General features: G+C 49.9%; 80 protein-coding genes and 1 non-coding gene across 81 annotated transcripts in view; 38 read left to right on the top strand and 43 right to left on the bottom strand.

Annotated features, from left to right (window-relative positions):
- The window catches only part of BCR38DRAFT_429400 (uncharacterized protein), a 2,087-nt gene extending 1,056 nt beyond the window's left edge, over positions 1 to 1,031 (bottom strand). Inside the window, exon 1 of the mRNA XM_040859964.1 lies at positions 1 to 1,031. This exon is cut by the window's left edge and continues 1,056 nt beyond it. Coding sequence (XP_040717114.1) covers positions 1 to 532 — 532 coding nt within the window. The 5' untranslated portion in view covers positions 533 to 1,031.
- Positions 1,032 to 3,600: 2,569 nt separating this feature from the next.
- Positions 3,601 to 4,230, top strand: BCR38DRAFT_339132 (putative U2 auxiliary factor small subunit; the record flags this gene model as incomplete). Its single annotated transcript, XM_040855679.1, has 1 exon — positions 3,601 to 4,230. One exon carries the CDS (start codon positions 3,601 to 3,603, stop codon positions 4,228 to 4,230), a length of 630 nt encoding a protein of 209 aa, XP_040717113.1.
- Positions 4,231 to 4,739: 509 nt separating this feature from the next.
- On the bottom strand, positions 4,740 to 7,370 carry BCR38DRAFT_173840 (uncharacterized protein). Its single transcript, XM_040853876.1, has 7 exons — positions 6,928 to 7,370; positions 6,815 to 6,874; positions 6,643 to 6,748; positions 6,465 to 6,575; positions 5,877 to 6,405; positions 5,507 to 5,820; positions 4,740 to 5,455 (listed from the first exon to the last, which is right to left on the bottom strand). The coding sequence occupies exons 1-7, from the start codon at positions 6,968 to 6,970 to the stop codon at positions 5,038 to 5,040; spliced, it is 1,581 nt and encodes a 526-aa protein (XP_040717112.1). The 5' UTR covers positions 6,971 to 7,370; the 3' UTR covers positions 4,740 to 5,037.
- A 2,788-nt stretch (positions 7,371 to 10,158) lies between these two features.
- Positions 10,159 to 12,247, bottom strand: BCR38DRAFT_483799 (uncharacterized protein; the record flags this gene model as incomplete). The annotated part of the gene is made up of 2 exons (XM_040863669.1): positions 10,159 to 10,386; positions 11,513 to 12,247. The coding sequence occupies 2 exons, from the start codon at positions 12,245 to 12,247 to the stop codon at positions 10,159 to 10,161; spliced, it is 963 nt and encodes a 320-aa protein (XP_040717111.1).
- An 897-nt stretch (positions 12,248 to 13,144) lies between these two features.
- Positions 13,145 to 17,394, bottom strand: BCR38DRAFT_173823 (uncharacterized protein). The gene is made up of 2 exons (XM_040853875.1): positions 13,589 to 17,394; positions 13,145 to 13,529 (listed from the first exon to the last, which is right to left on the bottom strand). Exons 1-2 carry the CDS (start codon positions 17,151 to 17,153, stop codon positions 13,453 to 13,455), a joined length of 3,642 nt encoding a protein of 1,213 aa, XP_040717110.1. The 5' UTR covers positions 17,154 to 17,394; the 3' UTR covers positions 13,145 to 13,452.
- Positions 17,395 to 19,000: 1,606 nt separating this feature from the next.
- On the bottom strand, positions 19,001 to 20,767 carry BCR38DRAFT_456771 (Alg9-like mannosyltransferase; the record flags this gene model as incomplete). Its single annotated transcript, XM_040861957.1, has 3 exons — positions 19,001 to 20,196; positions 20,246 to 20,695; positions 20,755 to 20,767. The coding sequence occupies 3 exons, from the start codon at positions 20,765 to 20,767 to the stop codon at positions 19,001 to 19,003; spliced, it is 1,659 nt and encodes a 552-aa protein (XP_040717109.1).
- A 277-nt stretch (positions 20,768 to 21,044) lies between these two features.
- Positions 21,045 to 21,957, top strand: BCR38DRAFT_429387 (Yos1-like protein). The gene is made up of 3 exons (XM_040859963.1): positions 21,045 to 21,235; positions 21,329 to 21,499; positions 21,610 to 21,957. Exons 1-3 carry the CDS (start codon positions 21,199 to 21,201, stop codon positions 21,663 to 21,665), a joined length of 264 nt encoding a protein of 87 aa, XP_040717108.1. The 5' UTR covers positions 21,045 to 21,198; the 3' UTR covers positions 21,666 to 21,957.
- A 301-nt stretch (positions 21,958 to 22,258) lies between these two features.
- Positions 22,259 to 25,117, bottom strand: BCR38DRAFT_173778 (uncharacterized protein). Its single transcript, XM_040853874.1, has 4 exons — positions 24,870 to 25,117; positions 24,627 to 24,767; positions 24,549 to 24,562; positions 22,259 to 24,500 (listed from the first exon to the last, which is right to left on the bottom strand). Exons 1-4 carry the CDS (start codon positions 24,906 to 24,908, stop codon positions 22,448 to 22,450), a joined length of 2,247 nt encoding a protein of 748 aa, XP_040717107.1. The 5' UTR covers positions 24,909 to 25,117; the 3' UTR covers positions 22,259 to 22,447.
- A 6,657-nt stretch (positions 25,118 to 31,774) lies between these two features.
- Positions 31,775 to 32,600, top strand: BCR38DRAFT_389515 (putative L-PSP endoribonuclease family protein; the record flags this gene model as incomplete). Its single annotated transcript, XM_040857546.1, has 2 exons — positions 31,775 to 31,886; positions 31,963 to 32,600. 2 exons carry the CDS (start codon positions 31,775 to 31,777, stop codon positions 32,256 to 32,258), a joined length of 408 nt encoding a protein of 135 aa, XP_040717106.1. The 3' UTR covers positions 32,259 to 32,600.
- A 3,507-nt stretch (positions 32,601 to 36,107) lies between these two features.
- On the bottom strand, positions 36,108 to 37,340 carry BCR38DRAFT_299694 (FYVE zinc finger-domain-containing protein; the record flags this gene model as incomplete). Its single annotated transcript, XM_040854539.1, has 3 exons — positions 36,108 to 36,761; positions 36,813 to 36,863; positions 36,912 to 37,340. Coding segments are annotated over 3 exons (1,134 nt in total), but the record flags the coding sequence as incomplete, so codon positions are not given.
- Positions 37,341 to 40,595: 3,255 nt separating this feature from the next.
- BCR38DRAFT_429343 (uncharacterized protein) lies at positions 40,596 to 41,207 on the top strand. The gene is made up of 2 exons (XM_040859962.1): positions 40,596 to 40,830; positions 40,912 to 41,207. Exons 1-2 carry the CDS (start codon positions 40,714 to 40,716, stop codon positions 40,969 to 40,971), a joined length of 177 nt encoding a protein of 58 aa, XP_040717104.1. The 5' UTR covers positions 40,596 to 40,713; the 3' UTR covers positions 40,972 to 41,207.
- Positions 41,208 to 42,590: 1,383 nt separating this feature from the next.
- Positions 42,591 to 43,556, top strand: BCR38DRAFT_339629 (histidine phosphatase superfamily; the record flags this gene model as incomplete). Its single annotated transcript, XM_040855713.1, has 2 exons — positions 42,591 to 42,905; positions 42,960 to 43,556. The coding sequence occupies 2 exons, from the start codon at positions 42,591 to 42,593 to the stop codon at positions 43,554 to 43,556; spliced, it is 912 nt and encodes a 303-aa protein (XP_040717103.1).
- A 622-nt stretch (positions 43,557 to 44,178) lies between these two features.
- On the top strand, positions 44,179 to 46,405 carry BCR38DRAFT_429338 (uncharacterized protein). The gene is made up of 3 exons (XM_040859961.1): positions 44,179 to 44,733; positions 44,870 to 45,475; positions 45,548 to 46,405. The coding sequence occupies exons 1-3, from the start codon at positions 44,455 to 44,457 to the stop codon at positions 46,055 to 46,057; spliced, it is 1,395 nt and encodes a 464-aa protein (XP_040717102.1). The 5' UTR covers positions 44,179 to 44,454; the 3' UTR covers positions 46,058 to 46,405.
- A 911-nt stretch (positions 46,406 to 47,316) lies between these two features.
- On the top strand, positions 47,317 to 48,653 carry BCR38DRAFT_429335 (short chain dehydrogenase reductase). Its single transcript, XM_040859960.1, has one exon. The coding sequence runs from the start codon at positions 47,548 to 47,550 to the stop codon at positions 48,451 to 48,453; it is 906 nt and encodes a 301-aa protein (XP_040717101.1). The 5' UTR covers positions 47,317 to 47,547; the 3' UTR covers positions 48,454 to 48,653.
- A 1,115-nt stretch (positions 48,654 to 49,768) lies between these two features.
- On the top strand, positions 49,769 to 51,819 carry BCR38DRAFT_522981 (uncharacterized protein). The gene is made up of 4 exons (XM_040865248.1): positions 49,769 to 49,907; positions 49,955 to 50,221; positions 50,280 to 50,611; positions 50,663 to 51,819. Exons 1-4 carry the CDS (start codon positions 49,871 to 49,873, stop codon positions 51,716 to 51,718), a joined length of 1,692 nt encoding a protein of 563 aa, XP_040717100.1. The 5' UTR covers positions 49,769 to 49,870; the 3' UTR covers positions 51,719 to 51,819.
- A 121-nt stretch (positions 51,820 to 51,940) lies between these two features.
- On the bottom strand, positions 51,941 to 52,822 carry BCR38DRAFT_429332 (uncharacterized protein; the record flags this gene model as incomplete). Its single annotated transcript, XM_040859959.1, has 1 exon — positions 51,941 to 52,822. A coding segment is annotated over exon 1 (835 nt), but the record flags the coding sequence as incomplete, so codon positions are not given.
- A 1,066-nt stretch (positions 52,823 to 53,888) lies between these two features.
- BCR38DRAFT_483787 (uncharacterized protein) lies at positions 53,889 to 54,818 on the bottom strand (the record flags this gene model as incomplete). The annotated part of the gene is made up of 1 exon (XM_040863668.1): positions 53,889 to 54,818. The coding sequence occupies one exon, from the start codon at positions 54,816 to 54,818 to the stop codon at positions 53,889 to 53,891; it is 930 nt and encodes a 309-aa protein (XP_040717098.1).
- An 839-nt stretch (positions 54,819 to 55,657) lies between these two features.
- On the bottom strand, positions 55,658 to 56,254 carry BCR38DRAFT_340299 (uncharacterized protein; the record flags this gene model as incomplete). The annotated part of the gene is made up of 1 exon (XM_040855777.1): positions 55,658 to 56,254. One exon carries the CDS (start codon positions 56,252 to 56,254, stop codon positions 55,658 to 55,660), a length of 597 nt encoding a protein of 198 aa, XP_040717097.1.
- A 1,996-nt stretch (positions 56,255 to 58,250) lies between these two features.
- Positions 58,251 to 60,147, top strand: BCR38DRAFT_456760 (para-nitrobenzyl esterase; the record flags this gene model as incomplete). Its single annotated transcript, XM_040861956.1, has 2 exons — positions 58,251 to 58,321; positions 58,539 to 60,147. 2 exons carry the CDS (start codon positions 58,251 to 58,253, stop codon positions 60,145 to 60,147), a joined length of 1,680 nt encoding a protein of 559 aa, XP_040717096.1.
- A 428-nt stretch (positions 60,148 to 60,575) lies between these two features.
- Positions 60,576 to 62,649, bottom strand: BCR38DRAFT_408100 (kinase-like domain-containing protein; the record flags this gene model as incomplete). Its single annotated transcript, XM_040858232.1, has 2 exons — positions 60,576 to 62,505; positions 62,543 to 62,649. 2 exons carry the CDS (start codon positions 62,647 to 62,649, stop codon positions 60,576 to 60,578), a joined length of 2,037 nt encoding a protein of 678 aa, XP_040717095.1.
- Positions 62,650 to 64,086: 1,437 nt separating this feature from the next.
- On the bottom strand, positions 64,087 to 66,081 carry BCR38DRAFT_408099 (putative alpha amylase, catalytic domain subfamily; the record flags this gene model as incomplete). The annotated part of the gene is made up of 2 exons (XM_040858231.1): positions 64,087 to 65,643; positions 65,734 to 66,081. The coding sequence occupies 2 exons, from the start codon at positions 66,079 to 66,081 to the stop codon at positions 64,087 to 64,089; spliced, it is 1,905 nt and encodes a 634-aa protein (XP_040717094.1).
- An 885-nt stretch (positions 66,082 to 66,966) lies between these two features.
- On the top strand, positions 66,967 to 68,039 carry BCR38DRAFT_511882 (uncharacterized protein). The gene has a single exon (XM_040865038.1). The coding sequence runs from the start codon at positions 67,050 to 67,052 to the stop codon at positions 67,992 to 67,994; it is 945 nt and encodes a 314-aa protein (XP_040717093.1). The 5' UTR covers positions 66,967 to 67,049; the 3' UTR covers positions 67,995 to 68,039.
- A 1,295-nt stretch (positions 68,040 to 69,334) lies between these two features.
- On the bottom strand, positions 69,335 to 69,994 carry BCR38DRAFT_339059 (Nitroreductase-like protein; the record flags this gene model as incomplete). Its single annotated transcript, XM_040855672.1, has 1 exon — positions 69,335 to 69,994. One exon carries the CDS (start codon positions 69,992 to 69,994, stop codon positions 69,335 to 69,337), a length of 660 nt encoding a protein of 219 aa, XP_040717092.1.
- Positions 69,995 to 74,639: 4,645 nt separating this feature from the next.
- BCR38DRAFT_338628 (P-loop containing nucleoside triphosphate hydrolase protein) lies at positions 74,640 to 76,869 on the bottom strand (the record flags this gene model as incomplete). The annotated part of the gene is made up of 3 exons (XM_040855630.1): positions 74,640 to 76,518; positions 76,566 to 76,694; positions 76,766 to 76,869. The coding sequence occupies 3 exons, from the start codon at positions 76,867 to 76,869 to the stop codon at positions 74,640 to 74,642; spliced, it is 2,112 nt and encodes a 703-aa protein (XP_040717091.1).
- Positions 76,870 to 76,942: 73 nt separating this feature from the next.
- Positions 76,943 to 78,142, top strand: BCR38DRAFT_429299 (uncharacterized protein). Its single transcript, XM_040859958.1, has 2 exons — positions 76,943 to 77,494; positions 77,550 to 78,142. The coding sequence occupies exons 1-2, from the start codon at positions 77,091 to 77,093 to the stop codon at positions 77,953 to 77,955; spliced, it is 810 nt and encodes a 269-aa protein (XP_040717090.1). The 5' UTR covers positions 76,943 to 77,090; the 3' UTR covers positions 77,956 to 78,142.
- Positions 78,143 to 83,099: 4,957 nt separating this feature from the next.
- On the top strand, positions 83,100 to 87,319 carry BCR38DRAFT_408093 (VPS9 domain-containing protein; the record flags this gene model as incomplete). The annotated part of the gene is made up of 3 exons (XM_040858230.1): positions 83,100 to 83,439; positions 83,526 to 86,471; positions 86,559 to 87,319. 3 exons carry the CDS (start codon positions 83,100 to 83,102, stop codon positions 87,317 to 87,319), a joined length of 4,047 nt encoding a protein of 1,348 aa, XP_040717089.1.
- A 658-nt stretch (positions 87,320 to 87,977) lies between these two features.
- Positions 87,978 to 88,675, top strand: BCR38DRAFT_408092 (uncharacterized protein; the record flags this gene model as incomplete). The annotated part of the gene is made up of 2 exons (XM_040858229.1): positions 87,978 to 88,049; positions 88,145 to 88,675. 2 exons carry the CDS (start codon positions 87,978 to 87,980, stop codon positions 88,673 to 88,675), a joined length of 603 nt encoding a protein of 200 aa, XP_040717088.1.
- Positions 88,676 to 89,154: 479 nt separating this feature from the next.
- BCR38DRAFT_408091 (uncharacterized protein) lies at positions 89,155 to 90,218 on the bottom strand (the record flags this gene model as incomplete). The annotated part of the gene is made up of 3 exons (XM_040858228.1): positions 89,155 to 89,441; positions 89,783 to 89,983; positions 90,035 to 90,218. 3 exons carry the CDS (start codon positions 90,216 to 90,218, stop codon positions 89,155 to 89,157), a joined length of 672 nt encoding a protein of 223 aa, XP_040717087.1.
- A 146-nt stretch (positions 90,219 to 90,364) lies between these two features.
- On the top strand, positions 90,365 to 92,509 carry BCR38DRAFT_173314 (uncharacterized protein). The gene is made up of 2 exons (XM_040853873.1): positions 90,365 to 90,517; positions 90,597 to 92,509. Exons 1-2 carry the CDS (start codon positions 90,510 to 90,512, stop codon positions 92,248 to 92,250), a joined length of 1,662 nt encoding a protein of 553 aa, XP_040717086.1. The 5' UTR covers positions 90,365 to 90,509; the 3' UTR covers positions 92,251 to 92,509.
- A 1,059-nt stretch (positions 92,510 to 93,568) lies between these two features.
- Positions 93,569 to 95,109, top strand: BCR38DRAFT_483776 (cell wall glycosyl hydrolase; the record flags this gene model as incomplete). The annotated part of the gene is made up of 4 exons (XM_040863667.1): positions 93,569 to 93,653; positions 93,708 to 93,764; positions 93,822 to 93,869; positions 93,926 to 95,109. The coding sequence occupies 4 exons, from the start codon at positions 93,569 to 93,571 to the stop codon at positions 95,107 to 95,109; spliced, it is 1,374 nt and encodes a 457-aa protein (XP_040717085.1).
- A 1,863-nt stretch (positions 95,110 to 96,972) lies between these two features.
- On the top strand, positions 96,973 to 98,037 carry BCR38DRAFT_456754 (family 25 glycosyltransferase; the record flags this gene model as incomplete). Its single annotated transcript, XM_040861955.1, has 2 exons — positions 96,973 to 97,176; positions 97,237 to 98,037. The coding sequence occupies 2 exons, from the start codon at positions 96,973 to 96,975 to the stop codon at positions 98,035 to 98,037; spliced, it is 1,005 nt and encodes a 334-aa protein (XP_040717084.1).
- A 741-nt stretch (positions 98,038 to 98,778) lies between these two features.
- Positions 98,779 to 101,131, bottom strand: BCR38DRAFT_173137 (uncharacterized protein). The gene is made up of 9 exons (XM_040853872.1): positions 100,394 to 101,131; positions 100,269 to 100,345; positions 100,139 to 100,209; positions 100,009 to 100,079; positions 99,868 to 99,948; positions 99,577 to 99,806; positions 99,392 to 99,503; positions 99,046 to 99,332; positions 98,779 to 98,983 (listed from the first exon to the last, which is right to left on the bottom strand). Exons 1-9 carry the CDS (start codon positions 100,825 to 100,827, stop codon positions 98,880 to 98,882), a joined length of 1,467 nt encoding a protein of 488 aa, XP_040717083.1. The 5' UTR covers positions 100,828 to 101,131; the 3' UTR covers positions 98,779 to 98,879.
- Positions 101,132 to 103,576: 2,445 nt separating this feature from the next.
- BCR38DRAFT_483773 (HMG box protein) lies at positions 103,577 to 104,023 on the bottom strand (the record flags this gene model as incomplete). Its single annotated transcript, XM_040863666.1, has 3 exons — positions 103,577 to 103,591; positions 103,652 to 103,869; positions 103,960 to 104,023. 3 exons carry the CDS (start codon positions 104,021 to 104,023, stop codon positions 103,577 to 103,579), a joined length of 297 nt encoding a protein of 98 aa, XP_040717082.1.
- A 959-nt stretch (positions 104,024 to 104,982) lies between these two features.
- On the top strand, positions 104,983 to 105,801 carry BCR38DRAFT_173026 (uncharacterized protein). The gene has a single exon (XM_040853869.1). The coding sequence runs from the start codon at positions 105,014 to 105,016 to the stop codon at positions 105,608 to 105,610; it is 597 nt and encodes a 198-aa protein (XP_040717081.1). The 5' UTR covers positions 104,983 to 105,013; the 3' UTR covers positions 105,611 to 105,801.
- Positions 105,802 to 109,332: 3,531 nt separating this feature from the next.
- On the bottom strand, positions 109,333 to 110,413 carry BCR38DRAFT_173029 (centromere protein H (CENP-H)-domain-containing protein). The gene is made up of 2 exons (XM_040853870.1): positions 110,102 to 110,413; positions 109,333 to 110,046 (listed from the first exon to the last, which is right to left on the bottom strand). The coding sequence occupies exons 1-2, from the start codon at positions 110,247 to 110,249 to the stop codon at positions 109,514 to 109,516; spliced, it is 681 nt and encodes a 226-aa protein (XP_040717080.1). The 5' UTR covers positions 110,250 to 110,413; the 3' UTR covers positions 109,333 to 109,513.
- A 7,244-nt stretch (positions 110,414 to 117,657) lies between these two features.
- Positions 117,658 to 118,771, bottom strand: BCR38DRAFT_338931 (uncharacterized protein; the record flags this gene model as incomplete). The annotated part of the gene is made up of 3 exons (XM_040855660.1): positions 117,658 to 118,179; positions 118,243 to 118,478; positions 118,573 to 118,771. 3 exons carry the CDS (start codon positions 118,769 to 118,771, stop codon positions 117,658 to 117,660), a joined length of 957 nt encoding a protein of 318 aa, XP_040717079.1.
- A 1,776-nt stretch (positions 118,772 to 120,547) lies between these two features.
- On the top strand, positions 120,548 to 121,480 carry BCR38DRAFT_522963 (uncharacterized protein; the record flags this gene model as incomplete). The annotated part of the gene is made up of 1 exon (XM_040865247.1): positions 120,548 to 121,480. The coding sequence occupies one exon, from the start codon at positions 120,548 to 120,550 to the stop codon at positions 121,478 to 121,480; it is 933 nt and encodes a 310-aa protein (XP_040717078.1).
- A 1,501-nt stretch (positions 121,481 to 122,981) lies between these two features.
- BCR38DRAFT_429251 (uncharacterized protein) lies at positions 122,982 to 124,356 on the bottom strand. Its single transcript, XM_040859957.1, has 2 exons — positions 123,911 to 124,356; positions 122,982 to 123,846 (listed from the first exon to the last, which is right to left on the bottom strand). The coding sequence occupies exons 1-2, from the start codon at positions 124,089 to 124,091 to the stop codon at positions 123,086 to 123,088; spliced, it is 942 nt and encodes a 313-aa protein (XP_040717077.1). The 5' UTR covers positions 124,092 to 124,356; the 3' UTR covers positions 122,982 to 123,085.
- An 886-nt stretch (positions 124,357 to 125,242) lies between these two features.
- On the bottom strand, positions 125,243 to 126,709 carry BCR38DRAFT_511839 (homogentisate 1,2-dioxygenase; the record flags this gene model as incomplete). The annotated part of the gene is made up of 3 exons (XM_040865037.1): positions 125,243 to 125,424; positions 125,496 to 126,586; positions 126,639 to 126,709. 3 exons carry the CDS (start codon positions 126,707 to 126,709, stop codon positions 125,243 to 125,245), a joined length of 1,344 nt encoding a protein of 447 aa, XP_040717076.1.
- Positions 126,710 to 127,240: 531 nt separating this feature from the next.
- Positions 127,241 to 129,385, top strand: BCR38DRAFT_522962 (uncharacterized protein; the record flags this gene model as incomplete). The annotated part of the gene is made up of 4 exons (XM_040865246.1): positions 127,241 to 127,427; positions 127,493 to 127,932; positions 128,355 to 128,590; positions 128,933 to 129,385. The coding sequence occupies 4 exons, from the start codon at positions 127,241 to 127,243 to the stop codon at positions 129,195 to 129,197; spliced, it is 1,128 nt and encodes a 375-aa protein (XP_040717075.1). The 3' UTR covers positions 129,198 to 129,385.
- A 738-nt stretch (positions 129,386 to 130,123) lies between these two features.
- On the top strand, positions 130,124 to 130,402 carry BCR38DRAFT_483766 (uncharacterized protein; the record flags this gene model as incomplete). The annotated part of the gene is made up of 2 exons (XM_040863665.1): positions 130,124 to 130,188; positions 130,243 to 130,402. The coding sequence occupies 2 exons, from the start codon at positions 130,124 to 130,126 to the stop codon at positions 130,400 to 130,402; spliced, it is 225 nt and encodes a 74-aa protein (XP_040717074.1).
- A 7,315-nt stretch (positions 130,403 to 137,717) lies between these two features.
- Positions 137,718 to 138,403, top strand: BCR38DRAFT_172903 (uncharacterized protein). Its single transcript, XM_040853868.1, has 5 exons — positions 137,718 to 137,872; positions 137,937 to 138,071; positions 138,118 to 138,217; positions 138,282 to 138,328; positions 138,386 to 138,403. The coding sequence occupies exons 1-4, from the start codon at positions 137,812 to 137,814 to the stop codon at positions 138,307 to 138,309; spliced, it is 324 nt and encodes a 107-aa protein (XP_040717073.1). The 5' UTR covers positions 137,718 to 137,811; the 3' UTR covers positions 138,310 to 138,328; positions 138,386 to 138,403.
- A 454-nt stretch (positions 138,404 to 138,857) lies between these two features.
- BCR38DRAFT_339853 (acyl-CoA N-acyltransferase) lies at positions 138,858 to 139,631 on the bottom strand (the record flags this gene model as incomplete). Its single annotated transcript, XM_040855728.1, has 1 exon — positions 138,858 to 139,631. The coding sequence occupies one exon, from the start codon at positions 139,629 to 139,631 to the stop codon at positions 138,858 to 138,860; it is 774 nt and encodes a 257-aa protein (XP_040717072.1).
- A 511-nt stretch (positions 139,632 to 140,142) lies between these two features.
- BCR38DRAFT_338755 (uncharacterized protein) lies at positions 140,143 to 141,420 on the bottom strand (the record flags this gene model as incomplete). Its single annotated transcript, XM_040855643.1, has 1 exon — positions 140,143 to 141,420. The coding sequence occupies one exon, from the start codon at positions 141,418 to 141,420 to the stop codon at positions 140,143 to 140,145; it is 1,278 nt and encodes a 425-aa protein (XP_040717071.1).
- Positions 141,421 to 142,493: 1,073 nt separating this feature from the next.
- Positions 142,494 to 144,261, bottom strand: BCR38DRAFT_483762 (major facilitator superfamily transporter; the record flags this gene model as incomplete). The annotated part of the gene is made up of 5 exons (XM_040863664.1): positions 142,494 to 142,520; positions 142,578 to 143,068; positions 143,123 to 143,152; positions 143,208 to 143,655; positions 143,713 to 144,261. The coding sequence occupies 5 exons, from the start codon at positions 144,259 to 144,261 to the stop codon at positions 142,494 to 142,496; spliced, it is 1,545 nt and encodes a 514-aa protein (XP_040717070.1).
- Positions 144,262 to 144,795: 534 nt separating this feature from the next.
- On the bottom strand, positions 144,796 to 145,646 carry BCR38DRAFT_172899 (uncharacterized protein). The gene has a single exon (XM_040853867.1). It carries the CDS (start codon positions 145,384 to 145,386, stop codon positions 144,931 to 144,933), a length of 456 nt encoding a protein of 151 aa, XP_040717069.1. The 5' UTR covers positions 145,387 to 145,646; the 3' UTR covers positions 144,796 to 144,930.
- Positions 145,647 to 147,483: 1,837 nt separating this feature from the next.
- BCR38DRAFT_473416 (acetylcholinesterase precursor) lies at positions 147,484 to 149,352 on the top strand (the record flags this gene model as incomplete). Its single annotated transcript, XM_040862941.1, has 2 exons — positions 147,484 to 148,273; positions 148,327 to 149,352. The coding sequence occupies exons 1-2, from the start codon at positions 147,659 to 147,661 to the stop codon at positions 149,350 to 149,352; spliced, it is 1,641 nt and encodes a 546-aa protein (XP_040717068.1). The 5' UTR covers positions 147,484 to 147,658.
- A 1,377-nt stretch (positions 149,353 to 150,729) lies between these two features.
- On the top strand, positions 150,730 to 151,761 carry BCR38DRAFT_408075 (uncharacterized protein; the record flags this gene model as incomplete). The annotated part of the gene is made up of 1 exon (XM_040858227.1): positions 150,730 to 151,761. The coding sequence occupies one exon, from the start codon at positions 150,730 to 150,732 to the stop codon at positions 151,759 to 151,761; it is 1,032 nt and encodes a 343-aa protein (XP_040717067.1).
- An 877-nt stretch (positions 151,762 to 152,638) lies between these two features.
- On the top strand, positions 152,639 to 153,542 carry BCR38DRAFT_429240 (ribonuclease H-like domain-containing protein). The gene is made up of 2 exons (XM_040859956.1): positions 152,639 to 152,782; positions 152,837 to 153,542. The coding sequence occupies exons 1-2, from the start codon at positions 152,744 to 152,746 to the stop codon at positions 153,356 to 153,358; spliced, it is 561 nt and encodes a 186-aa protein (XP_040717066.1). The 5' UTR covers positions 152,639 to 152,743; the 3' UTR covers positions 153,359 to 153,542.
- Positions 153,543 to 153,654: 112 nt separating this feature from the next.
- On the top strand, positions 153,655 to 155,904 carry BCR38DRAFT_172795 (phosphoglucomutase/phosphomannomutase). Its single transcript, XM_040853866.1, has 5 exons — positions 153,655 to 153,956; positions 154,079 to 154,176; positions 154,239 to 154,352; positions 154,500 to 155,513; positions 155,568 to 155,904. Exons 1-5 carry the CDS (start codon positions 153,904 to 153,906, stop codon positions 155,858 to 155,860), a joined length of 1,572 nt encoding a protein of 523 aa, XP_040717065.1. The 5' UTR covers positions 153,655 to 153,903; the 3' UTR covers positions 155,861 to 155,904.
- Positions 155,905 to 156,013: 109 nt separating this feature from the next.
- On the bottom strand, positions 156,014 to 156,829 carry BCR38DRAFT_483757 (ClpP/crotonase-like domain-containing protein; the record flags this gene model as incomplete). The annotated part of the gene is made up of 1 exon (XM_040863663.1): positions 156,014 to 156,829. The coding sequence occupies one exon, from the start codon at positions 156,827 to 156,829 to the stop codon at positions 156,014 to 156,016; it is 816 nt and encodes a 271-aa protein (XP_040717064.1).
- A 975-nt stretch (positions 156,830 to 157,804) lies between these two features.
- Positions 157,805 to 159,201, bottom strand: BCR38DRAFT_456740 (uncharacterized protein; the record flags this gene model as incomplete). Its single annotated transcript, XM_040861954.1, has 4 exons — positions 157,805 to 158,253; positions 158,341 to 158,408; positions 158,458 to 158,920; positions 158,994 to 159,201. The coding sequence occupies 4 exons, from the start codon at positions 159,199 to 159,201 to the stop codon at positions 157,805 to 157,807; spliced, it is 1,188 nt and encodes a 395-aa protein (XP_040717063.1).
- Positions 159,202 to 162,608: 3,407 nt separating this feature from the next.
- On the top strand, positions 162,609 to 163,743 carry BCR38DRAFT_429234 (uncharacterized protein). Its single transcript, XM_040859955.1, has one exon. The coding sequence runs from the start codon at positions 162,870 to 162,872 to the stop codon at positions 163,704 to 163,706; it is 837 nt and encodes a 278-aa protein (XP_040717062.1). The 5' UTR covers positions 162,609 to 162,869; the 3' UTR covers positions 163,707 to 163,743.
- Positions 163,744 to 165,760: 2,017 nt separating this feature from the next.
- On the top strand, positions 165,761 to 167,062 carry BCR38DRAFT_429227 (methyltransferase small domain-containing protein). The gene has a single exon (XM_040859954.1). It carries the CDS (start codon positions 166,165 to 166,167, stop codon positions 166,945 to 166,947), a length of 783 nt encoding a protein of 260 aa, XP_040717061.1. The 5' UTR covers positions 165,761 to 166,164; the 3' UTR covers positions 166,948 to 167,062.
- Positions 167,063 to 167,333: 271 nt separating this feature from the next.
- On the top strand, positions 167,334 to 168,447 carry BCR38DRAFT_465095 (uncharacterized protein; the record flags this gene model as incomplete). The annotated part of the gene is made up of 2 exons (XM_040862690.1): positions 167,334 to 167,402; positions 167,814 to 168,447. The coding sequence occupies exons 1-2, from the start codon at positions 167,386 to 167,388 to the stop codon at positions 168,445 to 168,447; spliced, it is 651 nt and encodes a 216-aa protein (XP_040717060.1). The 5' UTR covers positions 167,334 to 167,385.
- Positions 168,448 to 168,842: 395 nt separating this feature from the next.
- On the bottom strand, positions 168,843 to 170,431 carry BCR38DRAFT_338617 (putative mitochondrial inner membrane translocase subunit TIM44; the record flags this gene model as incomplete). The annotated part of the gene is made up of 2 exons (XM_040855629.1): positions 168,843 to 169,518; positions 169,572 to 170,431. The coding sequence occupies 2 exons, from the start codon at positions 170,429 to 170,431 to the stop codon at positions 168,843 to 168,845; spliced, it is 1,536 nt and encodes a 511-aa protein (XP_040717059.1).
- Positions 170,432 to 173,394: 2,963 nt separating this feature from the next.
- Positions 173,395 to 174,765, bottom strand: BCR38DRAFT_429224 (uncharacterized protein). Its single transcript, XM_040859953.1, has one exon. The coding sequence runs from the start codon at positions 174,725 to 174,727 to the stop codon at positions 173,477 to 173,479; it is 1,251 nt and encodes a 416-aa protein (XP_040717058.1). The 5' UTR covers positions 174,728 to 174,765; the 3' UTR covers positions 173,395 to 173,476.
- A 1,983-nt stretch (positions 174,766 to 176,748) lies between these two features.
- BCR38DRAFT_456734 (uncharacterized protein) lies at positions 176,749 to 178,081 on the top strand (the record flags this gene model as incomplete). Its single annotated transcript, XM_040861953.1, has 2 exons — positions 176,749 to 176,785; positions 177,423 to 178,081. The coding sequence occupies 2 exons, from the start codon at positions 176,749 to 176,751 to the stop codon at positions 178,079 to 178,081; spliced, it is 696 nt and encodes a 231-aa protein (XP_040717057.1).
- Positions 178,082 to 178,473: 392 nt separating this feature from the next.
- On the bottom strand, positions 178,474 to 179,263 carry BCR38DRAFT_323662 (PPPDE putative peptidase domain-containing protein; the record flags this gene model as incomplete). The annotated part of the gene is made up of 2 exons (XM_040854785.1): positions 178,474 to 179,109; positions 179,174 to 179,263. Coding segments are annotated over 2 exons (726 nt in total), but the record flags the coding sequence as incomplete, so codon positions are not given.
- Positions 179,264 to 179,850: 587 nt separating this feature from the next.
- Positions 179,851 to 181,736, top strand: BCR38DRAFT_429221 (P-loop containing nucleoside triphosphate hydrolase protein). The gene is made up of 3 exons (XM_040859952.1): positions 179,851 to 180,385; positions 180,441 to 180,926; positions 181,135 to 181,736. The coding sequence occupies exons 1-3, from the start codon at positions 180,236 to 180,238 to the stop codon at positions 181,684 to 181,686; spliced, it is 1,188 nt and encodes a 395-aa protein (XP_040717055.1). The 5' UTR covers positions 179,851 to 180,235; the 3' UTR covers positions 181,687 to 181,736.
- Positions 181,737 to 183,742: 2,006 nt separating this feature from the next.
- BCR38DRAFT_338777 (uncharacterized protein) lies at positions 183,743 to 184,227 on the top strand (the record flags this gene model as incomplete). Its single annotated transcript, XM_040855648.1, has 3 exons — positions 183,743 to 183,809; positions 183,860 to 184,095; positions 184,147 to 184,227. 3 exons carry the CDS (start codon positions 183,743 to 183,745, stop codon positions 184,225 to 184,227), a joined length of 384 nt encoding a protein of 127 aa, XP_040717054.1.
- Positions 184,228 to 195,931: 11,704 nt separating this feature from the next.
- On the top strand, positions 195,932 to 197,933 carry BCR38DRAFT_429203 (cytochrome P450 monooxygenase). Its single transcript, XM_040859951.1, has 4 exons — positions 195,932 to 196,050; positions 196,127 to 196,289; positions 196,338 to 196,414; positions 196,475 to 197,933. The coding sequence occupies exons 1-4, from the start codon at positions 195,994 to 195,996 to the stop codon at positions 197,714 to 197,716; spliced, it is 1,539 nt and encodes a 512-aa protein (XP_040717053.1). The 5' UTR covers positions 195,932 to 195,993; the 3' UTR covers positions 197,717 to 197,933.
- A 500-nt stretch (positions 197,934 to 198,433) lies between these two features.
- Positions 198,434 to 201,221, bottom strand: BCR38DRAFT_483741 (potassium transporter-domain-containing protein; the record flags this gene model as incomplete). The annotated part of the gene is made up of 6 exons (XM_040863662.1): positions 198,434 to 199,487; positions 199,537 to 199,721; positions 199,780 to 200,544; positions 200,611 to 200,797; positions 200,859 to 200,906; positions 200,977 to 201,221. 6 exons carry the CDS (start codon positions 201,219 to 201,221, stop codon positions 198,434 to 198,436), a joined length of 2,484 nt encoding a protein of 827 aa, XP_040717052.1.
- A 1,138-nt stretch (positions 201,222 to 202,359) lies between these two features.
- BCR38DRAFT_456728 (aminotransferase) lies at positions 202,360 to 204,449 on the bottom strand (the record flags this gene model as incomplete). Its single annotated transcript, XM_040861952.1, has 5 exons — positions 202,360 to 202,731; positions 202,785 to 203,332; positions 203,392 to 203,532; positions 203,627 to 203,734; positions 204,374 to 204,449. The coding sequence occupies 5 exons, from the start codon at positions 204,447 to 204,449 to the stop codon at positions 202,360 to 202,362; spliced, it is 1,245 nt and encodes a 414-aa protein (XP_040717051.1).
- A 303-nt stretch (positions 204,450 to 204,752) lies between these two features.
- BCR38DRAFT_511790 (major facilitator superfamily domain-containing protein) lies at positions 204,753 to 206,598 on the bottom strand. Its single transcript, XM_040865036.1, has 2 exons — positions 205,112 to 206,598; positions 204,753 to 205,044 (listed from the first exon to the last, which is right to left on the bottom strand). The coding sequence occupies exons 1-2, from the start codon at positions 206,529 to 206,531 to the stop codon at positions 204,854 to 204,856; spliced, it is 1,611 nt and encodes a 536-aa protein (XP_040717050.1). The 5' UTR covers positions 206,532 to 206,598; the 3' UTR covers positions 204,753 to 204,853.
- A 688-nt stretch (positions 206,599 to 207,286) lies between these two features.
- On the bottom strand, positions 207,287 to 211,104 carry BCR38DRAFT_429195 (family 20 glycosyltransferase). Its single transcript, XM_040859950.1, has 3 exons — positions 210,600 to 211,104; positions 207,840 to 210,529; positions 207,287 to 207,786 (listed from the first exon to the last, which is right to left on the bottom strand). The coding sequence occupies exons 1-3, from the start codon at positions 210,620 to 210,622 to the stop codon at positions 207,746 to 207,748; spliced, it is 2,754 nt and encodes a 917-aa protein (XP_040717049.1). The 5' UTR covers positions 210,623 to 211,104; the 3' UTR covers positions 207,287 to 207,745.
- Positions 211,105 to 213,542: 2,438 nt separating this feature from the next.
- BCR38DRAFT_389406 (WD repeat-containing protein) lies at positions 213,543 to 215,856 on the bottom strand. The gene is made up of 3 exons (XM_040857545.1): positions 214,489 to 215,856; positions 214,266 to 214,430; positions 213,543 to 214,211 (listed from the first exon to the last, which is right to left on the bottom strand). Exons 1-3 carry the CDS (start codon positions 215,701 to 215,703, stop codon positions 214,041 to 214,043), a joined length of 1,551 nt encoding a protein of 516 aa, XP_040717048.1. The 5' UTR covers positions 215,704 to 215,856; the 3' UTR covers positions 213,543 to 214,040.
- Positions 215,857 to 216,334: 478 nt separating this feature from the next.
- On the top strand, positions 216,335 to 219,372 carry BCR38DRAFT_338911 (DNA mismatch repair protein-like protein MutS; the record flags this gene model as incomplete). Its single annotated transcript, XM_040855655.1, has 8 exons — positions 216,335 to 217,006; positions 217,053 to 217,374; positions 217,425 to 217,465; positions 217,514 to 217,783; positions 217,829 to 217,916; positions 217,966 to 218,366; positions 218,416 to 218,839; positions 218,894 to 219,372. The coding sequence occupies 8 exons, from the start codon at positions 216,335 to 216,337 to the stop codon at positions 219,370 to 219,372; spliced, it is 2,697 nt and encodes an 898-aa protein (XP_040717047.1).
- BCR38DRAFT_429188 (uncharacterized protein) lies at positions 219,373 to 222,974 on the bottom strand. Its single transcript, XM_040859949.1, has 4 exons — positions 222,249 to 222,974; positions 221,791 to 222,187; positions 220,741 to 221,731; positions 219,373 to 220,674 (listed from the first exon to the last, which is right to left on the bottom strand). The coding sequence occupies exons 1-4, from the start codon at positions 222,895 to 222,897 to the stop codon at positions 219,577 to 219,579; spliced, it is 3,135 nt and encodes a 1,044-aa protein (XP_040717046.1). The 5' UTR covers positions 222,898 to 222,974; the 3' UTR covers positions 219,373 to 219,576.
- A 2,528-nt stretch (positions 222,975 to 225,502) lies between these two features.
- BCR38DRAFT_511779 (uncharacterized protein) lies at positions 225,503 to 226,147 on the bottom strand (the record flags this gene model as incomplete). Its single annotated transcript, XM_040865035.1, has 2 exons — positions 225,702 to 226,147; positions 225,503 to 225,555 (listed from the first exon to the last, which is right to left on the bottom strand). Exons 1-2 carry the CDS (start codon positions 226,111 to 226,113, stop codon positions 225,503 to 225,505), a joined length of 465 nt encoding a protein of 154 aa, XP_040717045.1. The 5' UTR covers positions 226,114 to 226,147.
- Positions 226,148 to 226,663: 516 nt separating this feature from the next.
- Positions 226,664 to 227,947, bottom strand: BCR38DRAFT_389396 (uncharacterized protein; the record flags this gene model as incomplete). Its single annotated transcript, XM_040857544.1, has 1 exon — positions 226,664 to 227,947. Exon 1 carries the CDS (start codon positions 227,936 to 227,938, stop codon positions 226,664 to 226,666), a length of 1,275 nt encoding a protein of 424 aa, XP_040717044.1. The 5' UTR covers positions 227,939 to 227,947.
- Positions 227,948 to 228,162: 215 nt separating this feature from the next.
- BCR38DRAFT_473397 (TIM-barrel enzyme family protein) lies at positions 228,163 to 229,164 on the top strand (the record flags this gene model as incomplete). Its single annotated transcript, XM_040862940.1, has 2 exons — positions 228,163 to 228,453; positions 228,520 to 229,164. The coding sequence occupies exons 1-2, from the start codon at positions 228,220 to 228,222 to the stop codon at positions 229,162 to 229,164; spliced, it is 879 nt and encodes a 292-aa protein (XP_040717043.1). The 5' UTR covers positions 228,163 to 228,219.
- Positions 229,165 to 231,787: 2,623 nt separating this feature from the next.
- BCR38DRAFT_310642 (uncharacterized protein) lies at positions 231,788 to 233,014 on the top strand (the record flags this gene model as incomplete). Its single annotated transcript, XM_040854651.1, has 1 exon — positions 231,788 to 233,014. A coding segment is annotated over one exon (1,227 nt), but the record flags the coding sequence as incomplete, so codon positions are not given.
- A 188-nt stretch (positions 233,015 to 233,202) lies between these two features.
- On the bottom strand, positions 233,203 to 234,554 carry BCR38DRAFT_465079 (6-phosphogluconate dehydrogenase family protein). The gene is made up of 4 exons (XM_040862688.1): positions 234,344 to 234,554; positions 234,103 to 234,291; positions 233,727 to 234,052; positions 233,203 to 233,670 (listed from the first exon to the last, which is right to left on the bottom strand). Exons 1-4 carry the CDS (start codon positions 234,371 to 234,373, stop codon positions 233,271 to 233,273), a joined length of 945 nt encoding a protein of 314 aa, XP_040717041.1. The 5' UTR covers positions 234,374 to 234,554; the 3' UTR covers positions 233,203 to 233,270.
- Positions 234,555 to 237,570: 3,016 nt separating this feature from the next.
- Positions 237,571 to 239,330, top strand: BCR38DRAFT_339070 (monooxygenase; the record flags this gene model as incomplete). The annotated part of the gene is made up of 5 exons (XM_040855674.1): positions 237,571 to 237,760; positions 237,852 to 238,401; positions 238,449 to 238,512; positions 238,566 to 238,912; positions 239,009 to 239,330. The coding sequence occupies 5 exons, from the start codon at positions 237,571 to 237,573 to the stop codon at positions 239,328 to 239,330; spliced, it is 1,473 nt and encodes a 490-aa protein (XP_040717040.1).
- Positions 239,331 to 240,844: 1,514 nt separating this feature from the next.
- BCR38DRAFT_456717 (uncharacterized protein) lies at positions 240,845 to 243,523 on the bottom strand (the record flags this gene model as incomplete). Its single annotated transcript, XM_040861951.1, has 2 exons — positions 240,845 to 243,331; positions 243,392 to 243,523. The coding sequence occupies 2 exons, from the start codon at positions 243,521 to 243,523 to the stop codon at positions 240,845 to 240,847; spliced, it is 2,619 nt and encodes an 872-aa protein (XP_040717039.1).
- A 5,745-nt stretch (positions 243,524 to 249,268) lies between these two features.
- BCR38DRAFT_456715 (DNA mismatch repair protein MSH3) lies at positions 249,269 to 253,672 on the top strand (the record flags this gene model as incomplete). Its single annotated transcript, XM_040861950.1, has 2 exons — positions 249,269 to 249,287; positions 250,323 to 253,672. 2 exons carry the CDS (start codon positions 249,269 to 249,271, stop codon positions 253,670 to 253,672), a joined length of 3,369 nt encoding a protein of 1,122 aa, XP_040717038.1.
- A 36-nt stretch (positions 253,673 to 253,708) lies between these two features.
- BCR38DRAFT_172484 (uncharacterized protein) lies at positions 253,709 to 254,530 on the bottom strand. The gene is made up of 2 exons (XM_040853864.1): positions 254,354 to 254,530; positions 253,709 to 254,299 (listed from the first exon to the last, which is right to left on the bottom strand). Exon 2 carries the CDS (start codon positions 254,291 to 254,293, stop codon positions 253,745 to 253,747), a length of 549 nt encoding a protein of 182 aa, XP_040717037.1. The 5' UTR covers positions 254,294 to 254,299; positions 254,354 to 254,530; the 3' UTR covers positions 253,709 to 253,744.
- On the bottom strand, positions 254,447 to 256,690 carry BCR38DRAFT_408045 (uncharacterized protein; the record flags this gene model as incomplete). The annotated part of the gene is made up of 7 exons (XM_040858226.1): positions 254,447 to 254,831; positions 254,887 to 254,917; positions 254,986 to 255,376; positions 255,437 to 255,985; positions 256,065 to 256,163; positions 256,265 to 256,371; positions 256,414 to 256,690. The coding sequence occupies 7 exons, from the start codon at positions 256,688 to 256,690 to the stop codon at positions 254,447 to 254,449; spliced, it is 1,839 nt and encodes a 612-aa protein (XP_040717036.1).
- Positions 256,691 to 261,260: 4,570 nt separating this feature from the next.
- On the bottom strand, positions 261,261 to 263,634 carry BCR38DRAFT_429176 (major facilitator superfamily domain-containing protein). Its single transcript, XM_040859948.1, has 3 exons — positions 262,925 to 263,634; positions 262,658 to 262,774; positions 261,261 to 262,601 (listed from the first exon to the last, which is right to left on the bottom strand). The coding sequence occupies exons 1-3, from the start codon at positions 263,205 to 263,207 to the stop codon at positions 261,502 to 261,504; spliced, it is 1,500 nt and encodes a 499-aa protein (XP_040717035.1). The 5' UTR covers positions 263,208 to 263,634; the 3' UTR covers positions 261,261 to 261,501.
- Positions 263,635 to 263,811: 177 nt separating this feature from the next.
- BCR38DRAFT_t160 lies at positions 263,812 to 263,914 on the top strand. Its single transcript has one exon. It is a non-coding gene; the product is annotated as a tRNA-Thr (tRNA).
- The last annotated feature ends 1,145 nt before the right edge of the window (positions 263,915 to 265,059 follow it).

Raw genomic sequence — 265,059 nt, 5'->3', positions numbered from 1 at the left:
GCACGAAGGCAGCCTTGATATCGGCGATTTCCTGCGCTGAAGCCGCGTGCGGCTTGCCGAACTTCATGCCCCAGACCTGCTTGGTGAGCTGCATGTCCGACGCCGACACCGGGTTCGGCTGCAACTCCTGGCTGATCTGCCGACCCGGGTGGCTGATCTGCGCGATCAGAAGCGAGCCGTCGGCTTTGGCCTCCTTGGCTACCCGTTTGTACGTCTCGAAGCGTTCACCGGAGAATGGGTGGTCGATGCCGATGATGGCGTTACCTGGGGCTTCGAGGTGCTCCGCGTGCACTTGGATGTTGCCCGTCAGGATGACGCCCCAGCCTGCCTTGCCCCAGTTGCGGTACAGGTTGATGTACTCTTCGCTAGGGATGCCGCGCTTGCTGGGGTCCTTAGCCGACCACGAGGCCATGCGCTCTGTCATGGCGCCGTTGAGGAAGCGGTTCTTGGCTGTGAGGCCGGAGAAGGCAAAAGGGAGGGGTTGGCCCAGCGGTGCTGGGTCGACTTCTTGGCTGGAGTAGCGAGTCGACATGGTGGCTGTGGGTGAGTGTGTAGTTTGTGGAGGTATTTTTGATGTAATTGAATGATTATAGGTGATTCTGAATAATCTCCTAGCGGCGAAATGGCATAAAGATTCCGGAAGGATGCCAACGTGCGAAAGCCGTGGTTCTTGTATCCATGCTGCATCATCCGCTCGAACATCTACCCGGCCCAGCCGAGACGAAAACTGATCAACGAGTGGATCTTTGATTTATCAGCGGTATACGTCGTGCTTCATGCTTCAATTTAGTGCCCTCGGTATGGGAGCGAGAGCAGACTGCCACATTTGTGGGGTATAGGACCTTCGGACCCGCAACAGTGACTACTGGAATATACGTCATTGTGCGATTTTCCGTCCGTAGCTTTTATTAATACGCTAGATGAGACATGCCTCCACCACCAGGGGGTGGAGGTAGGGGCTGTGTAGTGTAGACCGTCGGATGTGAAGAATCCAGCCGAACGGTGAAGAGACCCCCCACAATTACTTTGCCTTGAAATTTAGTGTGATGGTGCCTAGAAGACATGGCATACGGAATATTAACTTACGTGTCATGGGTCATTATGTATTTTTTTGTTTCACAAGTCGACAGGAACGAGACGCTTTCCAGTCCCCGATAATTAATATTTAGCTCTGCAATGTGCGTCAAAACCATGCCTGGTTTGCGTATATCACTATCATGTTGTTTGTCTTTATGCTGGTTGTCAACTAGAATCATAGGACATGTTTTTCCTGTCTAGTCCTACGTTAACGTCATATAATTTATTGGACTCATTGCAAGCTATAACCAAGCATAGATTTTAATGTGTCTCTGATCTCCCTAAGTCCAACTTAAGTATAGAAAAGTGACCCTCTTGGCTGCTTACATCAGAGCAGTTAAGAGATTTAGAATCAGGCGTGAAGCACGAAAGGGCAGGAAAGGGCTGACAGAATCACTTCGCTTCTTCGTCAGACCAATGGTGATATATGATATGTTGGAACACTTGGTAAACATGATTTGAGATGAAGACGGGCGCCTGGCCTATGAAGGATTCGATCCGTTCTGAATACTCTGTTTCTTGATAGTATGATCGCTACTTGGACTTACAAGCTTCATCCTTGCAAGGCCCTAGTTTGGCCAAAATCTATCTCACAGTATGTTAAAGGCAGGCCTCCATATCTTGTCTAGTCCTCCGTATTATGTCCGCGTATTATCCGACAACTTATATAACAACTCGCTGTATAACAATACGGAAGAGAACGACGTTGACTTTGTCCTGTAATGTCACCAGCGGCAAGTACTTTCTCGGGCCAGATTGATCTATCATCGAGTTTAGATGAAATCTAAATAGTACAGGATTGCTTTCGTCAACCCCCCTCCCCGATGCTCACTGACTCCACGTACAACAATCTTTCTACAGATATTCCAAATTGAATGAACAATGGCACAAAATTCCAGCCACATGTAATTAACAGAAGTTGCGCATCGAATAATTTCTTTGCAAAAACTCGATTGTGATCATTTCAAGTTCTCGCGCCTGGCATTCACCCAGCATAGCCTCTTCCATAGTCAAATGTGCCTCTCAAACCCTGAAACTCGCCAGTCGTGAAGTGAACTTCTTATCACCGGTAGTGTACAGATATGCACTACGACATCATGGATATTGTTAAGCACCACCTTCGACAGCGGTTGCTGGTCGGGCATGCTGGATTTCCATCATCGAATCGCGTCGCTCTCCAGACTCGATTGTATGTGTCAACTGTTTGAGGGCTAGTGAGTGTGGTAGCAATGCATTGAAAACCAAAACCGGGCTCTTTTGGACCTTTACAGTGCAGTTTGGGGTTTGTCTTTCATATCTATAACGCGAGTCAGGCGAGACAGTTTGCCAATATGAATTCTAACTGATCCGAATCTCATTCAGCCATTCTTTTGCTGGGCATTCCAATTACTCAGAACCGCGCAGTCTGTGTTTCCTTCAATGGATAACATATCTGGAACAGCCCTACCTGGTTGCGATGGACTAGGTACCAAACAGATGCTGGAATGTCCTATTTTGCCTCGGTCCCTTGAGCTCTACTATGTTGCTTAGGGTTCGAGAGGATTTCCGCGCCGTGGTAGTGCTTGGCCATGCTTCAGTTTTACTGCGCCAATAGCCTCCAGGTTTAATAGCGTTATGTAGGTAAAACAGTGATTCAGGGGATCAGACGGAAGTAGCCAGCGTGGACTTGGTAGTATTATGACTACTGGGAGACTACCTATTAACTACTTGTAGAGGCGAGCACCAATTGTCCTAGTTCCCTTCAGGACTGCCTATTTGTATCCGCACGGAGGATGGAGCCCTAGAACAACCTATGCAGTCCGACGTTATCGATATATTCGACACTATAGTTAGCCCAAGCTTACAATGGGCCACAGCGCCTAATAAATCTATTTCCTTACATGTTACGCTGATAGCTTATATTTTGCCTGCGGCGGGTCGATTCCTGATATAACGAGTAGCGGAGAGTCCATATGCTAATAAATACTCATGCAAGTACGGTTAGAACTCGTCAGCAATAAAACGCCAAAAGCCGGAGTCGGGCCGGAGTCGGGGATGGAGTCAGGTCGAAAAAACATTTCATCCGAACCTATGCCGTTTAATGTCTAATCCATATCTCAGTACATATGTATCGAAGCTCCCTGTACATCGAATGACGGCTAAGACGGATTACCAATCGCGGAGGCAGACAGTGCTAAGCCAACTATTGAACTGTATCACTGTTGACCGACGTCTGGCCGAGTGTGGCGCTCCAAACAGTTAGATGTGGCTGTGCCTCTTCCTATTGATTGGTCAGCCTCGACCCGAGCTTCAATCAGCCTTCAATTTGTTCTTGTCTTGACTTCGAACTTATCGCGTCAACACACGAGCTATTCCGGCGCATTATAATCCATTGACCTGTGCGTGCATCACCGAACATCGCGTCGCACATAGTTCCTTGCTACCGATAGCGACGAGTCCTCAACGCGCGAGCCTCCCACATCGAGATCCATCGCCTACCTCAACCGCCCAACCTCGACGAACACGCAGCGCACCTTCCTCAAAATGGCAAACTTCCTCGCCTCCATCTTCGGCACGGAACAAGACAAAGTCAACTGCAGTTTCTACTACAAGATCGGCGCATGCCGGCACGGCGACCGCTGCAGCCGCAAGCATGTGAAACCGTCGTACTCGCAAACGATCCTGCTGCCCTCCATGTACCAAAACCCAGCGCACGACCCCAAGAACCGGCTCACGCCCGAGCAGTGCAAGAACCACTTCGATGCCTTCTACGAGGACCTGTGGTGCGAGCTGTGCAAGTACGGGGAGCTGGAAGAGCTCGTCGTCTGCGACAACACCAACGACCATCTCATCGGCAACGTCTACGCGCGCTTCAAGTACGAGGATAGTGCCCAAGCCGCCTGCGACGAGCTGAATAGTCGCTGGTACGCGGGTAGGCCTATATACTGCGAGTTGAGTCCCGTGACGGATTTCCGCGAGGCGTGTTGTCGGTTGAACAGTGGGGAGGGGTGTGTGAGAGGCGGGTTTTGCAATTTTATACACCGCAAGAACCCCACGCCCGAGCTCGATCGCGAGTTGGTGCTTAGCACGAAGAAATGGCTCAAGATGCGGGGACGCGATGCTAAGAGTGCTAGTCGGAGCCCGAGTCCCGAGCCAACGCGGAAAAGATACTAGACGAAGAACGTGGAGTGTCGGTTTCGTGGAGTTGTAGGGAAGAGGGCATGGTGGCGGTTCGGGACGGGATCAGGGTTGACCACGGAAAGAAGAAAACGAAGAAAAGACCGTTGACACCGAGGTGGAAGCAAAGCAGGGATTGCGAGGAGAGTGGATCAAGCTGACAGCAGGTCAGGTGAGCATCGAGTAAATTGTAAGCGCCGCGTAATCCATGAGAGCTCTTGCACAGAGTACGAATTGGGACAAGGGGATACTCAACGAGGACGGGTTGAGCAGCTCGTGGATGGAGGGATGAAGGTGTTGCGGTTGCACCCGTCGTCCTGGGAAAGACTGGTGACAGGGCGTTGGGGGTTCACATGAGCTTTGTGCGCCCTGCCAGAGAACACATACGGTTCCATAATTGCCTGTATTTATATTATTGCCACCAAAATCATTGCTGGTAGTGAGGCGTGGAATTCATAATACCTTGCCATGTGAAGATCTCCACGTTTCGAGCTGTGGAGATTTGCGTTTAACACTGAGCTGACTCGTATAAAACTCGGTCATGACTTGGCAGATGCTACGAAAGTGGTATAATTGGTACTGCCAAAGCTGTTACTGTTGAAATGCCCAAATCTAAAGTTCACGCAACGACGAAGCCAAACCGATGAAAGTCGTGTATGGCTCATCAACTCATGAACTGAGGTATGTCCGTATTGGTATCACTAGCAGTCAACCAGTCGTCCGACTATCCCTTGCCATAGCCTGGCCAGTTAACCCTTTAAAAACACATCCAAGAAACCCACCACTCGTGGCTCGCTCAGCTACTCAGCTTGTAGTATCGAAGAAAGCGTCATTGCTCTCCGCGGTCTCGCTTCTCTTCAACCCAGCGTTAGGAAGGTCCTTCTTCATGTCCCCCGTGAAGTCGATCAGGGGACCTTCCGGCGCCTTGCCTGTCGACCGCAACATGTTGTGGATTTCACTCGAATGCTTGCTGTCTCGCTTCTCGGCTTGCACGGCTACCATCGAGTTTTCTGCTGGAACTGGAGGAGGAGGGGGGGCAGTGTCCTGACAAAAGTCTATTAGATCACCTGGGGCTTCCTGAGGCGCCGGATGCTCCGCTATACTCGGAGTGGCGGCTGGTGATTTTAGTGGGACGAAGTGGCGCTCCGAGGGCTTTTGGCCCTGGATAATGGGGTATATGGCCATGATCTGCTCGGCCTGTTGCTCCGGCGTTGATGCATTGCTAAACTGTCATTAGTTGTAAACTCATATCCCGTCGCTAAAGATAACTCACATCTTCGCGTTAATGATCCACTCTAAATCCTCTTCGCCTTCTTCTTGCCCACCCGGGCCGCCCCTTACTCTCCTGAAAAGTCGCGGGTGCCATTCGATGTTTTCGGCTGCTCTAGTCGCCGCCTCTTCACGTTGCATGTCCTCAATGCGCGTCTTCTCATCCGTAGCAAGCTCATGGTTCTTGTCCTTGACGGCTTGGGCCGTCTTTTGCCAAAGCTTTCGCGACTCGCGCTCTTCTTGTTCCCCAAGCGGCCGTACCTGGGGCTTGGACGCCCTGGCTCTCGCGCCGTTGAAAAAAGTTTCCCGGTGACCAGTCTGGTTTCGAAGTCAGCGATTTACACAATGCCGAAGCCACCTCAAGAGGAACCCACTCTTAGGTCCTTGATAACCATCTCATCACTCCACAATCCGGAGAGTTCGAAAAGCGCCTCGCCTGTGTTGTCATTCCGAATGGTCCCCCCGATGGCATTGTAAGTGCCGCCAACCCACCCCTTGGTCTTGAACTCAATATCAGCCGAAAGGCCTAATTCAGGACAGCGAACGAAGCTGTGGTCGCCCAGCTCATACTTCATCTTCCCAAACAGGATACCTCGTGCGTACATGTTAGGCTGTGTCAGTATGTACTTCTCGCCTTTCTTTGGGTCCTTCCCCCGATTTGTGAGCGTCAAGACGGCTATGCCCTCCATCATGCTGGCTGCCGAGTTCCCAAGAAACTTGCTCCGTGGCTTGAGCGTGCCGTCGACGCGGATGTGATGATGGGGTGCGGCATAGAAGTAGCTCGACTTCGGGGGGTGGTGCGACGTCTGTTCGGATATGTAGTATGCGCGCGTTTTGTCCGGGAGGTCCCAGTAGCAAGTGAAGAGCTCGCCCAGAATCGGGTTGAGGGGTTTCTTGACGCCTCTGTTGCAAATCACTGTCAGCAAAGGCCCAATAGGAAAGCACACGTTTGGGACACGCACGGGGGTCTGATGTGCCAACCACTCAGGTAGAATTTGACGACAGACACAAACCGGATGACAGGGTCTTCGATTTGAGGGATTGGGAGGAGCATTTCAGGATGGCACATGAAGCTGTGGTTCAGTCGGTTAACGATGATTCACGTTCGGAAAGGCATCGTATTCTTGGATTGCAACGCACTTGGTGATCCTCTCCAGCATGCTCCGCGGCTCGAGGATGAAGGTCGGCAGGACGACTCGGCTCAGGTCGGCACCCGGTCGAAGCTGCGAGATGATGTGCATGAGAACTATGCTCATGTTGCCATGTTAGCTGTTGGTACAGCCAGACGACTTGGGACGGCGACTAGACGAACCGTTGCCCTGATCGGGCTCCATGACTGACGTATCATCATCATCGGAAAGTGACCGGTTGCCTGGAGATGACGGTTAGAGCTGCGCTCAAGTATGTAGCGCCACAGAGACATACTGGCGCTGGACGCTGTCCTTCTGCGCCCGGTCAAACCCATCATGGTTCGATATTGTGGTTTTGGTCACCGTCGCGAAAGGTTCGAAAAGAGCGCGCGAGGATTTGTTCTCGCCAAGGCAGTTGGTTGGGATGCCGTAAGAGCTTGTCCTGATGGGTCGTGGTGATTTGCGAAAAACAGCCCCTCACTCCAGCGGCCTAGGTCTACTTTTCGATTAGAGAGCTCGGCGCTGGTGAGGTCACTGCACGGCAGAAGATTCACTTTCGGCGGGAGAGTGATTAGATGCTGCAAACGTTCAAACGTTCAATCTTCATTCGAGGTAGTGAATGATTTTTAGGAAAGTCTACGATCGTTGTGACCACGACAGAGTCATCAAGGCCAGGTAGTGACTTTAGGCCGTTTTTGCATAGCCGCACTGAAGCATGACGAATGAGGACTGACAGGTCGGGTTTATGAGGGGTCAGAAAGGTCCGGGAATGACGTTGTTGGGTCAGCTCAGCGTAATTTTGGCCCCCGTGGCTGTGTCACATACCCACTTCTATTTTTCAATGTCTTGCAAGACGGTAGTGCCTTCTGCTTTCAGCCTTTAAGTCATTATTCACAACCACTTCCGCGCAAGCCGTTTAGCTGTAGGGAATATGTAAGCCTTGCATCGTGTAGTGCAATTTGATTAGGCAGACACGATGCCAAATGTCGCGTCCTTCCTCAGCAAAACAGAGCCTTGGAAGCCTGGGCGGTGTGCACAAGACCTCTGTCCAATGAACCCATGACATGGCCAATATGTTGTGCACGCTCAAAATTCCTTATCTTGACACAACTCTCATATCAGTTCCGGGGAAATGGACAAATGCAATCCAGACTTGACTGTTGTACAATGTTCAATGCAAGATCTACAATTCTCACTCGAATCTTCCATGTCGGAAAGACTCCTACAACATCTAGTGATCGTATAGTGGGTACCCTGTAGCGGAAATAACCGTTGTATCAACCGCCTACTTAAAAATAGCTGTTCATTTTACTCAGCACTAACTAGGCTAAAAGTTGAGATAGTTGTAATGCATGAGGCTCATATGCTAGCAAGCGGGCAAATATAGGGTAGGAAAGTAAGTAGCAGATACCCTATGGATTCTTATCTTCTAGTTATTTTTCAAGTAGTGTGTAGTAAGGCTACTATTTCGCTAATCCCCGGCATTTGCTTATTCTAGGCTATGGAAGCGGGTTTACTTCCTAGGTTTTCATTCTAGGCTAGCTAGGAGTACAAGTGGTACGGTATAATACAAAACTACTTAGGTTATAAAGCGTGTGCAAATAGGAGGTAAATTGTATGTATGTATAAATGAACGACCAGCACCCTTGCAGCCCTATCTTATCTTATCTAATCTAATCTACTCTACAGGGTAGCAGCACTCTTACGGGCTCACGTATCGGTATACTTAGCAGGAGAGTGAGGGATTCAACCCTCAGATGATGACTCTGTACAGATCCTGTATTGGTTACGATGCTCGATGCGCAGTGTGATGTGTGTATTGACTGCTCGGAGTGCTATGTAAGAAGTTACATCTAAGGTAGGTAGGCAGGTGCCGACCTTTTTATCTACACAAGCGATTTCACTGCCTTAGGCACCACCTCAGGCACCACCTCAGGCACACATATGGCGCTCAGTCCCACAGAGAGTAGATATATATCTCTATGGACAGTTGGCCCAAGCGCTGCACCTCCGGTCTGCGATTTGATATGTATGTGTATTAATCAGCTATACAAATACAAATTGGACTTCACCTTTGGCTGATTTGTCTGTTTCGCAAATGTTTAGCCAGTCCGGATTCATCAGGCTAGCCCCTTCGTTGGCCGGCCATTATGCTCGTCAATCCTAAAAATGGCAGTTTGACCCACTGCGTTAGCAATGAGTCAAGGACGTCTATTTGTCTTTCTCAGCTATATGTCATTTTATGATGCGGTGACTTTGAGGAGGTTCCGGATCTAGTCGTACTGATTCATTACATCTTCGCGAATGCCAGACATGGCGACAAGCTGCGCATGCTGGTGGTGAGGATCGTGGCGTTCAAATGGGCCGACATCTAGTCTTCCATGCTGCTGTTATACAACTCATGGAGTAACATCACGAACTCCGGCAGGCGGTACATCAGAGGCTGCATCTGGAGTATAAGCCGCGGGACGTGGATCAGCTTATGCCTCTGGATAGAGACGATGAGGATCCGGACTATACGCCGCCAGAATGAAACGTACTCCCTATACTTCACTAGTATCAGCGTTATCTCCTCGGTAGCACCTGCTTATTGATGGCCTAGCACTGTGAGCCCGATGCAATATGCCTTTGCAAGGTGATGGCTTATGAAAGTTACAGTTAAAATACGAGAGCAGCATTTGGGATTACATCACTGTTACGAATCCAAACCCTAGAGGTAAAACGCCATCGCCTTAGGCAACTCCGGGTACGGTATAATGTATCGATAACTCTGTATTCCAGTGTAGTAGACCGGATATCACCGATTTATCTCCCCTAGATGCGTTATATATTTTGTCAACAGTTTGCCACCAGTCGAGTAAATACAACGCAGATAATGAGTTTTGAGATGGCAATGTCACAGACAGTCACGACCTGGCAAACGCACTTTCTCTTCTAATATTTCTATGGGCAAAATCGGCAATGCATCGCCGGGTCAGTGGTTTGAGGACAATTCATTGAGATGCTTAAAATGCACGACTGGCACAGTCAAATGAATGCTTCCAAAATACAACGTAAAGTCCCAAAATCCCTGACCAAATCTGGGGTTCGGCACCTACCGAGCATGTCACCTGTCAACCTGTGGTCCTTATTGTGAATTGGTCTGCTACTTAAAGTAAGCGAACCCTCCTGCGTTCCACATGATGACTTAGACGAAAGCATTGAACGGTGAATGTGGGAGGAATAGCGTCTGTTGAGCCGGGCCCAATAATCTCACTAGCGTACATTCGTGAGCAACATGGCGTCTCGCCGTAGTTTCTATGCTCGACTCCTAGATTTCGTCTATTTCAGATTCCAACAACTTTACCCGACTAGATTGTCCATTTGGTTTAAGTATGGAAGTCCATATTGTGACAGTATCAGTTCTTTGACGACAGTGGGCTCTTTGAGCACAAGTGCTGATATACAAGCTCGAGTCATGGACCTGACTCAGAGTTCAAATGGGGAGAAACCTTCACAAGTTGGTGCCGGTCCTTTGGATGGAAACTCAAGCGAACCTCCGGGGACTTCGTATGGACAACCGGTAGTCGAAAGGACCGGCTACCAGCTCCTCAAACATACCCGCGGACTCATAGGCTACGATCTGGTGGTATTCGGGAACGCCGTCATTATGGGGACCACAGCCTTCCTCGCGCTTCTTGTGCCTTCGTCCCGTTGTCGAAATGACAACTACTATCTCGGCACCTCCGTCTAACACCGCGACTATTACATTCTCCTACAGATTCATGGTAACATTCCGGTCCAATTTCACTTGTTCACTGCCTCAGTTCCAACACGCAACGACTCAGTTACAGGAGGGACTTCCTGATAGCCTCTGTCTACCCGATGGACCGGCTGTCGCCTCTTCCGCTCGATATCTTACATTTCCAAATCAGCTAATATCACGTTATGCTGGCGTCTTCTCGTTCTGTAGAAGAAACGGGACCTACGACTTGTGGAGAGGACCGGACACAGGCAAAAATCAGGAAATTATCATATACCTTCGAGGAGACGTTCAACGACGCACCGATTAACTGTGGCGTGCTAAGCCTCGACGCTTCCATGTGCTTCCACCAGGTAGCCTTCGATATATCAGAAGTCGATATGTCGAGCAACAGAGACCTGGTCAAGTCGACGGCCTTATGGAACGCCTCTACGAAAGCATGTGACACATGGGCCATCCGTCAGCTTCTTGTCTCGAACTTGACATCAATGCTACAGGTTTTGCTGTCTTTGCCGTTGAGTCAATTCGCAACTTGATGCATCTCAACAACTCACAGTACTTCTCCAACCAGATCGTCAACAACTTGTACAACTCACCAAAGAGCAAACATATCTCGCGCTTCATGGACACCCAAGGCAGCGGAAGGTTGAGTTTATTACCAGACATCCAATACCAGGCCATCTTCGCCGACATTATCCGCACCACCAACCGTAACAGCCGTTGCTGGGCCTATCACTAATGATGCGATCCGCAGTTCGACGCGGTCGCCCGGCCAATATGACCTCATCGATAATCGTCCAGCTGTTAGCGCAATCACTGGTCTGCCGTGTCGCAGATTTTCTCGGAGCACACGGCATGGATTATACAGGGTTCAACGCAGTCGACGGATGACAACGTGACAGAGTGGCTGAAGGAGATTGATCACCATGTCGTGATGGCACCGTCTGGCCGGTCGGGAGGGGTGCAAGTTACTGTGACGGGAATGAAGGATCGATAACCCCTGAAACCAAATATTTCCCCTTTCTTTAATGATACAAGACCGCTTACGCCGTCCACTATGTAGCAAACAATGTCTCTAATACATGTCTTGCTCATCCGGGATTCTAATCTCCCCAACCCCAGCACAGCAATACCTAACTGCCGCCCCCACAACCTCCTTCCAAACCCCCATCTCCCCCTCATCCTTGGGCGCATAAACCAACGTATAACCCCAAGGCAGAATCCTCCCACCACTGAGTCTATGCCTCTGCCCCCAGCCCTGTTTAATAATATGCTTCTGGTCCGCCAAGCTCAAGACCAAATGCGTACTCCCATCCAGAATGTGAACGTGTACCAACTCCCCCCTCGTCTTCTCCAACACAGCCGGCCGTTCCAACCCCTTCCTAATCTGCACCGCCGGCACTGGGCCCTCCAAAACTGACAACTCCGACTGCAGTAGTTCCATATTCGCCGCGACTAGTTTTCCCAAGTACTCGAACATCTCCCCCTTCCGCTCTGGAGAGGCGACGTCAGTTACCTGCCGCTGCGGCGCTACAAAACCCGGGATTGTGGGTCTTGGCCCCTGACGCAAAGACAGGCGTTTACCGCCGCTCCGACGTAAGTAGCTAGTGGTGGCGGCAATAGCGTCACCCGTGGTCTGAGCGGCGCGAGCTAGATCGTACGGCGCGGGCACAGTGACGTCTTTGCGGGCGCCGAGGCGCGTCATGTAGAGTTGCGTAGCCCAGCCACGGAAGGTGTCAGGGAGCCCGTGCGGGCCGAGCGAGGTGTAGGCCCGGTAGTCTTTGATGGCAAGGGCGAGGAGGGTGGTTAGCGCTGTCGCGGATATGGTGGTGAGGGTTGGGATGAGGTAGGGGTGGGCTTTAAGAGAGTCCATAGTGAGGGATAGGGGTATATGAGTGGTTTTGGAGTTGGTGGGCGTGGAATGGATAAACTCCGGTTGGTTTTGAATGAGCATAGTGAAGATGGTGAAGATGACTAGATGTAAATTGTTTTGCCTTGTGCAACACAGTGCTCAGAAGTGTTTTGGTCCAAGTGAAATGTCTTGTAAGCTGGCTTCGGTCAACTTACATACCAAACTGCTTCCTAATTTGGACCCTTTACGTCCGACCCTAAGCATCTGACTCCGAAAGCAACCATGCCTTTGGCTCTACTAAGCTTTTTTTTCTCTGGGTATGTGACAATTGCATCGGCTCGGATCGACTATACTGCTCCGACGCATGAGAGTAAGCTTCGGAACCTCGGATTTAGGATCTGGACTAATAGCAGCGAAGACCGACAGCATCTCCGACCTTAGAAGCGAGCTATACGAATATCTTATTAGACAGTGCTGACGACGATCACACGCTTGAGCTTGTAATTCAATATCTAGTTATGATGCCTTCTGATTTGTTTCTACCGCAGTCCGTGAAAATAGGGGTAGTTGTTGAAGATATTCAAATCTCAAAGTATACTTTCAACTTCTGAGCTGCGGCTAGCCATGCGGCAATATTAAAGATTTGTGTTACATCTCGGGGTAGAACTCGGGTATACAATTAAGATTTCCCAATCAAGGTTTCTCAATTTAGAAAGGGGGGGTCGATTCCCAGCTGCCTTACCAGGGGATGCGCAGCTGTCTCCCATGTCAAACCTTGCTTACCCCTGGACAACGTTAAAAAAGGCCCAACCGTTTTCCAGGGTCTATTCCAGATTGACTTCAGCCGAACGTATTTCAAGAAGGATCGATGCTGGCATGCAGCAGATCACTAGTTTCCTCAGCATCTCTCCATTCACCTCTACCCGCTCACACCAATACTCCCATGATACGCACCACTCGAAGCGAGCGAGGCGACATGGAGCACTACGCACACAGCAACTCTGCTCCTCTTCTGTAAACCACTAGGGGTATCTTCTCGTTGATACAATGCAAAGCCTTTGTTCTTTCTCTTGAGCGAATCGAAAATTGACCATTAACTCTTTTTCATCGCCCGGTCCGCTCTCCGTAATTTGTCATTTGCCTCGTTCCATCATTCATTGGATAGTAGCACTAATTTTTTCTGTCTGATTCAAACACGCCCCACCCTGAGATCTGAGTGAAGACTTTTAGCCCTTCGACCCGACCTTGGTTGCCCGCGCTCCCTTCACGGGCGCTGGCAGACAGGAGCATAAGCGATCTCTCTCTGTTTCGCAAGTTAGCCACAATTTCAGCATGATTCGGAGTATGGTATTCAAAACTTGCCATTCTCGTCCTCAAACACAATGGTGATGTCATCATGTTCGCCCGCATAGTCCGGCATGTCGAGACACACAAATGCCATGTCGTCCGTCTTAGTGCCTTCCTCATCCGGAATCTTTGGCAGCGGGAACTTGCAGTCCACCATCTTCAGCTGAGACTTGTGACCGCGGCCCGAGCTTTCGAAAACATCCGTTCCCTTAAGCACGAAGCCCATGCACTGCCCATGCGACCAGTTCTCAAAGAAAGCCAGGAGCTGGACCGTCTTCTCCGATTGTACAACTTGAATGCGCGCGGTGCCAGACTCCCACTTCTTGTAGACAGGCACCACCATGCGGCGCCGCGCGATATTCAGACTGCTGGCAACACCGTCGAAAAGCACGTTGTATCCAGTGATTGCCGCTTGGAAAGCATGCAGGTCTCTGAAGCTCGAGAATCTATATGTCCTAACTGTCTCTGATCGGGCAATCGAGTTTTGCAAGGCCGTGAACTCCCGTGGTGCATCTGTTAGTCCCGGCTTATCCATGATAGAAACCGTCATATCCAGTTGAGGGTGGCGCAGGACTTGCAATGCCAAGATGTCCTTTGTATCAAGCCTGACCTTGAACTCGCCGGGTGCCATGTTGATCCTGTCGGTGATGGTGCCCACAGGAGCGCCCTGGCTATCCAACGAGTCGATTTCCAGCCTCAGCTTCTCCGCCAGAACCGTTGGCGAGACATCACCGGAGTATCTGTCGTTGATGATGCGCGCAATCTGCCATGGCAACTTCTGAAGAGCTGGGAAGCCCCCCTTGGTGTCGCCCAATCCCTCCGTCACGTTGAATCCTTGCATGGTAACCTCGGCAATGACCTCTTCATCGTGATGAACGTACGTCCCTTTCAAAAGACTGACGAGCTTTTCCCGCTCTCCGTCGTCATTGAATGATAGAACCATCCGGCAGTTGTCCTTGGTGTCCTTGTATGCTAGCTGTAGCATGGGCTCCCGTTGCTCCCCGCGCAGATACGCGAACTGTATAGGCATTTGTGGCGTGTAGAAATGAGTAACACCACTGAGAGTTCTCGTCTTCGGCCCTGTCACGACAGCCAGCCTGAAACCTCGGTGGAAATTGCGTGGACCCGTCGGGCTACCTTCCTTGAGGATTCGCTCGAAAATCGCCACTTCGCATTGCCCCACCGGCTCCTTGGGGAACGTTCTCGACTTTGGGTCCGCGTCGAAGTAATGGAATCCCCGTAACTTGGTGCGGAAGTTGGGTGCCTCTTCTTTCCGCGGGTACAAATATGATTGGACCTTGGCACCGAAGTCGAATATGTTCCAAAGCATCCTGAAGTCCTGTTGAGAGCACTTGATGGCAAGGATGAAGCCCCGCGGCATCTTGACCTCGAGAGTGTTAGAGTCTGATCTCCATCTGACGCTATCCCAGCTAGCCCCCACATTCTTGTCAGACTGAATCTTCAACCCGACGGACCCGTTCTGGCTCGCCACGATGAACACCAGGTTGGATTCGTGCGTCGGACGAACAATGGACAAAATGCAAGAGAAGCACGTGTCCATGGACTCCATGCCCTGTTCCATTAGGTAAACCTCAGCCGGCACCCGACCGTAACTGAAATACTGTGGCGTGTCGCCAATCGGCAGAGCCTCGAGGGCCTCAAGGGTGCGCGAAGATTGCCTGCTGGCAGCGAGCACTGAGCCCCAGTTGCCATTGAGCATGGACACTACGTCTTGGCTCAATGCTGGGTATTGCACCCAGATGGCTTTGTCCATGTGTTGAGGCATGAAAGGCTCTTCTGGTGGAAGGAATCCATTTCGCTTCATTGAGACGGCCAGCTTCTTCAAGTTCGCCTTGAGAGTTTGCCTGATTTCACCCAGCTCGCCTTCAACGGGACTATACTTGCCATCTGCGATTTCGGGCAGCGCGAGCTCCGTAAGCCAGTATCCCTTCGTCAGATCCGTGTATGCCTGATATTTGGTCATCAAGTTCTTTTGATCGTCAGAATTAGCCTGACTCCTGATAGCAGTCTCGAGTGATGTCCGGCCTTTCAAGAACCACCACAGCGCAGCCCGGCACAACTCCATTGGTTGACAGCTTCCCAATGCCCTGAACTGTTCTGCATGCAACCGAAATAACTCATATAAATGCTTCGTTCGCTCTATGAAGTCTTCGTAGGCATCCTCGCCAGCAGCGACCACAATGTCGTGGAATTGTCGATTGGGTTTCTCCGGCGATTGGGAGCCGAACGTTGCCTTATGGGAAAGATCTGGGGTGGAGTACATAGACTGGGAGTACGTCGAGGAAGGACTGTCGACCAAATTGCTCGTGCTTGTATTCAGGCGAAGTTCATCTGGTGATATTGTGCGTTGTGACCTGAGTGACTCATTTCTGAAGACTGGTGGCGCCTCCTGGGGGTATGGAGGTGGTACCGGCGACGGCCCCCGCGAGGACGCATTGTGATCATACGGGGGAACAGGCGAGAATGGAGACCTGCGAGCTGGGTTTCTTGGAGGTGCGAGAGGCGGTTGTGTTCGCGTGTAATCATCCGGCATCGGCGGCGACATTTGCGCGCGAGTCGATTGGGATCGTGTGGGCGGTTCGTGCCCTGGACCTCGCGAAGCGGGCACTTTTGTGGACTGTGATCTGGACGCACCTGAGGAATATTCATCCATGGCAGCTGGTATTTCCTTGCGATGTGTCTGGGCTGGGGAATCTCGTTGGGTTTCAGGAGAGGAAGCCTGGCCCTGGTCATCCCATTCATGTTGCGAGTTTTCACCTGTGGACCTCATTGCTTGCGCGAATGCTATCCCTTCGGCCTGCCTCTGCTCCTGCTGATGGAGCTCGATGAAGGAGCGGCGGTTTTCATCCTTGCGGTTGGACGAATCGAGGAAACGGGATCGACTCGTCTCGCCCGCAGGAACAGTTCGGGGTTGCGGTGGTGTTGGCATGGGCGGAGCCGGAGCCGGAGCCGAGGCAGACTCGTCTCTGAGATCGGATACGGTCGAAAAGCCGGTTTGCGTCCTCCGTATCGGACCTGGCACGAAACCCTCATCGCGGCTGGGCTTCACCTCCTGGAAGGCCCCAACCTGTCTCGCATACTCATGCCCCTGTTTAGTAGGGGGAATCGGCGCCGAAGTGGGCGCTGACTTGGATCTCTTTCGCTTGCCAATCTCTGCCACTACCGTCTGACACTCATCACCGCCCTCGCCGATGATCTCTGGGTAGCTATCCGCGAACCGCACCACCAGACCCTTATTCTTCCTCCGTGGAGGACTGTGTGACCGCGTGCGATAGGCCAGACTCTGCTGCGATCGGTTGTTCTCGACATCCAGAGCGGCTGGATACCTGGTGGCCCGGCTGGTGTCGAGAGCGAGGGTCGGCTGTTGTCTTTCATATTCTCGGTGGCCCTGCGAAGGAGGGGGCGGTGGAGGATGCGAGATCTGGAGCTTGTCCGAGTTGCCAAGGAAGGCGGAGATGTCATTGGCACTCTGCTCGGACGTATACTTTCTGTCCTTATCTTTGCCACCGAAGAACTTGCCCATCAGTCGGTCTCGTCGCTTGGGTGCATCTTGCTCCATATTGAGAGGCAATTCAGAGTGTTGGCTATGCTCGGAGTGGGGCACAGCATGTGGCCTGCTGAGACATGCAATTACCCAATGCCACTTGCTTGAATGGCGGGGTCGGGGGGGATAAAGAGGGAAAGAGCGGCTCGAGAATGATCAATTGGCCGGTCGAGGGTTGTAATTGAGCAGGTAAGGCAATCGTCAACGTCGAAAGGAAAGGGGTTGGGTCGGTCGAGGTTGGTGTGTGGTTGCAGAGTCGAGACCCGCCGCAGGATTGCCAGGTGGTGGGTGTCGTGTGCATGCGTGCGTAGTGTGGTCTGGCGTGTCTATCGTTGAGACAGGCAGATGCGATCGTCAGTGCAGCACAGTAACGAGTGGGTGGATGTCTATGGCATCCAGCGCGGAGTCTGGTATGCCGATAATTAAATGTTCGAACACGTAAATACGACAGCCCAACACAGTAGTCCACCGGGTACCAAAACACCTCGACGCGTGTTCTAGCAGAGTCCAACGATGTGATCACAGAACAAAGCGGTCGGTGTCACTTGAATTTGTAGCAAACCGCTTCCCGTTGCACGCTGCCCGCTAAAAGGCAAGTGGTGGTCGCACCACATAATGGCTTCTCCAGGGTTCGGCGTTAGAGATCAACTAGTTTCAGGATCCGGGAGGTGGACCCGCATTTTGGGCCGCAACGAGTCAATACGTGTAGGTCCCTCAATTCAAGGGACACTGTTTACGGAACTGCTCTCCACACTCAGTGGCACACGGCAAAACGCTAAGAATAGCTTGGGAACCCAAAGTGCGCCTACGGAGGCTTGCGAAGCGTTACAGCCAAACAAGGATTGCCAGCCATCGATGTCATAGTTGAGTGATTGACAGCAGCTAAAGCATTGCATAGTAAACAAACATTCAGGGCCCGTCGGGACCAGTTCAGAAAACGAGCGGTCCAACTCTAATCTAAGCGCTAGGGCCACGGAACCAAGATGACGGTGCCCAATGGCAGGTGGGTGAATGAGTACGACGTATCATCTTATACGTATCATCTTATACCTCGTACTCTCTTGGCCCTGTTCCGGAGGAGCCCAGACCCGTCATTCGGCGCACCTCAGAAGGCTGGTTGGTATCTCTTATCGTCGATCGAAAATCTGTATCCCGGTTCTAGGGTTCGACGTTAGCATCTTTTAGTCGGGATGGTCCTGCTTGCGTGCTGTGCCGAGGCGGATTGCCAGTACGAATTCGACTGTACCGTCTATGCTTGGCCTGCGCCATATCAGGGTGCAAAAAGAGGTCAAGGTTCAATGGCGTTATTCTTTGCATGATTCTAGAAATGGCAACGTTCTCCAAGAGCTGCGAGAGGCTTCAGATATAAGACAATAGCATTGCCTCAGAGGTGACGCTGCAATGCAGCACTTACTAAGCGGATGGAACTGTTTATATCCACTTTTTTCTCCTATATGCTATGCTGATGTCCTGAGGTGATTCCGAGACCAACCTCGTCAGCTCGCCTGCACCCAACAATTGAGAACCAATGTACCCGATTTCTCAGGCTTTTCTCGATTGACACGATTCGTCCCGCAAATCTCTGACTCCATGTCCTCACCTCAAATCGCAGATAGTGATGGGGTTGACCAGCTCTGAACCCATTTCGTGGCCGGTTGTGTTCAACACGGCCAGAAACTACTTTTGGTCAATCGTATGACAAGTCTCACTCCTCCGCTAGTGAGGCAGCCCCATATGCCGATCTGAAGCCCCAAGTCAGGCAGATGAGTTTGTCCGACCACACCAATATGCGATGCCGTGAGCCGCCCTCCGCCGAAAGACGGCAGGCTGACGCATCATAATTGGACATCGGCCACAGGTCGTCATTCCCTAACTTCCTTCCGAGGGCCGCCTCTCGTCCTTTTCAGTATATGAATTTGTGGCTTCATCTTCGGTCCAACCCACCAGCCGCCCGTCACTTTCCTCGCTAAATCTCTGACCTGCCGCACCGATTTACCCCGGCCGAGCACCTTGCCATCACCACTCTCAAGGTCGCCCCTTACGTCCGATCCGGGTTTCAATATTTCGATCCCGGCAAAACTCTCAATCACTCCGACCTGTTCCCAAGTTCCAATAACTTTACTCGGATCCTCAACCAGGGCGTAGTCGAATTTGTCCCAGAATGTGGGATTTCGCAGCGTCGATGATTTCTCCGTCTTGTCAAAGGTGAAGGACACGCTCTCGTCAGATTGGCGTGTATCGGTAGGTCGGTGTAGCTGTTGACCAAAAAGCGTCACACCAGTCATGCAAGAGAGAACGTCTGTGTGCACCATGACGGTCTGGAAGTCGGCGGAGGTACTTGTGGTGGTTACTACGGAGCGGAGCGCCGTAAGAGCTTCGCCACCAGGGTAGTTCAGTGAGGACACCAGCAGCATCCCTGAGCTGACGGCAAATGACAAGGGAATAGAAGCGACGAGGATCACGGTCAAAATGCGGTACCCAAGCGACTTGGCCCGGCGGGTGAACGCGTAGTCGGCGCCGAGTGCTGCCACTGCTGTGAGGGGTGGTATCACATAGAAAATGAAGCGCGCTTCCTTGTGTGGCTGAAGAGAATAGATGGCAACGAAAAGCAGACTCGGCAGCGTGAGCTTTCGTGCTTCATGTTGTGTCCCTGGCATGACAAGTGCAGTTGGAATCATCAACAGTAAGTTGACTGGGTTAATGAGCTTCGGCAGAGCTGCCTTGAAGTAGTAGTGCCAGGGCGACGTTCCCCATTCGGAAGAGGAACCTTGCACGGCATTGTAGTAGAACCCCCATAGCTCAGGCCAGAGCGGCTTCTGCCAGAAGTAAGAGTCCAGGGGAATCGACACCGCGAGTGAGAAGAGGAATGCGATGAGGAATGGCCAAATGACCTTGTAAGGGGACAGCCCGTAGAGTCCCACAAGATAAAGAGTCGTAGTCACCAGGAGAATCGCCAGCTCAGACCTGAAAATGGCAGTGGCAACGGTAAGAAGCCCAATGGCGAACCTGCACCGTGGAATGGTGAGAGAACCTACAAGCTGCGCAAACGCCAATGTTGCTGTCGATTTATCAGTTGAAGTTTCTTCATAATTCAGCGTCAGACCTACTCAACCCGAAGGCAAACATGTTGGGCAGTGTCCGCGATGCATAGAAGAACACATGAAACTGGCTCGCCTGCAGCAACACATACCATCTACTGGTCGACCGGCCAAAGGCCTTCTCCACATTACTCCTGAAAACCAGCAAACAGGCAATGTTGAAAAGGGCCAAAACGGCTCTGACGATGAACTGGGCATGCTGAAAGCCAAAAAGCTCAACAAAGGGCTGCGAAATGCCTGCCAGCATCACAGCGCCCACGAAAGTGCGGGGGACCGCTCCGGGGAAGTCGAAGTGGTCATATTGGCGGGAAAGTCGTTCGTACACGTCCGACGTGGGCATTCCATACACCAGGATGTCATGAGTGGCCTGGATGTTGAATGACTCTTCGACCTTGGTGTAAGGAGCGACGGTAAGATGTAGGAAGACCAAACCTGGTATTAACAACACCAGAAACTTGTCTTGGTCTTTCGTTAGCTCAATTCTATGGACTTGTGAATTAAATGAAGACTCGTCTCACCAAGTAAAGCCATTGTGGCCTCTGTTTTGCCAAGATCGATTTTCTGGCGGGGAGAAATGATTGAGGATGGAAGTGACCGTTTACATCGCCATGTCAATATCTCGAAAGTACTTAGGCCAAATATTCTGATGACCTAAAGCTTCAATTGTCAAGTTGGCTGGTGTCATGGAGATACTGGCCTGTCCCATAACTGCATAGCTCCAACACGCTAATGTCTCCTGAAGTCCAGCCACTCAGACGCCCGAAAACCGTCCCGGCAGAGCAATATTCCGAGTCCGGAAGCTGCAACCTGGAACTTCAACATTTCAACATCAGGACAGCTGGGCAACATCGCGCCGTCCAAACCATCATTCAGACCGCGCTGAGAGCTTCGACCGCTCTATTTCCCACCTCTAGTTTCCTCGCTACCATCTTCCACCGAACTTCCAAGCATAACTACCCAAAATGGCGCTCCTCTTCGGCTTCGGCAACCTCATCTACAGTACGCAGCCCATGCGCCGCCTCTCTCTACACCCTCCCGAGGTATATATGTAAATGTAAAGGGCCAATAGCTGACCGAAGCCACTCCAAACAGCTTGCGTCCTCCTCATCAACGCCATCGCCGTCCTGTCCGAAGATCGCTTCCTCGCACGCATAGGCTACTCCTCGTCGACGTATGACCCGGCCTTTGGCGCAGGAGCCGAGGCGCAGAGTATGAAGGGCAAGGTGGTCAACTTGATATCGAGTGTACGGACACTTACGCGAAGTATGTTGAAACTTCCCCTGCCGTCCTGGTCCTGGTTTTGGTCCCATCGATTCCGAACGCGCGCACGAGCTTGGGAATGGTACGGCTAACGACGATTTTCTCTTCTACAGTTCCGCTAATAGCGGTTAATGTGGTAATCATACTCTACGAGTTGGTTTTTGGATGAGGAAGGACGACTTCATGGGGTCTGGTTTGGCATTGACGCTTATGGTGTTTAGGAGAGGGCTGTTGATTCTGGAGGTGCATTCAATCGAACCTTGGCGTTCCGGATACGGTGGTCTCGCCGGCTTTATATTTACGTAGAAGAGTCCCAAGGATTCCAGGCTGGCAGAGTGCGTAGGAAAATATGAATGTTTGCTATTATAAGACGAATTACGACCATCAAATCGGGGCCGACGAACATGTTCACGAGGGGGCTCAACGGCACAAGTTCAAGAATGCATTAAATCGACCTGCCAGATCATGGCCATCTTGCAAGCTCTCACGCCTGTCCTCCTCTATCGTAAGCACAGCTAGGGTCAAGTGTCCAATTTTCTGCTTCGCAGGCTCGCCGCTCTCCATTTTGACTTGAGTCTAGCTATTTGGACTACGTAGGTCGCAATATGCGCGCTTATTATTGTACAGACGAGAAGACAACCGTCGGTAAATATTTGCATCATTAAAACCACCAAATAACCCCTTGGCGCCTGCTGCGATGCTCGTGGGGGTGGCTCTAGATTAAGGAAGGCTTCGGAGCTATCCAAGCCCATCATCCAAAGGCTCATGCCATACGCGCAAAATGCTTCCAATGAGCCCGATCCATGGCTAGCAATCGTTCCATGGACTGCTTGAATGCTACACGAATGCAAGCCGTCGTGTGGTGTCTCGAGAATGAGAAGAGCTTGCGTCTCCCCCATTTCATTTGTTAAGTCTTTAACCCTGAACTCCATGAACGGCCATTGTGTCGTACTACGACAGGATGTTGCTGCTCTTTTTGCGCCCAATGCTGAAACTAAATCGCTCCTTAAGTTTGTGGTGGTCGTGCTTGTCAGCAGTTCCACTACTCGACTCGCCATTTTGCCCGTTCTCCTGTCCCTCGTCGCTGTCGCGTTTAGACTTGTCCTTGTTGAGAAACCCAAAGCTCTTCTTGGACATGGGCTTGCTACCCTTGTTCGCCCGATTCAGCAGTCCTGAGGCATGTGTCGGTGTGTTCGGGGTGGCCGGTTCTTTTTTCCTTGTTTCCTCGTCCTGTGCAGCCATCTTTTTGCTCTCTTCGAGCGCCTTTCTAAGATTATCCGCTTCCGTCTTGCGGGCATCTCTTAATTGAGCCTCCCTGTCCTTGCGCTGTTTTTCCTTCGCCTTGATTTCTTCCTTCTCAGCCAATTTTCGCGCTTTCTCGACCGCCTTGGCTTCCTTCTTCTCCCGCTCCTTTTCTTCCTTCGTTTTCTTCGGTTCCTTTGTTGTTGGTATCGGCTTGGTAGTCTCTGCCTCAGCCACTCCGTCCACTTGGTTGATGGTAGCCGGGAGTGAGACAGGCTGACTTGGCGGCACTGGAGCAGTGGCGGCGTAATCCAGGTTGGCCAAAGCATTGTGGTCATCTGTTGGTGAGATTGGTGTCGTGGTCTGCCTGAACAGACCGGAGGGCTGTCCATTAGGTTGCCCATTCTCCTGAGCCACGCCCGCCTTCTCGCTGGCTATTCGCACCTCTTCTAAGCCTTCAGCCTCTTGTTCCGCACGAACCTTCTCGAAAGTTGTCTCCTGGTAGAATAATACATATGCACAGGCCATGCCTGGTTTGTCTCCGAAGAAGTTGCGGACATAATGCTTGTCCACAGGCTCGACCATTTCATCGTCAAATAACAGCCAGCCTCGATCCTCCGTTTTGATGACTGATACATAATGACCATGGTACGCGTTACCGCCAATGTGGATGATGACAGCATACAGTTCATACAATCGATCCGGGTCATCGGCGTCGTCGGTTGTGTTAAACATACGTAGCTGGTACGGGTAAACCACTCGATGGAAGAGTTTCTGCAAACGACTGTAGTCTTCCGTATACTTGAAACGCTTGAGGTGCAAAGCCAACACTTTCGGTAACCGTTTGATCTTCATGCGCTTCTCAGCTTCTTGTAGACCGCCGCAGTGGTCGCAGTGAAACTTGTTCCTCTCACATAGCATCTCTTCGGCCGAGAATTTCTGTAAGCACGATGTCACCGAAGAATGTTCCTCGAGATCGATGGACAAGTCCAAGAACGTTTCGTCTCGTTGCGAGGCTGTCTCACACGTCAGGCATTTCGTTTCCGATGTGAGCAGACCCTCGAAGATATCGTGAACCCAGCCTGTGCCCGGTGAAGTTGTCCCATTTGGCGTGCCCTTAGCAACAACTTCTAGAGCAGACTCGAGCGACGCGGCCAATCCGTCTTTGGCGCGCTTAGCCTCCTGTTCTATTAACCGTCTGGCATTGGCCTCAACGTTTGAGATGACGTCGTTCAGCACAAGGCCGTAGAACTCATGGGCGTCCTGGTGCATCGAGTTTCGAAACATCTCGTTGTCACGCTTGAAAATCTCAAGGAATCGCTGAGGACTCAGCACGCCCGTCCGTGTACTACTCTCAACCAGTGTCATGAAAATGTCTCTTAACCCCGTGAAGGTGCATTCGTCCATTCCGAATGCGCCCGGATTTTCCTGCGCCAACTCCAGTATTGGACCTTTCAACATGGCCTGCTTCTTCTTGTATTCGGGCGTGTCTGGTTTGTCTTCCGGTCTGACGCCTTGTTGGCCCGGTGGAGGTTGTCCTGTATTGATCTGTCTCCTTCTTGCCAGAGCTTCCGCAGTAGTCAATTGTTTCTTCCCATTTGCTTGTTGCGCACTCCCGTTCTCGGCCGGCGCTCGAACAACGACGTTGACTTTCGGTTTGTATTCGTTTGGTGTGTCTGCCGGCGTTAGAAGAGGATAGTTGAGCACGTGTTCCCGGAAGGCTGTGGTGTAGTAGAGCGCTTGCACCATCGAATTACAATAGCTGCGTTTGGATTAGCAAAACTCGGCGTCATAGCTCTCCTACACATACCATGTATTGCCGAACTATGCAAGACTGGTTAGCATCGTCGAGAAGACTGGGTACGCTCAAATAAAGTAGGCATCATACATTCTCTAGACCAAAGTACTTATCGCTTCCGTCTTGCCGAAGGGGCCCGGTGGTCTGCAGCATCTTTTCCAGAGGTGTAAGCTCCGGGGCAGGCTCCTCTTTCTTCTTGTTGGCCTCCTTGCTAGCATTGTTCGATGCGCCCTAGAACTTGTCAGCCTGTTCGCAATTCATGTTGGCCATTTTCGGCACGTCGGCAAGCCGATGCAGAAGTTGAGACGGCCGAAGCTAAGCAGGCAAACTCACTGCCACACCTGGCTTCCACTTGTTCAGGAAGCTCGCCATGCTTTGTTTGTAATTGCGGCACTGGAATTGGCAAGGAGGAAAGAAGAGGGCGGCGGCCGGGGCCGGGGCAGCGAAGCACGAAGTCAGCAGTCGACAGTGGGACGGTATACGACCGTCATCCGAGTTGTTGTCTCCAAGTGATGTATAAGAAGCTGGATTTAGGTGTTTGGATGGTAAAGACTGATTCAGCAAACACCAAAAGAGCTCTTCTCGAAAGAGGCGACTCGAGAGTCTGTTACGGAGAGATGCAATGCTGTGGCGCAGAAGCAAGCGAAGTCCCTCAGGTTCGTCAGCGGTGATCGATCGATTGGTCCAACCACCAAGTCAGCGATAGCCGGTAGAAAGTGGGCGACCTGGGGTTTATCTCGGACATTCAATTGGCGAGATTTGGGGGAGGTATGGGTGAGGTCAAGCGTCAATGTTGCGCAGGCAGATCCGATATCAGGCGACGAGACAGTTGGTAATATGGAAGGTAAGTGGATGGATGAATACTAGCAAGACGAGACGACAGCTTCTCTCTGATTTGTGCTGGTGGTGTCAAGTGGTGGTGAGATTCGGGGCCTGGTCCGGTAGCATTCGCAGCAGTTAGCGGAAGGGGTGGCCGACTTGGAGCGCGCAGTTGGGGACGCTAAAGTGGAAAGACGGGGTAATCCCAGGCCACCCACTCACCCCCAAGCGCCTTTCCTTCCTTAGATTCTACTTTCGAGGAGCAAGACCCCGAGTCGTTATTTTTATTACACAGGTTCGTCGAATTGAATCCAAGCGACTAGAGTCAAATGACTTGCTGAGTTCTCAAGTTCAAGCCAGGCAATAACATTCTTCTGTCATTTCGTTATGCGCTCTAACAGCACTACCAGGTATTTAAAGCAAGTTCTTGTTGCAATATTTCACCAAGCTCAAAAAAACTGACGCTTCTCACTGACAGGCAAATAACTCTGACTTTACCGAAATCATATGAACTTGAACAACCAAGAAGCTGCACCTGTGATCATCCAGGGAGGGACACCAAGAACGGGACAGCGAGAAGGGGGCGTACTATCGCGCTGGCGTGCCTCATGAGGTAATTGCCAAGTAGACATCCTCAGGGATTATGATCCTTAGTGCAGTAACTTACCAGGGTCCTGGCCAATGCAGGTAACCCTTTTTAGCTAGAGATTACTTTGCTAGCACTTTGTACGGGAAGTAACCTCCAAGATTGATCTAACCTACGTAGTACCTTAGTACCATACTAATAAAGCTTAATTAATAATATACCAGCTTCAGGGCCCAGATAGCATCGATCTTCTCAGGGAGACTTTGCTAGTAGGTTGAGATCCAGCGTAGTATGGCAGCGAATGCAACGCAGTCGCCAATAGGGCGAACCGGCCAAGCAGCGTATTTAATTAGTCTAGCCGTAAGGACACAGGTTGACATACGGGAGTACTAGTGGAGGTACCGGGGACTTCGAGCATACGGCGTATATAACAAATAATCATCCGTATTCTATTAACTCTTCCATCCAACGACCATATATCCGCTTTAAAATACTAAAATACCTAACGTTAAGTAGCTAGAGTAAATTTAACGAGTACGGAGGTATACAAATCGTAATAAAATCGTTATAAAATCGTTATATATATATAGAAAACTGTGAATTACTAAATGTAACTTTCATAGCTATCGATTACTAATATTCTATATTTACCGTTACTAACAGTAGTAGTATATTTATCGAAATATCAAAGCTATTATAAGCCTATCTCGTTATCATTTCATCTTTCAACAATTGGTTTAATAGCCTAATCTTACAGAAAGCTATACTCTCGGCACTAATAGGTAAGGTAGTAGACCCTCTTTACTACAATAAATAGTAGGATAACTGACTATATGTTGACGTGGGGTTAGGGTTTTTGGGTGCTCGTTTTCGTTTTTTTGGACATTCAGACGAATTATGTAAGCGCGTTCTTGAAGGGTATTTAAGACTTTGTGTACATAGTCGCTCTCTTGAGAAAAAGATAGGAATTCAAGCGGCCTTTTCCACAGTAATCTGAACCAATTTCTCTTTACTTGGACAGGCATTCAATGTCTGACGTACCTGTTGAGGTACTTTCTGTTCCCCTATAGATCTGATTGTGCCTGTTGAGGCCATTGTTCCCATCTTTCACCTGTTGAGGTGATTGTTCAAGGGCCTGTTGAGGTTCCTTTTCTTCCCCAGCCTGCTGAGGCTACAGTTGTTAGTACAAACTCCCTAGGCTACCTCTGAAGAAGACGATTCTGAGTAGTCTTAATTGATTTAATGTGGTTAGCGTTCGTACGAGTATTAGTTGAAGCGAGGGTCTGGTGGGGTGCGTCGCTCGCTATGCAAATACATTAGTTTCTCTTAGTATGTACCGCATTAACAAGTAAAATCCATGGGGAGGTGCATAGCAACCAGTTCGTCATTTCGGCTTACACTCGGCTTACACGAATTTGATCACGTTCAATCCTCGACTGATTTCATATTCAATGTCGATGATCTTGCACGAGCAACGGGCAACGGTCCTTATGCATTTTGCTGCAAATCACAATTGCAGCCCCGAGCGAGTGAGCTGCTGTAGGATCGGTGGAGTAATCCAGTGATTGTCGAAAAATGCATGTTGGAGGGTGTCGGTGTCTCGCAAGGCTCCACTTCACTTCACACGCACCGGACCGAACGTTGACGAGTCTGTGAGGTGACGAAGGCTTGGCGCTTCTAGCCCGCAATCAGAAGGTGATATGGCTGTGCATTTTACCAATGCATCGGGAACGAGAACACAATTTTAGACTCCCGTCAGCTCGCGTCTGCGTCTGGCAGTGGTACCTGCGGATCGAGATAGCGAGGCTTGAGAACGTGGATTTTTACAGCTAGCATGGAGTGCTTCGATGATATCACCTTCAGACCCCCTGTGCCATCATCTCAACGGCAATGGGAAACGGACTCAGCTGCCGCAAGTGCTGGGAGATCATGTCCGGGGTCCTCGAAAAAAAGTCTCGGCCGATTTTATTTCCCCGGACGACAAGTGTCAAGGTGCTGACAACCCACACGATCCAATCTCTCAACTCTGCGGGGTCGCGCCGAATAGTTGGGTCCTCAGACGAGTCTCGTGCATTGCAGAGTATGCAAGGAAATAATAGAAACACGAAGCGTTCTAGTCGACAATGATTCAACTGAGACTAAACGCCCGGAACAAGACCAATTTTGAACTCCAAGCTATACTCTACTCGCCCATTGCCCCGTGCTAACTATTGCGCTTGGCGCATGTTGCTTATAACCCACCCTCTTTCTTGATCTGATCCCGGACCAACCGAGCTATGAACTTGGCATTTGCAGCTAACTTGTCAATTCGGACCTGAAAAGCCGCATCACTGGCCACCGTTCTGCTCCATTCTGCTGATGCAACTAAGCTCATCTTGGCCCCCGCGATCGACACCAAAACAGAACCGAGAAGGCGCCGCTTTGCATTCGCACAAGCAGTGTCTAGCTAGCCACAATCTCCAACAGCGACGTGAGATGACGAAATCAGCAAGCGGTGAGGAGGGAGCAATGATCACTGAACCACTCCGCCTAAACCCCATTCAACCATTAGTCCCGACAGCCTGGTCGGGTCTTGGACGATTGAACCCGCCCACCATCGGCTGCGACGCTATGGGAAGATGTCAGGTGGTTTTGGAACGCAACGAGACATCGCCTGGCCTTTGCCCGAGTGATAGAGTGCCGAGAGCAAATGCACGACGGCGATCAATTCCATAGGCGCTTTGGGTGACATTGGTGGACGTACTAGGCGCTCACGCAAGGTCAACGGGCAAGTCATCCCAACAATTTCCAAACGACCCTCTCGATTTTGATTCACAAAGGTCTCGCCGCCACATCGGTCGGTCGTCGAAACGGCAGTTAATGAGCTGCCTTAGCAATTCCGTCAGAGGCTTCAAATTTGGGGGGTGAAGCCATGCTGTCGCGACTGAGTAGTACGTCTCCCGCGTTGAAGGAAATCAAAGCCGCTATGCCTCTGCTTCTGCCCTCCCAAACGTCAGTGGAAGGTTCCCCGGACTCCAGCCAATGTCATTATACCACAGGGGCTTTGGCGGATAAATAACATTAACTTGCCCTGCGATCCAATAAGAGCAAGCTGCGCCTCATGCTTACCTCTTCCTTCCCCAACATGAGACAAATCACGTGGAATCCTGCTTGATCCTCCCAGGTTCAAGTTCCACGTACAAGGCACGTTGTTCACCTCTCATTGCTACCACCGGGTCATCATAATATTGCCTTTCACCAACAACAAACACCAAGTCTGGCCCTTGTGTCTGGTATGTTAGGTTCACACTGAGTTCAGTTGCACCTTTAATTACAAGACGCAATGATTGGTTGATTGCATAAACCCCCTTCAGTGGCACATTAGATTATGTCGTGACTCAGCTTTCTATAAATCTGAGTGGTCAGCGTTTACAAATAGGTTACGTGCGAGCTCTTGTCATCATATGTAAACCATGCTGAGCTGTCTCTTCTTTCCCAGCAATGAGAGGCTAGCTAGAGCACATAGAAGTAAAGTGACTAAAGAACCCTAGCTCACGTCGGCTAAAAGGGCAGACACTCGTGTGCTATCCGATCCAGTGCTAGCAGACCCGACTTTACGTCTATAGCACACAATGGCAACCAGTCCACAGCCCCGTCAAGTTACACACGAACAACATAACTTTGCAAATCTCGATACATGAAAGGCAGCCTGTCCGAATAAAGGAGTATTCAAACGGGATGCCACTCGGCCGTTTGAGCTTCTTCAACGGCAATCTTAACCAGAACCAAGATACTATAATGCCCAAGCTGTGGAGGGTGGGACTGGAATGCCACTACCTTTTAGTAACCTCTAGCTAGTAATGTCTCCGAAACGTGATGGGAAGCCTGGACGATATGGGAAGATGAGTCCAGTAAACCGGCCAAGTGGTGGTAACTCGCGACTGCTGAGGAACAACTTACACGTTACTTTCCCATGTCCCACAACAACATCATATTCGAGCAACATTAGGATAGACCCTCCCTCCAGTCCAAATAATGACCTGCACATCATCGTGTCGCCGCCACATTTGTATAAATAGCATCGATCACGATATTCGGGACCCATCTTGCTTCTCCAAATTAGAACAATCCGACGTCACTATATGCACTAAACCATAACATGATGTTAAATAAATGAGAGGCGCGCCAACCGTGGCACCTTCAGATGTTACAGGGTGGATGCCGGATAGTAAATTCCACGCCAAGCAACCACCAACGCAATACGTACGTGCCTTGGACATACCGTCCCAGCAACACCCGAAGTTGTCCGTCCAAGCCGAGAGGTAATGCGCGTTTATGGGAGCTCCGCCGAACAACGATCACTTGGAGAGATCAGGGTGGTGTCAGACCGTGCCAGCCTTTCTAGTTCTTCCATGCTCTTTCATGCTCGACAGCTGATTCCGAGTGTCTTAAAACTTGCTCTAGTGGAAGCAGCCAAGAGGCACACTTTTCTGTATTTAAGGCACTGATGGCCACCTTCACTCCTTCGGATTCGGGAAGATCAGAGACAGACTCAATTATATGCTTTGGTATAGCTTGCAATAAATCCGATAGTTAGGTGCGGAGTACAATGCGCACAGGGAATGCTTATACTTTTGGGCAGCCCTTCTCTTGAGTTGCTGAGATCCAAATTGAGTCACGTACAAGTCTGTCTAGCATAATAAACATGGGTTATGTTGAGTGGCTTGTGGGTTGACATCCTTAAGTGTCATCTGTGCGATGAATCTCCCGATGCTGCGACGCCTCAGGTTGCGACCGAGACCGGATTAGTGTGCTTTCCTGTCTTTCGACTGAGTATAATACACATGGGGTTTCTATAAACAATCCAGCCATTACTTGTGTGAGTTCTTTATTTCAAGTGCAGCAGGTTTGTATCTGTAGTAACTGGGCTTTTATGTGACTCTAAAAACACGTCTCCCTCACCAACTCTCCAGCATCAACACAACTTCAAAGCACGACTATCAAATAGGGAGCTCTCATCCGAAGTAAGATCAGCCATGATTACAGCCGCTGCGGGCGGTGAAACGCCAAGTCGGTCACTAAGGACTTTAGTACCCGATTACGCTTATGCTAGAGGGTTCATTAAGTTAGCATGGTTAAGTTGGACTTAGTACTAGCGCGGACGCCGATTGATCCCCGATAGGTTGCGTGCTTGTCGTAAGATAAAGGGATGCTGTAAGCATTGTTGATAAATAATCAATCTGCACTTGCCTCCTAGTCAATAGTATACAAGTTAATCAAGGTACGCCTATTTTGCGTCACGATTATGTGTTAGTGGGCATTCAAAATGGGGGGTGGAGCCAGATAAAATGTCAGACTGTAGCTTATGAACTTTGATAAATCTAAAGTGTAATGGATGGCACCGGCTGACTAGCCTTACCATAGTACAATCGTACGTGAACTTGTAGAGAAACTCAGAGTCAACTGTTGCTTGGCACACTCTGTGTTATCACGAGAAGAACATTGAATTAGTAAAATATCTCAAGTCGCTTCTTGCCCAGAATTGCCAAGCTACTTAGGTAAACTAGATCAGCTTCAATCAAGCCGAAGTTTGAAACAGACAAGAAACTAAATCCTTCTGAAGATGTTGTGGAGAACCGACTGATCATGATGCAGGAGAAAGAAACCTCAAGCTTCGGAGCCATAGGCTGATCCGGCTTAATCATAACTCATCTTGTCTCTGCTCCTTCAGGGTTATACAAGCTGACGGATATCCCAAGGCCAACTCACTCTCCCTACAGATGACACGACTCTTACAGTGTACACCCGTACTATAACTAGGCTTGATTTGCAATTCGGCTTTTCTGCCATCAAAATGTCCCATTTGCAGTACTTCTCTTACCCCGACCAAGGAGCTGTCATTGCTGACAACGCACACTACAGCCAGGCTGTCCGAGTGAATGGCCGCATCGAGTGTGCCGGCCAAGGTGATATATCTCTTTCCAATCATAATCATCATTCAACATTCCCTGATCGAGCTGCATTGACGAGTCTCTCGACTAGGAGGTTGGGATCCTAAGACTGGAGAGATCTCCGAGAATATCCACGCCGAGATTGATCAAGCATTCGCGAATGTCGACATCAATCTAAAGCATGCCGGCGGAAAGGGGTGGTCGCAGGCTTTCCGAGTCACCGCGTACTCGACGGACCTGAACGAGAAGGTGTTTTTGAGATTAAAGGAAAACTTGGAGAAATGGTGTCCTGACCACAAACCGATTCTCACGGGATTCGGCGTCAGTCAGCTTGGGTTGCTTGGTATGCGGATTGAAATTGAAGTGGTGGCTCACGATGGGAAGTAGTGCAAGTCGACCACTTGAGCCCACAAATGACTTTAACCACTTCTCTCGCGCTATTTACCTAGTATCAAATCTTGCAATTTAATCCGCATAGCTAGAGGCAAATGAAAACTGCAGTTGAATAATGAGTGGTTTCTTTCAATTATACTGTGTCTTACATGTTGCAACTTAGGCCATTGTAGGTATCCTGTAAGTGATGTTGCTCGGTGAGGATGAGGGCTGTCCCAACACCTATCGCTCTGATAAGCTGGAAAAGCAGATTGGGATATAGCAAGTATTTAAGCAGATCTTCGCATACTGTTTACCTGAGTTTGAGAGGATGCTTGAGTATATCTGTTGGAGCACCACTGTCCGCCATTTATTTCTGGAGCGAGAGCAACTAGATTTAGTTGGACAATATGGGCCCTGTGGGCCATGTGGGTCCTATACTTGCCACTATCGCCACCTAGAACGGCGACCATCCCCACATACCTCTATTACGAGAAATGTGGCAAGGATAGAACATTCCCTACTTATCTATATGCTTCTACACCTTGTCTGAATTAATCAGCAAGTCTACCATTCATTGACTATATAAGAACCCTTTTGTTTCCATACATAGACCCTCGAAGAGAGGACCAGAGTTAGCTACAATACATACAGGTTAGGCATATGTGCCCTCCTTTTGCTCCTTCAACGGGAACATCAAATCCAAGTGATTTCTTAGTCGTCTTCGATGACCGCACCGGTAATACACATCCATTGGAAGGAGAATTAGCATGGGATATGAAGCCAATCTCATATCTAACCCCTCACACATTGAGAGACTTACTAAATGCGTTGATTAATGTCACGGCGATACCACTGCCTTCCCGAGGCAGTCAAGGTGGTAGTATAATATGCCTATACGATGCGATAGCCAACAATCAAGGACATCGACCAAGCAGAAGAGAAAACGTGGCCAATCATTCGCGGCAATATTCATCTATTATGTGATGGATCGGCATAGTTACGCAAACCATGGGTGTTACAAACTCCTGCACAATGCATGTTGGTGCTCGTGGTAAACATCCCTGTCCGTACCAGCATGACCCGATTTCCGATCCTTTTCTGGCTACGCCCATGGTCTCGCAGGTGCTATTCACCTCTCTGATTGAGTGCTTGCTACGTGCTGGCAGTTTCTGACGTCGGCTGATCTCATTCGATCTTCGACTTCAGCTCCCATTTAACAGTGGCGATCCTTAGTGTAAGCCGCATGCAACCGACAACAAATGACAGAGCAGTCCGCGCAGCCCATAGCTGACAGGAAGCCGTGGAAGCTGACGAACCTGCGGACGATGACTCAACACCAGAGCGAGGCACACCTGCACATCATTCTGCAGCTGCGAGAGATGGAAGAATATCCGAAGATAGCAACCGAATGGCCAGATCGAGTGGCAAATAAGAGGCTAGTGCGCATCACAGAGCACACGAAGATGGCTTCCTCACTATGAATGAAGCTATCGGAAGAATTTTTGCAATTTCTTTCCGATTTGTGCAGGAGTTGGAGTTAGGTTGCTTGAAGCTTTTCGTTTGATGCACACATCTAATGCAAGCAGAGAATGGAACAAGTTCTTACACATGTATTTCTTCATGGCCCCGATGCGGGACTTCACTCGGGTTGATACAACCCCTTAAATCCAAAGGAAAGATAATCCTCCCATCAATTTGGAAGTATCTCGTCGAGCCAGGATGGACGTCGCAATGCAGACGTGGTCCAGGGACCAGCCGGCCGGCGTTCCTGTGGAATTTACCAAAAGAGGTTTTGTCGGCCGGGAACCACCGGTCCACCGGTCATCGCAATTCCCAATAGCAGTATACCTCCTGGTTGACTCTAGGCCGTCGGCCGTCATCAAACCCTAGCCAATGGTGGACGCGACAGTGGGCTTCAGGTGGATCTGATGATATACAATCCCCTATCTCCAACATGTTTCAGAACCATAGAGCGATAACGATATGATTATGTCGCCCTTGGAGTTCAGTATAGAAGACGCAACTTTCGGGGGCTCACCATATCTTTCCTCCGTCAGCCGATCGGAATAAGTTCCATACGGTTTGGTAGCTCATGCAATGAATCGGCATATGCTTATGATATATCTGTCAGGTCCAGGGGGCCCCAGACGATAAAACTCGCAGAAAATGACGTTGCTCATCCAAAATGGCTCGGCATCACTTCCGCTCGCACATGTTGGGAAGGCCCTTTCAAGATGCAGTCAAACACATTGGAACCGGTGCGAAAGGCACATGTGACAGGTACGCCAAAAGAAAACCCTCAAGCGACTGGGAAAGGACAAATGGGGTGATTGTGAGTCTGCGGCTGGACTATAAGAACAAACATAAGAACTAAATGCTGATTTTGAGAGATTTGACTAAAGGAGAGCCAGTCTTCGCCGAAGTAAGAAATCATATAATGTCTATTTCAACCCACTGAGACGAGGAAATCATGCACTGATAGAGGAGTACTTCGACCTATCCGTTTCGGCTCTTGAATCTTTTGTATCGCCAGTATCCCATACACGCTAGTCTCAAGGTTCTTTGGGCCTCTGTCCTCTGTCATGAATGTAAGTTGGTAAGGTTCCTGGGTGCAATATCGACCCTTGGAGCTGACAGTGGTATAGAATCCTTCTGAAACAACTAAAATTGACGTGGATGCTCCTGATTCAGATTTCACAGACTTCTATATAGACCCAGAAGGAGATCGAGACCGAGATCAAGATTATGATATATAATTTCTTGTACAAAATCAACCACCAATGACTTCCGTCACTTGGATCACGCAAGGGACAATACGAAATGCAGGGGCTACGAGAAAGGCACCATAAACATATACGGACGTGTGGAAATTGCAATCGGATACGTGAGAGGAAGCCATGTCTTCATATCCACAAGCAAAGAGATCATGCGCGGTTACGTCCTGCCTTTAGCGGCAGGATTGGAAAGCAGAACCAAAGAGGAATGTCACAATGTCCTCCAGAGCTGTCGCAACACGATATCCTGCGTTGTTGGAAAGCTCGTTGCCATTCAAGATGGAACCACACACGACAGCGAATTGACTAAGATCAGAGTTATTCCATCGCCACTAGCACAATCCTGTCAACCTTCGCCAAATAGGGGTAATCCACTAGCGGCCCCCTTCTATCACACCCCCGGTACTCGTCGCATTGACAATACTCAGCGGGGACTTCGTTTGGATAAATGGCGGCAGTGCTGAACTGTTAAGCCTACTCTTTTCAGTAGTTCGGATAGATTGATGTAACCAGTCTGCACCAGGCGAATAGGAATGTGGCCAAGCGGATTGCATTGTGGTACACACAAGTATGGTCGCTTATCAGTTGCTGGGGCCCGGTCTGTCACATTATCGGATTATCAATACCAAGCTTCACCGATGGGGTTTATTAAGAAAGACCAACATTATTTGGCACATGAGAAAACGACTGAAACTCAGGAAGAAACAAAAGGGTTTATATAGGAGATTCTCTTCCATCCCCAAGCTTCGGAAATTATACCTATAAAGCATACCTAACAGAGAGCTAACCACCATCCATAATCGGCGGTCCTTGGTATAAGTCGATCTAGAGACAAGACATCAGACAGGCGAACCACCCCAAACAAGGCATGAGTGAAAACCAAGAACTAGCAGCCAACTCCTCGTCGGAAACCTCCAATGCTTGCGATGCTACCAGACCGGATGAACCAACGGTCGAACGAATGAGTGTGCGTGCTCAGGACAATGATATGCAACAACGGTGACTGATACTTGCTGTGCCCTGAAACCCCCCGTTGAAAATGCATGACGTCGTCCCGTCTTTCCCAAATCAGATGCCAAACAACACTTCAATAGCCAAAGCTGTCGTGCTGATGGACAGGACACCGACCTGGGTGGTTGACGAACCAAGCCTCTATACAAGAGCGGTGGAACCTGCACAGACACTCCAGTCGTGCCATGGGCACGCCAACGGAAAACTCCTCGAGACAGATGGTACATTCGGCCGAGTCGACACAGTCCTTCTCAGTGGCCGCATACGGAAACATGCCAGTCCGGCGTGCTATGCGCTGCGGGGGTGTTCCATGAGCGCCTAGTTGATTAGATGTGGCCGCCGGCGGTCCGTACGTGCTGTGCTGGGTGATGCACGTGGTAATGTGCGACTCGCGTAAAGCCTCGAAGTTGGGCAATCGCTGAGACGGTAGCTCACGGTGGCAGACGGGACATTCGTCTTCCTCTGGGATCTGCTGCGGCGGCGGCGGCGGTAAGGGGCGATTGTTCCGGGAAGCTGCCGAGGAAGACGACGAGGCAGCAAGGTTGTCGAGAAGTGATTGGTAATGGGGCTGAGCGGGTGGCTGATACCGCGAGGAGGATGAAGACGCATACCCGGAGGGATAAGGATAATACGTCGGGGGAGTGCCGGATAGGATTCGATTTTGCGTTAGATTTTGTGTCAGAGAAGGAACACCCCTCGAACCTGCTCGATGTGAACTGGAATACTGTAGCTGAGTTAGCCCGCGGTTCAGCATCCCGGGGCTGAAAGGAACACTAACGACCGTGGCGCTCCTGCTTCTAGAACCAGCATCGTTGGGTGCATTGCCAATCAACTGGGAGGCAATATAGGGAAGAGGTAGATAGGAGAGAGTATTGCCCACATTACCGGCATTCCCAGTCCCCGAGGCACTACTATGTGACCTGTGGTGAACTGACCTCGGCTGGAGCAGGTCGGTACCCGGTGACCGTTGAGCATGTGGCGGCGTCGTATTGGGGTCCGGAACGCATGGATTGCATAGCCGTACACGCTCGCCACCGCCGATGGCGCTAAAGTCGGCAACACCGCCCTCTTCGCCGAACAGAACCGAGGCCCGGAGACGTGACATGTCGCCAGGCGGTCTCACAATGTATTGGTGGGGAATTGTGATACGGTGCGGTGAGCAACTAGCACATACTACCCTCCCACATTTTCGGCAATGATGTTTCCTAACAAGAAAGCTGAACTGTTGATGGCAGATCGGGCAATATGTCACTTCGGCATCAGGTTGCCAACGTGGAAGCGTGATTTCAGGCAAACCTCTTCTCCTAGGAGGGGGCTGCGTGGGTTGAACGGGTGGCTGTAATGGCCGATAAGTCGTAACATCTCCTCGTAGACCTGTCTGGCCTGAAGACAAGGGTCTTGCACTTGCCGGCGGCTGTATCTGACTCGCTGCTACTGCCGTTCCGCTTTCGAGCTGAGTACGTCCTAGATCCAAATCCTGTGATCGGGCTGCCGCGTCGCTCAATGCTTCCAAAAGCGACACACGGGACGAAGGTGTCGAGCTTGCCGGTGGCTGTAGTATCTGGTTCGCTGCGCCCGCCGTTCCGCTGCCAAGCTGAACACCTCCGAGATCCATAACCCGTGGTCGGGCTGTCGGGCCGTTTACGGCGTCCAAAAGTGAGATGTGCGATGTACCTCTAGTTAGCTCTGCATCTTGTATTCGTTGAGTTTCCACTTCAACACCTGGGGCTCTAGCCGTAGAGACTAGTGCTTCGCCTGGGCCGGATGCAGCAGCGGGGTTCGGCAATGATCCGGTATTGAAGACTGAATCGTTTTGACCATTAAGCTCTCCCGATGTCGTATCCTGATGAGCTAGCCTCGAAGTTCCACCGTCTTCATTGCTGTCTCGTTGAATAGGTTCGGTCCCATGTTCAGAACTTTGAATTTCTCTCCTGATTTGCGGAGTTGGGTCATCAGGTGCGACGCGTTCAACAACGTGGGTCGGGCAATCGAAGAAGCGAGAGCACTCCTGATCGTTGAATTCGGGCGTTCGGTGGGGACAAGGCGGCTGGTTGGAGGCCGAGCGGGCGCTACCCGCGTAGGAGCTTTCGGACTCGGTATCGTCGTCGGTCCAGCTGTTGTGTTCGTTGTTGGGTGTTAGCACTGGCTGCGAGCCTTCACCTTCGCGTGACGCCATGCTGTGACATCAAAGATAACGCTTCTCAAAATTCTGCAGAACGATCGCAGGACAGAATGCCACAAGAGGATAGATGGGCGACCAAGATGGCAACTGTAGCGACAGTGGAAGAGACCAAGGGCTGGGGTTGTGCACTCCTACTTCGTGCCTTGATAGCCAACGCATATATGGGGTCAGCCATGCAGTCGCTGCAGGTAGAGCACCATCTTCGTTGGAAGGGAGAACTCACAGAAACATCAGAACATCAAAACTGTGGAAAAGGCAATGCAGAAGGAATCAATACTGCAAAATATTCGATTCTGGAAAAGTCTATGGCAAGGCAGAATGAAAGAGACAAGACCGTTGACTTTATTTTTCTTGGTTTGAAGTCGAAATGTCGGGTCTCGAACTGTCCCACAGAGGAGGCGGGATGTCTTAGCGCTGCTATCAACAGCTAAACAACCTTATCGCTCGCGTGATGGGGCCGCTGCCCCACCTACGCTAATGCAGTCAAGGTTGATCAAGGCAATCGCCCCTGCCACATGTGGCTATACTTGATACGCCACATGCGTTTGAGAGGTAGGGTTAGGGTGTCAAGTTGTCCAAAGTCCTTTAGAGAAATGTTGTTAGATATGGGCCTCGAATGTTCAACATCCAAAATATTATGATTCACATCGTAACTGCCGTAGCATTTGCATAGTAAACATAACAGGTTCAGTCGTACGCAAGCGACCTGCTGTTATTCAAGCCTCGAGGCAACCTTACCAAGTCAATCTGGTTAGCCAGGCTTAGCGTGGATAAACACCACAACCCACCGAATCTCCGGATTTTGGTTGTCAAGCCACACCGATTTAGAGATTTGGTTGACATGGTAAGGTTGCCTCGAGGGTCGTTAAGAATCGAAGTTTCTTGATTAACCTTGAAACCGAGGTAGAACTAGCGATGCTAAGCTTCCGGCAGTTCGATAAACTATGGCTTTTATCTAGGGAGACAATCTCGCTAACTACATCTAGCGGGCCACTGTAAATATCGAGGAACTACATGGTTTCATAAAGGAGAATTTCGATCCCTCTACTATCTTAGATAGGGTCTGAGTACTAGATAATGGAACAGATCGAAGCGCTCTCGAGGTTCAGCTAGAAGAAAGAATCTCTAGGATGAAGGATTTCGGGACCATAGGCACCCTATCTCAGCTTACAGCGCGTTACGCCTTGCTATTTCCAAGTACATACAAATTATATCGAAGGAACTGGATTAGGATTCGTTATTTATAAGGCTAGGAGGAAACTCTTTCACGGCTATCCGACTTTCTACTTTCTAAATAAACACAGGTATTCGATCTTAATGCACTAGTAAATAACGTGTATAAACCTTTATCTCTTGCTTGCTACGTATTCTAAGACGAGACGCTCTTATTGACCCGCCACTATAAATACGTCTCCTGACCTATTTCTTCCTGATAGCAATAATGCTCATTGAGGCACGCACATGCATGAGAGAGCTCTCGAAATCTCTGAAGCCTTGGCCTTATCTAATTGGTTTGCCCTTGTTCCGACCTGCAGCTCGTTCGGAGGTTTGGCCCTTATAGATATTTGGTCATTTTGCAGATAGGAGCGTAGCCCTGTCTGTTTGCCGATACGTAGAGCAGTGAGGTGCTCAAGGGAAATATATACGCTGGAAATAATCCAGGGCGCAGCCTCTTGTCGGCTTCCCGCGCTATTTCTGTACCGGGGATAGTAAAACGCAAGTTGCCACACGTTATAAGTGGCATAGCGTCAGAAACGGATGACCTGTAATATCAATGACATCTGGAAGCGTGGGGTTTTGCGCCCTCAGACATAATGGCATTCTCAGCCCGGGCTGGTGATTCGATAAATGCATGATCTACCTTTGTGTAGATTGCGCAAGTATAGCTGATGGCGGCCTTTAACGTGGGGCTGATATACCTGGGCAATATGCACTCCGGTTATCCAGAGGATCGACATGAGCATCGCCATGTTCTCTGAATCTCCATCCCCCTCCTTTGCTCCCATTAAGCTCAGGCATAGCATCCGGTCCTTAAAACTTTTCTGGTGTCGCTTTCGATCCGAAATCTTGCTGCCCTTTAATATGTTTTGAAGCATTACGTCATTTGTCTCCCATGCCCATATATAGCGCAGTGAAATTGGATTAATATGCTTGTCGTTATGGCGAGGTTGGCCTGCGTCAAAAACGGGCTGCCCCCACTTGACCATCTTGTTACACGCAATGGTGGTCAAAGATTTGTGAGGTTGTAAAAGCGTGACATTCTATCTAGTCCTATGGAGCACGAAGGTTGGACTTAGTCCCAAAGGGCTAAGTCACGTGGTAACCTTGGTGGTCTTAGCAAAGCCCACCAAGATTGCCTAACACATCTGGTCTATCTGACACCCCACATGTCCTGTTGGCCTTCCCATTTCCTCCCCTATCCGCCTGTGTCCGTTTACTTAGCCGGAGTGGCGAAGTATTACAGCATTTTTGCCTTGATTCCCGTAACGAGCGCAAGACAATGCATGCTGGACTGAAACCTGAGCTTGAGCTGCAGGTGGTTGCAGATGCAGTGAAAAGGTCAAAGAGCATCGTTATTCTAACGGGCGCCGGAATTAGCACGAATGCAGGCATTCCAGTAAGTGTTCCTTTTCCCTGTTCCTACACGAGACTTCCTCGACATAGGACCTTCGTTCTAGAAAGAGCTTACATACTATAGGCAGTTGTTAAGGATGTACAGTTAAGGGTAAATATATCTTCTACGTACGAGCACTTCTAGATCCCTTAAGGACTCCTATCCTGTTTAAGCTCTTCACCAGAGTCCGCCGGACCGCCCTAAATAGCGGTACAACGTACAAATATCGCTTTATTAGCGATCTAAGCGTAGCCGGGAGCTCGTTAGGAACTATACGTGGAATATAAACGAACCCGAACAAAACGCTAGTCTCTATAATACCCTACGGAGGGGTCCGGGCCTTTGGACTCAGGGCGTCGTTAGAGGGCAGGACCGAGGAGTCGAATATATTTACACATAAACTAAATCAGACTTAACTCAGCTCAGTAGTGAGCACGGCGTTGCGACACAATGCAAACTGATCGCTGTACTTTGTTCAAAATTCCGTGAATACCTAGTTACGCGCACCGGATAAGTCTGGCGGCCGCTCATCAAGGAATATCCATGACAGATTGCGTAATTAGTACGGATGACAATAGTTGAACCACTGTCACAAATGACGGTTATATACACAAATATGTGTCTCCACGCCCTGACTGAATTGTGGTTCATGTGAATATCCTCTTATAAGTTGTGATATATGTAGATAGCAGTGCCATCTATCTCGTTGGAAGTGGGAACAGGTTCCTTGTGAGTGAGTCGCGACTTATTACCAACATGTTATCACAAATGATGTATAGAGTGCCCTACAATGACGAACATTTCCCGGTTTGAGCCTTGCAGGCTCACATTCCTCATCTGCACATCTTATATATCCAGCGATATAAAGTCACATTTGTAGCTGTTTGAGGGCTCGAACGTGTAGAATCTGTAGTCAAGCTATAATATGACGTTTCGCAAATCATACGGGTTCAGCTCTCACTACGTACTGGGCGGCGTGTAAATACACTGCATGCTCAGTCTGCCTAGCAACGACCACATCTACCTGCTTGATGTTGACGCAATTTTTACAGACTGACTGGAATGAGGCTTGGGTCATCTGACAATGAGGTCTGACAAGAAACAGGAGGATTGGCCGTGAAATCGGGAGGCGGGGTTCGTGCATCTGACAAACTAGCCGGTCTGAATGCTCAGCCCCAAACCCCAGCCGTCGTGATGAGTCGGTATGATAGAGCCGGGATCTGCTTTCGGGGGGTGTGGGTAGCCGCCCAGTAAACGTCAGCCCAAGAAGTATCAACGCGGATGTACAAGTTGGGGCAGGAAACTTGCCCTTTTCATCAATCACATATTTCCATTTCCAAGTTCGTTCCACTTCTTCCACTGGGCTGGGCAGAGCTCCTAGTACAAAACTCACACGTCTTCTGCAGATTGCCCCGCTCTCGAAGAACACCCCTCCTTTTGTATGCACCCTATGCTTCCGATTTGATCGCATCTGTGCACTTTACCGTCAGAGTCGCCACGTTCGGCAACGCCCGTCGAGATGAAGCGAGCAATACGCAAGGTACTTCAACTACGCGCAATAACGAGACGGAAATCGGCCGAGCAAGTTTCATCGCGAGTAGATGAAATCGATGAGGAGCCGCCAGATCAATTGGGCAACCCATTATTGCTCGATAAAACCATGTTGAACACGTCAATCGTGTTGCCTAGTCAGCCTCCTGGTGGGTATGCCTTCATGAAGAGGCCCATGCATTCCTTACTGATTTATCTTCACAGAATCAGGAATGGAGACTAAGTGCAAGTTCACTTTCAATTTCATTCCCGGCTTCTTCGAGGATTACGTCCAGATCGCGAAAGATAGTGCAAACGGGCTGGCGTCTACGCAGCACAATCTCGGTCTTATTGACAGAGCGTATGAGACGGATTCACACCTTCGCAGCAGCGGTAGCCTGACCCAATGGGAACGTTTCACGAGGTACATCGAGCATCTAAATCAGCATAGTCCCGCAGGTGAGTCGTATAAGTTGATATATGTCATCCGCCATGGGACAGGTGTCCATAATGTCGTCATGGAGAGAGTAGGCTCTGAAGCGTGGAAAGTGAGTAATACTGGTCCCTCTACTTTGACTTATGCAGTTGCTGAGTTGCAATAGAGCAAGTGGTCTCAACTTGACGGAGATGGTACCGAGACTTGGGCAGATGCACATCTCGTAGACGCTGGTATCAAACAAGCCCAGATTGTCGCCAGCTTGTGGCTTGATGGAGCGAAGGAAGGAATGCCTCTACCGGGCACTATTTACAGCAGTCCTCTGGCTAGGTGCCTAGAGATGACCAAGCTCGTCTATACCCCGGTATTGGCAGAACACCAGAGGCCTTTTCAGCCCGTAGTGAAGGAGCTCCTCAGGGAACGACTGACAGCTCATACTTGTGACAGAAGAAGTTCAAGAACTTGGATAAAACAAAATTACCCTCAGTATTTACTCAAGGATTTAGAGGAGACGGATACATTGTGGAGTGCGGATAAGGTCGAGACGGCGGAAGAACACGCATCCCGGAAGCTACGACTATTCGAAGACATTTTTGCGCAAGACACATCTCTATTCATCTCCTTGACCACACATTCATACGCCATTACCGGTGTCCTCGCCGTCATTGGAGCGGAAAAGTTCCGTGTTACGGAAGGGACTATGTTTCCTTTATTTGTAAAGGCCAGCAAGGTTGCGCCAAGTTCAAATTTCCCACAGTTGTGATGGAATTTAAAGGATTAGGGAGTTGATCTGGGGCTGCCCGCTTACGTATCTTCAGCAGTGAATGTAGCTCATGTATGGACTGCTGCTTTGCGCTCAACATTGAATCTGTTGCGTTCTCTTGCGATCGAAGGCACGCTCACAATTTTACGGAAATCGTGCAAGCCCCCAAATCTGCATATATCTTGCAACCATAGGCTTCCTATGTACATCCCTCTCGAACCTGTGATTTCTGTATCTTCAAGCACCCAGCACTACCCAGCCTGTCTGGGCCACTGCCTCGCCGGCAAGATGCAGGCAAACACGCAAGTGGCGCAAGATTTATGCATCGACAGACCTCCTGGTTTGTCGAGTCGAGAATCAATGTCACATTGGTGATTGATCGAGATCCCAAGAAAGCTGGCCGGTGTATGGACTTCGCCGTGTCAACAGCATCTTATAAAGAACAAGGGATTCATCATAAAAAAAATGAAACTCATGACACTTCTGAGAAAATTACAAGTTCGACACCTGGGCAGACTCCACTACCGATTTCGGTCATACGATGAAGGAAAGTGGGCTTACAAGGGTTCGGCTGCGCCATATGCACCTCGCCTTCAATGCAGTGGTTGAACTGAGATCGCATCGCAGCGCGTAGCCTGCAATTCGCAAATCTCTGCCCATTCTGCTGATTGGCACAGCGGAATGGCAGCAGTGCCCTGCGGTCCCGTCACATCCGGCGCTCCATACATTGGCTGGCACCTTGACGACTTTTTAGCCCGCTTGAATTCCGCTCCCATTCGATTGAGAAATCTGAAATTGTTCGGTGGTTTCGTTCCAGCGTCAACTTAAACACCTTCAAAGAATCACAGCAATTACACTCAACTATCTAGCGGCCAGTCTTGCACCAAATTCGGCAACAATGGACTTCCTCCGGCGAGTGTCACTCGACTCAGTTCGGTTGCCCAATGACGAGTGCGAAGGTGTTCCTTCCACACAAACATCAAGCTCGATCTGCATCTTCAGGGCAACTTCCACTTGGAAGGAGATTGATAAGGAGGCAGCCGACTTTCTTGACATTTTTGACTCCTTGAGGCTTGACTCAGCTCTTATAGCCTACGTTAAATCATCCAGGGCAGGATGGTATGCCCTGAGGCAAATGGAAAACGGTTTGTATAGTTTTCTCCTCAAAGACTACATGGTGAGCAAGCCTCTGAACCCCTTCCCTTTACTGTTCTTGCACTCGTTATGCTCCAGGGGCTGTAAAATCTGTGGAAAGCAGACTTCTCCTTTAACACACGATAAAAGGAAAATTTTTGATGCTGAGGTTTTGCCAGTACATGCTTGCATGGACTTTTGACCCAGACAGAATGGAGACGAGGGCAATTGTGTGTGAAAGGAGTGAATACATCTCTCGCTCCATTTTGAAAGGCGCAGGTGGTCAATTTGACCTACCTGGACTCTGCACGCTTCATCTTTACCATCCCTTGGCGTTGGCATGCATCGTTCTCGTCGACTTCGTCTCGTATTTTGACAAGCTATTGGTTCAGGAGGGCTACCAAGTGGGGGGAATCGAGGACATCACCCGCCATGGGTTCTGGGGGGTCGACGACGGGCAGGAACATGAGGTGCCCGAAGCGGAGTTGATTAAAGCATCGAGGAAGATTGCTAGGCTCATCGGTCTCTTCGCAAATATGTTCAAGAGCCTCGAGATCGCCCACGCAATCGCGGCAACACTGAAGGAACAGGACAAGTGGCGGGATCCCTTACACGTCAGCACTAAAGTACAGAGTGCCAAAGTCCACAGCGCCGAAGTGCAGGACTGGCGAGAAAAATGCGCAATCTCCCTCACCGAAGCCACCAGTATCCTTCATGGACGAATACGAGCTATGAAGCAATCTTGCCAGGTATTTGATGCAAGGGCAAAAGCTTTGTCAAGTGTGGTATGGAGTTCCAGACCAACTAAATTGCTCTTTTCGTGTTGTATTTGGAACACAGTCTGACGTTGTACCTAGATATCAACCCTGATGCGCCGCGAGGACACCCGTATCACAAATGAACTGACCAAGGCCAGTAACAAGCTGGCTGCGGCCGCAGCTCGTGACAGCAGCGACATGAAGGTGATTGCCATCATGACCATGGCATTCCTCCCGGCAACTTTTTTTGCTGCACTATTCGCGTTGCCATCTCTGGACTGGCAGTCCCCCGGAGTGATGGACAACAAATTCTGGGTCTATTGGGCCTGCACAGTACCCACTACTCTGGCTGTTTTCATTCTATGGGACGTGCTGCAGGCAAATAAGATAAAGATGTTATTTCAACGGTGGAGGAATCCAGAGGCCGTGGACAACGAAACCACTGCGGACCAGAAACATAAAGAGCCCCAGGGAATCCAGAAACAGGACGTAGAGATGGGCAGGGGGGTTAGGGACGAAAGAAATAGGGACTTGTTAGGCCTTGCGGCCGTGGATGGGGGGCTGAACTGTCAGGCCAGCACTTTTACCGTGAGTAACATGGCATTATAGGCTGCTGCTGTTGCAATACAAGGAAAGGAGGGCGTGGGACAGCCGGCACGGGAAATTGTGGACATCTTCATTAGCAGAGAGTTTCCTCTATTTCACTTCATACTGCTGCTGGAAAGGCTAGGCAGCATATGGCGCATTCACGTAAAATTTCTTCCCTTGTCTTCTTCTCCTACCCCTGGAACGTCTACAGCGAAGAGACATTTAAACTCATGTCTAATTTATGATATGTGTATATAAATATTGACACATGAATGGATAGCCACACGTATAACAAGAATCGCAGAGTTTAGGGTCTTAGATCCCAATATAGGGGTAACTCGAACGTTTATTCTTAGCCACAATGTAGACTGTTCCTTCCGCAACACGTACCAGGGGTTCTGATTAGTCAAATTGTATGACAATTTCCAGCTCCAACTATGAAGGATCAGCCACATACCATATGATACCAGCATCTCGAACCCCTGAAGTCAGGTCATAATCTGCATAGAAGTGCATGCGTGAATATTCGTTTACTCTATGTAACCCAAATTGGTAAGCAAAGAGGAGTTCAAATATAACGAAACCTGCTGATAAAGGATTGATTTCAAACCTTGACGATAGTGGCTCGGAAGCCCTAGTTGCAATGTGGCGACCACACTAGCCTAGTGCCTGATTGATGTTGGACCTTCAAGGCTAGTACACAAGACTGCCAGGCTTGGAGGGATATATGGCCACGCACCGTACGTTATGGGCCAATATGACCACCACCCATCGAACCACACAAGTCCTGCCTGTGGGACAGGCATCGTGCATTCCTGTCTATATAAGGCACTTATGGCCGCTGTTCACTTCTTTCAGGACTCTCCGGAGATCATGACATCTTCAATACAAAACTATTTGCCCACAATCCAATAGTTGGTCATAAACGTAAGGGATTCCGAGTTGGGGCACGCTATATGAGGGAAGCACCCTGCCATACATCCAAGTCATCATGTAATTGTCTGCAACACCGATAGACCTAGCTAGATAGCGGCTATTGATATGGCTAGTCTCTCTATAGTCTTGTTAAGCATCGACGCTTCACCCTTGGTGGCACAGTTGGTACATGTATTTCTCCGATTTTGTCTGACAAGTCGCCAACTGGAGCATAAAATTTCTGGTGCCTGGTTTCCAAGGCACTTTTTCCCACTACTCTCTCTATAGTCTGCGAGTCTCGTAAGCGGATAATTAGACGACAAGTCGGAGAGTTTCCAGGCCACATGTATCCACTAAGAGCGGGTAGCTAGACGACAAGTTGGGGAATTCTCGTGATCTCGGCATATCCATGTCCGCCACTCCCTTACTTCGGCGATTGTTAAGCACAGTCACCTTGCGATTATCAAGTGGTACCAAACATATAATATGAAAATCCACGAAGCTTTTGAAGAACCACTCAGGCCTAAGATCAATCAACTTCCAAGGATTAACTCACTCGAAGAATCGTCACCCATCACCAACCACCATCTGTCATCATGTCGATTAACCTAGAAGACTCCCTCGCAACCAGCTGGCCCACCGTCCGGGCCTTCACGCCGTCCTCTCACTCCGATACATATAACTTCATCTCATTGGCCCACACCGACTTGACAGGTAAATCCGTCCTAATCACCGGCGCATCTCGAGGCATCGGGAAAGGCATAGCCCTAAGCTTCGCCAGAGCAGGCGCTTCCCGCATCGCCATCGTCGCCAGATCCGGCCTCCAAGTCGCAAAAGCCGAAGTCATCGCCGCCGCCAAAGCCGCTGGCAGAGCGGAACCACAGGTCCTCTGTTTTGCTCTCGACGTCACATCCGAGGCCGCCGTTACTTCTGACGCGAAAACGGTCGCTGCTGAATTTGACGGCTCCCTCGACGTGCTCATCAACAACGCGGGCGTCAGTGAGGGAATGACACCATTCGTCGAAACTGAGCCCAAGAAATTCTTGGAAACGTGGGAGGTCAACAGAAAGGCCGTGTATCTCATTACTCATCCCCTGCTGCCGCTGATTCTCAAGTCTTCCACGCGTACTATTCTCAACGTTTCGAGTTCGGCGGCGCACCATGTCTTTCCAATGCTGAACGCATACCAAGTCACGAAGTTCGCCCTAGTGAGATTCACGGAGATTCTGAAGTTCGAGCTCCAGGACCAGGGCCTGGTGGCGATTTCTGTGCATCCGGGGGATGTTCTGACCGACTTAACAGCCAAGGCGGCGGACAAATTTCCAGGCCTCTTTGTGGATACTACTGAGTTAGCGGGGGATACTATGGTGTGGTTGGTTCGGGAGAAGAGAGATTGGTTGGGCGGAAGGTTTATTAGTGTCACTTGGGATATGGAGGAGTTGGAGCGGAAGAAGGTTGAGGTTGTTAAGGGGAATTTGTTGAAGTTCAGAATGACTTTGTGACGCTGGTTCCAAGCATAGAGGCTTTGCAGTGTAGCGGATGTTTTTCAGGTTGACTTTGTCGTGTTCCTATTTCAACTCATATACGGTGGCTGGCTGTTTGGCACGTTGATGCAGATTTATGTTGGCACACCACTATGGTTATTTATACAGCATGTAGACATCCTGTTGATACAAGTAAATGACAAGTAAAGTGAATCTCATTGTCCTTTACCCTTATATACATTTTGCGAAATGGGAGCAATTGTACGCAGATTGAGGTGTTGAGGGTTTCATATCGCCGGAAATGCCACATGATAGTGACGTCCAAGTTTCCAATAGATTATATGGTAACTGTCAAAAGTCTGGCGTACACTCGCTCCACTTCGGCGACCCCCAACATTCAACACCTAGTTGTTAACTCAATTACACACCCATTCGTACCCAAGTTTGATAATAACATATGCTTCTTGTTCCCATACTTCGCCTTTTCAATGATATGTGTAATAAACACGTACGCGAAGTTGCCCACCCACATGGTTAGGCATCGGGTCGATCAGTCTATTAATAAGGGCCTTATATATGCTCGACTGGCGACTAATCAGGACAATGGGCAAGCTAATCGATGACCTAAATACCATAGAGTTGCAGCCACTCTTTAGTAGCATTAGATGTATATATTTTAGTGTCATCTTACTGAGAAAAGTTGCTAGGAGTTTATACTGTTATTAGGACTTCCTCTAGATCCTATATTACGACGAGGACGAAAAGCCCTTACGCTTAGCAAGTAAATTCCGCCCTATGATAAAGATCCTAGATTATGTAGAGATAGCAGGGTGATCTACGTAGTTGACCATCTTCCAATCAAAGCGCTTGTAGAGAATTTGCCAGACCCAGCCAATGCTAGAATGAAGAGAATTTGGCACCGTATACTCGTCGCTGAAAATATCCTAGTAATGTAGGTTCTATTAGTCTCTAAAATCGCGTCGCTATACCTCCCTGCCCTTCCGGAAACGTTACTACGCAGTAAATGAACATACGTTTCTGGGGGTTAACTAACTACTTTATAGCAACTTCTGGTGCCTGGTATTGCATGTAACCACTGACAGCGAGTTGGTGTAGGTGAGTGGGAAATTGAGTTGGACGCGTGCGCCAGGCTTTTTGACAGTGATTATATTCTTCTTACGTCGCCAACACCTTGACTAGAGGCAAATTTGACAGGGTAGAATATCATTAGTCCGACGTTGTATTACCATCTGTGTTGAGCCACCATCCTTTGCTGCGCCCCTCTTGAGTTACAAGCGTGCTGTCACCCCGCACAGCTACCCAGCAAGAGAATCGGAAACTCAGCCCGAAAGATTGGCGAACAACTTCGCATCATTTCTTTGTGTCTTCTCGGCACCATGGTTTAAGCTTTACTAAGGGCAACGAACGACCGACCATGCCAGTTTTCAGGAGCAAGCAATTAGATATTGACTGTAGGTAGCTGATATTCCCGTTTTGGAGTAGTAACTCACAGGTCAAGTGCCACAGGATGTGACAATCTGGGAGTGGCTTTTTGGTGACAACTCTCGACACTCGCCGCTCAACAAGTTTGTCGAGCAAGACCTGGCCGGTTATGTCGATGCTTTCAGCAAGGAACGGGTCAATTGGAGAGAGGTCAAGGAAGCAGCTATTGCTCTCTCCACGGCCCTAACGAGGAAGTATGGCTTAAAGCCGGGCGAGACTTTTTCGATTTTCAGCAGGAATACGATATGGTACCCGGTTGCTCTCTTCGCTGCCATACGCGTTGGTATGCTTTAGACCTTTTTGCCAGGTATACAGTGGGCTCTACTTACAGGACTGTCCAGGCAGCGTCGTATCCGGTGCTTCACCCGCTTACAACGTCGAGGAAATGACCCATGCCCTTCGAACGGCAAAGACAAAGTTCCTCGCAACGCATCCGACATCAATACAAGTCGCCGTGAAAGCTGCTCAGAATGTTGGTATCCCGCAACGGAACATATTTTTGCTGGAAGGAGAGCTAGACGGCTACACCACGATCCAGGACTTGATCAAGATGGGCCAGAGTTATGGCGAGAAGGGTCAAGTTCCGCACTTCAGCATCCCAGTGGCAAAGAAGAACAAAGACGTGTGCGCTTTTCTGAGCTTCTCATCCGGCACGACGGGATTGCCAAAAGCTGTAAGTATCCTCTGGCAGCTTCATACAATTGCTCATGCTCATCATCTACAGGCTCTCATATCACACCAGAACGCCATTGCGCAATCCCTACAGAAGCAACTCATCACGCCCAAAGACCATAAGAAGGTCCTCGGCGTTCTACCTTTCTTCCACATCACCGGCCTCATTCAGATCCTGCATCTCCCTATCATCCTCAACGCCGAAGTCATCACGATCCCTGCTTTCACATTGGATACTATGCTATCAGCGGTGGTCGAGTATCAGATTGGAGAACTCCTCATCGTCCCGCCGATTCTTATTCGCATGGTCCATGACTCGACAGTAGATACATACGACTTGAGCTGTGTCAAGCGCTTCACCACGGGGGCAGCTCCTATTTCCGATGAGATCATCCAACTGCTGAGAACAAAGTTTCCAGCGACTGGATTCAAGCAGCTTTACGGCATGACCGAATCTTGCGGGTGTATCACGGCACATCCACCAGAGGCCTATAGCTACGACTATGCTCGTACCGTGGGCTCCCTTGTCCCCAGTACGGAAGTCAAGCTGATTATGGAGGATGGATCCGAAGCTGGGGTGGGCGAGCCCGGTGAGATTTTGGCTCGGGGGCCACAGATTGTCATGGGGTACTTGGACAATGATCAGGCGACTCGGGAAACGTTCGATCAGGATGGCTTCGTGCATACAGGCGATCAGGGGTTCATTAACCACGAAGGCTTCATCACCATCACGGACCGTATCAAGGAGATGATCAAAGTGAAGGGCATAGGGGTTGCACCTGCGGAATTGGAGGATCTACTGCTGGGTCATGGCAAGATTGAAGATTGCGCGGTTCTTGGTATTCCGGATCACTGGGCTGGGGAACGTCCAAAGGCGTATGTCGTGCTCCAGAAGGGGTACGTTCCTGATGAGAGGACGGGGCTGGAAATTATTAGGTATGTGGAGGAGAAGAAGGTGAGGCATAAGTGGATCAAAGAGGTTGAGTTCATTGACGAGATTCCAAAGAGTGTCAGTGGGAAGATCTTAAGACGTGTTTTGAGGGATCGCGTAAAGCATGGAGGAAAGGAGGGGTTTGGTAATGTGCGGGCGTCGAAGGCAAAGTTGTAAGGCTGGCTGGCTACATTGGCCTGGGAGTTCCTCGTTAGCATCGAACAGCATCTTCCAATACATTTATAGCTGGTCCCCCCACTTCTTTCCCACGGGCACCCATATTTGTAGTAACAGTTTTGTTGCGAATACTGTACAAGTATTAACTGCATTTTCCATCGAACTGAGCATTGTATCCCAATGGTTGCAACGTATTCTTATTCATCATTTTTATACTGCCGGGGCCAGATATTCATAGCGGTCTTCAGCCCCCCAGTCACCGGCAATCCAGCATGCACAGTTCTGCTGTCCGCGGTCCCATTGGACAGGAAGTTTACCCAGAATAACGAGTTCCCAACCACAGGTTTGAAAGCAAGTCCTCCATCCTCATGTTCCCACCACAACCTGCCCTCCGCTCTCCCCCACTTCTGGGACGTAGCCGGCCGGACATGCGGAAACCATGTCTCTCCCCCCGTGCAATTATCCTGCAAAATGACGAAGAAACTCGCGATACGGTTGAACGAACGAGGTGAGCCGTCAAATGCTCGCTGTGGAATCCGCAACCAGTCGTGGTGGAGGTTGTACTCCTGGCCAGCTGTGTACCGCACTAGTTGCGGGACTCCCATTTCGTCTGCACTCGGGTCTAGCATGGTGCCTAGGAAGCCCTGCGCGCGGCCGAGCACACAAGAAACGGCGGCATCGTCGGAAGGGAGTGGGGCACTCAAGGAACTGCGGTAGGGGTTCCTGATTAATTGTCCGTTTTGGTATATTTCGGATGGGATGAAGCGGTTTTCGCCCAACTCCAGAAGTCCCTCGATGTCTTGAGGGTTGACGAAGTTTTGGATGTAGATGAGTAAAGGGTCGATGGATATGATTTCGGTGGTGTAGTGCTGTGGTAGACACTTGAACCCTGCTGTTGTCGGGAATGACAGGAAGTTGAAGGTCGAGAGTGCGGTTTGTAGTATGATGATTATGTCACCGAGGTTGAGTAGAACTGTGACACACAGAGCGAAGCATCCCGTCACCAGCGCAATAGAGTTAAGTGCATCTTTGTATTTTTGTCTTTGGGGTTTCTTGACCTTTGCCATGGTCAGCACGTCTCACAGGTATTGTGAAGGAAACGTGATTAGAAGGAAGACAAACTTCCAAGGCCATGATTGTAGAGCCAAGGGTGTGGCAACTTTAAATAATTGTGTTATGCACGCAACGATCAGCAAGGTGATCACGCCACAGCATAAAATGCCCTCAAGTTTATCATGATTGTCCATAAAGGTTCGCCCCTTGCTGGGCAGAGTCAATACGGCAGTCATTCGCTCTATCCAACACGTACATACATAGAGCAGTTATGGAAGGACCAGATAGTGGCCTCTCCATCTACGTAATGTAATTAATACGTTAATTTAGACATAGAGGGATTCTTCTACGATACACGCCATAGTCGATCATGAAAATCATGTGATTCATTAGTGGAAGGCAGTGACTCAAATAGCCGGCTCGGCTGAAGTGAAATTGATACATCTTAGGGACAACCATTGTCTTTCCTTCGCGCTAGACCAATGTAGGCAAAATTATGAATATGCTGGTTTCGTGGAGAAAGTCCCGTCGCATGTCACCCTGGGGAACAGATTAGAGCAAACATAGGCACTCCATCCTCTACGTTTGGTTCTTTAGACATGTAGGGGGTTACAACTTGATTCGTATTGCTATGATTCTAAAATGAGACGTATTTTGTAGAGTAGGAGTTTATATGATGAAAGAAAATTAATGCGTATAGTAGATAATATAGGCTTTGGCATGTCCTAGGATGACTGACGTTGCAACTACAGGGATCAGCCGCCTGCTCACCGCCACATCACTTGTGGGCTTCTATATAACCCGATGGTTTGAAAATATATCTCAGGTTCTGAATTATGCTAAGGATCTATAGATGGTCTCTCATTGTTAGTGAGTCGAAATTGGGGCTTTTAACCCTAGCAAGCTTCAAAGCCTTCTTTTTGGCAGCATATCAGTCCCCCGAACTGTCGAAAGCCGAAACAGGCTTCAAGTGCATCATGAAGCTCTTAGAGCCAACATGAACCATCTGAGGAACCTTCCTCGAAATTAGTGTAAACTTCTAACTATTAGCCTCAAGAGAGTACAAGCGCAACCCCAAGTTCGTGCATTACTAGCTTTGGGCTAGTCTCAGACGATATCAAGCAGAGGGGTCTACACCCCAGAAGACCCGAACTTTATGCCAATGCAGTTTCTCCTCGTCCGTGAAATCAACTCCAGGAATTTCTTCTCCACGCTGTGCCTTCCCGATATACTTGTACGCGTTGGACGCCTGGTGTCTGTAGGAGCAGAAGCGAACCTCCAAACGGGTGGTGGTATCGGTGCGGTACATCTCGACGAACTCATCAAGGTCATACGCAAACGTCTTCTGAAAGAAGCGCTCGAGATAGTCCTGCTGGACAATTTGGCTCGGGCCGGAGACTTGCAAGACACGGGAGTGTTGGCTCGCGGGCTGCTCGGGCGCTTTGAATTTGTTCATCGTGACCACTGGGATGTATCCATTGACGGAAAACTCGCCACGGTTGACGAGGTCGATGAACTTCTCAGCCGCCGCGCGAGTCCAGAACACCAGCTTTGCAGCAGAGGTATCATACTGCCCGGATGGAGGCGAGACACTGGACGCGTGGATTTTGCCAACATTGCGGATGGCTTGCAAGAGCTCTCGGGGAGTACAAGTTGGGGGCAAATTGACAAGGTATAAGGCCGTGCTCTCGTCGACGGGGATGTCAGCTCCCCAGTTCTCAGGATTATTAGAGTTACCCCTATAATTCGGGCTATTCGGTCCCGTGATATATTCGTATGTAGATCCAGTGGAGACGAGATGGTTCGGCGTCAGTGAAGAATCTAGACCGGTGGGGCTGGCTTTGTGGTCTGGCATTCTATGCAAGAAGCCAGGGCGAGAGTTGGCATCGTTATTGAAGATGGGCTGACGTGAGGGGGCGTGAACGGTGGTTGCGCCCTGATCTGAGGTTTTCGTGGGTAACGCAGCAGCACGGTTTAGTCGGCTATACGGCCATCGTGAATCAGAATTGATTCTGTCTCCCCTACGGCCTTGGCTGTTGGATTCCATGGCTGGAGGTTTTATGTGGGTTGGTAGGGAGTGAAAGGTGGATTGGGAAGGGTATATGAACAACATTGTTTTCGATATGGAAGACCGAGGATTTATTTTGGAAAGGTGCAAGAATAGTGGTCGATGGTCAGTGTTGGCTTCGGTTAACTGAAAATACCGACGGTGTGTTTTGGAAGTGAAGTTTTGGAAGTGAAGGTTGAGGAATCAAAAAGCGGCGGTTCTAGCCCAAGTTGGTTTGGGGCTGGTTGTATGTAGAAATTGGAATCCAGCTCGAGAACATCAAGTACTCTAAATAAAAAGATGTTGGGTCCTAGAATCAATGGTGTGCAGCGTGAATATAAGTGATCCTGCACGGTGGGTATCTAGGTGAATAATAACAGAATAGGCAACAAAGCAACCGTGGTACCAACAGCGGAGTGCCAGTATTATAGAGTATCATGCAAAATACTTAGCTTAACTACTATCCATTGAAAATAGGTATCATACACCATTTAATTAATAAGGCGGTTAGAAAGGTGTTGTAATTAACCTTCAATCGTGGTCATATACCTTCTCTGGAGTTGGCCTAACGCGTATAAATATTTCCTGCACATGCCAACCATTCTGGTGGTTATACCAGCCTCTATTGTAACTACTAGCATAGGACAATCGCTGATATTTGGGTGAAGAAACAAAATGTAAATTACACAAGGCACATTTCTTTTCCTCCTCACAATTCATATGCGCTGTCGACTTAGAGAGCTTCTACTGCAACTCTTCCTGATATACTCGTCTACTTATACTCAACACCCCCAAATGCCGCGTTTCTCTTTTTACTAACTTATCCAACAACCTCTTTTTCATTCCCCAAGCCCTACAATATCCTTTATCGCCAACAATATCTCCCCTGCTGCATCTTCAGGCTTCCGTGTCGTCGCGTCAATGCTTAACCCCGGTACATCAGCAAACCGAAACAACTCCATATCCCGAATAATTCCTTTCAGAATATCCACGTCCATCAACTTCCCCTTCCCGCCCTTGCCCCTCTCCTCACTGCCCAATCTCCTCCAGTTCTCCTCCTCCAAACAAGTAATATAAACCGGCAAAAAGGCCCTTCCGCTCTGCCTCGCCGCGGCTTCAAACTCGGCCGCTACCCCTGGCCCCACTGGTCCAACGACCTGCGAGTCAGTGAAGACGATGATTTTGTTCTGCATTTGAGGAGCGAGCACGTAGTTTTCGAGGGCGGCTTGACGTATCCTGCGCCGCTCGGCGTAGTATGCTTCTCCTGCTGAGCGGGGGATGGTAACAGGGTCTATGAGTTGGTGGTTGTCAATTAGGAGGGCGCGGCTGGAGCCTAGGAGGGTGCAGAGGTGGGTGGCGATGGTTAGCTTCCCGACGCCAGGGTAGCCGTTGATGTAGACTAGACAGCCTGGAGCTTCGTGTTTGAGAGGGTCCATAGTGAATTGGTTTGTTTGATGGTGGAAATTGGGTAATATAGAAGGCGAAAGTATGCAGTAAGCAGGCAAGTGAGTTGCTAACGGCATAGATTGGCTAAGTGCTTAAGTCAACTTCTATTGAGCGACTGGCCGACAGTGCCTACATTTCCCCTCGCATTGTGACTCTTACCGATTCTGGCTTCAAGTTATCTGCTCGGTAATATGAGTCCGATCTAGACAGTTCTTTAATATATTTTGGACCGGCGGGACATTCCGTGCTTACCCGATGCCTCGGTATGATACACAACAGCGTGAACGTGACGATGTGATGAATCCCGAAAATGGAAGATGAAAGTGACCATCAGCTGTTTTCCCAATCAAATGAGAAAAGACCCTTATATATTCTCAAATAGCCCTGGATTTCCAGGCGATGTTTGCTACATACGATACCGAAGCGCCCAATAAGGTGCGATTGAAGGCTGACACTACGCTACAGACAGGCAGGATGATTACATGTGATTGTGTGCTTATTAAGGCTTGTATTGCAGAATCCGTGGCATGAGGCCATGGTGAGGTACACATGAGATACTTTAGTGCCTTTGCCCCTCCAGCTGTACGCTCTAAATCATTCTTTTGATTGTATTGCCTTACCATCACTGTTAATCAATGCTTCATTGTTGCTGCTAGTAAAGTTGCATACTAAGCACCTCGAATCTTCCATGTGAGTGATGAATATTGTGGTTTGGGGTTTCTATCAGTTAGGACTAGTTGCACCTGATCTTCAGGTTCATATGGTGTCCTTGTTTATACAAGGAATTTCCCTGTCAAAATCGGAACATTTCCAATACCGTAAGACCAGTGCGTTTTGGGGGTTAGCAAAAAAACAATCATTTTCCGCGATATATTTACGTAGAATGTAGTTTAACCCTATGAAAATACCCATGCTTGCTAAACACCCGTCGTCACTGAATAGACAGGTTATATAGTGTCCCGTGTGGATACTAAATATGTTCATTCTCATCATATCACCATACCTATGGTTACAGCAGATGACTGCACCCAGGATCCCGCTCTTCGTCTAACAGACTCATTCATTGTGATATTCACGGTCTGTATGATTCAATATCGATGTCTCATTTCAGCCGCAATAATAACGTACAACCCCACGTTTCCGGCCACCTAATCTGCCAACTACAACAACCTTCGGCACAACAGATTATCATCGGTATTGGCTATTATTATACAATGCCTCGATATTCAGAAAATTCGATTCAAGGCGCTCTCAACGATATCAATCAAGGGATATCCCAGCGCCAGGCTTCCCTCCGATGGGGCGTTCCACGCTCTACCCTATAACTTCGTTACGCCCCAAACCACGTAAGAAGGTACGATTAGGGCCTCATGAACGATTTGGTAACATTGTACAGATTAAGGAAGCGATGGATCGAGCCCTTGAAGTAGAACGGCAACGAGACCAGGTACAACGTCGGAATCAGGTAATACTGGACCCAGCTAAGGCGTCAGAATCTATCAGATCTATACCTCAGGAAGCCCTAGAGCACAGCTTTCTATTAGAGCTGATTGTACCTGAATAGCTATAATAGTATGTTGAATACACTGTTTCCAATACCTTCAATTGGATTGCAATATGTGGCCGGAAAGGTGGGGTTGTACGTTACTAATTACCTCATTCACCGTTTCCTATCTCGCACACAGAAGAATACCCAGCACGGAAGCCGGAAAACAGGGATCGGCTCTGGACGCGCTGTGCTAAAGGCCAGTAGAGCGGGGATGATGTGCTTATCATTACTCAGCTGGGGATCAGGCCGGACAGCGGAGCTCCTACGTAGAACGGGGCAAAGCGGATGCACGAGGGGAGCATGCCTGCCGATGCTGAATCGTATCCCGCAAGCTCCACCTCATGCTATATGAGCTGCGTGACGCTGCAATTTCTATCAAGCATGCCATTGAACACCGGAGTTTGTAAAAGAAAAGGCGGGTCCTGCCAAGCAACGCCATGGCTTCCATTACAGAAAAGATCACGGATCATGGAATTGGACCGGTAGTCTCAAGGACCTGTGGGTTGAGGTATTTACCTCTAGTGTTGTTGATATTCTGGGCGCCCTATCAGTTTGGGGACATAAAGCACTGCGGATGGACCGACAATGGAAATGTGTGTGCTCTCCTACTCGCTTTCAAGGTGATCAGCGAACGCAGCAGATCTAGGACTGACCATGAAGCCTGCCAAGCCCCTGAGCGCCTTGCTCGCAGCATGGCAGATTCCCTCCTCGACTGCCCTGTATAGCAACAACAAGACTGTTGCCCTTGAGGGATATGGCCAGTTCTCAGGCACCGTCATCAACAGCACCTTCACCGGCCATGCACTCCCAGCCCCAGTCGACGCATGGCTCGGCATGGATTTCTCCACGCAGCCCGTGGGAGAGAACCGATTCCAGCCCGTCACTTGGCCAGCACCCTTCAACGGCACCAAGGCGGCCACTGCGTACGGAAAGTCGTGCATCCAAGACCCCTCCTTCACCAGCCTCGACAAACAAGACGAGTCCTGTCTCAACTTCAATGTCTTCCGCACCCAAGGCGTGCCCCTAGACCAGAAACTGCCCGTGTTGGTCTGGATTTACGGCGGTGCCTTCTACTCTGGAAGCTACCATAGTTTCGACGGGGCCGCGTTCGCGGCGTCGTCGAAGATGCCCATCACGGTGGTGAATTTCCACTACCGCGTCAACTCGCTCGGATTTCTGCCCTCGCCCCTTTTCGAAGAGGAGGGGTTGTTGAATCTGGGTCTTACGGACCAGCATCTCTTCCTCCAGTTCGTGCAGAAGCATATTGAGGCTTTTGGGGGCGATCCGGACCAAGTGACGATTGGTGGCCGGTCAGCTGGAGGTCACTCAACAGGAATCCATTATTTCCATAACTACGCTGAGGATGCGGGCAAGCCCCTGTTTGCCCGCGCCATCCACCAATCCGGGTCCGTCACCGCCAGGGCGTTCCCGAACGCGACATATCCGCTGTACCAACGCCAATTCGCGGAGTACATGTCGTACCTCGGCTGCAACGGCACAGCCGACAACGCTGCAGCCATGGCCTGTCTCCGCGCGGCGGATATCAACGACATCCGGAATATCAGCACGTCCCTGTACTACAAGTACACCACGGCCATGACTTGGCCCTTCCAACCCACCCTCGGGGGCCCCCTCCTCGAGAAACCCGGCTCGCAATCCGGCTACGACGGGACCTTTTTCCACGTTCCCACCATCACGTCCACCGTGACGGACGAGGGCAAGTACTACCTCCCCGGCACACTCGAAACCAACTCGGACTTCCTCGACTACATGTCCAACTGCTCCCCCCAACTAAACACGACCGACCTCTCCCTCCTTGACTCCCTGTATCCCGACCCGGCCACCGACTCCGCCAGCCCCTTTGCCCACTCTCCCAACAGCACGCAGTACAACCGCCTGGTGGCCGCCTGGAGCGACTACGCTTACATCTGCCCTGGCCAAGAAACCGCGTACCGTGCTTCTACCGCGGGGGTCCCGACGTGGAAACTCCGGTTCAACACAAACAGTTCGTGGCCGGCGTGGCAGGGGATCCCGCACACGTCGGACACGAAGTACACGTGGGACGAGCCGACGACGCAGTACCCGGAGGTGGGACACGTGTACCACGCGTACCTGGCTAGTTTTGTGGTTTCGGGCGATCCGAATACGTACCGGTATTCTGGGAGTCCCGAGTGGCCTAATTATGTGCCCACGTCGTATGGGCTGGAGGCGGAGGCGCCGTTGCAGTTGGTGGTGCAGCCGGGTAATGGGACGGTGGTGGAGAGAGATGCTCTGAGAAGGGAGGCGTGCTTGTATTGGAGGGATCCGGAGAGGGCGCCGAGGTTGAATAAATAGATGTCCTAGGGTGTTGAACGTGTAACTCGTAACGCGTAATCCAAAAGTTTAGAAGCCGTGATGAGCCAGACTTGGTGATTTAGGCATGTAAGGGCACAAGGAGCCAACATGCTCCCAGTCACCGAGAAAACCTGTGAGCGATAGTTCTGCAATGGGTTCCAATGCTTTTGCCGCCGAAGGACAATAACACGAGTCTATCCATGATGTCTGGGTATAATACAGCGTTTCCTCACATTCAATCATGTAAACCCCACGGGCTGGAACCTGTTTCCAGCCTGGGGGTCGTCTTCTTCTCATCTTCTCATCGTTAACCACAAGCCAGACCTTGGCGGGAGCCTCCCCCCTTTCAAGTCGCAAAATCGATGACTTCGCAGAGCAGGTTGTGGGCCAAGCGGTCTGCTTTCTTGCCGTATCACAGCATGAACGCTTTATTCATGCCCCTCTTCCTCATCCAAGGGCTCTACTCTGACCAGGATCTCCTCTAGTAGCCCTTCCAAAAATGTGCCCACGTCCTTACCCATGCCTACAGGCTCGCTCTTATCAAGTCGGTCGATCTCTTTGCAGATATTGGCAAGCTTGTAAACATGCTTGCGAATCTTGTCGTGAGCTGCCTCAGCCCTTTGCCGTTGTGGTGTCACAACCTGGTCATTGCGGTAGATCTGCTGTAGTCTAATCTGCCGTCGCTTCAAGGCTTCTTCCAATGCTGGGAAGATGACGTCATTCAGTGCGTCAAGCTCACCATTCGGGTTGGCTGGGGCTGGCGAAGGGAAGGATTCGGGCGCCGCTGGCAGCTGTTTAGGCTGGGCCTTAGATGCGAACGCCTGGGGTGACTGAGGCGCAGATTGCTGATTTGTAACCCTCTGTAAAGCAGGGGCCGGCGGTGGGACACCCCGGTACGGAGGAATCTCAGGCAAGTTGAACGATCCGACCCTACTAGATGGGACTCGTTGCTGATGGTGCTGCTGTTGTGCTTGCGATTGAGCAGTCCTGGGGGTAAGGGATGGCTGTGGGCTCCTAAACTGAGGTTGCGGTGGTGGAGCAATGTTGAGGTGGGTTAAGTCACGCTGCAGCTGCTCCTGCAAGGCCCTGTCATAATCCGGGGAACCCATGGGTGGTGGCACGGGGTGCACTTGCTTTGACAAAGGCCGCGGGGTGCTCTGCTGATCTTGGTACTGCTGCTTCTGCGGTGACGTGGGCAGAGGCACCTTTGTCGGGGACGAAGGCGTGACCCCCGGGACAGGCTTTCGCTGTGGCGAGCTTTGGCGCGAGTTCCCCAAATTTGCCGGCTTCAAAGTGCTAGAAACAGACGAAGTCGCAAAGTCTTGCACCTTGGTTGGCGAGTTCATGCGGGGCTTCTCGCCATAGTCGCTCTCCAGAGGCCGCGATGCCCGAGTGTTTCTCGCGGAATCATCCATTTGGTTGAGACCAGGACGATTAACCACGCCTCCACGGTCTCCCACCAGCCGCACAGTGCCAAAGTCCCACATATCTTCATTCACTGGCTGTCTTTCCCGTACATCCTCGCCGCCGTCAAGCAAATCATCGTCGTCCATTTTGTGCGTAGCCCTCCAGCGGCTGTGGCGCTCGATCAGCTCAGTCAAATAAGTCGTCTTTTTGGCTCTCCGGATAAAGGGATGCTTCAGCAAGTCTTTCGCAGAGGGTCTCTCCTTCGGATCTCTTTGCAGGCAAAGCTCGACGAAGTCCTTGAATGCCTTGGTGAAGTTACCCTCTAGCCTCGGCGGGGGGTTCTTCGGGATGAGAAATAGCACCTTCATGGGATGAATATCAGCGTATGGTGGCTCCCCGTTGGCAAGCTCGAGCGCGGTGATGCCCAAGGACCAAATATCTGCTTTGTGGTCGTAGCCAGACTGCTTAATGACCTCTGGCGCCATCCAGAATGGCGTACCGACGAAGGTGTTCTTCTTGGTCATGGTTGCGGACAACTGTCCGGAGACTCCAAAGTCAGCCAGCTTGACCTGCCCGTTGGATCCCAACAAAACATTGGCAGCCTTGACGTCTCGGTGTAGTTTCTTGTCCGTGTGCAAATATTCCAGGCCCAAGAGCAGCTCCCGTATGATGATGGCGATGTAGTCCTCCCCAATCATGCCCGGCTTCATCAAGTCGGCACAGCTCCCACCGGAGCAGAACTCCATGACAATCCATAACTCGGCGCCTTTGGCATACGATCCGTAATACTTGGTAACATAGGGCGATTGCAGCTCGGAGAGGATAGCTATCTCTTGTATGATGTCCTCGACCTCGTCTTCGGCGCTCTCAATGTCGATGATCTTAATGGCCACAGCCTGGCCGCTCCTCTTCTCGACACTTGCGCCAGCGTCAGTATAGACTCGGGCGAGACTGATGCATGCTCAACATCAAGCCAGTATACACATACCCTTTGTACACCTTGCCAAAGCTGCCACCTCCGATGCAAAACTCTTTTGTGTACAGAAACTCTGGGTCCAAGGACTCGTTGCTGTCGTCGTAGTCTCGGTCCGCCATGTCGTCTTCGTCGTCGTATCCTCGTCAACCGTGATACCGCCACTCGGAAATCGTGCGTTCGCAGCTCCAATGCTGCCTATCCGTGGGCAGGGCAAGGGCAATGGCGGTAGCAGAAGGCAAGGTAGTTTGCCGGATGAATGGCAAGACCCAAACACAGCGAACCAGTTTGCGCTGGAAAGAGGGTATTGCCCTGGCGACAGCTTCCTGAATGCGATCTTGCTATTCCTCTGTCGCTAGAACTCAACTCACGGCCCCCGCGGTGGAGGAAATGACATCAAATTCGGTAGCGGGGGAGGAACGGTTTGGGACCCGCTGGCTGGGTGTTGAGCACTGACGGCTCCCAGGAAGGTTCGCCTCGTGAACTTTGGGGCGGTGAAGCATCAGTCAACCTGCCCAAAAGAAACAACCAGATTCCCGACTACGAGAGAATACGGGTCGCAAAGTCAACAACGAAAGCAAGGCAGTGGGTAGCCCATGCGTCCACACGAACGAATGGGATACGGCACCCCAGAAAGGCAAGCGCATAAGCGGTTTGTTGTCATGTGTGAGCTGAAAGAGCAACGCTGTCGTGGGGTCAGACGAACAAATGCGAATGATTGGCTGGAATGCCCAATTGACTTGATACCATCGACTGAGAAACCGCGGGCGGGCGGCATTTTTACGCGCCGTCTTGACCGTGTCGCGTCGGTCAACCCAGTGGCCAATGGCGCTACGAAACCCCTAGCAGCCTAGGAGATGAATCCACCGTTTCACCGGCGTGTGGGTTCCATCAGCGCCAATGGATTGGACATGTCAGATCTCCAAATTCTATAGTGCGGCAGCCAAAAGCTTCTTGCGCAAAGCCACATTCTGACCTCATCATTTCCGGGAACTGTGGTAAGTTTGCGCCAGCCCACACTACTGGTCAACGTCTTCCAGAACTCTGACATGGTATTCATTTCCCCATCAGGGCGTTGAGACTGAAGGGCTACCGTCAGATTGTCACTTGGCCGTAAAGGCGATGAGACGTCCATCAGCTTCCTAGAGCTGTCAAAGCTGCATGTACATGGATCTAACTAGACAACACTCCACCAAATTATCTGATCCAGTCTGTGTCACGTTGTGGTTGACTCATATGGGCGCTTCGTCAGAAACTTCACGACTTGGATAGTGCTGCCGAGCTCCTTGGTTCGTTCACCGTTGACCCAGCTCATCTGTCGCGCTTCTGCCGACTCTTGTCTTGCAGATTGAAGCTTTCACACAGCCATGTCCAACTCCCAGTCTCACAGGACTTGTTCGGAAGCATTGCGCGCTGCTCTGGGTCATGGCTGTGCTCACCATCGACGGATACATGAAAATCAAGTTATCGTATATTCTCAACTGGTCTTCTCTCTAGCCAGACGTGTTTTATTCCAACAACAGCTTGGCCCTTCACTGGCGCTCTCCCGAACAACTATCTCAGTATGTATATATCTTGGCTTCCCATTCCATCAACGGCTCCCTGCCAACCCACTCTCTGGGCACCGCCCTCCCCTGCGTGATCTCCCTCCAGTCATCACGTTCCCTGTCCGGCCAATTCGGAACATAGTACTCCTGACCGGGCGTGCTCTCGCCCGAGAAGTTCGCAACGACGACAACGGGCGCGTGTCCCTGGGCCCCTCTCTTCCACGCCATGATCTTGCCCCCGCGGCTTGAGTCCACGTGGATGAACTCCGTATCGACATCACCAAGAGCCAGAGTTTTCTTGCGGAATTTTACCAGATTCGCGACGTCCTCAAACACATCGCTTCTCCACGGCTCTGACTTGCGGCTGTAGTTAACTGGATCAACCTGCTTCTCTTGGATCGGCAGGTCATGCTCGTCGCAGAACTCCTCTCCCGCGAATATCATGGGAATACCCACTGCCGTCAGTAAGCACGCAAACGCAAGCTTGGCGCGCTTCTCCTTATCCCAGATCTGGTTGTTCTCGAGGAAATTGCACAAGCGCTCCTTCCGGATCCCCTCGACATCGTGGAAGGTGATGTAATTGATCGCCTGGGCGCCATCAGTGAAAGGCACACTGGCATTAAGTGTGCAGTCGATCATTTTTCGAATTGTCCATTCAAAGTTGTCGCCACGAGCTGACTTGCCAAGGATGGCGGCGCGGACCCGCACCTGGAAGGGGTCGTTCCAAAGAGCGTTGAGATAGCCGCTGGAGATCATCTCGACGGGCATGCTGAATTCTTCGCCAACGACAAGGAACCTGCTGGTATCTGGGTACGCGTATCGGCTGTTGAACAAGGACCAGCTTTTCTCTTTGTAGGAACGCACGAAGTCCCAGTTTCCGACGTTGTTGACTGAGTCGAGTCGCAGACCATCCACACCAAAGTCTGTCATCCAGCGTGTGAGATGGGCTTGGTGGAATGCCCATGATGGGTGAACATCTCTCTTCTGTCCGGTCTCTGGATCGTACGTTTTTGTTGTCTTGAGATATCTCCAGCTCTGACCACCATAGGCATCTCTCAAGACACCACTTGTATGCGATTGGTAGGCATCTGGGTTGTCTTTCTCGTCGTCCGGCCGGAGGTGATACTGGTCGAAATCAATGTAGCCATACGGATCGTGGCCAAACGCCATAACGACATCAGTGAAGAACCGGATGCCCTTCTCATGGAGGAGATCCACCAGACCAACCAGCTGAGACGACGACCCAAGATCCGTATCAACGGCAAAGTAGTGGGCACTGGCATACCCCCATTCGTCCCTCGTCTTCGTATCAGCGAGGGGAAGCAGCTCCAAGGCGTTTATGCCCAGGTCCAACAGAATAGCGCCCGTATTCACGGTTTCCACGGATCTGAACATATCGCCTACGGCTTTGGGATCAAACAAGGCCCGCACGTCGGCAAGTGTTCCCACGTCGACCTTGGGTCCTCGCTCATCAGTGCCCTCTTTCGCCCACGAGGCTGGGAGCTCATATATAACTAAGTAATTATTGGCAGCTGTCCTCTCGATATCGGCCTGGCGCGCCTTCCAAGGCTAGATGCCGTCCACGTCGCAAGGCCACAGATGTCCGTCCCGAAACTTAATGACCGAAGCAGGCTGTCGCCAGTTATCACTGCCCCATACAAGCCCCTTTCGGTAGTCGACCGTGTGCGCAAATGGATCTGTGACGTGCATCTTGCCCCTTTTGTCGGGCGAGGTATCTTCCACTTCGAACCAGTAGTGGTACACTGCTCCATCTGAAAGACTCAAACGTGCAGAGCTCGGGGCTAGCTGCCAAAGATCGGTAGTATCTGGCGCCTGAGATAGTGGTTCATGCACCACTTGCGTGAAGGTCTGGGTAGCGGCATCGTATGTCCCTAAAACGAGTTGAGGCGGATCACTTGAAAGCTCGAGGCCTGGCATCCACAGAAGGAAATGGTCCTTGCACCTGTCGAGGAGGTCGAGTCCGTACATTGTTTCGGAAGAGGCCATTCTGATATAGGGTTCGATCACTTCGAGCTGGCGCGAATGTGTAAAACTGCAGACAGGAGGATGTGGACTTTGAGGGCTTTACGGTACTTAAGTATTTTCCGTTCCAAGGTTAGACGTGGTCTAAAAAGCAGCCGTGGCAAAGGTTGAAGGCATGGGACCAGGCGAGGTACGATACCAATATGCACCTTCCCTTGAGCTCTAGGGGCGGAGTAAGCCTGCAGGCGCCACACATCTCCTTCGGAGGTTGCGATCCGGCAAAGAGTATATTCAAGGTTACGTAATTTGAGGTGAGACGGATCGGCCGTGGCCAAATGAACAAGGTATTGAAAGACTTCATTACGTTAACGTCGTATCCAGCGCCCTGTCGACAGAACGGCCCAGGTTCCAGACCAATACTGATCGAACCGGTAGGGTTGCAGTGCATAGCTGCAACATTATTACTCTTCGTATTGTTCGGCTGCCAGACCCTAAAGCTTGCCAGCACAGCTGGTGGCTTGGGGGGTGCAGTATTGTATGGTCGAAAACTTGAAATGCTCGAAGTCAGAGAAGGTGGTTAGCTGAAGATGGATACAGGAGTGGCTGATGGCTACAGTACAGATCGCTGCAAAGCCATATACATGATATATGATGTATATGCGTGGATTTTATTTCAAAGCTTTAAAGAGGCTGCGATTAGAGTATTCCCACCAGTCGGGATGGTGCCGAAGAAGGAAGGGCCCAGGAAATACTAAACTCCATATTGCTTGATCCATGGCTACAATGAATCTAAATTTTTGACCTCCAGATATTTCCACAAGCCTTTCTCCGTTGATTTTGGATTTTTCCAAAGGACATTTAAGCACAACTTCTCCTTCTGTAATTTTACATCATGGCCTACATAGTTTTCATAGATTCAATTATATTGCCATACAGTAATCCGATATGCTACACGAGCCTTTCCCACTGCGCCCCTTAAAACTATCGAGACAATGGAGCAAACGCAGCAGTCAAATCCAGGGGAGTCCACTCAAATGGGACCAACCCAGACAGCTTCTTCTACCAATGCCGTAAACAAGGATTTACCGGCAGACCACACTACGAGCAACGCAACAACGGCATCCCCGCAACCGAAACCGAACCCCAGCAAGTGGAAGAGATTCCTCCTCCGACGCGGCTGGCCAGTAGTCGATGACCCTAGACCCATGCCAACAAGCACCCTGGAGATCGAGGGATCGAAAGTCGAGCAAGTACGCAACATCTTCGGTCTCGCAAAACCCGTGGACACCGGCCTGCTGCCAGTTCCGAAGCCTCCCCCAGGAGTCGCACCTATCCCTTACAACGACTTCTGCATTCAAGCCACCTACAACTACCACCGACACAGGCTCCATGGATTATACGCCGGTGCCTACAAGCAACTCCTCCGGTACGAGCAGGCCGACATTCAGAAGTTCAAAGACAATGTTGCCCTTGTCCTATGGGATAACCCAGCTTTGAACGGGCCGCCGCAGGTCAACCACGAGACGGCGCTCTGCCCCAATGTCCAAAACGGAGTGTTTGACATGCCAAATGTGAAGAACAAAGCACCTCGATCCTACTTGGAAGCGATCACTGTAGTGCCGGGCTCTGAGAAATTGGTGCAGCATGTGCCAGTAGACGTTAACTCGTCAAAGTGCGGCGTGTGCTGGCAATGCCAGCTCGAAGCGTTGAAAGCCTACCACCAGGAGGAGCGGAAGCTTCTGTACGCTACACACTGCCAAGACATCAGGCAGGTGTATGAAAGATGTCTGAAGTCGATTGGGAGGAAGGAGAAGTTTATCTGGTGGTTGCCGTGTGAGGACTATGAGTTTAACGGCGATAAGAAGAAGGCGAAGGAGGCAGCTAAGAAAAAAAACAAGGAAGAGAAAGAGCAGAAGAGATTGAAGGCGGGCAAGTAGAGCATTCATAATCTCTGATATGCTGTATGTTAGTAGATTTACCGGACAGATTAGACCGAGTTTGATGGAGTAGAGAGACATCAAATTCATATATGCTCTCTTTTGGAAATAGAGAATGATCTATATATATATATATATAGTTATCTCGCGGGACATATCTGAACATCGGTTTCACACTGATTAATGTCTTGTAACGCTGCATCATCGCGTACTAAATTAAATAAGCCTTGCCCAGTATTTACGGTGTGTCTTCGAATAATGCAATGAAAATACTGTGGTGGTGTGGGAGATGAGACAAAAAGAAAGGTTTCCAAAGTTTTCAACCCTGAACGTATACCATAGCCAGCAAAATGACGCATGTGATTCCCCCAAAGTCACACTCGTTAACGAGCCCATGGAGAATTATCAAACACTACCGAGAAACCCCTTGCGTCTCTTCAGGTTTTCTCCACTTCGACCCTTCTTCATCCTTGTTCGCCGCTGCATTATCTCCCTAGATCTGTGAATAAGCGTCGTCAGCGCGCGAAGCCATCTCGGGAACAATAACTGAACCACGTAGATACATGTCGGAAACTGTCGATCAAGACCCCGGCTTCAAGTTATTGGTGATTTGCATAGGAAGCAGATCTTCAGAAACGAATAAACCGAAAAAGTATCATGTGTCTTCATTTCAAAGAGTGGGTGGCGCCAGAAGTAAGCACAAACCCAACATCAGCGGCAGGCAACAGCCTTGGCGTGTTAAATAGTTGATTATAACAGTCATTTATGGTCTCATCTGAATTCTTTACCAAGAGCTGAAATTTACCTCAGTACAATTGAGAAGCAATTATACGCTCCAGAGCTACGATTTCAATATTATTAAACTCCCCTTATATGGGCGGATTGATATGCCCATAGACTACTTACCGGTTTTACAGTTTGAAGCTCGTTAGACAGAATCTAGATCATATGTCCATATGAACTATCATCACGTTAAGCTTAGCTTAGCCTCTCAATGTTGTTCGCATTCGGTGTTAGGTAAGCTTCAGTGTTTAAAATTTTGTTGTTACACTGCACACTCAAGATAGTTACTTGGCGCCGGATATGCATCCCGTCCGACATAAAGGAAATCATGGGGGAACTCATGAAACTGGATCCACGACTTATGGTTAGGTAAAGAAAGGAAAAAGACTCACAAGATGCCGTAACTGGATACTAGTGACTGTGTTGCGTACCATCATCTTGTTTCTAACAATGTTGATTACGGAGTCCGGATCCCAGTATACCACATTAATCTACAATTTCCCATCACAATTTCTATGTAATTAAATTATGTACCATGATACCGGATACTAGTGTCACTATGTTACCCAGAAAGTAACCCTGTGATTCATCTTGGCCGCCTCTCTCGGCCCCAGTACATACTTGACTCCCGCCTCATGATCCTGATGCCCAATTGCAATACCAAAAACCACCTCCAGATCTTCCGCAATGCCCACTTCACGTTTGACAACTTCCTGATACGCAGCAATGCTAGCTGCCACACAACTTCCAACTTCCATCTCGGCCAGCGCCCGTAAGAATGACTGGAGGTACATGCCAACACCCATAACTTCGAGGTGGTTCACTTCCTTTTTCATTGTGAGAATCGCACCCACTGGTGCTCCGAAGAACTCGAAGTTTGCTTTGGTCACGCGTCGATGTGTTTCTGTCTCGCCACGTCTTTCGTCTCTTCCAACCCCATCGAACACTGCTCCCAATTCGGAATTCGTATCCTTGAGTGAGCCAGTCAGTGTCTGTACAGTCGTATCTGTACTTGAAGACACCTCTTTTGAAAGGGCTGATTTCAAGCGGGTCAGGGCGTCGTCAGTGACAAGATAAAGCCGCCATACGTCTGTACTGGGCCTGCAAGGGCAACGCGATGCGGAGTTGAGCGCGTCATCCAAAATCCCCTGTGATATTGGCTTCGATAGATAGAATTGGCCGTGATGTCGGCTTAGCTGGACTTCATCAAGGATCATATGCTTTGGGTCTGGCTTTTCAGTGGTGCTTTCGGGGGCAGGTGGAGATGCCACTCTTCTTCGCCGGGTCGAAGGCGATGACCTTGACATCAAGTTGCGAGAAAACATATTGTAAGCTTATGGTCTCTGACGTTGTACTGGCTAAAGTTAACGGGTCAGGGGTGAAATAGATCACCATTGAGACAAGATGGGACGTTGAGATGCTGCGTCCCTCATCAAGGGGAAACTCATAAGTATAGGATTAAATCAATACTACAAGCAGTAAACAAACATGTGCCGTTGCCTTTTATTCTTGTTGTTTATTTTCTAGCCCTTGTCAGAGCTTATTGATCTGCATAACTTCAATGTGCGGGTAGTTACATAAAGCTTCGTCCGCAAAGTTCAACCAAGGCGGCAATCACCCGTGACTACTGCAAGACAGAAATATGATTATTTGGGACGTTCAAAATATACCAGGCCGCGTTAAATTTCACTTGGGTGATAATCCCATATTAATAGACAGCAATAACCGTGCATATAACGTGCTTCTCAACTAGAGCTATATTATATTCGGGAAATGCCGCCCTCGGAGTTGAACCCGACCAACCTCAATGTAAACTAGTATGTGTATTTTCGCTACCATGTGATAGCACATATTTATTTATGCTCAAATGGATTTTGTCAGTACGAAGGCTTTATACGAAGGACAATATCATGTTATCAGCTAAATAACTTGCCTAAATGGGTGAGGGGAAACGAATGCTTAGGCTACAGGAGCATGACAACCGAGACCATTATAAGTATGATACCAAGTTACATAATAACCCACAATAATTTCTTCGGGCTAGCTTGAGCTTATATTGCTTTTCTCCCACTGGAGATGGGCATAAGTGTGAGCACGCCACCCACGCTCGCACCCTCCGCACCTCGTCTTAGAGTTCGCGATGAAATACTATGCTGACTGTACTTTTCAGCTCTTAATGAATAATTCAAGGTCCGAAACGACATAGAAAAATGCTTCGGTCCGTAGTTTCTACAGTTTGCGCAGATACTATACCAGAACACGTTCAATCAGCCCTTATATCAGCCAAGGGATTCTCTTCAGCATTATGTCGACAGTGGAAGTCGTACTCACACTCTAGTGACGATGTTACATGGATGATTACTGGCAGCAATTATTGGGCCGCCAAAAATACAGTCCTTTAGTTGGAAGAACTGATGCGTGTTGTTGACAATGGACCATTTCCAGAACTCACGGAATTGATAGATGAATCGCGATGGATTTGCCCATAAAGCACCCTGAAGCCACCACCCGCAAGCCCGGGTCAATAATTTCTAGTTCCTTTCTCTGTGATAATGGGTTTCTCGAAAACATGCTCAAACAATATGGCCGCACATCTCATCTTATGTATGGCCATATTTGGCCTCACCCAAGCCCTTGAGTTCAGTGAAGACCTGGAAGCTTCAACTACAGCAGACCACTACGGTCGCTACGTGACCTTCCTTGCAGTCGACGATCGCACCTATAGGCTCGACAGAAAGCCCCCGGTTCAACTCTACAAGATATGCAAGCTTTGAAGCAATACGCTGAACGCCGAGCTCCAAGGATCACTATAAAAGGTGCAACGGACAATTCAAAGAGGTTAGCAACGAACGGTGGTATGCGAGGCGCGATACGGCGATTCTTTAACTTATGGGAACAAGCGAATCACTCATAGATTTCTCTCGAATCCAAGTGGTGTATAGCTCCGGTAATTATCGTCCCTAATATGTAAATTTGCATTGATAAAGAACCATCTAATATGAACCTGTTGAAGGGGAAGAGGGGATATAAGAAAATATTTCTTGCTATGAATAACTACGTTTAACGTACCCCACAAGCAAGTTGGCCACTTTTTCTTGGCACCGTACGAACAACCTTTTAATTAGCATCTTTACACATACCAAGATGGGATCGAATTGGAAAGAAAGCGACATGATTCTAGCGTGTCAGGCGCTTCAATCAAAACCCGAATTAAGCATCCGACGCGCTGCCCAACTCTACAATGTCCCTCGTATAACTCTAGCTAACCGAAAACGCGGACTACTATCTCGACACGATACTCGACAATCTAGTCATAAGCTTACGGAATCAGAAGAGTTAGCGGTCGTACAATATATACTTGACCTAGATTCGCGATCATTTCCTCCCCGGCTCCATGGTGTTGAAGCTATGGCTAACCGACTGCTCCGTGACCGTGGCGCTGGACGCGTCGGCGTCAACTGGGCCTCGAACTTCGTACGACGACAACCAGACCTTCGGACGCGTTTTAATCGAAGAATCGACTACCAACGTGCCTATTGCGAAGATCCTGACGCGTATCGCGCGTGGTTTACGCTCGTACGAAATACAATTGCGAAATATGGTATCCAAGAGGCGGATATCTATAAATTCGACGAGACAGGGCTCGCGATGGGCTTAATCTCATCCGAGATGGTAATTACAAGTGCCGAACGATGCGGAAGGCCTCGTACAGTCCAACAAGGCAATCGAGAATGGGCTACAGTAATCCAGGGTATCAATTCGTCCGGCTGGGCTATCCCGCCGTATATTATTGTCGCGGGTCAAAACCACCTCTTATCCTGGTACGAGAATAGCCCATTCCCGCCCGACTGGGTAATCGCTGTAACCAAAAACGGTTGGACAACAAATGAGCGAGGCGTAGACTGGATTCAGCACTTTGATCGCTATACGAAGGATCGTACGAAGAGTGTTTATCGTCTTCTTATCCTCAACGGGCATGAGAGCCACCACTCGACTGACTTCGAGCTATATTGCAAAGAGCATACTATTATTACACTTAGTATGCCTGCTCATTCGTCACATAAGCTCCAGCCTCTCGATGTAGGCTGTTTTAGGGCTTTGAAAAGGTCGTACGGCAAAGAAATTGAAGACCTAATACGGGCGCATATAGCCCATATCTCGAAGGAGGATTTCTTTTCGGCATTCTATAGGGCGTATCGTACGACTATAACTAAGTCGAATATCCAGGCAGGTTTCAGGGGGACAGGAGTTATTCCGTACGACCCGGAATATGTGATTTCACAGCTGGATATTAAGCTACATACGCCTACACCTCCTGGGAGCTCGTCTGGCGCCCCTTAATCTGGGAATCAAAGACTCCAAATAACCCAACCGAGGCGCAATCCCAGTCTGAATACGTTAAAAACAGAATCGTATAGCATCATAATAGCTCCCCGACGACAATACTTACGGCTATTGACCAATTTTCACGTGGTGCGACGGCTGTTATGCATCGGTTAGTTTTACTTGAGGATGAGGTTACTACACTTCGGAAGGCCAATCAAGAGCTAAGCCGTCGTCGAAGGACTCAAAATCGACAGCTACAAGATGGAGGATCTCTTAGTTTACGAGACGCTCAGGACTTACAGTCTCAACGGGATATTGAACAGCAGCTAGAGGATGGTATACGTGTAGGTCGTCGTCGTACGAGACCGGCCGAACCACGCCGACGGCGCTGTAGGATCTGCGGAGAGCCCGGACATAATGCTCGTACTTGTGAGAATGATAAAGATACGTACGAGGAAGAGGATTCCGATTAGTTTGAATTATTATTTTTTAGTTTAGTTAAGTTATTGAAGTTATTCATACGGTGCCAAGAAAAAGTGGCCAACTTGCTTGTGGGGTACGTTATATGCAGGATTTCTGATAGTATAACGATTTTCACAATTATATATACGAAGGGAGCCGAGTGGATAAAAGTAATATACTCAACAGCTACTGCTTTACCTTAACAAGGCTACCTAGTATTTCACGTGGGACCTTAAACCTCGTAGGTCGTTTTTCATTAGGGCGAGAGGTTCATCGGAGCATCCTCGGCGACAGTGCATATTTGGATGATTCATCTTATGTGACCGAAAACCTCGTAGGAGATTTTTCATAAGGTCAAAGGTGAATCCAAGTATTTTTGGGGAATTGTGTACCTAAAGGCAAGAATACAGGGCCTAATATATAATGGGAGTTTTTTACTAAGAGTCTGAGCCTCGTAGATGATAGGCTCTCAGAACCTGCGGTCCCTAGACTAAAGCGTATGTTCTCTATTAATTACAGCTCAGAGTTCCTGTATCTTACGTAGAATCGTTATTTACATTATACCCATACTTTAATCCAGACTTACTTTGTGGTTCTTATCAGCCGATATAGCAAACTAAACTCAGCCGTCAAATCCCGAAGCCTAGGAATACACGACTTGGATTTTATGTTCCCGTTGAAGGAGCAAAAGGAGGGCACATATGCCTAACCTGTATGTATTGTAGCTAACTCTGGTCCTCTCTTCGAGGGTCTATGTATGGAAACAAAAGGGTTCTTATATAGTCAATGAATGGTAGACTTGCTGATTAATTCAGACAAGTTGTAGAAGCATATAGATAAGTAGGGAATGTTCTATCCTCGCCACATTTCTCGTAATAGAGGTATGTGGGGATGGTCGCCGTTCTAGGTGGCGATAGTGGCAAGTATAGGACCCACATGGCCCACAGGGCCCATATTGTCCAACTACACGATAGATAGAAAATATATGGAAAGTTCATATTAAATGGTTCAGATCAGGGAAATGAGGTTAAAAATTAAAATGGTTTAAAATCCTAGAACAAGATAAACTATATTCTAGCTGCTCCAACTTTCCATTACGGCCAGACTGTATAGGGTATGTGGATGTCTTGGCCCGAGAACTCGATGCTGAGCCTGCGCACAGTCACGCAATAACGCAAAGGCATCTGCCTGTCGATCTTGGTCTTTCCAAGTCAAAGCGAGGTTGCCCATGCTCGTTAGTGTATCAGGATGGTCCGCCCCGAGCTTCGTCTTGCGAGTCTCCATCACTTGTACTTGCAGCTCCTCGGCCTTGTCCCAGTGCCCCTGCTTCCAAAACGTCGACGCTAGGTTGGCCATGCTCGTAAGTGTATCAGGATGGTCCGCCCCGAGCTTCGTCTTGCGAGTCTCTATCACTTGTACTTGCAGCTCCTCGGCCTTCTCCCAGTGCCCCTGCTTCCTGTACGTCGACGCCAGGTTAGCCCTACTTGTAAGTGTATCAGGATGGTCCGCCCCGAGCTTTGTCTTGCGGGTCTCCATCACTTGCACAAATTGTTTTTCGGCCGTGTCCCATTGACCTCTAAGTTCAGACGCTAAACCTACCATCTCTATACTATTCAATGTATCTTTATCCTCCCGACCGAGAATCTTCTTTCTCGCTTTTACTGCTTGGACTGACATCTTCTCCGCCTCAACTCCATTCCCCATTCGTAACGCATACCATGCTGCGTTGTGTAGTATTGAAGCCCAATCTCTTACTGAGTCTTGGTTCTCCGGCCTTAATGCTGCTGCTGATTTCGCATGCGGAAAAAGAGCCTCACATCTTTCCCAGTTCTCGTACTCTCCTGTTGGAAGCTCTGCGCAAATAACACTGATAAACTGCTGCTCCCACTTTCTTTGTTGATCGTTAGCTTTAAGCCAACTTCGCATGGCTAACTGTACCAGTCCGTGCATTTCGAATATTGTGCTGTTCACACTAATAGTAACAAACGAGTAGTTTCGTAGAGTTACGATATCGTCTTCGAACTCAGCACTTATGCTATATTGCGATGAGCAATCCCCACTGTCATCACTATCGTCCTTTCCAAGTTTATCATCATTACTCTCATTCCGAACTTGCTGGGTACATTCCGGCCTGTTGTAATTTCGAAGTAGAGCCTCTGGAATCCCTTGCCGGTCAAAAAAGCTCATAAGTGACAGTAAGTCGGCTGCTGACGGCCTGATTCGACGAATATGATCAAATGACAATTGCCATGTAATGATGACGGAGTTCTTCGCCTCCCGGTCTCGCCGGAGTTGTCCGCCTTCGTACTCAAGAAGACTTGCTCTCTTGTGATCGCTCTTTTGAAATTCTTTAAGATACTGTCCCACCGAGTAGCGTGGCGCCCTTTGAGAGATATAAGCAGTTGCTTGAACAATAGCAAGCGGTATGAATTCGAGCGATGTAACGAGCTCGGTGAGTTCATTGTTGCTTCCTTGCGTCCCTAAATTTTTGTTAAGGAGCGCTAGAGCATCTGTCGTGGCCATTGGTTCGACTAGAATTATATCGCGATTTTCAACCAGCCTTAGCGCCACATCTCTGCTCCGGGTCGTTATAAGAATGGATCCATTCTGGCACTGTGGAAGGTACGACACGAGCGATTTCGAGTTCCCGCTGTCCAAGCTATTTGTTTGCCTATCCTGGCTGGCGCTTTGAAAGTCGACGAGGAAGCCAGCGTCATCGACATTATCAAGTATGAGAATCCAGTTTCCTTTCCTTTCGTCACGCAGCCAGTCGTATACAAGCTGGAATATATTGGCCTGACGGTTCTGCCGCCCAGAGATTTTGACGTAATTTGCAATATCCCGAAAACTCTGCTCAAAACGCGCCCGGTTGCTCGCGTGGACCCAGAAGACCCATGTTTCGGGCGATCGCTCTCGAGTTCGGTACGCATGTTCGATGGCAATTTGCGACTTTCTTCTCAGCAGTCAGCTATCTGTATCGTCGGACGCGTTTATACTTACCCAATACCGCCCAGGCCGACAAGCGCAGTCCGAGAACCTGGTCTAGCACATTTCTGGTGGACTTGATGGAGCAGTATTCCTTGCTCGACAAAGTCCTCGTCCCGATTGAAGGGTATGACGGCTGACGGACTCGATGGGGTTTCTGGTCGTTCTGGATTGCAGGTGTTGTTAGTGCTGGTCGCCCCGGATACCATTGAGACATACCAGGTGGAGCATGGTGATGAAAATTGGTAGTAACGGGGCCGTTAATGACCCCAGCTTGAAAACCGCAGTTATCGTCACCAAAGGTTATCGCGGACGCCATGACGACGAGAGACGGTGCGAGCCGATAGTTTCAGACAACGGAAGACTGGAAAGAACCCAGTCTGGCGACCTGGCGATATGAGTGCGCTCGCGCTTAGCCCTGTCAGGTTATGCCGCTTCTTATTGGTACAGTAAATCCCGCACTCAGAGCCGCGGAAAGCCTAAACTTCGAATTCCATTATTCGTCTCGGCCTCCTCCAGATTCGATCATGGAATAAAAAAATGAGCGATCCTCTCAGCGTTGCTGCCAGCGTGGTTGGCATTACCGCTCCAGCTGTACACGGTATAAGACTGCTTATAGACGACCTGCAGCAGCTCAGAGATGCGCCAGAGGTGGTCCAACGCTTGAAGGACGATTTGTGGACTGTAAATACGGCGATTACTTCGCTCCAAGCTGTGGAAGACCGAGAGTGGAAACCACTTGGTGCAAGTATAGCCGAGAACTCGAAGACGACTATTAGTACCTGTCTAAGATCATGCGACTTGTTTCGGGCCGACCTCCAGCGCTGGACCAGACATTCAAGGGACGGAAAATTGACGGGCAGGATCGAACGAATGAAGGCTATGTCAGAGCAGCTCCAAAGCTGCAAGATGACAATCAGTTCCGTCGTCAGTATAGCAAAGTTGTAAGTGGTTTCCATGAGTGCTTTGGCTTGAAAGAGAAACTAACCTATGCTATAGATATAGCTCTGTTCGCCACAGCCATATTACGGAAGAGATTCTGAACACGATAAGTATGAGACGGAATGAGATTACAAGAGCCGTTGTGGCAGCAGATGATCAAATGGTGGCATTGAGAAACAGGCGAGAGGAGCTTAACCTTGATAGCGTCGATCGAGAGCAGGCCGAAGGTACGGAAAGCAAAGCTGAGGCACTACAACAAGTCGAGGAGCAATGTGAAGCGCTAAATTTATCACGAAAGCTGCTAGATGAGCTGCTGACCAAGTCACGAGAAGAAGCTATCATAAAATCTTCTACAGAGAGCCAGAGCCGATCAAACACCGTGACATTCGGCAGTCAGAACTCAGGCTTTCAATCTGGCATCATGTATGGCTCGGTTAGTGGTATCAGCTTTGCAGGAAAGTAACCATACGAGTTTTGTATTTTAACGCCTATACAGTTTATTCCTTTATCTTTCATAACAAACCCTCGTTGTATCAGCCACTATTATGCTCAAACAGATCAGTGCTCTCAAATGTGCAACTAAGAGGCACATTATTCTGTACTTAAGGCTTCCCTTGAATCTTTGGAAAGAGGTCTTCAAAGACACTCACACCTTCAATTCAGTAAAATTTGCACATTTAGTCCAGTATTCTGCTAAATAATATGGGAAGTGTGGGATCGCACTGGTACTGGAATTCCGGCTACATACGAAGGTGAAGAAGGGAATCCAAGCCGCACAAGGGCACTAAAGTATCTCGCGTGTGTCTTACGTGACCTTAGGCCACCAATTCCACAGGAAGCAATAAAGCCTGTAATCATCGGGAGAAGATTGACGTCTGATAGGTACCATAATTGCAGGATTGAGCGCCACAGATATGAACTAAGCCGAAAGTATAGTTGCTAGTGTAGCTAGTGGGTCAGACCCTTCTTTCTTCTTACAGAGAGCTTCTTGCAAAGCACTTCTAGCAACCTATGCCGCACAACGCGTAGCTGAACAATAGCGGGCAAAACCATATCCATTTAGAGTCATCAACAAAGTACTGACTCCCTCACTAATCGATAAGTAAGCTTTGAATCAATTCTGGTATTGACGACATTTAAGTTAGAAAGTAGCACTGTATTTCTTTCAAGACCAAAGTAGGGATCGGGTAGAAAATACAGAGTGACAACACGAGGGCTATCAGCACCAAGAATGGCTGATATAGTCCGTGCTCATTATTTTTAGAAGTGCAGATGGGTAACACTTTTTTTTGCAAGCGATTATAACTAATATACAATCTAAAACCTAAAATAGTAGCTAGAAAGAACGTCTTTTACGAGTCTTCTCTGTTAATACGGAAACGACCGCTGCCTATTCCTAGTATCCAAAAATACAAATTTGATACTGCTACTTCAAGCCATGGTTCCGTGTAACTAACTCTAGGTGAATGCTGTCGCGGTACACCCACTGGTTCTCAGTTGCAGGATACCCTTTCCATTTTATGACAACAGATGTTGACTCTTTCCATCGAAATGCTCCACTCGTACTAGTTGCCCGTTCCTTTGACTGGTAGGGATCCGTACGAGATCCAGTTAGCAGCCCGGCGTCTGTAGTGCTTCTAGTTTGGATCCTTAAAAGAAAGCTTCCTTTTCAGGCAAGCTTCCGCAGACCGAGATCTCGATAGGAGAGCCACTAGGATGTGCCAAATTTGGACAACCGGATTGCTAATGTTACGAAAGAATTAGAACCCCGCCCATTGGAAGGCTGTGCCGCAGGGACGCCGCTCCCTCATGTGGTTTCATCGACAGTGACTCTAGTAACAGCCAGCATGCCATTCGGTTTCCTCTTATCGCTCTCTGCTGGGTTTCTGTTGCGGCGACGGCTCAAAGGCCAGCCGGTGAGTGGAAAAGACGACTCTGGGACCTGACATTCCGCCGATTAGGTTATTTCTGCTCGGGGTAGCTGCTTTGGAGATTCGGCCCAATACATGACTGTTTGGTATTAGCAAGCGCTTTGAGTAAGATAGGCATTGGGGATCGAATCGTGTTTTGCCGGGCTGTTCTAGGAGCGATAGGGTACCGGTAACTCATCGCAAGAGGAACTGGACCGCTCGAAAAGGGCTAAGAAGCGCAACGCTATTCCGAATACAAGTGGGCGGTTTATGGACATAGGGGAAGTGCTGGCTGCAGAGGATGATTTACTCTCTACTTTGTGCAAGCCTAGAAGCCCTCGGGGGTTTTAGGGTGCCAGCTGTTGAAGAAGAAGGTAGTCTGGTCAGCAGTGATGGAGAGGAGGACAATGAGTCCGAACTACTCCGCAAGACTACGATATCAAGGCGTGCAGTTAAGGTACCAAGACGTATGCTCATTGCCCTACTTATATATTCAGTGTTTTCTACATGTGTATTGATTTTTGGCTGGTCCCATGGTAAATGACTGGGCACCCACAGCCTGCTGCTCTGACTTAAGCAGCTTATTTTCATCGTCAAATACAATCAGGCCGATAAGGAGAACGCTCTCCTCTTTCTAGCATCAGCTGACATTTATTAGTAGCTCAAAGTCTTTTCATTACCAGTAGCCTCCTCTTGTGCGGAGATGGTCCTGCAATATAGTGCTAGAGATGGCCGCTCTACATCCCCACAGATCTCTGTTCCTATCGGTGCCTCGGAAAATGATGCTCCTTTTGAGAAAACTTAGGTATACAGCGAAGTTATTAGGCCTCTTATTTGGCACTGGACCACGGTTTTAAGCCTTAGGAAGACTCGTTCGGTCAAATGCCTCCGGTGAAACACACCAGGCCCGACTGCAACCAAGTGTCAGGCCCTTCCCGCAGACGAACAAAGAGGCCAGCCTCCTTTTAGATATCGTCGAGGGAGGACGGGTTGAGGCCACTGCTGTCATAATCTGGGGAGGTACCGCATCTGTTATGTCGCATCCAGGAGGCTATTCATTTCGTCCGTCATAGAGTACGTCATAGCCTATCTACACCGTCATGGGAAGGAATATGGAAACATTGTTAAACATAGTAAGTACGGAAGCACTCTAGCCAGAACGTGTGGATGCATAAGTGCTGAAGCTAGCGGATCATGGAACCCTTCTGGAGAACAGCATATGGCAAACGTGAGACACGTCGCCCAAAACGGGAAGCATAAAGCGAGAGCTATAAGTCCATTTCTTTACGCAGACTCCTCTTCTCTTGCGGATATATCCTGAAATCCACAAGCGTATCATGCATAGTCAAGGCAGATTTTTGGAAGGCAGATCCAGCCTGCCTGAAAGCAAGTATAGACTTTGTATGATTGATTAGGGGCGGCCAACTTAGAATGGTATAGATGAAGCCCATATTCTTAGCTAAATATAGATTGAGAAAATCCCGCAAGCGCTGCTATTGCCTAGAACTAACCTATCTATAATAATCTTATCTACGAGGATGTTATAGGTTAAAGCTGTGCTCACCTAAACTTCATATAACTGCACCCGGATTGGGGAACTGCCACCTGTTTTATAAAATCGGTGACCCTATTACATCACAAGCCAAGGATAAGTGAACTTTTCTTGCACTTGGATATTGATGATATTTCCCACCTCAGCATTCTAAACTAGTAGAACAATTAGCACTTTCATGTGACCATGTTACACTCAAGTCGAGATACCGGTCTGAGAAACAAAGAAATTGTCTCTATGTCACTAAATTAATTACGTGTAAGGCGGGGGTTAGAGGCCGGTCACGTAGCTAGGAATCCGGTTTGCCGCTTCCCGTTGACATGACCAGTTGGCGTGCTATCAACACCGACTGGTGTCCGGCGACTGGGTGCCAAAGTGCAAAATAATTAAGCTGAAGAAGGACGCTCTCAGAAGACGACCAATTGCAGAGTCATTGGACACAATGGATACAGTAAGTCTGCTCAAGAATACAGTAGGCTATATTATAAGCGGCGAATTTAATCTAACCCCATAGAGTAGCGTCGGGACATAAAATATTCCTTTTGTATAACAGTGCGCAGGCGTATAAGTTGGGAGAACGGTTAGTGCGCTTTATTGTCTAGGTTAACTGCTCAGACAATCAGCCCAAACTAAAGATGTTGCAGAACGCTGAAGACTCTCGGTCTCCTAAGAAACGAGCATCGACAATCAAACGAATTTAGAAGACCTCGCAGAGATGGCCACAAGCGAGGCAGACCAAACGGGCTTCAAAGTACCTTCACTACGACCGAGTTCTTCAAACAGTACAACAAGCTCGATTGACAAGTAGAGGGTCTTGCCGGAGCGCCGGAATGGTCCCGCTTGCAGTCCTTGCTTCCGACGCTGAACGGTGCCCGGGTCCTCGATCTTGGTTGCAGCATAGATTGGCTCTCTCGGTGGGTGCGAAAACAGCGCCGTACATGTCCACGGTGTCGACTTGTCAGAGACCATGCTAGCAAAGGCTCGCAGCATGATGACGATGGACGCCGTTAAGTACGCGAGGGCGAATCTCGATGAACTGAAGCTGCTAGAAGCAGTGCTAGAAGCAGAGCATGATTCATCTTCAGTTCCCTGCTATTTAATCACCGACTCAATCTCCCAACGCTTGTTAAGGAGACCAAGTGTATGAAAGTCGGAGGATAGCTTTCTCTTTTCCGTTGAGCATCCGATATTCACGGCGCTACGGGTGGCGGATTTATCATTGACAATGCGGGCCGCCATTTGGCCAATGGAGGCTTACCAAAGAGGGAGTCTGTACCTTAGAACTTGGTTCGTCGATGGGGTGAGGAAACAGCATCGTACGGTCGAGACGTACGCCAATATTTTGTTGAATGCTGGATTTGAGCTGACTGATTTTGTGGAATGGTGCCCGACAGAAAAGAGTTGCGCATGTTCTCAGAGTCGGAGATGGAGCACTTCGGACCAACATTTCTATTGATGGGAACAAGCAAGAGGAGTTGAATCGTGCTTCGAAATCCAAACTTGACCCATTACGTATTATGTAAACACGGTGATCACTTTATGCTGATGCTGTCACAACAAGTGCGAAGATCTTCAAGATAATTCCCTGCCCTGAAACTAGCCCGCTAGTGCTAGAATTTAACTCTGGTCCGGGGCATGTGAAATTCCAAATCGGTGAAATGTGATGCCGGGGTCAGCCTTAGAAGACCACATTTGACAGCTTTACAGTTGTGCGTCACTGCCATTGGATGATCGCCCATGTCCAGGAAGCCGATTGAAAACAATGTACGTACTGATGCCACCTCTGCATCAAATGGCAACCTAATTCCACATCGTCACAGTCGCCGCCTACTACCCAATGCGCGCATCATTTCGCGACTTCAAATCTCATCCGAACATTCATTTCACATAGCAACACATTGCGACAAAGCGCAGCTGTTCTAACCGTCGCTTTATCCTTGAGTCATCATCTCGCAGCTGATCCCTGGTTCCTCGAGCTTCCCCACGGGGAACCACGATTTGGAGAACGGTCAGGACCACAGCTCTTCGATCCGACTTGGTGCTCAATTGACGTCGCGACGTCGCCCGACAATCAATTTCCTCGTCTCGACCCCGGCGCTAGGCTGGGAAGCGGTGCACAAGAGTTTCTCGCAGCCATCTGCGTGAATGCCGCCCTTGAACCCCTTCCTGGCTGCCTTCTTCCGATCCGGCAACCCCATCATCAGCCAGTGTTCGCCAGTCCACCACCACATCCTACTTGTCCCGTCCACCGAGTTCCTCCTTACCTCCCGCGAGACCGAAAGCGGCTCGTCCAATTCAGAGCTGATTGCATCTGAAGAATTCCTGGGAAGCCATGTCCTCAAGATTCCCAGCAATGCTGCTACAGCGGGAGGGAAGGATGCAGCCGTGGGCAACTTGCGTGAGCTGAGGGGCAAGGCGCGCCAATACAATACTCTGAATGGGCGCAGCGTCGTCATCAAGGACGCATTCGTATACAGCAATAAAGGTAGGGACCATGCGTGGAAGTCATTCAAGAATCGCTTTATCCTCTACGTATCACAAGACACGTTTCTTACTCTTATCTTCGACCAGGCTTCCGAACTCTTGCCCAAGCACAGCTGCTGAACGATGCCGTGTGGTATCCCGATACGCTCGAACCGAGGCAATGGTTGGTCTACTACATATCGCGCCCCTTGGTTGGTGTCTGGGAAGAAGTACAGATTCAGCCCGCCATTTTCGTCGCGGGCATGGCCAAGCGGAAGATGGCGGAAGCTAGGCAAGCGGCAGCTTACGAGAACGGCGAGCCCAGCCTACCGCGAAAGAAGGAGATCAAAAGCTTCCATGACCTTCTCAACAATTTCCCCATCATTGCTAGACAAATGCAGCCTGGACTAGAGAAGCTCTTCCACGAGTTTACCGTGATATTCGAGAGACCGCTTCCGCCTCCGCCGTCGGCAGTCCACATCCCCGATCCAACGCCAGACGGGCCTATTTCGGCTGCCATGAAGAAGGCACGCTCCAGTAGCATGTCAGCGCGGAGACCTAGTGTGAATAGCCTTAATGGAGCCAACGGAGCTAGAGTGACCGAGAACTTCTTTGCCGAAGACGATGAGGATGTTATGAGGGCGTCGCTGGAAACAGCCGTGACTAACGCCATCGATCTCTTCCAAAACGTCGACAAGCAGCAACTGTCGATGCTTGGGGCTACCACTGAGCTCACGGGTCCTTTGGTTGAGCGACTGATCGAGAGGTATGTCACGGAAAACGTTCACAGTCTTATATGGATGCGATTAGCTGCCATGCGCCGCCCAGATGATCTGGAGCTCGAGGCAAAGATTCGCCAGATGGAGTTCATCGACATCTCGCAACTCGGCATCGCCATTGAAGGCGGTTCGAGGGCGAAGCACGAGCTGATATCCAGACTGGGACGCGCAGTGGAAGAATTCAGTAAGATGAACGCGGCTACGTGTGCCCAGGATATGATTGAGACCCTTTTAGCAACCATGAAAACCGTTACTCACCTGACTGAACAGCCGAGGTTCGGTGCTGCAAGCGTGTCGACCGAAAAGCCACTCACGATCAACGCAGATACGCTTGTATCACTTCTCCTGTTCGTAGTGATACGAGCCGGCATCAAGCATTTACAAGCACGCCTCTTGTATATGAGGCATTTCATTTTTATCGATGATGTGGAAAGTGGAGAAATGGGATATGCTCTCAGCACGTTTGAGGCTGTCCTTACGTATCTCCTCAGAGATTCTGCTAGTCTGCGGCGCGCAAGCAAGCGGAACAAATCTCTCTGGGATGCCACTTCGAAAGGGGACCTGTCAGAACTGAAGAAGATGATGCACCCGGACACAAATGCCATAGAGGACGATGACGATGAAGACCAGTTACCTGGATCGCCCATCTCGAGCCATGGCCCTTCGGAGATTTGGAGCACGGTCAATGGGTCTTCGTCGCGGCCATCGACGGCTTACACGGTCACGGACACGTACTCGCAAGGGTCGGGTCTCAGTCATGTATTCCCATTTCAGAGCGATGAATCAAACGATGCGTCGAACCTCCCCCCGAAGAAGATAGTCAAGAGAGTCGCAATGGATACGAGGAGTGTGTCAAGTGGCTCGGAATACTCATACCATTCCCGGGCGACGAGTTTCGCAACCCTGAGCAGTGGCATCGAAGGCGACACGTCAATTCATCGACTCTGCCAAACCGAGGATTCCTTCGGGGAATCAATCTCCATGATGGCAATCCAGAATGAACGCCCCGAAACACTGAAATATCTATTAACTCTGAGAGAATACTTCCCAATCGAAGTCGTCCTTGAGGACACCAACAATCAAGGCACCACACTGCTGAGCGCTGCTGTCCAGCTGGGCCACACCGAACTCATCGACATTATTCTAGATTTTGTCATGTCACAGACGGCACTAGATCGGGTTATAGAGTATTTGGCGCTGCAAGATGTGATGGGTCGCAGTGTAGCACATTACCTCTTCCACGCGCCGTTCCTAATTGCACGCGTTGGCCAACTGCTCCCCTGGCGCCAAAGGGACAAAAATGGGTTGACTCCACTCTTTGCGCTGTGCCGATCTTACGACCATGCTAATTATCACTCCATGGTCGAAGCCGGGCTTCAGGCGGCCACCGAAGCTCAAGGCGACGGCCAGCCGCTTCACTTGGACGACCATGTGGATTCCAAGGGCAACACGCTTTTACATATTGTGCACGATGCGCTTCTGACGCTCAAAATCCTGCAGCAGTGCGACGTCGACGTGAATGCAACAAATGAAAAGAAGTTCACAGCGCTCATGGTCGCCAGCAAGTATGGCCGATTCGACATTGTGCGCGCGCTCTACGGTGATCCGAGGGTTGATGTCGCTGCGAAGGAACTTAGAGGTTTGACAGCTGTGGAGTTGGCCAAGGATGATGACGTTCGCAACAGGATTGACGACCTCACGCTTTTCTCCATGCCAATGGGTGAAAATTCCAGAGTTACCGGTGTAGTGCGCTCATTCTTTGTAGAGGATGCTACGATACGACTGGTGTTAAAGTCGGGCGCCCCCAGTGGCAACAACAACTTCATCGTGACGACTTGCCGCCGGTCCATGGCCGACTTTGAGCGTCTAGCAAATCTGCTTGCCGTTGAAAACCCGGCGTCCTGGATACCGAACGTGTCAAGTCAACGGACGCCATTCCAGATTCCGTCGAAGCCCTCGAGAGCTTTGCTGAAGGATATTCAGATGCGATTGGATGCGTTCCTCAAAATCATGCTTGCGCACTCGACCTTTGCTACACACGAGCTCCTGTGGGAGTTCTTCCTCGTGCCTGACTTGCAGGCAGACATGATGGAGCAGCGCAGCGGTCTCAAGGCTGAGACGCGTGCCGAGAAGGTGCGGGAGGAACTTGAGCCGCTGGAGGACATGCGCGAAGTGGAGCAGTTCGTCGACCACGCCCGAGAAATGGTTCGCAGCGTCAACTACTCTACCAAGAGTGTTGCGCGGCGGGCTAATGTTGTGGGTGTTGTGAGTGCTGGTAAGCTTACAGTCCCTTTCCTTAGAGCATCTTGCCAGCCTCTCATTACTGAACCTCTGTATGTTACCATAACTGACACAATCATAGATCTTCATGAAGCAGCGTGTCTTGTTCAGAGACAAGTCACTAACCTGCAATTCTTGCCCCAGTCCCACATCTCAGCTTTCGAGGCTTACGTCCGCACCCTGACACCACCCTCCTCGTACCCAGCACAAACTTTCCACGGAACGCTCCTTGCCCTCCAATCAACTATCGTTGCCATGCTATCTGCGCTCTCACGGCCGCCTCAACTCGTCTCCCAGATCAATGCATCCCGCAAGGCGATCGAGCGCTCATATAATTCCCTATCCCGGTCAACGCGTTGGCCATTGGGGCTTCTTGACGAAACACGGCAGCGAATGAATGAAGAGAAAGAGGAGAAGGCAAGGGAGAAGCAAAGAGAGGCAGAGGAGTTAGGAAAGGAGCTGCGGTATAGCCAGCAGATTGTCGCCGGGGAGTTGGCTGGTTGGCAAGATATGCATGAAAGGATGGGCAAGCAGGCTATCAGAGACTTTGCTAGGGGCATGGTGATCATGGAGCGAGCCAGGTTAGAGGGGATGAAGAGGGCGTTGAGGAGGGTGCACGATATGCCTGAGAGACCCTCAGTGGTTGTGCCGGCCGACCGAAAACCAATAGGCGTCGACGAGTTGACGGACCGGATAGGGAATGGAGTTGATATACCTTCGCCGAGCTTCGAGTTGGAAGCCAACGAAATCAGAAGCTCGGCAGAGGTGGAAAACGGTGCAGGCACCGATTCAGGTGGCGAATCCAGTGCCATGGGAGCGAGCGCCATGAACATGATGATGTAGCTCGAAGATAATATCTGGTATGGACTGCGAACACCCTATCTTGTTGACGAGATGCCGACTACAAAGGCCAGCCAGACCCTAGGCGAGCTGCGGACCCCATACGAGGCCGGATGCTAAGGCAGGCCGAGTGAGGCTTTTGGGTGGCAATTCAGGATCGAATAGGGACAGGAAAGGAAGATACTGGCTGTCCTGCTTATTGTTGATGACATCGATACTCACATTGATACATGTGTCGTTGCAATAGTCTGTTCCAAGAGGACACCTTGCTCCACGCCATGTGACCTCTATCGAGTATGCAACACGCTGATCGTGAGGTTTGGTCAAGAAAGCCTGGTGAGGTGCCTTGCAATGATAGTCCTCACATCTGCGCCAGACCTCGTGATAACTACCGGGCATGCAAGATATCTATCACGAACTCATCCAGAACGTTCGAAAACCCCGAGAGGCAGCCTACGAGAGCTTTGAGACTTATCAAACAGACTCGCAATCAGCTGTCTGGAGGTGGCAGTGTTGAGGGAAACAGGATCGACCGAGAGGTCTCGACGGCCCCAATGGTGCGGTGGGAATGGATGATTACTCCCATCTTTCAACGAGGAACAATATAATTCCTACGAGTGACGAGCCCAGTCCACCGCTCCCAAAGTGATGATACAAGATAATGCCTGTCTCTGCATCTGTGACCGGGAAGAATGAGTCACCCACTACGAACAGTTCATCAACCATTAAACTAGTGTGTACAAGTTTGCAGCAGTAGTCTACTTTCGCTCCCAAGTCAGTCTTCATCAGTCTCCTCGAAAAACCTGAAACACTCGATTTCGTTTCAAGGTTCCGACCAATGGGAAGTTCCACAAAGTAGACAAGCTCGACGAGCCAATATATCGGTACGAAGGGAGGCGAAGGCCTCACAGCCAATCGACCCGAAATCGACACGGTCGACGCTGGACTGCCGGCGCCCGATTGGCGGTAAGGGGTGGGTCGCGCCGCATACAGATGGGCGCGTGCTGGCTGTCCAATGACCCATCAGGAAAGCCAAATCGCCAAATCGCACCCACGAGGCGTGCTGTCGTGCACTCGTGGCTAGTGTGGATGGGACGACGGGTCCAAAGTCATGACACCACAATTGCCAAGACCTGGACCTGGACATTGTGTTACGCGCCCGCGATTGCGGCTGTGCATAGTAAGAGAGATGCGCTCGCCAAAATGTCGCGCGGTTGTGAGGCGTGCGGAACAGACCACTGCATTGATACTGCACACCAGACACGAAAATCAGACGGGTGTGCGCTTTTCGGGCCCCGGGTAACCTCGACTGCCGCCCGCTCGCTCACTGCACTGCCCCTCCAGCGTAGTAGTGCCTGACGAGACAGACGCTGACGCCCGGCTTCGGCGGCTTACTACTTACACGAGGTGCTTCAGGGCCGTTACAGGGCTCTAGGCGCGCTGAAGCCGGGCCCTTTTCATCTGCCTCAGGTGTTAAGGCTTTAAATGAGGGTAACCCACATCCGCCTTCCTTTTCTTTCCGTAGCCGCCCGCGGTTAAGAAGGAGCGGCTACTAGCAGAGTGGTGGCTTCAGGGCTGACTGTCGCCGGCTCTTTTTCTCTCTTGCCCTCAATTTCAGTAGCCGCTCGCCTCTTCGCCGGAATAACTAGTAAGCTTAAGCGGACGGGAGCGACAAAAATAGAGCAATCTAGCAGCAGCAGGAGACTGCCGCACCCGCCCCGAGGTTCCGAGGCGGCGTCGGGTTTTATTAGGCGCAAATTGGATGAGAGGGGCCTCCATTAGGAAATCACGAGGGACGAAGGCCTGGTCTGCGACTGGCTTGATACCTGCGGAACCTTTCATTTGGCGGTGGTGAACTGGCGCTTCAGATGTAGCGAGACTCGAGCGAGTGGTGAGTGCAGTTTTGCTGCTTGCTGCGAAGTCGCAGTATTCACCGTCTCATGGGCCGAGGCAGGAGACTGTCGCGATGAGTCTCGTTCGTACACGGCAGACACGCAGATGCAGCAACCGTGATGTGTTTGTGCGCGACTGGACGTGTCCTCGCCCACGTCGCGTCGAATCGCAAAAAGAGTCGTGTCGCTGTCGTGCGGAGAACGGGAGACCCCCACAGGGCGCGTTTTGGCGCCTCAGAGGTACATACACAATCGACACCCGAACTACGTCGATGACGGGAAAACTCCAACCCAAGAGAAGCTAATGCAAGGCGATGATGATGCTAAATGTGAGTGAGTCATAAACGCCTGCAGAGACGATGCATCGTCGTTAGAGTTTCTGCATTAGGGTACGTCGTGCCGGTGTGGATTGCCAACGTTGTACAATCCAGTCAGTGGACAGAGCTGGGCAGCGATGGGGTCTAGGGTGAGGAACCCCCCGGATTTCCCGCATGATAGGTGCGCTGTCGCTGCAAAGTCGGGTAGGGGTCCTTGCTTCAACAAGAATACGTACCCCGAGATATCCAGAATATACCTTTGCGTCTTGGCTTGCCTTGCTGGGCCGATATACCACGAGAGACCTCATGTCCCAAGTATCCCACACCCGCCGTTGCCCCCGCGATTTGCTGTAGCCGCACGGCACGAAATACTTTATTTTCCATGTCACTTTTTTCGTCAACAGTCCACCCGCACACTAAAGTAGGCCGACCAGACCCGCGGCCAGACCAAGAAACACCTGCAGCAGACAGGATCATCGGGATCTTACAGACATGGAATGACACCTTACGTCGAAGCCGACCTCTTTTTGTTCTTTCTCCACGTTTCAGGTTTCCCTTGCGGCATGGGCCTATACATCGTTTAATCAAATCTTGAGCCCGAGTGGGTTCGTTGATGATAGTGATCGTGGCCCGGCCCAGAGTCCCGTCGAGGATAAGAAGACCGGCTGTCCTCACCCTCCTCCATGGCCTCATTCTTGTTTACTTTGCTCTTCAGTCCACTGCTCCAGTCCAATACAATCCTTTTCTTTTTACTTACCTCTTCTGCATCAAACATCACTTAGACAAACAAGAGGCAGGCCGCCCGTCACGCGACCTTGGTTCCCTCTCTGCTTCACAGCAACTGACACCGGCATCGTACATATCCCTCGTCGAACTTACAACCACATACTCTCCACGCAGCTGGTCTGCCACTCATCGGTCTCGATAATCCATAATCCCCTCACTGTTGCGCAAGCAGACAGCAACTCACCATACATCAACAACATGGCTTCGTGAGTCTCATTTACACTCTCCCACCCGTCCCGCCTTGCGGATAAGTCAGCATGATCAACAACTAACACATCCTTCCAGTCTGGTAGCAGACATGTCGTCCTTCGACTTCACCTTCCCCTCCTGCGAGCCGGTCACCCCGCCGAGCTTTACCTTCGACCCGTCTCTGCTCGAGATTTCCTACAATCCCGGGCATGCTCGCTCAAGCTCGTATGGTTCCGTCTACTCCACCACCGAGACGTCGCCCTCCAACTCGGTCAGCACGCGTGTCAGCACGCCGTCGCGATCTCCTCCACCAATTCGTCAACATGGACCCATCCTGTTGCCCAAGATCCGGTCTCAGGACCAAGCCATTGACTGCTCCCCGGCAAAGCGGGTCAAGAGGTCGCCTAAGCCGGCGGCTACTGCCAAATCTAGCCGCCAGGGAGGTTACTGCACCTCGCACACCCGGAGCTTCACCAACCCGGAGACCCTGAACCACTTTTCCAACTCTTTCTTCGCCCCATCCGAGGATCAGAACGCGTTGTGCCAGTCGCTGCTGTGCTCCCCTGTTGTCTTTCCTCAAGACGACCCGCACTCGCGCCGTGCCTCAACTTGCAGCCTGGACGGCTCCTCCCTGGAGAAGTTCGGATTCCCAACCTACCGCCAGATGCCAAATTACGTCCCGGCCGTCTCCCAAGAGCAATTCATGTACACCCAGTACGCAACTCGCGCACCATCGCCATTGAGCATGGCATCCACCCCGGATCCCACTCCGTCCACGACCTTGATGACCTACCTCACGAGTTCCAACCCGGCACCATCGCTTGTCCGCACCATCTCCTTCCCCATGCGCGACCCGAACACCAAGCACTTCTGGTGGGACGTGCGCCAAATCCGCCCCTGGACCGCTTTCAATGCCTCCACCATCCTTTCCCTGCCCGGCGCCTCCACCTTACTCAACTGCCCCGTCCCGGCCCCCTTACTCCAACAACCCCCGATCTCATCCCGCCACCCTGAGACCGAAGCCGCGCTGCACAGCATCTACACCTCCTACTACGTGCCCAAGCTCAACGCCGCCCTGGCGCTCTCCTCTCAGCGCCCCCTCCAGCTCAACGCCTCCACCTCCAAGACTGCCTCCCCCAACGACCACGTCTTCACAGCCAACGTGGCGGGTGAGTCAGCCTCAGCGGCGGCCATGTTCGGCGGCAAGCCGACAGCTCGCGTCGTCGGGCTCGTCAAGAGCTTCGACCGCTTCAACACGGGCATGCGCGTCGAGGGCAACATCAAGCGCGTCGAATACCTGCGCGGACTGGCGCACCTGCACCACGTCATGCGCGAGCACGGGTGTCGGTACGGCTTTATCCTAACTGAGATCGAGCTCGTCGTCGTGCGCAATGGCGGGGAAGGAGTGCCGCATTTCGGGTACCTCGAGGTCGGCAGTGTGCAGCTAGGTGCCTCTGCTGATGATGACGAAAATGAGGAACACATGCCACTGACGGCTTGTCTTGCCCTTTGGGGCCTCTGCATGATGGCTTTGGACAAGGCGGCCCCCGGGCACGCGCACTGGAAGGCGGAGATTGGAGCCCCGGCCGAGGGGACGAGGCGCAAGGCGCTGCCGAGGGATGAGTGGATGCCGTTGCCGCAGTTGGCGGAGAAGCGGGAGGCCAAGAGGGCGAGGGGGTGGGTGTTGCCTGAGGATGCGGTCGGGCGCAAGGAGCTTGGGAAGAGAGGGGTTAGATATGGGAGTTGCTAGATGTTAGACTTGAAGGGCGAAGAGGGAAAAAATAAAGGAGCAGAAAGGAAAAAACTGCTTTGCGAGCTTCTCTTTGGCCGGTCCAAAGAAGGGGCTCGGGAGTTGGTTAATGATCATGTTAATGAGGGATGACGACGGGCATAGAGGTCATGGGCGCTTGAGAAAAAAAGAAAGGATATTTCATCGCATTGCTTTGGAAGGATAGGTGGATGATGGTTGCATTGACTTGGTATATATGCGAATAGTTATTGTTAATCCTTACATGAAATTGAAGCAATTCAACCTGACGATACTGGTTCCTGTCTCGTCGTGCTCGTGCGTGGTTGATCTCAGTTGCCTTAGCCAGTTTGGCTGATCTGGCACCGTGCTTAAGAGCATGGACCTCTGCAGCAACCACACCTTACCTCTTCATCCACAATTTCGACATTGCATGTGTCGCTGTTAGACATTGAATGCCGATTATGTCTGCGATGATAACGAGTTTTTCGGTGGGATTCGTTGGTGTAGAAATGAGTGTTGCCAAGCAATGACGCGGATCCGAACTCCCCCCAAAGGGATGTCACGTGAAAGCCCCAGGGCAAAACACCGGCATGTAATGTGCCCCTTTCTCACAACATTGATACATTGAGTGAGCTGAAAATGAAAATAAGCTCCACCGACGTTGCCTCGTCAAGTGGCAGAGAGTGGTCGACAACTATAGAAGCGCTAAACCTCAGATCGCCAAGCTGCTTAGCTGCGCCTCAAATGCTTATTTTAAACCGCTTTCTCCCGGCCAAGTGTGATTTACCCAAGGAGTCAGCTCATCGTTCGAATTTTCACGGTGCCCAGCCAATATTTTGCATGCGGGAGCTAATGTCTGGACTGCAGCAACGGCAGCTGTCAACTGCACCCAAGGGTGTCAGTCCCTGCAATATAGACACAGGGATTTCCCTAATCGTTTCAACATGTCCTCTTTGCAGTGATTGAGATTGACCTGATTGCGAGCCGCGGCTGGCCCCCAACATGGATGCCACGGTCACAGATTCATAAAACGGTCGAGCTGGTGGAGTGTTGGAACGACATTACGAGTCCCAGGATCCGCTCTGCTCCACAGCCATGACATGGGAATCAATCAACTTCGACGCGCACCTGCGACAAAGGTGCCAACGGGCGAGGCAACTTGTTGCTTTTCCACGCTTTCCCACTCACTAGACGTTCCCTTCTTTATCAAAGTTCCCATTGTTTATGTGGAAATTCTGATCGCAGTGCTGGACCCCGAACCCTGCTGCTGCTGCCGAGCTCCCTCCGTCATTCGTTTGAACAGAAAAAAAATACAACCATGCGTTCATCTCTCGGGGGCGTAGGCCTGCTGGGCCTAATTGTCCAGTCTGTCGCTGCTGTTGACATCACCTGGAGTGACCCGTGTAAGCTGCTCATTCCCCCATAGCGTCGATGCTGTTGTACTGATTAAAAGACAGCATCCATAAAGTCCGGTACCAGTGAAGTCGCGTATGGCCTGGTCAAGTTCTACACAGGTTAGCTCAATCCATTAAGACTCGGTGGTTGAGAGACCATGCTGACATGAGCGACAGGAAACAACACAGGCGATGTCCCAGGCAATTTGCCCGACCCATATTACTGTGCGCCGCCTCAGATGACTTAGAAGATGTGATCTACGGCTGACATGACTTCACAGGGTGGGAGGCTGGAGCATTTTTTACCACCTTGATCGAGTACTGGGCATACACGGGCGATACGACCTACAATGCCATCACCAAACAAGCCATGATCCACCAAGCTGGAGACGATCTCGACTTTATGCCCACAAACCAAACACGTAGTGAGGGAAATGATGATCAAGGTTTCTGGGCCCTGGCCTCTATGACAGCAGCCGAGATGAACTTCACCAACCCAAGCTCCAGCGAGCCGCAATGGCTTGCGCTTACCCAGGCAGTCTTTAACGAATACGTATCGCGCTGGGACAACACGACGTGCAACGGCGGGCTGCGATGGCAGATCTTCACTTTCAATAACGGATATAACTACAAGAACTCGGTCTCCAACGGGTGCTTCTTCGATATCGCCGCGCGGTTGGCACGGTACACGGGCAACGAAACCTATGCTGAATGGGCGGAGAAAGTCTTCAACTGGCAGATGGGCGTCGGCTTCATCACCGATGATTGGGACGTTATGGACGGTGCCGGCAACGGGGATGATTCTAACTGTACCGAGATCAACGGCGCTCTCTTCACCTACAACGCCGGCCTTTACCTTCACGGCGCCGCCTACATGTACAACTACACCGACGGTAGCGAACTCTGGAGAAGCCGGCTGGCAGGCCTGGTCAACTCGACCACCAGAAACTTCTTCAAGGACAACATCATGTACGAACTCAGCTGCGAGACCGCAGGGCTCTGCAACGTCGACCAACAGAGTTTCAAAGGCCATCTCTCCCGCTGGATGGCCATGGCGGCCAAAATGGCCCCCTTCACATACGACACCATCGTGCCCCTGCTCACCTCGTCCGCCACAGCCGCCGCACAGCAATGCTCCGGAACCTCGAGCGACTTCAAGGGCACTCAAGGCACGGCTTGTGGGTTCAGTTGGCTCCAGGGGTCGACGTGGGACTCGAAAACGGGTATCGGCGAGCAGATGAACGCGCTGTCCATCATGATTACGCCCTTGATCGACGAGGCGCCCACGCCGTACACGTCAGACACCGGAGGTTCCTCCACGGGCAACACGGAGGGTGGTTCGAGTGATAGTAGCAAGATTCAACAGGAGAGGGCCATCACCACGGCGGACAGGGCTGGTGCGGGAATTCTGACGGCGTTCATTTTGGCCGGGTTGGCGGGAGGTGTGTTCAGTGTCACCATTTAAGAAAAACAGAAAAATGTTAGATCTTTCTTTTCCCATTCGCGCCTTTTCGAACTCTGCCTGTTGAGTGGCACTCCCCGGAACTACGATGAATCGGGTAAGGGAATGACTTGGGCAGGCTTGTACAAGGACCTTGTATTAGGATCGATGGCAGCCAGAATACTGCATTCTCATCACGCCCTTGACCAACTACAGTCACTTCTTTCATATGTCTTAGATATCCAACAGCCCGTGCGCGGTTCGTCACTACAGCCCCTTGATTTCTGGCAGAAAACGCGATTACAAAATGGAGGAGGCACTGGGGTTCGCCTCACATGGGCCTGGACATCACGAAATGGAGTTTACGGATGCATTTCAACAAACTTGTTTAAAAGTATCATATTGCATAAATTGTCAAAAGGTTACGAGAACCGATCAATTTCTTCTTAAGCCTATTACGCGTCTTTGATACTTGGTTACGGGTTATTTCTCGTTGTTTATCCGGCGAAGAGCCCCTCAGAACTGATAGCTGTAATACGAGCTGACTACGCCCTTGTCTTGGCTTAGATGCGCAGCTGATCTACAATCGTGCTATGTTCGGTCGAGCGGTGGAATCTAACAAGGTACTCGGCGTATGCCCCCATGCGTGCCAAGGAGATATGTCCCAGAGAATCACGGTAAAAATAAAATACTCCCTCCCCGGTGGTGAACGTCCGATTACTAAATCGCAATGGCGGATTCTGCAACGGCATCGGTTAATTCCTTCCTCTTCTTCTGTGTAGGGTCTTCTCATTCGTGCCGCTACTGCTGATGGTTTCCGGCCACATGATGAGATAGTGACCATCCATATCGCCAAAGGCGTAACTACATCTCCTTCAAGGCCTTGTAGCCCGCAGAGCCCTTGATAGCGAGGTGCGTTATCGTGATGATTCTTTTATCGTTTCCATCAGAGCCGTCGACACCGCATGTGCAGGCTTTGACTTACCCAACTTGATCTCCGGTGACGGCTCGCACGAAGGAGAAGAAGAGGTGGGGTTCTTGAGTCTGTGGTTGTTGGCAGACCATCTAATGACCAATGGCCAATTTATAGTGAGTACGCGAGATGGTTGGCTGGATTCTACCTGTGCCAGCGTTTGTGCGTCGTTTCGTATTGCTTGGTCAGTACCAACAATTAGGACCAAAAGTGCTTTCAGTTCTTACTGGAGTCTTGGTCGTCGTCTTTATTTTTGACGTCGTATCAGATATGCTTGATCTCATACGGAGTACACGTGGCCGTACACTTATAGGTCTCTCTGGGATGTATTATATTTACTTGGAGTCTTCTAGCGTTGTACAGGTTCCCAGACCTTGTTGGGCTATCTTGTCAGTCTGCTCTATTTTCACTGATATTCTGGATCAGTGCAGCTATGAAATTATTTCCAGTTTTCTGATTTCGTCCAAGTCCGATCCATCGGCGGGTGGCGTCAACAAAGTAAACAGAGTCATATAATACTGAGTTTGGGGGCGACCACTTAAGTTGCAAGCCGACCGCCACCAGCCTTTGGCACAAGAATTCTCTTCATGCGTATGTCTAAACTCAATCTCCGTGCTTCGCGATGACACTCTGTTTCAATGTTCGCAGATCCTTCTGTGATATGAAACGACTTAAATAGTTCATGTCACGTCGGCCTCAATCATAAACACAATGTTGATTCATATGCGGCGGCTGCCGGGAGTCAACCCCTTGTTTATAAGCTCTGCTTTCCTGTTCTGCCTCTGTACCCTCATCTATGCCTCTCGCTCAGTATGGAACACGGCTAATGGTGGCCACAAGGCCAAATCAATGGGGATGGATAGAGAGTCAGGGGTTTTCAATGAGACACTAGGTGTAAGCATGCTGCTGTCCAAATGCCCTTGATCGCAGAGTCACAGATTCCCACTATCAGCATTACTAACCGAGTTACCCAGTTTGAAAAAGTATTCGTCATCGGGCTGCCTGAACGGACCGACAAGCGAGATGCTCTCGTCCTCATGGCTTCTCTGACGGGAATAAAACTTACGTGGCTGGATGGCGTGAAAGGTAGCGACGTGACGAACAAGGCCCTGCCTTTGGTTTGTTTCCAACACCTAACCATGTTCGCCTGTTCGCCAGACCCCTCTAACAACTCCCAGGGCTGGGATCCCACCAAGATGCCAGAAAACAACCTGGGCTCTTGGCGCGGCCACACCAACGCCATCCGCCAGATCCTCTCCGCCGACCTTTCTTCCGCCCTGATCATGGAAGACGACATGGACTGGGACGTGCACCTCAAGCCCCAACTCTCGCTCTTCGCCTCGGCCGCCAAAAAAATACAAACCCAACCAGCAGACAACCTTTTCTCGCAGTTGCCCAGCCCTCTCGCGGCTCCAAGCCCCTACGGTCAGAACTGGGACATGCTCTGGCTCGGGTCCTGCGCTACTACCTTCGACGAGCACCTGCCGCCGGACCTGCAGATTCCGGCCCAAGAAAGAGATGGCCGCAAGATCCTCATTTTAGATGACGAGACGGTGCCGTCTTGGAACCACATCAAGGGGAACCTGTCGTTCGGGTGGGAGGAGTACCCGCCGCAGACACGTATTGTGCATGTGCCGGGGGACAACATCTGCAGCTTCGCGTACGCCTTGAGTGCTTCAGGTGCAAGAAAAGCGTTGGAGTACCTTGGACTCGAGGGGCAGCACAAAGCGTTTGATAATCATTTGAGTGATTTGTGCCGGGTGCGGGCGAATGGGATGCGGTGTGTGGGTGTGGTGCCGAGCCTGTTCGTGCATCATCGGCCGCGGGGAAGGGTGGATGGCGATTCGGATATCAATGTGGGTGGTGGCAATGGAGAGATTAGGGAGGTGGGCATGACTGAAAATATTTTGTATAGCACACGGCTTAATTTGGGGAATCTGCTCAGGGGGTTTCAACCTGAGAGGCAGTGGCCGGATTGATCAGGGTGAGATGCGGGTTGGTCGTTTCTCTGTTCTCTATTCCACCCGGACGAGAGAATCTGGTTTCCGCGGTGTACTACGCGAGGGACAGGGCGATATGTTGCCAGGCATGAATAGACATGAGTCACACGTAGAGTTCACTCGACATTGAAAGAAACGTCTTGTTTAGACAAAGCGACAACGTGGCAGAATATCGAAAGGAGCAACGACTGGGAGAATCCTGCGAGGAATGATTTCAATAAATATGGATGACCCCAGAGTCCTAAATAAGGGGAGCTGGGAAATCGATCGCCAGCTAATGGTAAAAGGGCAAGCTTATTGCGTCAACAACATGCCCAGTTAAAAGCAATCACTCCAAATGTCGTAGAACGGGCATCTGTTCAAACGTCACTTCCCATCAATAAAGAATATGCGGGCTGAGACGCACAAGACCCCGTTGCTGACACTTCGACCAAGTTACCTGAGCACGGAACCGAAGATAGCCCAGTCCAAAATCAAACGCTTAATGCTGGGGTATCTTGTGATGCAATCTGTCTCCTGGAAAAAACTTCGTAGAAAAATGTTCTGGCTCGTCGTCTCAAGTTTCATGACGTCGTTGTTCGTTGTTCGTTGTTCGTTGTTTGTGATTCATGGCTCGTAAAGGGGCACGAATCATGGATCTTCCATCGTGCCTTTCGTGATCATACAATCGTGAGCGATAGTAAATATGTCGGAAGTAAAAAAGTATGACTATCCAAGAAAAACCTGCAAGGTAGAGCAAGAAAATATCAAGCATCGTGACGCAGTAAACGCAAAATAAAACAAAACTGTGTGGCCTGTTTTCGAGATTCCGTGTTGGATCTTCATTGCTGACCGCTGGGGCCTGGGTCGCCCGAGTCATCCGACTCGGTAGATACTATTGTTGGCGGAGGTCGAGGGTCGAAAAGATCTTTGAAATGAGTGGCACCTACGCGAACATCATTAGTTTGTGCGCTCAGTCATCTTGGGACAACTAGTGCTCGAACTGACCTGCATCCTTTGCAAAATTCAACTCGAAGGCACCGTATTTGCCCTTGCGTTGTTTGTGTGCCCGGTAGTTCTGACAGAACACATACGGTTGGATATCGCGAATTTGCACGCGATACCGGCTCTTCTTCAGCAGCCACTCCTTTGGGGGCGCATCTGGAAGAAATGCCGTCCAAACCGGGCAGAATCTCAACTCTCCATCCCAGACTGAAGCGTGAAGGCGTTTGCGACCAGAGTGGGGATCCTGGAAGACATTGAGGATGTGTTCATATCCATCATCGATAATTTTTCTGCTGACTAGTTAGTTGAGGGCACACCTATAAAACTTCCTTTCTATGTCAATACGCACGCCTGGAAAACTTTGGATTCTTTTCTAAGCTTGAATTCATCCGGATGTCGGTCGATCGTCAGAACGCTACGAGCTTTGAGGCAGACAAAAGTGCAGTAAAATAGAACTAGTTCTGTCAATTCGTCAGCACGCCATTACTACTACCTACTTGTTCCATTCTCTTGAGGGATGGACGGGGGACAAACCTTCACAGGTGATGAATGACAAAATTGCCCACGGCTTGGAGTGCTCTTCACTCTTGCTCCAACGGGTGAGGGTCAATGTGTTGCTGGTGCCCCGGCGAATGGATAGTTCATGGGCGCCTCTCAAGGAGACCCACGACGAGCCGAACTGCATCGTACGGATGAGGAGAAAGGGGGCTTCGTCACTTGTCTCTAAGAAAAATGTGACAGAAAGACGGTCGTTGTCGAAGGATCTGTCCGCTAGGGTCAACAAGACCGGGGGCGATTACTAGGGTGAGGAGTTGAGAAATTTACCTTTTGATGAGTATTTTGACATCTGGGGATATGTTCAGTTGGCCAAGACGCTGCAATGGGCCATACGCTTCAGACAAGGTCCTGGATAACATCAGCCAAGTTGCAAACAGAGATGCATCTTATGGGGCTAGATGTCCATACCGGCCTGGTTTCTCTAGCTCGGTTCGCGATGGCAAAGGCTGGGTGAATATGGATTCAGCCCAATGGGAGTTCTGTCGCACGTCAGTACTCGAACCTCCAAAGGGGCCACCCCGTCTCGCACCAAACGAACCGTTTCTTGGGCCCAGAAGTTCGGGGCACCATTGCGACGGATAAGAGACCGCTGGATCGGACTTGGAGGGGCTGAAGTGGGTCAGAGTGGTCCATTATATCATCCATCTAGCACGGGCTTTCCAACTTACGGATCCCTCTTGCCTCTCTGAGCTGGAGTATTCTCGTGCGGAGTGACTCGAGACCGTTCATGTCGAAGTTGGGAGACCTAGGCCAAGATCAGCTTGCATTCTCCTTGCTTATGACAGTAGCATACTTTGTCAGCAGATGCTGCAGGCTCACAAGGAAAAGATTGTACATGACAAAGCGGGCTGGGAGAGTTGTGCCGAGTAACTCGCTGCTCATCTCGTGATACATCTTTTTCCATCTCCGATCTCGCGGCTGCGAACGATCTTCGTAGAATGTGGTGATATCACGGAGACTCCTGCATAGGCATGGAAGGATGACATTGAGGTAGTCAATAACGACGGGGACGCGGGAGATATGTATTTGAGACTGGTCTGCTAGATCACGAAGCAGTCGGCTGGTAGAGTGAACTTCTCCGATCAGTCCAGTCAGATGCGGCCGGAGGCTGTCGTTTAAAGAGTTCCGCAGGCCTTCGAGGCCGATGCCAACTCTCTCGGCACGCTCGGCCTCGAGGCAACATCCATCGAGGAGCGATGATCCCAAGGCGTTGGCACCGATGTCCATGGCGGTAGATCAGAGCACTCGGTCGAAGTCGCGTGGTTCAGGACGGACTTTCTATTAAGGACCCATAGTGGTGAGAAGTGACAGTCGGTCGATAGAGATAGCTATCTCGTGTATCCTGAAGAGGAGGTGCTCCCACCAACCGCCTCTTTGCTCGATCAAACCTATCCACCAGCCAGCAAGTGAAAGTGTCAAATTACCCGCTGGTTAGTTGAAAGAGAACGAGATAGTAAGATCTCTTTGCCTGCTGAAGATGCTTACGAAGAAGCGGCTCTCTCTCCGCAGCAGGCCGGTTAGGTGGCCGTGTGGGGCAATGTGGTAATGACCTCAATGATGTATGCAGATGAATCTTTCGATGACTGTTGTTCAGTGGCGATGCCAGATTTTGACAAAGTAACAGAACAAAAGAAAAGCGAGAACCTCCCTCAGCGTAGTACTCTGCCGCCGAGCACTTGAGCAAGATTGTGTCGATAATGCTTTGGGGACCGGCAAGTTCAATGTTGTGCGGGTTTCGGCGACTCACAGATCGGACAGGAGATACGCACGATATCGGGATGCAGTGACAAAAATATCTCAGAACCTACTGACGGACTCCAGGTTTGTGGCTAGAGCTAGTACGCCCAAGAACATTGAACAGGCCTGGCCGCAGATGTCAATTGCAATGAAATAAAAAGAAGGTTCTTCCGAGACGAACGCCGTCTAGCGAACGCATTCACAATGGGCGAGACGGCAAAATTGTTTGACAGCCTAACAGAGGGAGAAAAAAAGAATATACTCAGTGAGCGGCTGCCACGAATCCCAATGCCAGCTCCCATGAAGCATCTGCATCAGGGATTGGTCGAGACCGCGATCCGGATCAGGTGCAGTGGTCAGTTCATGTCTCCAGTGCGAGAACTTGCATGAGTCGCATGCGGGAGAGAAATTGGACGAGTGCCAGGTCGCTCCTGTGGCAGCATGTCCGCGACTCAGGCGAGACAAGACTGCTGGCTTACTGGCCCTTTGATTCCTGCTTTGTCCTAAGGAGGCGCCGTACGTTGGTGCTACGTGTTTTCATGTCGATGGGGGAAAATCGGATTGAATTTGTATATATACCACGTAGGTGGGCGGGCATTGGATTCTGAGAGTGATTGCGCTTGAATCTGACAGAGCAGAAGACGGCGACAGCCGAGTCGGTTAAATGCCTTGCTATCGACGGAATTCAAACGACGTGCCAATCCCTTCGTGAGGTAAGTTTGCGACCAGATATGGTTGACAGGCTGAAAAGAGAGGAATCTCCTTCGATTACGCAAACTTCGGCATCCGACTTCTGGGTAACATAATCCAGCCCTGGCTCCGAGGTCCGCTCCGCTTGCGCTGACATGCATGAAAACCGCTAGACATCTCCTAGAGACTAGAGGCCGCATGTGTCCCCAGAACGTTCCCACTCAGGTGCATCTATTGAGGGCCATAGGGCTGTTATAGACCCCATACAGTAACGTCATCTTGCTAGTCGCTAGCTGGAGAGGCAGGTAGCTAGTCGTATGCTTGGAAATAGTGTGAACAAAGGTGAGGGTTTGGGAAAAGCACCCGTGGGTAACACCGAGTATTTAAGGGTTGGCGGGATCAGCGGTCAAAGAATTCATTCCAGCCTAGCTGCGCCCAACCCTGACGTCGCCTCAGGAGCAAGGCTGTAGTCGTCGCCCCAGAAAAGCAAAATGATGGCGATGGATCCTTGAAAGTCAGGCATGTAAAGGGCAAAATTAGAAAGCCGTATTCCCAGCTCAACCTCACAAGACAGATGTGATCCAATGAAAAAGAGATCCTTGCACCCTCCCTCCACTTCAATTCATGCCACTCGGTCGCCTCACTCGGTGGTCAAAGCGGTGTTATTACCCTACCTGTTCGTCGCCCTGTTCGTCGCCTCCGAGGCGCAGTTCACTTACTTTCTAGATCCGCAATCCACCCCTTTGGCGTATGGCCCATTCTCCGCAGAATAAGAGATTCTGGGTACGAAACCTCGACATGAAACACAGCGAAATCGCATAAGTACCTTTACTCTAAATAGATTCTAAATAGATTACTGGGACATGTCGCTTCCCTATGTCCAAAAGCTTCATACTACTTTGGAGCAAACGTATGAATCGGAACCAGTCCTAACCTTGAAAATCAGTCCAATTTTAAGCATGTTGATGTGCACGATGATCTCCATTGGGAACTGTCATTGGGAACTGTTCCCACATAGAACGCGTATCTGGTCTGATAAGTTGATTTTCGGGTCAGCAGTAATTGTTCCCAGAAGTCACTTCAAGAACCCGATAGCATTGGTTCGAGTTGCTCGAGTTTGGTATTATGCACAAGTCCCCCGAGACTTAGAGCCACCAGACAGAACATCAAAACATTGAAAGCATCAAGATAGTAAGGGAAAACAGCACGAGAAAATAGTGTACATTGCTGTCAGTTGGTGACTACTGGTATCTCGGGGTCACGACAACAGCGTGATGTGGGTGGAGGACCTGTGTAAGAGCCTCATCTCGGCATTCCTCAAAATACGAGCCAAATGTCCTGCTCAGACTCGAAACGCAGAGCGAAAACAAGCACGGATTCCCTCTTCCTGTGCTGGAACACCTTTCCGAATCCCATATTACAAGCAAGGAAAAACCTAGGCGTCCACGGGCGTTGCAAGTTTCATCCCTCATGAAAACTCGTGGACTGGTAGTGGAGAAAGTGAAAGAACAAAGACCATTTAGTCCTCGTCTTCATCATCAATACCAGCCTATTCCTCCTCGGCCTAAGTTAGCTCTGCTCAGCATCCCTATTCATCATACTAAAAACTAGGGCAAGGAATTACCTGGTAGGCTTGCTTCTCGTCCTCGTAGCGCTTCTTGTCGGCAGCAGCCTTGGCCTCGTAGGGGGTACGCTGCTTGTCGTTCAGGGCCTTCCATCGCTCACCCAGAATCTTGCCGACTTGACCGAAGGAGATACCGGGGTTCTCATCACGGACATTCTCGCGCTGCTCGTTGGCGAAGAACATGTAGGCAGAGAGACCGCGCTTGGGGGCGTTGGGGTCTGGGTGACAAGTCAGCAAGGTTGCGTTGCCCGGGATGGACTGCTGACACTACGGAGAGTCATAAGCCACAGAAGTCGAGGTGATCTTACCCTTCTTTGTCTTTCTCTTCTCAACCTTGCCGGCCTTACCGCGCTTGGTGGTTTCCTTAGGCATCTGGATTGCGAAGTCAGCGTTGGTTGCTTCAATTGAATAGAGTGCAGTCAAGAGGTTGTGTATGGGAAGCGCGTTGAAGTGAACATTGGGGTAATTAGAGAGGCGCGCGCGCGCTTCTATGAAGACGCGTCGCGAACTACCCTAGAGGGAGTGAGGGGCAGGTGATGCGTGCATGGAGTTGGTGATGATGCGCTTCGGTCGCAAATGCAATTGCTCATCGCAGCACCAAGTAATTGCCATTTGAAGCTCAATTTCGACCGGATGGGACCAGGAACCGTACCTTGATAGACTTTGCGGAGGTGAAAGTGATGTGTGGTGGACGTGGACGCTGTTGCCAACGACGCTGTCAGTAAATGCGTGCACGCAAAATGGTGACGATTGTTGACTTGGATGATTGGAAAGGGTCGGGCCAACAAGTTGCGATGGGGAAAGCTTGGGCAGTTCAGATTGCGCATGCACTTGGGCCTGACAGAAGCGGTGCCAAAAAGGCGCGACGGGGTCATTTGTGCAGCGATAACCCAATGGAGAGTATCGATCGAGAGGAATTCGCCAGATAAAATAGTGACTTCACGTTGCGCAGTGATGAGTATGGGGAGGGAAGTACTCACTTTGTGTGTGTGCGTTGGTTGAGGATTGGTATGAGGGCGGATTTGGCTGGGAAGATTTGTATGAGGACAGGAAATGGGCGAGAGGGAGAGACTGCGAGGAGGGACACCACGGTTTTGTGTGGGCTGGGCTGATTGCCAGTGCGGCCTAGACACAAGGGACAAAAAATGGGCGAAATGGGTGGCCGCCTTTACGTGTGAGGTGCGGGCAGTCTTGCCAATCCACTTGAGCACCACCGAAACAACGAGTAGAGAGGGAAAGCGCAGGCCAGGCCGACCACCACCAGAATCAGAGGGCAGGCAGGAAAGGAGTGACTGGATTCGTGAGGGCCACACGTCAAACCCGTGTCAAAAGTCACTTCGGCTACAGATAGAGTAGAGTACAATGGGCTCGTACTGCGCAATGCAGCCAACTACCGGTACTGTGTACTTCGAGTTGGATGCCAGTGGCCTCAGTTGGGTGCCCTTTAGCAGTACTTCCCGGCCAGCTTCTTCATTCACTCACATCACTGCCAGTGGCCTACCCCCATCCATCAAGAGCCATAAACCCGTCCTCCCCCCTCAGCCCGTCAATCAACTGTCTGCGTGCTGCCACTGCCTTTGCTTGGGCCTTTACCTGCACCCTCCCAGAGCAAGGCATTTGCCCACACCTGCCCACGCCCTTTGGTTCGCCAGCCTGGTCCTCTTCTCCTCAAGCCTATGTACCTCGTGGTCCCTTGTTAGCGTGCTTGTACTTTTGTTGCTCTCTTTGCCCCAAGACCCAATGTGGGTGCCATGCTTTCACACTTCGATGGGGATGCAGGCTGATTTCCAAGCTTTGCCAGCCTTTTCTCCCAGTCTTTCGTCCTCCCCGCTTCTGCGCTGCTTACTGCTTTCCTCCCCTTCTCTGCGTTTCCTTGCCTTTTTGTTACCTCCACCACCACACACCGAGGCACGGCACACAACCGTGACCCTTTCTTGCTTTCTCTCCAAACGGAGCTGACACAACGACCAGCCACTCTGATTGCTGCTTTGGCCCATTGCCATACAATAGGCCTTTTATATCTGCTGCTGCTCACACCACACTTACACAGATGCTTCCTCAGCTAAAAGTAAGGGCAATATGTGGTTGCAGTCAGTTGCAGGTGCAGGGAAGTCTGCTGCAAACCAACATCGAGTGACCTCTTCGGAGTCAGTCTACAGCTGTCGCTCCGTTTTGTAAGTTGCAACTGCGCTACAACGCCCAGGGCCCGTTACGGCGGATGTACGGACTGAGGAGTTACTTCCACCCAGCCTTCGTTGTCTGATTGGTCAAACCTCGCAGAGTCAAACCGCTGATGAGAAGCCTCGTATCCTTGCTGGAATGAGGTTGCTCTTTCGGGATCATGAGCGAATTGCTTCATAACTTGATATTGATAGCGACCTGGCATTTTCTTATGCAAGATATCCCGCAACCCGCAACCCGCAAACCGCGCGTCGCCATTTTGTGCGTTGGTCCATTTGCACGTTGCCAAATCGCATCCTGGATATTGTTGCAATATGGAGAGGCGAGCCTGTCACACGGAAGAAGCTGTGCAACCTGTTCAACTGTCCGTCCCGCACCTCTGCCAAAACTCGAAATGACTACTCTAAGGTGTTTGTTCCGAGTTGCATGTCACATTTTTGCGACAACTGTTTGCAAAAACTGTTGCGAATGTCCGAGTGCATTTTGCAGGCAATTTGATGCCCTCGACATAGGAATAAGTGCAACGAAACAGTCGGACAAGAGATTATTGATACAGTCAGCAACACCACACTCGAACGCGAGCAATCAGAAGCTCCCCTGCAATTGAGCATATTGTGCAGCACTTTGTTCAAGCTGAAGCGCTTGGATCCATGCTGCTTTATGCGGCGTCGTGTCTCTCATTCCACTAGGAGAGGCTCGCACCGCGGAACGTCAAGCACCAGATGTCTCGCTAGCCCCAAACAATAAAAGGAATCACCCAAGTACCCGACGGTTCTCCTGGTACACTGTACAGGCGACACAAGGCATTGACCTAGTACGACTCGTCAACGTACAACCCCACCTTTCCGGCCACCCACCTTTCTGGCCACGTATTGCAATCCAATTGAAGGTATTCGAAACAGTGTATTCAACGTACTATTATAGTTATTCAGGTACAACCAGCTCTAATAGAAAGCTGTGCTCTAGGGCTTCCTGAGGTATAGATCTGATAGATTCTGACGCCTTAGCTGGGTCCAGTATTACCTGATTCCGACGTTGTACCTGGTCTCGTTGCCGTTCTACTTCAAGGGCTCGATCCATCGCTTCCTTAATCTGTACAATGTTACCAAATCGTTCATTAGGCCCTAATCGTACCTTCTTACGTGGTTTGGGGCGTAACGAAGTTATCTCGGCTTCTAATGCGTGCACACGTTAGGTCAAAGTAGCGACCTCGACGCTCTGTACATCTAGCCGACGAGTCAGCTTCCGAAACAATAGCCGTTGCGACGATCGCAATGGCGTAATCGCTGCCAGACTCTCCCTAGCTACTAAGCTAGTCACTGGCGTCGCTATTGTCAGATCAACCCAATTACCAGCTGTTGGTGGTGTAGTTGGTCGTTCTGATAGGGGGGCTATCGTCGGCTGAGGTCGCGATGGATCTAATGGGTATATTCCAGTTGCAGAGAAGCCTGATTGTATATTACTGATCGTGAACGACTTCGTATATGCCTCGATGTATAGCGAGAGGAACGTCGACTTTTTAAATGGAATAGAACAGTACTGGATCGAGAGAGGTCGCTAACGAGCGATAGTACCGCTTTAATGGAGCAAATACGGCTTGGAGCCCGTGAGAACAGTGTGCTGGCAAAAATAGTAACGAGATCTTGTTACAATAGGCTAACCACATAAACTCGACGTTGTCGTGAGCGATATGACCATCTAATATCAAGAGCCGCTGCTCGTCGGGATCAACTGGTTGTGTACGAGGTATAAAGATATCACGAAGCCATCGAACGGCGATATCTGTACTGATCCAACCGTTAGACGAATAAGTATATTGCCAATCAGGTATATCGTCGCAATCGTTAAACCATTGAGCTTGGAGGCTCTTGCCAGTATATATGACTGCTGGGGTCAACGAGTTACCCATCACCGATATAGCATGTAATATAGTGACCCATTCGCGGCTTTCGTCACTCCGAACGAATGTTGTATGTTTCTCTGACGATCCGTACACTATACCCTCGATCCCTTCGCCAATCGCGATGCCTGTTTCGTCGATATTCTGCGTCGATAAGCCATCAAATCGCTGACGGTCGAGGCGTCGAGATTGGATACTTCCGACCTCTGGATGGCGTTGAATAAAGCGATGAACCCAATGGCGACCGAGGCCCTCTGATCGACGATCCTGAGATAACAGAATCAACGCCATCTTAGCGATGAATAGCGCCGACGGGCTACGACCCTCGTGATCCATTTCGAGGATCCATCCAATCAGCGCGTCTTCCTGATCCCTAGATAGCTTCATCGACGCGATTGACGCGTCAAAATGGCTGAGGCCATCGCCGAGTCGTAATTGGAGGGTAGAGCGTGGAACGCCCCATCGGAGGGAAGCCTGGCGCTGGGATATCCCTTGATTGATATCGTTGAGAGCGCCTTGAATCAAATTTTCTGAATATCGAGGCATTGTATAATAATAGCCAATACCGACGATAATCTGTTGTGCAGAAGGTTGTTGTAGTTGGCAGATTAGGTGGCCGGAAAGGTGGGGTTGTACGTTACCATTAGGATCATAGTCGGAGCTGCCATACTTCACACTGTGCATCCGGTCATCATGGGTGCTGTGACTGTGTGCCAGGTCCTCGTTTCTCCACCAAATGCAACACCGCGCCAAATTCGAGCTCTCTTCGGCAAGGCTCACCTGGGCGCCGGAGCTGCGCAGGGTCTGATGGCTGATTCGGACGCGCATTGTTTACATCACGTGGATCCGATGATGATATAAATGAGCCTGCACCCCTTCCTGGCACCGCAGCAGCGCCGGCGGATTACAGCTCTGAATACGGCCGTAGCTGAATGAATAACTGCGCGTCTATCAAGAAGTCTGGCAGCTATTTCAGCTCCGTAGAAGGACGTGAAAGGGATCCGACATGGCGGCAGAGATGTACATGACCCAGTTGCGACCGCACTAAGCCCTATCTATCCAGGAACAGAAGGTCTCTCGTTGGCCGGCCAGTTTCCACAACGTGGGAGACACCCGAGATCTCGAGTCACGCCTTGTCGCATTGTAGCCCGGCAGGCTCGTACATTGGCCATTGAAGGATGACTTTCAGCATATTTCGAAAGTATGACAAGAGTATCCAAAATATGCATGCGTACTATAAGTGATCTTCAAAATAACCAAACTCGTAGCACCCAACCCGGTGTTTCTCAATGCCGTCGTACCCTTGTCGTACTGGTGACGTTGGGCAGGCCTATCCATGAGGTCATCATGGAGACTCTAAACTCAACGAGACCCGCCGGCGCGGATGTTGCAGACGAGTCCCCGGAAAGTCCATCATAGGATCTCCCGGGGTTGGCTGTTAAATGTTGTTGAATTCCAGGGTCATTGATTTGTTCATGGTTGTTCGACCACAAGCCATGGATTGCATTGTTTTGTCGACAAACTGTATTTGGGTTCCTGTTTCCGTTCTATGTGGCCTGTATGCGTTCCAAGGGCTGCTCTGCTCACTGAACTGCTAAGACCATACTTGAAAACAATAGTTGGCCAATGGCCTACCACACGTAGATGAGTTCCCACAAGGCATGGCAGGCACATGTAGCCTCTTTAACGAAACAAGTCGATCCGAACCGGGTATCATTAACAAAACACCACCGCATCTAACTCCGAAGCCTCAAATATGGTCATCGTATCCAACACCAGTGTTAGACATCCTCTTCTTCATCAAGCACAATGCTTTTTAGCCTGTCATCCCTAGCCCAGTCCACCCCACTGCCGGCAACGATGGCGCTCGCGGTGCCCTTCATGATCCTCCATCTCTTTCGACTAGCCCTCACCTCAGCTTCCAGTCTCGCAATTTCCTCAGCGTGCCCTGGATCAGCAATAGGCGCGGTTTTGCTCCGGTTGGTCTCTTCAGCAAGTTTGAGGACCTCAGATGCAAGTTGCACATTCTCCCGACTGATTTGCAAGCTCTGGCTCTCTATCTCCATGAGTTGGTCGAGGGTTTGTCGCAAATCGGTGGTTTGCTGCGCGAGAGTAGTTGAAGAGTCATCCCGCGCTATAAGAAGGGGCAACAGATCCTTTTCGATGGGAGACGCATTTATGCCATTGTGAACGGCCTGTAAGATGGGGTTGGCCATCATCACGCAGTCCGCTATGTTATTGCGGAGGACGTATTTCGCCCTTGATTTGAGTAGCGCGTTCTGGGCTTCCTCTACGTTACCAGATGCCGGTTGGCCTGTGACGCTTTCAGTACTATGAGCTGCAGGCTTCAGGAGGAAAATAAACCTTACCGGGGCTGTAGTTCTTTTGTGCTTTCAGCAGAGCTAGCTCAAGCTGAATTTGTCGCAGCCGGTCGTAGAGCTCTAGGACGCGCTTCTCCTCATCAGACAGGAGAAGCTGGCTGGGCTGAACCTCGTTCCCGAGCTCCGATGACGCCATTGTAGGAGTTTCTGCCTCTTGCCGAAGCTGGATTGCCTAACACCTTCCAGCAGAATCTCCATTCGCGTAGTAATCTTGGGGCGATTGAAAGCGTAACTCGCATAGTTGTGGCGGGTGAATGTGGCGCTTAGTGGAACTCCAACAATTCATTGTCAGTTGCGACATCGAGGTCTGGCTGACCGAAGACAAGAGCAAACTGGTCCAACGGCTGAACTGATTTCTTGCAAAACGGCTTGAACCAATAGTCCATCCTACAAACCCCACTCGGAATGGTTTTCTGAACCCATTACCTGGTCTTTTAGGCCTCTCCTCATTCTCTGTTACTTGACTTACACCTGACACCGAGCAACAAGATCACGAACAGCACGTTGCTTATCACGAGGTAACATCCTAGCCCCACTAGCCACAAGCCGAGCCTGGGATCGTTGGCCTGGGTTTTGATTCGCGAGAGTTCGCGGCGTTGTTGTAAGCCTCGTGCGCGAGTCGGCGGATTTGACACGGATGACCGGTGCGGGAAGCTTCCATATTGCGTTCACAGTAGACAGCACCAACCATCTCTTTGACCGAAGCATATTTCCTATCAGAAGCGTCGGAAGAGAATGCATACGCCATGGCGACGTCGACGCGGGTGTTGATAGCCCATACGGGCCAGCGCCTGCAAGTCGATATCTCGCAGTTCGCAGGGTAGGTCTTCTTCTTGTCTTCGCTGTTGCCCAGAAAGGGGACTTGCTGTTCGAGACAGCCGCATAGAGGCTGATAAAACTTCTGCTGCAGTATAGATGATTTCAAAGCATGGGTGGCCCGATCCAGCTCGATACCAGTACAGAATATCGTCGCTCTTACTCCCCAGGGCAAGACGTTCAAGTTCCAGTCGATCCAGCTCGAGAAAGAGATATACGTCTACGACATCCGGATAACCCAGGCTTCCGCGTCGAGCACTGCGAAATCCCTCATCCCCGAAGCGCCGCTGCCCAAACGCTACACCGTCTCGACCACGCCGAACTCAATCGAAGACACGAGGGATCTGCAATCATGGCAGGACTTATTCAAGAGCCGCCGAAACTGGGCGCTGAAGGTGGTGGAAGACTGCGCAACCATGTCCGATGCAGCACAAGAGAGATACGGCGAGATGGATGCGATGGCCAAATGTCTTGATGCGGCCGTGTCCAACCTCGAGGCCGCCGCGCGACCCATCGGTCCGAAGTACAATGAGCTGAAGAAATGGGTCATACCAACGCAGGAAGACTACAAGAAGCTCGCTGCCAATTGGGAGAGCTACCTGGATCTGGCGCGCAGTATCAACATATCCCCGGCCATGGTGCGCTTCATGACAAGTCGCGAGGTGCGGAAGACACGCCAAGCTACTCTGGAGGATCTGATAGATCTCGAGACTACGCGCAAGGCAGGCAAGCTGGCGAACACTTCGCTGCGCAAGTTCAACAGCAAAGTGTATGAACTCAACAAGACCGCCGACAGCATGTTCAAGGGCTGTGATGAGCTGTTTGAAGAGTTTGACAAAGCCATGTCACGGTCTGCGCTCCAACATGGCAACGATACCGTGCAGCTCTTGGAGGATATTGAGGCTGTTGCCAAGAAGATTGATACCGACTACCAGACAATACTAGAGTACACCAATTTGGCAAGAGATGTAACGCAAGCATCTAAGACGGCAGCGAATCACACGGAACGCCTCCTGCCAAGCATACGGAACAGAGCCTTGGAAATGGACGACATGCTGCGCTACGCCACGCAAGCCCGAAATGATCTCGCTGCCGAGTCTCTTGTCTTCATGCGCAGCATTGCCGAGATGACAAGCCTGCATTCCGACGTCAAGGGTCAGATGACTGTGTTAAACCAGGGCGAAGAGGAGATGACTACGTTCGACTATTTGCGCCTGATCCAACAACTGCCCTACATGTACGCATCATTCGTTGCGGAGGCGGTTCGACGTCGGGAATGGGCAGACAAAGTGAAGGCCGATTCCTCCACGCTGGTGAACGAAATGGCCTTGTTCCAGGAAGAAGAGGCCAAGAGGCGCCGGAAGTGGCAGAAAATGGTCGGCAGCACTTACGGCCCCGAAAAGACAGAGAGTAACATCATAGGACTAGAAGTCAACCTTCTCGGCGAAGAAGAGCCCTGGCCAAGCATGACGAAGCGCGATCTCGACGACTTTTTGGCCGTGGTGCAGAGACAGAAGGCGGACGAGACCGTAACTGAGGATATCATCAAGTTAATCAATGAGCTCGGCGCTCCGACAAAACAGCAGTCCAAGAGAGTAAAGGCCTTCAAGAACGGGAGTGTCCACGAGGCGGTACTAGGCCGGAGTGGGCTCTTAATACGCGGAGACGATGATCTTCTAAGGAACTTGCAAGATGAAAAATCAAAGCTCGAGAGCAAGTTGAAGACGGCTGAAAGTCGAGTGCGCCGGCTCGAGGGTTTGTTACACCGCCAGAGCACAGAGTCGAGACCTTCTCTTGGGAACCTTTTTCAGCCTGGTCATGAACGCAATGGCTCGACCGCCTCTATCAAATCCCCGCACGTAGAGGATCGTAGGAGATCCTCCGTTTCCGAGAACAACGACGCCCTTCTTCACCGCATCGCCCAACTAGAGAGTGATCTCAACACCGAGAAGGCGCGATCTGCCGTCTTAGAAAGAGATGCCACTGCTCGGACCAGGGATATGGAAGGTCGGATGGACGAGGCCAACTCGACCAAGAAAGATCTCTTGGGCAATATGGAAGCTCTCAAGAAGGAATTCATGGATGAGAGGAAATCGCTCGAAGACGATATCAAGACGCTCAAACGTCGACTAGAAGAAACCGAAGATGAGATTGAGCATTTTGGCGAGTCGCGGGAGAATGAGAAGGTCACCTACGACGAGAAACTTCGATCGCTCGAAGACGACGTTGAACGCCTTACCAAGGAGAAGACCGACGATGCGCTCAGAACCCAAGGACAGATCGAATTCCTGCGAAATGAAACACGACTGCAGAGGGAACAGAACAATGTACTAGAGAGGCAATTACAAGAGGCAACCGAGACGATCAAGCGCTTGACAAGAAAGGCCGAAACATCTGAGGAGAGCAGCGATAGCCAAATCCGCATCCTACAGGAGCTGCACGGGCGGTTATCTCCCAAGGATAATGTGCCGGGGGACATAAATGACTTGATGGAGGCTGTAGCAAACAAATCAAGCGATATCCTCAGCCAAGTCCAGGCTCTCGAACAGGATGTATCCATTCTCAAGTCGGATTTGGAGCTTGCCCACGTCACCATCAAGGAGACCAAGACGGAGCTCTCCGAGGCGAAAGACAAGCTGTCGGCCGAGCAGACAGCTGGGATGAAACTCCATGAAGCCCTCGAAGAAGAAAAGGTTAGATGCTCCACGCTTGAAGGCGAGCTAGACGAAGGACGAGAACAGCTCCACCAGCTTCGAGTCAAGATGACCGAAGGCGAGACTGGCTCTGAGTCTATGAGGAAGCAGCTCGAGGATGAAGAGAAGAAAGTGTCGGGACTAACCGAACACCTGGCCTCGAAGCAGTCTCAGCTCGGCAGTCTGGAGGAGGAACTCCGCACATTCAAAGAGAAACTCCGTGTGTCGGATGCCCGACTGGCTAGTTTGAAGCAACGCTTCGAGGGCCGTAACGAGCAAACCAAGGATCTCACTCAGCGTCTGTTTACCCAGAACTCGCGACTCTGCGGTACTCTAGAAAGACTCGGCTTCTCAGTCAACCAGCAAGATGGCAAGACAGTGATCCAGAAGATCCCGAGATCCGAACGCACTGCGCGCGACCCCAACGACTCTTCGGATCCCAGCTCCTCCATTCGGCGCTCTGTCTTACTTACGACTGGCAACCTCGCCGACAGCACCGACCTCAAGCTTCTCTACTGGATGAACGCTGAAGATGCTGACGCCGAGGCAGCGCAATACGAATCCTTCATCTCAGGTCCTGGCGCTTTCGACATGGATGCTTTCCACGATGCCATTTACCGCCGCGTCAAGGACTTGGAGCACACAGCTCGGAAGGTGACTCGTGATGCCCGCGCCTATCGTGAGCGCGCCCATGCCGCGGTTAAGGATTCGCATGATAAGATTGCGTTTAGGCATTTCAAAGAAGGAGACCTCGCGCTGTTCCTGCCGACTAGAAATCAGACCACGGGTGCCTGGGCCGCGTTCAACGTCGGGTGTCCGCACTTCTTCCTACGCGAACAAGAAAGCCATCGGCTTAGGCAGCGAGAGTGGCTCGTGGCACGCATCACCCGCATCCAGGAGCGTGTCGTCGACCTGTCCAAAAGTTTGAGCTCTACCACAGCACAGCTGCCGCCAAGCGAGACAGACAGCGTGAACACCGGCGACGAATTCGATAACCCCTTCGACCTATCCGATGGTCTCCGCTGGTGGCTGATCGACGCACACGAGGATAAACCCGGGGCGCCGACCACGCCCGGCCTGGGGAAAAGTACCGTCGCCGCTAATAACGTAGAGGCCATGGCTGATATACGTACCCGACAGTCTCGAACTGGCGCCAGCAAACTCCTGCCGGGTAAGCATGGCGGAATCGAAGGCGTCAGCAAGACCTTGAGCATGAGTCTCGAGAGCCGTCGCAGCAGCACAGGCAGTAGGAAAGCCCTGCCGTTTGCCGGTGGCGTAGGGGCCGGGGCCGCTAAGGGTAGCGCGCTTGCCTCGGAGACCAACAGCTTGAGGGCCGTGGCGGTCGAGAGTCCAGACCTGACACAGTCGGGCTCGGGACAGAGCGCCCAGGTGGTCGTGGGGTCGCCCAGTAAGAGTCGACTTCACGAGTCCACGGTTAAGGACACTGCGGCGGGAGACAGCAACCCGGAAGCTGCTGCACCGTCGAACGAGGTACGGCATGACGTGGATGTTCTGCTTGGTCCGTGATCATCTGTTAGGCATACTGATTGATAGGTCGACAGGACCGACGGCTCTATCCACAGTCGCCTCGTACCTCCCGTTCTAGTCCTCAGAAGCCACAGCAACAGGAGGCTGTTCCTCGTGGCAATTTGGCACGTGTTGCGAGCAATGAAAGTGGAGAGGGCCACGTTAAGAGCGTCGTCTGGGATTCTTTATGGAGCATCGACGTCAGCTACCCTGGCAAATGAAGCCAAGGGAGGTTAACTGTACTATAGTCATAGCTATACATGGCGCAAGGGAACAGGGATTGGGGATTTGGGGGCAGCTGGTCTTGGTTTCGGACTTGCTTTGGAAGGATGTGTCAAGGAGTGATGAGGTGCAGACAAATTGATGGATTGCTGGTTAGGCACTTGCACACTTAAGTGGCGAATACGGATACCCTTATTAGAACTGCCTATACAGATACATCGGGTAATGAGTACGGATTATCGTGTATGCATAACCTAACGTACCCCACGGTCCAATTGAACACTTTCGCGCATTTCCGTACAACCTAGGTTTTATCCCTTATTTTCCACCTTCTACAATGGCACATAATTGGGAAGAAAGCGATATTCAATTAGCGCTTCAAGCGCTTCAAAATAACCCCAAACTAAGCGTACGATCCGTAGCACGGATCTATAATATCCCTCATACAACCTTAAGTCACCGATATCGCCGCGGTACTTCACGACAGGATATACGATCACCAACGCAAAAGCTTACCTATTCCGAAGAAGACGCCATCTTACGCTACATAGTCGACCTAGATTCACGATCATTTCCTCCTCGAATAAGTGGTGTTGAAGATATGGCGAATCGACTACTCCACCAACGCGACGCAGGACGCGTCGGTATTAACTGGGCTTCGAGCTTCGTACGACGACAACCAGATCTCCGGAAGCGTTTTAATCGAAGAATCGACTACCAGAGAGTCCTCTGCGAAGATCCCGACGCGTACCGCGCGTGGTTTTATCTCGTACGGAATACAATTAATAAGTATGGAATTCAAGAGGAGGATATCTATAATTTTGACGAGACTGAGTTTCTTATGGGTCAAATCTCATCCGAGATAGTTGTAACGACCTCTGATAGACGTGGAAGACCTAGAGAAGTACAGCAAGGGAATAGGGAATGGGTTACAGTTATCCAGGGCGTCGGATCGGACGGCTATACTATCCCTCGTATATCATCTTTGCTGGTAAAACTCACCTATCTTCGTGGTACGAAAATAGCCTACTGCCAAAGGATTGGGTTATCGCGGTTACGAAAAATAGCTGGACTACAAATGAAAGAGGCGAGGACTGGGTTCGACATTTCGATCAACATACAAAGCTTCGTACGAAAGGTGTTTATCGCCTCTTAATTCTCGACGGCCACGAGAGCCACCACTCGACCGCTTTCGAGCTCTACTGTAAAGAGAACTCTATTATCACACTCTGTATGCCTGCTCATTCGTCGCATAAGCTCCAACCTCTCGATATCGGCTGTTTTTGTGCACTGAAAAGAGCGTATGGTAAAGAAATTGAGGATCTTATGCGGGCACATATTACCCATATCTCGAAGGAGGACTTCCTCTCCGCGTTCTTAAAAGCGTTCCAGGCAACTTTTACGATATCAAATATCCAGGGAGGTTCCCGAGGGGTAGGACTCGTACCGTACGATCCGGAATATGTGATTTCGCAGTTAGATGTGAAGTTACATACTCCAACACCTCCGGGTACCTCGTCTGGCCTTCCTATTATCTGGGAGTCGAAGACCCCAAATAACCCAATTGAGGCACAATCCCAGACCGAACACGTGGAAAACCGAGTTATACGACATCAAAATAGCTCTCCGACAGCTACACTTACTGCACTTGACCAGTTTGCGAAGGGTACGACGCAGGTTATGCACCGGCTTGCTCTTTTAGAGGGTGAGAACGCCGCGCTTCGAAAGGCAAATGAGACACTTAGCCGGCGGCGTTATACGAGAAAAAAACGGTTACAGTATGGAGGATCACTTCGTATACAAGCTGGAGAAGATTTACAGTCTCAGAAGCTAGTTAACTGAGAGTTAGATAATAAATCGCGCTGGAGTCGTAGTCGTACGAGGAGGCCAGAGATACTTCAGCAACGCTGTAGGACGTGCGGAGAGCCCGGTCATAATATGCGTACTTGTCAGAATAGTAAAGAGATATCTGAAGAAGATAGTTCCGAGTAGTTTTAATTATTTTTTACGTTATAGTTGAATTAACTTATATCTTATTGTACGAGGTCTTAAGAAGTGTTCAATTGGACCGTGGGGTACGTTAGTCGTATATGGTTTGACGTTTGGTCGATTCAAACTGAATTGAGTACTTTCCTCCTCTCGCACTTCTTCACAAGCCTTGTATGAGGTGTAATAGTACAATTCTTTTGATATACAGCTGCTGTCTCATCATGTACAGGCGTAGTCTACATTTTCTTCCATCCGTTGGTGTCGTCTCTTCATGCTCGTGGTTTCGACGCCCGATCCCTAATCCTCAGCAACCACCTCAACACTCCTCCTCACCATTCCCTTTCCCGTCTCAATCTCAACATCAAATCGCCCCAACCGCTTAATCCGGTCCTCGCCGTCCTCAAGTCCCAAAATCCGGATCCCGTGTGCCTCCAAAGCGACACGGTTCCCATTCTGGTCCGCCTGCAGTGCGTCCTTGATGGCGGCGAGGATGTCCACCACCGACACGGAGCCGAAGATGGCCATCACACTCGGTGGGGCGGCGAGGTCCGAGACCGCTGGATGCTCGACTGATGGCTGGGCCGCTTTTTGGGCTTGCTGCTGGTGCGAGACGGCGGCGTTGGCAGCTAGGGATGGGGAGCGTCGTATTTCGGGCTCAGGGGCGGGGGTGCTGGAGTTCGCGGAGGATGATGGGGAGGAGGATGGGGAGGTTTCGATAGTCGTGGCGATGGGTTTGCGGGCGAAGGTCAGGACGTCGGGGAGTAATTGAGAGAGGAGGGTGTGGGCTTCCTCGGGCTGCGAGTGGTGTTCCGTTAGCTTCTCGTTCCATTTTTGTTCGCATCGCATGAAGTAATGAAGGGGATCCAGGAGAGTGCAGCATACCGCCAGCGTCAAGGCCTCCTTCTTCTTCGTCTTGGGTCCCTCCTCGACGAGCACCTTGCCAGACCCATTCTGGTCTTCCTCAACTACGAGCTGCGTGCCGAAGGTGCGGTCGCGCACGCCGATGGCAGCTTGTGTCAGGCCGAGCTCTTCGAAGCGCTTCTTCGTCATGTATTCGGCGAGGCCCTTGTGGTGCCAGATGTTGCGCATGCGGCCTGGTTTGACGCGGATGATGGCATCTGCGAAACGTGCGAGTTAGCCAAGATTCTTCCTTCACAAGACAAGGAAACCGGGGTTAACGTTGCGGTTTCTGAGATTGTTGTGAATGCATACTTTGGCGACCAAAACCAGTGATATCCCTCAGCAGACGGACTGGTATCCCCTGGAGGTCCTCCTCCTCGGCTTTCGTCAATGTTCGCGCATAGCGGACTTGGCCCAGGGACAGCGGCGAGGGGACGGCCGACCGGGGGTTCGCGATTCGGTGGAGGCAACTGAGGCACGTCGGTGTGCGGGTGAGACGTGGTGTCACCATTCTGAGCGGGATGGCTGAACGCTGGCTTCGAGGTCTCGACGTTGAAGCTACCTCGAAGCTTCGTGATATTTTTCGAGGATGGGCTTGGGTGGAGCGGCACTTGCCGTCGGGGGGGGTTGTGGCCAATCAGGATGCGGTTATCACTTGCAGCTTGCAACCGCAATGAAATTGTCATATACTCTTGTTGAGAGCATACTGCTTTTGGAGCTCATATCTCATAGTTATTGGGATAAAAAGACTACGTATAGTTGACTTGTTTTGTTTACACCAAAACAATCACTCAATCCGGACTGCAGGGTTTTCCAAGCAACATACGCATCCCGGTACCTACACTGTTCGGTGCTTCCTTGACAGAGTTTGGTCGAACCTCCCATGTATTGGTATACTGGCGTGTTCTACTAAATCTGAATTCACTGCAAGTGCGGAACTGGTGGTTTTCGTTTGCAAAATGTCGTTACCCTGCTAACTAGAAACCAGTTCTGTCGACTTTACTTGATTACTTCAGTAAACAATAACGCCCGTTATGATATTTCCATATTTATTGCCCTTAGGGCTCAAACAATCAATCCTCACACAAGCAACCCAGTACAGACTGGGACCCGCCCCATGGGACAGAAGTCGTGGAACTAAGTCTAGCGATAGCGACAACGCTTCAACTCTCAAAACCCCGGTATGGTATGGTCTAGCAGTGGGTTATCGCCGAACGTTGGATAGACGCAATCACTATAATATCAAAATAAAATAGCTTCTTCAGGGTTCTCAAATAAGATGAATCTAGATCGTTACACAGAGAATAAGCCTAACCTGTCGCGGTCAGGCTGTCAACAGAAGCTTACGCCCCTTGTTGCAGTGACTTGCGTCCAATCTGGTCCAGCGATTGCTACAATCTCAACAGAGCACGACTCTGATAGCGACCTAATTAATGATAGTGTCATTTGACAACATGACATGAATGTGGATGAGAGAGTTCCAGCTTCCAGAAGCCAGAGTTGCAATTGCGGACAAAATGTCGCAACAGTAACCTCTCTGCTCGATTTAAATTGAATCTTTGTGGGTTGAGACCGGGACTTTTGGCAAAAGCACTGTACGGTCACCAAAAGGGGGTTTTCATCCATACCCCTGAATTTGTGTCAACTTTGAAGCATCGCTTTACAGTATTGAGGTCTTTTCTATGCCAGAGAGGGCCTGCTTTCTTCTAACCAGTGATCGTTTCAAGGCTGTAGAAGAAGGAAGCCCATATCTTCAAGCCAGGTCAAGCATATGCAAGGCTCAGGCAGATAGGGGTGAGGGTGAATGGGAGGGCAGGAGCATGATTGAAACACCGCAAGCTTCCGAGTCTCTATAGAGTCGTTATTGATGGACGATACCGGCGTATTCTCAAATTTTAGGCTACAATCCTAGCGCATTTGAGACATGCGAATAAGAAGAACACACCATTATCGCGTCGCGTCCTGAAGCGCGTTCCTACTTACGTGGGTGGAATAATACTTCGCCCGAAGCACTTGCGCAAGCACGCGGCTGCTCCAACTGCCAAATTCAGAGCATTAACAAGAAAAGCACGGTCTTGATCTCACTCCGTCACTGCTCAAGGTATACTATAGTTGCTAACTGCATTCAGTGCGTTGTCACATCAACCTCTGCTTGGGAGTTACGACTCTACCTTCGATACTGCTTTGCCACTTCAGGAGCATTTCGATACCCCCATTTTTTCACTGTTCACACAAACGACAAAACATCTCTAAACATCATTGTCCTCCATCAATCTCAGAAGTCACCATGGAAAAATCCACTTCGGACAACACTAGATCTCCTCAGACGACTTTCGATGTCGCGGAAGCTGTCTCAGTAATGGTCGCCATGGCAAAGCTTACACTTGACAATCAGAACCACGAGACTGTCTCACCCCTGCCCAACACATCAGCTTCGGAGGCAGTGACCACGGAGGTGCCGCTCTTGATCACCACAATCGCCGAGTACCATCACTGTGAGCCCCTTCTCGAAAAGATGTTCCCTCCGCCCGGACGGCCCACGAAGCCGATCTTCCGATTCAAGCTCGTCGTCCAGGTGGACCTCGATGGCGAGATGGATGAGCTGCTTGCCCCTAGAGACGAAGTCAAGTTCGTTCCCTCGAGTCAACATCTTAGCATCATCTCCAAGCAATGCAACCCTTCGTACGGCAACGGGCCCATGACCACGACATATCCCGTCAAGGACCCAAACGAGACAAACGATCCGGATGATTTTGATAATAATCAGCCAGCCGGTCCATATGGTCCTGATTATGCGGAGCTCAAATTACTGGTTCTGCGTCTTTCTCGCCAAGAAAACCACGTTTCCCATGACACCTTCGGGGATATTGAGCGACAAGTGGAACGACTCCGACGCCTCAAGCTTCTCGGCCCGGACGACGTAGATGGCTTCGACTACTTCACCACCGAGCAGCTGCAACACTACCGGGAGGAAGCTGATGTCATTTGGGACGCCATGTTCGCCGACGAGTATTTCAGAGAATTTTTCATTGATCAGACGAAAAAGGTTCTCATAGCGTCCCTCGAGGATGACAACCTCAAGCTCCCTTATAATTGGCCCCGATCCATATTTGAGACCAAGTTCAAGAGTTTGGTCCGCGGCATCAACAACGAGACTTGGACTTACGCCTTTTTTGCTGGATACTTGGACTTTCAGCGCAGATTGTTGCGTATCCTCTAAGCTTGGGAGAAGATGAGGAGACGTGGTGGAGAAATCATGAGATATGGATGGTAAGATTCATAGATGATGATGGTGTTGGAGTATAATCCGATTCTTGTAGAGAATGCGCGCACGAGATGAATTTTGAACTCCATTCTGATTGGTAATGGCCAGGAAATACAGGAACTCATTGACAGATGGATCATGGCGATGGCATTTAAAGACCTGAGGTTTGAGGAACTCATCACGCAGCCTGAACTGGTAGTGGCTAGGAAAAACCGCGTTCTATTGGTGGATTCATCATGGCCTGTGAGGCTTGTAAGAGCACATCATTATTTACAAACAGACAAATGAAGTCACTGCTAATGATTATAAATTCTCCCATATGCCGTACTAGCCCGTCAGATTGGGGACTCTATTTTTACTAGCAACTGATAGATCTAACATGCTAGCTAAAATATGTCAAGTTCGTTGTTATCAGGCCTATTGCAAGCTATACCAAAGAATAGGATCAAATGTGTCTGTCTCCTCTTCTCAAGAGTTTACAGTGGCCATAAAGGTCTTACACATGTAAAAAGGAACGATGCCTGCGCCACAGGCAGAAATTGTGTGGTACGGTGGGTGGTGGTCATACCAGCCCATAACGTATGTTGGCCATATGGCCTCACAAACTGGCAATTAGGTTGTAATGCGCTTGAAGTTCCAACACCATCCCTCGCCAGTCAACTGAAGGCTGGTGCGATCCGATAATTGTATCAAGTGATCCGCTACCTTGTAATCCATATATGTACTATAAGCATACGTTTTAAATCTCATTTATTATACTGCCTTATAGAAGCCTAGGGTGAAGTAGACAAGCTACTTTAAAGGTAGCTTCCGTCTCGCTTATACATCCGTACATACTAAAAACCTTTCGCTCGTACTATAGCTATCATTGATACAAGTAGCAGTTCCTCGCAGCTATTTTCATACTAGCTAGGTAGTCAAGTAGCCCCTTTCCACCTAATGTAGTATTAAAGAGTGTATAAAGAGAAGCATATGTTAATTCCCCCGTAAAATTCTCGTGCTACTACCAAGATGGCTGCACGTATCCACTTTGTTGTGATCTCGACGTAGATAGCTCAAGTCAGTGTCACAGCTTTGTTTGTACACGTCAGAATGGGAGTGGAGTTGCTACCAGACTTAAGTGATACAGTGTTGGTAATAAAGAAGAACTGGCTACGTATGATTTTCAAACGTGTTGTAAACCCATTGCGATTGCCGTGTCGACAGGCAAGTAGAGTAGAGGGTGCCAGGGATCAAAACAGGCTTCGGGGGCACCTGGAGACTCTTTAAAGCGACCAGGATACAGGATGAGAGACTGCAACGCCTAACCCGCTGTAACACGATGGCATTGAATACATATGTGCATATATGTGCATAGTGCCCCAACTGTCTTATACTTGACAGATGTGCTGGAGCGGCCGGTCCTGGGGTACTTTGCTACACATAATACGCTCACTAGAAGATTCTACCTTATGCAGTGACATTTGTGTTTTGCAGGAGCTTCTCATCGACTAAATTACAGCTCAATTACGTAAACCAATCATGAACCTATCCTAAGTTTATGGATTGTCCCACATCAGCTTATACTTGCGCCTTGTAAACTGTCGGCGGAGGACAGATACTAGTCGTTGTATCATACTCAATCGGCGGCGCAACAGCGGTGGCCGGCACCTCCCGAGGCGACATATTCCCATCGAGTTCCTGTGGGCTCATGACCCTGTGACTCGGTTGCTGATAAGTAGACGAATGCGTTGGGTTGTGTTGACTGGGGGAGTGCTGCAAAGCGGCAGAATTTTGATACCCCTGCAAGTTGGGCGAGTATTGTGGTTTCGTTGCTTGGCTTGTTGTTCCCGACCCATCGTTCCAAGACTGGTTTTGGGCCGAATCCCCTGGCCGGTAACGCCGCATGTCTGTAAGCTCTCTTCGTGCTTTCCAAAGGAACCACAAGCTGGCTGTCAGCGCTAGAAGCAGGGGTAGACCGACCCCCAATCCAACACCTAACCCAGTCCAACTTTTGGCTGTGTCCACGGCTCTGTCGCTTGATTCTCCAACAGACGTCGAGTTCCCCACGACGTACATGACGCCGCTGGAACTGCTATCTCGATGGTCGTTGATGTATCCTGTGGGTATTGTGAAGTTGTTCGTGCATTCGTTGACATCACCTCTGCAGGTCCAGATAGTGGACTGGTTGTTGCATTGGCGAAGGTTACCCAGTCTGTCGCCTTGGACATTATTGAAGCAGTAGCGGGGACAGGCAGGATCCCTGAAGGTCGAGTCGGTACAGCTGCCACGGACGACGTGGCTGTTCATAGGATCCCAACATAAGCTGTTGGATAAACATGCTATTTCATTTCGATTAGCCATCTGGGATCGCTACCATTGAGAGAATAATAGGGAAGGACTTACTGTGTCCGGCTTGACAACAAGGGACAGCTCCTGTTGCGTTGGGATCACAGGGTTGACCGAGAGAATGGACATTGCCATGGGGGAAGAAACATTGTGTCTCCTTGGCTGCAATTACACGGGCGACCGCCAGTGCAAGCACACAGGATAGTAGCCATGGTAGAGTATTCTGAGACTGCGACATCGTGAAGTCGTCGAAAAGTCGCGAAACGTAAACTAAGACCTAGCTGGTCATGGAGAAACGCGTGTGACAGTCACAGCTACCAAGGAAGCTGAAAAAAGAGAAAGACAGCCCTGAGGTGCGGCTTATCATCAATAGATCAAGGACGTGTCTTCCCAGGTTACTGACAGGGATCTCCAGGATTAGGATCCAGGGCACCTAAATCTGTATGTACTGCCGGGTCACCGAGGTGCAGCCCATTGTGGCCTGTCGATTCAATCTTTACAAGGCTATGTTGTCATTATTCCGCCACCGCAACAAGCTGTAGGCGGTGCAAAGGGGCTCAGGGGTGGCCGTGGGAAGGGCTTGGCGCGGCCGATGCGGCCGCTTCGGTCGGGTACTCGGAGCTGGGGTGGTATCCGACTCAGCTCGAGAGCTTATGTAAGTTGGGCACTGGAATCTGTTTTATTAAAGTTGGCCAATGACCTCACAGGACTGCAGGACCGGCGGCGAAGACAACGGCAGCCCCGACGTGTTCGAAACGGGGGCTCCGTATGTTGTCGTTATAGCCTAGTAGTGTGTCGCACAGTCCGAACCAGTCTCGTTTTGTAGTCCATAGCTTTTGTTGTATAAGGCGATTGGATAAACCACTCAATACCTATAGGCAGATCAACTGACCTGCCTGTAGAACAACATACTTGAAAGGGGGTGGCAAACAGACTTAATTGGTGTTGAGAATGTATGTTGAGGAATTTAGGTACGAGTGAATTGACTCACCGAGCAACACTATTACAATAGTCCATGAGACTGCCTGGGTTATATCACTACGACTTCAATAGAGTAGTCTAAGATGGCAATAAACAGAATGATTTGATTATTCACTGTAAGTCAATTCCATCCTATGAGAAGCAACAAGTTCCAGATAGTACTCCCGAGTGATTTCGCTTATATGAAGCTCATGTTAGATGATACTCGTTCAAGTAGTGACAGTAATTCCACTATAGTTCAAGACTATTTTTTACACTGTAAACGAGATTGTTGGTCCAAAGCGAATAAGTGCCGACAATACGTCCGATAAGTCTGATAAGCCATCGCACTCACTCCACGAACAGGTGAGTGACACAAACATTATAGGTTGCGTTCATCCAATCCGCGTAGGTCCATGGGCCAACATCTCACATTTTTGAAGAGATTTGAGTCTTGGATTTGGGACCATGCCCAGCTGCTTCAACAGCCCAATCACTCAAGTATAGCGGCAACTCCGTCTCAAGCAAAAAGACCGTCAGTCCTTCTGTCCCCAACTTTTCTGGCTTGAGAGTCGACTTAGTAGCTCGTTGGAAATCTGCCTCAACTGCTCCTGTTGTCAAGTTAGCAAATATCCATTGCTCCCGTATGCTCGCGAGTCCCTAGCTCGTCATAGGAACATACCATGTGTCGTCATACACCCATGCAATCCTGCAACAAACGGCCTGAACTCCTGGCCCCCTCCATTCAACCCATGCTCTGGGTCCTGCACATTCGCAATCAATCCAAAGAATTCACTCATGGTATTCCTATGAAAATAGGGCAACCGCAACGTATCCTCCGCCACCATCCACCTTGGCGGTATGATGGCGAAATCAACTACATTCGTACCCGGCTCGCGATTCGACGGCGCGCTCAGGAGCGTATATAGACTCGGATCATGCTCATCGAAGAGCAAGTTCCCCATTACACAATACCGTGCCAGGTCGTACTTATACGGATAGAACGTGCCATGCCAGGCGGCTACGTCGAAAGGTGTGTGGTCTTGCGTGCAGAACCAGAGACGTCCGGCTTGGCGGGATATGATTGTATATTCTGTGTTGTTGGCAACAGCCACATCGCCCTTGAGTTCGCCGTCAAAGCAGGCGGTGGGAATCTGGAAGTCCCGGATATTGGCTAGGCCCGTGGATCCGATGGGCCCCAACTCGGGCAGCCGGAAGTGGCCCTGGAAGAGCTCGCACATGTAGCCGCGTGCGGGCCCGGCAGGGAGGGTCACACAGTACCGGATACCCCGGGGAATAACACAAATTTCGTTCTGGCGGACGAGTAGTTTTCCGAGCTCCGTTTGGATGTTGAGAGTTCCGGCTTGGGGGATGATGAGACAGTCCCCGTCGAGAGACGAGAAGGCCACGTTGGGTTTCATGGATTGGGCGATGGAGAAAAGCCATATGGCAAGGCCTGTCTTGGTTGCTGCGTCGCCGTTCTGGGCTAGGAGTGTCTGGGTGAGCCAGTCTGCATCTGGGTCGACAGGGACGGATGGCCATAGTGAGGAGTTGGGCGACAAATAGCTGGGTGGGTTTGCCGTGGATTTGTTGTTGTAAGGCACGAATTTGGAGTGTTTGAGCGATGAGGTTTGCCTGTACATGAAGGTCTGCAGGTTGTGGTCCCTTGGCGCTGTGAAGGAACTACCGCTTATCCTCTCCGTCCGCAAGCCATAGGGAGGCTTCTGTGGGCTATTGTTTACCAACGGGTTGGCACCTGGGAATGCTTCTGATCTGAGATGATGCTGGTGAGTATTTTGTGTTGCATACAGCCAAAAGAACTGACTGGTGATAACTCCCAAACCCCTCCAGATACTGATACTTCTCCTTGACCGCAAATTTAGTCACTGGCGTCATGATTCAGTGATTCAAAGTCGTATACACAAGGCGTCTCGGCCAACGAGCTTTTCATCAAAGTCTCAGAAAATATCAAGGAATGGCTTGTGTTCACCTACCAGTGGAATTTCAAATGATATCGGAAGTGAACAAGACCACTTGTGGACTCGACTAGTAACGTCGGCATCATAACTCTGGTTGTGGTCAGACCGAGTACCACCTTGCCCACCATCAGACGAAGTCTAAAATTACCAAACGGAGGCAATGAAGCGTACAACCCCGCATACCCCGCGACAATAGACTTCATAACCTGCAAGTGCATCATGGACAGGGAGGCGATCATCTAGCGCAAGCCGAGGCAAAACACTCGAGAACCCCCAACGTCAATGTTTGGAGAGGGTATTACTAAATCCGAATTGGGACATCCATACATGTGTGTGTGGACGAGATATAACAATACAAAAGAGCATGTACTTAGAATACTGCTATATAGTTCAATCCCTCGAGGACATATTCTAGGTCAACTTAGGAGCGAATAAACCAGAAGCAAGAATGGCAGCCCCAGTGACGCAAATCATCTACCTACAGATCGGTATCGACAAGGACTTAACAGACGCCAAATCCGATGCTGGGAAAACGTGGAGAGAAGCCTTGGACATCCTTCAAAGCCACGAAGGATTTCAACGTCTATACTGGGGACGCTCCCCTGAAGACATGACAAAAGTGCAGTTGCACGTCGGTGAGCTCAAGTTATTCTATCAATCCATTATTTTACCTACCTACTTACCCCCATTCGCTCTGTAGTCAGAAACCATCTATCTCAACACCAATCCTTGCAAAGTTCCCCCCAATACACCTCATTTCAATCCCTCCTCCAATCCCTTATCATTCCCACAACCCAGCCCCTGACCCGCCACGCCCTCCTTGAAGAAAACACCCCAAACTGCTGCTCCCTCGGCAAGGGAGCCCCCGTCACGGGGACCGCCATCTACGTCGGCACCGACGCCGCTTGGCACGAGGGTGCCTGGCCGCTATGGACCCATATTGTGCGGTATGTAGACGGGTGTCTGGGCTGTGCGGGCGGGAAGTTATTGGAGCCGGTCGATGGTTATCAGAATTGTTTTTTGGTGTACGTGGGGTGGGAGACGATCGAGAAGCATGAGGCGTATCATCATACTGAGCACTTTAGGCAGAGGTATATTATTTTGAGGTCCGGGAATAAGGGGTTCAGGGAGTATGGCCACGTAAGATTTGAAGGAGGGAGGGAGGCGGTGGTGGAGAGGTTGTGAGAAGATGAGGTATATGGCAGAGACGTGTGGAAGCCAGGAGCAAGTTACTGTGTGGTACGCTATCAAGCCCCTGGTTTTTGTTCCTATGAATATCAAGGTTTGTAGATAGCTTGGTCGAAGTCAAGTGTGTTCATACGTTACTGGTCTCTATAGAGTTTGACTTGAATGTCTCAATACTATCATTCTTATTCCAGTACTTGAAGCTTGCTCATCTCTTTGGCAAACCCTTCGACATCAACCTTCCCACAGGACTAAGCTATGCTTACAAAATCCTCGTCTTGCCTCAGAAGTTACCGCAGAGTCTTCCCAGCAGGACTTCCTCGAATGGATGCCCTGAAGACAACGCCCCCGCTCATCTCTTTCTAACCTGATAGCAGCTCTTTAACATAGTCGACAATATCTTCCTCGACATTTGGCAGTACTATCACCTCGGCGAGTTGATCTACTTCGCCGCCCAGACACTTAATAAGCTGTCCATCCTAGTGCTCATGGTCCGCGTATTCCCCCGATTCCAACGCGTCGTCTACGGCGCCATCACCCTCATAATCGCCTATGGAACGGCCTTCTTCTTCATTACTCTCCTTCAGTGCTGGCCCATCAACCGCGCCTGGCTGTAACTCGACGAACGACACCAGGGGAAATGCAACAATGTCCACCTTCAGGGGTGGCTCAGCGCCATCTTCAATATTACGCTCGACATCGTCATCTTCGTCCTCCCTTTGAAGAATTTGTACGAGTTGTACATGCCACCCAAGAAAAAGCTACTCGTTTCTGTCCTGTTTTCCTTGGGTATCTTTCAAATCAACCTGATCATCCCTACATATCTTCCCGATGGGATATTGACGGCAATAATTACAACGTAGTGTGACAATAACCAACGTCATCCGCCTCCAATATTTTGTCTCCTTCGCTAATTCAGCCAACATGACCTACGACTACGTTGAACCTGGTGGAGCACTCTCGAGCTCCACATGGGTATCATCTGCACCAGTCTCCCCGCCATCCGTGCGCTGTTTGTCAGCCTCGGCGCCAAGTTGCTGGGTTCGTCCAAGAGCAGCAACTCGAAGCCCTCCAAGTTCTCGACCCATGGCGAGTCCGAGCTCAAGTCCGGTGGTGCAAAAAACCAACAGGCCCCCAGACGAAGATATGGGGGTGATTTTATCCCGCTGGAGGATGTTGACAGTGGGAGGGGCATCAAGAAGACTAGTTTGAAGGAGTGACGGGAGAAGCAGTCTGCTTATAGCCTGAAGTGAAGGGGTGGGAACGAGAGTTTAATTCGATCGTGTAGTGTATCAAAGGACTGAAATGCATGTAATTCGTCTAAATCTTGATGGACACCTCAGAGTGAGAAGTCTTCGACAGCACTTGTGCAGGTGCCATCGAAGAGTTGCGTGTACCATATTTAGTGTCGACCAAAGGTTCTAGAACCAGACTCCCATATGACCTTCCCAGAGTCGGCAGCAAGAGTTTATGTACATCAGAGATTACATGCCGGGAATTTACACCGTCAAATTGCTATATCGAAAGGGTAAGATCAACCCATGCGAAGCAAAATTCTCAACAGACAGAAACATTAGCCATGTTTTTCCAAAGTAGCGCCGACAGGCAACAGTCCCAACGCTGAATTCAAATCGTCTCCTCTTTTCCCTCATGTAATCTACCGCTTTCGTTCAAGGATTCAAACCTTGATTTGCGGGGTTCTCTCCGCCCTCACAGACCAGGGCTGAGCCAGGGAATGAGCCCTGCGACTGTTGCTTTCTCTCAGTTCAAGACCCCGGTCCTGCCCCGTTTGTCTTATCCCTGCCGGTGTCTCCCATTTCCTGCATTTCGTGAATCTCGAATCTCGAATTGGTCGAGAGATAATTCAATACAAAGATCTGCGGTTTGCTCCGGCGGCTGGTATTACAGTCAGTACTTCGTAGAGCGGTCATTATTGAGGAGTTTGGGGAAATTTTCCGGGTTCGTATCACTTTTTAGCTGACAGGCGTGAAATTCACACCTACATGTCATGGACGAGGGACAACGGCAGTTGATGGCGCAAAGGAACGATGGGAAAGCAAACGCATGACTGACGGTGGGCACTTGTCACTCTTTTTAACCAGTTGATGGGCTGTGAGAAGCCCATTCAAAAAGTGAATCTTTCACCATGGAATTTCTTACATCTGGCGGCCTTTGGGCCAACATCGCACTTGGAGTGTTAGCAAACGACGAGTAAGTATCAAAATCTCCATTTTAAACGTGCTTACTCGCTGATAGGTGATGTAGGAATACTGTTTACCCACAATTGGGTCCAACGTATAATACCAAATATCCCCAGGCCAACTCGACATACAACTACATTGTCGTTGGCTCAGGCGCTGGCGGATCTCCCTGCAGCTCGGCTGGCCCTGGCCAGCCACAGCGTCTTGTTGATCGATGCTGGTGAGGATAATGGAACCGACAGATAGACTGAAGCGTCAGCTCTCCACATCCTGTCATCGTCATTGGAGTACAATGAGATTCGGTGGGAGTTTTGTGTCAACCAATATGCGGATCCTGACAATAAAAAAGAAATACCAACTTGCAGATGGTTCAATTGTGAGTGAGTAACTCTGAGATCTTTCGGAATATTTTTTTGGCCTTCTAGTGTTGTTTTCTTTCTTTCTTTCGAATTTCAAAGCTGATCTAGGGGTCTGATTGTCCTCTCAGGGGCATAACCTGAAAGCCTTGACCACTCAAATACTATTTCCACCGAGACATATTTACTCAAGGTCATCACCACTGTGACTGGCCTGCTCGAGGTAACTATGCCTCTTTTGTTTTCATGATTCAGACACACGAAAAGTTCCCAAAAACTGAAAAAATCCATCCCAACTGATTCTAGCAGTTAATAATATCTCTCCCAGTCACAACCAAAACGAAGACATCTACCAAATCCCCGTTGGCATGAAAGGCACCGAATTCTCCCGCTCCTCGCCCTGAGACTGGGTTTGCGAGATCGCTTCCGCCACCAACTCCAAGAAATACAATCTCGTTACACTACAAACTCTAGTGACCAAGCTCAACTTCAACCGCACCAGTGAAGTCCCCAAGGCCACAGGCGTTAACTACCTTCAGAGAAACAGACTGTACTATGCCAGCCCTCGTGATAGCATGAAAAAGAATGCGGAATCCCCGGAATCGTTCATTGGCGTTGATGGTTCCCGCAACTCAAGTGGAACCATGTTTCTCGAATGGCCACGACCACTCAGCCAAATTAAGATATCCATAGCCGTAGTTCACTGTTTTTGGCGTCTGTAGCACATTCAATAACGTCACCGGCTCTACGGACAGAATATCCATCACCCCAGAAAATGCTGCAAGCGTATTGCATTACAATTATAACATACCCGGATTCATGGCGAACAGCGAGGATGGGCCTTTAGAAACGCCCTCCGCCGCCTCGACAGGTGCTACCGCGGAGGCAATCAAGAATTTGTTACTGCATCCAGGAGCGGAGAAAGAAATCCGACCTTGACTACTATCCACGCAACGGAGAAGCTCGCAGCTGCCACAGTTTCGTCATATATATCCGACACTCGGACACTTCCCTTACCTGAGAAAATCCTTCAAACAACTTGGTTCTGGTGCGCTAGGCCATATAAAAAGTTGGAATACTCCACCAACGACAGTATACTATGGATTGATCTGGCTGTGGAATCGATAGCATATTGGGATTTTCAGTTTCCAGGAAGATTTACAGATCCTGACCCTTCTATTACATGGTATAACTCGCCTTCGACATATATATAACGAACGATAATAGGACAAGGTTACATGTATCACTATCTATTTCCAGCGAAATCCAAACATACCTTTCGAATTATCAGACTTATTGCAACTTATAATGTCAGAGGTGGTACCTGCGCAGCCACCACTACTTATTTCCAGACCAACAACACTAGCCTAGCTTTCTTTCCTCACCACAATACATCACTTCTATTGTGTGTCCCTCAACAGGTTATGAGCCCTCACGCTCACGCGCATCAAGAATAATTGCATTTCTGAAGCATTATTCGTCATCATCATCATCATTTCGATCATTTGCACAATTTTCGGCATCTGATTCGACCTTTATTTCGCGAAGTTGGCCTTCGAAGGTCCGCTACGGTAGGTGCACGAATCTGCTGCAACCTGCAGCAGCGCGGTCACTCTCCAACTTCACGGCTTGATCACAACAACAGCATTGAGAATAGTGACTGCACGAGCCTAAATCATTGATTCTGGCCTACTCTCCTCGGATTCGTTGATTTCTGCAGTTTTTCCACTTTGTTGGAAGGAACGCGTATCCGACGTCATTACCTTGAAGTGGGTCACGAAAAAAAAACTTCGTGCCTGCCTCAAGCTTCAACACTACTTAACATCACACAAAATTGCGTCCATCTGATAACGCAGTGACTTCACGATCGCATCATGGCGACCGAAGCATCTGTACGGCTGGCGCCAATTCTTCAGCTGGAAGGCGAGAAGAACCTCAAACTCTGGCAAGTGCAAGTAACTCAACATGCCGAATACTTTGGCCTCGAAGCCTTCCTCGATGGCACATCAACAGCACCACATGAAAGCGCGCCTTCTGAAGAGAAACTCAGATACAAGCAAAAGCAGATCCACGCTATGTCATTGCTTACTTCAAGCATCGTCAAGGTTCATGAAAAGCTGGAATCAGCAGGATGGGACATGCTTACTGAAAAAGATCCCTCTGTTCTCTACAGTTTGATTCTCAGAACCATTCCCAAAGAGTCCGAGAACAATGTACCAGCAATTTTCTATGAGCTCGTCGGCCTTATGAAAATTCCTGAAGGCCAGAAGCTCGAGAAATGGTCATCTCGACTCAACTATCTTATCAATCGTCTCACTGCCCTACAATGTGCCATGTCCGACAAAGCTCTGACACTGATCGCGCTCAAAGCATTTCAACAACGTTATCCCTTGGTCCATGGTTTTCTTACCAGATCTTTCGAAGAGGGTAATTTGACGTGGAAGAAAATGCAAGAAGAGATCACTCGCAAGGCAAATGAAGAAGCACACAACCCCGAGATCATGTTACAGATCAAAAATAACCAAGGTAATTCAACTCTAGGCTCACAGGCAAATAAAGAGAAGGAAAAGACAAACGACAACCAAGACAAGAAAGGCAAGACGGAACACTGCAATACTTGCAAACGCAAACATCCAACCACTTGGCCTCTCTGTAACTATTGCAAGTTGCACCACACCGGCGACTGTTTTCGACAATTCCCAGAAAAGGCATCTGAATAATGGCGCAAACGTAATATGCCAGACTGGAAGCCTTCATCGAATGAAAATGCCTCAAAAGACGCACTTGATGTCAATACGAATCTTGGCCAACTTTGTCTTCAACCAGATTCAGTAGCGAAGCGTCCAACCAATCTGGATCTCTTCGGCAATCTGATGTGTTTGCCAGCCAACACAATCTCAACTGATGGTGATGGAATAGATTACCTGACTCGTGACAGCTTCATCAATGACTCTGGTGCTGGAGGACACGTAGTCAATGATTTGAAGTGGTTTACCTCACTACGTCAACTTCCTGAACCAATCTACATGGACACAGCTAATGGTGGCGTTGCTGCTGCCACAGCTGTTGGCACCATTAAGATTCATCCTCAAAGAACTGATAGTAAACAGGTTAATTGGACTATCGGTAGTGTTCTCTATAACGAATCTTCCCCAGTTAACATCATCAGCCCTGGCTTACTGAGGGAAGATGGCATCATTGAAGATGGACATACATCAACTCTTCGCATTCGGGAATCGAATGTTGAACTTGGTAAGATCAACTGGCTCAAAAACGTGAAGGTTATTCCTCTCGTCTGCAAGCCAACAGCTCCCGCAGAGCACCTTCCACTCTTCTCAGCAACAATTGACATACAATTGATGCACGAGCGACTTATGCATGCGAACTACAAGACAGTCAAAAAGGCCTGCGAAGCCGCTGGTCTAAAAGTCACAAAACCAATCAAACCCTGCGAGACTTGTATGCTCTCGAAAGCAAAACAAATCATCCACAGAGATCCGGCTATTCAACCGAGTAGACCACTTGAGATCATCTATTTCGACACTATTCATCATCAACCGCTAGGCCTTACTGGCTGGCGTTACAGCGTTCACTTTACAGATGGGTTTACTGACATGCAGTGGACTCGCTTCACTCGCAAATTGGGTGATATACATGCGGAGATCATTGCCTTCGTTACTCAGGTCGAGCTTCAAACTGGTCTGAAAGTCCAAATATTCCACTCGGATAATGGCAAGGAATTTCTTGGCGATGCAAAGCAAATGGACACATTCGTCACCAAGAAGGGCATTCAATGGCATCGATCTCCTGCTAACACTCACGAACCAAATGGAAGAGCAGAGCGCTCAGTCCAGACTCTCATCACACCAGCTCGTAGCGGCATCATCGGCGGTAACTTGCCCAAGTTTCTCTGGCCGTGGGCTGAAGAGACAGCGGATACGATACATAATCTCCTACCAAATGGAAAAGACAGCCTGTCACCTCGCCGGCGTCTTGGATTCTATCTCAACATGACAGCACAGGTCATTAATGGCAATATTTCCAATCTCATCAAATACGGAGCTATAGCTTATGTCCACAAGAAAACACCAGCTGATCTTGCCAAAGCTGACAAGGTGGAGCACAGGGCATGGAAGGGCAAGCTCGTCGGCTATGCTGACCTTCGTACCAAACTCTACAAGATCTGGGTTCCCGAGAAGCACCGCGTGATGCGAGTGCGTGACGTTCGTTTTGCGGAGACTTTGGATGATACGCAACAAGATCACGACGCTGACGCTGACTTCATCGTTGAATTCGAAGATGAGAATGCTGACGTTGAATTTTCTGATCTGATAGCTAACCCCGTTGACTACGGAGTCGTCACGCACACAATAACCCAACCATCTACTTTTCCATCCTCTCAACCGGCCGATGATAGGGAAAATCAAGAGACAAAAGGAAATATGCAGCGCGAAGTTGAAAATGATCCACTCTATCCCACACCTGGGCCTGAGCAGATGGCCAGTCCAGCGCCATTGACTCGAACACGCGAAGAATTAAGCTTCGATTCCGATGATACTGATTTAGATGACATCGATGCCGAACATCCCTTAGGTCCCCAGAGTCCTGAGCCGAATCCCGAACCGAATCCTAAATCATCGACAACCTCAAATTCACGCCCTCGTCGTGCTGCGGCCAGGTCAGTTGCAGATTATCGACATCTCGCTGGCATACGCACATACAACAAGAGAAAGGCAGACCAGTTGTCATTATTTTCGGTCAATTTCTCCAAATCTATCAACAAAACTCGCTATCTTGAGCTCGACGCCAAGATTAGTGATTCCACACATCTATGTCTGTCTGCAATCAAGGTTGAAAAACTCTTGAATCAATCCAAAACCGCATCAGACTTCCCTTCAGCCAAGTCATACAAGGATGCTCGAAAGCAAGAGAAATGGCCGACTTGGAAGTCAGCTTTCGACGATCAGATAAACGAACTGGTATCTCGTAAAGTCTTTGAGCTTTCAGATCTCCCTCCTGGAGCGAAGGCCTTGCCGACGAAGTGGGTAACGGACCAGAAGTTCCATCCAGTTACCAATCAACATTTGAGAAACAGAGCGAGGCTTGTAGCTATGGGGAACTTCGAAGACTCAAGCAGCTTTTCGGTCGAAGAAATGTATGCTGCAGTCGCTAGCCTTACATCTCTCAAAGTGTTTCTCGCTCTTATGGCCACTCTAGGTCTACACGCCGAGCACTGTGATGTAGTAACAGCCTTCTTAAATGCTAAGAAGCCTCAGGACACTCCAGACATCTATGTTCGCCAACCAGAAGGATATGATGACGGCAGTGGACGCGTTTGGCGCCTGAAAGCCGCTCTCTACGGTCTCAAGCGAGCACCAATCTGGTGGTTCAATACCCTCGTTACCGCAATGAAGGAGATTGGATATGAACCTGTCGAAGCCGACCTCTGTCTTTTCAAGAATGATAAGACTGGAGTTATGGTACTTGTCTATGTAGATGATCTTCTGCTTGCGGGTCATCACAAGTCAGACATTACGATCGCTAAGCAGAAACTCGCTGCTTATTTCCGCCTCAAGGAGCTGGGAGATGTGCGAGAGTTTCTCGGCATGCAGATTTCAAGAAATCAAGATGAAAACAAGGTTTTTATCTCACAAGAGAAGTATGCGATGAAGATTCTCACCAAATTCGGCAAATTAGACCTCAAACCTTCTGCTGTGCCCTGGCCATCAGATATCAAAATACCAGCTGTATGGCCTAAGATTCAGCTGGATGACCAATCAAACTACCTCAAACAGACGGCCTCGCTCAACTATCTCAGTATTGGCAGCAGACCAGATATGACCAACACCAACAAGGCACTCTCTGAGGCGCAAAGCAAGCCAACCAAGGTTCATATGGACTTGCTTCAACATCTCTGGAGATATCTCAAAGGACAGCCTAATCTCGGTATTGTTCTCGGCGGAAAGTATCCCATTCATGATCTGAAACTCAATGTCTGGGCTGATGCGGCACACGCTGATGACCTGGCTACTCGAGCGTCAACAGGAGCTCATGTTGTATTCCTCTGCGGTGGTCCGATATATTGGAAGTCCAAGAAGCAGACCCTCGTGGTCATTTCAAGCACCGAAGCTGAATTCATCAATCTCACACCAGCTGGTTTATCCGCTGTTTGGATCTTACGCTTACTACAACAACTTGGGTTTCCCCAAGACACTCCAACTCTTCTCATGACTGACAGTCTCAATGCCAAGTCAATCGTACTTAACCCAAACAATGCAGCCAGAACCAGACATATTGACACAAGGTACAAGTGGATCATAGATCGCGTCCAACGAGGAGATTTCGATATTCAATACGCCAGAACAGGAGAGATGATTGCAGACGGTCTCACGAAGCCGTTAACGAAAGAGAATCATCTGAAATTCGTCCGTCAACTCCGTCTGACGCCGTGTCCTTGGTGATTCTGATTGAGGCGGTGTCAGGTGGCAGAAACGCATATAAAATTGGAAGTCAAGTTGATGAAAAACGGATATTCTGTACGTGTACGTAGCTCTTTTTAGATGACTAGCTCTATTGGCCTGGGGGGGGTGTGTCAGAGGTGGTACCTGCGCAGCCACCACTACTTATTTCCAGACCAACAACACTAGCCTAGCTTTCTTTCCTCACCACAATACATCACTTCTATTGTGTGTCCCTCAACATATAACAAAGCACGTAATTTGATGTGTCTATCCTCCGAAGTCAAAAGAAGTGAAGGTGGCTATAGAGAGGTTTCACTCCTGAAGTTCTAAAAGTTGGTTGTTGCCAAGGGGTTGGGAAGCAGTGATTGCGAAGCTAATATTCCTTTAGTCATGTCGGCGGAAAAATATAGGTGGGCAGCGATGTTAGTAGCGGGGGAATTAAGAATACTTCTTTTGCGCCAACCCAGGTATCAATACGTAGGGTATCTGGGTCACAGTGCTTACGGAGTGAACATACGTGTTGGAAAGAATTTTGAGGATGGGACTAATAGACGGCTAGCATTAAAACACGCGTTGGGAGAACTGAGCGATTTCGACTTGTTGAACGAGAGGTTTGCTCTCCGATGATTGAATTTCTCACTGAATCTTTCGGCGGCAAAGCCCGATGCAGCTTACCCACATCCGGGACACCCCCACATGTGGGACACCCAAAAATGTCTCATCAACACCGCCAGCCTCTAACTTCAACCTGGGGGTGTCCCGGATGTAGGTGTGGGACGTTATATCGAAAATGGGAACCTTACCCGGTTTCTGCAAATGGCAACCGAAGCGAAGCAGTCTATACTGAATCGTATGCTCTCGGTCATACTGTTTTGCTGTAGGTCTCTCGAATAGCTGAAGCTTCGAGGGATGATGTGTGACTAATACGATATGTTTTGTAGTAATAAGAACCTGTAAAGCCAAGGCATATCCGCCAAAGGGCGATGAGGACGCTGCTGTTCAGTTGGAGACTATTCCCAGGCCTGGCATCAGGGCTAATAATTGGAAGGCACACGACGACTTGCACGGGGGAAATAGTGAGTCGAGAACCCTCTACGCGCCGACAGTGCTAATACAATCTAGTCATGCTCGGTGATATGGACTCGAATTGTCCAGAGCACACGCTATGCCCTGTCGTAAAACTGATTGATTTCGGCCTATCCGGCCAACTGGCGCCTTGGGGGCAAGTTGTTACTTATTACCGGAAAATCTCTCGGGGAGAAATCTGACTAATTACGAAATACTAGAGAGAGACCTCTTTGGTTTAGAAGATAACCCGTGTAATATTGCAAATGTAAGAGCCTGCCCACCACGTTGCACGAACACATGGTACTATGCTAACGTCTACCAGGCGGTTGCATGTATGGCAGCAATTCCCACCGAGGAGGCCCAAGTAAAGGTTGGGTCAGACTTTTATAATGGAATAAAAACTTCTGCGGCCGGTATTAACCAAGGAGAAGTATCCGGAGCAGGACGAGGAACTGGAAGACTTGCTTGCAAGAAGCCTGGCGTTTGAGCCCAGGCATTGGCCAGGCTTGAGGCAAGTCTTGCAGGCTGCGGATAATGAATTGAACATGGGGCCGGCAGATTTCAAGTCGTATGACTCTCGTGCTCGTGAGACGGATGAATACATACAACAAGTCGTCCAGAGCCTCTTGTTCGATGCAAATCCACAGAGAGGGGCAGATGGGGGTTGAGATTAGGCAGTTGACGGGGCTGTACAGTTGAGAGAATATGGGTTGCGTATGTTACAACGGGCTTCTTCTTAGATTGTCAAAGAAATACCACTAATCATCACTTAACCTGTCCTCTCCTTGTAACGTCTATGCCTCGGCCGGCTGCCGAACCATGTACCGAAAAGTATACTGTCCCCACCCATCACATCCCTCAGCCCTAGGTGTCCTAACCGCCCACGCATCAAGATCAACCGTCAAGCGATCCACCTCCTTAAAGCCCAGCTTCTCAAACATCCTCCAGCCCGCCTCAGATGAATGCACCCAACAAAAGACCCCATTACGGTCCGCCTGCTCTATCCCCCATCGAATGAGTTGACTTCCTACCCCTTTCCCCTGATACACCGGATCGATGGTGATCCCCCCAATGTACATGCACCTCGTCCCCGCGGGCATGATCCGCTTCTGGAAATCTGCCAGGTGGGAGCTGGTCAGCCTCTCTAACTCGGCTATGCGGTCAGCACCTTGAATCGGCGTTTCCTGTGGTTGGTCCGTAGTCGTTGAAGTCTGTTCCAAATTGGGTTCGGCAGGATCACTGTTCCCTTTCTCATTGCCTCCTTCATCGCTGCCCACCTCGCTCTGAAGTAGAGGTACGTCCAGCTCCACACCCTTGTACCCCCAACTGATGAAGCCGACTATGGTCCCATGACTGTCGTTGGTGGCTTTGAGGACGACGCATCGGGAGGGGGTATTTATCCACATCCTGAGGCCCTGAGCCATGTCTCTAACGAAGGATCCGGGCTTTGGGGACGTGGCTTTCATTTGGGTGTGAGCATCATTGTTGAAGGCGGCCGCTGCGATTTCTGCGAGCTTGGGGACATCTTTTAGGGATGCTCGGGAGAGATTGCAGATTGGTGTTGACATTTTTACGATGATTACGTATGCTTGACCCTGAGTGTAGCTGGAAGTATCCTGCCACTCTCAAACCTACAGTTAGAGCTGGTGTTTTATTAAAGCCACGACCTTCCGAGGTTGCCGTGTGAGAGGACTAATACACCCCGAATGAGTCATAGTATGCGCCATTGTTACAATGCATCTGCAGGATGCAATACTGGGAGTGTAATTGTTTAGTGAACTTGTGTTAGAAGAGGTTTTAAATACCGTGCTTCGGATATATTGCCCCACTCAAAATCGTGTGCTGTAGGCACTATGGTATAAAACCCAAGTCAATTCTTTGCCACGCAGTAGGCTCCATTTCTTCCCAATTCCGAATCCAACACGCCAACACACACCACCCTAAGCGACCCGAGGTATATGGTAAAAAAAACAAGCAAAGAGATTCACACCAATTGTTACGAAGGAAATCTCGCGGCGTGCTTTTCCCGTAATATCTGCGACCGATACCAAGCCTGGAAGCGGTGTCCCATTTGACAAATTAGCGATGGCCGACTCTCGCATAGTCGGCTGGATTGTAGGAGTAGCTATTCGGCTGGGAGTGTGTCTTTGAATCTTTTTTGTTCGAGTTCTGATGCTGGTACTCCTCGTGGGTCTCCTGGTGGGTGGAAAGCTCAGATGCGAAGCCCTTGTGGTCCATACCGGGCGATTGAAATCCGTTGCTACTCGTGTCGGACAACATGGACGTCGGTCGCGAGTTGTTCTGGAAACCCGGGCTATGCTGACTCTGCGACCATCGCCAACTGTTGGGTTCCGGCGTCGAGACGGAGGAGGAGTTGTGCGATCCGAGCGACGGGGACAGTCGAGACGGGTGCAAGTGTGGCGAGTCCTGAGGATGGTAGAAGTCCCCTGGTAGTTCCATTATGACCGCCTCGGTCCCGCTAGGATTGGAGGTGGGCAGCTCGTTCGCTTGCTGGTGAACCTCACCGGGCTTCTGAATTTGGGGTTGAAAATACGGATGTCCGGTGTATTGCGACCCGGCAGTCCCTGGTCTGCTGTTCTGCTGCTGTTGATATGATTGTTGGTTCCGCAGCGACAACGGTCGTGGGATCTGATATGGTATCTTGGGCGACATGTGAGCGTTCGACTGATGATCCATGCTGGCTGGCGAGCGCGGTGGCGACATGGAAGCTGAGCCGGCCAGACCTCCTGTGTAAGACCGGTCATTGGGGTTTATCGTTTTCAGCTTGCCGTCCTCGATCATGGCGTGCAATGCGCCTGCGTCCAGCAGCTCAGCCTTCTTGATGATGCGATCCACCATCTCCTTACTGGCGGCTTTTAGCTGCGACTTGACGAAGCTAACCATGGCGAAGTTGCATGCCAACCGGATGTCCTCGCGCAGGTATAGGCCGTCGCTTGGCGCATTCAGCCCGATCTCTTGCTGCTCTGGCGGCTCGACACCGGGCTGGTTCCCAGCGACGCGGTAGGTGATGCGGATGTCGACATTCGCGGGCGCATATGTGTGTGTCTGAAGACCCCACGGGAGATCGTGGAAGCAACCATTGAAGTTGATTTTGCCCGATCCAATCTTCCCAATTCCGGGAATGTATTGTATCTGCTGACTGATCTCGTACCAGGTCAAATAGTATTCATCGGAGGCTGCATCGCGAGGGGCCTTAATGGGCTTATGGTGGAGGACGAGGGGGTTGAGGGTGATGACTTCGCTGTGGCTATGGAGAATATCTATGGCTAATTGCCTCGGTATGAAGCCGGGTATTGGAGTGATTGTCGTGTAAGCCAGGGACTTTCGGAGCACCATGGTGAAATGAAATAATGTAGATGCAGTGGGAATTGACTACGATGGAGAGTACTGTGCGAGGTTTGAGCGAAAGGGAATGGGAATGGGAGTTGGTCAGTTTGGTTCCAACATGTTTGTAAGGCTACCTGCCAGTTCTCTCATCATTTAGCTCGGTGCCGGGCTTGGGGGACACGGTGATGTGGTGGCCACCCGACGGCGTCAGCAATCGCGGGCTGGCGGGCTGGAAATGCCAATCTGGTTAGAATTGAACGGCTGAGTTCTCATGCAAGCCGACCAACACTAATCGAAACTTCGCGCTCTTGTTTGCGCGGGGTGTGTCACAGCCCCCAATGGCATCGCCTTGGGTACTTTGGTACTGGCGGTTGATCATCGCAAACGCCAAACAGCTAGGGAGCTTGGGGTTACGGCGACGGTTTGCACGACCGCCACTAGTTGCGCACTGCGCGAAGAGTCCGATCCCCGCCTACGCCAACGCTACGTCGTCCTCTTTCCTAGAACTTGGGTCATACATATTACGTCAGATACCTTTCGAACATCGCCAAAAAACAAAAAAAGAAGGAAGACAAAGGATTTTCGATTTCCATTTCCGCCGCTCTTTTTGGTCTTGCTGACAATGAGCAGCGCTTCATGGCAGCTGTCTCCGAGGCCCATTTGCCCTTGATAGCAGCGGCGGCAAGCGTACTCTCAGGGGATCAAGAGTTGCATTCCGGACTCGGCAAAACTCGAGTCGCAAACCACAACCCAGCTCAATGAGTCTCAACCAGCTGCTAAGTTTTGCAGAGTACACTGACCAAGTCATGGCTATAGTCTAAAAAGCAAGCCGTCGCAACTAGACCGCTAGCCGTGCTGGATGTAGGACGCTTTTTGAAATCGGCGTTGCAACGGGCAGTGAACAGGCAACGGTAAAAATGAGTGACATGCAGAGCCGCTCACTATAGTGGCACGGCGCGTGTCACTAGAAATGGTTATCAGAGCAACTCTCGAGTGTCTCGAATTAGTTACGACGTCGCAGACACCTGATTCTTGTCCCATACTCCACATCTTCGATATCATTACAAGAATAGCAAGCCTATCTAAAACACATATCGGAATTTTGGGTTCTGCAGATGTCAGCACTAGTCACAATGCATTGTAAGAGCGGGAGGCAAACAACTCACCTCAAAGTCGGTTTTATCAGCCGACAGCTCATCAACTGCAGGGTCTTCAATCGCGTTCGCAGCCGCAGCCTCTGCATCTCGCTTCTTGTTTCGCCTACTCAACAACATGCGCAGGCTAAGGGCCACGAACATTTGTGCAACGGAGCACCCGATGATCACCTTGCACCCGGTGGGATAAGTCGGTGCTTCGCGCCCCAGGAAGAAGTGCGGTCCGACGATGTTGCCGACACAGTACGCGCCGAATACGATGGCCGTTGCCGTCATTCGCTTGGTGTAGCCTCCGAGGTTGGTGGCCGGCATCTGCATTGCTGTCGCAAGCGACGCAACAAAGGCGCCGCAGATATAATACCCGAAGAGAACGCCGATTTTCATAGAGCTACGATCCAACTTCCACATTAAGGATGTTCCAATGAGTGTTGGAATCAAGTAGCCGGCCATAACAAGCGTCCGCACATTGCGAAATCGGGAGGCCATGTATGTGCCAGATAAAACTGCAATACTGGTCAGCATTTCGTGACTTCAAATAAGTTGAGGTTAGGACGAACTCCACAGAATTTGAAATGCGCCCATGGGAACTGATTTCCAGTTAGCCACCATGAATAATACAGTCACCCTCGGGGTTCTACTTACTACCAAGAGCGGTTGCACGAAGCGAATCGTGGACAAGTCCCTTGATGATGAGTTTGCCAAAGTTGGCGACACCACCATTGATCATTTCGTTCAGAAGCACGAACAGCGTCAACAGCCAAACCTGCGGGTCCAGCACGGCCTCCTTGATCTGATAGAGCTTGATCGATTGATTCAGGATCCCCGTCCGGCCGAGCTTCCCGCGGCCGATCAAGGTGGCCTTTTCCTCGAGGGTGAAGCGTTTGGCTACAATGATGCTGTCAGGGAGATAGACGAGCAGCACCAATCCCCAGAGAGTAGTGAGGCCACCGCATAAGAGGAAGATCGCTTTCCATACAGGAAAGGTCTGGATCTGGCCTATAGCGTAACTAAGAACCCCGCCAATCATGGAACCGAGACCATTACAACTGTATATCAGACCAGTCCGGAATGGCTGTTGATCGCGGGTGTACTGGTAAAAGTTAGCCGGGTTCTTCTTTGCTGCTTAGAAGCTCGTGTCTGTACTCACCCACATGCCGACAATCATGGTGAAGCAAGGCGTAATGGGCGCCTCAAATATTCCGAGCAGAAAGCGACATGCCGCCAGACCCGCATAGTTATTGCAAGCGGCCGTGGCCATGAGTACAGCACCCCAGCAAATGACACAGCCCGACGTGACCTTGGCCATCAGCGTCTTCTGCGCCAGGTAACTCCAGGGATATTCCGCCACCAGGTATGCGATGTAAAACATAGACGGGAATAGGGCATACTGGTCCTGGGTGATGTTCGCATCGGTGAACAGGTCAAAGACGGCGGCGTAGGAGAGCGCCTGCTTGTCAATGTACTGGAGAAGGAACGTGACACACAACAGGGGAAGCAGGATCAGGTCGACTCGGCGGACTAGGCGCTTGTTGCCGGCTTCGTCGCTCAACAGTTCCTGGACATACTCGCTGCTGAAGTTGTTCTCCCGAAGGAAGACCTCGGCGGCGTCAAGGTCTCTCAACTCCCCCGTTTGGATGTCGAGCTTCTCCGGGTTGACCATGGCCTCGGCCTTCTTGTCGTCTGCGCTGAGGTTCATCGCGAGAGTTGATCAAGCCGTCGTCTATTGCGCTGCTTGGCAGAGAAAGCCGAAGGGAAAATGGGGAGGATTACATCCTGCTGAAGATCTCTCATATGGTCTTTGGACGCGACATTTGTGGAGAGATAGACTCGTCCTTGAGTTATCTTGGATGCTATCTATCATCGGCACAGGCATAAGTTTCGGTACCGTCGTCCATGCTATCTATTGAATCCGAAATGGATCCGCTTGTTGCAGGCCGTTGACCCCACAGCCGTCCCACAGTCGTGCTGAAGCGTTCATATTATCGCGGTTTGGAGGTGGCGGGGCTCCACCATACACCACTGAGACTCGAACAACCTGACTCGCACATAAATGAATCTGGCGACTGCGAGTGCGGAAATCTTCTTCCGATCCCATAGGGCCAACCGCAGTCCAGGAACCTTTATCTCACTCAGGAGCTCGTCTTGGCCCTGCATACTTCCAAGAATAGACTCATATTCGACCCTAGTCCATCTGGTGACGTCAGTCTGAAAGCCGGTACCAAATGCTGGTCCGGTTACTTTGGGTCAACCTTCGTTCAAATATGGTTCCATCAGCTGCACCTACAGCGGTCACATCTACCATTAACAGGAACAGCCTGAGTTCTGATGACTTCGGTCGCAAATTCGTCCAATTATTCAACACTCATCAATTGAACTTCAGGATACGCATGGATGCCTTCACATCGACGATCAAGGCACTGAATTTAGCGTAAAAATTCGTCCGCATCCCCGCTTCATCTACTGGCATCGCGAGCATGATATTCAGCTTGTCTTCGGCCGTTTCGCTAAAGATATCCGAGAGATACGTAGGAAATGGATGAGGAAGTGTGGTCGAGGAGCCTGCGTGGGATTTCCTGTGACCGTTGCAACGAGTTACGACTCCGAGCGGCACGAACTTTTGGATCGTCTCACTGTCGTCCTGGCTGACTATATTCCCGCGTCTGGGACAACGTTCAAGGCTTTGGAGACTGCCTTTTCTCAACCTAGAACGCCTGCTCACAACCCAAGAGAGCGTCGTTCGGATGAGCGAAATCAACATCCAGAATCGCCGAAAAGGGTGAATAGCCCGCTTTCCACACAAGATGAAATGAGACTGTCTCATGTCGTCTTAGGAGACAGCGATACACATTCAGTGGAAGCCAACAACGTGTTTTGGTCAAGGTGGGAACACGGGGCTCTAAGGGCTTCTGTTATCGCCTCGGTCTCTACCTAGGCAGCCGTTGGCTCTGTAGTATTCTCTGACGCAGGAGCATCATCCCATGAAACACAAGCCACAGTTGAAGCAAGTTCCCAGGAGAAGCAACGTCTCCCACCGCAGGAACCTGATTTATACCTTCCATTTTCAGCTACTGAACGCAACCTCCCGGAATCTTTCAGTGAACACCATCAGGAAAAGCATCTTAGGGAAAATGTCAGGACGCCATTGGCCGAGAGCAGCCATTCTGAAACAACCTGCTCGCTCTTCAACCAAACTGTCGAACAAGAAATCATGAGAAATGGAAGCTGCGGATTATATTACCGTAGCTCATCGGAATTTGGAGAGCAGCTAGGTGACGTATGGCGTAAGTCTGTTTGATTCTCTATTTCGGGCTCCCGACTTGTCTACTGGACTAGGCTAAATTCATTCTCCTCCTAAATTCAATGAAGCTCTGCTTGCTATTCCCTGGGAAATCTTACAAGTGTCCCTGTTCGCAGCATATAGCCCAATCATTTCAAGTCCTGAAGCTTGGACGGCGTGTCTAAATAACTTCATGACTACGGATCAAGTGGTCGGCCTCTCTGCATCCCTACATGCGAACACCTTTAACAAAAGACCGCCGTTTGATCTTCAGTTGAACCAACTGAAACTGAAGCTATAATTTTCGCAGACTTGCCAGATGTCGTGGGTCTAACGGTTTGATTCAAGTTGTCATGCCTTCAATCATGCCGCAGAACCTGCCGGCTCTGGTAAGGAAGCACGGTGTCGGGTCTCATACTTAACAGTTGATATGACCACAATCTTCTGAAGTGAGAGCGCTATCGAAAGCCTGTATGATGGCTACGCTGAGCATCCCGCATCTTTGGGAAGAAAGTGGTCTTCATTTTTCGTCAAACCTGGGACACCAGCCATTACAGATTGTGCGTTACGTCACTACTACAAAGTTCAGCCCTGGCTTGGTGTACCTCAAGCACATACCCAGGTTACAATTGCTCTCATGGGATGTCCGAGGAACTTACCAAACTCAGGAGATTTCTTGAAATAACTATTAGAGATCAATTGTATGACACGAGTTGCTCTCACTATTATTCTAGTTTCTAACTGTTAGGATAGAGTAACTGACGGGATATCTATAGAGCTATCAATAGGAGGCGTTACGTACATCAGACCTCGTACTTAAATAGACTACCCCCTAAAGAGCCGTAGAGATAGCGGGGGGTTAATAAATTGCAGCTGTTTAACTTTAGAATGCTATACCTGATAGTATTGTTCTTAAAGAAACTAAACGGACCAGAAAATAACTACTAGAGAATAAGAAGTTAATGACAATTATCAAAGTGTATTAAAATTAAGAATTAGTGAAGTAGACCGACCTACAAGTATAAGTAATGTGCTTGACGAGAACGAAGGCCGATGGGTGCTCATCGGATTTCCCTGATACTTCGGAAACCTTTGTCCATGGCATGGATGTGCTTGTTGTCCGCAACCCCGCGCACTACATCAGTGACATACAGCGGGTTAAAGTTGTCTTGAGGCCCGAATTGGCGCGCCTGAACGACGTCATTGTGTTCTCCACCAAGGGAGACATCCCACTCGCTGACAAACTATCCGGTGGATACTATGGCAGCGATAGAGCTTGGGTCTGTTGGAGCCCTCTATCATGGAAAACTATCACAGTGGATAGGATTTCCTACGAGGCGAAGTTGGACAGACTTTGCCCGAAGTCGTGGTTAGGTATTGCTCCCACAGCCAAGGTTGACGCCGGTTCCGAAACGATGACGCTAATGCTTGGCCCGGAGGACTCGACGTCACATCTTAGATAGATAGCTCTTGTACATATACGCCATTTTCTTCCTATGAGACAATAAGAAAATAGAAGCAGAACGACGAACAGTCCGGACCTGCTACTATTAAAGTAAATGTCAAGAGACTATGACAATTCCCAATTACGTCTTTGGGTCCACCGGAAGCCCTCCCGCAGCCGGAGCCGATGCCATGTGGAGCGCCGAATGTTTCTCCAGTATCGGAATGACTACGGCCAACCGAAAGTTGACTTACTCGTACACTGTGCTTCAAAAAAGGAAATTAACAAACAGCTCTGCTCTCTTCTTTCCACCTAGTTATTTTGCTTTTTGCTCACAACAAGGCTCGTCAGAGCACAGTATCATTCGTCACCATGTCGGACCATCACAGCTCAGAAGACCGCCCAACGGTTACCCTTCCTCAAGGGACGGTAGTGGGCATCAAACAACGGGGAGAGCATCCCAAGACGGTTGAGTCATTCCTGGGTATTCCATACGCGCTACCTCCCACGGGCGATCTACGATTCCGCCCACCAGTCAAGGTGCCGTCCTCCACCAAGACCATTGACGCCTGCCGTTACGGCCCCCGCGCTCCGGCGAAGCAGTTCCTGATTATTGGCCCTGAGTTGGAGGAAAGTGAGGATTGTCTTACGGTTAACGTATTTCGCCCTGAAGGCGTTAGCAGTTCGGACAATCTGCCGGTCGCGATTTACTTCCATGGCGGGGCATTCAATCGCGGAAATGCTGCCATGTACAACTCGACGTCAGTGGTTGGTTGGTCGGCGGAGCCGTTTGTCTGCGTTTCGTTTGGTTACCGCATTGGGTCGCTCGGTTTCTTGCCTTCGGGGTTGAGTACTAAGGAGGGGGCGCTTAATCTAGGTTTGAAGGATCAGATTCTCTTGATGGAGTGGGTTCAGGAGAATATTGGGGAGTTTGGTGGAGATAAGTGCAATATAACGATTATTGGTCTTTCGGCTGGTGCCCATTCTGTAAGGATTGCCCCACAACCATTTCACTGGAGCCGTTCTGATGCGATATATAGATTGGCCATCACCTCTTGGACTACGAAGCAGGCAAGACGCCGCTGTTCCACAGAGCGGTCATGGAGTCAGGGGCGCCGACTTCACGAGCAGTCCGGCGTCCCGACGCCGCCATCCACGAGCAGCAGTTCAAGGACTTTCTGAATGCGGTGAAATGTCCTAAGGACTTGCCCGAGTCCGAAATCTTTCCCTTCCTGCGGTCACTGCCACTGGAGACGGTGGCCAAAGCGCAGACGGAGGTCTTCGGCAACTACAACTCCAGTTTACGCTGGGCCTTCCAGCCAGTCATCGACGGTGAGATCATCCGCAGGCGACCCATAGACGCCTGGCGTGAGGGGAAGTGGCATAAGGTTCCGATCATGACTGGTTTCAACACGAACGAAGGATCGGTGTACGTTAACAAGAAGATGTCAACCTCTGACGAATTTATCGATTTCTGGCGCACGCTTCTGCCCCAGCTGACTGATGAGGATGTGGAAAAAATCAATACCCTCTATCCTGATCCATTCGTATACCCCGACTCAATATACAAGGAAGACCGACTCCAGTACGGCGTGGGGGAGATGTTCAAGCGCATCGAAGCTGCCTACGCGCATTATGCGTACGTCAGTCCCGTCCGACAGACCGCGCATTTCGCCAACCGGCACGTGCCTGTGTACCTCTACCATTGGGCCCTGAGATCGAGTATCGTTGACGGTGCGCAACATGGGAGTAACATGAAGTACGAGTTCCAGGATCCTGATACGTGTGCGAAGTCCAAAGCGCAGGATGAGATATCGAAAAGCTTGCATGCGTATGTCACGAGTTTCATCTGCTCGGGTGACCCGAACAAGGTCAAAGGGGGTGATGAGGCGAGGCCGGAGTGGGTCAAGCATGAAGGGGACAAGCCGAGGTTGATCATCTTTGGGAGGGAGAATAAAGAGTTGGTTGGGGGTGAAGTTGGCAAAGCTGCTGAGATTTCTGAGGATGTTTGGGCGAGTGAGGAGTCGAACTTTTGGTGGGATAAGGTTGAGATTTCGCAGCAGTGAGGAAATCATGAGCGCTTGGGATAGTCCTCAAACCTTTAATATGAACCAAAGTACTTTGTACGAGTGCCTTCCTTTCGCATCGTTCTAATATTGGTCGTTTGATGTGATCTGTGTCTACAAGCCCGCAGATATTTTTATCTAAATACGGTGAACGGCCATGCTATGTTCCAGTCGGGCAACTCCCTTGAGTACACTAACTTCATACACTTACTGACACGCTTTAGCCGACTTCCTGACGTGTTAAGTCATACCGGCGGCCATTTCTTTTTCTCCCAGAATCTGCAAGATCTGCAATAGGGAGTTCATAATTAAGTACCGCCCGAATATAAACTAGCAAGGCTTGATCTGAGCACACTTGTCTTCACTATGTATATTAACGCAATGTTGGTATGACTCACCATAGCTAGCATTTAGTCTTGAGTTCTTCCCGGAATAAGTGAACTAAGCATTCTATGATATTGGGGGCGGGGGGAGTGGCTCTTATTTTACGCCTAACTTCGCATACTACAATCAATAGATGGCGATCCACAGCCTCTTATAATTATACACCGCTATAGACACTTGCCTTGCAACAACAATTGAAACAAGGATAACCCAATAACGAAGGCCGAGAGTTGAGCTTTTCTTTTGACTCGGTTTTCTGATCCGACCGGTCGATGGTGGCGGTGGATGGTGAATATTTGAAATTGCGATAGTTCGGCCAAACTGTGGTAGAGAATAACGTAACAACAATCACAATACTTCCTTATTTTCACACTAAAATATCCGCAGCAGCGGCGAATTTTTTACCACGTATCTAATTATTTAAACATATATAAAAATAGCGATTTCACTGTAAGAAGTGGATGTTGGAGCAAATGGTGACCAGGTTGAGATATTGATAGATATACAAAAGATCATCGATTCTATAACACTTTGTATTGTTACCTAGTTAATATCTTATGTCCACTTGATTTCTGCTCTATTTTTCTACTAATGGATGTATGAAGCTAATAATTAGCAAGTGACTATTACTCTCACTCTTCCCAGGAAAGATCCATTTTCAGCGGCTTGGAACGTAAAACTTAACCTATTATATAACAGAAGCGGTAAGTTTGACAGTCATCTCCGGAAGCCTTTCATTCTATCGCACGTATTTATGGACGGGTGAAATTTTTCAGTCTCGGTCGTTTGTTCATTTGCTTGTGGCATATTCTGCAGAACATTCCATCCAACCTGTTTGTCCATTAGAACCACACTTCCCCTATGCACACATCACTAACAACGATAACCTCAATTTCGTCTTTATTTTCCTCTTCGCCACTCTATATTTTTAGAAGAAACTTACATATGCCGTTTATCTTTCGACACGTATGAAGTAGCTTCGCGCAGAGAAAGATGTACCCAGAAGTCTACGCTTCCATGGACACTCATAAGCAATTCATCGACAAGATCAAGATCACCCACCGCAACAATAAGCAAGACAAATGGACGCCCTTTCCAAAAGTGTTTCGAAATAGCCCATTGAGCAAGGAAGTCAAGGCCACACGGGAGGCACAGTTATTCTACTACGATACGGACAAATTGATAACGGAAGCCCACGAAGCTGAAAAAGTGTCGAACGAAGATTATAAAACGCGCGTTAAAGCAGCGAGAACCATCAGCATCAGTGCATCCTCCTCATCATCATTCTCATCTGGGTCTGGAAAGCCGCAATATTCATCCAACACCCCCCAAGGACATTCCCGACCTTCAACGCTCAAAAAAGAGATGGCGATAAAAGTCGAGCTTTCAGACAAAATAAACATCATCCAACCTCGAAAGCCATCATATCCATCTCACCGACTTATCCCTGCTCAATCCTTAAAGGGTATTCTCAAAGACGATACCCCTCATCAACAAAAGAAAGGTCTCCGAATCACCGGCTTCCGCAAGCCCTGCCAAACCGTGGCTACAGCCCAAGAAAAATCAGTACGAACAGTCGACTTCACCGCGCCCTGGCCCTTCGACCTGATTACCGAACAACCAGTTTTGCCCCGTCGCACCATGTGCGCCAAAGAATACAGAGCCTGGTGGCGCGACTATAGAAATGGCCTCATCACAGTCAAGGACAACGAAAAACTTTGGGAAGCTCGACGATTTTACGATATGCGGGAAGGGCAAAAGGTTCCATTGACCGTGCCTACACGCAAGGTCACACGCCGACGAATGATCCAACGCAAATTCTGTGAGTGGCTCACTGAGAAGCCTCCCGACTGGATTACCGAAGAGGATAAGATACAAACCGAGGATACCAAGAGCCAAATCGTGCCTCAAAAAGAGGAAAAGACAGTCTCAGAAAAGGGCCAGAAGAAGAAGAAGAAGAGTAAGAAGAAGTCTTTCAGGAAGAGAGATCTGATCTGGTTTCTGATTAGACCCGGCACCAAATAGAAGGCGTGGATGGTATTTGAGTTGCAAAACATGATTGGATAAAGATTTCGAAATTTTTCAGTTGGACTGGATACCTTGGAAATGTGTTGAACTTGAGTTCGGATAAGGTTGAACTATGTATAGTCGAGAGAGCTATCGAGAATAAAGAGGGAGTTGATCATAACTACTCGTGTTCGCTCCTGGGTCAGAGGCGGGGCCTCCACACTAGGTCTACTAGACTCTGAAATGCAATAAAAATTCAAAACGAGCCAAATTCGATTCCATAAAAGTGTGAACTTGCTCTGGTACTCTATGGTCTCATCTTGCTCTCATTTTACCCCTTTCCACACTCGCTTTTGTTGTGTATGCCCTTATCCTATACCAAAGCACAACCAAAGCACAACCTCGCTCAATTTGAATTCTCTGTGGGTACTCTCATTGGACGTTGAACTCTATATCTTAAACTGCATATCTAGACTCAGAGTGGACCTGCCCTTGATGATACTCCGCCAGACATACAGATTATGTACAACAGTCCGAGCCCCGGAGGACTGTTAGCATTGACATGAATCCCATTACCTCATGCAAATATGGCCCAAATAAGTATCCCAAAGAACAGGAAAGGCTTTGCTACCTGCTCTCATTGTAGTATGAGTTAGAAAGGAAATGGCTTTTAAGAGGCGGTTAACATGAGAAAAAGTTGCTTGAGTATGTATGTAAGCAATCTTTGCGATTTTGATAGCAACCAAGGGGCAAGTGCGACCATCGTCGTCTGATTGAAATTATACTATTTTAAAATCAGTGCGCATGTGCTTTCGCTGTTCCTGGCACTTCATCCCAGTTTTCCAATGCAAACTCAGTGAAGCGTTCTGTGTGGTTGCTCCTGCTAAGTACCTTAGTGCACTAATCGTGCGCCCGCAGGTTCTGAAAATTTGCGGAGAAACAACCACCGAACCACCAAACATCTTTCAAGGCATATATATCCGCAGGAAATTCGGATATAATGGCAAGTGACGGGCCGTTGGTATGGATCGATTGCGAGGTGAGGCAATTGACGAATACGTACCGGTCAGCACCCGCTAATTGAGCGTTGTAGATGACGGGACTCGACCCCGATCGCGAGGAGATCATTGAGATTTTCTGCATCATCACGACTGCCTCGCTTGAGGTCATGGACGAGAGGGGCTGGGGCGCCGTGGTCCATCAATCCAGGGAGAGAATGGATAAGATGGACGACTGGTGCACCAATACCCACGGCAAGAGCGGACTGACGGCCGCCGTGTTGGCGTCGGAGGTCACTCCAGAGAAGGCGGCCGATGAACTCCTTGCCTACATCAAGAAGTATGTTCCCCGAGAGAGAGTCGCGCTGCTGGCAGGGAACAGTGTACATGCCGACCGCGCGTTCCTTAGGAAAGAGCCGTACAAGAAGGTGGTGGACTACCTACAGTACCGTATTTTGGACGTGAGCAGTCTGAAGGAGGCAGCAAGGCGATGGTGTCCTCCCGAGGTGCTGCAGAATGCGCCCTCAAAACAGGGATTACATCAAGCAAAGGAGGATATCCTGGAAAGCATTGCTGAGGCCAGATATTACAAAGACGTGATATTTCAGGACGCATGAGAAAATATTGGTGTTGCGTCTCACCGCATGCAGATGGAAAGCTTTTGGGAATAGCGTGAAGCTGCCACAACATCTAGACCGCTGTGTCGCTGGAAAGTGGCTTCAATATGGTGCGCATGGGTGACAGAATGTACGCCACCTCAGACAGCTTAAAATCAGAAGGCTGACAGGGACCAGTTTGGGGCAAGAGAAAAGAACGTGGCGGCTTTTCTCGCAGAACATTCGTCAATTCCGTTCCGACCTTGTTGCCATTCACGATACGACCATTGAGTGTCAAACTGTGCATAAGCTGGTTTCTAGCCAAAGACAGTCTCGCAAATGGATATACACAGTGCTTGGCTCGATCAATGCTCGCCGCCACAAAATGAGGTCACAGCGCTTGCTTGATACGAACTCCACCATGCTGCCGTGCCCAACAATACATTTTCGAGCTCACCGATCCCCAGGGTTTTCTCGCCCTCTATACACCCGTACCCAACCCACTTGCCTCTTTCTTCTTCAAGTTTCTACGCCATTGCATTTCTTACATTGCACTCATTCTCACCATGGGTATTCAGACAGTCGAGTTCAAGTCCTTTACGGACCAGAAGCCCGGAACGTACGTCAACTGCTGCTCAAGCTACCCCACCATCATCGTCCTCCGCAGATCCACAGCGTAGACTGTCAAGGAAATCGAAGGACGATCCAGACATCCAGACCAATGGCTGACTCATAGTGTAGCTCGGGTCTTCGAAAGAAGGTCAAGGTCTTCCAACAAGCCCATTACAGTGAATCCTTCGTCACCAGCATTCTCCTGTCCATTCCCGAGGGCGTTGAGGGTGAGTAGCTCGAGGGGCTTCGGCTTCTGTCACTCGACGACGCAAGCTGAGGTTCAGTATAGGTTCTTTCCTCGTTATTGGTGGTGATGGCCGATTTTACAATCCCGAAGTAGTTCAATTGATTGCCAAGATCGGCGCTGCGTATGGTGTCAAGAAGCTCCTGATCGGACAGAATGGTATTTTGTCCACCCCTGCAGCCAGTCATGTCATTCGCAAGCGAAAAGCGACTGGCGGTATCCTCCTGACTGCCAGTCACAACCCCGGTGGTATGTTGTCCCTTCCCATGCTGTATGACTGCAGCCTCTCATCCTAGTCTTGTCTAGGTCCCACCCAAGACTTCGGTATCAAGTACAACCTCGCCAACGGCGGTCCTGCTCCCGAGAGCGTTACCAACAAGATCTACGAAGCCTCGAAGACTCTCACATCCTACAAGATCGCCGATATCCCCGATGTCGACATCGCGACTGTTGGCACCAAGACATATGGCGACCTTGAGGTGGAGATTATCGACAGCACGGCCGACTACACCGAGATGCTGAAGGACATTTTCGATTTCCCCACGATCAAGAAATTCTTCACCTCCAACCCAGACTTCAAGGTTCTCTTCGATGGTCTGCACGGTGTCACAGGTCCTTACGGCAAGGACATCTTCGAGAAGGAGCTGGGTCTGACGGGAGCGACACAGAACTGTGTGCCATCACCCGATTTCAATGGTGGACACCCTGACCCTAACCTCGTCTACGCCCACTCCCTGGTGGAGAAGGTTGACCAGGACAACATTCCCTTCGGCGCTGCTTCTGATGGTGATGGTGACCGAAACATGATCTACGGTGCCGGTGCTTTCGTCTCGCCCGGTGACAGCTTGGCAATCATTGCCCACCATGCCCAGTTGATCCCCTACTTCAAGAAGCAGGGTGTTTACGGTCTGGCCCGCAGCATGCCTACGTCAGGAGCTGTTGACCTCGTCGCCAAGGCTCAGGGACTGAACTGTTACGAGGTCCCCACTGGCTGGAAGTTCTTCTGCGCACTCTTCGATGCTGACAAGCTCAGCATCTGCGGCGAGGAGAGTTTTGGTACTGGTAGCAACCACGTTCGTGAGAAGGACGGTCTTTGGGCTGTTGTGGCCTGGCTCAACATCATTGCTGGTCTCGGTGAAGCCAACCCCGGATCCAAGCCCAGCATCAAACAAATTCAGCAGGATTTCTGGAACACTTATGGCCGAACCTTCTTCACCCGCTACGACTACGAGAATGTCGACTCTGATGGCGCCAACAAGGTCGTCGGTGTTTTGAACGACTTGGTCGCCGACCCCAACTTCATCGGCAGCAAGATTGGAGGCAAGTACCGTGTGGCACCCCTGGTTGATCATGATGCTAACTGGTACATATCAGACCGCACTGTCACTGATGCGGGCAACTTTTCGTACACAGACCTCGACGGATCCGTTTCGTCCAACCAGGGCTTGTATGCCCGCTTCTCATCCGGCAGCCGCATTGTCGTGCGCCTGTCTGGCACTGGTTCCTCCGGTGCCACCATCCGTCTGTACATCGAGCAGTACACCGACGACAAGTCGAAGTACACCTTGGACGCACAGGACTTCTTGGCGCCTGAGATTAAGTTCGCCACTGAGTTGCTCAAGTTCAAGGAGTTCGTTGGACGTGATGAGCCTGATGTCAAAACGTAAAATAGGGGTACCATACCATGGGCGTCTGAGCCGGCCAGCCAGCCAGTTGTCACGATTGAGTGAGACCTAAACACACACAACTCATAATGAAAATTGGTTGACAAGTAAAATCTTGATATGTTCAGTTATCGACTTCTAACGCGTGCAAGTATTTTACAACTTCGCCTTCTCGGCCTTTGCCTTCCCCTCCTTCTTCCGCTTCAGGTCCGCAACCATTAAATCCTTGACATTCACCACATCCTTCCCTGTCGCATCCAGCAACGCAATCTGCCCACGGTACATCTCCTCCTTGATCAGCCCATACACACCCGTCTTGCCCTTGGTCGCCAGTCCCCTCTCCGTAATCAAGCCCATCACCCCCTCTATCCCCTCCACCGAATCCACAATCCCCGCCTCCAGCGCCGCCCTGGCATCCCACCGACGCGCCTCCAACACCATGTGCCGGTACACATCCGGCCGTAACTTCTCTCGGAAAATCCCCGCCATAGGCGGCAAGAGCGGTGACCCAAAGTCCAGCTCGTTGATGCACATGTACCCCTTCTCGCCGCTAAAGACGCGGTAATCGTGGTGCATGGCTAGCATCAACCCTCCGGCGAAACAGTGTCCGTTGATTAAAGCAACGGTGGGCATAGGAAACGTCAAGAAACGCCGGAATAAGGGGTACAGACTTTTTTCGACGAAACCGGGCGTGCCGAGAGCCAGCTCGAGGTCTAGCCCGTTGGAATAGAACTTCGGGATCGAGGAAGTGGTTATCACTACGCCCTGGGTGCTGGTGGCGTGGACAAATTCGATTTGGTCAAGGGCCGAGAGGAGGGCGGCGCAGCAGGGGGGTGTGAGCCGGTTGTCGGGCGGGGAGGATATGGTTAGGAGGTAGGTTTGCGGCGCCGGGAGGGTGCAGGTTATGGTTCCGCCTGGGTGGGCTTTTAGGGGTGGTATGGGGATTGTGAAGAGGGTTTGGGTGGTGGCCATTTTGGTGGTTTTGTTGTGGTGGTGATACTGGTTGCGAGACGAGTGAGTTGTCGGTATGTGGAGTTGTCGACTCTTTGGTGATGGAGAACGTGTCTGCTTCGGTTGGAGACACCGCCCGAATGGGATCGGAGAAGTCTCTCGAGTTATCTGTTGGTCTTCGAAATACTTTGCATGTATGTGTACAATAGCTAGCTCGCGGAATGCTGTCCTTTCCCGTTTTCAGGTTGCTTTGCGTATGTCCAACGTCTGGAAACCAAGCTTGTTTACACTCAGAAGAGGCAACGGCTTTTTCACATACGTATATGCACAAATCTAATTATATAGAAAGATACAAAACAAGATGTACATGGCTTATCACTCAGATTGGATGGACAAGTATTGCACTCTGGGATTACAAGCTGTTCGGACGTTAAATGTCGAGTTGTTGTTGGATGTAGTCCGAGGTAGACCCGCTCCTCACCGAGTGCCGAGCTCATCACATGCCAGAGCGTCGCCAAGGCAGCATTGTATGCAAGTCCCCGGTTGACGCATAAGATTATCATCGTAGCAGCAGGTGGAATAGTTTTGGGGAGTTATTGCTGGGCGGCGTAGGAAATTATCCAAATAGGACCTCAGTTTCACCTACGAGACCACACCTTCAATGACATGAAATTGATTCTCGACTGCCAGTAGTTTGCGCCCGCGAGACGTGCCCGCAATCCAACATGCTTTGATTCTGGCAATCTTCAGTCAAAAACCTTGACGTACGAGCGAAGCCAAGGGAAAGAACATGGAATGCTGGCGTGCTAATGACTCGTCGTATCACGCATCCTTCTGTGGAAACCACTCGTTGGCTCGGCCGGATCCTGGATCTAGCTCCTGAACCCTGCCAAGCTGGCTACACTGCGTCTACTCATCGTCGATCACGTCACATCACTCACAGGGGCAGGAAGAACCCATGCAGATCTCATTGTTGCGTCTACCCAGACATTGAAGTTAGAAATAGGTCTCCTTGTTCTGAGAAGATTTTCGAAAACTCTCAATCGTCACCTCATTGGTGACTCGGATATTATTCCCACTGTCGTTCCACGGCCTCCCGTCGACAATATCGGCAGACGGCCGCGTATCGAAATTCGATTTCGTGCTGACCGTCGACTTGTCCCTGTTTTGAAAAGTCGATCCATCATCCTGGCCTGGTAACATGCTCTTCCCAGCAGAACTTTTCACCAATGTCTTCCCTGTCAGCTCAATCTCGTCATCGGCTCGATGTGTGGTCTTCCTCGTGGTAAACGAGCTGCTCGTGTAGGCGATGGTTCGGTGCACCAGTCCCTTCAGCCATTGGGGGGTGTATTTGACGATCAAGGGGCGCAGATGCGGCAGACATGTGGCGATGATATAGGTTCCCGTCTCGATGATGCTCCATCCTACCAACTCGACGGACGCAACTATTGTCAAAGTGTTAGCGAGTTTTTCACGTCCAAAATCCGTTGGTTGGTCCCATGCTCGGTATGGTAGAACCAGTCATTACTTACAAGTTCTATCCGAAAAGGCTGAGGTCTGAAAGAAGGTCTTGGCTCGTATGATGGAGGCAACGACGCCACTGTCTTATCGTCAGCTATTTCCTAGTGGGACCGATATCAACGACTTACAAACTAGCAACCATGAAGATCAACACCAGGGCAAGCCGCTTGTAAGTGGGCATCTTCAAGTCCCAAATGGTCTTCAATGGCAGGCCCATGATGAAGAAATCAAGCACAAATTGCGGGATGCTCGACGCATGGAAGAAGGCTTGCACATCGATGCATGTCCCGCCCACGATCGTGTGATCCCACCAGAAGTTGATGGGCCGACACTGGAAGCAGGCCGTCAGGACCAGCCCCAGACCCGTGCCGGCCACGACAACAATGAGACCCAGCGCCACGACGCGCATAGGACCCTTCCAGTTGAACACTCGCAGGTAGAGGAACAAAATAGCCAGCTTCGGCATAGCGACGCTCGAGAAGTACAAGATCTCGAAGGCCAGGATGCACTGGGCCCACTTCGTTAACAGCGCCGGGTTGTTCTCCTCAATGAAGATCACATGGCGTCCCACCCCGGCGATTTTCACCATCACTGTAGTCAAGAACAATTTAGCCAAGACGTCGCGAATAGAAAAGGGGAGGTCAAGTCATGCTTCCTTGCTTACCTATACCAAGCGCGCACATGCCAAGATTAAGCACGTAGGCGGCTATGAGAAAAACATCGTCGGTGCCGAACGAGACGCTCGTGAATCGCTTCGCGTAGTATCGCAGACCGATGATTACAGTTGTCAGGGCGGCGAAGGCAATGGAAATATCGACGAGCCTGTCGCCTTCATCTTCCAAGTCGGTAGGTGTGAGTTCCATGCTAGCCATGTTTTCGAACCATTTTCAACAAAGTTTGAAAAAGGTTGCCAAGGGTGCAGAAGAGACATCGGACTTCTTTTATTCAGTGTGATGGGCTCACTGCGTGTTAGTCGTCAAAACCAGTTGCCATGTACAGTCCCTGGGTGTTCCATACTACCGCAGAGCAAGGTGCTCCCGGTGCTTGGCCCGGCTCCTCAAGGTGGGGGAGCCGTAGTCCCTGCACGACACGATGCTAAAGCAATCAAAGGCTTGACTTCCCAATTCAGAGCAGCTCAACGGCAGTTGTGACCCTTGCGGAACACAGCTTGCTGTTTGTTCCTAGCCAATGGTTCCACCTGGGAACATGCGCTTATGGCAGTGCTCATTAGCAGTAGGCGATATGACGAAGTATTGTCATCTTTCGCGTGCCACGGCCGTTTCGCCGGCACCGTTTGCGGGGACGACATGGGTCCTGAAGTCCCTTTTTGACACCGGATCTTTGGCCCATGTGCGAATCACGAGCTGCACAACGGGTGTGATAGGGTTCCACAAGCTGAGAAGGAACAGGTTCGATCCAGGGCCTCCCGGCCAGACCTCTGGTCCGAAATTTCCCAAACGTGCCCTTCATTTTGGGGTCTGCGATTGGGCCTACATTCGATACGGGATTGTGGCGTGCCTGCTTGTTGCATGGTAGCATCCGACAAGGCCCATAGTAGTCTCTATCCTACGGGTCTCTATAGGTCCCCGGCGTGAATCCGGATTTTGGTTGTTTCTAGACCGGGCCATCCCTGCCGAACGGAGGTGGTATTCGGCCTAGACGACGGCGTTGCTTCCGAGATTTGAAACTAGATTGGGCCAAAATTTGGAATCAGATGGTACTACCAGTCAATTTGACTTTAACCCTGCCGTGGTTGTCGCCAATGGTCTGACTCCTCTGAGGTGACATCGCCCAGGGAAATCATGGACGGAAATAAGTAGGCGATCTACTGCTCGGTGCTTAACCTGACATCTTAATCGTATGAATCCACCTCAACTTGGAGTCGCCCCTTGTCCAGCATAGAGCTACGCCGCTCGCTTCTTGGGACGTTTGCATCCGTGTGAACCACTATTTTGAGGCGCCATGGCGTTTTGGTTTTCGCTACGGCATGGGTCCATACTTCGCTTGGCAGATGGACTGAAAATGCTTGATTTGCTTGATATGATTTGTGCCGTTGCTTCACTTGGAGGGGCAAATGATTATTGAATATGGCATGCTCAACTATCGATACGAGGGATACTCATTTCTGGGACTGTCATGCCGTGCAAGCAGTCTCAATAACGCCAACCCTTGCAGTATAATCGCGACTATAGTAGTCGCGCATTAACCACCCAGCTCGGACCTCTTTGCTTCCGGCTGTGCTTCCACAGAAGCTAAGCTTGCCGGTTCCACTAAAATATCCTGCACCCATCCTTCTACACGACGTAGCCGCGAGGGCAGGAGACTTAGTCACAGTTGGTAAGAAGTGGGGATGGTGGATCTAACATGCGTAGGGCCAAACGAAGCCATGCTTACCATAAGTGCTTCGTTCCATTTCTTCATAGAGACACCTTGTATTGTGCGTCGCAAGTTGGCATGCTGCTTCAGACTGGGCTAGGTAGGAGATTGGGCCATTAGGTGGGCGTTACCCTCGCAACTGTCATCAGCACTGTCGACCGTGGTAGAACCGTCTGGGAACTCAAGCCATCTTCCCGGCTTTGTGTAATCGAATGCATTCCCATCCACCTTTCGGCGTGTCATCGAAACCCGTGAGAACAAACCGCAGATGAGCACAATCGAACTGGCAATCCTAGACCCAGTCGTCTCCGGCATCTTCTTTGAGAAACTCGTAGGTAGAGGGCGCATTGAGCGGCTGTATCTTGCTCAAGTCGGTGCCGATGACTCGACAGGTCAGGTGTTTTTAAGTTCTGTAGGTAAATTTGGGTGCTCCTTTCGTCTAGAACAGTGTATCACCCCGGCACGTAAAGACCTGAGTGGGAAGTGCTTGCATTGGGTGTTACGCCAGTATAGTCTTTTCCCGTCCGAGACGGAAGCCTATTACTCACGTGGTCGTCTTGCGGAGCGTGATTCCTAGGTTGCTGGCCATGAGAAGGAGTTTCTTCACTGGTGCCGTTGCCGCTTGGTGTAGTACAGGGTGGAACGAAGGCAAAATGACAATGGTGCTACCCATGGGTAACTTTATGGAACCTGAGATGAGGGGTTACGACTATGCAGCCTGCTAGATATGGAAGTCTTACTCTGAGCCAATCATCTTCCTTGGGTAACACGTTCACGACCCCAGTTCATGACAATCGTGGTCCTACACTGTCGGGACAGGCAACATCTGCAGCTGAGAGGTTGCTATAAAAAATAAAAAAAACCTATGCATTCACTGAGCAGCACATAATTTTCACGTCATAGGTGGAAGATATTCCATTACAGCCAGAATTGCGATGTTGGAGCAGTTTGGAGGATCAAGAGGAAACTCCTTTCAAATGAGTAGTTCTTTGGAATACGGCGAAGGGGCATTTTCAGGGATATAATACATCTGTTTTGAAGATTATGTATGTACGCAGGGTTTTCCTATGGCGTGAACATGAAGATACTGTTAAGAAACGGTGCTTCCACAAACTGTCTACCCACTTTACCTAGTGTAGTCATGATTACAAGCAGTGAAATGGGCTTTCGACCCCTAAGAGCACTAATATGCTGGAGGTTTCGTTGTGAAGATGTGCAGCAAGGGTTTCTAGCAACCTACAGCCCCATCTATCGGGTATTGGCCCAGTTGTGAACCCAGATACAATTATTTGATCCTTGAAATAATCTGCATCATTTTACACTAAAGAATATGGTCCGTGTAGGGATCAAGCCTGCATGCTACCCGAGATGTTACACTGCAGCTCGTGCCGTTGAGAAGCAAACTTCAGTAAGCAAACATAATCACTAGTACGACAGACAACAGACAGCAATTGCTGGTCGCAGAGATACTCATAGCACGTATTTCCTGTGGCCTCCAGTTGAAGTGAATATCGCTGGCCGGCCGTCCTCGTAGAAGCGTACCTGCCCACCGAAGCTGAGACGATTCTTTTTCAATAAGACCATCCAGGTAACTACAGTAGGGAGTGAATATGGGGTGGAGGCACGAGTGATCATTTAGACAGGCATGATTGTTCAGATCAAATAAAATCGGCCATGTTCGTAGGGTAGCTTCAAGGGCAGGCGTCTTTGAACAGACACCGTGTCATCGTTCCGACGACACTCATGTGTGAGTAACATACAATTGCTTGTCATTGATTCCAAGACCATCTCAATGATTTGCATGTGCAGAGGGGCCACTGGGCTTCATATAGGCTTTTCCATGACACACGTTGTGATCCTTACGTCACGTTGAATGAATGAACGTCGAGGCAAACAACTACCTACCACGCGATTGCCCAGGCAACAGTGAAAACACAGCAGTCAAGCGCATTTCAAGTCAGATAAAGACAAATTGCAACACTTCTCGCCACCGGCAAGCCATCGAAATCGACTTTTCCTTCTCGCATGCAACTGCGTCAGACACGAGCATCCGCCACGGAGAACAGAGATAATCGCGACCCGAGGAACAGTAAGCCAGCCTCTTCAAAACTCGAGAAACAATACTGAAATCCTTGCCACTGTAGAAGCGCCTATTTCATACCCAATGGAGCCTTCAATCCTAGCAGGCTCTGCTCCATATCCTCTGGAGCCAACCATCCCAGCCGGTCCTTCTTCGCAGCGAACCCCCCCAACTCGTCCTTACCAAAATGTCAGCATAGAAAAGGACCCCTACGCTTTCCTCACGCACTTCGACACTGCATTCCTAATCGACGACTCGGCCTCGATGGAGCCCTACTGGGATGAAGTCGAATCCCTGCTGGTCTCCATCTCGTCCATCTGCATCGGCCACGACCCCAACGGCATCGACATATACTTCCTGCACCACCGCCCCCGCGGCTATATCCCGCTCATTTCGTCCACCGCCGATTCTGGGTACCGCAACATCGGCCTCGTCGAAGGAATCCCCGACTTCCACGACAATGTTGAGGGCATCTTCCGCGACGTGAAGCCCCACGGGCGCTGCAAGCTAGGCGACCGTCTGGACAGTCTACTGAGTGCCATTGTGTTCAATGTAGACCAGCACCGCCGCCGCACGAGGGGAATATTCCCGCGCCCGCTCAATCTCATAGTCATTACGGCTAGTATCTTACATGGCAGGAGCCTTGGGTTGGGACCCGCGGTGGTTAACGCGGCGAGGAGGCTGGATAAGATGGAGGCGCCCAGACATCAGATTGGAGTGCAGCTTTTCCAGGTGGGGAAGAATGTGAATGCGCGGAAGACGATGGAGTTTGTGGATGAGCAGTTGTATAAGGAGAGAGGAGTCCGAGATATTGCGGATACCATGACTTGGGAGGGGGAGCCGGGAAGGTTGACGGCCGAGGGGGTGTTGAAGGTGGTCGGGGGTGCTGTAAGTAGAGCTCTAGATAAAAATATGTTTTGACAGACGCAAAGCAGTGCTAGTGCTCGAGTACATGCCTGTATTTCCAACTGAAGTACTTGATGGAATAATACGTACACAGGGTTAGCCATCGATCGAGCGCTCGCCGAGGGGATCGGCAAGCCTTGGCGCCAAGAACGAGCGTATCGCCGAGTGGGTCTGGCATACTCAAGATCTCGACGAGTGATAATGGCTTTGCAAATTCTCGCGGCGAGAGGTCTTGACCTGGATCGCTCGCTAAGTCTCGGCGAGAGTAGGGTGCCCCTGGAAGTTACTAGGGGTCGGGCCCTGTTGACAGGGGTTGAAGCTAAGAAAGTGGAGCTAGAGTGGTATCGTGACCCTATTTTGGTGTTTAGGACCGTTAGAGTCCCCTAACTAATTGCCAATAAAGCCAATGCCTCGCAATCTCCAATTCCGACCGATTTACAGGATGACGTTGACCTGTTCTTCGATGACAATGTTAGCCTGATTAGATCCTCAAGTATGGCCTTACTACCAATGATTGGCGCGTGATCCGGGCTATTCAGCTCGTATTAAGGGACTTCGCAGTTATCTCAAAAAGCCTGCAATCGCGCGCTGTTGTCAACGATGACGAGGAGGGCAAGGTCGGCGGCATGTGGGATTACTTCCCTTCATTCGAGATCTTGCTTGACCATCTCGAGCTCTCTGCCAATGAGGGCGTTGTCTATATAGAAAAGAGGTCTCACAATGGTCAGCTAAATGGTGAAGATATCCCAATCTTTGAAGGTATGGCGCTTAACTTTTCCCTTAGCTAGTACTAATACGCGATTTCTTTACAGGACTTGACCTTAAAACGCGCCGCACACTCCAGGTTTTTTTTGCGTCTTAGTTGGAAAAAGCTCGACGAGTTCTGTACCAAGATGACGGGGCTCGCGTACTATGCTGCCGTAATCTTCCATCCTTGCCGAAAGATGAAGCATCTCGACGACGCCTGGTCGTCGATACCTTGTCGGCAGCAAGATACGTGGAGGGCTGACGTAATGGGCAAGCTAAGGATGGAGTGGGTTAATAACTATAGTACCATGTAAGTTAGCGTGCTCTTGTGCGATAATGACTAATTAGAGATGTGCCATAGGGACGTAATTACCAGCGAGCGTCCAACTGAGCAGAGCGTGGCCTCGATGAGCTTTGCTCAAAGACGTCTATTCTTTAGGCAACGTAGTAACAACTCCACGATACCCGACCCCGGTACGCAAAGCATACAGAATACCCAGGCGACAAGAAGGACGAAGATATACAAGTCTAGGGCGAAGCGTCCGGCCCAAGTTACCCAACCGCTGCCGCCAATCGAAGATGAGCTCGATCTATACCTCGCCGAGCCAGTCTGCGACATCGCAGTATGCAAGGATAACCCAATACGATGGTGGAGGGATTGTGGTCAGCGACGTTTTCCTCGGCTTAGCTATGTGGCTATAGATTACCTTACTATACCTCCGTCAACATGCGAGACTGAGCGTCAATTCAACAGCGCAGGGCGTATGTTGAGTCCGTTGAGGAATCGCCTAAGCCGATGGATCGTATCACAGGCCCAGAGCATAGGGTCTTGGAGTCTGAATGGTGTGTACACCACAAATTCCCCTCCATTTGGTGGATAACAATGATTGGCGGCTTGTTGTAAGAGCAGCTGGCCTCTCAGGGCTGGACGACGAGGTTATGTAGTAATACCAAAACACCAAAAACTATCACCATTCTCGCCGAGCTCGCCGATCCTCTCGCCGAGCGACCCACCTAGCGATACGTCAACGCTCGACGAGCGTCCTTAAGGCCGCTCGCTGGTCAGCGAGCGAGAGTGGGTCAAAATGCCAGCGATACGATCGATGGCTAACCCTGTACGTACATTCAGCATTCCTTTCGGCACCAACCAATAGGACGTCCATGAAGACAAATTATATGTCATCTTATGGCTGAGCTGCGAGTCTAATACACTTGCTGTCCTTACTTCTTTACAATAATCTTAAAGACTTTAAGGAGGTGGTCGGCACACCTTTTCGGCCGCCATAGTTTTTTGCGTTCTATAATCAAATGTGGGTCAGAGTATTTATAATCCGCTTTAGTGGCTAATTCCTGAACGAGCTCCTCGGCCCAATAACTTTCCAAGTTCTCGTTCATGGCATCCGGCTATCTTCTCAGACATCTTAACCTCTTTCATCATGTTTAACCGATCCAGCGTCCAACTGAAGCGAGTTAGCTTTTTCTACTCGCATAACTTATGGTTGTTTCACTTGCACTTTATATAGCAAAGCACTGCATAACGCCCTTTCATTGACATACACTCCGGTGACTCACATCATTCCGAGCCAAGACGCCAACTTTCACAAGTGCATTATGTACGGCCAAGCCCGACTAATCGATGTTTGAGCTCTTTGCATCTTAGATACCCCAACACTGGTTCAATGCAGCCTGATCACTCACGCAGCCTCAAGCAGCAAATATTACCGCCATGTCGTCCGCTGACCCTTCTTTTTCGAGCATCAAATACGTTCCTACCACCGAAGCCTACAACAGATGGGCAAAAGTCTACGACACAGATGGCAACTTCCTCCAAGCCCTCGATAATATCGAGATGCAGCACCTTATGCCTCGTTTCATCTCCTCAATCAGGTCCCCCAAACCGTGGCGAATGGCCGATCTGGGATGCGGCACTGGTCGTAACACCGCTCTCCTGCTCATCGTGGAGGACGCGCACATCGCGGCTTTAGATTCAAGTGACGGGATGCTCGAAGTGGCCAAAGCCAGACTTAAGGAATTTAACGCCGAGACACCGGCTGAGGCCGATGCAAAGAGCCGGTCAGATGTCCAATTCGAGTTGTTCGACCTCTTGGCATCATCGGACCCGCCAGCTCATGCAAAGGATGCAGACGGTATAATCAGCACTCTCGTCATCGAACACATACCCCTGCCGGCCTTCTTCTCGAAAGTTACGATGATGCTCAAGACTGATGGTGTGCTGCTGCTGACGAACATGCACTCGCATATGGGTGGTATCAGTCAGGCTGGGTTTGTTGACCCCAATACCGGCGAGAAGATTAGGCCGACTAGCTATGCGCATACGGTCGAGGATGTAGTTGCGGAGGCGGCTAAATGGGGACTGGAGCTTGAGGGCGATCGTGGTATGGTTGAACGGGCTGTCGATGATGAGATGGTCGGGAAACTTGGACCGAGAAGTCAGAAATGGGTTGGTATTACTTGTTGGTTTGGCGGGTTGTTTAGGAAGAAATATTAGGGGCGTTGGTATTGCTAAAAATAAAGGGGGCCCAGGAGATGCCGGGAAGCGTGTTGATATTACACGAGTAATGTACACGTGGTGGTCAATAAATATACAAAACGTTCACCCACGACTACAAGACTGTCTATACTAGCTGCCGTAGCCTAGCAACACTCTTGTGATGGTACCTAATTCCATTGAACTCCTTTCTGTATTTATCTCCACTTATAGATCTTCATGATCACAAGTGCATGTTCTTCCAACTATCGCCTGTCAATTTTGGAAACTTACATTCAATTTGTATTACTATCAATATAACCCACCTCGCGTTACTGACCTACCGTGTCTTCTTATCAAGCCAATGCTAAGGTGGATTTCCTGCTTCGTCAGGACCATGGCCCTTTGCGATCTCAAATATAAAGCGGAAACCTCGACCTCGAGGCTCAGCAATTTCCCATGGACTCTTCCGTATGGTACAATAGGTCAAGCATTCCGTGCAGCTTCTCGCAACTCCCAATGAAATTGGGACCAGTCAACTCACAGGCTGGCTCAGTGCGACCACTAAGTTTTAGTGTTTCTCGGGCGCTTTCAGCTCCAAGGTTGCAGCAACATGAGTCACTCACCGAACTTCAATGAGAAATCTGCAATAAGGCCTCTCGTCAAGTCTTACATCTGATTCATTTCCATCATAAATCATACTGCTGCTGTCGTAACATCAACCACAGGTTTCTTCAAACAACAGCCATGTCCCGAAAGCGCAAAACCCCTCCCCCTCCCCCTCCATCCCCCTCCTCCGCAGCCCCCAGCAACACCCAACCCTCCTCCCAAGCTCCATCAAAACCACCAAAAACCACAGAAACACCCCCATCCCCCTTTCTTGGCAGCGGCCCCCTCTTCTTCTACCGCGAGCGCCACCCACGCACTGGCTTCCTCTCCCAATGGTTCAACCAGCCCTTTCGGGACCCCTCGTCTTCGCAACTCGAGATCTACCCAACAGCAGAACACTACATGATGCACCACAAAGCCCTGCTCTTCAACGACACTGAAAACGCGGCGGCAGTTCTGCACGCGACCACGCCCCGGGACGTCAAAGCGATTGGACGCCGCGTGAGGGGATTCGACAAGGATATTTGGGAGCGGGAGCGGGAGGGCATTGTGAGGAGGGGAAATTATCTCAAGTTTACGTATCCGGTTGCTGCTGCCGAAGAAGATAAAGGCCGGCAGGTTGGCTGGAGGTTGGGGGATGTGAGTAATGCTGTAGTGGTGCGCAGTACGAGTTTCCGGGAGGCGTTGTTGGCCACGGGGGACCGGGAGTTGATAGAGGCGAGCCCGTGGGATGGGATTTGGGGGATCGAGTTCAGCGAGGAGGATGCGTCAAAGCACACCAGCCGGGAACGCTGGGGCCTGAATCTGCTGGGGAAGTGTTTGACGGCTGTTAGAGAGGAGTTCAAACAGGACAAATTGAACAGCGAGGGGAAAGCCAGAAGTTCAGATGGCCAGCCTGCCAAAAACGAATGAGGTGGTGTCTAGTCTTCCAGGGTGGATGTTCGAGGCATTGAGACATCGTGTAGATTTCCACGATATCGCTTGGTGTTCGGCCCGAGTTCTATACCTCAGCGCAGCACTAGTTGCGAAGCAGTGAACGGAAATGGTGTTCATTGGCTCAAGCGAACGCTTTCACCCTTCCACTATGCGCCGTTTTGTCTATAATACAATCGATCCAGCTGATGCATACACGCCATATATTGAACGCCTTCATGCCAGACCCCAGAGTGGTGTGATGAGACCGGCCGCCGCCGCAGCAATGACCTCCATCCTTCTACTTATAAACCACCCATTTTGTACAGTAATAGAACATATAGTGGTATCAGTCGTATCTCGCAACGGGAATAGACTTGCGGGAGAGTCGCCGCTTAGATATAGTCGCGCCCACTCTTTTGCATCTCAATCAACCTCCAGCCTCTCGTTTCGGGGTTCTGCACGTCCTCTGGCGTTCGCGTGATGCCGATGGCATAGGTAACAAGCTGCACCTTGTCCTCCATACCCGCCGCTAGCTCGTTGGTCTTGGCATTGCGGTAGACGTGGACCTCCTGCGTTCGGCAGGTGATGATGAAAACGGGAATCTCACCCGGATCTAACATCCGAGCCTTCAAAATATCGACGTGGCGGATATCGAGAATGCGGCCATCCGACTTCATGCCGGCTTGGAGGTATTGCTTGGTTAACGCCTCGTAGACCGAGTATTGTGCTGCCGACAGCCACAGCTTCAGCGTCTGGACATCGCCCTTGACGTATGCGTCAAGAACTTCAGGCAGTATGTATTCTCGGAGCTCCTGCAGGAAAGGCTCGATTTGGAAGTTGGGGTCCATCGATCGGAACTTCTTGATGACCATGGCGGTCTCATTCTCGGCGAAGAAACCGGCAATTCGATCAGTGATGCTTCGGGCCGTCGAAATCAACGGGTTTTCGGATTCTTGGTAGATTTTGCTCGCGCCAAAGAATCCTTGAACCACTTTGTTCTGGTCTCGGAAATCCCGCCATGCTTCCTTCCACCTTGCATCTTTGTGGAGTGTAATATTGGTACCAGCACTATTCATTTGTTAGTCAACAACAACTGTCTCCTTGGGAGAGCGGCGGCATACTTAGGGTCCTCGACCATATCCTCCGGCTTTTGTCCGTTCGCAGCCTGCCTTTCCCTCAGCTCTCTTGCCTTCCGACGTTCCTCTTTTTCCACCCAGCCGCCATATCTGGAGCTGCTGCCGTCATCAATGACATCCTTAACGTTCTTGTACGCCTCGGTCTCCCTGATGGGCTTCGTCGCCTTGTCAAGCGCCTCGCCAGTAATGTTGGCGCCCTTGCGAACGCCTTTCATAACGGGAGTTTCCCAGGTCCAGGCCGCACCCTTGCCGATGGCGCTTGCGCTGGTCTTCAGCACCTTCCCGGCCGTTGACGAAACTGCACCGGTTGTGCTCTCGTAAGCCTGTCTCGCGCGCTTGACTGACTCGCTTTCGCTGATCTCTTTGGCTCCAGCGGCGAGCTGCTTGGTTGACTCATTCCACTCCTTGTTTTCCTTGAACTCGCTCTGCATGGTTTCCATGAAGACCTGCCACGGCGTCTTGTCACCATGCGGAGGCGGCGGAGGAAGATCCTCTTTCTTCTCTTGCTTGCTGTCCTCTGACTTTTCTGAATTTTCGGACTTTTCACCGTCGTCCTCGTTCTTGGCCTGTTCGTCGGGCTTTGCAGATTTGGACTCGGGCTTCGTAGGTTGTTGCGGCTGATCCTGGAACCATTGTGGCGTTCCATGAAGGCCGCGTGATTGTATTGCGCCTATGGACTCGGGAAGGAAAGGCGATCGGAGCGATGCGTAAGGGGATGATGACAGCCTCGAAGAGACAAATGTAGGCTCTCCGAAGACAGTTGCTTTTGGGTGGCCAACTGTTGATGCTAACCGTCGATACGCTGGAGATCTGCCAAAAGAGGGCGCCAGCAAAGGCGCCCTCATAATTGTTGTGGAAGCATTACTCGTCCTTGCGACTTGCCTTAGGGAACTCATGGTGTCGTTATGTGAGCCTCCCAGGACAAACTGCTGCGGACGATACCGTGGACAGGCTAAGAAATTGGAATCGCTAGGATTTTCTTCCCGACTTTGCTGTTGCAGCTACGATCCTCCCGCCAACCGCTGGGGCGAATGGCAGCTGTCGGATCAATGCTTTGCCGATTCCGACTTAGCAGCTGGAAGTGGGACCCGTATCTATCTCAGCTCATTATCTCACTGTCTAGACCCAGAGCTGAGCCAGTTGATATAAGCGATGTTCCCATGGGATGAACCCAACACAACATGAGATATCTTTGAGCACCAGCAGAGTCGGCGATTTCGAGAGGTATGCAGTCGACTTTTTTTCTTGGCATCGTCTTCTTGATCTTCCGTAGTTCGAGTGGAGCTGTTGGCACCAGCATACTGACGAACACCTTCTGCGAATCTACTGTTACAGGTTAGTGATAACCCCCTTCCGAGGCTGAATAACCTCGAGGGCCACTAAGGATTTATTGTGCATTGTAAGTGTTCTGTATGCTTTGATATAAGCCTCAAAATTTACAATAATTAGTTGCTAATATGGGTTGGGATTGCTGATTCCGGTGCTAAGGTAGTAGAATTTTGCCGCTTTTGTGCCAACTTTCATCAAGACACAACACTAGACGATATTACACTGAATACATGAGAGATACATAGGTAAATTCAGGTCATGTTACCACAAAACTGAATACATACCACAAGGATTGAGTCAGGTCAAACAGTTCAATCAAAGCACATATCAACTGCAGTCGAAATAACCCAATCTCTTCTGACAGCAAGATAATTTGTGATTTAAGTAGCAATAAATGATGCCAAATGGCTTCAAATACTGACATGTAGCACTATTGTGTGCTTATGACATCTGATATAGGTATTTGGGGATAATGCCGACATGTGATATGCTATAGCATAGTCCAGCAACCTTGTGGTCCAGTCACAAGGCATGTTATTTTTTGGGTAGCAGACTATGCCAGGCATGGTTTTATATAAAGCATGGGGTCATTGAAACCCGTTTGGGGACCTTTGGGTGACAAGTTTAATTATAGCAGCGATAACTTGCGGTGAGCGCTTGAAATCTCCAGCAGTGCCGACTGTCATGTCTTGAGTGGACACATCCGGGCTTCAGCACACTTACAGCGTATATTACAGGCAGATAATATGTCTTGTGATCATAAAAATATACTTGAAAAATATGCTGACAGAAGGAGTGATGGCCCATCCAGTATGACACTTTCCTTTGCTGTTCCAACCCGACTAGCTAAGACTATCATAGTATCCCTGTGTCCAGCATCCTTAAAGATCATTGGGACATATATTGGACCTTGCAGCTACCCATAAATATTAATAGTACCATGTAGCCTTCTGATGCTGCCGTTATGATTCTCGGCTATTACAGCTGCAACTATGGGCTCGTATCAACCAAATGGGCTGCATCTAGCTCGTAATGTGCAATCACATGATCCTTCTTGGTAAATAGAGTGTAGCAGAAAATTGACCTATCAGATAATTAAGACATGGACGCGCAATCAGAGTAAGAATAATGGTATGCTTCAAAATATCATGAACGGGAACTAGTGCGACTCTTATTGAGGAACCCGTAACCAGCCAGCCTCGCCCTCCAACTATTTGAGCAGTCTTCTCTTCGTTCAAGCCTCGTCTCGATCCTTTATCTTCAATTATACCCACACTGGGCAATGAATAATCAAGAAAAGTATCCCCCAGGACAGGACCCCTGCATTGCACATAGTGGTGTGGATGGTCCTTGAGTCGCCGTCGGGGCATCTCAGTTATAATCTTTTATTTATTTCCTTCATTTTCATTATGTTAAATCACTTGATGCGGTGCCATGAGGAAGGTGGTTTCCTGCTAATAATGTGTCTTGTTGTTTTGTGACCCCCCATACGCTAAACACCCATCCTATGATACTTATCTTGCTTGTAGACTATGACATGCTCTACTCAGAGCCCGAGAGAGGGCCCTTTTTCTTTTTTTCTTTTTTATATGTCGTAATATATCAAAAAATCATAAAATTTTGCAATCTTACCATTGAGTGACTTGTCTGCAGAATGTTGGGCAAGGAAAGCTGGCATTACCGTTGTCGCCATCTCACTGATTGATTCACAGCAAAGGCTTCCCGTCTTGCTTGCTTATTCTCCAGTACACAACATTAATATGTGCATTGCTACGAATAATCACTTTTATTCAATATAATTTTCGTCGGTAACTTCCAGTGCCCTGTTCTCAAGATGCTGCGCCCATCTACTCAGCGAGAAAGTGCAGGGACGGCTTCAGAAATGACAATCCATCTTTGTGAATCTTGAGACGACCGATGACCAACACTAGATGATTAAAGACTAGAGAAGGCATAAGAGCATGGAAGACATCTACAATGAGGATAATCTTTGCAGAGCAACCACTGAAGACTGGCAACGACAGTCAGGATACACTGATGACAATCCCCGCAAAATCCTGGGAAGTTTCTCACTGCTGACATCCAAGACAATCCACACCAAGGATTACAGCAACGAAGAAGCAAACACATCGACCCAAAAAGAGCCGTCGATCGTTTCGAGCATAATCAAGCATACGTTTTCCATACTAAACCGCCCCTGGCTACCATTTGACAACAAGGCCATGTCGTTCATTTGACGCACGGTCTAAACTGAACGACCTACGTTGAGGCAGAGCAGCTACAATGTACCCCGAACGCACGCAGGCACGTTTTACCCGGTGTGATCCGGACCAACGGGGGTGCAAGGAAGGCTGTGGGACAATTCAGTGTTGGTCCTGCCACAATATTTCATACACTTTCTGTGATCAGGCCCTGAAACGCATCGCTTTTGTAATCAAGCAAGAAATCCCTTGATATTTGTTGGAATGGCACCAAACATGGCAATATCTTTGAATTCACTCAAACAGATCCGGGCTCGTCAGTGGTAGAGGGATCTTTCACAATGAACTAGGTGTGCGAGTCTACAAACGCTTGAACAAATGCACCTGGAACCTCATGTTTTCCAGACTGACCGGGTACTTCAGGCTCTCGGCCAGCCTAAACCATGTACTCTCCTCATTCACAACTTTCTCCCACGCCGATGTCGTCTCCTCCCCCTCGCCTTCGTCTTCGTCCCTCTCGCCGTTCTTGACCCTCTTTGACAACATGGTGTGGTCCATCAACCAAGACATAGGATATTTCTTCTTTGTAGTCTCGGAGCAAGATCCAGCGCTATCAATCACCAGCAGTAGGCTCCCTTTTGGTGCTGCCGTTGTCAGTTTCAGCAAGAAGGCTATTGTTTTGGGCATTGATGCTGTGTAAAGCTCGTTCAGGGTGAACATGAGAGTCAGCAAGGCCGGTTCGGGCCCGATCATGGAGCTTAGATCCTCAATCCCAGATTCAAGAATATCGCCTTGGGTGAAGGTGGACTTCAGAGCGTCAGAGGAGAGGAACGACGCGTTTGCCACGCGAGCTGCGGCGCTTGCATATTTGGAGAGAGTTGGAGGGGTTGTGAGGGCAGCATGCAGCTTCGACACGACCGAAGACCAGTTCGCGGAATCGACAAGATGGAGGTTGAGGGCAGTAGATGTCGAAGTAGCAGTAGACTCAGACATCGATAGTGCTTCCAGCTCCTCGGAGACGTCTTCAGGAGGATTTGGTCTGCCAGCTGCGCCAGCACGAAGATGCCGTAGAAGTCCTGCAAATGCCATAATTTCCGCCGCGCCACCGCCGAAGCATACAACATTCGCTGGGCTGTCCTTGGTGATGCCTATCAACCGTTTTACCCATATCTCCTCCGCTCTCTCTCCACAGACCCAAGCCAACAGATTCGAGTACGCTAGCGCTCGACTCGGACTCCACCGAATCGCATAGGCTTCCAGAAATTCTGCCTTTCCAAATGCCCTATCGAAATTCCTTTGGATCAATGCATCTTTTATCTCCTGCAGAGTGGGTTTCAGTGCATCGAAATCATACGATGCAGGAAATGTGTCGCGGAAGATGTCAAGGACCAGTTGCTGCAGCTCAACCGGGAGAAGCTGTTCCTGGACCACTGAAGCAGGCCCTTGCGGTGAAGAAGGTTTGGGAAGTTGCCGAGGTGCTTTCTTGATATAGCTGGGCCCTTTCCATCCTGGCCGACCGCTTGGTGGTGCCACGGGTGCTTTTGACGCAGAGCTGACCGAAAGAGGGCCATGTTTCCTCTCTGACTGCGCTTTCCGTTCAAATTTCTTCATAGTGGGATCCTGGGCGGTACTCGTTTCCTGGGTTGATTTCTGACGCAAGTATAGTTGTGGGTGCGGAAAATTGTGATACGAAGTGAGTATATCCATCGGTTAAACAATGTTCCGGGAATATTGCCCCCTAAGAGTAAGTACTCAAGTAAGTGTAGATCTGAATGTGCCAACGCTGGACATGCGCGCTATCTATACTCAAGTGCGCAAGCGACATATCCATATCCCATGCCAATTGGTGTCGTAGCAAAACCTGCCACATCATTTTCCGTGAGGCCGGTCAAGCTGGGACCCTGAAAGGCGAGTTCTTATTGTACCAGCCCTTATTGTAATCAGCTTACTTCTTTTCGTCTGATAATGGGCCAAATACCACACGCGTTGACGTCCGTTACTTTAACGAAACCAAAGCTGGTCGAATCTAGAGAAAAACTGGCACATGAGCAATGCCATGCCGGCTAGATGGAAGTCCTACACCCGAAGACTAATGCCACAATGGAGGTAATCATTTAGGTTCCCTCAAATGACATACTCCAGCTCGGGATTCAGAGCGAAATCGATGCAATAAGCCGCTATTTCCCACTCTCCTCAACCCAATATTGGAGTTTAGCACTCTCAAGAATTCTGAGGCCCACAGAAAACGGTCTGCAAAAGTTCTTTTATTTGAGCAGAGGTACCGGGGGCTTCGAGCCTACGGCGTATTTAATAATAATAATAATAATCTTTTATTTTATGCAAGATAACATTTCTAGCCCTGACTCGGCCGAAAATTTTGAATTTCATGTATGATCCATTGCATACTGGTGGGACTCCTCACACTCGTCGATACCATATAGTGTCGCAGTTTCAGCAAGTATGTTTTGTCCATGGGAAAGTTTCTATATGTGGTTTAGGGAACATTTTGCGAATTTCATGGCATCAAAACAAGTTGCGCACCTTCTTCCCACACATTTATCTAGAGGACAAAGAGTACGCTGCAATTGCAGACATGATACTTTGTGTGGATGGTGTATACTTTCAACGCTGAGAAAAAGGCCGGATCCGAGAAAATGCCGGACAAGGTCAGCGGAGACACTATGGGACTATTCGGCGATAGACACTAACACATTGTCTGCTCAAGTTCAACCATCAAATGGGACGTGAGCTGCTTTGCAAATTTCTTTGGAAGCTAGTACCGGATATACCTTTTCCCCATGTCAATCTTCATGAAGCATATCACGAAAAGCTTATAACAATCATTAAGAGAGAGGCAAACTCGTTTGCACAGAAGATGATTTCGTTGGCTATACCCAGTCTCGGGGCTACAGTAGCATAGAGTTGGTTGAATTGTTGAGGCAATGAGGACGGGAATGGATGGCTTAACAGATTGAAATTCTTGATGTCCCTTCTGTGCAGAGATCCATAGCTATATCGTTATAGTAAACGTAGGATCTTATTCAGCAAAATTAGGTTCGTAACAGCACTAGCTGTAAAGGCGTTAAGGGGCGCTTCGGGTAAGGCTATTACAGCAGCTATGTAACGATTCAATTTAGATTTGCAGAATATACAGGAGGATCATGGATATCTACAGGGCTGAGGTGGTACTTATTATATGGCATTGTAGGGATATATTTCTAGAAAAAGAAAGAATAACTCGTGCCAGCGCGGAGTGGTGAAGACAAAAAGAGACCCCACTTAATAACATTGGAATGCTGCAGGAGGATATGTCGATTTGAAGTTCTTAACCTGAGTCGCTATTGTTTACCAGTTCTGATGGAAGTGGCCCACGTGCCACGTCTGTTGCACTCATCATCTACCAACATCCGAATTTTAAGGTACATCTATTCTACTAAGTAAAAAGAAGCTATCTGCAATTTCGTGTAGAAAAGCAGTCTCGTTGTTGGCTTTTTATTCTCATCTAGCGTGGGGGTCTCTGTCGACCAGCGAAGGCTATTGATGAAGTATTTGCAGAATAAACGAGACAGGAATATCGGTATGCTTGCAGTGTAGCAATCCATGTCCGTACATTTGCATTATGAATACGTAATATGGCCAGTTTGCTAGTGCGCCGTCTCTCCTCCCACTGTGACACATTATGCACCGGGAAACAGGACAAACGTGGTACGAGTGGAGATTCATTGGCCTGTCTGATTATTCGACACGAGTTGGTGACTGTTTCTATTGTCCTACCATATCTTCCATTTTCTCATATGCGATGCATGCTGAAAGAGAGCAATATCGATGAAAGACTCCATAGCATGGTACATTGCACATCATACTTGCCTTTAAAGGTACGTAAGCAGACAGGATACATCTATATGTGAACATTAATGTGATGCAATCTCGGGCCTCAGCTGCATTCTGGGTAGGGGATGAGGCACTATGCCTCGTGCTCGAAGCAGTTTGGGTAAAGCTACCCGCGATTAAACCCTTTCGCATCTGTAGTTAAAGTGGACCTTGGTCTTAACACACGGACCCACACCAGCCTGAACCAGCTTTTGACAGCCGTACGTAGTATTGGCTGTCAGCTCAATGCCAAAATTTCGAGACTTTCACTGAGGTAGAAACAACGACACAACCCTCCAGCAACCTCATGCCTTGACGATGAGCAGGCCAACTGGTCGCCTTCTGGCGACTTCAAGGTTGCACGCAATGCGATGCATGCGAAATGGGGCTCCCCAGTGTGTACGGCCCTTCTCCCAAACGTTGCTTCGAAGAACAGACGCAGAAGACCAACCGCCGACACCACCGCAAGAACCAGCGTCGCCGAGGACTACATTTTCCTCTCTTCGCCCTAAGGCGAGCGAACCGCCCTCCTCGCCTTCCCTACACAGCTTCAGGCCATCTCCCAAACCGGTCAATCCCCTGCAGCATGTGGCCCAGATTCTCTCCATCCCTAAAAACTCGCAGCAGCTTGCGCAGGACATTGCCGCACGCGCATCAAACTTGCCCACCTCATCCGAGCTAGCGGCTGCCGAAGTCGAGGGTAAGAAGAAAGACTGGGGACCTGAGCCATTCCACTTCCACGTCTACGGGCACAAACACAATACGCACATCACCGTCACAAAGCCGGACCGCAACGCCATAATTTCAATATCGACTGGCCAGATTGGCTTTAAAAAGGCGAAACGAGGCACGTACGATGCAGCGTACCAGCTGTGCGCGTACGTCATGGATAAGTTGAACCAGGGCGGATGGCACAAGGAGATCACACAGATGGAGGTTGTTCTGCGGGGCTTTGGCAATGGACGAGAAGCTGCTACGAAGGTGTTACTTGGAACAGAGGGGAAGTTGCTCAGGAATGCGATTGTGAAGGTGTCTGATGCTACGAGGCTCAAATTTGGTGGAACGAGGAGCAAGAAGCCCAGACGTCTGGGTTAGAATCTGCTAGGTAAAGGGCACAAACACAGAGGAAGGGGGACCGCAACGACAGTATGGAGTATCTCCAGACCAAATGTATCATATGTTACACTGCATGCACACGCTGTACAAAAGAGGCCATGCCGATTTTTCACAAATCAATTGAGTGAGCATGCTCACCCATGCAGGGTACTCTCTGGGAATGAAACAAAACCATATGGTATCAGTTGCACGAAAACACTCACCTATTCCAACGACCGAATGACGCCCCAAACACCTTGAAATGCAAGCTGAATCATCCCTCGCCTAAAGGGGGTTATACGAGACAATGGCGGAGCCGACACGATAGCATGCACAAATTCGACTTCGCCCGTACTGATCTGGCACCGTTGCGTGCCTTACGACCTGCCAGCAGCCGGAGCTCTCTCAGCAGCTGGCAGTGGCCTTCCGCTTGAATCTCTGGTCTTTGCCTTTCCTTTCCCCTTGTTCTTCTGATTTCCACTCCTTGGACTCTCGTCGACGCCGTCATTCCCCACAATACTCCCTCGGAATGAATTGCCGCGGCTTAAAAATCGAGTCCGTTCGGACGTATCAAGCTCGTCTTCATCTTCCTCCATCAACTCTCCGTTGGCAGTTTCGAAATCCGGCGGATCGATCCAGTCTCTTGGCACCACGCAAGGTAGTGCCACTCCAATGGATGCTGCGCGATTCAGCCAGCCCGGTCCCCGCCGTCCGGTTAGCCGCTCACATAGCACTTGCGTGAAGTGATTGCAGTTCTTTGTCAACAGGTTGTAGGCTGTGCCCTGAAATTCCTCCGATGTTTCTTTGATTATCGTGTCGATTTCGGCAGGCGTTGCGAATGTGAAGCCGTGGAGAATCTCGGTGCGGAAAGTGCCGCCTGGTGGGCAGGTTTGTGGAGTGGTCCAGTAGACTCCAGTTGTGTGGGGTCGGTCATGGCCGCCATAGGCATATTCTTTGTGGTTTATCACGACACCAGTATGGAGGAGCGAAGAGCCAAGTGTCCAGAGAAATGATGAGAGCCGACCGGGCTGGTGTCAAACAGGTCAGCAGGGCTAGACTCCTCAAGGCTAGAAGAATAATGGCGGCACTTACAGGTAATAGGTCGTAGACATTGATTATGATTTCTGTTCGGCTCAGCGAGAGGGTAGATCTGTGGGAGGATTGTCGCGATGACCTGGGCTTCTTGGAGGACATCGTAAGGTTTGGTGACACGAACGCAGTTCTGGATGGGCTGGTGGGATGTCGGATGCGGAAAGCAATTGAAGCTACAGGATAAGAAGTGTGCTGATAGATATATGACAAAAGCCCTCTACGACTACTCCTGCCAGGCAACGATGCACAATTGACGGGCGAGGGATTGATAGAGGGTTTTTGAGCAGGAGGATTCATAGGTTGCGCAGACGACAGGTATACCTGCGCCGTAAGTGCATCAGCATCAATACCTTGGTGGTCTAGAAGCCAGGTGCTTGGAATCACTAACTATGGCGACTATGGCGACTATGGCGGACTGGAGGATTGAAATTGTAGCACCAGCCACTATTATCTCGGCGCAAGCTGAAAGCGGGATCCAATGAGCTTACGGTGTGCAGCCCCAGGCACACACTGGGGAGCCTTTATCACTGGAACTTGTCACAGCGTCGGTCGCTCGATGAGATCAGACCAACTAACCTATATCGGCCCACCACCTGCACCGTGGGCTCGGCAGAAAGAGCCACCGAAATCCGCTGCAGCATTTTCTTCGGGTGTGAAAACTTAGAAAGACTGGCGGGAATTCTCTCCAATCCTGTCCACCCACAGAGCAGAGCGCAAAAAGCTTTTCGCTTCCTGCCCTGCCCCTCCATTTTCAATGTGAAGCTCGCCAACTTCCATTGAGGACGAGGCTGTCCACTCCCTTCCCACTCACACGACCAACACCGAACCACTGAGCTTAGTTGCTGCAGTGTTATTCTTCCTCTGAGTCCGGGGCTGAGAAACCAGCCCGTACCTCCCAAAACGTCGTCCATATTCTCTCCCCATCCTTTCACTTCTCTTTCCCGCCGCCTTATACCCCTCGCAGCTAGCTCTGCGCTTCATCCCACCTTCGTGCCTAGCTGCATTGCCACCCACATCTACATCACCGTTCGCGGCTACGCAGCCAAAAGAGGCAGCAAGAAAATGGCGCCCAAGAAGGGAGCAAAGGAAGAGGAGAAGATCCTTTTGGGTCGCCCTGGAAATTCCTTGAAGAGTGGCATCGTTGGTCTTGCCAATGTCGGCAAGTCGACATTGTTCCAAGCCATCACCAAGTGCCATCTCGGAAACCCGGCTGTAGGTCAGACGTCCATCGGTCTTTATAATACCGTGCGCTGACGTTTCTGTCCAGAACTTCCCTTATGCTACCATTGACCCTGAAGAGGCTCGCGTTATTGTGCCCGACGAGCGGTACGATTGGCTCTGCGAGAAGTACAACCCCAAGTCGCGCGTGCCTGCAAATTTGACCGTCTATGATATCGCCGGTCTAACTCGTGGTGCATCGACTGGCGCTGGTCTTGGCAATGCCTTCTTGTCGCACATTCGCGCCGTCGATGCCATCTTCCAAGTCGTACGATGCTTCGACGACGCCGAGATCATCCACGTCGAGGGTGACGTCAACCCAATCCGAGATCTCGACATCATCGCCGAGGAGCTGCGTCTAAAGGACATCGAGTTTACTGAGAAGGCACTCGAGAACCAGAAGAAGAAGACCCGCGTGGGTGGTCAAAGTCTCGAGGTGAAGAAGGCGAAGGAAGAAGAAGCCACGATCGAGAAGATTCTTGCATGGCTTAAGGATGGCAAGGACGTCCGAAAGGGCAACTGGTCACCTAAGGAGGTGAGACAATTTCCAATTTCCTCGGCTACATACGCCATCCTCGCTTCTACATGATGACAAAGGGCCATAGCGCCTGAATAATCCCAGCTCTTCGAATGCCTCAAATTAACGCAGAGGACATACTGAGATAAAAAACACACTCTGACTGCAACCTCCCACTACAATTATGTTTCGTTATACTGTTGACAATAGCTAACGGGTTCAAAAGGTTGAAGTCATCAACCCCCTATTCCTGCTCTCTGCGAAGCCGGTGGTCTACCTCGTGAATCTTTCCGAGAAGGACTACACGCGCAAGAAGAACAAGCACCTTCCCAAGATTGCTGAGTGGATGAAGGAGCATGCGGCTGGCGATCCCATCTTACCTATCTCTATCTGCTTTGAGGAACGTCTGACTCAATTCGAGACAGAGGCTGAAGCCGCCGAAGAGTGCAAGAAGCTTGGCATTGAGTCGGCTCTGCCTAAGATCATTCTCCAGATGCGCAAGGTTTTGAACCTGGGCAGTTTCTTCACAACTGGCACGGACGAGGTTAGACAGTGGACGATTCGCAACGGCACGAAAGCGCCACAAGCTGCTGGCGTTATCCACACCGATTTTGAGAAGACATTCATTCAGGCCATAGTATATAACTTCAAGATCTTGAAGGAGCTGGGCGATGAGAGTGAGGTTAAGGCGAAGGGTAAGATCATGACAAAGGGCAAAGACTACGTGGTGGAAGATGGTGACATCTTACTCATCAAGGCTGGCGCTGCCAAGGGTTAATGTACCTATATAGACTTATAAATGCAACATGACCTGAGCATGAAAATCACCTCCTGCTATATGATGTGCCGTTATGGAGACTTGTGGGAGATGTGATTCTTAACCCGCCTTGCGGGCAACTAAGCCATACCCAGTGAATCAGTAAAACAATATCACCAACGCCGCCGTCAAATAAAATGCCCAAATCAGACGTAGAAGCAGGTCGCTAAAACCAGTTATTATTGAATAGTCAGAACTCAGTACTGTCAACAAGTTGATAAGTGCCTTGTTAACCGCCTCGCGCTGCTTCTCGATGGACACCTCTGTAATATCCGTTGCCTATGAGATCTGGCCTCAGGTTGAATGAAGCTGTGCGTCAGCTCCGCTGCTTATTTATTCTAGTTGAGAGCCGATTTAATATCGGAAGTCTTCGCCAAGGTTGATTGAGGTTAAATGTGTCCTCTTCCCTGCTCGGGTTGGTGGCCGTGGCTAACAGTTGCCAACTCAGTGTCGTTCCGTGCACTGATCGCAATTTGCTCCTGTTACGTCGGGCATGATATCAGTCATGTCCCTACCACAAATAAGCCCGATTAGAGAGCGCGTAGCCGTTCTTAGAAACGTGTTGGTCTTGTTGCACTAAATGACCTGTTGATAAGCACGTTGATAAGCACAAGAGCTACAAATCGAAGCAATGTGGTGTCTATATCGATAATCACACCGTTTCATTCGGAAACAGACACTAACTGACTTAGCTTGCAATTGTCTAGGCCGGAGCTAGGGTACTGGATTGCGTCTGGGGTCTGTCTGTTGGTAACACACAATGGTAGGCTCACATTGTCCGTGAATGCGAATAACATGACTTTTCGGCTAAACTGCTGGCATCATGTCTCCATCATCCAGCCTGTCCAGTGCCTAGCTCTGGTAGTTATTGAATGGTGCGGGAAATAACTGACTAAAAGAAGGCTGTAGTTCGGTACCACTTAGTCTAGTACATCCACGTCGCCGTGACAGAGCAATACAATAACAGTTGATCGAGTCGACACTGACAATTATACCTTACTTTGACATATTGATCAAGTGATACAAAGAAGCAACCGACGAAAAAGGGAATGTCTTCTTATACCGCAACTTCTATACATTGGTTCACCGCGAAACAGTGTCTAAAATGGAGGAGTGGCTGCTTGTTTGATAGATTTTACACTGGGAAGGCATATAGTTTAATAGACTGAAAATATACCTTTGAGAAAGAAGCAATCACGGAGGAATCATATAGGCTGTACCGAAAGGCCATACAACAAACCCTAATGATGTCAAGTTCTTCAGGCCGATTGCGAAGGTTTGGCCTCATAACCATAACCTTGACAAACACTTGTATCAGCACAAAAGTCAACAAAGAGAGCCGAGCAGAGCAAAGATATAACGAGTACAAGACTTATCTCCACTAGACCGACAGAATTGCTTCGGATTATCTCTACATCATAGTCCCTGGCTCGGGTACTCTTAGTTACTTTCTTAGAAGGTATTTATGCACAACCTACGCCAGCCAGGCCATAATATTCAGGATGGAGGTTATTACAACTGAACGGATAGTCTCTCTTACCTTACAGCCTTTTTGATGTACATAGTTATCAGATAGTTCCAGCTGTGAACTGGGCCTTCTGATTATACCTTGATGAAAAATAGCTTGAATGATGGGTTACACAAGTATTACAAATTATACTAGAAAATCTAGCTGGATCATAATATTGGCTTTGGTGGCCTCCTGGAATTGCTAAGTGCGCATTACCACTAGTCTAAGTCTAACTCCTGACTACTGTAAGAACCATGGAGAAGATGCGTTAGTTCTTCGGCGTGTGTATCATTGAAAGCCTGAAAGTGACGGCGTTCCATAGCGAAAAGTATTACTGGGTGATGACGCTTCCTCATGATGATGACGTACGCACTCAAAAATATCCGGACTGTTGAAATCTTGTTAATCACCGTCGCCACTTCCTCGATTTCTTCGTTTCCAATTTATCGAGACGTTTCAGCCCTCAAAATACCTAACAAAGCTCGCAACAACCATACGGCCATCACCATGTACATCCCAACCGCCCAAAGTGTTATGACGTCCGCATTGGCCATGTGCGGTGTCTGGACAAAATGTACGTTAACGAGAACCAAATTGCCGCTTCTTCTTTGCTGATACCAGTAGCATCAACCGTGGCCGAGGGTAAGGTGATGGACTACTCAGTCGAGAAGTGCCTAGATAGCGACGGAAACATGAGATGCTCGAAGCCATTCATGGTGTCAAAATCCACCTGCTATAATGTTGAGTGGCGTACCGAGGGCACTTTAACCCACACCACGGTCGAAGTTCGTGACGCGGGGTCAAACGAGATAGTGTATTATCGTGATACAAATGGCCAGTGGACTCCCGAGAAGGGCGAGGTGAGTTGTCTCCAACTGAACCCCCGAGCCGTTGCTGATGCAAAACACTAGCTTGTATATCTCGACTTCAAGCCCAAGATTCCGAAGATGGGCAATTCAACTGTCGAGTACAAGGTCACAACATGCGAATAAGTGGATTGTAAACGTGGGGGTCTAAGCTATGTTCGATTATAAGACGTCCATAGTCCGTTGCAAGTTCCAGGGGTCCTGGGACTTCATCTGCTACTTAAACAAACCCCATGTCAATATTTGAGGTCCAGTTCACATGGATTAATCACTGGCCAACAGCGGCAAAATATTTACTGATAACTTTAATGCCCCAAAGCGGTATTTCTACCATGTGAACTAACTCTCAGTGGCGAAAAATGCAGAAGAAACACGCCCAGTTGACTTTAGCAAAAGTACGAAAAAAAGTCTCCAGTATAGTGTCCTGATTTATGCTGTATACGCTTAACTGCCGCATAACTAGGGAACGCATTGTATATTGGAGTACAGGGCCTCAGGCCGGTTTCGTGACAAATTTGACTATCTCTGCGAAATTTGCTATAGTGTCCGATACATACTACTATTGTTATTTTATTATTATTAATATTATTATTAAATACGCCGTAGGCTCGAAGCCCCCGGTACCTCTACAAGTACTCCCGTATGTCAAACCGTGCCCTAATGGCTGGACTAAATACATACGCTGCTACGTAGGTTCGCTCTATTAGCGACTGCGTTACGTCCGCCGCAATACTATGTTAGTTCTCACCCTACTAACAAAGTCCCCCTGAGAAGATCAATATTATCCGGGCCTAAGCGCTATCCGACCGGTACTTGGATTTGATGTTCCCGTTGAAGGAGCAAAAGGAGGGCACATATGCCTAACCTGTATGTATTGTAGCTAACTCTGGTCCTCTCTTCGAGGGTCTATGTATGGAAACAAAAGGGTTCTTATATAGTCAATGAATGGTAGACTTGCTGATTAATTCAGACAAGTTGTAGAAGCATATAGATAAGTAGGGAATGTTCTATCCTCGCCACATTTCTCGTAATAGAGGTATGTGGGGATGGTCGCCGTTCTAGGTGGCGATAGTGGCAAGTATAGGACCCATATGGCCCACAGGGCCCATATTGTCCAACTCACCCCCTCAACAAGGCGGTAGAACTGGTTTGTTGGAAACCGAAGTAAGTACATGTCCTAACTGTTTGGTAGTATAGGATTTGAATAGTGATATGTTCAATCTAACTGGGAATTATCGTCTGAAACCTCCTGTGCTTGGATAAGCTCTTGTATATTTTTGAGATTGCATATCTGCACGAATAGGTCGTGTTTTTGCGGAGGTAGTGCTTTTGTAAGACCGTCGGCTGCCATGATAGCCGTTGGGGTCCAGGATACGTTAAGCCTTTTGGTCGTATATGCCTCGCGAAGCCAGTGGTTGTGTATATCGACGTGTTTAAGCTTTGTGGATAGGCGTGCTAGTTCTTCTGTAACTAGGCGAATGGTCTGAGTATTGTCGCATTCTATTACTAACTTCTCGTGAAGGTCGAGACCTATAGCTGCAAATAGTCGCTCCATAGCAAGGGCTTCTTTGGCGGTTTGTGATAAGGCTAATAACTCGGATTCTGTGGTATTGGTTGTAACTGTATCCTGTTTGCTTGCCCGCCAAGCAATGGGTCCTCCAAAGAGCTTCATTATAAAGGCTTGAGAGCTTTTGCGATCGTGGGGATCGTCTGCAAATGCTGCATCGCTGGATACTATGAAGCTTCGAGGGACGTTAGTTGTGTCGTCTCCTCCTAGCTCGAGGGCGTAGTATCTGGTAGATAGCAAATATGTAAGGCAGTCGTCGATAGCCTGGTGGTGCTCTGGAGAAGGGTTGCTATTGAACTGAGCGAGCTTTGAAGCAGCGAATGCGCAGTCCGTTCGAGTGGTTATAGCCGCATATAGTACGCTGCCTACCTTAGCTTGGTAGTCTCGTCGAGAGATAGGACTAGCCTGTCTAGTGTATCTAGAGAGGTCTCTATAAGGCGACAAAGGTACTTTGGGGATACGTTTCCGATCAAGGGAAACATCGTACTGGGTACATATTTTCTCGATATACGAGGTTTGAGAAAGCCAGATCTTTCGTTCGGTCCGATCCCTTATGATCTGAATGCCTAGGAACCAGCGAAGTTCTCCTAGGTCCTTTAGTCGGAAGCGGTTCATTAGCTGTTGAATGAAGTGGTTGGTTTGAGCTTCGTCCTGCTTGCGATATAGTAGGCAGATGTCGTCTACGTAGAAGAAGGCTAGAATCTTGCCGTTCGTAAGGATGCAGGGCTCTTCGGGGACCTGTTTAAGGCCTAACTCGGTCATGCCTGATGCTAGGTCGCGTTGCCATAGGAGAGGTGAACGACGGAGACCGTATAGGGCTCTTTTGAGCCGTAGACAGTAGCCTCGTTGCTTGAAACCGTCTGGGAAGTAGACGTAGACGACTTCATCGATTTTACTATGAGTAAAGGCGTTTACGGCATCCAATTGCCGCGTCTCGAGGTCAAATTTTGCAGCAATAGCCATTAGCATCCGGAAGGATCGTCCAGCTAGGGTCGATGCGTATGCGTTTAGGTCTGATCGTGGCTGGAGATCTCCTCTAACAACAAGGCGTGCTTTGTATCGATCGAGGTATCCGTGTTTATCGAATTTGTAGGTAAATACCCACATTAGGGGGATTATGAAATGGCTGGTAGCTTCTGATAGCGGTACCTTATCCCACGAGTCTTGGCTAATGGCGTTATATTCCGCTAAAGCAGCCTCTTTCCAGTTCGTCCAGAGAGCGTGTAACTGTGCTTCGGCCCAGTTCTTCGGAGGTGGAGGAAGGTTTCTCCGATGTTGCCTTTTGTGCTGGATTGCAGTAGTAAAGGCTGCGTTCAGTGGTGTATACTGGGGGCTAGAAGTGTGATATTTGCGGAGAGCTTTGGGGATAGCCTGAAAGACGTCCGCTGTATTGGCTTGATGGCGGTTTCGACGGCTTCTTGTAGTTGTATTCGGCAAAAGATTCGGATTTAGCTCTGATCGTATCTCGTTAAGCATACGGGAGCCTCGTCCAGTGGCTCGTGGCTGCTGGGCTAGCGGTATTATTGGAGAATCTGGCGATGGGTCTGGTGATGGGTCTGGTGTTGGCAGTTGTTCTGGTAGCAATCCTTTGTCGGCTATAAGCTCTGGAGGTACTGCCACGGTAATAGAGTCTTCGATTCGCTCTGATGGTTCTCGGTGGTCCACCCCCTCAGCGTTAGAGATGTCGTTAACTGCTTCGTCAACGCTGGACTCAGTTGTTCCATTGTATCCGAGCACGATTTGCAGGGCTGTATCATCATTACTAGCCTCAACTTCGATATGCTGGATCTCATCGTCGATTTCCCTAATCCGGAGAGGTGTGTAATGTTCCGATGGATCGTATACTCCTTGTTCATCGAAGGTTACATCTCGTATGGATATAACTTTGTTTCTGGTCGGGATCCAGACCTTATAGACAGTCTGGTTCTTGTACCCAACATGGTATCCGATATATGTCCGAGGCTCCATCTTCTTTAACTTATTCCTTCCGGCTCGATAGTCTTCGGTAAGGGGATAAGCCTTGCATCCCCATGCAACGAGGTGAGAGACTAGAGAGCGGTGGTCTTGAATCGGGAGATTATCTCGTTTGGCAAGCCATTCTGAGAGAACTTCGATAGGAGTTTTCCACTTTAGTCGTTTAAGTGGTGTCCGATTTGTTAGATATGTAGCTGTTTCAACAGCTTCTGGCCACAGGCTTGGCGGTAGCCGTGAGCTAACTATCATGGCACGCGCTTTGGTATTGATTATCCTCCCAGCTCGTTCGGCGACGCCTACCGGCTCCTTGGTATATGGTGGTGCTTGGTTATGCTGTATGCCGGTACGCAAGATCCATTCCTGAAAATGTTTGCCGAACGCTTTCTCGCCATCTGACGTAATTGTTTTCACGTCAATGTCATACCGTCTCTTAATGTAGGATACAAGGCTTGTAAGGGCAGGAAAGGCGTGCTTTTTCCGTCGAAGGGTATATGTAATCCGTACTCCGGTAACTAGGTCAGTGCCGATTAGAGCCCTAGTTCGTCCGTCGTAGGCTGTCTCGTATTCGAAGAGATCAATATCCATATGTTCCAGGGGTTTGAATCCTCGGTTTTTGGGATGTCGTGTAATGCGGCGTGTCCCTTTTGCGAGAGAGCAGTCTTCGCACTGGATCGTAGTTGGCGCCTTAATCTTTATGCCTGTAACTGCGTACACAAGCTTCTCTAGGCTTCTGGGGCCAAGATGGGCCATCCGTCTATGCCAGAGTGTAGCGTCACCGTCAAGGGGGTTTTGAGGTCGACGTGAATCGTTCCCATGGAGCTCCTGCTTCTGCTCAAACGGATTTGTGGGCCTTAGGTCGATACCCGGCATCCCTGGAGTATCTACTGTAGGTATAGATGCAGGCTCTAGTGGTATTGACACCCTCTCATCTTCGGAGAATTCAGATACCTGTTCGGAGTCGGATTCTGAAGGTTCAGTGGAAATTTCCACATCTGCTTCGTCGGTAGCAAAGGCGCTGCTATAGGTCGCGCGTTGGGAGGCTATAAATGGTTCCAGATCATCGTTGGCAGCGTTGTCGTTTGTTAAGGGAATGTATTCGAGAATCGGCTGGTTATACTTTTCTGTAAGGTAACAGAGGGTTTTCCGATGTCCTGCCCGAATGTAATACAAAGCTTCATGTTCCATATCGTAATAGATGCCGGCTTTCTTGAACAACCTAGCAGAGGCGAGGTTTGTATGCATGGCGGGGACGTAGGCGACGTTCTCGAGGGTAAATACCATAGACTTTCCTCCTGGTCGTCGTATTTGGATTTCGACGTCACCCCATAAGAGGATATCTAGAAGAATACCTCCACTGATGATTTTGTCTGTAGGGGACGCGCTTCTGATTTTCTTGAATCGGGAATGCTGGTTGCATATATGGATGCTGCTTCCAGTGTCGTAAAGGGTTGATCGTTTCAATGGATAGTCTACCTGGAGGCCTGTAGTAAAAGCAGAGACCTCGTGGATCGTATTGACAGTATTTAACTGCTTGGTGGGTGCGCTGGCGTTGTTGCCAGCGCCGTACCTTCAGGCCTTGCCTGGTATGGTATCGTTGCTCTCGTTATTGCTACTGCTGTTGGCTCTTTTGGCCGCTCGTAGCTGGATTTTCTCGATCAACTTTCTAACCTTCTCATCCTTCAGTTTTTCCTCTATCTCTCGCTGCTTGCCCGGGTTCGGGGACCATCCAGTGGGGCGAAGGCTCTCGATAAGGTAATAACAGGCGCTATACCGGTGGTGACTACCACATAGGCATGTACGTGACTTGTCGTTTGTAGAGGCTGCTGGTGGCTCTTTTCCGTCTAGGGTAGGAGTAGCTGCGTGAGCGCCTCTTGAGATGGTATGGTATGTGTTTCCGAAGGTTTTATTCCAACGGAGGTGGTTTGCAAAGGCATTGTAGATAGACTCGACTTCCATTTGCTTCGCTGGTGGGTTCTGGAGCTCCTTGTCGATGTCGTGCTTCCAGTTGCTTGCAAAGTCGCTTGCTACGGGGTATACCGCAGTAACGAAGGCGTAGTGAGCGTGGTACATTGATATGGAGGGTAGGCCAAGCTCCCTTGCTTCGAGGTAGGTCGTCCACCACTCAGAGAGCCAGCTCTGGATGTTCTTCCCTTGGGATAGAGGTTGGCATAGCTTCTGAAAGCGGCCATCGACCTCCATTTTGTACTGTTGGCTTCCTGGCTTAAAGTACTCCTTAATGGCTAACATCTTATCGCGAAGGGTTGGCTTGCTACGGAATAGGGCGTGGTGTCGATCCGCAACGTTGTTAAAGAGCCAAGCGTCGAACTTCTGGGCTTGCGCATCCTGAAGTTGATATTCAACAAGCTTCTCCTTGCGTATTTCGATTAGAAATCTATATTTGTTGAATTCCACGGCGTCGAGGTCGGAAATATCGGTTGCGCCGGCCTTGACCTTACTAACCGACGGGACCAGTGGCTTGGTTAGCAAGGGCACGACCTCGTATTCAGGGAGTTTCGGATCGATGTTGTTCCAAAGTAGAGGGGCTTCTGCTTTGGCTCTGAAATAGAAGGCCTCGTACTGGTAAGGTTCGTCCAGTTTCCCGGAAAGAGTGAGAGAAGCCATGTTGCTATGTAAAGATAATCGACGAGAATGTCTTGAAGGTTTTCCAGTGGCTTAAACGCACACCGGGCTCATAACACTTGGATTTGATGTTCCCGTTGAAGGAGCAAAAGGAGGGCACATATGCCTAACCTGTATGTATTGTAGCTAACTCTGGTCCTCTCTTCGAGGGTCTATGTATGGAAACAAAAGGGTTCTTATATAGTCAATGAATGGTAGACTTGCTGATTAATTCAGACAAGTTGTAGAAGCATATAGATAAGTAGGGAATGTTCTATCCTCGCCACATTTCTCGTAATAGAGGTATGTGGGGATGGTCGCCGTTCTAGGTGGCGATAGTGGCAAGTATAGGACCCACATGGCCCACAGGGCCCATATTGTCCAACTCCGGTCCTGAGTAGCCATCTTGTGATAGTCCCGCTGACTGCTGATTTCCCTGTCGCCGTCGCCAGGTCTCTACGTGTGTGTAGGGGCCATGGTGCGATAGTGGCCCGTAGGCGCTCTCTCGATCCTTCCAGCAGGCCGCAAAAGAGGATTACGTGCTCTGTCGTCTCGGGGGCCTCTCCACAGAAACATAGCGGCGACTACACACCGAAGGCTCCTATCTTAAATAAGAAAGCTGATAGTCCTATTTTTCCGGTCCTGATCTGGCATAGGGTAGACGCCTCCGGTCGGTTTAGGCCTGAGTACTTGCCCTGTTTCGGCATTCGCATCGAGGGACCCTCCGGCTCCTCGGCGATAGCGCGTCGCTGGCGGTCGTGTTGTGCTGCCCTAGAGAGCCATCTCTTTTCCCAGTGGTCTAGGACGGCGGCCGGGGCTTCCTTCTCCTTGCCCATCCACTCGGAACCCTTAGCCTCCTTCTCCATCGTGTACCCCGCTGGTCTGAGCGATTGTGACGCCCGCTTCCGTCCCGCCGGCGTATCCTGTCGGAGTATGTGTGAAGCTCTCGCGCTCCCGTTCCGAAGCAGGCTCCTTTTGCCGTTATTCCGTAGCTGTTCTTCAAATTTCGCCGCCCGGGCATTGAGATAGAGGTCTAGTGGCGGGATCGCTGCCTTTATTTCCAGGTGGCGGACCGGTGTCGCTTTGTAGGCGCCGCAGTGTCACGCCGTGCTAGGGGTTGCAATCCTTGCCACTACGCCACCGTACCAGATGTCTTCACCAAAAGAGACCAATACCAAAGTCCCTGACTTTGGTATCTGCAACCACTTATCAATCTGTTCAAACCAGTGTAGGTCAATCACGTGACAACCATCACACGCAGACTATTCGGAGGCACTCATTCTGTATCCCGACTAGGCTCTTAGCTGGTCCCGCTGGTTCCTCGCTTATAGTGTGCCACGCAGCCGCCCCGAAGGCAATCGCGCTGCGAATAACCGACATGTATAGTAGTCTCGCCCGTATAAGATCGCAGCCCCACGCCATGTTCACTAGCTTTGTTAGGGCTAGCTTCTGAGTCGCCATTTTTGATTTAACCCGCTCGGTATGGGCGTGCCACGTTAATTTGCGGTCAAACCAGACCCCTAGGAACCTTGCCGAGACCGTCGGCGTTACTGTAGCGTTTCCAAGACGGATACTCTGCGGGGAGGGGTCTCGGGTTCTAGTGAAGTGCATCAGCTCACACTTATCCGGAGCGAACTCCATCCCGTGCCTGGCGGCCCACCGTTGGCACGTAGCCCAAGCGTCCTCTAGTCGGCGGCAGGTCGTGCCCGTGTCTGTGCTAACGCTAAGTAGGTTCGTATCGTCCGCGAACCCCACGACTAAGAGTAGGGGGTGTTTCTCCGCTAGTTCCTCATATAGCGTCGAGATATATAGGATAAATAGTATCACCGAGATGTTTGTCGGATGGTTTTCGATGTATTCCAATACTTGTATGCAGTCTTCGATGTTCTCGATGGGGAATGCCGGCATTGACAATACTTACTGATGGTAGAAATCGCCCATCATACGATGTAAGGCAAATGGATTGAAAATTTGTATGATAATTTGTGGTTGAACCAAGTCAAGGTTCCAAAGGCCGTGGGGTGAAAGTTTGCGAGGATGAAGTCTAAATGCTGATTAATTTGCTCGCGATGACGTCTTTGTCGTTGTCCGTGAAGCTTTGGTAGGGTAGGTTGCTTTTGTCGTCACCTTTGGATCGTTGGACAACCGCAACGATCGTCAGGGAAATTTTTTTTGGTCTTTTCCTTTTTCTTGTCGAAGAAGAGATGCTACCATTGTTACACGCAAAGGTGGTCAAAGATTTGTGAGGTTGTAAAAGCATCACATTCTATCTAGTCCTATGGAGCACGAAGGTTGGACTTAGTCCCAACGGGCTAAGTCACGTGGTAACCTTGGTGGTCTTAGCAAAGCCCACCAAGGTTGCCTAACACCTAGAGAGGTGCTTCGTATTATCTCGCTTTAGGTCCTTGAGTAGTTGGTTCTCGTCATGGACCTCTCGTAAACGTTTCGCAAGTAGCCCTTTTGCGATAACTGCAACCTCCCTGCGGTTGAGAAGTGCCTTATCGCCGAAGGCGCTGCGTACCCACCGGCTATCCGTGGTCGCCGCCGAAGCCGATTGCTTAAACGTTACCACGGTATCGCCACTACGTAGCCTGCGGGCCGCTACGGCGTCGGTGCTACCGCGTGCCTTATTCACTGCTTTGACGACTTCAGCCGCCGTCCTGTTCTTCATACTGGGGTCTTCCGTCCCTCGGATCACTATTTCTCTTTCCCTTCGCTGGGGTACAACGACCCGTTGCTACCACACCGGAGCTCCGACGGGTTCCCTCCCTTGGGCCGTTCCCGAGGCGACTGAGGCCCAGGACCTGGTCGTAGGCATAGCTACGCTTTTCACGGTGTCTTGTATCGTCTTTTGTACTGTAGTCGTAATCCCCTCGGTAAGTGCTCGGATCGCTGCTAGTACGTCGGCTGGTGTAGCGGATCGGTCTTCGCCCTGTTCCAGCGCCTTGCCGGCTAGCTTTAGCTCATGCCAGCGTTCCATTAAGCCTCCCATAACCTCGATCTTCTCGGGAGGTACTAAGTCGGTAATCTTCTGTTCGACGCTCGCCCGTTCGCTGTCGATTTGCTTCTTTGTTGCGGTTTCGCCGCCACTACGCTTCACGCTCGGCGTGTGGGCGCTTTCGTTCGCTTGGGGGTGGTGAAAACTTTGTTGAAGTCCCGCCCGTCCCCCGTCAATTACCATCGGCGTCTCCATGGCTTTGCGCCCTCGATTCGCAAGCGATGCGAGGCCACTGTCCGATGTAAGCGCCTATGAAGAATCGATTGCCGTAATCTGTTTGATGATTTAACGCTGTTCGATGAAGTTATCGATGAATCTCAAAAACCTCCCCTCGCTACTACTACTATGGACCGTGACTCTATTGACCGTAACTCTAAAGATGAGGGTCGAGTCATTCAAAAATAAAATCCATGGATGTTGCAATTCTGACATCTGTACCTACCAGCCGTAAAAGCGGCGATAACTCTCGCAATTTAGTACGATTGAATTACTTAATTGCCGCATGATATTCGTCTTTTTACATTTTTAGGATCCTCTGCTGCTTCGGCGGCGCCGCGGCTTCTGTACCACAAGTTTAACTTGTCTCGAGATACACAAGAAAGCATCTTCGCATCAGTCCCCATACCCATTTTCTCAGCGTACGTGCCACTTAACAAAAGCGACTATCCCGGAAAGCCCATCAACACAATCACGCGCACACGCGTCGATTTATCAGAGCTCCACGCTCTGTGTAACACGAAGTGCTCCGTAGCCAACCACGACAAGAACGATGCATATCAAGATTTATTACCATCACGGATATGGTCGCCGTAACTTAAGGATCCTGTACATTGATATAAATCATACCGTCGTTACTGAGGGCGTGGATGCTAATGAATACACCTGTAGAGGTAACTGGAATACAAATCAAAAACAAATATTGTCTTCATACATCCAGAGGTCTTGCTTAATCTAATGCAAGGATCTTTGTATCTAGAGACCTACGCTGACTATTTTATGCTTCATATTTACCGCTTGTAGGACAAAGTGTCTAATAAGTGTTTCGTATGACCAGTAGGAGATATTCTCGCAAAACAGTGGCATTGAAACTAGTGAAGAATTCCATTATCGTGCAGCAAGTCTGAATCACTTTTGTAAATAGATACTCTCTAAATTGCTGCGAATAACATGTGGCACAATCCTTGTCACTTTCCAATACGAAAGACTGAAACCTCCAAGGATTTTCTGTTGCTGATATCTGACAGCTCCAAAACACCTTTGAACTGCACAGCACGTTACCCCCGAGACTCAACTAAACCGGTACGCACCCGTCTAGCCATATCCAAGTTAACTAGGACCAAGGCCCGATGAATCTTCTGCTCAATGATCCATATTGAAAATGTGGTCCTCATCGTGAAGGTTATGGCGAGACAAGTGACAGTCACGGATGTGGGATAGCGGAGATGAATATTTATCCTACTAAAGTCACGTTATCTCCGAAAACCACCGTCTAGCTGGCAGTATCAACATATCGCTGCCGCTGATATATCCGGAAGATTTACCGAGCCCACTAGATCATTTGATTCATTGCACGAGGGTTCTTCAAGCTAAGAGGGATAGGGGCCACAAGGTAGATCATAACATGATAGAGGAGGACTTTGACCATAGCTTCCATTCGCAGCCTAGAATATCCTACGTGAGTGCAATAATGAGCTGCGCGCCTCCTGTTGAACCTTGAAGCTTATTGAAAGCTGGTTGATCCAGCACTAAGAGGGACACGATCCTGGCTGAGATGATATCTGGGGATGCAAAGGGAAAGAGCCGCAAGATCACAATCGCAGATGCACCGCCTCTCTTCCGAACCACAGCAGGGAAAATAGTACATGATCTCACCTGAAGTAATGGAGCCAAGAGCCATGAGTCTGTCCAGCAATACAATGCGCTACAATGGCACTATGACACCAAGACAACCAGCCTGTCGATTCTCAAGGCTCTGCCAAAGAAGATGTTCCGCTCGATGCCATCGACCATCATGGCATAAATTATGACCCCTTTTATCAGCATGTTGAAAGCACACTGAGTAAAATCCACCATATCGCGCTCGGGTTTGCCTGCACCAATGTTAACGTCAAGGCTGTTCGGACCTGCTCGATCTCGGGCCAATCCGAACGGATACGTCGAATCGCTCAGAACGAGGTTGGAAGCATACCATGGTGGTCCCCTCTAACGTACTTCGGCAGCCTATTCATGGTTCTCATGGAGGATTCCACTGGAGGTTCCATCTCACAGCAGAAGATGAAGCCAACCATAGTGATGGGCTATATCTCAGCGGTAATGAAGAGATTCCCATTTATACACCTTGTGGGACAAGATACGACACTTTCGAACTAAAAAACCTTGAGAAGACTAGTCTCATAGCGGTCAACAAAGCGCAGGGAGAGCAGTTGCTGATGGAAGTGATTGGGCCCAGTCCAAACTTACATAGTATCTACGAGGAGGGTTATTACGAGAAGGACTACTGCGTAAATGGGCAAGAGGGGTTACTCACGTGAGTTTTTCTGAAGTAAATCATGATTTCAAGCCTGCATCATGCAAGAAAGCACGTTAGAGGGTCGGATGCATGCAAGCAGAAATGCATACTACCCTATGTCCCCGCACAGCAAAGTCTATTTCAAACAATCTCGGGATGAAGACAAACCTCCTCTTCTACGGCTCCTTTATAATTTTCTTCATCAATAGCCTTGCTTGATGAGTGATGGAGCTAACTCGGCTCGTGATAACCTGGACTACGGTCCCGGTCTTGCTACTCCTGGTACGTCTACTCTTTCTCTGGATCTGTAGTTCTGTACCTTGCTCTTTCCGAAAATAATAGCTTACTACCCGTGCAGTCTGTGGCTGTAATTTTAGCTTTTGTGCTACGGAGATTATTCTTCCACCCACTTTCGAAATATCCAGGTCCATGGTATCGCAGCATCTCGGAGGTACCACTGGTCTGCAACCTAATCGGAGGGAAGCAGTATGCATGCTATAAAAGGCTACATGAAAAATATGGTAGCTCTCCTTCGCACATATATGCTTCATCGGTTAACATAATTCCAGGGCCCGTTGTACGAGTGGCTCCGAACGAACTCAGCTTCTTGACCGGCACGGCGATGGAGGACATATACGGGCTGCGCGTACGCTTGATTCCATGTCTATAGCAAGCTGTTTCGCAATGCTTATATCAAAATCTTCAGAATCCCACACAGAAGGATCGAAAATGGATTGGTGCCATCCTACCCAGGCCGCCGTATCCCATGACCTCCGCGCCACGGGATATCCATGCCAGACAACGCCGTGCATTTGCCAGCGTTTTCACGAACTCAGCCCTCCTGAACGAAGAAAAGATCATCCAGGGACAAGTAGACGAGCTGATTACCGCCTTTTACAGAAAGGTCGACGAGAACGGTGGAGCGGCAGTCGTTGACATGCTTGGTTGGGGCAAGTTCTACTCATTCGACGTCATCGGCCTCCTGGCTTTTGGGGCCCCCTTCGGCTGCCTGAAAAGCGAGGCCAACATCAAATGGTCGCGCAACATTGGGCTATCCATCATGATGGGCGCATACGAACAAGCCTCCGTCCGCCTCGTGGGTTTCGACTCCCCACTCCAGCCTCCCCTGGTGAAGCTCCTAGCCCCGGCGAAGTACTACAACGCTCGCACATATCATTCAGAGAAGAGCCTCAAGGCGATCCAGAATAGTTTAGCCGACACGGACCGTGATCATAAAGATTTTGTGTACCACATCCTCAAAGCAAACGACCATCGGCGCCTGCTCTCGGATGGTGAGATCCAGAAGAACCTGGTGACCTTCATCATAGCAGGCAGCGAGACAGTGGGTTGGAACCTGGCTATCTGGTCATATTGGATGGGCACCCATCGAAATGTCTATTACAAACTCCGGGATTTAATCCGAGAGAAGTTCGCCAGGTCTGAGGACATCAACTGGACCGCGCTCAAGGACATCAAGTATCTCAGCGCTGTGATACGCGAGAGCATGCGTCTCTTAGGGACTTCCATCCAGCGCATCCGCGTCGTGCCCGAGGGTGGAAAGTCCATCGACGGGCATTGGATTCCAGGGGGTACTACTGTTGCCGTGGCGGAATACGCTGCGGCGCACTCCGAGATGAACTTCAAAGACCCGTGGTCCTTCCGTCCTGAGAGGTGGATGGACCCGGATTGTAAGGATAATCTAAGCATGTCGAAGCCATTCGCGTATGGGCCCCGGGACTGTATTGGGAAGAACCTGGCGGGTATTGAGCTGCGGTTGGCTATTGCGCATATCCTCTGGCACTTTGATCTGGATGTCGATCTCGAGGACGAGGGGAATAAGAAGTGGAGTCCGGAGAATGACTTTGAGCATTTGTATTCTTTTATTGGCTTCGAGTTTCCGCCGCTGTGGACCAAGTTGACTAAGGCGAACAGACCGGGGTTACTATAGGGGTGACATTGAACTTTGATGACTGGATTAGCTAGCCATTCACTTATAACGGCTTTTAGAATATGGATAGAGACCTCGAGAATGGTGGCTGGGAGGATTTCGTTGTCAAATGGGGCGACTGGCATGTAACGTGGCCACACAAGCCATGCCAGCGTCTGTTGTGTACAAATTACGATGAGCTAACAGTTGATATAACGTGTAAAGTTAAACTTTGAAATCATTGAGCTGAGTCTGGCTCGGAACTTTTGGCACTTTTCGTTGCAACCGTGACGTAAAACACGAAGGTTGGTACGGTCTTACTTCTCCAGAGGCGAAATATGCATGCCTTGACACTTGCCATGTAAGCCAATCAAAAAACATTTTCCATTCCAATAGGACTCCATTAGGAAAGTGTCACTTTTCCACTTCTTCAATAATCTCGCATTTGCTGACGTGGGGTACTTATGAGTCTAACCGCTTACCATGACCTCTGAGACGATCCGTCACTTATGGTAACGTCAAGTACGATTTCTGCCGCTAGTGTGATAAGCTCATTCAGTACGGGAAATTAGAAAAATACTATCACAAAGTAATGGAGATTAAATCACATCTCGTAGATGTTGAAGGAGTGATCAGCTCTTAAAGCAATCTTATTTGAGCCTTAACCATTTAGCCCCCATTTGTGTACACCCTATCCACTCCCCGCCAAATTACCGTACGGCACCCGCCCAGCCGCTGTCATATATCCTTCACGAACCCGACCTCAACCACCCTATCCATAGCCAATCTCAAGTTCGCAATCTTCGCCCTCGTATTCTCCCGAATCCACAAGAAAGTCGTCAGCACAATGCGCCGGAAGATGTGCGTCCCTGGCTTAATCTTCATCTGCTCCTTGCCGATGACATACATAACTTTGCTCGCATACGAGCGGTCCAACCTTGCCAGTTCGGCGCGAACGACCTTGTCGCGCAGCTCTGGTGGCCCGTGATCATTTCCCTTTTCCGCGTCACTATGGCCGGTTTCATAACCGGTGTAGTCGACATCCCCGCTGAACTTGGCGCTGGCAGTCAACGTGATGCGGTCCTTTAGGGCGCGGTCGAAGCTCGTGGATAGCGACACGTTGTTATTTTCGTCGACGTCGACGTCCTCGGGCAGAGGGTGTCCACCCGCCTGGCGAATGATGAACTTGCGCACTTGCGCGTATATCAGCGCCGCAAGGTCAGGTGAGATGACCTCGTCCATGAAGCCGTGGCGGACGGTTAGACGGTAACACCCCGGAATGGCGCCAAGCCTCGAAATCACATACCGCTCATCGCCGGCGACGCTGGGCGCCTCGACGGGGTGCAGGTGGAAGAACACCATGACTTCGGGAATGGCCCCAAACTTACTAACAAATTGTGTGAAAACAGTCGGGGTCAAGACGCCCGTCTTGTCAAAGTAGATGCCCAGGCCCCTGATACTACTAAGAGCCCCACCGCCCCAGCGCTCTGTGAGGCATGCCTTGCCGTCAGGATCCTTGGTGATGAGAGATGAAGGGCGGAAACGATCCTCAGCCTCGGCGCGCCACTGGTTCTCCTTGCCGAAGCGCCAGAGCAGGAAGACGCAGGCAAGGATACCGGAGATGGTGAGGGTGAACCACGCGCCGTCGGGGACTTTGACTAGTGAGGAGGAGAGGTACAAGCCGTCAACGGTGGCGAAGAAGAGCCAGGGGATGAAGACGAGGAAGGGCGAGAGGCGCCAGACTAGGAGGGATACTAGAGTTACCATGCAGGTGTCGAAGAAGGTCACGAACCTGAATACATGTCAGTATAGTTCTGGGAAAGTAGTCGATAGTGACTCACATGACGCAGACCCCATATGCGTTACCGAGTCGTGTCGTGTTGGAATAGACACAAGTCACCAGGATAGTTCCCAGCATGAGCAACCAGTTCAAGAACGGAACGTAAAGTTGACCATGAAATGTCTTTGATGTATGCACAATCTTGACCTGCGGGCAGTACGAGAGCTTCATGATCTGACTAATGAGCTGTGGTGCGAGTCAGTATATCTGGTTCAACGCCCAGAACAGGAGGTTAAATCATTACCTGGAAAGTAGCCGTGATGATAGCCTGCGAAGCGACAATGGCGGCAAGAACAGCCACGATCAGACTCGGGTAAAGCATGCCTGGCGGAACAGAGTTAAAAAACGGGTTGGAATACGCGTCTGGATGAGCGCTGATGTACGCCGCCTGACCAATGTACGCAAGCAACAGGCAAGGGTAACAGTAACACATCCAGCTAATTTGAATGGCCCTCATGCTGAATGCGCCGAGATCCGCAAAGAGCGCCTCGACTCCGGTGAACGCCAACAGCACACCGCCTAGCATCCGCCACCCATGAGTTTTCTTCTCCATGAAGAAGTGGATGGCGTAGTATGGCGAAAACGCCTTCAGCACCGAGTGGTCAAAGTTGGCCAGGTTGTAGATGCCGAAGGCTGCGTTGAACGCGAGCCATAAGATGACGATGGGAGCGAACGTGTTGGCGAGCTTGGTTGTCCCCAGGGGTTGGATGAGGAAGAGGGCCACCAGGATGCCGCATGTCGCACCAACAACTGTCTGGCTAGAGATGTCTGGCTTGACGACGATGAGACCCTGAACAGCTCCGAGGACAGACTGGGCTGGTGTGAGGACACCATCGGCCATGACCATGGACACTGCGAGGACACCGACAACTTTAAGCAGACCACGTGTAAATTTACTCTTCTCGATCCTGGAGCGAATCGTTTGGTTGGGGCGGTGTAGGTCCTGGGTCTTATGGCGTTCCATCTTGATCAATTGTGCCTCGCGAGGATCGCGCTCAGTGATATTGGCCTTCAGTTGTTAGTTACGTTCAACTGAACGACCCCTAATTAGGATGGGCAGTGGTCATAAACTCACATATCGAGTGAGCAAAGAGTAACAGCTGAACGTGCCGCCCTCGCCCTCATTGTCAGCTCTTAGAACAATGCCCACATATTTCAGCGTCACCATGATGGTCAGCGACCAAATGATGAGCGAGAGCACTTGAAGGACATCGTTATAGTTGGGTTCTTCCGTGAACGTGGATGAGTACACGTAAAGGGGGCTGTGCAGAACAAGAAGGGTCAGTCATATTGTTCATTCACGAAGCATAGTTGGTTACTGACCTTGTCCCGATGTCACCGTAGATGACACCAGTCGACTGATACGCCAGCCTTCAAACCGATAGAATCAGCAATAGTCATGACACAGAAGCTCACGAAACCAAAACGGGAGTAACGCTACCAAAGCAACGTAGTTCCCTTGAACACCTGCTTCTTCCGCCCGTCATCACGCTGCCAACCGTCCCCATCCTCGAAGTCGCCAGTTTGCTCGCTACGCTCATTGGAGCTGCGGGAGGCACTCCGGCCATCGCCAGGCACACGGCTTCGCGACAAGCTGCGCGCATTGTAGACACCACCAGCCCCAGCCAACCTCTCGCGTTTGACTGGCTGTATTTCATCCGCAATGATAACTGCCGGCGTCGCCATGGCATGGAAGTGCAGCACAGCTGCTGAAACGAATGCTAGCTGAAGGAGGCACAGGCGGTTAGGTACGTAAATTTTTCATCAACAGAGGTGAGTCTCATCGGAAAAAATACGTAAAAGTTTCCCACAGCATGGCAATGCGAGAGTAGATAAAGGAGGGAGCCAACGCTATGGGTCATTTTCCTGGGTGCGGATCGGCGACGTGCTTGAATTTCCGCACCTCTGGACCTATGACAACCATACTGTTCGAAAACAGTATGCCGAAGGGTTTCCAGTCTGTCAGCGCAGGATGGGACCCAATGAATGCGAGTCAGATTGAAACATCCCTCATCACCAAACCGTGGAGACAGTGAGAAATACCAGACTGTAGCCAAAACTCAGCTCCCCGCACTGGCCGGAAAGCCACCCAAGCTACCCCCTGCGTGACAGCTAGCAGATATGAGATTAGCTAGCATATAAATCGCTCATTGGCCAAGAATTCTAGAAAAGGTATTATAGCTCTTAAGGGGGCAGTGCATATAAGCTTCAGAGCTGCAATAGAAGCATATGTTGGGTGCCCCCATCCACGCAGCCATGAGTTCGTTGCAGCTTGATGTTGGCTGTGATGTCCCACAGCTGCATACATCCTGAAGCAGACAAGCCAAGAGTGTGCCAGGCGAAACTCAAGTCCCAGATGAGTGGTCGACCTACAGCGGCGGATAATTCCCATTACCCTTATCTTTGTGGCTTGAGTGAGATTCCTTAGTTGCAGTGAGCATATCGGCGGGGTGTAACAGCACTCATCCGCTGGAGTGGGTGGCGTCGAATCAAACCACAGCCAAAATCGCGCGAAAATATCTGTCCCGAATATTGTGAAAGAGTGGTTCCGGATGGGTTGGTCTGGCCAAGCATGGAGCCATTATGTATCCATATTTGCAGTTCGCGCATGGGACAAGCTGCTGAGGCATTTATTCTTCAGAGACGCGGACCCGTCAGCAATACTGAAAGCTAAGTCAACACGCTGGACCTGCCAGGAATAGGGCTGGCAATTGCAATATGAGGATCTCGATGGTATTTTGCAATAATTTAAAATCTTCAGGCCGAAAACTTTTATTTATCCGAAAAAAGATGACTCGATTCCCTACCTGTTCTATTTTTCGCCTTAATCCAACTGGTCGACCGTTTGGCCGTCACCTTTAGTTGCCTTGGGTACGCCAGTGATTTTGGCGCCATCCTCTGCAGTGACTGGAGCACACCAGCCGAATTCATCTTTGGCCTTTCCGAGCTGGATAGCCTTGAGCTGGGTCAGAAGCTTCAAGCAAACCGGACCCGCATCCTCCTGGCTCTCTTCGATGTAATTCACCTTCTCGGCTTGCTTATCGGAGGACAATCGCGGGTGTTGCTTCACGGCTGCACTGATCGAGTCCGGTGATGACGGGTCGATGCAACGAGAAATGGTCCGGATAGGAACAAGCGCGGCGGTAGTCCCAGCAGCCATAACCTCGGAGAAGTTGGGGAGTTCGGTGTATTTGATCTGTCTTGCATCAGCGCGTCGCGTCAAATGTCTCGCAGCTTTCGCCGACTTACCGATCGCCTTTCCAGGTTCCACCCGAAGCTCTTGCCGATATCGGTGATGCTGTCGGCCGTCACACTCTTGATGACATTTTTTGAATCCGGAACCACTAAAGTAACATTATCGCCATCGACCAATGCGCCAATGAATCCACTGGTGCTGAACTCGTCAACCTCAGAATGCGTCGCACTATTCAAATGCAGTGTGATTCCATAACCCTCAGTCCTCGCCTTGTCACTCCATCGCAGCACAGGCGCATAGTTACCACCGACCTTGGCGCTTCCAGTGCCATTTGGCGCCGCCCGATCAAAGTCGTCCAGAATGAGCGCATCGACAGGATGCGTGCCGTGGTAGACTCCCGTGGGCAGGACGTAGACGCAGAACATATACTCCTCTGGCGGGCTCAGTCCCAACTGGCCGCTGGAACCGTAAATCTGTGGGCGGATGTACCTAGCAGCACCAGTCTCATGGGGTGGGACGTATTCGGCATTGAGCGATACGGTGGCTTTGACAGCATTGACAAAGTGCTCGACCGGTACGGGTGGGCAGGAGATGTATTCAGCTGAGTGCTGCATTCGGACGGCATTGCGGTCAGGACGGAAGATTTGGATGTCGCCCGACGGCGTGCGGAAGGCTTTCGTCCCTCGTAGGCTTGCTGGCCATAGTTGAGGGCCGGGGCCATGCCGTGGATTCGGATGTAAGGATCAGCGACAAACTGAGGCGGCGTCCATTTTTTGGTGTGGACGGAGTAGTGTAGTGCGACTCGATATGGCCATTGACTGAGAACAACTGATTAGTGATGTGCATTCGACTGATAAGAATACTGAAGAGAGTTTTATAGTATGCTCTTTCATACCTTCACGAACGCGGAAACCCACGTTGGACCAGTCGATTGTGTTGACTGGTGGTGGAGGGAAGGGCGATATGATATTTGTGGTTGGGAAGTTGTAGGTCGGCTCGAAGTCTATGTTGCTGGAGATATGCCAATTAGGTTTAGAAGCCCGTGATAGATGCTTCCAGTCCGTTATCAGTTTCGAGGAGATCGTCAATGACAAGTGGAGCACTGGCAATTGAATGATTCTAAACGTGCTATCGTGGTCCTTGGGAATTTTTCTAATAGGGCGCCGATTTGCGGAATAGTGGGGTGGGGTGCCTTCCTCCATATTACTCAGCGGTATTCAATCTATGGCCTACTCGAGGGATACCTTTAAGGCACTCATGCTGTTCTACGGTATGATTAGAGTGGCGCGAGTACCTACAAACTTGTCTTGTCCCGAATAGTTGAGACAAGACATTTGCATTTCCTCATCCCTATCTGTACCTCAGACTGAGGGAACCGACGAGAAGACTTGCAATTGACCACACTACTCCCCGAATCCGAAACACAACCATGACTGAATAAATGTGTATTAATGATTCATAGTAACGTGAATGTACACCGAGCTGGCCACTTTCATGCGCCAACGCGACCGGCCAACTTAATGTTTGATTTTCTCAACAACCAATTATGGCAAAGTCATACAACGAAGCAGACTTAATGCTAGCCCTTCAAGCTCTCAAAAATGACCAAAAACTTAGTCTCCGACAAGCGGCAAAAACGTACCAAGTCCCCCGAAGCTCCCTCCAAACGCGTAAAAACGCGCCCGAGGCGCTGTGGTATTTGCAACGGGACTGGGCATAATGCGCGAACTTGTAAGATCGCATTGCCATCTTCTGGAGAGGAAGATTCAGAGTAGTTTCAATTGATTTACGGCGTTGTGGTTTTACTATCGTAAAATTTCTATGCGAGGTTATGTAAGGGTGGCCAGCTCGGTGTACATTCACGTTAGCGAGGGTAAGTACGACTCAAATACACTTTCTTACACCTACCTGACTTGAGGCAATTCGCAACATAACAAGGCAAGGTTAGTCTTCAAGGGCATCATATTTGACTTTTCTCAAATTGAACTAAGCGCTTCGATTCGCCACGCCGACCGGTACTAGGTGGGTATGTCGTGTTGTAGACGGTTGAATTTCTAACGAACATGAGATTGTACAGGTCTTCAAACAATTTCTCAAAGAACCCAAATCCTTATTCCGTCACTCAGAGTATGATCCGCCAAGTAGCCTGAACATGCCTCATTCTGGTTCCAAACATGATCAACCACACCGCCCCGATGGCAACGATCCCCACGAATATGCCAGCCTGAGTACCGAAGCAGATGATATAGCCAGTCGTATCCACCCACGGAATGATGCCGTAAAGGAACCCGAATGCCACTATATTCTTTAAGCCTGTGTCTCTTATTAGCCCTCCCAGTCTCGATAAACTCTGTTGGCAGGCTCAATTCGGAAAACTCACCATTGACCAACATCAACGCATCAGCATTGACCGGCAACAGACAATCACTGACATAAGTCATAGTGATAGTCGGAACAGCCGTCAACGCAAAACTAACCATCCCGTACCCAAAGAACAAACTTGACCAGTGAAGTGTCCGCTGGACACCATACCCAAATACCAGACACCCAGCCCCTGTGATCAGAGTCGGCAAGACGAGCAACCACAATCTGCTCTCCGGCTCAAATACACCCTGATTCCTCCTCGCGCGCCAATCGGTGTACACATCCACCAGCCAGCCCCCGGCATACGCACCGGAGAGATTACCGATGAAGCCGGCGATGTTGATCAGGCTGTTGATCATGGGAGACCAACTGTAAGGTGGAGCTTGCAGCACGAAGGGGTTTAGAATGTTGATAGCGACGGTGAGGACGAGGGAGATGGCGTAGCCAAGGAAAGCGTAGATGATGCAGGGATAGAATATCATGGGGAGGGGGCGCAGAAACATCTTGAGCAGGTTTGTGTTTGGCGGGGCGCTGCTCCAGAGGGAGAGCTCCTGAAGGTAGGTTTTCTTCAACGCTTCGTTGGTCGTGCCACGCTCGGGCGATGAGTCTTGGCTGGACTTGGGGTCGACCTTTGGAGTCTCTCCTTTTTCAGATGCTCTGGCTACTAACGTGGGAATTTCTGCTGAATCACCAGGTTGGGCAGTGGGAACTGCGACATTGAGACCCTCGTTCCTCTGATATCTCGTCTCGGGTACGAAGAACAACACTGAAAGGAAGTTGATACCCGTCAGAATGACAGCAATCCACTTATGCCAGCGCCAGCTAAGCCGCTGAATGGTGAATCCACAGAAAAGGGGGCCAATCGTATTCCCTCCGCTGATGGCATTCATATAAATCCCCATCTTTGCACCGCGTTCATGGAGGAAGAAAAGATCGTTCACAATGCTGGCCCCCAACGCTTCGGTGGAGGAACCCGCAAACGCCGCAATGATATTGCTCCAGAGCAAGCTGTTGAAACTCTTGGCGGTGCCACCCCAGATGTAGCTCACAGTCAGCAGCAGACTGGCAAACACGAACACCGGTCTTTTCCCGCAATAGTTAGCCACAGGCACCCAGAAGAAGTTAAACACGCCAAGCACGAGGATCGGCCAGATGAGCAAGTCGCTCGTCTGGGCCATGGTTTGGTTGAACTCGAGGGAGAGCACGTAGAATGCCGGGGCCAAACCACCGATGGCATAATTCGTGAGAAAGGTGAAGGCGCAAACCGAGCTGAAGGCAACATTCTTCTTCCAGGCTGGCCAACGGAAGGGGTCGTTGGGGTCTGTCTCCGAGGGACGCGGTACCAGGACGATGGTGTCTGATTCCGCGTGGCTGATTTCGTGTAGTTGCACGGTTCCCTCGCTCTTGTCGAGCTCGTGTAGCGTGTGGAGACGCATCTTGACCGAGAAGTTAATTGTTCATGACCCAACTCCAAAACCAGGTGGAATCAACCGGATGAGTAGGATTCGAAGTCGAGCTTGCGCTGCTGGCCGGGGCAGCCGTCGAGGTATTCGCGTCTCCCTGTGGCATTGATTAATATGTAGAATTGGTATCACGACAATTAGTAACAAGTAATTGTAGTACTAAGCTGCAAGTTGTAAGCGGAACTGCCAAAACGATAATCACAGAGTGGCTCAATCGATCACGCTCACTCTGGTGACCGTAAAGCTGAAATAGAACTTATAGTTCTCTCCCTCCTCGGGACAGCAGTCGCTATCTGGGTGCTGCAATCTTCGTTGGCCGAGAAGTACAGCTTGATCCGGACTGCGGGCCAAAATTTGGGGTAAACTCGCTCCTCATGTATAGGATGATCAGTAAAAGGTTTGACAGAGAGGAATGACCGCATAGCAGCGCAGAACGCAGAACCATGCATACTTCGAGATAAGGGACGGTACAGTTATTTTCCAAGTGCGCCTCCATCAGCTCCCCGAACACCCTGTACCGAAGTCATAGCGGATGTCCGTGACCAGTTGCTCCCACAACCTTACTTTGTGGACAGAGTTGGCCTGTCTAACACGAAGAAACATGGTGATCTTGGCCCAACAATACACATTCATTTGCATATCTAACCGACACCAGTATCAACAGGCGAGCGATAGAGCAATGCTCCAAATATTGTAAGAATTAGAGTCCAACACCATTATGGTCTTTGGCCGAATGAGCACAGTACTGGCAGTATAGCCATCCGAGGAAGCGTGAGCACCTCAGCCTCAACAGTCGAAACGTAGGTATGAAAATGCTAACATTGACTACTTCTATTCATGACTCGTGAAACAACCAACGCGAGTGACACGCGGTATCAGAAAAATATATATATATGCAGGCTTACACCCGCTGTTGTCAATCCAACGCCGTGCATGCTTCTCGTGGAGGGGGTACTTGTAAGTGTACATAATAACAAAACGCGCCTGCGTCGAAAAAAGGAAGAAGAGCGGGGGCTGTTGTTCGCTGTGAGAGGTCGGTACCATATCGATCTATACCCCATAGTGTTGTTGGAGCATGTTGGCCGAATATTTTCAATTCGAAATGCCGTCGAGGAATAAGAGATGAGATTTTGGGAGGTTAATCGACACTGGGGACGCGCCGTGGGCATTGTCAGTTTACTCGCCCGTTACGACAGACTCGCAAGTTTCTGTAGAGCGACAAGAACACCTGCATCAAAGTTAATACGCGACATATACCTGGGGAATGTCTGAACAACTTACCGCTGACTCCTTGGGTCAAAGTTGCCGATGCTTCGGTATTGCGGTTGCCAAGGCTGACTGTGACCACCTCAGCCTTGTCGGCCAGGCCATTCGCCCATTTAAAGACCTTCTCATCCTCTCGTCCATCGCCCATGACCATCACAAAATCAACAGGGTCGATTTTGTCCGCAGCGGTCGTACTTTTCGTGAGATCATTGTAGACTTTCACCGCCGCAGTCTCCTTGGTCCAGTCGATGGGCTCTACGACGACACAGTCCTCCAGCTGCATGGCGTGGACCCGTTGCTTCTCGCAAGACTCATTGATGTGGCCAATCCAGTCAGTGGCCTGTCGCTCAGCATTCGCATAGTCCTCGGCGTTCTTGTAGTGGAATACCAGGGAGCACTGCCGATCCTCGATCTCGGCACCTGGCGTTCTCTCAAGGTAGTATTGCAAGATGTTCTTCACGGATTCCTTCCACGCTGTCACCAGTTCGTGGTCAGCAATCTCCGTCCATCGACTACTCTCCGAATTTTTGACAAAACACCCATTCTCGGCGATGAGGCCCAAATTAGGAACCAGGCGGAAAAGCCGATCCAACTCAGCGGGCCGCCGCCCAGACATGACGTAAACGGAATTGCGGCCATCGGCAACCAGGTCATTGAGGACAGCAAGCGTTCGTTGAGGGTTCATAGGTATCATCGAACTCATCGGGTTGTAGGGGATCAAGGTGCCCTCCAGGTCCAAGAAGAATAGTCGTCGTTGACTCTTGCTGTATCTAGAGCTGAGGGCTGGCATATTCAACCGCGGGACTGAGGTCTGATCATGACGATGTTGCTCATCGTAGGCTCGATTCAATTGTGCCATGAATTCAGCGAACCAGTGTCCGCCGGTGTGATGCTTGACCGCACCGTGAAGCTTCTCCCAGCGCAACTCCTTCTCCTCATCCGACATCTCTATCGCTTTTTTGATGGCTTCAGAGCATTGTCTGTGACTCCAAGGATTGATAGACAGTTCATTGCCACCAAAGAGAGATGAGGTACCGGTAAACTCGGAGAGAATGAGTGATCCATGCTTCTTCTCATCATGTTTTCCGTCTTGGCATACGAGAAACTCATGAGATGTCAGATTCATACCCTCGCGTTGGCTAGTTATCATCAGAGCATCCGCAATGGTCAACAGAGCCAGGTACTGTGAGTAAGGGATGTCCTGTTTGAGATACACCAGGGGCTGGTATGCTAGACTGGCCCATGACGAATTGACTCTTGTTACGATATCACCGACGGCCGCATCAAGGTCGGTTTTCTCGCTTGTCGAAAGCGCAACTTGAATAAGAACGATCTTGTCTCTCCATTCAGGGTTCTTGTTAAGAAACAGTTCATAGGAGAGCAGCTTTTCCCGCACGCCACGGACGTGGTCAAGCTTGTCGCGGGCGACGATAATCTTCTTGTCTTGATACCGTTCTTTCATGATGTTAATCCATTTGCGGACTTCCTGATCTTCGCGATGGGTATTCAGATTGAGAGGATCGATGCCAATAGCGTGGTTCATGACATTGACAAACCGTTCATCCAGTTGAATACCGTCTGGGGTAGCCTCGACACTCAGAAGTCGGCTACACGTCTGGAGAAAGTGTCGAGTGTACTCGTGGATTTGGAACCCAATCAAGTTAGCACCAAGCATGCCCTCCAAGAGCTGCTTTCGGACAGCTAGACATCTGAAAAGCTCCGAGGAAGGGAAGGCAACATGGAGGAACAGTCCAATCTTGGCATCTGGTAACTTCTTTCGAACCATACCAGGGACTAGTAGCAGGTGGTAGTCGTGGACCCACACAGTATCGCCTCGTTTCCAGTTCTGCACAATCCTATCTGCGAATGCCTGGTTCACGTTGACGTAGAATTGCCATGAGTGATCTTCGTAAGCCTTGCTTTTGGGGTTATCAGGCATCTGGTAGTGGAAGACGGGCCACAGGATCTGCTTGCAGAAGTGCGAGTAATGGCCATCGAAGTCCTTGTCGGAGCAGAATACGGCCAGCATGTTGTGCTCGGTCCACAGTTTGTCGTGTATATCTTCCTTTTGCTGGGTGCCCTCCAAGGCGTCCGTCGGCATGCCCAAGGTTCCAATCCAAGTGTGCTCTTCCTCATACCCGTCACGTGCTGCCGCATCTGCGGCGTTACGCAAACCACCATTGCCTTGGTCGGCATTCACAATGCGCCAGTTGGCACTTGCGAAGACTCTATCATGGCTGTCGCTTCTGTTGGTTCGAGGTTGAGTCACACCCTGACGGCCCATCTCCTTCGCCTTTTGCACGATCCTAGTGCGTTCGAGCAGCGAAGAGGGCGGAGGAGAATTGGCTCTGGATTTGGGCTGATTGGACCGAGAGCCCCATTTCGGAGACTCTTTGTCTGCAGGACCAAAGTCGATGCTGCTGTCGCTGCTACTAATGCTGTCGCTACTGCTGTAGTCGCCTGGAAGCTGAATTCGCGCCCCATCCTCATTCGCGAACGGACCATCGTCGATGACAACCACATTGTTTTCTTCGGTAGGAGTGTCGGGTGGTGTCACGACCGGACCAGGCGCAAATAGACTCGGGCGTACCGCGAGAGAAGGTCTCGTCTTTGCGACTGGCCCCGCCCCCGTTGTCTCACGGTTCAGACGTCCTCCCTTCGGTGGAGCGTCTGGCAGCTTGAAGTATACTGTTTTAGGGAGAAAGCTAACAAAGGTGAGAAACGGCAACGGACACAAAACGGGGTTTAGATTCCAAGTCGTGCAGCTGGACTTACAGTGAAGCTATAAATATGGTCATGTTGGGCAGTGGGGCAGGAACTCGGTTCGATGTTAGAATGACTCCAGAGTTCGCGACGACACTGGTGAGCGCGCCAGCCGATTCACAGTGGAAGTATTCGGAATCAGTTTGTATGATTGTAGCAAATGGTGTGCAATACTTCAATGGAGGACGCGACAAGTGTAGTCGTTTTCTTCCGTGAATTGCCGAGGACGCTGCCGGGTGTTCAACACGGGATTTTTTCCAAGCAGAAATGAAACGGCCGACTGGGTGGAGGGGCGGCAGGTTGCATGCAAGGCGAGGGCTGACACTGAGCGAAAATAGTGTAAAACCACATTCAAAGAGATGAAGTAACGTAGAACTGCTAAATCAGCTGGAAGTCGGGAAGCTTGAGCGTTGAAGCTTAAAGTCGAGGAAAAATCCATCGCAAATACAGATGGATGCAGCAGCGCCCCAGCACATCGGGTTTGTGACGTAACCCTGTCGTGTCGCACTTGCATGTGGGACTGTACCTGTACTTTGACGTTTGTCCTGCGCTGAACCACGCTAAGGAAGGGGAAGGGGAAGTTGGGAGCGTCGATCACAGCCACATGCACGTTCTGGGATTTAGGTGAAACCAGCGACTTACAACAAGTAGCAGTAATTTTGGTTGTTTCCGCCGTGTAACAGACAGTTCTCAGCTGTTTCTGTTGCAATTTATATAGTTGGGTTGATTCTCAAACTTTTGCGAGCGTCGGTTGCGGCTTGCACTGAATGATCGACGTTGACATCAGTGGCCCAGCCACTATAAGCTGGGAATATGGAGATGGACTCTTAGGGTTATCGTCCGGAGGCTTCGATCCGACATGCTGTGCTTTCGTTCCCAGTTGCAACTTGGGCGCTTGTTAATGTTACCTGGCCCCAAGCAGTCAAGGACGTTGCGTTGCAATAGGAAGGGAGATATGGCGAACCTGCAAAAGCCTGGCAGACAAGACTTTGTGATAACCTAGGCAATGGGAAATTACGCCGTGTTAGCCATGAGTGGAAAAAAGAAGCCTACCGAATAACTTTCGTCATTTTCGCGATCCTTCGAGACAAAGCGCGGCCGAGACCCTGGTATTTCTGGTCAAATCATCAGACAGAGATCCGAGATTGACAGGGGAACACCAACACGGGCTCCCGGCTGGCAAGGCGTGGCCAACAGGGATTTTGTGGCGTGCCGGTCGACCATCAGAGAACGACATGGATACAGGGATCTTCCCTTTCCTGCGCGCAATGGGATCCATCCACCAATAAACGTGGTTACGTTTCTAGAATACGCTAGACAGTAGAAACCTGAGCTCTGGAAGCTCGTCCAATGTGAGCTTCAGCCTGTGCTCTATTGAATTCCCACTAATAATAGCGACCTTGAGAACGTAACTTTCCAGTATCCCCACCCATTTGTACAGTCGGCATCGCTTTCAGCCCTTCTTCTCTCACAGTCATTCGATTAACTGCTCAACTTGTGTCTCAGATTGTGTGAACTATGTTCATCCTAAATGGTTCGCTACCTGAGGTATAAAAGTACAGCTACTTGGCATCTGGTAAACCAGAATCTGTCCACTACGTAGTATTGCAAATCTCACGAAGGCCAACGAGCTCATACTAGTTAATACCCTTCTCAATCAACCACTTCCTTCCACTCTTAACTTTATAGGTTCTATACAGACGGCATGCTGCTTCTCTAATTTACTCTGGAGCTTATTGCGCAAGCCGCTCCCATTTTTCATCACATCTATGGCAACCTCGGGATTGCATAGTAGGCTTTAGCCGAAAGTAAGCTTCCAACCTAGATGCGTTGCGAAGACTGCATTGTCAACTCCAGATCAATGTCTAGAGCTTTCCTTGCAGGTGGAGACAGCGGGGGAGGGGAAGCATCAAATCCTCTGGACACTACTAATCGAGATAATCCAAGCCTGGAGGAGCAACACCTAAAGATGCATGCAAGTTGAGATGCCCTATTGTGCGACCGCCCGTTTGGTTACGGGAAGTATAATGCGCCAATCAATGGATGTACTCCGTACACAGAAGTGTATGAGTTTAGAGTTGTACTTACGTACGGGTAGTTGATGCATTTTGAAGAAGACCACTCTAGACCACCCCAACTCGGATGAAATGAACCCCCAGCTTGCTTGGCCGCCCAGCGCAGCTTTGTGTGCGGTCTGATTTGAGTTCCTTGATCCGTCATGTATGACCATTACAATTGGACAGTTAATGATAAGAGGATACATCGACAATATGAACGTGTAGCCGATTGTTCACTAGGATCTTGTTGCTGATAAACCAAGATTGCGCTGAAACAGACAACTATGCCAAGCTCAGACCACCCGAGAACTTCCGTTAAGTTGTATCATATCAGAACTTAACTGATGTTGATTCGATAACAGGGGCGTTTCTAGTTTGCACAAACTCGGCGGCGCAAAGGGTAATTCGGCATCGCGAGAGCCGGCCCGCGGCTTGACCAACTTATGAAATAGTCATCACTAGTCCCGAGGATATTTAATGTGTTTTACTTGGCGCAAGGACAAGTACATCGTAATGTCTGCAAAACGTCCGATGGATGGATGCTCGGCGGGGTCGTCTGGAGTCAAAGCTCCAGCAATACTACACAATAATATAACATCATTGGCAAACGTGTCGACTGCAAGTCTGAACCATGATGGACCGACTAATGAATAAGGTTTTTCGACCCTAGCAACTGTGTATCAGGAGGGGGAACGGGGTAAATTTCCATTTTTAGCTGTATATGAAAACACAAGGAAGGGCTCGTATACAGGCTGTTTGATAACTGCCAATTCGTCCGTCTTGTACGGCAAGGTTGCTCCGATAGACTAGCTGCTCGATGAAGCGATGATTCCTACCGATAACTTGTCTGTTCGCCTCACGATTCACTCATATCAAACAATGAGCCAACCTCAATTGCGGGTATTATTGGTGTGCATACAAGGGCATGAGTGATTTGGCATATTACGGTTTGAGACAAGGCCTGAAATGTTGGGCAACTTCTTCTATCCGTCACCATTGGCATTCTCGTGTATTGCTATAGCTTCGAGTCTAGGGCATGCATTATCTCCCCGCGATCACTGATGCCTGTCTTGAGAGCCATCTACACTCTGACGAGCTGCCTTCGTGTTACAACATATCTTCCTTTTGGACTTGTATCCCACAGTGCCATGCCGTAATGTCTTCAGACATTCGACCTTCTCTGAGTGTTCATAGTATCCCAAGAAATCTCACGCTGCATGGCATCATAATAATGCAACCCCATACCATGCAACCAGCCAATCCGTCGTGAGCAGACCAAACAGAATCTCAGGGGCGATAGTCTCCAGTTCAAAGCGTGACCAATTACCCAGTTAGAGAAGTAGATGTGCCCTAAACAAATCTGCGAGGTCTACCGCAGAAATACGCTCGAACCATCTCAATTCATCCACAAACGAACAGCCTTGTCCTTTCCGCCAGAGCCTACCTTTTTACCGTCCGGGCTCCAGTCTACAGCGTATACCTCGTCATCATGTCCAGGAAGATCTTTCGCTAGTTTGCACGTCGCCATACTCCACACTTTGAGGGTTGTGTCCTTGGATGCGGTGACCTAAACTAATATATCAGGGCCTAGTTTCGCGACAGAAGACCGTCGCCAACTTACCAACAATCGAGAGTCCGCAGAAAATGCTGAGATATAAACAGGGCCAACATGACCCCGAAGGGTATTAATGAACTTCCCATCTCGAGAACTCCACAGCTTCGTTGAATTGTCCCATGAGGCACTGGCGATGAGAGTGCCGTCTGGACTGAATGTGACATGGTTGACCTGTATTAACAACACGTTAGCAACAGCTATAGCATGAGATGCGGAACATTTGCTTCACCTGTTTCTGATGCCCTAGCATTCTCGCTAGAGGCTTTGTCTGCTCTGGGTCCCATAGATGCATAGTAAAATCATCACTAGCAGTGACGAGACGTTCCACAACTTTACCTTGCCTCGTAGCAGCCTTCTCAAATCGCTCTTTCGCCTTTGCCCGCTGAGCTTCGATTGTGTGAGGCACGTTCCTCGTGTGATCATGATAAGCCGTTCTAAGAACAAAATCTGTAGAGAGCGCAAGATGGTTGATCCAATGAGCGTGTGCGGACAAGGTTCGAGCCAGGGTACCATCCACTGCATTCCACACTTTCACGGTTTTGTCATGACTTCCGGTGTATATGAGTCCCGTTCCGCCCCATTTCACGCAAGAAACATTTCCCTTGTGTCCTGATAAGACGTGCTCTATCCGTCCGGTGTTGACGATCCATATCCTGACCGTACCATCTTTGCTTGCGCTCGCCAGCCTTGGTGTCTCATCTTCCCAGAGGTGGAAGGGCTGCCAAGCTATACTTGTTACCCACTTGGAGTGACCTGTGAATGGGCGACCAACCGCCTTGCCGGTATCTGCGTCCCACATGCGCACGGTCTTGTCCATGCTGCCAGTCGCCAGTCTATTGCCATCTCCGCTATATGCTACGGCCAGCACCCAGCCAGTGTGACCTGCTAGGGTATACTTCGGGGTTCCAGTATCCGTGTCCCAGATTCTCGCCGTATTATCACCCGACCCTGTGGCAAGGCGACTGCTCGACCTCGGAGAAAATTGCGCCGCAAGTATAGCTTCGCCATGCCCGGGTATCTTATGCGACATCCGTGTTACTGCTTGGACTTTGAAGACCGCCTGGGGCTCTGCCGAAAGGGTAAGGGTGGTTTCGAACGGATTGTTGACGCCATGCTTTCGAAGGATAGACATAAACTCTGCGGGAGTCGGGTACGTGTCTATTATCGTGTCCGAGGAGGGAACGTGGATTCGGAAGCGGTAAGGAGTGAAATCTTCGCGGTCACGGCCCAGGAGTGTGTTGAGTAACAGGCTGACATTCTTTTCGCTTGCATCGCCTAGCGGAATTTCGACAACTTCAGCCAATTGGTTTTGTTCGTTGTCGATAAATCGGACTCGGAATGATCCAGCTTCGAGCGCCGTGGCATGGACATCTTGATGGACTTGAGTACGTTCTAGTTGCTCGCGCTTTTGTCGCTTGTTGGGTGGAGGTATTACTGTCGCCATCGTGAATTCTGGCTGGAATCTCAGCTCACCAAAAGTATGGGCGAAGTTCAGTTACGGAACAAAGTGTCAGCCCAACAGATCAATGTCCACCGGATGCTTTCTTCTCTACCTTGGCGGGGAACATCGCGAAGACGTTCTTCAGAAAAATCTCCCAACTGCTTATCTTATCGGTGGGAGGGACGGGTAACTAATCCTTGGCAGCCCGTACTTTTACAGGGTACTTACTCCACAAATCAAGGCACCAATGGGCGGCCAAGCAAGAGACTTATAAGTTGTGACTGCCTAAAAGGTGAAATCAATTTTCGAGACTCATTTATATCAGCTTCATTCTGGTCCATCTAAGCTGTTCCATACACTCTTTAAAAATCACATTCTCGCCGGCACTACTGATTTTTTACTGTCGAATGCCCGACTGTCTTCTTCAATGTCATTCTTTCCCGATCCTCTCTCACTCACCCCTGTTATCATTCGGTTCAACTCATTTTACTTGCTTTCATTGCAAAACTGTTGAGGCGTCGAACTTATATTCTTCAATATGTCGTCTATGTCACCGCCGCCTGGCGCATCTTATTCCATGCCTCCACCACCGAGACCTTCAAGAGCATCCAGTAGATTGTCAGCATCACGAGCTATGCCACTGCCACCGAGGCCTGCAGAAAAGAAGAACCTGACGTCTTCTCGTTCCTTAGATGGTGCTCGAAGGCCGCCAAATTCATTAGCTCGGACGTCGACATCTACACCTCATCCATCCCTTAGACAACGTAGACCGCAATCATCTGCAAGCCAGTCCACTTCTTACTCCTATTCTAGGAGTCGCTCGGCTACAAGCTCCTCCTATCCATCAAGTCTATGCCGAAATACGAGCAGCGCGTCTGGAATCAAATCGCGTGCGGCGTCTTCCCTCTGGGGCTCGGATGGACACCAGATCATATGCGCTATCAGTGAGGCTCGAGGGGTCTCACCGTCAGTCGGGCTAGCCTTTGTGAATGCAACTACAAACGAAGCAGTACTCAGCCAGATTTGTGATTCTCAATTTTACGTCAAAACGGTGCACAAGATTCAGGTCTACGATCCTTCGGTTATTCTTATGGTCAACACTACTTTCCCACCGAACCCCAAGTCGACCCTCCTGTCTATCCTTGAAGAGGAACTCCACGGTACCCCTATTGAGGCACTTGACCGTAAGTATTGGTCTGAGATGGCTGGGTTGGATTTTATGCAGACCCTCGCTTTCAGGGAGGACCTCGATGCCATCAAGGTTGCAATCCAGGGCAATTTCTACGCAACTTGTTCCTTTGCTGCGGTAGGTATAGTTCTCTTACTCTACGGGATGCATCTCACTGTATCAGGCAATCAAATACATGGAACTCGCATGCCATCTGACAGTCATCTCCCATTCGCTTCGTATAAAGTATCAGCCCTCCGAGAACTCTATGCTAATCGATATTTCAACCATTCACTCGTTGGAACTCATCCAGAACTTGCACAATGCGAAGTCTAGGAACTGCCTCTTCGGACTTCTTAACGAGACGCTGACCCCCATGGGGTCGCGAATGCTGCGAAGCAACATTCTTCAGCCTTCAACACAGATTGATCATACCCTGAATCCTCGGTTTGATGCTCTGGACGAGTTGACCACGAAAGAGGACATGTTCTTCGAGATCAGAAAAGGTCAGGCAGCCAGTACATATCAAATCTTATTGTGTCCTAACTCTCTACAGCTCTGAAAGGATTTACCGATGCTGAAAAACTGCTGACACAAGTATGAGCCTGGGAACTGTGTTTACTAGTCCTCGCTAATATTATGAAGCTTGTGATCGTACCTGACCAAGCGTCAATATACGAGTCAGAGCAGGCAATCAACCACGTTCTCGAAATCAAAGCTTTCATTTCGGCCGTCCCCGCTTTGTATGAAGCGCTTGGTGCCGCCCGGACAGATCTTCTCCAGAGAATCCGTCAAATATGTCGCCCTGAGCTCGTTCAACCAATTTCAGATCTGATTGCTGGTACGATCAATGAGGATGTTACCTATGTCAACAGGCCGCTAGATCTGCGAAATCAGAGGACATACGCTGTAAAGGTGAGTCAGCAACTCCAATATGGATGACCCCTGACAAACCTACAGTCTGGAGTCCATGGAATGCTGGATGTCGCTCGACAGACATACAAAGAAGGCACAGACGACGTACATCAACATGTGAATGATATAAATGGTACGTGTGTTCATATATCAAAGCGTTTCGTGACCTAACGGAATTATAGAAGAGTACGACATGGTGTTCGACATCAGATACGATCGAAACCGTCAATACTGGCTGCGAACCAGAACCTCTGAATTTAAGGGCCGGGGCATCCCAGACGTACTTATCAATCAAGTTCGCAACGGCGAACATTTCGAGTGTCAGACTCTGGTCCTTGTGCAGCTTAACAATCGCATCACTGATTCCCACAACGAGGCGGTGATGCTGAGTGACAAGGTTGTACAGGAACTTTTGAATGCTATCCGAGGTCATATTGTAACTCTTTTCCGAGTCTGTGAAGGTCTTGCCCTGCTGGATATGATTGCTGCTTTTGGCCATTCTACGACAGCCAAAGACTACGTTCGACCTGAACTCGGGGACACTTTGGCACTAAAATCAGCCCGTCATCCAATCTGTGAAGCGGTGAGGTCTGAACCTTGAGTAAATTTCGATTGGAGCTGACGTATTCTAGATGATGCCCGATCGGTTCATATCCAACGACGTATATGCCAGTGAACAGCATCGATTCCAGATTATCACGGGCTGTAATATGAGCGGTAAGAGTACATACATCAGGATGATTGCTCTTTTGCAAGTCATGGCACAGATTGGGTGCTTCGTACCGGCCGAGTATGCCGCTTTCCCAATCATTGAGCAGCTTTTCATCCGCTTGTCTACAGATGACAATATCGAAGCGAACATGTCAACCTTCTCGGTGGAGATGCGAGAGATGGCATTTATCTTGCGAAATATCAATGCGAAAAGTCTCGTCATTGTTGATGAACTAGGCCGTGCTACCAGCACCAGGGACGGTCTTGCCATCGCTCTTGCCATGTCCGAGGCACTCATTCAGAGCAATTCTTTGGTTTGGTTTGTAACACACTTCAACCAACTGGGTTAGTTTATACCGAGACCAATTTTTTATGGAGCTGCACTGACCCGTACCATAGCCAAAGTCCTTGGGAGCCGCCCTGGAGTTCTGAACCTCCATTTGGCCACAAATATTACGGAACCACAAGATGGAGAAACCCCGAAGATGACGATGCTTTACAAGATCAACTCGGGACCGATCGAAGAGGAGTACTACGGTCTAAATCTCGCTCGCGTCATCGGATTTCCTGCCTCCTTCATGCAACTAGCGGAGGCGGTGTCGAAGACGCTGAAACAGCAGATTGAGCACAGGAAGCAAAGCTCGCAATCCGCAAAGCTACGAGCCAGGCGAAAGCTCATGCTGAGCCTGCACGAAACTCTAAATCAATTGCGGGATTCAGATATGGATGATGCAGCGCTAGGAAGCTACTTAAGGAGACTTCAAGCGGAGTTTGTAGCGAGAATGGACGATATTGAAAAGGGGGGGAGGGTAGAGAGTGTTAGGGAGAGGGAGGGGAGTGTTGAGACTGTGGGAACTGCATCGTTGCTGGAGTCGTGAACCGCTCGCCATATTCGGGGAAGATCACATTAAGGGTATATTACGAGCTTTTGGTTGCAAAATGACTTTCGACTATCTACATACAACATCCACGATCATGCTAGTTTGCTGTGTCCAGTTGGCTCATGCTAATTAAGCTACAAATCATACTCTACTCTACTCTACCGAGAAACATGCATGTTTACGCAATGCTCGCTATTGTCTTCAGTTATCTCTCTTCCAAGCAGTGGCTAAGAAATGCTGCACAAACTTGTCAACTAGCTCCTGATTCAATACAGGCGCATTTTCCAGCGCCGGAGACAGCGAGCGCGCCGTCTCGGTGACATAAGTTCTCGAAGGGTTGATCTGATCCTTGTCGTACTTCGAAGCAAAGAAGTCAACCAACTTAATAGGCGGGTTCTTTTCGGGATCCGGCTCCGACCCGCGCAGTCGATGCACCCACTCCTTGGGCTCAACCTCATCGAACTCCAAGCCCGCGTTCCGGAGCATGGGCAGTAAGTCTTCAGTCCAACGGAACAGGCGGTGGTTCGTCACATTGGCGAAGATCGAACCTGTATCAGAAAGCGCAATCTCCTTGATGGCCTGGGCGACGGTGTCGACGGGCAGCCACGAGGGCGTCTCCTGCAGCTTCGGCAAAGCCCCAATGGTGAGCGCGCTCTGCATCATCATCGTGATGGCCTCGGTGGGATTCCAGATGCCCGTCCGAGTATCAGCGACAATCTGTCCGACCCTCAGCACGCGGACACGCATCCCCGTCTTTTTGGCAGCCAGGTGGCACAGGTACTCTGACACGGACTTGGACTGCGCGTAGCCCATGCCCTGGGCCCACTCGAGGTCTGGAATCCTTTCAGGGACGGGGCTTGGCGCCCGTGCCACAGAGCTGACGGAGGAGCAGTAGTCGAAACTGGCCGGGACTGGGCCTTCGGCCGCAAGGCAGAGGTCCAGCAGGTTCTTGACGCCCGCGATGCAGTCGCGCTCGAAGCTTGACACGGTCAGGTTGAAGTTTACGGCCCAGGCGCAGTGGATAACGCTGCGGAGGCTTGAAGTCACTTCGCTGTAGACGGATTGTGAAAGGCCAAGGTGGGCGTTGGAGAAGTCGGAGATAAGGGGGATGATCTTGTGCTGTGCGCCGGGGGGCAGAGTCTCGTAGACACGGCGATTTTGTAGGGAGTCGTGAACGCGGCGGAGGGCGTCAGTTTGGTCTTTGGCGCGGACGAGGCAGTAGACGCGGGATACGGTCGGGTCGGAGGCTACGCGAGCGGCGACGTGGGCACCCAAGGAGCCGGTGGTTCCGGTGACGACCTGAGGGGTTAGGGGTTAGTCGTTTTGACTTTTGGTTAAGGAGGGGTGAGGTTTCAAGAGACGTACCACCGACGACGGCAAGCGTGATGGCCTTGGGGAAAATTCCCCGTATTTGGCGATCATCTCAGTCATCTCGTCCTCGACGCATCTGGTCTTTACGTCCTCACTTCCGGTGGCGAGCTTGAACAGGTAATTGCTCAGCTTGGCGATGGAAGGGTAGTCGAAGACCACGTTCTGCCCGAGCTTCTGGCCCCTCGTATCCACCGTCTTCAAGATCTCGCTTCGCAGCTGAATAGCCTGAAGCGAGTCTAATCCTAGAGAGAAGAAGTCTGCGTCATCAGCGACATTCGATGCCCGGACAAGCGACTTGAGCAGAGTTTCGCGGAGGTATTGACGAATCTCTTGGACGGTCAACGCCTTAAGCGATCCACCTTGGCATGTGTCTGCGGCATCATACGCTGCCTCAATATCGGATGCGAATTGCTTGTAGAACGCCTGCCGAATGAAGCTGCCCTTGTCGGTTCTTGGGTAGTCGACGTTCCGCGGGAGGATTCGGATCATGTTCTTGGAGATGCGAGCGTATGCTTCAGCGGGACCAGAAGAATCTATCGTAGGCCATAGCAATTCCACAATTTCCTCGTTGGACTTTCCGGCAGTGGACTCAGAGGGGATGATAAGGACACCGAGATAGGGACGTCCGGTTCCAAAAATGACGGCTTCGGCAACGGCGTTGTTGGAGCGTATCCGCCCTTCCATTTGAACCGGGTTAGTCTTTTCGCCATTTACCAGGACGATGGTGTCGTCCATTCTGGCGATGTACTTCCAGGCGCGAGGAATCTTGGGATGGGGCTCAAAGAGATCCTTGGTCGAGTACGAGCCGTCGGGCTGGTTGGAGGCAACCTTGGACGGCCATCCATCGACGACGCAGCATTCGAACAATTTCGGACCCCGGGGAACCCATTTCAGAAACGGGGAAACTCTATCGTTTTCTCGGACGTAGTTCCACGCCATATCCCCTGGTGGCCGGAACGAAGTCATGAGTTGTCCCACCTCAGTCCTGCCGCAATATGAGCTAGCCGAGCTTCGATAAAATCGATGGAAGTGAATGGAACTTACGCTCCATAATGGCCAATAAGATTGATCCCTTTCCCTACCAAGAGGTCGCCGAGCTCGTCAGGGCATGGGGAGCCACCGTACATGACGACCTTTAGCTGCCTCAGAAGCTCAATGCCCCTCTCTGTCTCGGAGAGGAGCTTCAGGGCGTATGGCACACCGTAGAAGATCTCGAATTTATGTTGTTGCATCACGGCAGTCAGATGCTGTTGGGTCAGGGGAAGGTCTGCGCTGTACATGTGAATGGCCTTCTTTGCGTAGATGGCTCTGTACAAGTTGCAGATACCGTGATTGTGGTAAAGGGGCAAGGTAATGAATGCCTTCATCTCCATGCTGACGGCGTAGTTGGACAGTGCTGCCTTTTGTTGCTGATAGATGGGCTTGGGCAGACCCGTTGATCCTGGGTACCAAATTAGTCGTGTTTGAGCGAACAGTGGAATAGCAGCAGGTCAAAGACTTACCACTTGAGTGGATTATGTAAATGTAGTTGTTTGCTTCCACATTGTGGTCAAGAGCGGAGTCCAGTCTTGTGTCGGCATGGACTTCGACCGGGAAGTCAAAGACTCCCTTGGATGCAATGCGATGGATCTGGATGTGAGACAGATCTCCCTGTGTACTCTCACTGGCAACTTCAAGATACCTGGAATCGGCCAGGAGATATTTAGTTCCAGTCACGGACATCAGCGATTCGATTGCCGCCTGAGAGAGTCGTGTTGACAAGAATAAAATGGTGTGTCCGAGTTTTGTCAAGGCCAGCATTGTGACCAAGTACTCGAAGTTGGACGGCCCCAAGAGAGCCACAACAGTTGGTTTTTCTTCCGAAGATGACCGAGTTGGTATGAATTGTTGGTAGTGTATGGCAGCTCTGTACGCAAAGACGTCCAGTTGCTGCATGGTATAGTCGACATATTCAATGCCAGAAGAAGGATAGGAGACAATGATATCGTGAGAGTTGGTTCGAGCTCGCTTTCGAACCAAGTCGTCCACAGTCTGCAGATTCGAATCATCGTCTGATTCTGTGGCGACGTCTTTTTGTGGTTGCAACGGAGCGACTGGAGTGTCGCTGGGAACAGCGCCCGAAGCGCTGGATATTCCAACTGAGGCCAACATTTTGCCGAATGGTCTGATAGTTATTTGCAGAACTCTATGGCAATTCAAAGGCACACGCGAGTAATGCGCGGTAGTTATAAAGGACGGTGTCGCCATGAACGTGGTTGGCACCTTTTCCGAGCGGATAGACAATATGCGGAATCCCTGCTGTCGGCTATGCGGACCCCTCATTGTTGGTGCGGAGTGTATATAAGTCGGCTAGGGAGATGACAATGGAAAAGCAACACGTCCCCGGCAAATTGCGAAGTGGCGACCACATGCGGAGACGGAAATATGCACGCCTGTCTACTTGGGCTGCGGGAAAGCACAAGACGGAAAGCGAGAAGACCTCACTTCCACGGGCACTGTTCTTACCCAGTGAATCGGGAATTAAACCGACGTCGCTATGTGAGTATTCCGCGCCCACTCCACTTCCACATAAAGGGAATGACCATCCTGGAAGGATGACTGGTTGCCATCAATATTTATCCAACAGGCTCAAACTGAGCCACGCCTTACGGCAAACAAGTAGATAATTACTTGAATACAGCTAACCCAACTTACTTTGACCAGAAACAACATTGCCAAGGTTTAAGCTCAACCCAGGCACAAAAGTGACGGCTGTCGGCTTCGGCACATGACAGGCACCACCTAGCTAAGTAAAAGTCGCCCTGGAGCAAACTCTGAAAGCTGGCTATCGCCATCTGGACTGTGCAGCAATCTACCGCAACGAAGCCGAAGTTGGCGAGGGCATTCGAAACAGTGGTGCCACGCTTGGGAATATTACTTACCAATGGAATGCCAAACACAAGCCTGAAGATGTTGGGGTTGGTTTGTACAAGACGTTGAAGCATCTCGGAACCGAGTACGTTGATTCTTTCTGATCCACTGGCCCGTGTAAGCCCCAAAATTTCCCAAGCATTTGAGCCCTCTTCTGATGATCTGCTACCAGAGCATTCAACCCAAGTGATACATAATTCCCCATCGACTCAGAACTCTGCAGCGGAAAGGCCTGTTCGAGTTCTGCAGGCTGCGCCACTTAGCAAGCAGACTGGCTTCGATTTTGTCTTATTGCTGTACTCATCGGGTATTGGACGTCGGACGGTGGTGCTGCCGAAGAGCGTGCCACGGACTAGACAATTACCGACTGATGTGTTTGAGCAACTAGCGATTCAATCTGCAGGCTGTCTCGAGGCTTGGCATCTTTGATGATGGGGCTGAGGAGCAGATGAAGGACATGGCTCGGGCTGCAGATCCCACAAATTTGAAGCAATCCGGGATTGGAACTTTAGAACAGGAGCGCTAGTCACATGCTAAACTTAGAATATGATATACCTCATACGTACGTGACGGTTCTCAGAGTGTCGGACCCTTAAGACACCCAAAGTTGAATGAGACGCCGCTCAGACAATTGTGGTCATATTGGGTAATATACAGTCCAGCAGCCAGCAGTTGCGTGCCAGCTATATTTAGGATATTTAGGGTATTTAGACGCAGAAGCATGTTGCTTATACTATATTTATAAGGCACTGTAACTGAAGTGGCCCTGGCCGTTACTAAACTTTCGCCGGAAAAGGGTGAATATAAGAGAGTATCAACGATTTATCACCGGCAACTAGAATAGCACACTCGTCACACAAGCTCGCGGCAAAGGATTCACCATCAGTACCAAGCAACAGCCAAAACCATAAATCCGCAAAGAATTTTGACTTCGGTCACGTTCTAGTGTCTTGGCTAGTATATGCCGTAGACGAACTGAGACTCAAACCTCGAGGTTGAAATAACCAAGCCACACCAAGATGAATAGACGTCCGAAGCAAGAGGAAGAATTGTGAGTGCCGGTAGGTCTTTTCGCCTCTGGACTCTTTGAAGTAGCACTTTCAGGGAATTTCATGCCAATCTGACATGAATGCAGTATCAGGAAATTCAGTTTTTTCGGCCTGATAGCAGCAGAAATTTGCCGGAAGGTAGCACGCGATATGCAGACCGAAGATAGATCGAAGGGCAAAGGCATAAAGCATGATACGAAAACAAAAACGGCTATTAAGGACAAGAGCAAGAGCGAGGGCGAGGGTGGGAGCGAGCCGTAGGGACGAACAAAGCTACTTGCGTGTGATAGCAGCGAGGGACACCTAGGACTCGTCTGTCGTTTGGGGATATTTATTTTTCCAGGAGACAGTGGCAAACACAGCATATTAGAGGCAACATCGCCAAGTTTCCAAAAAGCGGGTGAAGCTTTGAGTGCCAAAGACGAGGAGAACAGTACACACATAATGTATAGACCGGGCGTTGGAACCACAGCTACTCCTTTCAAATACTTCACGGTAATTCTTTTCTGGCAAAAAGCTCGTATGTTCTTCTTTTATTTGTATTTGTTTGTCATAAGAAAGTGTGCAAATAATAAGACAGCCAAAATTAAGAGCAGATAAGATTAATATACCTTGGTCCCTACCAGACAACCCGCAGTGCTCTCTGACATCGTTTCTACACCCGGTCTGGGCCGGTTCACGGACGCTGAACTTGAACTTTGCCCAAGATGTGAAGGCAGATTATGTTCTTCCACATGGTAATGCACATACTTGGGGCACCGACACTTGGAGCGTGCTTACAACCATACGATGGGTCGTTACCATGATCGATGGTAGCGGGCTGCGGTAATTGTGGCAATGGCGGTAGTACCTGTCAGATGCAAACAAGCCACAGTGGCTTGGCCTGGACAGGGGTCGGAAATGTATAACTAGGCTGCTGTGACCCCTCTTCTTTTAGAGAGGGCAGCGATTAACTTGTCGTTATTGAGTCCCCTATACTACGCTATTGGTACCTACCTGGTGACTGGCAGCTTGTTTCGCTTGAGCACTCTCGTCCTTCACTTTGCACTTGAAATCCCGTGACAGTACCGTTCTCAACTATGTGACAAATATCGGTATCCTCGTGCTCGCCTTTGACTGGTCCCCGTGGGCGCAAGAGCCGTTCTTGGCGGCTGGGGACCTCCTCCTTCCGGCCTCGTATAGTAGTTGATTGGCCAGTTTCAGAAGCCACGGGGCTTGACCTTGGCTCAGTGATCCGAATGGCCGCAATCGGCAACAAACATTCATTCTCGCTTTGATAACGGCGGGAGTGGCTTGCACCGCCACATCTTGTGGCCTGATAGACCATTGTTGTGTTGCTGGACTGCTCGACTCTAAGTTCTAGACCTATATTGGACTGCATGAAGACGGTAGTAGTGCCAACCCACATACCGCTGAGGGCTTGGGTCTGCAGTGGACACAGAGCAGCAACCGTGTCATTGTGAACCGCGACGAAGGGCCCACGTTGAGCATGCTTCCATCGCATCTTGCCAGGATGTGGATCCTTGGTTAATGAGAATGGGGTGGGCGTCTACCCCGAAGAATTTTAGGCCAATGCAACCCTGTGGAGGTGTTCATATCTTCGACGGATGAGAGAAGGAAGCAGGCAGAAAACGAAGGCTGGCAGTGGTAGTATAGCGATGGTCCCGGAATCGTCTATGAGCGGGTAGTCGATATCTGCATGTTGGCTATGAGAAGTCTGCTGCTGAACAGCACAAATCGACTTCAAGTAACGCCGGTGCATATTCATAGGATTGACAACTGATGCAGTATCCGCAATCTCACGCTAAATCTCACATTACTCTAAACGTATTTTGAAGGTACTCCTTTCCCCCTTTCTCCGTTTCGACCATAAAGACGACAGTCCTTTCAAGTATTGAGTATAATCCATGTTTATGTTCATGTAAAATATATATTTGACATCGTGTAAAGTTCCACACTTATCCTTCCGTTCTCATCCCCATTTTTTTCACCAAAGCCTCAGCAATATCGCGAGCAAACCCCTGGTTGTTTACATCTCTATTATCATCAACGACCTTGATACCAGTCCCCCGCAGGCCTTCGCGGATCGTCTCGAAGAGCACCGCGTCGGCTTTATCATCCTCAAACGGCCCACCGGACGTAGAAATCATGCTCACGCCGCCCATCGGTATCCACACTTCCACCATCTCAGGAGCTGTCGCGTTCCGTAGCCTGGCACAAATGAACTCCCCGATCTGTCTGCATTCGTCCTCGGAAGAGCGCATGAGTGTAATCACAGGATTGTGTTCGTAGAGCTTTCGGTTCTTGTATGTCGCCGGCACCGTATCCATGGGACCAAAATTGGACATGTCGGTAGCGCCCAGCGAGATGATATTGGGGATTTCAGCGTCGACCGCCGCCACGAGACGATTCGAGTTGGCAGGCATAGTACCGCCTGTGATGAAATCGCAGATCTCTGTCGTTGTCAGATCGAGCACGGCATCGATAATCTCATCGCGAATCAGGCGCTCCATTGCTTTACCCCCATGTCCAGTCGCGTGGAATATGTACGTCTCTATATCGTAGTTGCTCTCGAGATGATGGCGTACCGCGTCAACCCCCGGTGTGGTGACGCCAAACATGGTGATAGCGACGCGCTTCTTGGTGGTAAACATCCGGCTACTGGCCTCAAACATATTTTGTCTATGTCGACTCGCATACGCCAGCGCCGCACCCGCGATGGCCGCCCCAGCATTGCCCAAAACATCCCTCAGAACATGGTTTAGTCCTGCGACATCAACCACCGAGTGCATCATCGTGATATCCGTCTCGCCCACAATTGGGCCCGTATCCCCACTGGCGATGGTTGAGACGATCATCTTGGGGAAGCCAATGGGCAAGGCGTTTCGCATAACAGGAGCCGCGAGTGCGGTCCCCCCTGAGCCTCCCGCCGCGATGATGCCCTGTATCTCCCCCTTTTCATATAGACTTTTGACCAGTACTGACGCGCAGTCGCTCATGAGCCGGATAGTTTCGCCGCGCGGCATCGGCACCTGGCTATCGCCGTGGTTCCGGCGGCCGTTATCGCACACGAGCTGCTCCTGGGTGATGTTGATCGCATCGTGTTGCACATTTGATCTTCCGACGTCGATCATGAGAATGTCCACATCCCCATTTTGCTTTATCTGATCACGGAGGAAGAGGAGCTCATCGAGCTTAGTGTCGCAGGTTCCGAGTAATGCAACAGTCGCCATTTTGGCAGATATTAATATTTATTAGTCACTGTTAGACTGATTCTCATATTTTTTCCGGATATCGTAAGAGTGTCTAAGACGGATTTATTTCGTCAACACATGAATGACGTCGTGCAAGTTGTGCGGAGACATTACGATTATCACTGGAGATGTGACGTCAACAAAGTGTAAGTCATCTGTAGGAGTCGTACACTATTTCATCCGTAGAAAGTCGTCTTTAATTTGCCGATTTGTCAAATTGATTTAGTTGAGATAATACCCCGATCTAATCATCGCGGAAGATGGCGCCCCTCACAGACCGAAACCAGATCCTCAAGAAACTTTGGCGGCAGATCAAAGACGGCCAACCAATTGTTGGAGCCGGTGCCGGGATCGGCCTCTCGGCCAAGTTCATCGAAGCCGGCGGCGGTGACCTGATCATCATCTATAACAGCGGCCGTTTTCGTATGGCTGGGCGCGGATCCTTAGCCGGATTGATGCCGTACGGAAATGCAAACGATGTAGTGGTGGATATGGTAAGTACACTTCTCTTCACTTGAACAACTACCCAATTATTCTCCAAGTGATTCACATAGCCTTAGGCGAAAGAAGTCCTCCCGATAGTAAAACACACACCCGTCCTGGCCGGCGTCTGCGCTACCGATCCCTTCCGCAGCATGCCGCAATTCCTCAATCAGCTACAGGACCTCGGTTTCGCAGGTGTGCAGAACTTTCCGACCGTTGGGCTCATCGACGGCTCGTTCCGCACGAGTTTGGAGGAGACGGGAATGTCGTATGACGCCGAGGTGGACATGATTCGGCTCGCGCACGAGATGGGCCTGTTCACTACCCCCTATGTTTTCAATGCTGCCGAGGCGAAGAAGATGGCGGCGGCTGGGGCAGACGTTTTGGTTGCTCATATGGGACTCACGGCTAGTGGGTCTATTGGGGCTTCGACGGGTAAGGGGTTGGATGAATGTGTGACGTTGATTCAGGAGATTCAGGATGTTGCAGTGCAGATCAATTCTGAAATTATTGTATTGTGTCATGGTGGACCTATTGCTGCGCCTGCGGATGCCGAGTATGTATTAAGCAGGACGAAGGGGGTGCATGGGTTTTATGGCGCCAGCTCGATGGAGCGGTTGCCGGTTGAGGAGGCCATCACGAACATTACGAAGAGTTTCAAGAATCTCAAGCCGGGGGCTCAAAGTAAACAGGAGCTAGGGGCGTTGGAGCTGACCCTGTAGATACGTATTATCACATGCAATTTACTTATGGCTCTGTATATCGGAGCCACAGAAATGTCACGTAACTATAAATTCAAAACTATGAACCACATCATAATTGCGGCACAGTTAGGCTCCATTACCTATAAATCGAGCATTAAGTATTCAACTGTTCGTCCTGGGACAACAAGTCTCTAAGTGTCTCGCGGTTATTTCACGCGCAGCTTAAGTACTATGAATCGTCGTAGTTCCATCATGTAGCTCGATCATTTCCTCTATTGTATGATTCAGCGTCCTACAACTCGCTGAAATCTAGCCTGGGATTTACTGGTAGCCGCTTGCCCGAATCATCAAGTGAATATTCATTGCCAGGGAACTAGGCATGGGCAACCCCAATCCTGTAATTTCACATTTCAACGTGGAATTTCATGCAACTCGTTGCTTTTGAGCATGGTATGGTCTAGGATAAAGTCAGTGTTGTATCACCTGATTACCACTGCGGAGTAGTTTGGACTCACGTATCATGCCATCCCACCCAATCCAACCCTAAACCCAGGCAGTAGTTGCCATCCCACCCCTCCAAATCGTCGACCTCGGGTTAGGCTTCAGCAAATTCCCGCAAATTCCCAAAAGCCGTCTTCGCATACACAACCGCCTCCACCCCTGGCGTTCCCTTCAGAAACTACCGCTCCTGAATCTGCTCTACAGCCGGTACATACAGCCTCCCCAGGGAAGCTTAGTCGGTGCATTATCAAACAACTTGGACCGCACCCCTCTAGTCATCAGCGTCACGAATCTCATTTCAAACGGCTGCAGCCTAGAACCAATAGCAAGGACCGCCGCTTTGCATGCGTCATACACAGCTTGGTGTGGTGGATTGTCACTTAGATGACGCTTCCCGCCGTGGGAACAAACCCTTTTGCCTTGATCAACAAGGGCAGAAATGCGTGGGTCATGACAAACACATCCTCGATGTTCGTCTCAATAACACGCCGCAAATCCTCGAATTTGAAGTCGGCAAAGGGCATGATCTACGTCGTGTCGACGTTGTTCAGCAGGTAGTCCAGAGATCTGCTCGTGGCCTTTTGGGCTTGAGACACGATGGCCAAGATGGGTTCTTCGAATTTTTACTCTAGCGCAATAGTCTCGATGCCCTTTCAGCGACGGCGGCGCCAATGCCGCAGTCACTGCAGCCAGTGATGAGGATCGTCTTTCGGAGCATGTTTAGGGGCCGCAGCTTGGTGTAGCGAAGGTATACATCCAATTAGTAATTGCCACATATCTGTTGACGACTGCAAGCGTAACGATAAGACATCCATGCACATAGATGTTGTCTTGTTGGACCAACCGCTTTGGATAGTACTTTACAAAGTTGACGAACACACCAAGGATCAAACTGCAACTGGTCATCTCTAGCAGGGTCAAGGCCTAGAGCTATATATACAACCAACGTGTTGTTTTGTTAGTGAAATGTCCAAGGGATGAGGCTACGTTAGCTTTGAAGGCAGTGGTGTGACTATGGAAAATTGAAAGTGTTTGCAGATAACAGATTTGGTAAGACACAGTAGGACAACTTGTTAGAAACTTAAGGAGTCAATACCGACGTTTAGATGTTAGATCATCCCTCGAGTTGATGTTGAACAAGAAATACGCACGACTTGGCCCGTTGCGAGTGTCGCTCTCATTTGTCCAAATATCAACACAAATTCCATAGAAAATCTTACATAATCCTGTTCTAGATTAATCAGCTAGATCCATAGTATTTGCTCTGATTACGAGGAGAGACATTAGTGAAACGGAATACTATATCAGGTGCAGATAAGCCACAGTGGCTTGCCGGGCCCTAGCCTTGGTCGGCAATGTCTAAATAGGCTGCTGCTGTGGCCCCCTCTCTTGAGGAGGGGCAGTGAGCAACTTGTCGTTATTGAGTGCCCTCCCCTAAACTACACTGCTGGTGCCCACCTGGTGACTGGCAACCAACTTCTCTCTAGCACTCTCGTCCTTCACTCTGTACTTGAAATACCCGTGACGAACTACAACACCAACTTGGTCGAAGATCTCCCCTTGGACATCTCTATTTTTAAAATATATTGATTATCTGTGCTATATATGTGATACCGAATAGTCAAAAGTATGCATGACTCTACGTAGTTGGCATCGTCTTATCATGGCCATATGGTGATCCAACATTTTATTCAGCTCCATAGAGGCTCAACCATTTGGACCATCCTCGGATGCCACGTTCCGCATCCCAAAATTGGACATTCCCGGATGATGGTCGCCGGTGATTTCGCACATGAAGATGCAAAGTTTTTGTAGAATATCAATTTCCTTCACAAAGGTCGAATCCGTCCGACAACCCATTTCCTGCTGCCAAGTGCAGACTCGCCTCTTCAGATGCATCCCTGCGATATCCGCTTCGAAGTTACAGTAGATCCAAACGTCAGAATCGAGTAGCGAGAGCAATCTACGAATGGCGCAAACCCGAATACAATTGGGTCCCACGCGGCAGCGGCCCATGCTACTGCTGCTTGCCTGTCTCGGTATCTCCCTGGTTCTGTGGAACTACCGCCTTGGCACCAATCTGTATAGTCGGCCCCAGCCCAAGCTCATCGTCCACGAGCCGCCAAGACAGAAGTCAGATGTTGACCTCTCGTCGCCACGCTCTCCCTTCATTGCATGGCCCTTGAAGCGCGTCTGCGCAGAAGCAACGTTTGTGCCCGGCTTAGTCTTCATCTGCGACAACAACAGCGGCGGCCCAGGTAATATCCGCAACTTCATCCTGACCTGTGTCCGCTATGCCATCGAGGCGGGCGCCACGGCTCTCATCTTACCCCGAATCCGCACTCGCTCAGAAGATAATCTCTCGAATATCTTCCGCGACTATGAGCCGTTCGGCTACATGTTCGACGAGGTCCATTTCCGAGCCGGTATGGGCGCCGCTTGTCCGCAAATCAAGATATATGCAGAGCTGGAGAGTGTACCGGGAGTGATTGCCAAGATGGAAAAGGAGAAATTACTGTTGGAAAAGATGGTCGAGATGATTGCCCCGAAAGACTACGGGAATCGAGGGGGCTGTGATCGAAGGGACCCTAATAGGCACACGGATCGATTCGGGCAGTCATTCAGAAAATGGATGAATGAATCAGCAAGTGAACGGGGTTTGGACGCGGTTACTCGGGATAAACCGAGACTTATTCGGCTTAGATGGGGAGTAATCTGGGATTGGCCAATTTACCGGGATGGACAAGACTTTGTGGCGACATATGGAGGCCTGCTAAGAATCAGAGATGATATTCTGGATCTTGGGGGTAGCATTAGTGCCGCTATGCGAAGCTTAGTTGGTTCGAGTAATGCTAACGAATTAGGGGCTGGTAGAGGATTCTTGGGGGTTCATCTGAGGACAGAAAGAGACGCTTTGGAGCAATGGCCCTCTTATGGCAATCAAATCGCTGGTTATATAAGACAGGCGGAGAATCAAGGGTTCCGAGGCGGAGTGGCGTATTTGGCGTCAGGCAACGAGACCGAGGCCCAAAGATTCGCCAAGGATGCTTTAAAGGATGTCGGTTTGCACGTCTATTCCAAGCATGACGTCCTGCAAGGTTCTGATCTGGAGAGGCTGAAGTCTCTAAGCTGGGATCAACAGGCCTTAGTGGATTTCGCGGTTTTGCTTGAATCGGACTATTTCGTTGGGGTGAGTCCTAGCAGTTTCAGTATCAACGTAGCAATGAAGAGACATCTGAAGGGGGATGGAGTATACACAAGGCCGTGGAAAGTCGGTGGTCCCGGAGATGGACGGAGCTGGTTGGTGGGCAGATATGAAAAGTACTGGGAGGACTGGCTGTTCATGTTTGATGGAATGTGGCCTTGAATTAGCTGTTCAGTATCAGAGCAACCATACGAAAGAAAAGTGTAAAGTTCCACAAGACATATCTATCCAGTGGTTGGTACAATGTCTATGGATGCCTGTATCTCATCTTACTTTGACTATCCCATCTGATTCCAACTTAGACGAGTCCACGAAACATTTATGTGACTTGCAGACCATTCGATTAGTATCTCCCCGTCTAGGCTTTCTATGGGTATTGTGTATAGACTCTAATTATATAATCAGCCATCTCCACCAATCAAACCGCCCTGCTCGCGGCATTTCCAAAGGGTAGCCCAGCCCACTGCCGCAATGTACCGTAGAGGGCGCTGCTATCTAACCAAGGCCCAGCAAACGCCTTTGCACTCAGCATGTTCTGTAGCGCAGCTTGCATTGTGGGTAAGAATGCCCCTGACTTCTGAGCAATGTTCAAAGCATGCTTCGCATCCTTGATTGACAGATCAATGGCGAAACCAGGAGGCGGTCCGTCCAGAGGAGGTGCAAAGGAGCCCGTAGTGCATCGTGCCGAGTAGCCCGAGGCTGTCGGACCATACATGTCGGTGACAAACTGATGGAAGATTTCCGTGCCCAGACCGGAGCATTCTGCAAAGGTGTGACACTCGGAGATGAGTTCTTGCATGCCAATGACCATGCAGTTGCTGAAGAAAGTGATTAGTCAACTATCAGAGTGGTCGTGGATAGGGGCGGATCATACCCTGTAATCTTCAATAAGCTTGACCTCTTGACATCAGTGCCAAGCTGCAAAATACTCTTTCCCATAACGCCCACCACCAGCGGCTCGATCGCTTTAGAAGCATCTTCTGGCCCAGCGACTGCAAAGATGAGTTTACCCTGGGCTGCCATTGCACTGGCTCCAAAGACCGGAGAAGCAAGAAACTGAGCTCCAGCCGCCACGAGCTTGTCCGAAGCTGCAGCCGATGTGTCAGGATGCACGGTCGAGCAATCGACAATGATCTTGCCCTTAACATCGCAAGTCAGTGCCTCCTGCACTAGTCCATTAAGTACCTCGTCATTTGAAATCTGAGGACCCTGTTAGCTTCTATCCTGTAAAAGAGGGGCGTAGTTCTCACCATGGTGAAAATAATGTCGCACGACTTAACAAGAGATGTAAAGCCTGCCTCTGGAACGGCGCCGAAATCCTTCAGTTGGTCGCCCTTGGATACAGTTCTGTTGGAGTATTTCAGGGGCTGCCCGCCGGTCGTTTTCAGGTGACTAGCGAGGTTCTTTGCCATGCCGATGCCCATGGACCCGAGGCCATACTATGTAATTATGTCAGCACCATGTTCAGATGAAGGCCACGAAATACCTTACAAAGCCAATAGTTGGTTTTTGGGAATCCATGATGTGACTGTTATGTTCGGGGGGTGGTGTAGAAAGTCGTGGCCGCGGAGAAAATGTAGTTATTATTTCAAGACCAAATTAACATTGCAAGTTTCTTCGTTGTTCAAGTATTTCTTTTATAACAGGACGTGTACCGTCTCTTCATGGCTCATTCAGCTGCAACCAGCGCCGGCATCGGTATTGTACTCTTACAGGAAGAGACCACCAATTGCGGCATTGATAAGCGGAGTGAGATCGGCAGCGGTGGGGCTCCGCTCTATAGCTCGTGCCGCGTCCACTGGAGCACCTAGATAGCAAGACCGGGGCCCACCGAGGAAATTTCTCATGGCTACTTGCGCCTGTCAAAGGAACATGTGGACTTTACTAACTCAGCTTCTTCCTAGAGATAGAACGACTACTTCAAGGCCATCAGGAGTCCGACGATACCTTCATCTCGGCGACTCATATTGGGTTCTCAAGGTGAGTATGTATTCAATGCGAAAATGAGAAGACGGCTTTCCAGGAGAACTTTTGAAGAAGTCATCGCCATTGGATCCGCATCGAAGAAATTTTGTGTTTCGCTTAGCGGGGATTGTATCAAACAGTTCGGTATACATCAAGCAGAAAGGAGACCATACATTCTAAGACTCGAGACTGAATACTACTACCTAGGTCACAAAATAAACTCAATAATTCATGACAGTGCCTATTTTCACAACACTCAAAAGCTAATGACATAATGAGAGGACTACGAAAGGCCTTGTCCTTAAGCAATGTCTGAGCACCTCCGCCGGATTCATTCCGTGGCTATAATATTTGAGATGCTGGTTTTGCAGACTGTCAGCGCTGTCGGCTATATCCAATGACTGCTATCACTATTGCTACTTAAGCCTTGGATACTCTGGATGACCTTTGATGGTGGTATTAATCTTCGGAGGTGTTGGACCAAATTGACCGTCAAAAGACGAGGGACCCACTCGCTGTAGAATGAGGTATTTTTGGTAGTTATAAGGTCTGACACACCCCCTCAGCTTGGAGAGATATCGTCAAGTTGTAGTAGCATCTGACTTATGTCGTTGGTTGGCCTCGTTGGCCGTCGTACATCTTTTCATCTACGGTGTCTGCAGGGTCTTGAACATCTTTTTATTGTCCGCCCCTCTACCTTGAGTATGAATTCTGTAATAAAACTCTTATTTTTTGACGCGGTTTGGCTACGTCTCGAACCATTGCCGATGATCTTATGCGGAATTGGAGGACTGATAATACCGGAGAAAATCTTGCAGTCTTAAGACGCAAACCCGGGCTCATAACTGTTGGACCAAATTGACCGTCAAAAGACGAGGGACCCACTCGTTGTAGAATGAGGTATTTTGGTAGTTATAAGGTCTGACAGGAGGGCCGGCTCCTATATCCTGGCTCTGGAAGAGTGTCAAGATATAAAGTCATCGGACTTATTCCAAGCTATAACAAAGCATAGAGTTGAGTATGTCTCCGATCTCCCCCAGTCTAAAGGAGCGAAGGAGGCTATAAGGGCCTTGAATATAGAAAATATGCCTTCTGGCTGATACACCAGAGTTTTCGTTTCTGAAGTTCTAACAGTTGGCCATGCACCAAGGGTGTAGTGCGCATAGTTCGTCCGTCATCAAGAACTGGGTGTAAGACAGTCGTTGGAGCTCGGATGCTGGTGCTGTCAAACGTAAATAGGGGTTACGCAATGGCATCCAGTATAGATCTATATTGAACCTTTACCCCTATATATGCATTAAGATAGGTAAACAAATAACTCTGATCTGATCAGTGAAATTAGGGCTGACATTGAAGTATAATGGTTACCAACAAAACTCAAATACGTTTTCGAGAGTCGACCTGTTTCATTGCGCTGTCGTTCAGCCCTAGAACGTTGAACATTAAGTATTTCCTGTCAATGTTAATGTTAAAGCTGTCGGTGTTGATACAGAAGCGCCTGTTGCGTGAACATGCCCCTTCATGCCTCGACGAGGCAATATAGCAATATGAGGCATGGACTATTATTCGGGACATGGAGCACATTAAATACGCAATCTATAACATTCCACTGCAAAAGCGTTGTCCACAGTTGGGAAATGAGCACACGGCGAACCTGAGTTCTTCCACGGAGACCGTGTTGCGCGCCGTAGACACGGGCGGGAGCTTAGTAGGGAATAGTCCTTCCCGAGACTTGACCCCTCTAGATCGCTCGAGCAATAGGGACAATGAACAGATTTTTGGCAGAAGATACATCGGCTAGTGGAAGGATCAGCTTCAGGGTAGCTTGCATTTAGTTAGCTCATACACCGCCCCATTTTCGTTTGGGGGCACCCACAACAAGCAGCTCTCAGGTATCGGTTGATTTCCAGCTTTTCCAAGAGCTTACAAAAGGAACTATAAAAAGAATGAGCTGAGTCGTTCAAGTTTGGTCCTGTCGGATTAGCTGTGAGTGTATTAGTACTCACTTTCACTTGTAACCCCTGTTTGGGACATTTTGCGGTTTTACACATTGTTTCCATCGGCTCGGTAATAAGCACATAGTGATCATCAGGATCTAACCATCAACAAAGCAGCATAGGCGACCTAAAAATAACCGATTCTTCCAAGGCAGAGTTAGAACGAACAAGGCAACTAGCTACTTCTCCACAGAAGAGCCGTCGTCAGACTGTAGAGCGTATCCGAATGAGATAAGGCATTTACCTAGTAATAAATGACTGACATGAGTCTTGCTTCATTCATACTTGGCATGGCATCAAATTCATAGAGTAATCATTAGTCCGAAGTGACGAATGATCAGATTTTGAATAGAAAATGGAATACCGCTGACTAAGCGGTGACATTCGTACCCGACGAATCCTAAATAACGCACTAAAGACAACGGTACCAGTCACAGCAGCCTTGGTGCAATTCAGTGGGGCCAACGCCGGGCTCTGAAACAAACCCGAGCTTCATCAAGTAGCCTTGGGTCCCCCGTATGATCTGGAACAGTGGAGGCAGTTCACCGGATCAGAGTCGAACTCCCGAGCAATTCGAAATGACCACGTAACCCGGCTTTCCTACACAACATTGGCGCCAGTACCCAATCTACTATGGCAGAAATGTAAGTATTGTTCAGAAAATGAAGACGGGAGTATAAAGAAAAGCAAAACCTCATCTCTTGTAGGAATACTTGCGCAGTGGACGTCACATCCCAGTTTGAAAGGCCAGTAAACATGGGTTCCGTTGATACCACAATTCTTCAAGATAATGTCATTGTGGATGGTGTTCTGCGATATCCCCCAACGGGAATCAAAGTCCTCGTCGTCGGCGCAGGCTTGGGAGGTTTGTTGACGGCCTTGGAGTGCTGGAGAAAGGGACACACGGTCCAAATCCTCGAGAAAGGAGGATGCATCTCAGAAGCTGGTATGATGCACCATCCGTGTTATTCCACCCTTCCGACATTCAGTACAAACTAAAACCCAAACTCTGAACGAAGGCTAATATATGCATCAAGGCGATTTTATCGGCTTGGGACCCAACGTCTATGTGACGATCCGGGAATACCCAACCATGTTCCAAGAATGGAACAAAATCACCTACGACCCCGAAATTGGCGTGTGCTTTCAAGACGGCAGCCTCGCAACGTCTAAGTACAGTTGGGAGCACGAGCTCGAGGGAGTCGCCAAGCACGCCGCCTGGCCCCTGAGAGTCAAGCCGGTCGGGTTTCGGCGAGACATTGCACTTATGTACCTTTCTCAGTGTGAGAGACTGGGCATTCCCATTACATATGGCGTCAACATCATCAAGTACTCCGAGGATCCCGAAAGAGGCATTGCTACTGCGCATGCTGATGATGGCCGACTGTTCACGGGCGATGTCGTGGTCGCGGCAGATGGTATAGGGACTAAGTCCCACGGGATCACCATGGGGAAGCCTGTTCGGGCAACTGATACCGGGTACTGTGCTGATCGAATATGTTATTCCACGAAGCATCTGAAGGATGCCCCGGCATTGAAAGAAATGTTGGCTACTTTGAAAAGGCCGCAGTTGCGTCTATTTACCGGGTAAGTCGTCTATGTTCAGCTGATAAAATCGAGGCTAATCCCTCTAGAACTAAGATACACGCCGTGTTCTTGGTTACCCAGGATCGCGTCTGCGTTCTGATAACGCATAAGGTCAATCTGATAATTGGTGAGATATTTTACGTCGCGTTACTGACCTTATACAGGACGACGGCACCGCCTCCGAGTCATGGGCAGAGAATGTCACTCCGGAACAGGTAGCATCAGCACTACCAGACCAAGACAAATGGGACCCAAAGGTGATCGAAGCTGTCCGAAATACACCCTCGGGCGGTATAGTGCGGTGGAAACTGTGCTGGCGCAACCCTCAACCCAAATGGACTTCAGACAACGGACAGGTTGTGCAGATCGGAGATGCGGCTCATAGCTTACTTCCCACGTCTGGTAACGGTGCGGCTATGGCACTAGAAGACGCCACCTCCCTTGCCGAGTGTCTCAGACTGGGTGGAAAAGCTGATGTAGCTTCAGCGACGAAGGTGCATGAATTATTGAGGTACGCCTTTTCCCTTATCAAGTGACTCCTCGAACTGCAATAAAAGGCGATACTGTGCAGCGTTGACGTACGTCCAACTAACCACCCACCTTTCAGGTATCAACGAACTTCCTTAATCCAGCACATGGGCTTCGTCAACCGACGTGAGATTCATCGGGATACGTCCGAGGTGGTCAAGGGCGGTAGCCGTCCTCTTCATTTCGGCAAATGGATATGGACGCACAACCCCGAGAGGTACGCTGCGGAGAAGTTCGAAGCTGCTCGGGCGCATATTGACAAAGGGGCGCCCTTTGAAAACACTAATTTGCCAGCAGGTCATGTGTTCGAGGATTGGACCATGGAAGAGGAATTGGAGAAAGAGAAAAGTGGTGTCTTCATGCAAGATCTGAAGACAAACGGAGATTGGGGGTTGGTGTAGACCAGGTTGCTAAGCTTTGTCACATGTCTGTGCTGTACTGTAGAAGTCACCTCTCCGATAAATGTAACATAATGTTGCTGTTTTCTTGCTTTGTGTGCCCAACCTCGTGTATGGATAGTTCCCGCCGGAATAGGGTTGTCAAAGATACATTACAAGGAGAGGAACTTGAAGTTCAAGGTTATTCGGTGTGAAATTCTAAGAAAGGAAATATCTGGAAAGCTTAGGTTCGAATGGACTGTGGGATTACAATCACTAGAATAGTGTGTACGGTGTATTTGAGAGGCTTTATCTATGAAAGCTATTGTTTGTACTATGAACATACAAAGGAAAATGAGAACTTGGTATAGAGTTTGTTCCCCGTTCTCATGGCCTATTGGGGCCAGAATAAGGCCAGGATACCAACAGCAGCAAATGCAATACCTAACAAACCCAAATAATTGCTAACATGGACTATATAAGCCTTTGTCACAGATTTTTGGTGTGTGAAGTGGTGTAATATCACAATAGCTTTCTCAGATGTCAAAAGCATAATTCCAAGTCTGCAAATATGCTTGCTTTATTACAGCCTAATGAAGTAAATACCTCTGTAGGCTCCTGTCGTGTAAGGTTGCTACCAACAATGTGCTCAAGCTTGGCGGCCGCAGTAACTTGCCAAGGTCATAGACATGGTACCAGCATCCGACAAAGTGGAGGTACTGACCCCGGGCGAAATAGAACTCGCTCCATCATTCGGCAAGAAGTACTTCCCTGATCTGTAGCCATGGAAGGTTCTCCCTGAAGCGGTGGTGACGTTGAGTTGAACAGCTCTGATACTCTTATTGGTCGAGCCATGCCATTTTGTCCAACGGCAGGAAAATAATGCGATTGCTGTGTATCCTATAACAACGAGGTAAGCAACCGAGGAGGGACATATTCTCGATTGCTTACCAATTTATTACTCCGCCGCGGGGTTCATCAAGAAGGACCATAGCGCCTAACAAAAGTCATTCGGGGTCACCGGCAGTCAAGCCATTGAGACGCCTTTACCAGCCAGTTGGAACTTGCATGTACAGACTTTAGACTAGCTACAGGAGACTAATGCATATGTGGATAAATACAAGCAAAGACTGTGCTCGTTCCTCGCAAGGCCCTTTCTGATGCATCTGCGTATCCAAGTCAAATGTACGAGATAAGCGTGGATTTTCCCAGATTGGCCCGTTCTATCGGCATAGCGTGTAACCGGTGCCGCGTCCTCGGGACGTCGTGGAGCCGCAACCGCCGCGGTGAGACACGGATCGATCCGACATTTTGACGTCGTAAAGAAGCAACCATTGCTGCAAGTGCTGCTATGTTCTTACTGTGCGCTCGAAAAGCCACGGTGCAGACTTCGTGACAGGCGAGTGTGATGCTTGACTCTTGACTGATATCAGGGGACGCAGCCATGTAAGCGAGTCGACGGAGCTTTGCAAATGATTCATGATGGAATAATACAGTGGTATCAATCTGTCGGCCCATGCCCAACAAGTAATCACACGTTACATATTGTTTCCCCCGCTCTCTCGCCAAACATGAGTATCTCCCAGGCTGAAAGAGCTCGAACCACTGCCCAAGCCCAGATGTACCGCCCCATTCTCCGTCCCCGGAGTCGGTACATCGCCGTCTCTTTCCATGTTGCTTTCTGTGGTCGCATTCGCCGACTCCTCCGGGGAAAGCGGCGCTGGTGCGTTCTTGTATATCCATGGCTGTTGCAGAGGCAGCACAAGGCTGGGGTTCTCAAAACTCATCCCCTTCTCTTTATCCTCGTCAATCGTGCTCATGCGCCTGGTGAGCCTGGTTTGGCGCGTGCTTTGCTCTGCGTACTCCCCAGGATTATCCTCGACACCCGAGTCTGTCGCCCGCTTGATGCTTCGAAGGGCAATGAAACGAGTGAGCGGCGTGAATCGTCGGTTGAAATAGTAGCTGTACCAAATTGTTATGATGAGCAGCGGCGCCACAAGAGCCGATGCCGTAAAAGCGAGTTGCAGACTCAGGATACCAGCCATAACGACCTGAAAAACAGCCAGGCCGAAGAGGATGCGGAAGCATATGATACGCCATGCGCCGCCAGTGGCATGTTGCGGTTGGTCCATCGAGTATAACAACTGGTACTTATGTACGAAATATCCAAGCGAGAAGTATACCAGACCCACCAACAGGACAATGTGAGATCCTGGAATGATGCTGTAAACGAGGCATAGGATATAAACCAATAAGGCGGTCGGCAGGTAGAAACCATAGTTGAAGAGAGTTGGTTGGACCATCTCAGCGAAATCCCGTGGTGTTTTGGCACCCATGCGGTAAATCGGATAAAGGGCGACGCCGCCGACTTGCAGGAGTCTGAATGGGAACAGACCCAGACCTTGGAGCAGTATGAAGTTAAGATAGAAGTTGCTCGTTGCTTTGATGGACGTCGCGAGTGATCGCATGAGCAACCTCGCATCATGGAAGGATTCCCGTAAAATGGGCACCATGTTAGTCACCGACCCGAACGCAGCGAAGACAAGGAAGACGTTGAAGAAAGTGAAAAAGAAATTCTTCGATATGACGGAGAGTTCGACGTCGCCTTGGGATATCATTCCTTGCTGGTTCGCCAAGTAATCGTAGAGATACGGAACAGCGACGTTAAGGAGCGAAATGACCGCCACAGGAAGTGCAGTCTGTACGAGGGCCTTTGTGATTTCGTGCCGTAGAAGAGTCGCCGCGAGCGAGGGTGACACCTCCTCAATGGTGCATATGCTCGTGAATGCAGCTAGGGAACCGACCGGTGCAAGCCAGATGATAGTAAGAATGGTGATGAAGATGGTGATGAGCCACGACTGTAATCTGCGCTTGTACGGCGACGCGTACGTGTTTTTCCAAACTACATCAGAGGGTGCTGGGGCTGGCTTGGACAAGAGCTGCCCAGGACGTGGATCCACGACAGCCTGTATCGCCATTTGACATGCAGCAATCGAGTCCATGGTTACGAAGGCTGTCGCGCTTGCCAGATATTCTTTCTTCCTCGCCGACTGGATCCTCTGGTCGATACGGCGCAGTTTCTCCTCATAATGGTCGATTGCGTCGGTTTGACGACTTCGCAACTTTAAAAAGCCGAAGCGAATCCGCGTGGTTGGTCTCGGCCTCTCGACCATGAGGTTCCGAAGGCTGTCCCCCGCAAGCAGGCGACCGTTTTCGGCATCGTTCTCATGGCCATCGTCGGCGGCCGTTCCATCGTCATCCACGTTAGGCGAGGCATGAGTAGCTGCGAGACTGTTTGGTTTCTGCGCCAGATAAACGCTCCACGCTTCTTCGAGTTTCCGGAGAACAGCATCACGTTCTACCATCAACGCATCGATCTCGGCCCAATCTCGACAAAGTGTCACAGAAGTGACATTGCCAATTTCCAGATTCTCGACGAATTCCTTGATCTTCTCCTCGGACCTCAAGTCTTTAGGGATGCCTGTCAATCTGAAGGTACGATCGGTGATGGTGGACTGGGTTCCAAGGTAGTCCTGCCTGACCTTGATGATTTTGAAGGTTTCCGAGTTCATGTAGTATATCGTAAGGAAAGAAAAGAACCAGGTGAAGACGAGGTACGACCACAGATATCTCAAGTCCGTTCCCTCCGACCCCCCTGATTCTTTTCCCTCATCAACGAATGCATGAAGGTTTAAATCATACGGTGTGTATGCCGAGTAGAAGGACGAGTTGCTATCCGGGTCGCTGGGTCGGAGGACGAGGTCACCGACAAATCGGTGGTTGATGGGCCAGAGGACAACGGCTGCGAAAAAGAACATGGCAGTAAACAAGCGTATAGCCATCTTGAAAAAAGATAGGAAGACATAGGCATCAAGGCCGGCAGAAGCAAGCACTTGTTCTTCTGTTATCTTATACAGCGCTGGAATCCACCCAAAGAAGCTGTCGGGGAGGGTGGGAAGGGCGATGAGGGGGGAGTGGTGTCGCTTCCGAGCAGCATAAAGGCTTGGCCATCGTGGTCTCAGGATCTACATGCACGGTGTGTCAGCGCACAGCTCATGGCGGTTGCTTGCGTAGGGTAAACATACACAGAAGGCGATGAAAGCAGAGACGCCGAGAACCAGGGAAATGACGAGCTGAACGTAAACATCTTTGGACCCAGGAACAAGCAGCTTATCCGAGTGCGGGTCACATTTTTTACCCTCGACCAGAACATCCATGTTGTCGATCGGCGGTGCTGGACGCAGGTTAGAGATTAATCTCTCGTAGCCTGACGAGGATTTGAAAGGTCACTTTCTTAACTTTTTTTCTGACCGCCAGAGACGGATGATCAGCATAAATTAAAGCTTGACGAAGCTAAGGTTGTGGCGCTGTAATACTGTGACGTATACTTACGCCACAGCATGCAATTGCAACGGCTGCAGCTGCCCCACTTGGAGAGGTCATGGTTCATGCAAGAGGCAGCCATGTTGGAGTTCGCATGGCGTCCGAGTTCGAACTTGCATAGCACTGGAAAGTTCAACAAACTTTACTATTGATGTTCAAAATTGATTGTCTACCTTATCCCATGGCCACGAGAAATAATCGTCAGCATGCCAAGCCTTCTGTTGGTTTCTTCAGCGACCTATCGTTCTCCCGGGTAGGCATTATCAATGCCAACTACCCGCGGTCAGTGGCTTTACGTATGAATTATATGAGCCTTGGGTCTCGAGCAGCGCTATTCGTGCAGTCTTCGAATGCATTCCCACTATAACCAATAAAACTGATCCTTAGTGAACCCCTGTATTCTTACGCATCATGTGCTTCGTTTGAGATCGCCAATAGTACTCGGTATATCCTGCGCAAATATCAGTATTTCCTTCGATTTCAGAGTATAGATGTGATCTCACTCATCATAATTTTCTTGTTGGTACCACATCAAGGGTGACGCGGAAGACGGGATTGTTGTTTGGCTCCTTAAATTTCTTCCCAGGTACCGCATGTTGGCTCTGTCAGATGGATGTATGCAACCACCAAGTGCTTGTAGGACCTAAGCCATACATATACGGCTATTCGCTCCTCATTTTCTTTGACATGCTTATCAGAAGGAGGTAAGGGGCAATGGCGCTTCTGCTTTTATTGTACCAACACACGTACACACAAACCGTTACTCAAGTATGTGTGTATAATTGGTATTATGGCAAACCTCTGCAGCTAGTGCCATACCCATGCGCATAGTCCAATTATATGCATACTGCCTGCGCGCCAAACCCTGGTCAGGAACAACAATATGGATATATGCTTGTTCCTCTCAGCTAGTCCGTTTTTGGTATGATTATTTGCGGTCTTCTCTTGTTGTCCGAAGAATCCATTTCTCCAAATTTAACATACATGGGTAATTAAGTGTACAATACTACTCAGTGACCGGACTTATATGAATACTTATTGGAAGATCAATCTGAATAATTAAGGGAAGACCCATGGCAAATTGTTCGAAATGTCCACCAACTAGTACGCGGTGACGCCTCTTTCAGACATTGATATATCATGCTAGAATGTCACTGTATTGGTAATCGGAAGCGACCAAGTTGTGCATTCGGTCCAGGATTTTTACAGGGCCCAGGAATGATTTGTAGTCTTTCTATGCACTATAGCTCTGCATATCGATGGTACAAGTGCATCATCTGGACCCCATACCACTTTCACACTCATTTACAGCTTCTAACATAGAATCGACTTTACTGCTTGAACCACTCCGCAGCTTCTTCCTCCACCACCCAAAGTTTTCACTGCTGTGATTAAATAAATTACTTCTTTTACCCTCTCGCGTGGAAGTTGGACCACGCAAACATTAACCTCAGCAGTGGCGCCTGCCGCTGTAATCACCGCAGCAGCAACTCTCACATTGCCTGTCTGGTCTGTCAATTTATCAGTTTGTTTGCTACGCTTACCAACGACTGTTGCTATTCCTGGTTTTGGGACTAGTGTCATTTATCGACTACCGATGGCTACGACGATTACTTGCTCTTCGGGTAGCTCGAACGCCATATCAGTGCCGGCTTGGCCAACCAACAGCAGCTCGGCCGTTATGCCTTGTTTTCCTACCACTGGAACTACTTACTCGAGCTCAGAACAAGGACAACTTCCTCTGCTTCTTCATAGCTTCTTAAGCTTGGGAGGTGGACAACCCCCACCTGCTGGACCATCAGCAACCTCGACCGTTATACCAGATGATACCATTGGTTTTACGTCAGTCTCCAAGACTGCCGTAACCATAGACGGCGTGGATCCTCGTCGGGCGAGTTTGCATCGAAATTTCCCAAGAGATCACTGGTGATTCACCCGTAACCCGAGGTGGCCACACCGTCATTTTCAGCTTGCGCATCTTCCAAGAACGCAGCTAATCACTCCCGGACACTCTAGCCGAAAGGGAGGTACTGATCCCTATAAGCCAGGACTTTATCAATCACGCCGGTGTTCTTCTTGACCTAGCTGGTGGACTTTTCACTGGAGTGTTTCAGACTGCTGCCAGCTTCGCCGGCCCCCGCAAGAACTGGTATCGAGGCGTTTCTCGGAACCGAGATGAATTGCCTCGACGCGATTACATGCAGAACTTTCGAGTTTGCGCATTGGTTCAAGCAGCCGACGGAGAAGAAATGGATGTCATGGCTACTTCCCATCACCAAGATAGCTAACCCCGCCGATTTCCCTGATCGCATCAAAACCAAGTTTGGAAACTGGCCCGTTGTGGCCAGACTAGGCCAAGTGAGCCTCGGGGATTATCAGCGCTTGGAGAACATGGCTAACTTCCTCTCGAAGGAATAGACCATCGCTAGAACTCTTCTAGACTATATCAACAAGCAAGTTTCCTCGTGGGTCTCCGGTGCTGCATCTGAGGTACATAATTGGTTTCTGGCTCGTATTGTGAGAGATTGCGATTGCGTTTGATACCAACAGGAGATACCCAATATAGATGCAATGATTTCTCTACTCTTTTCGCGATACTTACGTAAAAATAAATGCTATGTTTGCCTTGAACTATCCATGCTGTGTCCGTCCAGTAAAAGCTGGTCCCTGTTCCACATTCAAGTTGTGTGATACGAAATCCAAATCTGAGACTCAGCCCCCAAAGGCTATGGTGATACCAACTCCCTATTTTGGCATCATATAGTCCGGATACTTTCGTGGGACGTGATACATACTTCGCATTCCCGCCAAAGGGATGAGTTATGCACCTTCTAGAAAGTGGGTAAATTTTCCGATATGGATGAGCGACGACCCTTGCTGAGCTAAATACGCACAAGAGCACTGGTTGTTTGTTTGCTTAACCAAACCACCCCAAAGAGGAAGCTCACTGTCGCCTCCTATTCAAAATGCCGCTATCGACTTGAGTGTGTCGTTTCCAATTCGAACCATGTTTCACAAAACTGGTCAGGCATCAAGCCACTCCAAGCCTAGAACGCTGAGAAACACGATTTTACAAATTGGACTATAGTAGCAGAGCCGACGCCATTGGCTCTTCATGCGTTGTTCGAAGACATGGCGTTCTTGACACCACTTAACGACGACTAACCGTCAGCCAGCCAGCTGAGGCAATTATGAAAATTCTGTTTAAAGGGCCGAAGATTCTATGCATAGGTTAGACCGTGGCGCAACATGTGTGCAGAAAATTCTCATCAAGTGACATACTTTCAGGCTAGAGTGTATTGACTCTCAGCGTTGGAGTCGACCGAGGCTCGGGATGGCGGCCCATCTAGTGACTTGTTTTCCTGCTTACGGCCTGGGCTTTCCTGGGGTCAATCTTATTAGTATTGGCTTTCTGAGTGTTGATACAGCGGATGATGAATAATTGTCAATGGTTTGAGCCATACACGCAACTGCCATATTCCATGGAGCTTGTGGGATAAATAGCCACCGTCGCGTAGCATGTGTCAGATCAAAATATGACTATTGTTTCCGGGTGAAAAAATTATTTGAATGCAATATTTCAAATTCCGTCATATTTTCGAATTGCCTACCTACGGCGTGACGATTTCGGACAGGGTCATGGCATGGATATAGTAGGGATTCCCAGCACGCTTCACAGACAGCGTGCTCATATGAACATGCAGATGCGTACCACAGAACTCGTGAAAAGGTAGGTAGCCCTGCAGATGATACAACCACGGCCCATGTATGTACGACTGTAACCTCATGTGCTTATAAACCCGAGCCGAAGCGCGCTCGAAACATGTCTCAATACTCCGAACCCTACTGATCCCACCCATATCCAGCCCTCTGGGCCAGCAACTGTCCAACCAGATTTCGGCTCAAAGCCTTCTTGGCATCTTGTTGCCGGGAAACCTCCTTCCGGATGACAGTGCAAGCATATGATGTATCACGAGAATGTGCACTATTGCATGCCTGAGCTATTTTTTTTCTAACAGTTGAATGTCGATATGAGGACAGAAGCCGAGTTTTGCCACGCAATAGTATGGTGAAGGAATATCGCATCAGAAGATGGGCCGAAAGCGTTGATGATGGTGATGGTGGTACGATTCTCAAGCTCCTCTGCCTGGCACGCGTCTCCAAAGGGAGGAATAGTTGATATAAATATCATGCAAGCAGAGAATATCTTGCAGTCAACTCAAGACATTAAAGAGCATTACTTGAGAAAGCCAGTTCCCATTCTCATTGCCATCTTCGAGAAATCAACTAGCCCAATCCTCCCTTTCGAGAACCTCCCTAGGTTACCTCCTCTCATCTCATTTGATCGAAAACGCCCTGAGAACGCGCGCTCAATCTCAGTTAAAATTATTCCACCAAAACACTGTTCCAAGTCCTTGCATTATCAGACAGCTGAAAAGCCGCAAGCTATCCAAGTCCACCGAGCACCATGAAATTCGCCAGCCTCTACCTCGCAACCCTGTTGCCCTTGGCTTTTGCCAAAGCCTCGCTCATGCACCGCGACTTACCCGATGCCATCCCCAACAACTACATCGTGATGATGAAGGCCAACATCTCGCAGGAGAAGGTGAAAGGCTTCTTCGGGCTCGTGAAGACCAACTCTCTTGCGCTCAGGAAAGGCCTAAAAGGTCTAATCAAGACATATGAGAATGTCGACGGCATCAACGGGTTCCATGTCGAGTGCGATGAGAAGATGCTAGATAGCATCCGCCAAAACCCTTCTGTGAGAATGCACCCCTATTTGGCTTTGGACGACTTTGGGATTAATGATTGCCAAAGGTCGCCTATGTCGCTAAGGACGGTATTGTCAAAGGAGAAGCTACAGTCCCGCGTTCAATGAAGCGGCAAGCACCCGGGCCAGCATGGGGACTGGGACGGATTTCCCACCGGGACCCCGGGATCGTCGCCTATGCCGATATACAAGTACCGCCGAATCGTCTGTATATGCTCGACACTGGTATTCGCATTACCCACAAGGCACGCCTACCGAACTTTTGCTATGGGTGAAAACAAAACTAACTTCTACAGGAATTCGGAGGACGCGCTGTGTGGGGGACCAACTTTATCCAAGGTTCTCCTGTAAGTTCAAACGCCCGCCAAAGCTGCAGAGACGATACTTAGTCGCATCATTAGAACGACGATGAGAACGGCCATGGTACGCATACCGCCGCCACAGCTGCTGGCAACACGGTCGGTGTTGACAATACCACCATCCCCGTCGCCGTCAAGTGTCTCGATAAGAACAACAGCGGCAGCTGGTCCGGTCTCATGGCCGCCATTGACTGGGGTAAGCACCTCACTCTTTCTCATCCCTTTCTCCCTTCTCTCAATAGCCCCCTCACTCCCATTCCATTGATACATACACAACTGTACTGACCATCACTCGGCGTCATCAGCCGTAGGCGACGCCAAATCACGCAATGCCCTGGGCCGCTCCGTCATCAACATGTCCATCGGCGGCCCCACATACCAAGCCCTCGATGACATCGTGCAAAAAGCCATCGATCAGCGCATGGTAGTGGTAGTCGCAGCCTGCAACTATGGCGACGACGCTTGCAAGTACTCGCCCGCCCGCTCGCCCAATGCCATTACCGTGGGCGCCATCGACAGGACCGATACACGGCCCGGATGGTCGAACTATGGCACATGCGTAGATATCTTTGCGCCTGGTCAGGATATTGTCAGTGCGTGGAAGGACTCGGATTCAGCATATGCGGTGGTTAGTGGGACTAGTATGGGTGAGTCTTGTTCGTAATTATGGTTGCATGACCTCGGACTGATCAAGTTTTTGCATAGCATCACCGCACGTTGCTGGGCTGTCGACCTACTTGATGTCTCGCGAAGGAGTTTTTGGTCCTCAGGCAGTTCAGTCCCGCCTTGCTCAGCTGGCAACGCCTGGCTTGATCAAGAATGCCGGAGATGGCAGCCCTAATAAGATTGCTTTCAACGGAGCCGTTATGCCTTGATCAATCGGGCGCCGCTTTCTGAAGGCCTCCAAGGCAGTTCCGAGGCAAGGTTGTGCTCACAGGCCAACACATATGTAGGATAAAGCATATGAATACGTCGAGTGTGCTATAGACTGTTTCTTTTCTTTTCTTGAAGGTCGAGGTTTAGCATCTTGTTTGTGCTGGTTAGTGCATATTTCCATGTCTCGGGTGGTGGATGGGGTCGTATGAAATAGGGGGGGCAAGCAAGCAAGGGTTCGAATTGGGGCAAGAATCGCGTTGAAATGAAAGCAAACGTCGCAGTTGGATGTAACGATGCGTGCATTCTTTAATTGGATCATGTTTGAACATCTTAAGTCAGGCGCGTCATACAGTAGTTCCCATCGACACTGTAAGTTATTTAAAGAGGAATTGATCGATGCCTTAGTGTTGAAGTTATACGTAAGAGGAGAAAGGAAAGGTAGGTACTTGACAGGGGTAAGCGGTACCCCGGATGCAGCCAGCACAGGCCAACAATTAACGCGCCTTCGAAACGCGTCTCCCGGGAACTTGGTGTCAAGTTTCCTCAGATGATGGACTGCTCAGCAATACGAATGAACACCTCCAAGAAGTCGAGAGTGTCTTGAAATGCCCACTATGGCAGGCGGAGCCAAGAAACAGCAGTCTCTCACCAGCTTCTTCACACCAAAGAGTGTCAACGGTCTCAATGCGACCCTTCGCAAGTCCCAAATTCAAGCAAGTGACGACGCCCCCGAGAGCTCCAAGAAGCGGCCACTCGAGCAGGATACCGACAATGGGGGCGAAGCACCACCTCCAAGTCCGAAGCGCGCCAAGGGAAATGCCGACCACGACCAGAGAAGCCTCGTCTCGTCCAAGCCCCCCAATCCGAAGCCTGGACCCTCGAAGCCGGGTAACCGGACGGAACGATACATCTACAATGGGTCCAGTTCCCAAGATATGGCGGTAGAGGCAGAGCACGAAGAGGAAGATGACGATGCGGAGAAGCGCAGGAAGGCAGAGCTGCACAAGAAATTTGTCAAAAAGTTGGGAAAGCCCGACAGCATGGCCCAGATCAAACGGCGGAGCTGGCAGAACGATAACGAGACAAAAGCACTTGACGCTGAGGATGGCGAAGAGGCTGAGGAGGAGGAAACATCCCCACCTACCAAGGGCAAGAAGAAAGGAGCCAAGACTGGCAAGTTGACTCCCATGGAGATCCAGTTCCTCGACATCAAGAGGAAACACATGGACACCATCCTGATTGTCGAGGTCGGGTACAAGTTCAAGTTCTTTGGCGAGGATGCACGTACAGCTGCCAAGGAGCTAAGTATAGTATGCATACCGGGAAAGTTCCGCTACGATGAGCATCCGTCAGAAGCACACCTGGACCGCTTTGCTTCGGCCAGTATCCCCGTCCACAGGTTACCAGTACATGCAAAGCGCTTGGTGGCAGCTGGCCATAAGGTTGGCGTTGTGCGACAGATCGAGACGGCAGCGCTCAAGAAAGTGGGCGACAACAGGAACACTCCCTTCGTTAGGAAGCTCACCAACGTGTATACGAAGGGCACATACATTGACGAGATTGGCGAACTCGACCAGCAGGGAGACAGCTCGGGTACCCCGTCAGGGGGTTATCTTCTTTGTATTACCGAGACAAAAGCCAAGGGATGGGGCACAGATGAGAAAGTCGACGTTGGTATCATTGCCGTGCAGCCAGCTACTGGAAATATCATCTATGACAGCTTCGAAGATGGCTTTATGCGGAGCGATATCGAGACGCGGCTTCTCCACATCTCGCCGTGCGAATTCCTTATTGTCGGTGAGCTCACCAAAGCTACTGACAAGCTGATCCAACATTTGTCTGGGAGCAGCACAAACGTCTTTGGGGACAGAAGCAGAGTAGAAAGAGTACCCAAGTCCAAGACGATGGCCGCAGAAGTGTATTCGCACGTTACGCAGTTCTACGCTGGTAAGCTAAAGGAATCTGATGCCGAAGGCAATGAGCAGGCCAGCGCGTTACTCGACAAGGTGCTGAAGCTGCCCGAATCAGTCACCATATGTCTGTCGTCCATGATTAACCATTTGACCGAGTACGGACTCGAGCATATCTTCGACTTGACCAAGTATTTCCAGTCGTTCAGTACTCGCTCCCACATGCTCATCAATGGAACCACCCTGGAAAGCCTCGAAGTTTATCGCAATCAGACAGATCACGCTGAAAAGGGCAGCCTCTTCTGGGCACTCGACAAGACCTTGACCCGATTCGGCCAGCGACAATTTCGCAAATGGATTGGACGGCCACTCCTGGACCAAGAGAAGCTGGAGGAGCGTGTCGCTGCTGTCGAAGAACTCCTTGATGGCGCGTCGACGCCAAGAGTCGATCAACTTCAGCACCTCCTAATACACACCAGGACTGATCTAGAACGCAGTCTCATCCGTATCTATTACGGGAAGTGCACACGTCCTGAGCTCGTCGCGGTTCTACAAACATTACAGAAGATATCAACAGAGTTTTCACACGTCAAGTCTCCAGCGGATACTGGTTTTAGGTCAACCGCCATCAACGTCGCCATCATAGCATTGCCCCAGATTCTACCCACAGTACTCTCGTACTTGAAACGCATCAACGCCGACGCAGCGCGCAAAGATGACAAGTATAACTTCTTCCGGGAGACGGAAGAGACGGATGATATCACAGACCACAAGCTGGGCATTGCGTCGGTAGAGCAGGAGCTCGATGCGCACCGAAAGGTCGCTGCAGAGAAATTAAAGAAGAAAGCCCCCGTGACGTATGTCACTGTTGCCGGCATCGAGTACCTGATTGAAGTGTCCAACACGGAGCTGAAACAAGTTCCAGCCAGTTGGGCCAAGATTAGCGGTACCAAGAAGCTGTCGCGTTTCCACACGCCCGATGTTGTTCGCTTGATCTCCGAACGCGACCAGCACAAAGAAGCCCTAGCTGCAGCGTGCGATACCGCCTTCAAATCTCTCCTACAGGACATAGCAGCTAACTATCAGCCCCTCCGCGACGCCGTATCATCCCTCGCAAATCTTGATTGCCTCCTCTCCCTCTCCAAAGTCGCCGCACTGCCTGGCTACACTAAGCCCACCTTCTTGCCGTCCTCGTCCCCACCGACAATATCCATCGAGTCCGGCCGGCACCCCATCGCGGAGCAAACCCTCACCACATCCTACATCCCCTTCACCACTTCGCTCTCCTCGCCCTCCCCGCTCGCCCACCTCATTACGGGCCCCAACATGGGCGGCAAGTCCTCTCACGTCCGTGCCGTCGCCCTGCTCGTCCTCCTCGCCCAAATTGGCTCCTTTGTCCCCGCGACCGCATTCTCCCTCACCCCGACCGACGCCATCTACACGCGCATGGGTGCCCGCGACAACCTCTTCCAGGGTGAGAGTACCTTCATGGTCGAGGTCTCAGAGACTGCCGCCATCCTGCGCGCCGCCACCCCGCGCAGCCTCGTCATCCTTGACGAGCTCGGCCGCGGCACCTCCACCCACGACGGCGCCGCCATCGCCCAGGCTGTCCTCGCCCACGTCGTCGAGGAGACCAAATGTTTGACCCTCTTTATTACGCATTACCAGAGTCTGGCGCGCGTGGCCGAGGGACTGGGTGGTAAAGTGAGGAATGTACATATGCGGTTTACCGCTACCAAGAGGGGGCAGATTGTTGGAGATGATAGTGATGGAAACGGGCAGAGAGACAGAAATCCGGAAGAGGAGGGTGGCCAGGAAGGGGACGAGGAGATCACATTCCTGTACGAAGTAGGTGAGGGCGTTGCACATCGCTCATATGGGTTGAACGTCGCGCGTCTGGCGCGAATTCCGCGGAAGGTCCTCGATGTGGCGGCCAAGAAATCGCGTGAGCTGGAGGACGAAGTTAAGATGCGCAGGCTGAATGGGGCCGCGGCGTTGTTGGGCGACGTCTTGCGAAACGGACACGATCAGCTGGACCATTTGATATCAAGTATTGAACAGCTTTAGCATTATACTTGTTTGCAGTGCCACAGAGCTCAGAGACGAGAGGTTTGGTCTATGTAAAATTCATTCGCAAATTCATCGCAGCTTCTGAGAACTAATATACATCTGAAAGCCCCTATACGAAATGCCCTGAGAACGGCCCATCGAACAATTAAGAGGCCAAATATGCTCTGCCCTACGGTCCATGCTGTCGGACCTTATAACCATGCTCAACTGCGCACGGTACCCCTGAAGCTGGAAACAATTGCAGAGCTTTGTCAAATTGCTCGATTCGGACAGAAGATCCAAATTCCAGGCTGATATCTCCGAAACTTTGGCCTCTGCAGCATTTCGGAGGCTGAATTGACTTGGTTCTTCGTACACGTGCTTGGTCTCATCGCGGCATGTGGTCTTACCATCGACGAACGTCCCGCTGTTTATTTTGCCGCGCTGCTCCAATATCGGGTTGTCGTGCTGTTCCATATGTGGACCAAAGGGCAATTTGAAAAGAAAGAACAATTCATGCTGTGTCGTTTTATTATGAGAAGACGAAATCATGAAACCAGGATTGACACGTGCAATGGCGAAAGAAAGCCGAAGGTATGCCGCAAAGGGGGAAATATGTGCTGGGAAATCGATATCCATGGGTAGCTAGAAAGAGTCAGTACCACTAATCCAAGGGGACGGGCAATGGGGCTGACTTACAAGAAAATGCCTTCAAGATAATCATGGGCCTTGTGATGTTTAACTCAATCAATTTCGTTATCTGGTAGACGGCTTCGTGGGGGACCGGAGGATTCAGATATCGTATCCTGCATTGGGATGTTGGCCAGGTCGGTACCCGTCACCCATATGCAAGCTATTGTAGTCCTTGGGGCCGTTGATGGGCTGAAATCCTGTGGTTGAAGGCTGTTTTGCATCATCGTCCAAAGATGAGTACATCCGGTAGCCAATATCTTCTCGTCGCCGGATGCAAAGAGGATTGTAAGAGCTGTCTGCCATGGGGTTGTGCGAGGACAGGTAAGGGTTTGAGGTGGATGAAGATTGAGGGTGAAAAGCAAGATGCATGTTCTCTTTTCCGCCAAAGAGTCGAGACGGCTGGCGCTTGAAAACGGGAGTGGGGGAGATGAGGGAAAGATTCGGGTTGCCAGGACGTAGTGCAAGTCCGGGAAGCATGGTCTGTCTGTTTGAAACGTCAGCGCTAGCTGTCTACGATACTGCTCAGAATCTCAACATACCGTCGCTTGCCACTGGGACTCTGGATCCGACCTGCGGAAGAGGGCATTAGAAACCGAGAAGTTGCCGGATCATCACTTCCATGGTGACCCAGCCCTCACCTGAGTCAGAAGTCTCGGAGTCTTCAGAGACATCATATTCTCCTCCACTGTTGTCACCATGGCTATGGGTAGGCAACTCGGGTTGAGGTTGATGCTGTCGGGTACCACGAAGCGATCGTGTAGATCGTCCAGCAGCTTGTATGGGCATATGAGAGGCTCTATCAGAACCTCTACTGCCTCGAACTGACGCACGAGTGACTCGGGTGGAATTGACCATGGCGGTGACACTTGTCGCACGGGAACTGTTACGACTTCCAGTCATTCCGAACCCATTTCCGGACTCCTCTTCAGCTCCGTCCTTGGGATTAGCAATGGTCTTTCTGCGTTTTGCTCTGTTAGCAGTCGCGCGTCGCGTTCGCTGGGGACGCGAATCGTGCGCGTCGTCCTCGTCCTAAAGATCATCAAATCAGCAATTACTATCTCTGAATTCTTTCAGCTACTAAAGACCAACATTGCTCCCATCAATTGAAGGGTTGTCGTAGACATTCCGAGATCTTTGGTAGACCAGTTGAAGGTCGAGGACCAGCTCATCTTGCGTGATGGCCTCAGAAGCCCGCTTGATGCGCTCAAGGACGGCTGGGTCTTTTCGCTGGTTGCGCCTTCTGCGTTCATCTTGGGATGCGGAATCAAACACGTTCTGACCAGCCAGCCAGTCATCCTTGCGGAACTTGGCGTTATGGACTTCCTCGTCCGGGACGTCCATAGCGGCAGCCGTCGCGGTGTCGACCGTATCGTCAGTGCGCTCTGAGCGGGATGAAGCCTCCTCGTCTTCGTCCTCCGAAAATTGATATTTTGATGATGCTCCGTTATCGCTATCGTCACCTGCAGAGCCTGGATATTGATTGAATGCTGAGGCTGGTGTGGAGAGTGTGGTCGCAGAATCGTGAAGTGACGCTGCTTGGGTCCCAAAGCTAATTAGATTTGGGAAGGCAGATGAGTTCGGGATTCCGGTTGATTGGTGGTTAATTATCATTTGATGGAAAGGACCGTTTGCAATTCCCTGATCAAAGTCAGTGAAAATGTTGTGATAAAGGTACCTTGCGGTTCAAGGCTATCGGGTAGTGTGGGTAGCTTATTACCTGATTTGTGTGAGCAGCTGTGTGCCAACCGAACAGGTTGGCGTTCTGGTCGGAGGGAGTGTATCCTGTCACAGAGGACAGGTCGTCTTCAGCTTCGTGCTTGACAGCATCATTTGTAGCATTCAAATGTGTGTTGTGAGATTTCTGTTGCACTGAATGAGCTCCAAGAAGCCACGCTTTGTCCAGACAGAAAGACTCACAGTGTTCCCACTGGAGGTTCCCGTCTTCTTGCCACTCACCATACTTCCGCCTCTACCATTTCCAGAGTGCCCACGTCCAGCAGTTGGCTTCGATTTGTTGCCCCTTGCTACATTGCGATTTTTCAGCAAATCTGCAATGCCAAACTTACCCCACCATGAAATAAAGTCCTTCAAGGCCTTCTGGGCTTTATCATCAGAGTCTTGCAGCAGTTCCAGGTTGAACTTATTTTGTAGGTGGCCCTTGGAAGCCATGTGCGTGAGGAGGTGTGATAGGTCGGAGAACCTGGAGTTCTTCGGGCAGAGGTAGCAGACCAAAGGGATAGATGGTGCTCCTGATCCGATTTGGATAGTTGGTCTGGTAATCTTCTTGGTGCCATTCTTGTTCATGCGCTGATGTGCACCAGCATCGGGCACTGAAGAATCCATTTTGTCACAACGTTCGGTTCCTTTTGAGAACAGGTTAGCACCTGACACTCATTATTTGTAAGGCAACCCATCAGTGCAGCCAAAGCAACAACTGAAAAAAGCTAAACATGAAAAAGAGTGTGACAATGGACAGTGTGCGCATGTGGGAGTATTCACTGCAGGGAGACAGCACACCCGGATCGACAAGCCAACATCAGGGCAAAAACCTGCCATCGTGAATCCGACCAGGGCTAGTCAAGCATGTCTAATCCCGCATACTGTCAAAACAAGAGGGCAACACACAGCCTGCTGCCAGGCTGGACCCCATTAATAAGCATCCTATCCATCTGTTGCAGTATCTTGCAGTCTTGAATGGCCCTAGAGCTTCTGATTTCCGATCGGACTGTCATAAAATTATGGCCCAGTGATGGTCAATTGTGGCAGCAACCTCGAGGTTAGGGTACCAAATGAGAGATAATTTCACCATATAGTAGGAGTGGCGGGGAGCAAGCAAAATGTAGAACGTAACACATAACACAATTTGAAAGAATGAAAATGTACCTTACCAGCTGTGTCTAAGGTGTATGTCTTGTCTTCGAAAAAGACAAAAGGGGAAGTGCAAGCCTGTAGATTCTATCAGACAAGGTGTAAAAAGATGGATACATTGATGGGAAACTCACCTTGTTCTCTTGCAGCTCCTGGATTACTTACTTCCTCTTAGATGGAAGCTCAGACTCTTCAAGGCGGTACATCAATGGTGGAGCGGACCGATAAAAGTACCTGTGAGTTTTTATCATCAGCTCTCGGGGCTGATATAGAGACATGGTATGAGGTATGTTCGTAGCTATCCATTTTCGGACGTGGAGGGAAGGGTTGTAGAACCAAACAGAAAGGCGCGGTTAGGCAAAGAAGCGACTGCCTAAGTGGCCACAACTGCAGGTCTGGAGGCTGTGTTTCGGGCGTGCTCACCTTCAAAAAAAAGGAGCGATGGGCTTAATAGTCAAGGCGATGGGTTGAATACGAAAGGAGTAACTGATCATGACGTTGTAAGGGATGCGTTCATAGGTTCCGTCACTCACCTTCGGGGAAAGAACCAGTGACACCAGTCACAGGTTGGGTTGTACTTGGTATCCCAAATAAAAAGAGTGATGCGTTCCCTGAGGAAAGATCTAGCGCATGCTGTCAGCCACCTTGAAAGGCAAAAATAGTAATGTGAAAGACCGTTTACAGTGAGAAGGTAAGGGGTGAAGGACGGGGATGAGACGAAAACATTGATAGAAGATCTGGATAAGATCATCGGCAGAGGTTGAACGAAAACAAAGTAATAGGAATGGGAAGAAAGAAACAGAGGCAGATGGGTCGAAAGATTCCCACATAACGAAAGGATATCAATAATGGCTATGGGACAGAAACATAATGATTGCTTAGATGGGGCAAGTTATCAGGGGTTTCTTGGAAGCCTCACTATTGCTCACATCCAATGGAAGACCGGGGGAATGAAACTTTGTATGGACAAGACTTGAAGTTGGCATGTGGAAGTCAGTTGTGAAAGACTTACCAACTTGAAATGCGATCCGTTTGGGATGTAGTTTCAAGTCGGGAAGGAACTGAAATTGTACTTCAATCGTCCTAAGCCTTACTCGCTCGAACGGGGTGCGTTCGTGGATATCCTGAGTTGAAGTCAGGGAGGAGCTACACAATCAAATAATTGAAAATCGCATGAATTTGAACGGGGAGCGTTCTTGAGAACCGCGGGTCGAAATCGGGAAGGAGCGTCGCAATTTAACGATCCAAAGCGCGCACTAACTCAAACAGGGTGCTTTCGTAGGTACGTGATTGGATTCCTGGAAGGATCTTCTCAAGACTCAGGTCTGCAAGAAAGTCTTGGACAGGGAAAAGATTGAGGTTCCTTGGTATTGAAGAACAAGGATACTAGAATTGAATGAGTTAGCTACATCTGTGGAATTTCAACTGAACTGCGCCTGCATTGCTTCTTGGGTAAAGTGACTCAATACCACAGGGTGTGTAGAGAGATTTTAGAAGAAGATAGGAGATCGAGAGGATGCGGTAGTTGGCGGCACTGTTGGAAAAGTTTGCAGCCCGATGTGCCGCAACCAATCTCCAGACAGGTTTGGCTCAAGCGCCAGGGACCAGAGGAAAAGCATAAATATACTCACATGGTGGTCGGGGTCGGCCGGGACTAGAGTTTGATTGCCCAAATGTCGAATAGAGAGTCGAAGGAATCTTCTCGAGGAGAGGCGACACTGTAGTAGCTCGAGTACTGGTGGTTTGGTCACTTATTCGTATCGTCGTCAGACCTAGAAATGGAGTTAGTGGTCGTCTTGAATTTCAGCTTCTGCGAAGAGATCGTGAGTGACTAGAAGGCTGATGGATTCTCGTGGGTGCCATTGCGTGAAGCTTGGATGGGAAAGTGCTGATTCGGGAGCCGCTTGTCGATGCGCAGCCCAGGATTGTAGAATGTAGGCAGTCAAGAAAACTGGGCGGAAGCTTTCTATTTCCAAGTATAGTAGTCAGGCGAGAAGATCATTCATCTTCCTTTGGCGGTGATGTTGCTGCTCCCACAAAGATGCGCGCGAGGAACGACTGGATGAAGAGTATGTCCTGACGAGATGCACCAGGCGAACTGTCTGTTGGGATGGGTGCGGCAGAGTTCGCATGGGAAGGAGCAGATTGATTGGAATCTGGAATTGCAGTGCTAAGTCTAACGCACCTTTGGCGGTGTCCAGCAATTGGCTCGGATAGTAGTCAGTGAAGTCATGCACCCTTGACGAGCTTGCAATGCAGCTGGAGAGGTGCTGTCTCCGCTGTGAACCGAGGTCTGCTGGCTGTCTGGGTATCGACAGACTGAAGTATGATGGTTGTAAAGAGCGTATCAAGGTTCCGCAAGTCAAGTAAAGACGTGAAGGCGTGACTTGGATTGGAAACGACCTTTGCCGGGGTGCCTGTGGAGATTGGTAAAGACGGCTGTGGTCAGTGGGGTTGATGGGTGAAGTAGAATCGTTCGGGAGAAGGAAAGAAGGACCATAAGCAGGAGTTCTACAAAAGTGGAGAATAAATGTAGTTGGCAGTTGCAGTTACAGAGCGGTCTCTGGATTGTAGTTGCCAGGAAAGAGGCCTTCAGGATTTTATTGCCTGTTACACGTGATTTAGTACTTATGTAGATTAGAGACGCCAGTCACTTCTGTGTGATGCTTCCAGTGATATTTACTTAGCTTCAATGAAGAATCCAGGTTGAAATCTTAGCACGGAGAAATTTTGCAATGGATTAGGTGATTTGGAAGTTGGCTTCAAATCTAGTCTGGCAGCGTTCACTTTGGAAATACGGTGGCTCTGGACTTGCCATACGAAGTGCTTGTCTTTGTAGAAATATCAGTAATGAGAAAAGTACTCGCAACCCTTGCGGATATTGGTCCAGGCCGACAGTCTTGAACTTGTTATGATGCTTGGTCTAGTTATGACGGGGAGGGGTACGTAAATTGGCCCTCGGCCGAGTTCACTCACCTCCTCCAGACCAGAGAATTGGTCCAAGGGAGATGTTGTCCTTTGTTTAGCGTGGGTAGAATGATGTATTTGAAGTTCCTGGAAATGATCTGTACACAGTATGATACTGGAGTTCGAGATATCACGATGTTTCGGTGTGATTTTGCCTCAACAAGACGGATGCGCAAGCTATGTAGTGTGACCAAACTTGAGCAACCGCATATTTGATATCGATTACGTGTATCAAAAATCTGTAGAATCGTACTAACTGACCTTGTTTTGAAAGACTCGCTTATGCGATGTATGAAACTGTTGAGCTGTAAGGCTAGATTTGGCCTACGGCCGTTCTAGCGTGTAGCTGTCCATCTGTTTATCATGAAACGGCATATAACCTGTTATTAAACTTTCCCACGATACTTGAGAAACGCCTAAAATGTCAAAAAATTCGGAAGAAACGACTTAGCAATTGTCTCGGGAAGGTGCCGTTATGCTATTCCATAACTTCTTTACAGGACTTTAGCCCACGACCATTGCAAAAGTACAGCACAACTATCACATTTCTCACTGAATCAGCAGAGCTAGGCGTCAAACCCTTTCATAGATCCTCGAAAACTCTTCAAACAATGGGAAAGGGAAAAGCAAAAAGAAACGGCTTCGCAACTGTTTCGGCAAGGTATTGCCCTATCGTTGTGCAACTTCACACATTGGCTCAAGTAAGCCTTGGAATATCGAGATTGCGAAGTGATGGGCAGATGAGTAAAGAAAGCCTGTACCAGAAATAGAGCAGTTAAAAAGTCATTAGAAGCGGAGAAGTCAATTTCATATCAAGGCTAGTAAGCGCGCAGACGCTGTTTACGAACTGTCCAGAATGAGTCATGGAGAAGACACAAACTCGCTTAAAGGACTCTACTGCTGAGATCGCTTCTATTATGAAAATGCTATTCCGCTAAAAGTGTAGGAAACCTGAGTATATAGGTAGAGAAGCGTTTGTAGATCGCCAAAGTACCCTAAGGCTCGAGTTGGGTATTGGAATAGCTATCAATGGTCGAGCTCGCATTGTCAGCAAACCGCTGGATGACCTGGGGGTTTAGGTGCTGAGGATGATATGTCATGAGGCAGTAATGTTGTCTCCAACTTCGTGGTTGACGCACAATCCATCGAGGCCCAAACTATTCATATTCAGCAACGAAAAGCAAGGATATATTTTGCTAACCAAGGTATCTTAGAGAAAGCATCGCTCTACAGTTCACCAAAACATGGCCAACCTCCTTCGAACTGGCCCGCTTGCCGACCTAGCCAGGAGGGTATTAGAAACATTAGCTTCGCTTCGTCTACAACACAAATTTGAAATACAACTCGTCATGCCTCTCGCGCTCCGCATCCGACATACTCGCTCGAGCAGTCTCTCTCTTCTGATTCTTCACGACGAGCAACGCGCAGCCAGAGCTGACAAGAAAAAACCCAACGACCGTGAATACCAAACCCGTAGTAAACCCCGTCTGGTACCGCGGTGCCTCGGCCCTGATGAATACATTCGACGAGATGAAGTTGGCACAGTTACCGAACCCAATCATCCACGCCATGCCGACAGCGAGATACTTGCGGCCTCTCAAGTTGGCCGAGAGCCAGCCCATCAGAATGGGCATCTGGGGAAAAGTCCCGACGGACATGAAGAACAAGGCCATGTATCGCACGCCAGCGTGCGGGACGTAGACTCGCATTATAATCCAGCCGATCAGCTGGAAGCAGATGGCGCCGAGAATGAAGGGGGTGCGGAGGTTGACGCGGCTCGAGATATACGTGACGACAAACGAGGCGATGATGCCAGAAGCCCAGATAGGCATCGTCATGAGCTGGGCGACAGTGGAAGTCCAGCCCAATTCCGTGAGGATCGTAGGAGAGAAGGCGGAGACGGATGCCGCAGTCACATCGCAACAGAAGAAACACATGGTAAACAAGTGGATGCGCCAGTCCACCAAGACCTTCCAGATAGGCACATCGTCAACGGCGGAGCCCTTGGTCTCGGCTCCACGGGAGGCTTCTAATTGGCTGACGATGCGATCGCGCTCATGAGGTTTCAGGAACCAGCTCTGGGCCTCATGGGGGAAATTTGGACAAAAGAGTACAATGAACACAGAGATAAACACCGTCATCAAGCCTTCGATGATGAACAACCATCGCCAGCCTTGGTAGCCCCCGGTTCCCTCGAGGCGTTGAATGGCGTATGCAAGCAGACCAGAGAAGAACGGTCCAGCTAGGGCGAAATTAAAAAACCAGGCAAATCGCAAGGCCGCGTCTCGCTTGGTGTAATACGTTGATATCATGTAGGTTGCTCCAGCGGGAAGAGAGGCTTCGAATGCGCCCATGAGAAACCGGACGGCGAGAAGGCCTCCGTAATTTTGGACAAGCCCCTGACACATGCCCAGGATCCCTAAAAGTCGTTAGCACGAAGTTGACACGCCATTGCAGCTATATCACTCAACCCACCTAACAGACACATTTGGCCACCAAGAAAATACCTAGGCTTGATCTTATTCAAGTTGAGGACTAAATTTGCTGGGATTTCGGCGAGAACGAACGGGATATAAAAAATTACGAGGGCGACTAGTCCGCGGCGGTGTCAGTAAGCACTCATTGTAATTCCAGTCCAATCACATCTCAGGAGAAGAGGTTGCTGATATTTACAGACAGGGAGTTCACACTTGGGACACAATAAAACAAGACAAGAAACAGCAGCCTCCGAAAGTTACTCACTATTAAATCCATTGGGTGGCATGTGGAGTGCCCCTTCGAGACCAGTCGGGGAACCAATTCCCAAAGCACGAGCATTGGCGATGTTGGTTCTGTCCAAGAAAAGGAGCGTATACAGAATCCCCATAATGGGGACAAGTACCAAATCCCGCCTCCAAAGAAGTCTCCGGTCAAGAGCCAAATCGTCCTTCAGCGTGTCACCGACACTCGAGCTGTTCATGGAACCGTCGCTCTGTTCCGCCATCTTGAGGTCTACCTGTGGGACCGGCCTAAGGATTTCAGCCATTTTGCGATCCGGCCCGCGCCAGGCGCACGGATAATGCAGAAATAGTAGTAATAGTTAGAATAAATAGACGTTGACCCCAAGAAAGTAGTTTACGGAACAAGCATTAGCAAGCACGTGCTGGTAGGAAGGTTTGGAAATGATTGAGGCCAGAGAGTTTGACAAGAACCCGATGCCGTGGGAACAGATTTTCCGATTGTGCATCAAAAGAACGGATGACTCGATACTGAGAAAGGCCGATTGTATTAATAATTGTTTCTCGTGGCTCCGCCGCTTGTCTGCCAAGAGCTGGCCCAGTACAAGATGGATTGTCATTTGTCGCAATTATCAAGAAGGATGGCACTGATCACTCAAAGGTTTCGGCAGTTTTAAGTTGGCCGTTGTAGGGTGCTTGACCCGATGCCTGTCAGTCTGATGCCTACCCGTAAAGAGGAAATTGTTTATTGGCGCAGAAGTTGGCGAAAGTTTGCTAGGACAAGCCATCTCCTACCCATAAAGAGGAAATTGTGTATTGGCACAGAATTTAGCGAAAGTTTCTGCGACGAGTCATCTCCTGCCCTTGTGTTGCATTAAGCGCATCTTATAATTCTAAGAATCCAATCAATCAGTCGGCTGGTGTAGTTGGTCACTTCGCTGGTAGATAAGTCCCGATTTGAGCCTCGCCCACTTGGGTTGGTGACGAGTCGCGGGTTCGAATCCCGCAGCTGACACACAAGGGGGTTTAGTCAACCCTTACGGCGCGCTGCCCACCTTGTTGACTTCGCCTACCTAGCGATAATAGGGAGATTGGTGCAGTTTAGGATTACGAGCATCCTAGCCAGTCGACCGTCAAGCACTACGTCGGCGGAATATAACTCGACAGCCGGTCCAGAATTCGAATCGTTAATCCGACCCCTTATCGGACCTCGCCTATCCGATAACGCTCGTCGGCGAACCCGTCTCCTCACGATAGAAGGCGCGCAGCACGCCCCCTCGCCGCGATTCTTGCGAGCGTCTAGACCACGTTACGGTCTATCCACTTGAGCGTATGGTTGAGATGTATACGCTCGACGAGAACCCCAATTAGCAGATACTACGACTTGTCGCGACAAAAAAATAGTCGAGCATCTTCTGCACATCAGCAGCATCCCACCCCTGAGGACGAATTTAAGTGCCACATTACCACGCTTATCGGTAGTTCAGGCAGGGGTTGTAGCACAGACTTAGGGAGGGACAGGAGGTTTAGTAGTCGTTTGGCTACAAGTTTACCTGTATAACCGCCCGACGCGGCTTAAGGGCCCGCTATATCATCTATAGCCCCTTAAGGGAGTACTTGTAGAGGTACCGAGGGTTAACACCTACGGCGTATTTAATATTATTATTATTTAATTCTAAGACCTCGAGAACTTCACTGCTTTCTTGTTGTAAGTCCACAGACCGTTACGAGAGAGGGCAAACCCTGCGAAGCATCAACAGAATACGTACGTACACCTCGACACTCATTCGCCCGTTCTCTGATGCTTCAATTAGTGTCATTTTATGTGGATGCCAACTTCACCAACGAACCTCACCATACCACATCAACACTTGCGAAAACGCGTCTCAAGTTCACTTGCCCACCACTCCATGAAGTCATGGGCAAATTACGTGAATTCGGTACCGAACTAAGCGGAAATCGTTAACTCAATTGGGGATTCACTTCTGAAGCACGTGCAGCCATAATTGCTTGAGCTACGTACAGACAAATGCACGCGTTACTTACGGGAAGATTTTAGCGCGAAAACTCGCCAAAATATTAAAGTAGTCCACAAGCGAACGGGTCACGCCAACTAGCAAAACATGGAATTCAACACGATTTCGCAACCACAACGCCGTA

Source organism: Pseudomassariella vexata (genome assembly GCF_002105095.1).
Source record: "Pseudomassariella vexata strain CBS 129021 chromosome Unknown BCR38scaffold_5, whole genome shotgun sequence".
In the NCBI taxonomy this organism is placed as follows: Eukaryota; Fungi; Ascomycota; class Sordariomycetes; order Amphisphaeriales; family Pseudomassariaceae; genus Pseudomassariella; species Pseudomassariella vexata.
This window is presented reverse-complemented; position numbering and strand designations above follow the sequence as displayed.

Coding starts and splice junctions, on each gene's coding strand:
- BCR38DRAFT_173778 (XM_040853874.1), bottom strand. CDS start 24,908: ATGGCGAGCTTCCTGAACAAGTGGAAGCCAGGTGTGGCA. Junction 24,768..24,869: donor AGTGGAAGCCAGGTGTGGCA/GTGAGTTTGCCT, acceptor GACAAGTTCTAG/GGCGCATCGAACAATGCTAG.
- BCR38DRAFT_172484 (XM_040853864.1), bottom strand. CDS start 254,293: ATGGATATCGATTTCCCAGCACATATTTCCCCCTTTGCGGCATACCTT.
- BCR38DRAFT_429221 (XM_040859952.1), top strand. CDS start 180,236: ATGGCGCCCAAGAAGGGAGCAAAGGAAGAGGAGAAGATCCTTTTGGGT. Junction 180,386..180,440: donor GCCATCTCGGAAACCCGGCT/GTAGGTCAGACG, acceptor GTTTCTGTCCAG/AACTTCCCTTATGCTACCAT. Junction 180,927..181,134: donor GCAACTGGTCACCTAAGGAG/GTGAGACAATTT, acceptor CGGGTTCAAAAG/GTTGAAGTCATCAACCCCCT.
- BCR38DRAFT_511790 (XM_040865036.1), bottom strand. CDS start 206,531: ATGCGTCTCCACACGCTACACGAGCTCGACAAGAGCGAGGGAACCGTG. Junction 205,045..205,111: donor TGCGTTGATGTTGGTCAATG/GTGAGTTTTCCG, acceptor TAAGAGACACAG/GCTTAAAGAATATAGTGGCA.
- BCR38DRAFT_429251 (XM_040859957.1), bottom strand. CDS start 124,091: ATGTCGCAGTCTCAGAATACTCTACCATGGCTACTATCCTGTGTGCTT. Junction 123,847..123,910: donor TTGTTGTCAAGCCGGACACA/GTAAGTCCTTCC, acceptor GAAATGAAATAG/CATGTTTATCCAACAGCTTA.
- BCR38DRAFT_511882 (XM_040865038.1), top strand. CDS start 67,050: ATGGAGCAAACGCAGCAGTCAAATCCAGGGGAGTCCACTCAAATGGGA.
- BCR38DRAFT_429224 (XM_040859953.1), bottom strand. CDS start 174,727: ATGAAGAAATTTGAACGGAAAGCGCAGTCAGAGAGGAAACATGGCCCT.
- BCR38DRAFT_429195 (XM_040859950.1), bottom strand. CDS start 210,622: ATGACCATATTTATAGCTTCACT. Junction 210,530..210,599: donor ACCATATTTATAGCTTCACT/GTAAGTCCAGCT, acceptor CACCTTTGTTAG/CTTTCTCCCTAAAACAGTAT. Junction 207,787..207,839: donor TTTGACCCAAGGAGTCAGCG/GTAAGTTGTTCA, acceptor ACTTTGATGCAG/GTGTTCTTGTCGCTCTACAG.
- BCR38DRAFT_429188 (XM_040859949.1), bottom strand. CDS start 222,897: ATGTTGGCCTCAGTTGGAATATCCAGCGCTTCGGGCGCTGTTCCCAGC. Junction 222,188..222,248: donor TTACATAATCCACTCAAGTG/GTAAGTCTTTGA, acceptor TTTGGTACCCAG/GATCAACGGGTCTGCCCAAG. Junction 220,675..220,740: donor CACGCTTGCCGTCGTCGGTG/GTACGTCTCTTG, acceptor CTAACCCCTCAG/GTCGTCACCGGAACCACCGG.
- BCR38DRAFT_429227 (XM_040859954.1), top strand. CDS start 166,165: ATGTCGTCCGCTGACCCTTCTTTTTCGAGCATCAAATACGTTCCTACC.
- BCR38DRAFT_429299 (XM_040859958.1), top strand. CDS start 77,091: ATGAGCGATCCTCTCAGCGTTGCTGCCAGCGTGGTTGGCATTACCGCT. Junction 77,495..77,549: donor GTCGTCAGTATAGCAAAGTT/GTAAGTGGTTTC, acceptor CCTATGCTATAG/ATATAGCTCTGTTCGCCACA.
- BCR38DRAFT_173029 (XM_040853870.1), bottom strand. CDS start 110,249: ATGGCGTCATCGGAGCTCGGGAACGAGGTTCAGCCCAGCCAGCTTCTC. Junction 110,047..110,101: donor ACAAAAGAACTACAGCCCCG/GTAAGGTTTATT, acceptor AAAGCGTCACAG/GCCAACCGGCATCTGGTAAC.
- BCR38DRAFT_172899 (XM_040853867.1), bottom strand. CDS start 145,386: ATGAGACAGTCTCATTTCATCTTGTGTGGAAAGCGGGCTATTCACCCT.
- BCR38DRAFT_429234 (XM_040859955.1), top strand. CDS start 162,870: ATGGAGCCTTCAATCCTAGCAGGCTCTGCTCCATATCCTCTGGAGCCA.
- BCR38DRAFT_522981 (XM_040865248.1), top strand. CDS start 49,871: ATGCCAGTTTTCAGGAGCAAGCAATTAGATATTGACT. Junction 50,222..50,279: donor CTTCGCTGCCATACGCGTTG/GTATGCTTTAGA, acceptor AGGACTGTCCAG/GCAGCGTCGTATCCGGTGCT. Junction 50,612..50,662: donor CGACGGGATTGCCAAAAGCT/GTAAGTATCCTC, acceptor CATCATCTACAG/GCTCTCATATCACACCAGAA.
- BCR38DRAFT_173137 (XM_040853872.1), bottom strand. CDS start 100,827: ATGGACATCGGTGCCAACGCCTTGGGATCATCGCTCCTCGATGGATGT. Junction 100,346..100,393: donor CTGCAGCATCTGCTGACAAA/GTATGCTACTGT, acceptor ATCTTGGCCTAG/GTCTCCCAACTTCGACATGA. Junction 99,504..99,576: donor GTCATTCATCACCTGTGAAG/GTTTGTCCCCCG, acceptor ACGAATTGACAG/AACTAGTTCTATTTTACTGC.
- BCR38DRAFT_429387 (XM_040859963.1), top strand. CDS start 21,199: ATGGCGCTCCTCTTCGGCTTCGGCAACCTCATCTACA. Junction 21,236..21,328: donor CTTCGGCAACCTCATCTACA/GTACGCAGCCCA, acceptor CACTCCAAACAG/CTTGCGTCCTCCTCATCAAC. Junction 21,500..21,609: donor TGTACGGACACTTACGCGAA/GTATGTTGAAAC, acceptor TCTCTTCTACAG/TTCCGCTAATAGCGGTTAAT.
- BCR38DRAFT_429176 (XM_040859948.1), bottom strand. CDS start 263,207: ATGGCTGAAATCCTTAGGCCGGTCCCACAGGTAGACCTCAAGATGGCG. Junction 262,775..262,924: donor GCCACCCAATGGATTTAATA/GTGAGTAACTTT, acceptor GCCGCGGACTAG/TCGCCCTCGTAATTTTTTAT. Junction 262,602..262,657: donor TGGCCAAATGTGTCTGTTAG/GTGGGTTGAGTG, acceptor AACGACTTTTAG/GGATCCTGGGCATGTGTCAG.
- BCR38DRAFT_429335 (XM_040859960.1), top strand. CDS start 47,548: ATGTCGATTAACCTAGAAGACTCCCTCGCAACCAGCTGGCCCACCGTC.
- BCR38DRAFT_429203 (XM_040859951.1), top strand. CDS start 195,994: ATGGAGCTAACTCGGCTCGTGATAACCTGGACTACGGTCCCGGTCTTG. Junction 196,051..196,126: donor TCCCGGTCTTGCTACTCCTG/GTACGTCTACTC, acceptor CTACCCGTGCAG/TCTGTGGCTGTAATTTTAGC. Junction 196,290..196,337: donor AAGGCTACATGAAAAATATG/GTAGCTCTCCTT, acceptor ACATAATTCCAG/GGCCCGTTGTACGAGTGGCT.
- BCR38DRAFT_173026 (XM_040853869.1), top strand. CDS start 105,014: ATGGGCTCGTACTGCGCAATGCAGCCAACTACCGGTACTGTGTACTTC.
- BCR38DRAFT_429240 (XM_040859956.1), top strand. CDS start 152,744: ATGGCAAGTGACGGGCCGTTGGTATGGATCGATTGCGAG. Junction 152,783..152,836: donor TGGTATGGATCGATTGCGAG/GTGAGGCAATTG, acceptor TGAGCGTTGTAG/ATGACGGGACTCGACCCCGA.
- BCR38DRAFT_172903 (XM_040853868.1), top strand. CDS start 137,812: ATGGCAACCGAAGCGAAGCAGTCTATACTGAATCGTATGCTCTCGGTC. Junction 138,072..138,117: donor CGACTTGCACGGGGGAAATA/GTGAGTCGAGAA, acceptor AATACAATCTAG/TCATGCTCGGTGATATGGAC. Junction 138,218..138,281: donor GGCCAACTGGCGCCTTGGGG/GCAAGTTGTTAC, acceptor ACGAAATACTAG/AGAGAGACCTCTTTGGTTTA.
- BCR38DRAFT_172795 (XM_040853866.1), top strand. CDS start 153,904: ATGGGTATTCAGACAGTCGAGTTCAAGTCCTTTACGGACCAGAAGCCC. Junction 153,957..154,078: donor ACGGACCAGAAGCCCGGAAC/GTACGTCAACTG, acceptor CTCATAGTGTAG/CTCGGGTCTTCGAAAGAAGG. Junction 154,177..154,238: donor CATTCCCGAGGGCGTTGAGG/GTGAGTAGCTCG, acceptor GGTTCAGTATAG/GTTCTTTCCTCGTTATTGGT.
- BCR38DRAFT_389406 (XM_040857545.1), bottom strand. CDS start 215,703: ATGGCGACAGTAATACCTCCACCCAACAAGCGACAAAAGCGCGAGCAA. Junction 214,431..214,488: donor TGCTAGGGCATCAGAAACAG/GTGAAGCAAATG, acceptor TTGTTAATACAG/GTCAACCATGTCACATTCAG. Junction 214,212..214,265: donor CTGCGGACTCTCGATTGTTG/GTAAGTTGGCGA, acceptor ATATTAGTTTAG/GTCACCGCATCCAAGGACAC.
- BCR38DRAFT_429343 (XM_040859962.1), top strand. CDS start 40,714: ATGCATGCTGGACTGAAACCTGAGCTTGAGCTGCAGGTGGTTGCAGAT. Junction 40,831..40,911: donor GCACGAATGCAGGCATTCCA/GTAAGTGTTCCT, acceptor TACATACTATAG/GCAGTTGTTAAGGATGTACA.
- BCR38DRAFT_173840 (XM_040853876.1), bottom strand. CDS start 6,970: ATGATGGGTTTGACCGGGCGCAGAAGGACAGCGTCCAGCGCCA. Junction 6,576..6,642: donor ATGCTGGAGAGGATCACCAA/GTGCGTTGCAAT, acceptor ACTGAACCACAG/CTTCATGTGCCATCCTGAAA. Junction 6,406..6,464: donor GGTTGGCACATCAGACCCCC/GTGCGTGTCCCA, acceptor GATTTGCAACAG/AGGCGTCAAGAAACCCCTCA.
- BCR38DRAFT_429338 (XM_040859961.1), top strand. CDS start 44,455: ATGGACTTCCTCCGGCGAGTGTCACTCGACTCAGTTCGGTTGCCCAAT. Junction 44,734..44,869: donor TTCTCCTCAAAGACTACATG/GTGAGCAAGCCT, acceptor AGGTTTTGCCAG/TACATGCTTGCATGGACTTT. Junction 45,476..45,547: donor CAAAAGCTTTGTCAAGTGTG/GTATGGAGTTCC, acceptor CGTTGTACCTAG/ATATCAACCCTGATGCGCCG.
- BCR38DRAFT_173823 (XM_040853875.1), bottom strand. CDS start 17,153: ATGGAGCAAGATGCACCCAAGCGACGAGACCGACTGATGGGCAAGTTC. Junction 13,530..13,588: donor TGTGTTTGAGGACGAGAATG/GCAAGTTTTGAA, acceptor CTTGCGAAACAG/AGAGAGATCGCTTATGCTCC.
- BCR38DRAFT_465079 (XM_040862688.1), bottom strand. CDS start 234,373: ATGGATTCCCAAAAACCAACTATTGGCTTT. Junction 234,053..234,102: donor GCGACATTATTTTCACCATG/GTGAGAACTACG, acceptor CAGGGTCCTCAG/ATTTCAAATGACGAGGTACT. Junction 233,671..233,726: donor AGCTTATTGAAGATTACAGG/GTATGATCCGCC, acceptor CACTTTCTTCAG/CAACTGCATGGTCATTGGCA.